General features: G+C 40.2%; 4 protein-coding genes across 9 annotated transcripts; 3 read left to right on the forward strand and 1 right to left on the reverse strand.

The window, feature by feature from the left end:
* The first annotated feature begins 21,192 nt into the window (after positions 1–21,192).
* On the forward strand, positions 21,193–54,984 carry Carnmt1 (carnosine N-methyltransferase 1). Of its 2 annotated transcripts, none has more exons than XR_007208786.1 (8): positions 21,193–21,626; positions 29,788–29,983; positions 30,799–30,962; positions 42,688–42,828; positions 43,735–43,913; positions 46,377–46,490; positions 51,344–51,466; positions 51,691–51,794. XR_007208786.1 is itself a non-coding variant. In XM_048332318.1 (8 exons), the coding sequence occupies exons 1-8, from the start codon at positions 21,376–21,378 to the stop codon at positions 52,524–52,526; spliced, it is 1,251 nt and encodes a 416-aa protein (XP_048188275.1). In that variant the 5' UTR covers positions 21,194–21,375; the 3' UTR covers positions 52,527–54,984. The 2 variants fall into 2 exon arrangements, 1 of the variants encoding a protein (XP_048188275.1); XM_048332318.1 differs by lacking the exon at positions 51,344–51,466 and adding an exon at positions 52,425–54,984 and having other exon boundaries at positions 21,194–21,626.
* Positions 54,985–59,888: 4,904 nt separating this feature from the next.
* C1H9orf40 (chromosome 1 C9orf40 homolog) lies at positions 59,889–67,581 on the forward strand. Its single transcript, XM_048332389.1, has 2 exons — positions 59,889–60,524; positions 66,382–67,581. Exons 1-2 carry the CDS (start codon positions 60,126–60,128, stop codon positions 66,538–66,540), a joined length of 558 nt encoding a protein of 185 aa, XP_048188346.1. The 5' UTR covers positions 59,889–60,125; the 3' UTR covers positions 66,541–67,581.
* A 2,298-nt stretch (positions 67,582–69,879) lies between these two features.
* Positions 69,880–224,109, forward strand: Trpm6 (transient receptor potential cation channel subfamily M member 6). 5 transcript variants are annotated; one of them, XM_048332354.1, is made up of 39 exons: positions 69,880–70,604; positions 110,375–110,448; positions 114,072–114,110; positions 116,903–117,080; positions 118,841–119,054; positions 123,892–124,016; positions 128,275–128,446; positions 130,435–130,603; positions 132,679–132,802; positions 134,342–134,414; positions 134,526–134,626; positions 139,220–139,354; positions 141,001–141,054; positions 143,711–143,851; positions 145,968–146,111; positions 148,382–148,659; positions 151,221–151,449; positions 155,351–155,503; positions 156,838–156,984; positions 160,372–160,500; positions 162,443–162,694; positions 165,746–165,920; positions 166,739–166,853; positions 170,130–170,323; positions 176,323–176,455; positions 183,700–184,826; positions 185,943–186,052; positions 189,013–189,133; positions 191,277–191,368; positions 191,959–192,017; positions 195,266–195,291; positions 197,268–197,318; positions 199,976–200,041; positions 202,346–202,632; positions 203,121–203,203; positions 203,964–204,169; positions 212,042–212,093; positions 220,065–220,171; positions 223,163–224,108. In XM_048332354.1, exons 1-39 carry the CDS (start codon positions 70,596–70,598, stop codon positions 223,294–223,296), a joined length of 6,078 nt encoding a protein of 2,025 aa, XP_048188311.1. In that variant the 5' UTR covers positions 69,880–70,595; the 3' UTR covers positions 223,297–224,108. The 5 variants fall into 5 exon arrangements, with proteins under 5 accessions (XP_048188311.1, XP_048188298.1, XP_048188289.1 ...); XM_048332341.1 differs by lacking the exon at positions 69,880–70,604 and adding an exon at positions 87,459–87,664 and having other exon boundaries at positions 202,349–202,632; positions 223,163–224,109; XM_048332332.1 differs by lacking the exon at positions 69,880–70,604 and adding an exon at positions 87,460–87,664.
* On the reverse strand, positions 163,088–175,054 carry LOC125340631 (chromobox protein homolog 3-like). Its single transcript, XM_048332376.1, has 3 exons — positions 174,618–175,054; positions 174,204–174,507; positions 163,088–163,098 (listed from the first exon to the last, which is right to left on the reverse strand). The coding sequence occupies exons 1-2, from the start codon at positions 174,946–174,948 to the stop codon at positions 174,215–174,217; spliced, it is 624 nt and encodes a 207-aa protein (XP_048188333.1). The 5' UTR covers positions 174,949–175,054; the 3' UTR covers positions 163,088–163,098; positions 174,204–174,214.
* Positions 224,110–225,703: the final 1,594 nt, after the last annotated feature.

Below are 225,703 nucleotides of genomic sequence, written 5' to 3' on the forward strand. Positions count from 1 at the left end.
TATTAAAAAAAAAAGTATATTTTATAATCCAGTACAGATGTAAACCATGTGTGTGTTTATGTGTATGTGTGCATAGTTATATACCCAGGTATGTATAATATATATGTATGTATACACACACATCAGGAACTACAAGTCATTGACTATATATTATATATTACATGCTGATTTTATTCTATTTTTAATTTTTTAATTAATTAGCAACTCTCACCAAATGCAAACAATAATGTAATAATAGCATTACAAGGAATCATAGTCACATTGACTAACTCAGCAATTCACTATAGTACCTAGAGTTTATGTTTTGTTATGGTAGAGTATTTGTTCCATTTGTCCATTGTATGTATCTCTTTCGTTGAGACTTCACTGCAAATAGAAAGGATTGCTGATGTTTTGGTGGTTGTATGGGGTTTTTGCTTTTTTGAAACTGGTGATCTAATACAACAGAAGCAAACAGTTCCTTCACTTACATGTAAAACCAGGGGCCTTTCTTGGGAAAGCATAGGAAAGATAGAATTGTGATTTCTTGATGCTTCTTTCAGTGCTGGAATTTAAATTATGTACTGATCAACCTCTTATGTATTAGAAATAAATAATTACTTGCAGTTGTCTCAATCCTTATAAAATAATTTCTCATTATTTCTTCATTTCTAACTAATGCTTATTAAAATTTGGGAAGTTCTTCTGGTTGCTACACAAATACAAGACAGACAAAACCTAAGCTTTGACTTACAGTTTACCCTCTTAGCAGCTATATGAGTTTTATCGAGCTATTTGAAGTCTTGATTTTTAAATATCGTTGGCTAAGTATCAAGTTTGAAATCCTTCACGTGGCCTCCAAAGCTTTCTTTGTTCTAGTACTGTGCATATCTTTGCCATCATTTCCCATCAGAGCTAAGACATATGGTCACATTATGACTCATCGGTTGCCTTGGAATGCTGCCACAGGGAAAAATGAAGGAAAGAGAGAAAAGCAGTAAGGAGAGAAAATAGGAACACACTTAACATTGTATACCAGTGTTTTTCTGTTATACTCAGCCTAACCATAATTTTATTAAGCTTAAGTTGTTATGATGCATATTATCACTGTGTTTAGCATAAAATTTTAATGTATAAATAATTGTTCAAAGTTCATTTCTGAGAATGCCCAAAGTACCCTCTTTCCTCTACCCTCTCCACAGAAGGTTATTGATAGAGCATCAGCAGGTCACCATCGCACTAACTTTTTTCCTTCTTGCAGCCTGGGAAAACAAAAAACTGTGAGCAATAGGCATTAAAATGGAAACATTCAAAGGGCTTAGGACAGTTGTATCTTTTTTGTTTCCTATTATCAGTGAGAAATACATCAGGAGCTTGGGAAAAAAATTCCAGTGTTTCATTTTTGTGAATCCTGTTTCACAAAAGAATAAGGACTCTATCAAAGCAGTCAATGGTCATACCGAATCTATTTAGAAAGATAAAATCAGTATTTGACAAGGAGCAAGTCTGCTGAAGTCTTTACTGCTCCATCCCTTTAAGATGATTTTGCTGTAGGAAGGCTTCTTGGGTAGTTTATTAGAATTGAACTCAGGAGGAGAAAATTTAAAAGCACATCTAGTATACTGAAGGTTGAGATTAAAGTACACAGCCTTATTACACTCATGGATGATATTCAAAACCATCAGTTTGCCTTTTAAGGATAAACTTGTGATCCTCCTTAGAATCATAAAATGTTGGAGCCGTATCAACAGCTTCATTGCTGTTCTAAGTATAGAAGTTGAAACCAGAGCTAGTACCTGTCCAGCCCTATACAGCTAGCTTAGTGGTGGGATCAGGCCCAGCCCACAATCTCACCGTCAAGTTCAGATGCATACATTTTTCAGTTTAGAGCAAAAAGTTTAAAAAAAAAAAAAGTAGAGTGCCAGGATACATCATCGCTCCCTCCCTCCTCCTTTAAAGGTTGCAAATCAAGAAGCCTGGAAAGGCAAGAGCTAGGTCAGGAGAAAATGAAGCATTCTGTTTGTGATTTTTAGAACTTAGCCAGGGAGGCAAGCCAAATCCTTAGGTGAGCCTTGGGCCAAGGAACTGTGGGGAGGTCCATGACACTTCCTAGCTGTGCTGCCCATAGGTTTGTGGCTCCTGCTTTTCTTTCAGTCCTCCATGAGTCGTGGAGAGTTAAGAAAAGTCACAATGTAGAAAACGAGAAATAGGCATTGCTCTTCACTTCTGTACACACATGGAATGAGCTGGAAATTGTATTAACTGTTTTGGGGTTCTAATCAAGATGGCATGACCTGTGATAAAAGGATGTAAAATTTTGTATTAAAAACCATGAATCCAGAAACAAGTCACTAGTGTAAAAATAGAGACATATATGTTGAAAATGAACTGTGTAACTTATGTGGGTAGTGAAGGGGTCAGGAAGGAAAAACTGAGAAGAGAGAATATGTGACACTGTTCAAAAAAAATGTATCTGACATGTAACTGCAATCCTGCTGCACATCACTTTCACAGTAGAGATGTAATAACATACTCCATCTTCGTGTGCTAAAGAAGTTAGTTGTCTTCAAGATTAAAATAGAGATTGGGCTAGAGGTGTGACTGCCACTTGTCTGAGATGAAGTTCAGATCCTATTACTGCCACCCATCTTCTAGAAAAAGACTTTCTGAAAGTGTGGCTCAAGTAGTAATTTGCCTAGCTAAGGCCCTGAGTTCAAATCCTGAAACATAGAGATGACTGCACATGTCATTAGTTAAAATGAGGTTCCTATAATACTGGATTTGGATAGGTTTGAATGAGGTCTTTTAAGAGGAGGAAGGATAGAAGGCTGTGTGACGACTAGCATCTAGAAATTACATCTAAATGCCAAGGAATGCTAAGGAATGCAGAGCTGCCAGAAACAGGATGAGGCAAGGAAAGATTTCCCCCAAATGGGGAGAATAAGTCTGTTGGGAGCCACCTAATTGTGGCAACCAGATGTAGCAGCCCTGAGAAACCAAAACAGTGGCTGGAAAGATCCTTCTCTTACCCACTTGTGCCCCTTGGCTGTGCTTACTCTTTCTGAGGTTTCAGTAACAGATAGTCAGGCACACTCCAAAGACACTAAGTGTAAGATTCCAGAAATGAAACAATTCATATTTCCGTGTGTGTGTGTGTGTGTGTGTGTGTGTGTGTGTGTGTGTGTGTGTGTGTGCTGGTCCTGGGGCTTGAAGTTATAGCCTGGGCATGGTCCCTACACTGTTTTGCTCAAAGCTAGCACTCTACCACTTAAGCCACTGGTCAACTTCTGGCTCTTGGGTAGATAGAGATAAGAATCATGCACACTTTACTGCCAAGGCTAGCCTCCAGTCTTGATCCTCTGATCTCAGCCTCCTGAGATCAATGAGGATTACAGGCAAGAGCCACCAGCACCCAGCCATATTTTTTAAAATAGAGACTAAAACTTATACAAACAAGAAATTCTTACTGGTTTTCCCTTTGAGCTTTAAGTAATTGTACAATAATTTCAATTCAACATGTCAGTTTATGAGTACAATGAATCTTGATCAATGTCATGCCTTCCATCATTCTCCCCCATACCTCCCAACCCTATCCATCTCCTTAAGTTACCTGGCTCCATTTTCACATATGTACAAGTTATAATAATGTATATATGTGAAAATGGAATTAAGTTAATTTTTAAATTTGATTTCCTTTTTCTTTTCTTTTTTGTAATACTGAGATTGAACCCAGGGCCTCAAACAGCTCAGTGCTACTCTACCTCCAGCCTTGAAACATCATTTACCATCTATTAGTCTGAGGGTTATATGCAAGGCCTCAAAGTTTCCATAAAGAAATAATCTAACAAAATAACTTCCCTATAATAATATGAAGTACTTAAATCTTATGTCAGTTGCCAAGTCACTTCAACTTCTATATTCACTAAGCTAAAAAAAAAGAATCCAACTGCCAGGATTCTTTTTTTTTTTTTTATCAGAGAGCTAAATAAAGTAAAGATTCTTAAGATTTCTTATTGGTTTTAGAAAAAGAACTATTATTACACATTTATTAAATATACTTCCCCCACCTAATAAAAAGGTTAATAATTTTGTTAAGTGTTTTAAGCTGAAGTTACTTCAAGTTCTTACCTGGATATCACATAGATGAAGTATGTTTGGACAAAATAGAAATGTTTTGGACTCTATGGTCTCCCTTATTGGGAATAATTAGTACAGGTTTAGGCAAGCCATAGCAGAGCATCACAAGGCCCAATAGCTATACCCTTATGAACACATAAGATGATGCTAAGTGAAATGAACTCCATGTTATGGAAACAATTGTTATATCACAGTTGTAACTACTTTCAACGTCCTATGTGTATGTGTAGTTTCTATTATTGATGATGTTCTTGTATCACCTTCCTATGGTTGTACCTACACTATCTCTGTAATCTTATCTGATATTGGAAACCGTGTTTACTGGTATTGGAAGTGGGATATTCAAAGGGAATACCAAATTTGAGAGACACAGGGTAAAAAAGGAGAAATAACTACAAAAGCAATACTTGCAAAACTGTTTGGTGTAAGTGAACTGAACACCTGGGGGGGGAGGGAAAGGGGAGGAGGGAGGGGGGCATGAGGGACAAGGAAACAAACAGTACAAGAAATGTATCCAATGCCTAACGTATGAAACTGTAACCTCTCTGTACATCAGTTTGATAATAAAAATTTGAAAAAAAACAAAATAGAAATGTTTTTAAGTATCAAAAGTAGTCTAATAAGTGTTATCTTTTCTGATACTGTAATATTCCTATAGTCTGTATTTTAAGTGTATCTACTGCTCAAGTAAATACCTTAGATATTTTCCGTATTTTTCTAATATAGATTTCAAGCTAATTAATACTCTATTTCGTCTGATATTATATCTTTAAAACTTAGTATGATTTCATATGTTATGATTTCATGTGTTGTATTTTTGAGCAATATATTTCCAGTTGGCTTTATTAAAGAAAGAGAAGGGAAGGATAACTTCCAGGAAGTAGGCTGTAGCTTAAATGGTAGAGTGCAAGCCTTGAGCAAAAAAGCTAAGGGACAGCACCTCAGCTTTAATCAAGCCCCATCATCATCACAGGAAGGAAGGGAAGGGAAGGAAAATTAAGTTCTGACAGTGATGCTAATGAACTTTATGGATGTTCTTCAAAGACTCAAAGTGTAGTGCTGAGTTTGTTTCAAACAGGACATCATCTGTACAACAGTACAACAATACAACAATCAGTACAACAACCATATGGTCCTCTTACTTGGAAGCCCGTACATTTTCAGTAATTCTTTATTGAGCACCTTCTGTGTGCTAGGTACTATGTGAAATGGAAAGAATGTTTTCTAAACTTAGACGTGAGCAAAAGAGCTTCCTGCATGTCCTTTCAGGGTTATGTGAACAGGAGTTCCTTGGCTCACATGAGGTCAGTTCTCCAGGAATAAGTACCTTTATTTAACTGGTAATTTTTCATGTTTGGGATATTTCAGACTCATATAAGGGCACATGTTCACACATAGAATCCGATAGCCAGTTTCTCAAGGTCAGCATCAATGGGATTTGGGGCTGGATATCTTATTGTGCCTACTGCCCGTCCATTGGAGAATATTTACCAACATCACTGCTGTCCCCACCAACCACAAGCCAGCTGGTACTCCTCCTCCCCTTCAGTAGTGAGAACTAAAAATGGCTTCAGAAAACAAAAAATCACCACCACTGCTGATAGGGATACAAATTAAACTTGTCTAGTAGAGATGCAGGTAACTGTTCTAGTAAGAAAGACCATCATAGATGTTACAGTTTATCATTTTAGACTTAGTCGATTTTGCATTAAATTAACCATCAGATGGAAGCAGGTTTTTTCAGTCACCATAAATGCTTTCCTGCCTCTGAATCTCTCTGAACCCGTCTTACTCTTGTTAGTTCCCTCATTAACATTTTAAATACATCTATGAGACATGCTTCATTTTATATTTGTATGAGTCATTTTTTTAACATTTTGGAAAGTAATTTTGACAGTACTTTACCTCCCCTACTGTATTTAATCCTTATAACAACCATATAATTATAACATGGTAGGTGGTAAAATCACCACCCAAAGTTAAACTTTTGTTGGAGCTAAGTCTGGAATCCAACTCTTTATGACTCAAATAGAGAGTGCTCATCTACCATGTTATACTATAGTATGAAACTAGACTCCAAAGTCTGTGGCCCAGCTTGCTGCTTTCACTTACAACTAACCACCTCACAATTATTCCTACACAACTACAAAGGAGCTTCATAAATCAAAATTTAAGAATCATTCAGAGAACTTTGCTAGTTAAAGAACATTTGGCATAATCTATGCCGATTTCATTATAATATCACAGAATCAATTTGGTAGGAATGTTGACACATTTTTGAATAATCTTAGGGTTTATTGTTACTTTGGGTGGCTTGCAAATGCATGGTATTGTTTATTTCTTGCAGTTGGAAATCTTGACTTAATTCACATCCAAAAATATTTCAGTTGCAAGATTAATTTAAAAGTTTGGGGGCTGGGAATGTGGTAGAGTGGTAGAGTGCTTGCCTAGCGTGCATCAAGCTCTGGGTTCAATTCCTCAGCACCACATAAACAGAAAAAGCTGGAAGTGGCACTGTGGCTCAAGAGGTAGAGTGCTAGCCTTGAGCAAAAAGAAGCCAGGGACAGTGCTCAGGCCCTGAGTCCAAGCCCCAGGACTGGCAAAAAAAGAAAAAATTAAAAAGGTTAACTAGGAGAGTGGTTCAAGAGGTAGAATGCCTGCATAGCAAGCAGGAAGCCCTTAGTTCAAACCCAAGTACCACCACCAAAAGAAAAGTTTAAGGCATTGATAATAGAGGTATACCTGAAAATCATCTTTTTCACCTAAATACATACAGAATCACAAAGAGTTTTGCATCTTTCATGCTACCTGTCCTGCCACAAATCTGTTAATACTTAAATCAACCATATGTATGACACCGATTGACAAACAAGGGAAATGAAGAACTAAGAGTTTTTTGAGGCCACTTAAGAACTTAGTGTTAAAACCGGACTTGCTTGATTTATCTCAGTATAAACTGTAGACTAACTCCATTTTCTAATCTAACAGACTTGTAATGAAACTGTCACCAAAAAAAAAAAAAAAAAAAGGAAAAAGGAAAGAATACATCCTTCAGCCATCATAAGCATGAGCCTGGGTTTACAGAGCCCTTTCTTTGTCTCGGAGCCTCCTGTGCTACCAGAGGAGGAAGAGGAAGTCAAGCATGGAGCTTGTGAGGGAAGGAAGCATCAGCAAGAGTTGGTTATGCTGAAAGATTCAGCAGCCAGGTAGAAAGTACAAGGGACTGGAGTAAGAACACTTTGGTGCTCATCAAAACTCTGATTCTTGGGCTGGGGATATAGCCTAGTGGCAAGAGTGCCTGCCTCGGATACACGAGGCCCTAGGTTCGATTCCCCAGCACCACATATACAGAAAACGGCCAGAAGCGGCGCTGTGGCTCAAGTGGCAGAGTGCTAGCCTTGAGCGGGAAGAAGCCAGGGACAGTGCTCAGGCCCTGAGTCCAAGGCCCAGGACTGGCCAAAAAAAAAAAAAAAAAAAAAAAAAACCTCTGATTCTTAAATTAGGTATGCCATTTAACCTTTCCCAGACCAGTTTCTTTCTTTCTCAGTTTCCCAGGAAACTGAGCTTTCTTCAGTTACTGGGATTGGAGGTGGCTCAGGTGGCAAGGCACCAGCCAAGGAGAATAAAGCATCAGGTACTGAGTACAAGCACTGGTCTCAGACCCCCCAAAATGCAATTATTATCTGGGCTCATTTCTGTAATCTTAGCTACTCAAGAGACTGGGATCTTAGGATAGCAGTTCAAAGCTAATCTGAGCCGAAATGTCTGTGACACTCTTCTCTGCAATTAACTATCAAAAAGCTGAAAGTGATGTTGTGACTCAAGTGGTAGAGCATGAGCCTTGATCAAAAATAGCTAAGGGACAGTGCCCAGGCCTTAAGTTCAAGCCCAAACTACCAACACACACACACACACACACACACACACACACACACACACACACACACACACCCCAAAAAAAAATTATTCATTTCTACCTCATGCCACTTGACTGCAAGGATGCCTGGCACCTGGTGGGTGTTCACTATTATTAGCTCCATCTTTCAATCCCAACTCTTAGGACTCCATTTTATGAGCCTAAAACTGTTCTTAAGATCAAATAACATGTTATGAAATCCTCTGGGACACTGAAGAGCTCTGCCAATATTAAAGGTGTTTTAAGGTTATTAGACAGATCTAAGCCTATCACCAGGGCTAGAGGTGATTTACTCAACCCATAGGGCTTTTTTAAAATTACAGCTTTCCCCCTTCAAAGCTTCCCTTGGTACTCAGTTTAATTGTTTTCATCCTATAAAAACTGAATGTGTGTGATAAACATAGCGTATGTTTTCTCTGGGACACAAAACATGGTATCAAGGACGTTCTCAGCCTTTGCAGATGGATGAAGCAACCTATAAACACCATTCCTCTCAGAAATCTTAATTGCAGACTGTTTCTGCCTTGTTCTCTTGGATTTATCACTCTGGAAGAACCTCCTGTACAAAAAACCATATGACCATGTGGTAGGATAATCTGCCAACAACAAGCACCAGCCAACACCAGCCATGAGACAGACCCATCTTAGAAATGGAACCTCAAACCTCAAACAAGGGTTTCAGATGACCAAGTCCAGCTAACATCTTGGTTTCCACTTCATGAGAAAGCAGAACTACCATCTTAGCCCCTCCCCAAATCCTAGTCACCATCACCCTGAAACTTTACAAGATGACTATGTTTTAATACCTAAGCTTCAGTGATATGCTAGACAGATCTGTCTGACATTCCAAATTGTGATCAAAACCTACTTGGATTGCTTTTCTGCCACTTGCAACCAAAGAAATTCCAAATAACATACCTATCATATAGTCACTTGGAAGGGGTCCTGGGCACCTGTATTCTTTGAAAACTCCAAATGATTCTGATACACCGCCCCAGTTTAAAAGCCTCTGTTTTATTTGAGAATATAGATATCTACCATGTAATTATACCCAATGGGGCTTCAGTCACCTAGACTTCCTTCTTCCTACTATGAGGCATGAGATTTAGGACCAGCTTTTAGGACAATGGGAATCAGACTAGACTTCTCCAAATTAGAGAAATATGAGAGTATCCCTCCTCCCTTTGTCTCTAACAAAGATAACTTTAACAGAAAGATTAGTTTCTACCATCTTACATTGCATTTTTATTGTGGCTTCTCTATCCTACATTAAGACCCAAAGTAATACTTATGAAAGTTTTTTTAACCTTGGGACAATTTGCAACTGCTTCCATCACTTTGTATGGCTAAACCCTTTACTACCCCCACCTAGACCAAGTCATTCTTTCATGAAAGTTCTATTTGCCCAGAGGAAGTAAGGGCAGTGGTACGATGCAGACTGTGCTCCTTGGTCCTCATGCAGAGAGATATGTCCCAAAGATACACCATTTCTCTACCTTTAGCTTGAAAACAAAGGCAAATGAATGGCTGAGCAGCTTTCTTTCCTTCTTTTTCTGTATTATAGCAATGGAAAGCTAACAGATTACTTTTTTTAATGTTATTACAAAGATTCCTTATCGGGGTCTTTAGCCCCCCACGCTCCCTCGACCCGTGGGAGAAACGGGGAAGGCACACCCTGACCGGACAATCCAAGAAAGGAGAAGGGTCGGCAGGTCGCCCGCACCCAGCCCTCCCTCACTGGAGGACAATCATAAGGCCTGGGAGTCAAGTCAGCACAATATCTCGTTTATTGGGGAAGTATGTACCACTAATATAAGGCACAGGAGCCAATCAGGTCTAAGATGGGCAGGAAGGGGAGGCATGAGCTGTCCATCAAGGGCAGAAGAGCCGGGGTGTCACAGCCCACCGAACCGCCTCCGGGTTATAACCAAAGACACTTGTAGCAGCTGTGCGTTGTTGTTAGGCACTACCATCTTAGCCACACGTGGCCCCAAGACTGAGAAACAGGCGAAATAGTTGACTTCCAGGTATGCCCCACATCTCCCCCTTTTTGTTTTACTGGGGGGTGGAGAGATTGACACTCAAGAGGGAGTCCTGTTACTGCGCGGGGCAGCTGTCCTCAAGCTCTTGGAGCTTCTGGAGCTATCCTGGAGCTCCTCAGCGCCCAGCAGCAGGTCGCGTCCTTAGCGTTCTCGGGGCCGCCATTTTTGTGTCACACGCTCCCGCCAGGGCCCCACAGCCAGTTGATGAGCAGCTGCGCGTTGTCCCACGCCATCGCCTGCAGCGCCGTTCAGCACCACGCTCTCCCTTGTGGGCACGCCAGTCCCTAGTGGTGCCGCCACTCGCCGCTCACCTGCTGCCAGCGCGTGGGAGGCCATGTCCATACCAGGCCGCTCTTGTTCCAGGGTGGATGCCCTTGAGGCGCGTGAACTCCCTTGCGCTTGCTCCCAGGCCCGGCTGGCCCCCTTTCCTCCTGCCCTTCTGGCTGCTGCTTCTCCTCTTGGCGGCCTCCTCCTGGTCCTCCTCCCGCATCTGCTTTTCCTCCGGCCGCCTCTGGCGGGCTCTGCACCACTCCTCCAGGCAGCCCGGCTCCTCAGGCCGGGTCAGTTCTCCTCTCCATCTTGTTCCTTCAGCCAGCTCTGGTGTGCTCTGCACCACTCCTCCAGGCAGCCGGGCTCCTCTAGTCCATCTGGTTTCACTCTGCTCCGCTTCACACCCCTCCTCTCTTCTTAAACAGTCTTCTTTGTTCATTTTCCTGTCGTCTAAAGCTTAGTGTGACATTGCCCCATCTTTTCAGGGATACCCTTACCTCAGAACTCGCTTGGCTCGATGAATTTCACTTTTAGTGTGAGATTACCCCATCTTTTTGGGGATACTCTTACCTTGGGTCATCTAAAGCTTAAATCTACGCTTCTTCATGACCCACGTTGGGCGCCATTGTCGGGGTCTTTAGTCCCCCCCCCCCCCCCCCCCGCTCCCCCGACCTGCGGGAGAGACGGGGAAGGCACGCCCTGACCGGACAAGCCAAGAAAGGAGAAGGGTCGGCAGGCTGCCCGCACCCAGCCCTCCCTCTCCGGAGGACAATCAGACAGCCTGGGAGTCAAGTCAACGCAAGATCTCGTTTATTGGGGAAGTACGTGCCACTAATATAAGGCACAGGAGCTAATCAGGTCTAAGATTGGCAGAAAGGGGAGGCATGAGCTGTCCATCAAGGGCAGAAGAGCCGGGGTGTCACAGCCCACAGAACCGCCTCCGGATTATAACCAAAGACAATTGTAGCAGCTGTGCGTTGTTGTTAGGCGCTACCATCTTAGCCACACGTGGCCCCAAGACTGAGAAACAGGCGGGGCCAGCTAGTTGACTTCCAGGTGTGCCCCACAATCCCTGCCAAGCATTTGGGTCTTGTGCCTGTAATCCTTACTACTCAGGAGGCTGAGATCTGAGGATCCTTGTTAAAACCCAGTCCAGACTCCATGAGTCTGTTATTGCCAATTAGCCACCAAAAAAACCAGAAACGAGCTGTGGCTCAAGTGGTAGAGCACCATCCCTTCAACCCTGAGCAGAAAAAGGTAAGTGAGAGGTGAAGCATTGAGTTCAAGCCCCAACACACACACACACACACAAGCTGGAAATGTGGCTTAGTGGTAGAGTGTTTGCCTAATGTGCATGGAGCCCTGGGTTCAATTCCTTGGTACCACATAAACAAAAAATAAATACAATAAAAACAATTTTTAAAGAACTCAACTACCAATCCATAGAGTTATTATGTCTAATATCCTTCAGCTCCTCTTTCCCATGTATAAAAACTGATCTTCAAATTCCATTAGTTTTACCTTAGAAATCTCATTTTACAGTTTCATCTCAATTCCTTCTTGTCCCATTCACACTACCTTTGCTCATCCCTTGCCTAGTCAATTATAACATCTTAGAGGGGGCTTCAACAGTACTCTTCCTCTCTCCAGCTCAGTATGTACATATAACTGCTAGAGTTTGTATTTATGAATTGTAAGTTGTCCCATACCACTCCTTTGATAAGACTCCCATTGCTGCCATGCCCCTTCTCTCATGTGCACTGGGCAGGGCATGTCACTGCAACAGTGTCATTCCAAAATGGATACCCACTGTCTAATTCTGAGAGAACTTCAGGTAAACCCAGATGAAGGGACAGACAGTCTGTGAAACAGATGCCAAATACTCTTCCAAAGTATCAAGGGCATGACAGGAAAAGAGGTCCTGAGGGGCTGTTTCACACTGCAAAAGTCCAAGAAGATGTAACAGCCATTAAAATACAGATTTGAGGATGGATGAGGGCATTACTTGGGGGGAACTGGTGGGAGGTGGGGTGGGGGGGGCGCACGTTTTGGAGTTAAATTTGTTTCATTGTGCTCCTTTTGTGTGTATGCTCATGCATGTGTATGCACCAGGGCTGGGTTTGAACTCAGGGTATGGGTGCTGTTCCTGAGCGTTTGTACTCTCAACAGTAGCACTCAGCCACATTTTCAGAGGTGTAAGCCTATCCTTCTGGGGAAGGCATAGCAGAAAAGAATAGCTTACATGTGGCAAGCTAGGAAACACAGAAGCAGGGAAGCACAAAAGGGCCAGAATAAAAAAGAGTTCCCAAGAACATACCATGACCTACTTCCTCAGACTGAGCCCCACCTCTTACTTTTTAGTACCTCCAAGTCATAACATCAGATTATGAATCCATCAGGGGATGAAATCCATTCATGAAGTCAAAGCACTCAGAATTCAGTCATTTCCACAAAGCCTGCCAGCTATCAACCAAGCTCCCAATACACACACCTGTGCAGGATATTTCAAATCCAAACCACAACAAATTTGTTAAAAAAAAAAATTAACAAAAAGAAGAGATAAAAAGCTGGGCACATTGGGAGCTGGGAATATAGCCTAGTGGCAAGAGTGCTTGCCTCTTACACATGAAGCCTTGTGTTTGATTTACCAGCACCACATATACAGAAAATGGCCAGCAGTGGTGCTGTGGCTCAAGTGGCAGAGTGCTAGCCTTGAGCAAAAAGAATCCAGGGATAGTGCTCAGGCCCTGAGTCCAAGCCCCAGGACTGGCCAAAAAAAAAAAAAAGCTGGGCACTGGTGGCTCGTGCCTGTTAGCTACACATGAGACTGAGATCTGAGGATCCCGATTTTCAGCCAATGTGGGTGGGACAGTCCACGAGATGCTTGTCTACTATTAAACACCAAAAAGCCAAAGTGGAGCTGAGGCTCGATGGTGAGCCCTAGCAAGCACCTAGGTCCTTAGTCCAAGCCCCAGAAAGTAAGCAAGTGAATAAGGGGGGGGGGGGGGAGAGGGAGGAAGGAAGGAAAGAAAGGAAGAATGAGAGAAAAGAAAGAAGAAAGAAAAGAAGGGAGGGAGGACAAAGAAACAGGAGAGAGGGAAGGAAAAAAGGAAGAAAGACAAAAAGAAAGAAAGAATAAGGAAGGAAGGAAGGAACGAAGGAAAAAGTTAGTTGACGCTGTCATTATTAGTATTGTTATATGCAATGAAACAAAGCAACATTTAGTGTAGTGCCTGGCACTTACAAACAGATTTACTCATTCCACAAAATGGTTTTAGAAAATTTTCACGTCAGAGACTATGTTCGATGGGATGCAGGAATGAGCAACACAGATGTGCCTTCTCCTTCAAAGAGCACTGAATCTAACTCAATAGGTCACCCAGCATAATGTATGACTATAAACTGTCAATGACATATCTGCCTTGGGAATGCGAGGCTAATAAAAACATACTTATGAGTTGCCCTGCAGATTTCAAAGCTTTTCTTTACAAACATTTTGTGATTATGAAACATCCTTGAAAATAATGAAGCAGCTACAGTGTTGATATGACTAGAGATATTCTGACTAACAAGCATAACTAAAATGGAAATATAAAAAAAAAACATTGAGACTTACAGTTCAGAACATAGAGCCCGGGCAGGGGTGGGTTTCCTTCTTTTCAATTCATCCAGTCATTACCTGGGCACCTGCTGGCAACATCCACTTTGGAAATATTATTCAGAAGAACCATGCTGGATACCAAAGTGGCTTATGAAATAATAGACAAACTAGAGGGAAAAAGAACTAATTAAATCTAGAAAATTGTAAACATCAGGCTCTGGTGGCTTGCACCTGTAATCCTAACCATCTAGGAGACTGAGATCTGAAGATGACAATTCAAAGCCAGTCCAGGAAAGAAAGTTCATGAGACTCTTATCTCCAATTACCCACCAGAAAAATAGGAAATGGAGCTGTGACTCAAAGTAGTAGAGCACTAGCCTTGAGCAAAGAATCTCAGGGACAGTGCCCAGGCCCTGTTCAAGCCCCTACTCCCCCCCTCCCTCCTTTCCCTCATGACAACAAAAATAAAAAAATAAAATTGTCAACATAAATATTGCTGAACAACAGAACATTTTCCTGGGGGAAAAAAGACTACTGAATGAAAGAATATCGCCTGCTAAATTTTCTTTCAATCTCAGACACGCAGAGTCAGAGGATCTTTGCTGAGTAGTCCTTGTTGGATTTGTATAGATAAGGACTCAGACTCAAGAAGGCTAAATGACTTGCCCAAGGTCATATACTGGATATGCCACAATCAACATTAAAAGACAAGTTGGACATCCCTAAACTACATTGCCCCTTATCCATTCAATCAGTGTAGACCTCAGTGTTAATTACATACAGTCTCTCTGGCATGCTCTCTCTCAGTGTTAGCTCACTGAATAAAATTCCTTTTGCTTTCTGTCATGCCTCTCTCTATTCTACAAGTTAAAAAGCAAAACACCATGGCTCAGAATATGGCCTAGTGGTAAAGTGCTCACCTTGTATACATGAAGCCCTGGGTTCGATTCCTCAGCACCACATATATAGAAAAAGCCAGAAGTGGCGCTGTGGCTCAAGTGTTAGAGTGATAGCCTTGAGCAAAAAGAAGCCAGGGACAGTGCTCAGGCCTTGAGTTCAAGCCCAGGACTGGCAAAAAACAAAACAAAAAGCAAAATACCATCTGTATATTCTGTATTAAGATTCTACTTTGGAAGGAGAAGTGAGCACAGTGGAGTGATGTACGAAATGTGTAGCAAAATGGCCTTTGCATAGAATAGTTATTGCAGAAAGCTCCAGCCTAGGGTTTTTTTTTTATGTGCTCCTTAATATTGCAAGTATGGTGGGAGCAATGGTTGCATTTGGTGTCTGTTCAAAAGACAGTTATGAAATGATAACCCCTCTGTATATCACCTTTATAATAACAATTTAAACATTTAATAAAAAATTTCCTTTGAAACAACAGGCATGGCTATATTGTTCTCAGGGACCTTTACTCTGGGTTCTCAAGTCTTCTTGGGAATTATCTGTACCTTTAAGTGATGATTATTTTGTTTAAAGTAAACTCATTGTGCCCCTGCAACTAGAGGTCCTGACCCAGTTTGAAGAGTTTCCAAGATAATCTTTGTGATAAAGTCTTTTAGCCAAGTGCCAATGGCATACCGTGGCTCATACTGTAATCCAAGCTATTCAGGAGGCTGAGACCGAAGTTCAAGGCAACCCAGGCAGAAAAGCACATAAAACTCCATCTCTAACTTACTAGCAAAATACTGTACTAAAAGTGTAGCTCAAGTGGTAGAGCACCAACTGTCAGCAAGCAATCTGAGAGAGAGCTTGAAGCTTTGAGTTCAAGTCCCAGTATTGGCATAAGTAAAAAATGTATAATGAAAACAGAGTCCTATAAGAAATTTAACTTTGAGAATAAAATTGAAATAAGACAATCTAAAAAATATGTAGCAAATATTTAGTATATATAAGGAATTCTAGGAGATACAAAAAAGATTTGATTCATGTCCTTACAAGTCAGTAGGTCACCTACTAGGTGTCAAATAAGTAATGCAATGACTACCTTAGCATGTCAGAGGTGTTAAGTGCTTTGAAGAATAACCAAAAAATGAGGCACATAAAAAAGATTCTGGGTGCAGTGGCTCATGCTTATAATTCTAGTTACTCAGGAGGCTGAGATCTAAGGATCCTTGTTAGAAACCAGCCTGGGCAGGAAAGTCCATAATACTCTTATCTCCAATTAAGTACATTCCCCGCCCCCCCCCCCCCCCCCACCAAAAGCTGGAAGTAGAGCTGTGGCTCTAGTGGTAGAGTGCTGTCCTTGATCACAAAAGCTCAGGAACAGTGTCCAGGCCCTGAGATCAAACCCCTGAAGTGGTACAAAGAGATAGGTGGGGGATGAGGGAGGGAGGGCTTCTAATAAAAAGTCAGTTCTGATATATCCACCCAAGTAATGATAGATCCAATTTAATCATGTGATGAAACTGAAGTAATTATAATGGTCTACAACTACATGGACAGATCTTTAAAACATTATACCTAGTAAAAAGAGAAAAAAAAGGTATGAAGAAACAATTAGCTAAATAGAAAATTTTGTGATAGTCTGCAGTCAAAGATCCAGTTTTCTCAATACAAGCAAACTAGCAAAAAATAGACAAAAAATCAAATGGTATGATATACAGAAAGTAAGAACCGGAAATAAAAAGACATATAATAATATAATCCAATATATTTTTTGAGATGGGAGGTCTATATGTAACTCATGCGTGCCTCGAATTCAGTGCCAAAATGCTGGCATTACAGGTGTAACTCACTTACATCCTGCCTGATATTCTGAATGTTTGGTAGTACTAGGATTTCAACTCAGGGCCTTCCACTTACTAGGGAAACTTTACTTTCTTTTTTTTTTTTTTTTTTTTTTTTTTTTTTGCCAGTCCTGGGCCTTGGACTCAGGGCCTGAGCACTGTCCCTGGCTTCTTCCCGCTCAAGGCTAGCACTCTGCCACTTGAGCCACAGCGCCGCTTCTGGCCGTTTTCTGCATATGTGGTGCTGGGGAATCGAACCTAGGGCCTCGTGTATCCGAGGCAGGCACTCTTGCCACTAGGCTATATCCCCAGCCCGAAACTTTACTTTCTAATGTTTTGGCTTTTGAGTTTATCTTCCTGGTAGGGTCTTGTGCTTTTTGTCCATGGCTGCTGTGGGATAGTGATCTTCCTACGTCTGCCTCCTAAGTAGGTAGAGATACAGACATACGCCATATGAAAGGTTTGCCTTTGAGTCAGAGTCTTAATAACTTTCTTTGCTGAGACTGGCCTCAATTTGTGATCTCTGTCTACTGAGTAGCAAGGATTATGTATGTATGTGCAGCATCATGTCAAGCTAATATTCTGTTTTTCAAAACTACTTATAAAAAGTTATCTTTGAAACAATCAGGCAAATTTCATAAGAACTGAGTAGTGGATGACAATAAGTAGCTAATGATTTTTTTGATAGAGATAGTAGTAATGTGAGATGGTTATATTTAAAAATTCTAAGAGAGGCATACTGAAGTTCGTATGGGGGAAAATAACATTAGGAGAGAACCACTTTGATATACAGCTACAAAAGCTAGGTGTAGTATGCACTCATATTGTAAGAATATCATCCATCTTGGTAGGAAACTTTCCCAGATAATCTTGAACTAATCTAATTCCCCCCATTCTCGTTTGTAATTCTTAATAACTGTACAATGTGCTGGAATGCAATATCCTGAGACACGGAGAGCACTCTCTTGCTAAGGCCAGTAGGCCTTAGAACCAGAATGTCTTTCAACATTTCCTCCCACTGTGTCATGTGGTCACAGAACCCAGTCTATTTGAAAATTTCAAGGTTCCTCAGCTACATACACAATTGAGACCCAAGACTCCCTGGGCAGCTTTCCTGATTCTGAGGGACCTGTTTCATAATGAATCTTAGGCTTCTGTTGTCTTGTCTCTTACTGCCTACCTGTAAATAATAAATCTGCTTCATATAGATTGTTATCTGGAGGTTTTCTGTTCCATTGGTATCCAATGTATATAGCAAAGGTGCTTTAGGTGCTCCCCATACAGCTTCCCATTAGTAATGTATGAATGCATATGTTTTAATTGCCTAACAGGGTGTGCATGCATGTGGGCACACACATGCTTGAGTGCATCAGTAGTTGGGCTTGAACTCAAGCATTCTCTCTCTCCCCAAGCATATTCTCATATTCTCTCTCTCTCTCTCTCTCTCTCTCTCTCTCTCTCTCTCTCTCTCTCTCTCTCTCCTAGCTATTTTTCTCAAGCCATAGTCCCACCACCCGTTTTTTTGCTGGGTAATTGGAAATAAGAGTCTCACTAACTTTTCAACCTGGGCCAGCTTCAAACTACAATTGTTGGATCTCAGCCTCTGGAAATGCTAGGATAACAGGAATGAGGCACCAGTGATCAGCTACGTAGAGTAACTAAATAAATAATATAATGCTTTTGGCTATTCTTGGAAATTAATTGACCACATGGTGAAAATATTTCAAAGCCTTCAGTCCAGATGGTTCCATGGTTAGGGAAGATATCCTTGCAGGGAAAGTCAATGCAAAGAAATTAGGTCAAGAATAACCTTGGGGAGATCATTGCTTTCCAGGGCTAAGAATGTATTCTAAGGAGCCAGGCACGGGTGGCTCACCTGTAACCCTAACTACTCAGGAGGTTGAGACCTGAGGGTGGAGGTTCCAAGCCAGCCTGGGCAGAAAAGTCCCCATGAGACTCTTATCTCCAATTAACCACCAAATACCAGAAGTAGAGCTGTGTGGCTCAAAGTGGTAGAAAGCTAGCCTTGAGCAAAAGAACTCAGGGTACAGTGCCCAGGCCCTGGTTCAAGTCCCACAATCAACAACAACAGCAACAAAAATGTATTCTAAAGACTTCTGAAGGAGGGAAGAAAATGTTAACATTTGTGGAAACAATATGCTAGGCATTTCTCACTCTTGATTCATTTCTCTCAGTGACCCTGTAGGAAGGTAAGATTGTGTCTATTTTAGAAATAATACAATTGAAACTTCAAGTAAAATTTCAAACAAGCTATAGAGTTACTTAGTGACAGTTCTATCAGCTTTTGGTTGCCTTGAGCTCAGTGGAAATAGTGTAAAAAACAGAGACAAACAACACATTCCTTGAAACAGCTCTACTGTTTATTTGTCCCTGGGTAGGAACATTTTCTCCCAGCCTCTTTCTGCCCCCGCCCCCCCCAATCCCCTGACTTTTTTTTCCCCCTCTGTGCTGAAGTCAGGCCTGGAAGTTATTTATCTCTTAGCTCTTTCTGGTACAGGCTGGATGGAACTCTACCACTTTGAGCCATACCTCCTCCACTTCTGGCTTTTTGATGGAAACAAGAGTCTTAGGAACTTTCTAGCCTGGGCTGGCTTCAAACTGTAACCTTCAAATCTCAGCCTGCTGAGAAGCTAGGATAGTCTTGTTTCTTCACTTTGTAAAAGAATAACAAGACCTTCTCAGAATTGAGATAAGGAACAACTGTGATAAAATAAGGACAAAAAAACCCCTCAAAACTGTAAAATATTTTTAAAAAGTAAGTTATATAGCATCATACTTCAAAAGTGCAGCCAGACTCACAAATGAATATTGAGAGTTAACAGTAAGACTTGGGTGGGTACATGTAGTGCTAGTGACTTCCTGTATGGCTCTTTGATAACACTTGATATTTGTTTTCCCAAGTCCCCACCGATATTAAACTCACAACTGTGTTTATAATGGAGCACATTAATAGAACAGATCCTACAACTTTCCAGGTAATAACAGAGTCAAATGATGTTCTTCATGAGAAATGAACTTGAGGGCTGGAACACAAGAGGTAAAGTGCTAGCCTAGCATGTATCAAGTCCCTGAATTCAATCCCCACAGCTGGAAAACAATGAAAATGTTTGTTATATTTCCCAAGATTGTGAAGACATATGTAAGTGATTATCCTTGATCTTCTGGGCTGTGGTAATTGGGTCACTGTGTCTTATATTAATATGTACCATAAATCATGACCTACATTATGTGTGTACAAAACAGTATTAGTAGTGGTAATAGTATGAGAATTTATGCCTAAGTTCCAAGTACCAGTCTTTAAGAAAAATAGGCCTTAGGTAGAAAATGTGGATGGACAGGCAAAGCAATGGTGATTGTGTCTGGAGAGGGAGGTAGGTAGGGGCAAGGCTAAAGAAACAATTCACACCTGTCATCCTTCCCATTTTCCTTTTAAATTCTAAACTACTTTCTGACTGCTGAGTGGAATTTTAGAAAAGTAATGTCTAGAATGTAAGGGCAGTCTTTTTTAGCCTTGTCGTTATTTCAACTATTAATATAAACCAGGAAACATGCAGCCACTTTATTTCCATATGAGCATATCTTTTTTTTGGGGGGAGGGAGGTAAGCACATTTAACTTTTCTGAATAAAATAATCTTTCCCCCGTTTTTTCTATTATTTTGTAAGGTTGATTCATTAGAAGTGCTGTGTTGACTGGAGTGAGTTATTTTCTAAGAATACAGTAACATTAGGTGCAGTTAGGATGGCCATTTTAGCGCCGAGCCAGGAGAGAAATGAGGCACAATGTGAGAATGTGGACGATGGAAAGAGTTGGGTTCCATCAGACTTTATTAAAGGCTGGTTGGTAAAATGTGTTTCCAAGCACTGGTACTTGATAGAATTAGGTTTCTGTATATTTTTCATTTATGCCACCATGAGAGAAGGATTAAGACTTCTGGGTATGTTCACTTATTTTTCTTTTGTTTTTTAAATGAGGTCTAGCTATGTTGCCCAGGTTGACCTTTCTGTCTCAGCCTCTTAGCTGAGAATGCCGATCGGGGTCATAAGTCTTTGTAGGTTTTTAACCGCTGGAAAGGTGGTTTGTGCCTCTCATCTCCTTACGCAATGAAAGGAAATTCATTTAGGAAGTGAACTGAAACATAAGCAAGACCTTTTTAGAACTTCTGAAAATAAAGATCCCGAGTGCAGTCGCCGAAATCAACTTCTTTTCCAGATGCTCTTCCCTTCCTTATCCTGCATGGACTCTCGGGTCGCAAGATCGCACACCGGCGGGCCCCTAAACCCGCCCACCTGGCCCCACAGGTGCCAACGGCGCAAGCTCCGCCCCACCAAGGAGCTCCTCCCCGCACTCGTCCACCTGGCCACTAGAGCCCTGCCCCCGTGGACGCGTCATCTAACGTCATCGCGCCGTCGCGGAGGCCGGACAGCAAATGAGCTCTAGCGGCGGCGGCTCCGCGTCGTTCCCGGGCCCGCGCACGCGCACGCGCGCCTACTCCCGGAGTCTCGGAGACCTGGCGGAGCCGGGCGCGGATGGAGGCCTGAGGGCGGCGGGGGCGGGGCGTGCCGCGAGCTGGGGGCCTGTGGGCGGCGGCGGGCGCGGTTTAAAGGCAGGCCGAACAGCCGCCACCACGCTTTCCGTCGCGACGAGACGCAAGCGGGCCAGGCCCCGGGCCGTGGCGGCGATGCAGCGACGGCGGCGAGTTCCGCCGCCCGCCTCCCAGCTGCCGGAGGGCGGCGGCGGGGGCGGCGGGGGCGGCAGCGGGCGCGGCGGGGCCGAGGAGGTGGAAGTGCAGTTCTCCGCTGGGCGCATGGGCTCGGCCGCGGCGGTTTCGGCGGCGGCGGCGGCGGCGGCCACGCGCAGCACGGAGGAGGAGGAGGAGAGGCTGGAGCGCGAGCACTTCTGGAAGATCATTAATGCCTTCCGCTACTATGGGTAAGGAGCCCGCGGCGGGTCCCCCCGCCCGCCCTGGCCCCGGCCGCGGCCCTCGCGTACCGCCCCAGCCCTGCACACACCGCGTGTGCGCCGCGCCGTCCCTCTGCAGCCCCGCCTCGTGTCTTCTGACCTCCGGAGCGCATTGGCACTCCTGCTTTCCAGCCTCTTCCCTGGGAGGTTTGGCGTTGAGAGTGACCGAAGTGCTATTCCAACTTTTAGGCAAGAAGAGGACGAGGCTAAAAAAGCAAAGGAACATTCCCCCAGTGCTGAGGGTGATGGGTGTTTTGTTATCGATGTCTTCCGAACTGAAGCTCCGGAGGGCTCAAGTTAACCCACACGTGGGATTCTGTAGGACCGACATCCCCCAAGCTGTAGCTGTTGTCAGGACACACGCACGCACACACACACACACACACACACACACACATTCTGGCCCTGTGATCGATCAGACTTGCATCCCTGGTGGTGAGCGATTGAGTGGTGCCGCTTAGTGGTGCTGAGTTGGTGAATGATTTAGGACCGAAGTGGTCCGGGTTATTCCAACAATTTGCCAGTTCCTAAAAGAAAGACAGATTTTTTTTAGTCGGCACGTTCATGTCCAATTCTCTTCCCGTGTTAGGTAACTAATGATAGGTTCTTTTGTTTCACATGCAAACTACTTCCTCGCTTTAATGTTTCTTGTCAGGTGTTCCAGTAATTAAGCCATAAGATTACTGTTTCAAGATCTTGAAAAGTCAACTGAATTTTAAGCAGAAGATAACACACTTATGTAAGGAGTAGGAGAGTCACCTTGTTTTCAGCCTTGAGTTAGAACCAGAGAGAAATGACCTCCTGTGTACGTAAACCTTCCCCCCCCCCAAACTGGGGACTTTGGTACTTTATGCTAACTTTAAAAATGTTCATTTCGTTTGTACTATGGTGGTTGACATATATAAAATCTGTTGCTCCGCTGTGACCTCTTCAAGGGCAGAAACGAGCTTTATTTGTGTGTCACCAGTGCTTGGCAGATATGGTTGGAGGTCTATTTTTAACAACAACAACAACAACAACAAAAAACATGATAGAGAATGCCCTCCCAAATTGTCAATTTTTGGCGAATGGTTAAACTAGCTTGTTACTGTTTGGAATTTAGAAACTTAGTGTAGGTTCAAAAGTTTAGGATTTAGTTACATTTGTGAAGGAGTTTTTTTTTTTCCTCCCAGCTCCAGTCGTTGTACTTATTGTGGTTTACCACGGAGCTATATGTACCTAGCTTGTGACAAAAAAAAAAAGTAGCGAAATGCATATATCTTACTGAAATAATTTATTAAATTTTGGAAGAAGGACCATGGAGGCTGGAGTACTTCCATTGTCCAAAATGGAGTGAGCAATTTGGACATTTTATTTCTTCAGATTTAGTAGCAACCGAAGAAGAAAGGCAAAAAGTGAGAAAATTGAGTTTGATGCAAGAATTGTGCCTGGAAAAACCAAACAGTGAAATAAAGAGCTGAATGTTAGGTGCAGGAAAATCTAGGAAGAGTTTTGGAACTTGAGAATATAGTCACATTAGTTAAATGTGTAGAACTGTACCCGGTTCTAATATATTAGGACCAATTTAAAGTTGCAATTATTGGGTGAGGGAAACTTTGGCTTGGGCCAGCCTTGAGTGTGTCAGGATAGCATGCTATGTGCATGTACTAGTGGTGTGAAACTCTCCTATACTTTGATCTCTACCAGCCTACTATGGCAAGTTTTCATTTGCTTAAAGCAAATAAAAAAGCAATCCCTTTTATTTTATTTTTATTTTGTGTAGTCACTGGGTGAAACAGAAAAGAGTATACCATCAAAAATATGCTTTAGAAATAAACATGCATTGTCTAAAAAGAAATGTAGTCTTTACCTGACTTATGTAACTGCAACCCCTCTGAACATCACTTTTATAATAATAAAAAAAAACTGAAAAATAATTTGCATGCAAAACATTAGAGGTAAAGGGCATGGAAAGTTGTGTAGCAGAAACACGCTGCATTATTGCATTTCTTCAGTACTGTCCAGTACTTCAGCCAAAAATCACACCTGTGTAAATTCATGCTTCTATTCATTAAAAATCAGTAAAATTTAAATTTCTATTGCCCAGCCTCCCTAGGCACAAAATTTAAATGTCCAGTACCCACACACAGCTAGTGTGTGCTGTGTTGGACTTGTGTAGATAGGAATCTCCCCCTTCCCCCCAGGTTTGAACTCAGGGCCTATCTAACATTCCCTGAAAAAGCTCAAGGCTGATGCCCTGCTATGTAAGTAAACTGTGCCTCCAGTTCTAGCTCTTTGCTGGTTAATTGGAGATGGGTCTCTAGTATTTGCCTGGGTTGGCTTGGAAACCAAAGTCTAAAGATCTCAGACTTCAGAGTAGTTAGGATTACAGGTGTGAGCCACTATTGCCGTGCGGGAATCATTCAAGTAAGTTGTCATGGATATCCATGTTCTAAAGTACTTGAATGTTTTGAGGGTTTGGTTTTACTGCTAAATGTCTTTTAGTGAAATGTAGAATATTTAGGTTAAAGGTCATGGGTTAATAGATACCATTTGATTTAAGGATGTTGTCTCTTCTTACTTTAGAACCAATGAGTTTGATGTTTGTAAAACATTCCTTTAAATCAAATAGGAAAAGTTTCTTAAAAAGATCAGACAGTAAATATTCAGCCCCGAGGGCCAGGTCAGGTCTTAACAACTGTACAACTTTGCAGATGTTAGCATTAGGTAGGGAAATAAATATGTCTGTGTTCCATAATGAAGATACTTAAAACCAGTGGGTCAGAGCACAGCATTTCTTGGCTGGGGAAGTTATTTCCTTTATAATAAGTAAAGATCTGATTATATTCTCGTTTGGTAAAATGCCACCATTTTTGTTTGTGGGTTGCATCCAGAACCCATAAACATACACTGTAAAAACCTCTGAGCTATTTTCAGATGCCACCTATTTTAGGAATGTTCTTGGGTTCTCAGCAGCTTTCCACACCATTAAGTAACCAAGTGTTAGATATCATGCTGCATGCATTTCATCCTGCTCTTTAGAGTTCCTTTACTTGTATACAGCCGTGGATGGCATAACACACCTTAACTTCCCTGAAGGTATAGTAGTAAGTAGTCTAAATGGAGAACCAGAATATGAAACTTGAGAGTACATGTGGACATTTCTATGACATTTTACCTATGTTGATACATAGAGATTTAGTAGTGACAGTGCAACTTACTCACAGAAGAATTCATTTGATTGGAAATGACAGTGGGCAGCATGGGAGAATTAGGCCAGGAACAGCATGAATCCGGGAACAGTATTCCTTAGTAGCAAGTCTCCCAGTGATCTTTGAAACACAGGAGGTCCTGAGGTAAAAGCATTAGAGGTAGAGTAATTTTGAGGTTACTCAGAACTTTCCTGCCTTGCCTGGCTTTGAACCTTGATCTTCATATCTCAGCCTCCTGAGTACCTAGGATTATAGGCATGAGCTTAGCTTATTTAACATTTGATGTTGACCTTTAAGTTATTTCAACTCCACAAACTGATTTATTAAGGCTACTTTAAATAAACAAGAGTATCAACCCAAACAGCCTTTCTGAAAGTCATTTTGTATCAAACCTTAAAAAAATACTTATCCTTCAGGCCTTGTAATTCTACTTTTGGAAAAATTATGCTAATTTTTCTCAATAATCCTAGGCCATTTCCTGTTGCTATAACTTGAGTAGTTCAGGCTTGAGTATATTTATAAGGAAAAGAGACATACATGGTTTTAGATTTTGAATGCTGGGAAATTCAAGGCCATGTGGACATAGAGGTCATACCCTTGCTGGTGGGAGTCCAAAGTGTCAAAGGAAGTGTGGGGTTTCATGTGGTAAGAGGGTCTGAGCTTGCTAGTGCCTCTGTGAGACCACAATCTCATGAGACTAGGACTAATCAACATAATTACCTCGCCTAAATCCTCCTGCTTTTAAATACCATGGCTAGGTTAGGTTTCCACCTTCTGTAATTACCATAGTGAATATTATCATGGAAACTTGTAAACCATAGCAAATTTTAACACAAAAAGTTGATCATAATGACTAGTAAAACTTGAGAACTTTTTTTCCAGTCTGAGAAAATTCTTCTAATAAAGATGACTTCCTAGGCCAGCTACCAGTGGCTCATGCCTGTAATCCTAGCTACTCAGGAGGCTGAGATCTGAGGACTGAGGTTTAAATCCAGCCCGGGCAGGATAGTCCCAGAGATTCTTCTCTCCAATTAACCACCAGAAAACTGGAAGTGGTGTTATAGCTGAAAGTTTAGCCTTGAGTGAAAAAAGCTCAGGGACAGTGCCCAGGCCTTGAGTTCAAGCCCCACAAATGACAACACAAAGATGAAATCTTCTGATAATTATGAAATCACCAAATTTGCATCTCAGACTTTGATGGCTGCATCAGGTGGAGTGCTAAATAGCCATATAGCCACAATGTATTAAGAACTTTCTTTCAATCTGGGAAATGCTTTTCAAATTTTGATGGCCTATCAGTAACATATGGATCTTTGCTTCAAGGGAGATTTCCCACTGCTGCTCTACCACATTTTAAATAGAAAAGTGCTAGATGAAGTAAGGTAGCTCAGAAATAGCTCTCTCTCTCTCTCTCTCTCTCTCTCTCTCTCTCTCTCTCTCTCTCTCTCTCTCACATAGGATCTAAAACCATTTTAGAATAGAGAGTTGGAAGATAGTTACCACAGACAATGAGGGTAGGAAGGATAGGCAGAGACGTGCCTAGAGAGAATGGATAAGTGGTTCTTTTTGTGTCACTTATTCAAAAAGAGTGAATGATAAGTATGTAAGGTGACCGATATGTTTATTACTTTGATTTAATCCAATTTGTATATACACACCATAGCTTTGTACTCTACATGCATACAAAGAGAATTTGTCAAGGTGCTAGATGACTGTTTTAACACAAAATATGCAGAAAGGTTAGCTTCTTCTAGAAGGACTGTTAGCCCTCTTTCCCTGGGTATTTTTACTTTTCTGCATTTTTCCTGTTTAGTTTTAACTGTGAACGTACTTCATAGAGATGCCTTTTTTATTTCTTTTTTTTTTCCAAATTTTTATTATCAAACTGATGTACAGAGAGGTTACAGTTTCATACGTTAGGCACTGGATACATTTCTTGTACTGTTTGTTACCTTGTCCCTCATACCCCCCTCTCTCCTCCCCCTTTCCCTCCCCCCCCGCCTTTTTTTTTTTTTAAGTACTTATATATTAGCCACAGGGCTAAGTGTTAACATGCATTAATTCCTTCTGATTTCAATGTACCTGCGGGTGGACTGAAGTATAATGGTACCTACTATAATCATTATTTTTTTATTTACTACTGCATTTTATGTAAGACAGTTTTGGCACAGAGGAAGAAAGGGACCTTGACTATGACATAGCAAACAGGTGATATAACCTGGGTTTCAGTACAGATCTGTCAGACTATCTTCTGTACTATCTCCAAGGAGAATAAAGCAGTTATTAATGCAGCTACTAACAACTTGATCATCTCACGTTCCCCTAAGATCCCTCCTACTAAACATAAAAGATAAGATTCTAGAAATGTGGTCATGGCTTGCTTAAGTTTTTGTTAAAGACCTTTTTCTGAGTTTCCTTATCACTGTTCAGTAATTGGAGATTAATTTGATAAGAGAAGGAAAAATTAAAGAATTGTTTGGGTGAATAGAAAGATCTAGACAATCAAGTGAACAAAAGTATTTTTCATTTTCATTTATTATGGAGTAAGTGCCCAAGAACAGGAATACATAGATTTGTAGATTTAAATTTAAATTTAAGATTTAAATTTAAGTAGTTGATACAGTGTCTATGACCCTATCGCCCAGTTTTTTATTTTTAAAAGCTGGGTCCTATTAAGCTCACATCTGTAATTGTAGCTACTCAGGCTGAGATCTGAGAATCCCAGTTCAAAGCTAGCCCAGGCAGGAAAACCTGTGAGACTCTTAACCAGCAAAAAGCTCTAAGTAAACCTATGACTCAAGTGATAGTGCCGCCCTTGAGCAAGGGAAAGTGCCCAGCCACTGAGTTCAAACCCCAGCCCCGGCACAAAATGAAAAAAAATGTCTATCCTAGCCCTCTATCTCTTTTCCCCTCATAAAAAGCATGTTTCTGAATTTGCATTTTCTTATTTTTCCATACCAGCTAACTCCCTAAACAACATAAACATCATGTGTTCACTTTACTGTTTTCAACACCTATTAATGTTGATTTTATCCATATCACTATCTATACTTTTCACGACATTCCATTACATAACTATACTGAGAATTTCAATCTACTGATGATAGATCTATCAATCCCAGATTTGCTGTTGTTTATTTCTAACAGTACTATAAGGAAGATTGTTCATGTTTTCACTGGATTAATACCAGTTTGATATTTTTTCAAATCCAAGGCCTTTTGCTTTCTAGAAAACAAGTGCTAACACTTGAACCATTCCTCCAGGTCTTTTTCCTCCAGCCAATTTTTTTTTCTTTTTTTTTCTTTTCTTTTCTTTTCTATTTTAGGCCAGTCCTGGGGCTTGGACTCAGGGCCTGAGCACTGTCCCTGGCTTCTTTATGCTCAAGGCTAGCACTCTACCACTTGAGCCACAGTGCCACTTCTGGCCGTTTTCTGTATATGTGGTGCTGGGGAATTGAACCCAGGGCCTCATGTATACGAGGCAAGCACTCTTGCCACTAGGCCATATCCCCAGCCCTCCAGCCAATTTTTCTATCAGGGTCTTGAGATTTTGTCTGGACATGCTTCAGACCCCAATCTTCCTAGTTCCATACCTCTGCTTCCCATGTAGCTGGGACCACAGGTGTGTACCATCATACCTCTTGCTAGTGGGAACTCTTGAAGAGTTCTTTGGACATATATGTAAGAATGTAGTTTATGTCATTAGACAGATAGCATATTAAGCTATGCAATTTTTTTCCCAAAATTAATGTACTAATATGTGAATCTACCAATTAACAACCAAAAAGCGGAAGTAGAGCTGTGGCTCAAGTGGTAGAGAGCCCAGAGCGCTAAAGCTTAAGGACAGTTCACATGCCCAGAGTTCAACCCCTAGGACCGCACACAAAAACATTGCCCATATGATAGAAGTAAAAATGACATAATGTGAATGTACATTTAACTTTTTGTTGTTGTTGTTAGTTGCAAGGCTTGAATTCAGGGCCTGGGCACTGTCCCTGAGCCTCTTTGTGCTCAAGGCTAGCGCTCTACCACTTGAGCCACAGAGCCACTTCCAGTTTTTTAGTGGTTAATTGGAGATAAGTGTCTCATGGGGACTTTTCTGCCTGTCTGGCTTTGAACCCCCATCTTCATCCTCCTGAATAATTAAGATTACAGGTATGAACAACTGGTGCCTGGCTACATTTAACTTTTGAAATGGTATTTTCTTTTATGTGCTTTTTTTTTTTTATAAGTAGTCCCCAGTCATACCATTAAAGTTACTTAGGAACTTTTGGAATGCAAGTTGTGAATATCGACATGTGAAATCTTACAGAATTTCAGTATACTTTTGTAATCTGTAAGATCTTTTTCATTTTTCAAAATTCAACTTGGCTGGATTTTGGTTAGTTTTGTGTTTATTTTAAATTATAGCATGCTTTTCTTGTTTTCATGATTCTGGGGATTAAACTCGGGTTCCTCATTCATGCTAGACAAATAGTACCTTTGAGCTATATGTAGTCTATTATAATTATTTCTACAGGAGCATTTTGCTGATTTAATTTATGGTTAAGAAATCCAGGATGTTCAACTAATTGTGCTAAAACTAAAATTTGAAAATAAAAATCAGAAAATATAATGGCACACTCATCTTGTCTCTGTTAATAATGTTTCACTTATGAAATATACCCTAAGGAAATGGTATATTTTCTCTTTTCCCCTTCTAGTTGAAGCAGATGTCAGTTTTTGCTGACATCATTTGCTTCACTGCTCTGAGAGGAATTTGTAATAAAATAAAACATACAGAACTCTCTTAAGTTGTTACTCTTAGGAAGCCAAAAGATTGTAAATGAAGAACAGTATCCAGCTTGTAAGGGAGTAATTATATACCAAGACAATCTTAAAATGAGGTTGTCCTCTGATGAGAATTCTTTTGCAATTTAAAAACACCTTTTATGTTTTAGCACCAGTATGCATGAGCGAGTGAACCGAACAGAAAGACAGTTTCGATCACTGCCAGATAATCAACAGAAACTACTTCCTCAGTTTCCTCTCCACTTGGACAAGATCCGGAAATGCATTGATCATAATCAAGAAATACTACTGACCATTGTGAATGATTGCATACATATGTTTGAAAATAAAGAATATGGAGAAGATGTATGTGAAAATTTGTTCTATTTGTTTTAATTTTAGGGTTAGTTTTTATATTATGAGGTCTTTTATCTTCCTGAATTTTAGCTCTGTAGTCATGCACAGGTCGTTTACTGCACAGACAATGTTTTCACTTGTGTGTTCAGTCACTCGATGAGGCTATAAGAACAGTGTGGCACAGTGGCTGGTATTGCTCACTGGTTTTATGTGTTTTTTTTTTTTCTTAATATCAACAGAATTGTGATCGACATTTTGACCTTGTGTTTTAAATGTTCTAGTATATAGGATTAGTGATTTCGTTTTTGTAACAGCACTTACTAGCTATGACAAATTTCCCTTGCTAAACTCATATTTTTCAGCATCTTATATCCGTGGATAATCTTATACTTTAAGAAATTATTTTAAGTTAAACCTCAAGAGACTGCAGTCATGGAGACTGAAGTTCTCTTTGTATCCACAGGGTAATTACAGTTGGCCCACCTCAGCCTTTCCATACTGCCCCATCAAGTGACCTGAAGGGACCTTCTGCCTCTTAGAGAGGATAGAATGTTTCGTCTCCATAGCAGCTCAGTTTTGATCCTCCTCTGAGTAAAGACTGCTTAATTATGTGGAGGTTTTATGATTAATGAACCTTTTAATCTATTGAAGGTAGAAGTGAAACTACCACTATGCATTTAGTATCTCAGCTGCACTTGAACCCCATTGAGGTAAAGGGTAGTCATTTTCCACCAAACCACCTATATAACCCCTTAGTAACATATCCAATGGAACATATGCAAAATTGATTGTCTGAAGCTAATTGATTTCTGTCTTTTACACAGGGGAATGGAAAGATTATGCCAGCATCTACATTTGACATGGATAAGTTAAAATCCACATTGAAACAGTTTGTCAGAGACTGGAGTGAAACTGGGAAAGCAGAGAGGGATGCCTGCTACCAACCAATTATTAAAGAAATTTTAAAAAATTTTCCAAAAGAGACATGGTAAATAGTACCTTGTTTTAAGCCACTTTTCATAAGATGTGTAAGCACTTTGTTTCTTTATAAGACATTTCACAATATTGATTCATTTTTGTAGTTGCTCTGTATCTGCATGTTTTGCATGTGTGAGTGTTACATTTGTTTTTGGATACTTTGTGTGAAGTTACAGTTCATATCATACAGTAATTTTCATGCTGATAATTTATCAGAAATTAAGAAGTAATGAGTTAGAATGAATATTCAATATTAGTGATAGTGCATCTTTTTATAATTTACATATGGCAAGACAAAAAGCTGTTTTAATTTGTTAAATTACGGTATACTTGGGATATAGACCCCCTCTATCTCAAGAAATGTTCATAATTTTTTTGTGACATGGAGTCTGGGCAGTCTGAAGCCCATGTTCTGCTTTTCAGAATAGCATCCACAAATAAATATAATGAAATGCACAGAAGGACAAAGAAACCAGTTATTTTGAAATAAACTTACCCCAAATACTTAAAGACTAAATTTGTGATATATTTTTATAGTGTATGGTATAAAATATGGTCTAGCAGCAAGTATAGTTACAAAAATGCTCAGTAGTATGGTATAGATGTTATTTTGAAACTATCAACAACTGATAGTCTCAATCTGAAGTGAAAGTATTGTGATTTTTGTTAGCAGTAAAGTCACAGATATTGTTTAGCCTGTTCGTTTCTTGCCTGCATTGATAATTGAAGATAGTGTCAGTTAAAGGTTAGTGAATTTAAACTATAATTTTTTTCTTCATTCCCTTCATAGACCCATTGGATTTTATCCACCTTGGGGAATGTATCAGTCCCAGATTCATAACCCCTGTATTCCAGAAATGTCAGTACATGTGTGTCTCTTTAAAAAACAACAACTTTATTTTGAAATAACTTCAAAATAATAGCTGAGTTGCATGGAATGTATAGACCTCCAATATATACTTAATTCATTTATGGCATTTTATCACATTTATTATGTGTGCTTTTTCCTTCCTTTCCCTGCTTTATATGTGTCTGTAACTACACATGTATAAGCATACATTGTTTAAGCTATTTGAATGGCCAGTTTCTATTCATCACACTATTAAAAAATATTGTTATTGTAGAGGTGATATACAGAGGGGTTACAGTTACATGAATCAGGTAATGAGTACATTTCTTTTTCATCACATTTTTTAATGCTTAGTACTTACTAATTCATAAGAAAAAAGGCATTTTCTTGTAGTTATCAAATTCAGAAAATTTTATCTTAAATACTGGTATGGAATCTAATAGTATATATTCAGACCTCATAAATTGTCCTGTAATGTCCTTTGTAGCATTTACTTTTCCATCTAGTGTGGCATTTAATTGCCAATGTCTCAGACTTTAATCTAGAACAGTTCCTTTCCATTCTTTGATTTGGTAGCATTCATTTTCTTAGCAATACAAGGAAGTTATTTTTTTTAAAATTTTTTGCCAGTCCTGGGCCTTGGACTCAGGGCCTGAGCACTGTCCCTGGCTTCTTTATGCTCAAGACTAGCACTCTGCCACCTGAGCCACAGTGCCCCTTCTGGCCGTTTTCCATATATGTGGTGCTGGGGAATCGAACTGAGAGCTTCATGTGTAGGAGGCAAGCGCTCTTGCCACTAGGCCATATTCCCAGCCCCCAAGGAAGTTATTTTTGGGAGTACTATGTTCTTTTCCAGACATCGAAGACATGGTATTAATCCACCAATGAAAAATGTAATTTTCATCACATATCATTTATGGTGTTTCTTGACTTTTCCATTGTTTACCTACTATTTTCCTTCTTTAAACTTATAAGTGATTTCTGACAAGACAATTTAGACTGCAACTAATATCCTGCTTCCTCTCATACTTCTTCCTGTTAGAATTATCCTCCATTGATAATTCTTGCATGAAACAGTCTCTTCTATGCCGCCTGTGAATTGGTGATTTTCTAACTTTGTAAATAGTAGACTCTATTTTTCTGTAAAGAAGATTCCTCCTTCTATATACATGCACTTGACTATTCCTTTCCAAGAAGGATTCATGGTTCCTGTTTTACTTGTATGGATCATAATTCGTTGTTGTTGTTGTTATTATTATTGTTATTATTATTATTTCGTGGTACTGGGCTTTGAACTCAGTGCCTGGCACATGCTTTACTGCTAAGCCACAATGACAACACCTTAGGGCATTGCTGATTGTTCTTGAATGTGCGTGGACCTGATTTTCCAGTTTTATAGTTTCTCATTGTAGGTGAGAGCACAATCATACACCACCATGCCCAGCTTCTTTTTGTTGAGATGGAGTCCTGTGAACTTTTCTGTCTGGGCTTGCCTGGAACCACTAACCTTCAAATCTCAGCCACATATGTAGCTGGAGTGATGAGCATGTTGCTGAACTATGGATTAAGGGTCTTGTAAACTTCTTTGCCCAGGCTGGACTTTTGAACCCCCATTTCTTCCAAGTAGCTGAGATCATCCATAGGTGTGAGCTCTGGTACCCAACTTCATTATGCTTTAAAAAAAAAAAATGGTATTGACAATCCTTTAAGCCCTTCTTTTTAAGAGTAGATATTTCATGCTAACCTTGTATCTTGCCAACTTCAGTTCAAAAGTTGCCTGTTTCACCAGGAAACTAGTCCATTTTAATGTGGAATTGTATATGGCAACCAAAATCAGACACTAGCTCTGTCTCTTGTTATTGAGATGTCATTTCTCCCAGGTTTTTCAATAGACTGAGCTGTCTATATAAGCACCCACCAAATCATGGAATTCCTGCTGATCACTAATGCCATTCCTAATTCTAGGTTTTCTCCCTGGTTTCTGCTTTTCTCTGTATCTGTACTGTTTTCCACTTTGAGAACCTTAGTTTTCAGCAACACCAGTACATTGACTTATTTGAGACAGATACACAAAATCATTTCATAAATGTATTCAAATTAGCCCTCCTAGTTAGACCATTTTGTTTTTCCATTAGACTTTAGCATCTTTAGGTTTGTTCTGTTTGCTCTAGTTTTAGAGAGGTTGTACTTTGCTCTCTCATCCTTACAGATTTATTTTTCATTTTCATGTCCACTAGACAAAAGTAGGCCAAAAAGTGATTCTCAGTCATTCTTTCCCTTTTTCCTTCCATATTCTGTCTCACTATTTCTTTTCACATTCTGTTAGGTCACATCATTAGTTTCTCTTCTCCCCTCTCACCCCTAATAAGCACATATATTTAATTTACTTCCTTTTATCATAACAAAAGATAGTATGCAATCTGTATTTTGATTTTTACTTGCTTTTTTTTTCAGTTAATATATCCTAGAAGTAGTTAAATACTGGTTCATGGGAGAGCTTTCTCAGTCTAGTTAGTTGGACCATAATCTTAAATGTATATTGGACTGCAGTTTATTTAAATAAATAATATTTAATATTAAAGTAAATATTTAAATAAATATTTGGTTATTTAGATAGTTGGTAATATCTTGCAGTTACAAATAATGCTGCAGTCAACTATGTGGTTACTGTATTGGTTATCGATTGCTATGAAACAGATGACCAACTGTCACTGCTTAAAATAGCACGCTCACAGTTTCTGTGCATCAATTCTGGCTGTGGCTTAACTGAGTCCTCTGTATTGGGTTATACAGGGTTGTAATCCAAGTGCCTGCTGGGCTTTGTGCTCACTTGGAAGATTGACTAGAGAACATCTGCTTCCAGGGTCACTCATTTTGTTTCAGTTTGTTCCTTTGGTTGTGGGTTAAAGACCTTGGCATCTCTAGTTGGAAGCCTTCCTTATCTCCTAAAGGCATTCTTCGGTGTTTTTCTCAACTGGCCATGCAGTTAGATAGAACTGGCCAGAGTTAGATAAAGCAGGTTCTCTGATTCTATGCAGTTAGCACTTCTCATATCTCATCACCTTTGCCATGTTCTTGTTGATTAGAAACAAATCCTAGTCCATGTATACTCAGAGCAAGGGAAAATTAAAGACAAGGACAGCAGGAGATGGTAATACTGGAAGGGCCAGTTTAGTGTCTCTGCCACAGTGATAGGCTGCATTTTCTTATAAAGCTTGTCCTGTTTGCCCATTTGCCCAGCAGTATCTGGAAGGATGTGTTTACTAACAGCCCTATCAAGCACTGTGTTAAGCCTTTGAGCATTTGCCTATCTGATGAATGTGAAACTGTCTTGGCAGGGTTATTGTTTTGTTTGTTGTTTTGTCCTGTTTTTGGCCAGTCCTGGGGCTTGAACTGAAGACTGGTCCTATCCCTGAGCCTTTCTTGCTCAAGGCTAGCATTCTACTACTTGAGCCACAGCTCTACTGGCTTTTTGGTGGCTGATTGGAGATTACACACTTTCTGTCTAGGCTAGCTTCAAACTAAGATACTCAGATCTCAGCTTCCTAGGTAGCTAGAAATATAAGCCTGAGCCAATGGCCTGGATGTTTTAGCAATTTTAATTAGTATTTATTTTAACATGAGTGAGCTTGAACACCTTATATGTTGGAGGAATGTTTTTCTTTTGTAGTTTTGGAATTAATCCTGGTCCTAAATCATCTCTCCAGTCCTTTTGTTTGCACTTCTGTTTTTCATGTAGGGTCTCCCTAACTTTGCCTGGGCTGGCCTTGCCTCCTGAGTAGCTAGGATTACTGGCTGTTCCACCGTCTCTTTCATGTTGAGCATTATATACTCATGGTTTTTCTTCTTTTAATGGAGGCAAAAATGTTGTTAACATAGAGTTAACTTGTAAAGTTAGTTGGGGAGGTTGGGTGTATCTCAGTGGTAGAACACTTAGGGACACATTGGACATTTGGTACATTCATGGTATTTTTTATTTACCACCACTATACAGTTCCAGAGTACTCTCACTACCCTCCAGTAAAACCCTGTGTCTATTAAGCAGTACTCCTCCTTCCCCCAACCCATCCCCCACCTTTGTTTGACTTTGAGGTGACATAGATAGGTTTTTCTTTAAAAATAATACTTTGCCAGGAACATTAATTCAGAAATCTTTGGTTACCCAGCACTTGGGAGGCTGAGGCAGGATGATAAGTTCAAGGCCATCCTGAACTGCATAGCAAGGCCCTGTCTCACCAAAACAAAACAAAAAAAATGGTTTTTGTGGTATTTCCAAATCCTGGTTGTTTCTATGTAAATCTAGCTTTCAGCTCAATTTCTAGAATCCTAGTTGTTTCAGATAACTGTCTATATTCAGGCTGGATTTGATTTGATGAGCCCTCCCTCCCTCTTTCCTCCTTCTGTCCATTATTATTATTATTATTATTATTATTATTATTATTATACTTTTATTTTTGGTGCCAGTCTTGCGGCTTGAATTCAAGGCCTGGGTGCTGTCCCTGAACTTTTTTTTTTTTTTTGCTCAAGTCTAACACTACCATTTGAGCTGTAGCTCTACTTCTAGCTTTTTTAGTAGTCAATTGCAGTTAAGAGTCTCATGGACTTTCCTACCTGGGCTGGCAATTGTCAGATCTCAGCTTCCCAAGTAGTGAGGCATGAGCCACTGATGCCTGGCTAGCCTTTTCTTTTTAAAAGTTGATTTTTTTTTCTTGAAATTGGAAATTTTTAGAACTGTGGGCATCACTCAAGTAGAAAATCATGTTCTAGCAAACTGGAGACACTGAGTTTGAAACCCTTCTCCCAGAAAATAAGAATAATTTGAAATTTTCTAGTTTTCTTTATAATAAGGAAATGTTGTTTAGTATGGAATGCCAAGGTTTGCCATATTTGGGAAAGGGAGATGAGGTGATAAGTTTTACTGATAAGGTAGTTTAGGTATATTTACTAAAATATGAATGGAATTAACTATTTTTGATCACTAAAATATTTTTCTTATGTAAGCACATTTTAATAGTTTGTCCGGTTTGACCACGCTTAGCATGTCAATATGCCTGAGTTTGTATAACACAAACAACTTTGAGGCCTCAGGTCAAATGACTGTGTCTATTTGTTAGTAAGGAAATACTGCCTAAAGTGCCTGAAAGTCTTAACACTTCAGTAATTGCTGATCTCTGGTTTTTATTTTAAGTTTGTTTTGAGTAGTTGATGTGAAAGTTTAGGAAACCACTTTAAAAAATTTTTAACATAAACTTAAGGTCTAAACCTTTTTCTCAAAATGAACATAAATACAATATAACTTGCCAGTTTGTAAAATAGTATGTATTGAGATTTTTTAATTTTCCAGGCATTTAATCACTTAAAGTTACGAATTTAGTTCTACAAACTATATAGTTGGTAAGGAAAGAGAGGAAGTTTGTGCCTGACTGAGTGACTATAACATTTTCTGTCTTCAAAACTATCAAACTGTATTTCTAAGGTCTTAATTTCTTAGCCTATTTTATTAGAAGAATCTGGAGTGATAATTTGTTTGTGAGGGAAATTGATTATATCAGAGTATGAGAGTTATAATTTATAAAAGGATTCTGTTAGCTGATGGAATTCATTTTATGGGAAAATAGAGGCAATGTAGACCTCCAAGTAATTCAGTAATACATTAGAGGTTGAAACTAGATTTCTCCCTTATTCTAAATGCTATCTTAAACCAAAGACAGGCATATGGTACAGATTTCTTTCAAATCAAAATTTCAAGTATTCATAAATCTAGAGTGATAATGCAATAAGAAAATCATGTCATGATTAATTAATAACCCAGTTGTAAAGAATGGCATAGATGGTTCATAGAAAAGAAAGACAAGACTGTCAATCTTACAAGAAAATGTAAATGTAAAACTATATAAAGATGCCATTTTTCACTTCATTGCAGTGATTTGAGCTATTAGTGAAGATATAAGGAAGTATACTGCTGGTGAATGAAGTTGCTTGACTAGACCTGTCAAAATGTAAATGCATATACTTGACTCCAAATAGTTCAGTTTTATGGAAATTTCTGCAGATGAACTTCTGTATGTGAAAACTTTGTGTGAAAAACATTAATTTTAACATAATAACAGCAAAATATTAGAAATAGTTAAATATCTTTAACTGGGATTTTGTTAAATTGTGATACCATCATGCAGTGGATGTTGAAGGAAGCTTTAGGGAATAGGAATGTAGCTTAGTGGTATAGTGCTTACCTACCATGCATGAAGCCCTGGGTTCAATTCCTCAATGCTACGTAAACAGAAAAAGCTAGAAGCGGGCTGGGAATATGGCCTAGTGGCAAGAGTGCTTGCCTCCTACACATGAAGCTCTGGGTTCGATTCCCCAGCACCACATATATGGAAAACGGCCAGAAGGGGCGCTGTGGCTCAGGTGGCAGAGTGCTAGCCTTGAGCGGGAAGAAGCCAGGGAAGGTGCTCAGGCCCTGAGTCCAAGGCCCAGGACTGGCCAAAAAAAAAAAAAAAAAAAAGGAAGAAAGAAAGAAAGAAAAAGCTAGAAGTGACACTGTGGCTCAAGTAATAGAGTGCTAGAATACTAGCCTGTAGCAAAAGCTCAGGAACAGTGCTCAGGCCCTGAGTTCAAGTCCCATGACTGGCAAAAAAACACAACAACCCCCAAAAGGAAGCTTTCAGTACTGGTATAGAAAAAAGTTCACAATCCATTCCATCAGAATTTTAACATCCACATAGTAAATAGTTTAGGCTGTATAGGTAGTGAAGTCTCTGTGGGGACTATTTAGGTTGTTATGGGAATGAAGCCCAAAAGTTGGATGAACACACAACACAGATGGTCTTGGCTGTCCTTACCCATTGTACTATATTTACAAAAACAACTCGGGGGGCTGGCAATATGGCCTAGTGGTAAAGTGCTCACTTTGTATACATGAAGGCCTGGGTACCATTCCTCAGCACCACGTATACAGAAAAAGCTGGAAGTGGCCATGTGGCTCACGTGATAGAATGCTGGCCTTGAGCAAAAAGAAGCCAGGGACAGTGTCAGGCCCTGAGTTCAAGCCCCAGGACTGGCAAAAAACAAAACAAAACACAAAAACAACTCTGGGCAAAGCAAAGAATTTGCTGTGTAAACTATTAACAGGTATATGAATACAGTGCTGAAAGCAAAGAGATGTGAGCTCAAGGTTTGTAACATCGGAGAGAAATAGATGAAATGATAAGGTCATAATTTAAAGTCAGTTTCTGTGGTTTTGTAAAAGCTCTAAACATTTAGATCACTTTTGAGATCAGTGAGAGGTTTTCTTGCCAAAGTAAGTTCTTTGTTGGGAGAGAATGATGAGGAAAATTGTGATCATGTTTAAAAAAGCACTAGACACTGCTGATTTATTACCAACCCAGGTCTGTTTAACCGTGATGTTTTACCATATTGTCTTCAAATTTGTTTCTCTAAAAAGAAACATTACTGGTAAAGTTGAAATAGTCCTGCAAACCACTAACCACTAACATGCATAGTTTTTCTATTCAAATATTGCTTTGCTTTATTAACTACACCTGAAAATATAATACATTGTACTCTTTTGTACCATTGTAAGGTTTAATTTGATAATATCTTTGCTCGTTTTATTTATTTGGTGTACTGTCAGGTACTCCTCCAATCCCTACTCAGTATAATGATTTTTTACAACTTAATGTTTATAGACTAGCACTGTTCAAAATTTGTAGACATGATGTATTGCACAAATTCAAGGTTCATATATAATTTAAAATTTTCAAGTAGCCGTATAAAAAAGTAAAACAAACATGACATTATTGTTATTTATTTATTTTTTTGGCCAGTCCTGGGGCTTGGACTCAGGGCCTGAGCACTGTCCCTGGCTTCTTCTTGCTCAAGGCTAGCACCCTGCCACTTGAGCCACAGCGCCACTTCTGGCCATTTTCTGTATATGTGGTGCTGGGGAATCGAACCCAGGGCCTCATGTATACGAGGCAAGCACTCTTGCCACTAGGCCATATCCCCCGCCGCAAACATGACATTATTGTATTTTAATAACCCAAGATGTCCAAACTAATTTTAACAGGTAAATCAATATGAAAATGATTGATGGAATCGTTGACATTCATTGGTATATCATATCTTTTTAGTTTGGTTTTATCTTGTACTTACAACATATCTCAGTAGCCATGTGTTTTAGTGGTTTTGCTGCATTGAACAGCATGGTTGTGATTCAGAGAACTACTTATATGTATACCTACCAGCAGAGGGCAGTCAAGTTTCATCATGTGTTTCAACTTGGTTTAAGAGCATCTTATCATATTTAAATTTATAGTCCTCCTCTTCTCCACAAAAATACCTTCAGAGAAATGTCCTAGACTTATCAAAGACTTATAGTATATAAATTTATAATAGAGTGCATTAGTTCAATATACATTATATGCATACATTATTAGTGGAACTTTTCATTATGTTAATTTTGTTATGTTTTGTTTTCAAACATATATGTGTTATATTTTCATGATGTTATGCAAATTGTAGATCTTTTAGTCTGCTAATTCTTTCATGGTTCGATAATAAACTTTTAATAACAGCTGTGCATATATATATAGTACAATTCTAGGCATATAGAGTTTGATGGTTCTGATTAGTTGTGGAAAATTTTGCAATAGTCATAAAATTAGTTTTTTATTAAGTTGTTGGTATCATTAGAAAAATTTAAAGTTAACCTAATTCTTAATTTCTGTGTGATAGTGTTTTTTTTTAACTTGGCCAACAGCTATTTAGAAAATGATTACTAGCAATTTTACTGTGTATGGTGGTACTGGTGCTTGAATGCAAAGCCTGGTACTCTTGCTTGGCTTTTGCTTCTTATAGCTGGTGCTCTACCACTTGAGCCATAACTCTAGTTCTGGCTTTTAAAAACTTTTGTTTTATTACTCTGAATTTATTTTCAAATCTTTTACTTGCAGTTGCATTGTTTTCGTTTTAATTTTATTTGTGGTTCAGGGGATCAGCTTGCTTTGCAAATGCCTGAAAGAGTTCTGTCACTGAATCTATACCCTTGCCTTCTTTCATTCGTTCATTCATTTATTTAGCTGGGAATGCCCACTCAAAGGTTCAAGGGTAGGGGATGGAAATCCATATTTTGACAGAATAATCAGGAACTTTGAAAAGGAGATAATTCTAATTATGGAGAGAAGGACTTTTAGTGAGTCTGGTAAGAAGTAGCAGGTGAGAATGAGACCTGGGTATGTTGCCATTGTGGCATGTGTCTCTGTGAGTGTGTATGTGTGTGTGTGCACGTGCTACTGAGGATTGAACCCCTGGTCTAGTTTCACTAAAACCCTTACGTTTGTGAATACTGTCATATAGCTTCTTAGTATTAGTTTGCTTATATTAAGTATTGAAGGGCATCTTACTAATTATTTTAGATGTTTGTAGAAGTCATGTTTAACAAACTTTGGTTTTTTTCTATATAAAATTAAACAGTTAAATAAATATATGTAATTTTCATAGAAACTTACTTTCAAGTAGCATGGAAATTTCCTAAAGCCCCAGGGGACTGTTTGTATCTTTTTCATTTCAAAGTCTGATAATGCAAATATTATCCTATAGCCTCCTAGTAAAATGCTTTTGTGCTATTTGAGCCTATCATTTTTCAAGCTCATATAGTTTTAAAGATGTAATTGTAAAAAGGAGTGTTTGTACATTAGATTTGAGTGCTAGCACATTAGGAAATACTGCGAAATTCTGTGTGTACATTTGCACATGTACACTTCACTGTCAGCTTGAACTTGGCCTCATACTCACTTGGTTGTATTGTTTATGGCTAGTGCTTTTTGCATGACACTCCCAGCCTACCATTTTGCTGGTTAATTGGAGAAAGAATCTTACAGACTTTCCTTACACGTGTGAGCCATCCATTCCCTTCTGTGACATTCCTTTTTAATTGACACAGTGCCAGCTGATTATCTAGTTTTCTATATGAATATTATCTTACTTTTTTCAAGATTATTTTTCTTGCCAACATTCTTGAACTTAGTTCAAAACCCTAGTATAGCAAAAAGGAAAAATATAAAAGAAAAAGGAAAGATACTGTTTTGCTGAAGAATCTCCTCCCCCCCCCTTTTTTTTTCAGTTTGAAAGAAGATAGCCAAAGAACTATTCTGTGGCAATGTGGTGCTACTAAATGGAGACTAATCTAGTTATGAACCTCTGATTTCGTGTAAACTATTGTCATAAAAGCTCAATTAGAAGGCAGTTCCCTCCTAGTGCTAGGAAGTTGCTGACACAAGACCAGCCTGGGTTTCACAGAGAGACCCTATCTCAAAAAAAGAAAAGAAGAAATTGAGGGGAAAAAAATGCAACAAAATAGTTGACCATTTTCCTCATAAATACATGCCCTTCCTCTTTCTAACTGAAATATAGTTTGAGAGAGAATCCTGACATATAGAAATCTAAATAAATATATTTAATCTTTTTTGATTATACCATTTTATTCCACTTAGAGCTTAGAAGTAAAATTAGTTTTATTTGACTATCAGGATGGAATAATGCTGTTCAAGTTTCTCATATGTAATTGGGATCACTTTGGGATAATTTAAGAGAGCTGTCCAGGCCTCTTGTGAGGATTATGAGTTGATTTCAAGAGCTTTCAGAAGGAAAGTAACTCTCTTTTGGAAATGAGGAGGAATAAAGCTTCACCTAATATCTGAGCACATGATAATTCCTTATACTTAAAAAAAATTATACTTAGGAGAAGTATATCTCAGTTTTTATGAAACCAGAGTCTTAGTGAACTTATTATTGAATAATTGAGTTTTTAGTTGTTAATGTGGATTTTGCCTTTTTTTTTTTTCTTTGAGGGGTTGGACATAATTGCCTTATTTCATTTCAGGGATCCTTCTAAAGTAAATATTCTGGTACCTGGTGCTGGACTAGGAAGATTGGCCTGGGAAATAGCTATGCTAGGTTATGCTTGTCAAGGAAATGAATGGAGTTTTTTTATGCTCTTTTCTTCCAACTTTGTACTCAACAGGTATTTCATTTATTTTTTGCTGGAAATAGTAATATCTCACAATCAGGTTGATTTATTTTAGAACAATTATGAATTTGAAGAGAAGTATGTAATATTTGAATGTGACATATATAGATCATACATATTTGTGTTAAATCCAGGTGTAACTTACACAAATTACCACTTTAGCCAGTGTTGTCTAGTTAAAAGAATGTTGAAACTGGACAGTAATGTCTTTAGAAAATGATTACGCATTCTATGAAACTGAAATTTCAGTACAGAACCATAGGACTAATAAAATTATGACATCGGAAAGGCTATTTTTTCTTCGGTCCTCAGACTTTTTCATCCCTTTGTTTCTTTAGTGGAATAAGAGTTGAGGATAGCGTCATAACTTTTCCTTAATCGAGTTCATAGTAAATGGCCATGACTTGAGTTGGAAGGATCTCAGAACTTCTGTGGCCTCTACCAGAAAAGGTAGTTTATTTAAATGCAGAAGATCAAAACAAATAGCTGCCTGTTTAAGTGATATTTTGTCTCAGGTGGCAGTATGAGTTTCAGGGGGGTTAGGAAGGGAAAAGAGGGTTGTACAAAGTAGCTAAGTAGAAGGAAAACTTGTACTTAAAGCCAATATTACTTTTTTAATAGTATGTTTTTCTTGAGTTTGAAATTAAAAATGCATTTTTAGAAATTTGAATAACACATTTATATCTGAATTTAATTTTTTTCTGTCTTTTAATCCATGATTGGTTGCTCCATCTACATGTTTATGTACATTTTCAGATAACTGAGTGGGGTATACAGTGTGGCTACTGATAACTTCTAACGAATTGTGTATGCAAGCCTTCAATCAAACAATCTGTAGAAAGGTATATTTTCTTGGTTTAATCATTAGTTAACACTGACTTACATGCTCATATTTTGCAGATGCTCTGAAATTAATAAATACAAACTTTATCCCTGGATCCATCAATTTAGCAATAACCGGAGATCAGCTGATCAAATTCGACCCATCTTTTTCCCTGATGTTGATCCCCACAGTCTTCCTCCTGGTTCTAACTTTTCTATGACAGCAGGAGATTTTCAGGAGATTTATTCAGAATGCAGTAAGTTCAAAGCAAGCCTTTGGAAGGTCTTGTCCTTTATTTTAAACCTTATAAGCCAATGATTTGGTCATTCACTAATGGTAGAATATAAGGAAAAGCAGTGACACTTCAGAATATTTCCAGGGTCTTGTTTAAGGCAATGATGGGAAATGTAAACACATGTATCTACAATTAAATGTAGAACCTGTTGCATCTGTTAATGTAAGACTACATGAAAGCAAAGCTCAGATGTATGATGATTATAATAACTAAAAAATAAGTGAGTATGAGAAGGGAGCTTTTTGTAGTTAGGCGTGACATGAAATATAAGAAATATTGTCATATTTGAGGTCAGCAGAGGTACAAAGATAAGAAGGTAATCAGGGACAACTGCACAGCTGGACTGGTGTAGGAAGAGATCTAAGTGTGTTTGGTAGGGATTGTAGAAGACATTTGTAAGCCGGTAGAGTTAGATTTTTGTCTAGGAAACTATTGAATACAGCTAGGCATTAAAGAAGGGAAGTAGTAAAGGAAAATGAGAAGGGAAGCGTTGACAGAAACAGAATGCTGAATCAGCAAAGTCATTCTGTAACAGTATTTGTTGAGTGTGTACCAAGTAGCAGTTGTGTTCTTCTTGGTGTTGGAAACCAAACGGAGCAAATTAAAGTTCCTATTCATGGATATTTAATAACTCCAGAAGTAGGAGAGAAACAATAATTATAATACTGTGAAGAAAATGGTTGGGAATCGGGACACAGGGCAACTTGGGAGGGACTACTGTATAGACTTGTCAGAGAAGGGCTTTTAAGAAGCAGAAACGGAAAGAAATATGCCCAGCTGAGAATTAAGAAGAGTAAAAAGTCAAGGCATTTATGTAGTTGGGGAAAATGTTACAGACAGAGGGACTGACTGGAGAAATGGTAGCAAGACTGCTTGTTCTGTAGCAAGTAGAAGGAATGATGGGAAGATCAGGTAAGCAGGCTTGGAGGCCACAGCAAAGGTGGAGATAGGAAGTTCTTGGAGAGAGTATTTAGAGCAGGAATAACCACTTGAAAAGATTTTACCTATTTAAATTTCTCTGCACTGTAGTTTCAGTAAGGACCTCAGATTGCTATGCGGGCACTCTACCACTGGAGCCACTCAACAAGTCTCATTTTTATTTTTTATACAATATAGATAGTTTTTATTTCCCCTAAATTCTTAAGATCAAAGCAACTTTGCCGAGCACCTGTGGCTCATGTCTATAATCCTAGCTACTCAGGAGGATGAGATCTGAGGATCACAGTTCAAAGCTAGTCCGGACAAAAAAAAAAAGTCCCCATGGGAGTCATGTTTCCAATTAACCACTCAAAAACTAGAAGTGGCAATGTGACTCCAAATGATAGGGCTAGCCTTGTAAGAGCACAGGGACAGCATCCAGGCCCCTAGTTCAGGCTCCATGACCAACAAAAAAAAAAGAAAGAAAATGAGAGGCAACCTGTACTCTAAAAAGTTAGAGAGAGGTAGAACAATGTACCTGCTGGCTAAATTCAAAATAGGACTGAAATAATGGAATGCGCCCCCCCTTAAGCCAAGAGGTACTTGTTCTTTGTTTGTTTTTTGGCCAGTCCTGGGGCTTGGACTCAGGGCCTGAGCGCTGTACCTGGCTTCTTTTTACTCAAGGCTAGCACTCTGCCACTTGAGCCACAGCGCCACTTCTGGCCATTTTCTGTATATGTGATGCTGGGGAATTGAACCCAGGGCCTCACATATAGGAGACAAGCACTCTTGCCACTAGGCCATATCCCCAACCTCGAGGTACTTGTTCTTGAGCAAGGGAAGCCTTGGTGGAATCTGGTGCCTCCAGTCCTCTCCCTTGCCCCCTCTGCCAGGCCATAGATTTCAGAAGGTGCCCACCTCCTACTTATGTATGCTCCTGGCCCCTTGTTCCCTGGAGATGATCCCAAGTCATGGTGGGTGAGTATTCAGGTGTTGATGTAATTCATTTCTCAAATTGGCCATGAGTGCCAACAGTCTTTCTGGAGCCTGCCAGAATCCGTGGTTAGTTCTGGTTTAAATCAGAATTTAAAAATTCAAATGACTTGTTTTGTTTAATAGAGTTTAGTGAAGGACAGAGGATGTGAGCATAGCTCAGTGTGTTGCTTGTGTACTAGCACGCACACACACATACACACAAAATAGATGAAGGCTAAAAGCTGAATATATATTAAACAACACTCTTAGAAATATCATTTGGGTAATATCTACTATCTAATAACCTGAGTGCTTTGTCAGCTTATTGGTAAACCTTTTATGAACTACAGAGTTATCTCCCATAAATGATTATTTGGTTATATTAATTATAATGTTGAGAGGAAGGTAGCTTCTGTGACCCTATAGTTAAATAAAATATCAATATTTTATAGTAAGTACCTAAATTTAAGGTATTAGCTAAAGGAAAAAGAAAAAAACATGCAGTGATTTGATTTTTTTTTTTTAAATTAGATACTTGGGACTGTATTGCCACCTGTTTCTTCATAGATACAGCTCATAATGTAATTGATTATATTGATACAATATGGAAAATACTCAAGCCCGGTGGAATTTGGATAAATCTTGGTGAGTGCTTCAGTGTTTGTTACAAAGTTTTATACATTAATCTGAGTAATTACAACTGTTTTTACATTTGGTAACTTCACAATTCCAAATGTTCATGAATCTTAATAGTTACATTGTACATGTTTAAAAACCTCTACTTTTCCTTTAGACCACATCCTAGTGTCAGTACATCCAAAAAGTAGAATCCTAAGCATTGTCTTATTTATATTTAGATCAATCCCATGATAGTCAGAATTGAGAATATCCTAATTTCTAATATGATAGTAAGTATCTTCCCTATCCTCCATTTCTGTCTCTTGAAAAGTTGAATCTTTTGCAGGGAGGGTCTTGAGTTTGAGCACAGGGCCTTACACATGCTAGACAAGTGCTCTAAAACTTGAACCTCACCGCCAGGCCTTTGCTTTATTTTTCAGATGAAGTCTTGTATTTTGTCAGGCTGGCCTGGGATGGTAATCTTTCTACCTTTGCTTGAGTAGCTGAGATACTGGCATCCTACCATGCCCAACTTTGATAAGATGGGGGTATTGGCTAACTTTTTGCCTGGGCTGGCCTCAAACCATGATCCTGAATACTGGTATCATTGGTATGAACCAGTGAAAGTTCAGTTTTCAATAGCTCTGGAATAGCTCTGGAATTGTTTCTAAATCTGTATCCCTAAGTTTCTCAACTGTGGCACTACTAACACTTGAGGCAGGGTTAATGGTGTCTTTCCAGTACCTATATGCTGGTAACAGTATCTCTAGTTTCTGTCTACTAGGTTGCAGTTCTACTTATATTAACCAAATTTGTCCTTAAAAAATGGCAGATACCCCTGGATAGGGAAAAGTTGCTCTCACTTCATTGCTCACTTGGATTAAGATTGCTGTAGTAGGATCTTGTTGTTCACAGCTTTCCATGCCCCTTTTACTTCTCCATATTTTCATCAGCATCTAGGTTTCTTGACAGTTACTTTCCAGGACTACGTATAGTACTTTTATGCTCTTTCTTCTGTCTTCTGTCTCTGTCTCTACTTCCCCTTATCTCCAAAATTAATGAGAGCTAGGACCTAATGTTTCCTCGTTACTTGGTACAGAGCCTGGCAAATAGTAGAATGTGAATAAATCTACTATAAATTTGAAAGGAGGAAAGTAGTGTTCAGTTTTCACAGAGGGAGACTGGATGTTGATATTAAAAGAGATGGGGATAAAGTGGCATCTGTGTTAGAAAATTCATAGCATACCCACTTAAGCCACGTGGATCTGGAGGCTTGTTTTCCTGAAAAGTAAAAAGAATCAGCCCCTTTGGGGGATTTTAGTCTTGCATACATAGACTTGTATGTCTTTAAGATCTTATGTAAGAGGAGAAAATCAGTTTGCCAGCCTCCCCCAATACTGACAAACAGCATTGGAAGTAAATTAAGAAAATAATTGCCAAATGCATCAAATCAGAGTTGAAAGGACACTAACTTTTAAATTGCTTTAAGGGGAGTTTGAAAACTATAATTTTGAAAACTAGAATCATGTAACTGTTGCTGCTGTCAAGACTGGGAATGCTTCATTTTTATAACGCCCAGGCCATCTCCTCTTAATACCTGGCGTTCACTATTGGTTTTCTGTTACTGTAGTTTTCCCTTTTCTAGAATGTTGTAAAAATACCATTGTTCATTGAGTTGTTCTTGTCTCTGACTTTTGTTTCTTAGTTGATTAATGCCTTTGAGATTTGCTGTTGAGTAGGTTACTTCCTTTTATGTCTGAGTAATATTCTACAACATAGATTATATTTTAGGTTGTAGTGAGATTATTATGGTCATGAGTATAGTTGCTATTAACATTTGTGGGAACAAGTTTTCACTTCTTTTTGCATTAACACCTAGTAGGTGAACATTGTTTTTAGACTCAGATTCCTTCCCAAATAATTACATTTTATATATATATGCAACTATTTCCCCAAATGGTATAATTGTCTTAAGAATTTCAGGTAAGGAACCATCAACCTATAATTCTTTTGTAAAGCATTTTGGCAGTTTGAATCAAATTAATACAAATGTAAAAATACAACTCTTTGACTTTTTGTTTGGTGTAATAGTAAGGTTCCAAGCCAGTGCTTTCGCTCACCAGGCAGATGCACAAGTTTGTTTGAACCAAATCTCTTGACCTTTTCTGCTTTTGCTTTTTTTTTTTTTTAATCCCCTTCACCCCTAAACCTCACTGTCCAAGAGTTGACAGTGAGACCTTGCAGTCTCTCTACTGTCTCATCCTTGTCTCTGTTGCTTCCACCCTGGGGAATGCCTCTGTTTCTTTCAAAGCTTGGGTCTTTTTGCCCAAGCTGACCTTGACAGGGATGACAGGCATGCAGTAGTGAGCTTTGTGTCAACCCTGGTTGATGGGATGTCATGAACTTTTCCCCCCCTCAGTTGTGGGCTTTGAACTCAGAGCCTAGGCGCTGTCCTTGAGTCTCTTTGTGCTCAAGGGTAGTGTTCTTACCACTTTGCGCTGCAGCACCACTTCTGGTTCTTGAGTGGTTAACTGGAGATAAGAGTCTCAGGAGGTCTTTTCTAAGCCTAGGCTGGCTTCAAACTGTGATCCTCAGATCTCAGCCTCCTGAGTAGCTAGGATTACAAGCGTGAGCCACCATGTGTCATGAACTTTTGTCTGGGTTTGAACCATCCTCTTCCCCATCTCTGCCTTCTGAGTAGCTAAGACTTCAGCCATGAATCATTGTGCCCATCGTATCTGACTTTTAACAAACATCTTTTAAAAGGGAATATGTGAAATAATGCCAGTAATTTTCGTTTGTTTTGTTTTTGTTGCCAGTCCTGGGGCGTGGACTCAGGGCATGATCATTGTCCCTGGCTTCTTTTTGCTCAAGGCTAGCTCTACCTCTTGAGCCACAGCACCACTTCTGGCTTTTTCTACATATGTGGTGCTGAGGAATAGAACCTAGGGCTTCATGTATATGAGGCAAGCACTCTTGCCACTAGGCCGATAATTTTCAAGCTCCATTTGTAATAGGAAACGTACACCACAAGTATTTTCTTTGCTAAAATAATGGATATTTAAGCTGTACATTCAACATTCTGATATGGATTTTGGTAGATTCGATAGAAATTTAATACATGTTGTTTGTAACAGAAATCCATGCTAATTCCATGCAAGTAATCAGTGAACCAATGCATCACTGTACAAAATGAATTTTAGTATGTGCAGTATTTAGAAGGTGAGGATGAACAGTAGGACTGAAGATGTAGATGGATTCCAGTGAAGTTGCGTGGGTGTGTGCGTGTGCACGTTTGTGCATGTGCCAGTACTGGGGCTTGAACTCAGAACTTGGGCTGATCCTGAGCTGTTTTGCTCAAGCCTAGTGCTCTACCACAGCTCCACTTCTGGTTATTTGGTGGTTAATTGGAGATAAGAGTCTCACAGAGGCAGGCATTGGTGGCTCACACCTGTTATCCTACCTACTCAGGAGGCTGAGATCTAAGGATCATGGTTCAAAGCTGGCCCAGGCAGAAAAGTCCATGAGACTTTTATCTCCAGTTAACCATCAGAAAACCAGAAGTAGCATGATAGCTCAAAGCGGTAGAGCTCTATAGCCTAGAGTAAATTCAGTGCCCAGGCCATGAATTCAAGCCCCACAAGCAAACCTCCCCCCACCCCAAAGAAAAAGTATCACAGACCTTCCTGCCCAAGCAGGCTTTGATCTGAGATCCTTAGATCCCTGCCTCCTTAATTGCTAGGATTACAGGCATGAGCCACCAGCACCCAGTTCAAGCAAGGTTTTGAAGCATGTTAGTGTTTGAAAGGTAGAGCTTTCTCCAGATTAAACACAACATGAGTAGAAGTAAAATATGGTTCAGCATGTAAGAATCACTGGAATATAGATACATAGACACAAAAACACACATACAAACCACATTAACAGAGGTTTTAAAATAATGGAGCAGGAACTGCCTAAGTTTTAAGAGTTTGCTCTGAAGTTTTGAATTCTTGTAAAATGGCTTTAGGATGATTTAGTAGGGCATACTAATACATAAAAAAGTGTAACTATGATCATTGTTACTTATACTAATACTACTAACAGTAAGTTAGTTTTGATAGAGTAGTTTGATAAGCAACTGTGTGTTTGTATCTTTTGAAGAGCTCTAACAAATTGTATTTATGATCCTTTTTTCTACTGGTTTATGTAAGAGAAAATATGAAGGGAAGCGGATGCTGTGGCTCAAGTGGTAGAGCGCTATCCTTGAGCTGAAGAGCTCAGGAACAATGCCCAGGCCCAGGATTCAAGCCCCACAACTTACCAAAAAAAAGTATATATATGAGGGGAAGAAAAACCTTTACCCTTCATAGAATCCACATGGTAGTAAACCTAATGGGAGCAGAAACTTTGTCCCATTTGTTGCTTTTATCTGTCAACTAGCACATTTTTATGAGGAATAGGAGTAGAGAACTGAATACAGGATTCATAATTAACCAATGAAAGGTAAAAGAGAAGATTATATAATGTAGTCTGAGGTATATCTGTTAATGTTGCCTCGTAGGAGGTTGATGAATTGGGCAAAATGTGAGAGATAGGATTAGAATTCCTTGAATATATGGAGTGAGGATAGTCGTCATTTGCTTAGTGCTGTATTTATGACAAGTGTACCAAATATTTTCCACGTTAAAGCCAAGTTTTATACATGAAACCCTTTGTGGCACAATTAGGTGTTTGAAGCTGAAGCATAAACACTGCACTTAAGCCATCCTTAAGTCCCCTCCTTCCAGGAAGTCTTCCTTTCAACTTATCTATACCTTCACATTCTTACGCAGGCTAGCTTGATCCATCTGTTACGTGTGATAACTAGTTTGTAACTGCAGTTTTGCATTTGCTTACAGAACTATAATTACAGTATGCCTTTGGAATTTGGGGACTTAACATTCTCTGATTCAGCTACTCCTTCAGTAACTGAAGAGTTACAGATGAAGGCCCATGATGTGGATAATCACACTGCCGGGCAGGTATACACAGGGACTTACCCCTTGAGTGTAAGAGCAGCTCTCAGACATTACTGGGCCAGTGTCAGAGGTTTGAATAATTGTCCTCAGCAGATGTATGGTTTTTCACGTTTTCATTTTGTATCATTCATTGTTCAATTTAATTAACTTGGAATTCAGTCTAACTTAGCTACTAGTACTTGCTTATTATTTTCAAGTCATTCATCTATAGTATCTTTAAACCATAGGTCCTCTGCTGTACCATTTTGAAAACTTGGCAAATGAACTTTCCATAGAATTGAGCTATGAGGATATAAAAAATGTTGTTCTGCAATATGGATTCCAGCTAGAGGTAAGGACAGAATGAGATGTTGCCAAAGTTTTAACTTTCAAAGCCCTTAAAGAATGTAGATAAGACATTTACTGGCTTTGGTTTTTAAAGTCTCTTGTTTTCTCATCCATAAAGTGAGGATAGTGTAAGTACATAGTTTTCAGAATTAGAAAGCTTTGGGAAAATGTATATATCAAGGGAAATCATAATTGCTGATGAAGTTGGCTTTCTGTAAGAACTATCTGCTCATTATAATATTGGCCTTGATGAACTGTAGTGAATAGGTATGACTAGACAAGGGTCTGGAGGAAGTAGAAGGTAGTAGACTGTGGCCTTGTGTAAAAGGAATAGAGTTCTCTAGTTTCAATTTTTTCTTTTTAATCATGTGTGTTAAATAAGAGTTTATGATGATCTTGCTATTGTACTTCAGTTATTCATCAGTTTAGAAGGACCACATATTGGTAGTGACCTTGGACAAACCATGTAAGATGTTCTTTTATAGTGTGATTACTTATAGGATCAGTGTCATGGGGGCAGTGTGCAGTAAGTGGATATGCTTAAAGTGATGCTTGCCACTTAGAAGTGGCTCAGTATTTGCTAGTGGTATTGTCATTGTGATCTTCATCATCATGATTTTTGTTTTTATTGCAGGTTGAAAAAGAATCTGTGTTATCAACATATACTGTGAATGACCTCTCTATGATGAAATACTACTATGAATGTGTCTTGTTTGTGGTCCGCAAACCACAATAAAGGTCTTTAGAAAGAATAAATGCTGAAATAAACAATGAAAATCAACTATCAGTGATGACAGGACACAACCTCAAATCAGCGGTGCCTTCTTATTCCTTACAAGATTTAGAAATAGTGTCTATTTTCTTAATAATGTCTATTGCTTTTTTCAGAAATATACTATGCCATGCAGATTTGTACTACACAAGTAAAAATGGAGGAAATGTCTTCAGGAGCACTTGTCCTTGAAGCCCACAATTATCTTTAAGTTGGGAAAAAAAACCAAACTCCAATGTCTTCATGAAGTTGTCTCTTGCAAGTCTGCCATATTAATGACTAATAGTATTGAAGTCTGTAATCTACTTTTTTTAAAATTATTTTGTATGCATTGCACTCAATATTTTTAGAAGAGTCTAAGGATCCTCCGTCACATTCAACATCTGGAATTGGAACTTTTGTTCATTGGACCTAAGCAATCTTTACATAAAATGTGTAGCTACTCTTTTATCATCCATCCAAATTAGTTAATTTTGTTGTTTTTTTTTTCTAGCTCAGTTGAATTTAGGAGACACATCAAACATTTCCTTTCACTTTTATGAAATGCTAAATTTAGTTGTAAAATACATTCAGGTTAGGAAAATACCCTCAGGTAACTGAGAAATTAAGTTTAGCCACACTAGAACTGAACACTTTGTGGAAGCATACTCATCATGGACCATTTTGAAATGTGTGAGATCTCAGCATTCTAAGCAAGGTGAAAAAGCCTTTTTTCAAGTAGTGCTAGGAAACTGGAAAAACAAGGACAAAATCTGCCCATTTGAAACACATGATTTCAAACTAGAGTTGATTGTCAGTATCATGTTTACAATAATGTCTTTTTTAAAAAGATTATCTGGATTATGAAAGCAAGCACTTTTTTAGTTTAAAGTTATCTAGTGAAAACAGTCATTATGGTATTACTGTGGGGAATTTTGAATATAAAATTCAGGGATGAATTACTGCCATGGTCTGTGTCTTCAGTGTGATAAGCAGCCATTCATGTAATTTCAGATTAATACCAGTTTTGTTCCCTGACAGATGGAGCTTAAACAATGTGTATGCTGCTTTAAATTTCTACCTCTAGCAGATCTTTATTTGAGGGAGGTTTTTTTTTTTTTTTTTTAAGAGTTTGCTTATTACTGTTTCCAGTAGCTTGGAAAGCAAGAGATTACTAGTATTTTAACCTTTTCTTGGAGAAAAGATCATGTTGACTATTTTCACAGATGATTGTGATTGCTTTAAGAAACTTTGGTGGCAATTTTGATTAGATGGACAATCTTAATTACGTTCTTGTAGCATAAGTGTCATGTTTTAGTAGGGAAGTTTATGCCCTCTGTTGTTGATTCTGGGAGTCACTGCAGGATTGGAATCTTTCTAGTTCGTAAGGGAGTGTGCACTTGAAAGAAGAGCCTTTGTGACCTTTCCTTCACTCCCTGTAAGCAGTGGAGAGCTTCATGAGAATGATCTGATTACGAGATAGGTAGGGAAGCCTGCAGTCCATGTTACTGTTGCTTTTCCTTTTTCACTTTATCTTGATTTTTGTCCCTTTTTGTTGTTGGCAAAGGTTCATTTGGTGGGAATTCTTATTATTTCTATGAATGAAATTAGTAATTGCAAGGGAGAACATCCCCCTCCCCTTTATTTTTTAAGGAAAAAAAAAACCTAAAAGAAAATATTTAAAAATACATCCATTAATGGCAGGGAATACGTACTGTTTCTGAATAATTTAGAAATGCTTTTCAATCAGATTAGCATTTTCTTTTACAACCTATAGCCAAACAAATATTTTTTTCCTAAAGGCAAAAACAGCTTGACACTTTTTTTTCCTAATGTTCTAAGTACTCTTAAGTGGTGTACATGTAGTTTACTCTGAAATCACATTTCATTGGTTTATAATTTCTCCCTCATATCTTGAAATGTTCTATACAAATTTGCATCGCCTTTTCTCTTAGTAACTTTTGCATTTAATATATTCTAAACTTGACTATGTGGTTTCACTAATAGAAATGTCACTGGAGGACTTATTTAAGTTTGTATTCTTAAGTTCAGTCCTAGCTACTAAAATGTATAAGCCTTAAAGTTTTTCATTTTTCTTATATCTGCTCTGTACACATGCTCATGTGTTTTCATAAAGTGATCATTGTGCTTGCCTCTTCTTTTTAATTTCTATATTCTGAAGTGGTGCAGATTTAGGCTACTAATGAAGCGAGCCGAGTGGGGCACATAAAATATACAAACAAGCTGTATAAGTCACAGTATAGAATTAAGAAGTCTGGGAACTGTAATGTGTACTGTATTTATATGTAATACGCATTTGAGCAGTTGCCAAAAGGCTGAATTGGAAGCTTCATGTCTGCATGAAATTTCCTACTTTTTTAATATGTATGATGGACTTAATTTTTCTTGAATATTAAAGTCTGCCAATTGCTATGAAACAATATTTGCTTGGTTGTTTCTATTTTAGTGGTAATCACAAATAAACCACATATACTTTTGAATCTTTGGTTAGCCTATTTTTATATGCTTCTAGCAAGCCAGTAACATGACTATATCCTTTGAGTCTTCCAGGTTTTACATTAACTATTTCACTTTGTTTCATTTAAGTCCACTGTAGTTTTGTTGGAATCTGACAGTGAATAAAATCTTTAACTGTTGATCTTTAGTTTTGTTAAATAACAAACATAACCACAAAGGCGCAAACAATGGAAAAAAATTTCCAGGACCAGCTATTAGAAGGACAAGTATTTAGATCCTTTGGGTTCATTTTAGGTACCATTGCTGAGATGGAGGTTGGAGAAGGCCTTGAAGACTTTACTGTGACTTGGTATTTTTTCCTACTTCTAGCCCTTCCTTCTCTTTTTCTCTTGTTTCTAAGTCACTATAACAAAATCTCTGAGATTTGGGCTCATGGTTTCACATCACCTAGCACTGTTTTGGTTCTCTCTCTTTTTTTTTAAGCAGTGGTAAGGGAAGCGATTGCCGGAACAGATGGGGGTCCCTAAGGACATACCTCAAGGACATACTCCTTTCACATAAGTCCCCCCTCCTAGATTGCTATCACCTCCCAATAGCACATCAGGTTGTGAATCCATCAGTGGATCATGAAGCTAGAGGTGTTTGATCCAGTCCCTTCTTAAAAGTCCTGCTTTTGCACATTGCTGTATTGGAGTCCAAGCCTTTAACACATGAGCCTTTGGGGTGACATTCTATTTGCAGAACTACAAGGTAGCCTTTTCAGAGCTATCACAACAGTGGGAAAAGGGCCTGCTGGTGTTATTGTACTTGACCCACTATGCCATTGTGGAGGTGCAGGGGGTTGGAAGGGAAGTTTCTCTGGATAAGCATTTTGCTTGTACTGTAGTGGGCATTAAAGCCTTATTACTTTCATTTTGGCTTCCTGTTTTCATCTGCTATCTAACACTAGTAGTTCAGCTCTCAGTGGTGGTGACAGTTTTTCCCCCATTGAGCTGCTAATCCTATCACTTTTAAAGTCCCACTGTCCCTACAGGAAAACAAATCAAGAAGCTTAAAATGTGCATCAGTTGCTATAGAATAGCAAGTTCCCCGATATGGTGTTGGTAACCAATGGCAGAGCAGCCACTTCATTGGAACAGTGAACCATGGGATGGGTATTGGCCTCTGTCTCCAAATTGGCTGGTCATTGCTGCTCTGTCTTCCCCATCCATCTTCAGCTCCCATGCTCTAGGATCCCTGGCTTCCTCTTCATGCACACTACCATATTTCACAAAGCAACAGAGTCATAGGGCTGCACAAGACCATCTCTGGACAGTCTGGAAAGAAATACCTTTCCATCAGAAACAGAATGGTCTTAGTTTGCTTAAGGCTTTGACACTGCCACTGCACTCCAGATGCCAGTGAAACCAGATCCCATGACCTAGGAGGTACTTCATCTAAGGCTGAAGGTGTTGATTCTAAAAATTGCTGATACTTTACTTTCAAGCTAGGAAGCAGGCTGGCACTACTGTGAATGAAGAAAACATCAGTCGAAATCAGAATAGGCAGAATATTAATTTCGTACTAGGTTTCTCTGGGCCAAATCTCACAGTGCTTTAAGAAGTGTGAGGCAATGCCTACACAGACATTTGAGTTGAATTACAAGTGAGGAACCCAGCTTTAATCTTACAATAAGCAAGCAGCAGCATGTTTGATGTTCCATTGTAAAACATACTGGAAAACAAAAACAGTTACCTCTGCTTCTGAGGGAGATAGTACCTCTACCTTCCAGCTGTGAGTATTGTACAAATATCTTTGAAGAGCTAAACTGGAATAGAGGTAGCCAGTGCCTCTAAAGCTTGTATGGTGCACAATAGTGCAAGAGATCAATGTCTCAACAGATCCAAAATTGTCTTTCAGCAAATAGTAGAAACCAGAAACTGGGTGTTTCTAGTGAAATAACTTTTAATCTGTGTGCTTATGGACTGAATATAAAACATACCTCCAGAAACTTCGTGTTGAGTCAGTCCTTCAGCCCCAATCTGGTAGCACTACTGAGGGGATCATACCTATCAGTGGACTACCCATTCATTGATGTGTTTATACTAAATGGGATGCTAGAAGTAGAGTCTGCCAGGCATTAGTGGCTTTTGTATGTAATCCTAGCTACTCAGGAGGCTGAGATCTGAAGGCTGCAATTAGAAACTAGTCAGGGCAGGAAGCTGGAGGTGGAGTTGTGGCTCAAGTAGTAAAGCACTAGTCTTGAATGAAAAAAGCTAAGCAGAGTTCGAGGCCCTATTTTATATCATAGTACTGGCACCAAAATAAAATTTATACAAATGCCTGGAAAGATGATTGATGGTGTATTGGGCACACTTGGAGGACAGTAATGAGATCCCTGTGAAACACCTGAATGGAAGGTATTCATTCCATATTAGCACTTAATACATGCTAGACACTGCTAGATGATTGAAAAAAATAGCAATCCTCACCAGCTTAATTCTGAGGATGGGAGGCAATAACAACCCATTGAATTATATCATAGGTTGGATGTTTATAGTGCTGGGGGCGAGGGGTGGTGGTGGTGGAATAGGCAGGGTGAATCGAGAATAAGGGAAATGTGGAGTAAGTTGTATTTTTAAAAGAGTGGACAGAGTTGGATCCACTGAAAAGTAAGGAAGAGGAAATTCTGTTTAATTGTAATTATCTGTTCCAATGTGTTTAGGGTTATACAAGATATGTGTACAAAGTGAATCTTACAGTTTTTTCTTTGTTTTGTCAGCCCTGGGGCTTGGGACTCAAGGCCTGAGCACTGTCTCTGGCTTCTTTTTGCTCAAGGCTAGCACTCTACCACTTGAGCCATAACGCCACTTCTGGCCTTTTCTATATATGTGGTGCTGAGGAATCGAACCCTGGGCTTGATGTATGCAAGGTGAGCACTATCGCTAAGCCACATTCCCAGCCCTCTTACATTTTTAAATTACTACGCCATAGTTGAGAAACTTCAGTCTTTAACAAGCAAGTTTAAAGATAGAATAAAGCTGGGTACAGTGGTGCATGTCCTGCAGTCCTAGCACTGGGAAAGCTAAGGCAAGAATTGAGCAGCCTGACACTTTGAAAAATAATAAGTAAATAAGTAAAACTCCGGAAAGAAGTTTTGTCTTTATTGCAAACTAATAACTTCTAGGTCATTACCCATAAAAAGTGAACAAGTACTAGGAAAAGAAATCAGGCCTTTTAAATACAAAATACGAGATAAGCAGAACAGGCTAAAGATCCTAATGCAAGTGTTTAAATATTAAAAATGGTTTGCTTGTTTATTTGTTTTGTTTTTGCTGCCATTCCCGGGGCGTGGACTCAGGGCCTGAGTACTGTCCCTGGCTTCTTTTTTTTTTGGCCAGTCCTGGGGCTTGGACTCGGCCTGAGCACTGTCCCTGGCTTCTTTTTGCTCAAAGCAACCCAGGACCTCATGTATACGAGGCAAGCACTCTTGCCACTAGGCCATATCCCCAGCCCCCCTGGCTTCTTTTTGCTCAAGGCTAGCACTCTACCTCTTGAGCCACAGTGCCACTTCCGGCTTTTTTCTATGTATGTGGTGCTGAGGAATCGAACCCAGGGCTTCAGGTATACGAGGTAAGCACTTTACCACTAGGCCATATTCCCAGCCCTTAAAAATGGTTTGCATAGATGTGCACTTTCTTGTTAGGGTTTCAGAGATGTCTACATTTTCAGTATTTCAGTTTTGTAAGTCAGGTCTCAAAGCTGTTCTTTAAAAAAATCAAAATTAAAAGTACATTAGGAATGTGTGTGTGTGTGTGTGAAAATTACAAAGAAGAGGTAAAAGAATAATTAAAAAGGAAAGGAAAGGAGCTGCCAGATAGAGAAAAGTACACAGAGCTCATATTCTGGTACCTGTAATAGTTCTGAAACTGGATGCTGGGTTCTTTCGCCTACATGCACGTTTTGTACAACTGTTTGCATATACGCTGTTTCGCAACTTAGAAGAAAAAGAAAGTCTAAGAACAACAATGAACCATTACCCAGACTTCACTATCACTATGGGGCAGGATCTTCTCCAAAGCTTTCAAACAGACCCTTAGTCTGTGTCTCTAGTTTGAAAGGAGCAAACCCATCACTTGTTTGTTACAGATGGGTTGCCACTATCAAACAAGAGGAGGAACCTCTGTTGCTTCTCCCCTGACACTGCCCCTACTTCTGTGCTTAATATGTAAATTCTTACACACACACACACACACACACACACCAGTCCTCATGGGGTGTAGGTGCAGAGTAGATATTTCAATAGTGCCTATCAGCTTGAACTGTCTTCACCCTTTATTCCCTCTAGAAGTATGTTTCTCCTGAATGTTTTCCTACCTCCTATTTGTTTTACTTCCTGTCTTAAATGACTAGAATATAAGGCAACACAAAATTTCTGGTAGTCATTCAAAAGATCTTCCAGGAGTGTGGTGCTTCCTTCAGTTCCCATAGCTACACACCGCAAACTGCTAATTTTTTCCTTCTCCAGACACACGATTCTCCTCCAGCCGGTTTGCACAATAACGTTAGCACAATCCTTTTAACACTGCTACTGCATTTTAAATCTGAATAATCTTTATCTCGGTCTCACAGGGCCGTCCCATAACTAGTGACCAGAGAAAGGGAAAAGTGACATACATTGGAAAGATGATGCCCAGCAAGGCTCCAAATCAGCCCTGAGACCGACACTCCGCCCCGTAGCCCCGCCCCTGAGCAAAGGCCACGCCCCCGCGAGCCTGTGCCAGACTTTAATCCTCCCGCCACTGATTCCCCGCCTCCCCCGCCGGGGCGCGCACTTCCGGCCGCGAGGGCGCTCGGGAACGCGCCCCGCGAGCTTCCACCAACCAGAGGCCTCGCCTGGCCGGCGCGAGTGTGCGCGCGCACACTCGTGCGCAGGTTCGAATCTCCGCAGCTTCGCGGTTGCCGCCTAACGTCCGGGCCGCACCTCCTGCTCAGACCAAGGCGGCTCGCGTGGGTTGCGCTGGGCCGCCCCGCCCCTCTGCCTGGCCCAGGCCCGCCCGCTGCCCCCGGACCCCCCTAGCCCGCGCGCGCTCCGCCCCACCGCTACTTCCCCGAGCCTCTGGGCCCATGGCCAAGCGGCGTGCCGCCGAGCCGCTGACGTTCCACGTGCCCTGGAAGCGGCTCCTGCTCTGCGACTTCCCCGAGGAGCCGCCACCCTGGGTCCCGCCGTCGGGGGCCGCGCCTCCGGGGCTGTCCCGAAAGCGCAAGATTGACCCCGGGGCCATGGCAGAGCCGGCGGCCTCGCCCAGCAAGCGCCGCGACGGCGGGGAGAGCAGCGCCCGGGGCGGCCAGGAGCGACCGGACCGCGGCCTTGGGACGGGCGAGCCGTCGCAGTCCCCGCTGCCTGGACGCTCTCGGGGCCTGGGGGAGGAGCTCCCGGACGCTCGGCCCCCGAGAGGCGGCGGCGACGACGAGGCGGGGCACGCAGGGGCCCCGCGGGGGGACTGGGGGGCCGCACCGCGCCAGGTAGGGGCAGTCTGGGCGCTCGGGGGCTGGGGATGGCAGGGAGGCAGGACTCGCCTTCACCCAGGGCAGGAGCAGATTCCCCCAAACGGCACAGAGCTGGGGTCCCTGCTTCGGAAATGGCATCGTGGGGGGTTGTGGGGGGCATCGGAAAGCGCACCTGAGAAGTGATTGGTAGAAAGCGCTAGAATGGATTGGCTCCAGAGCACTTAGATCTTCGGATTTGGTGGGACGGGGCCCCCGGGGGCTGCAACAACCAGGCAGTTGCGACCGGCTGTGACTTGAGGACCCACATGTCCAGCCTCGGCAGCAGACCTCAAGGAAGGGTGATCCACGCTTTTCTTTGCCCGCGAAGTTGCCAGTATTTCCTGACAACTTAACCCACGTGGTAGCCTAGCCATCAATTACTTGGTCCTACTGTACCAGTCCTGAGGAAGCGCTTTTGGGCCCGGGGGCGGGGGGCGGGGGTCTCACCTTTCTTTGGGCAAGGGGTGCGGTTGCTTTTTGAAGTCATTAAATTAAATACAATCCTCTGGAAAAAGATGGGTGTTGGAAATTAACCTTGCCCCCCCACCACCTAAGGTAAAGCGTGTATGAGAATCACTTAGGATTTCATGTTTTTTTCCCTGGCTTCATCTGCTCTGTGATTGTCCTAAACTCTACAAATGTCATCAGTCCCAATTGACATGTGCTGTAAACAAAACAAACTAGGTTGACATCTGAAAAACAAGAGATATGAGATGTGTTGATTTCATCTTGGTAGAACTAGAACTTTTTAAAGTTGTGGGGCTGGGAATATGGCCTAGTGGCAAGAGTGCTTGCCTCCTATACATGAGGCCCAGGGTTCGATTCCTCAGCACCACATATACAGAAAATGGCCAGAAGTGGCGCTGTGGCTCAAGTGGCAGAGTGCTGGCCTTGAGCAAAAAAGAAGCCAGGGACAGTGTTCAGGCCCTGAGTTGATGGCCCAGGACTGGCCAAAAAAAAAAAAAAACAACCAAAAAACAACAAAAAAAAACAATAAAGTTGTGGGCTTTGGAGGCTGGGAATATGGCCTAGTGGTAGAGTGCTTGCCTGGTATACATGAAGCCCTGGGTTCGATTCTCCAGCACCACATATATAGAAAATGTCCAGAAGTGGTGCTGTGGCTCAAGTGGCAAAGTGATAGCCTTGAACAAAAAGAAGCCAGGGACAGTGCTCAGGCTCTGAGCTCAAGGCCCAGGACTGGCAAAAAGAAAAAAAAAAGATTAAGTTGTGGGCTTTTTCTTTCCTTTTGCCAGTACTGAGAGGATGTGTACTCAGGGTCTCCAGCTATTGCTGGGCTGGCATTTTTCCACATGAGCTATACCTCCACTTCCAAAAAATTTGTAGTACACATTGTGTATGTTTGGCCAGCTTGGGCTAGACGTGAAAATAAAGCTGCTTTTTTTTTTGCAGTAGTTCTGAGATAATTTACCAGGGTGGGTGGAGTGGAAGAACTAGGTACAGTGGTGTAAATTCACCTGTCTCAGACACTGGAGAACAATTTTCACCAACATTTTTCTATTGTCTTAAGTGTCTCATATTAAAATTTAGTGAGGGAAAAATGATGTCAGAAGCCAGTGGCTCACCTGTAATCCTAGCTACTTAAGAGGCTGATATCTGAGGATTGTGATTCAAAGCCAGCTCAGGCAGGAAACTCCATGAAACTTTTTTTTTTTTTTTTTTTTACTATTTTTTTTTTTTTTTTTTGGCCAGTCCTGGGCCTTGAACTCAGGGCCTGAGCACTGTCCCTGGCTTCTTCCCGCTCAAGGCTAGCACTCTGCCACTTGAGCCACAGCGCCGCTTCTGGCCATTTTCTGTATATGTGGTGCTGGGGAATTGAACCCAGGGCCTCGTGTATCCGAGGCAGGCACTCTTGCCACTAGGCCATATCCCCAGCCCCTCCATGAAACTCTTATTCCCAATTAGTCAGCAAAAAGCTAGAATTGGAGCTGTGGCTCAAGTTGGTAGAGCACTACTCTTGAGCAAAAAAAAAAAATCTCAGAGATACTGCCCAGGCCCTTAGTTCAAGCCCCAGGACCAAGATTCCTTTATGAGAAAAGTGGAGCAACATAATGAGAATATTATTGTTAGAAAAGATTTTTTTTCTTCTTGTGGTTGTGAAACACTATCTCCAATTGATAAGCCTAGATTTCAGGGGTCCCCAAAGACCACCAAGGAGCTGATTCCGATGGAAGTACACAAGAGTCTTTATTGCAAGCTCGAGCCTAGACTCACAACTTTCACCGGATGCAGCGGATCTGGATTGAGAGCCTGGCCCTTTTATCTAGCAGGGTTTTTATAGGGTTGTCAGGGGCGTTTCATGCATCATAGTATCATACAGCAAATTACATTGTGCCACGGGAAAATAATTAAAACAATTAAATAATTAAAACAATTTTAAAAACTGTTTGGTGCAACTGGTAGGGGGTACATGTCTGGAAAAGGTGGTTGGCTGTCTCATGGGGGGCGGTCACTTAAGCTCGATGGTCGGGGCTCTCATGACATACATGTCATCATGCAGGGCTATCTAGCCCATATCTTGCCTGAAGAAGCAGCTAGTCCTTGAGGCCTTCTCCACCACCTGCTGATTAGCTGAAGCTGGGGAGTTTACCGCAAAAGGGGTTTGAGATATGTTTCCTAGAGTCTAAGTTCTTGGCATTTTCTTAGAATAGCTGCTAGGGAATAACATTGTTAATAGTTGGCTGTGGCTGAGAGGGACTGATTTTAACTCCTTAAGTGTGGGGAAGTAAAACAGTTTTGTTCAAGCTCAATTATTTAGGCAGGGCCATAGGTGCATTGTTTTTGGGGTTTTTTTGGGCCAGTCCTGGGGCTTGGACTCGACCTGAGCACTGTCCCTGGCTTCTTTTTGCTCAAGGCTAGCACTCTGCCACTTGAGCCACAGCGCCACTTCTGGCCATTTTCTGTATATGTGGTGCTGGGGAATTGAACCTAGGGCCTCATGTATAGGAGGCAAGCACTCTTGTCACTAGGCCATATCTCCAGCCCATAGGTGCATTTTGAATAATGACTCAAAGTGTCCTAGCTCCACTGACTTCTGGCTACCTAAATTATTTAGATTGTATTGATATTTTGTCTAGGCCCTACACAATCACTAAAACGACCATATCTAGGTGAAATTGCAAATATTTCTATTCCCAGAGTTCTTGCAATTTAGAAAATATAAGCCTTGTGTAGACGTTTTCTTCTTCTGATTGCTCTTAGAAATTCAAAACTAACCCATTACCAGGCACATGTGGCTCAGGCCTCTTAAGATACTATCTACTCAGGATGCTGACACCTAAAGATTGCAGTTTGAAACCCACCCAGATAGGTAGGAAAGTTTGTGTCATTTAACCACCAACAAGCCAGAAGTGGAGCTCTGCCTCAAGAGGCCTTGAACAAAAAGTTCAGGGACAGAGCTAAGGACTGGAGTTTCAATCTCCAGTACCAGCGCACATACACACAACACACACACACACTCCTACCTAACTTAGGGCTTGGAAGTATGGACCACTTGGCAGGATCTAGCCAATGAGCAGAAGTGTCGGGTACCAAGTTTGAGACCTGGTCTCAGACAGGAAAACAAAACAAAAAAACACCCTAATCTATTGGATATGGAGATAGGTGCTGCATAGTTTGAAATCTTCCTCTTCGGACCATTTTTGGCCCCACACTCATAGGCTTGCCTTTCCTAGCAGAACACATGACATATATGTACAATTTTTGTGCAGAACTAGTGAGGAGGCAGTACAGATCCAGAAAATAGGAAATGAAGACTTGTAAATTGCCACCTTACCTGCTTAGAATCTGCCAGATGCAGCTGTGTCTTTCCTCACCCGTCACTTTGTCAAGATGCTTTGGGACATGCATTACTTGCTGTTAGGCGACCGCAGGGTAGAAGTTTGATTCTGGAGGTGCTTCTTCATCAAGACTAGTCTCTTGTCTTCGCAGAAACATAGGAGCACTCAAGTTCCTCCTTTTGATAGGTCTGGTCCTAAGAGAAGGATATATACTCTGCAGCTTCATACACTGTGATCATGTGGCCATTTAGTGCTAAAATGCTCCTAGTTTGAAGGTCATATTTTGAAAACCTACTAAGATAATTAACTTTTTGAAGTATTGACCACATATTGAAAAAGCTACTTGGCTATCCTGTGACAAGATATTAAAAATAATTTTACTGGGCTGGGGATATGGCCTAGTGGCAAGAGTGCCTGCCTCGGATACACGAGGCCCTAGGTTCGATTCCCCAGCACCACATATACAGAAAACCGCCAGAAGTGGTGCTGTGGCTCAAGTGGCAGAGTGCTAGCCTTGAGCGGGAAGAAGCCAGGGACAGTGCTCAGGCCCTGAGTCCAAGGCCCAGGACTGGCAAAAAAAAAAAAAAATTTTACTTGTTTCTTTGTACTAGTGCTAGAATGTTTGTGTGTGTTTGTGTGTATATGCCCTCCACTATATTTCTGTTGAGCACTGTTGATATAGCAAGGATAAAGTTAAGGTAAGAATACAACATAGGAAAATATAAATTTATGTTGCTCTGGCCAAGGTATCAGTGCTAAACTTTCCAACTTTGCACTGTATATCCAGGGGATACTTGAAAATTTAGTGTCAACTTGAATTTCATTACTTGAATTTTTTTAAGCATCCAGTGTAAGTTGCTGAGTTTTTTTTTGTTTTGTTTTGTTTTTGGCCAGTCCTGGGCTTTGGACTCGGGCCTGAGCACTGTCCCTGGCTTCCTTTTTGCTCAAGGCTAGCACTCTGCCACTTGAGCCACAGCGCCACTTCTGGCCGTTTTCTGTATATGTGGTGCTGGGGAATCGAACCCAGGGCCTCATGTATACGAGGCAAGCTCTCTTGCCACTAGGCCATATCCCCAGCCCCAGTTGCTGAATTTTTAAGAGACCAGCACTCAATTAAGTTGCTGAATGTTATACTGATTTAATAGTTAGACATGTCTTACTTAGTACCAAGGGAAAACTTTAATACTAAACTGGAAAAAGGCCAAAAGTAAGTTATAAAAGTGTGTATCTTGCTGGGTGCCGGTCACTCACACCTGTAATCCTAGCTACTCAGAAGACTGAGGTCTGAGGATTGAGGTTTAAAGCCAGTCTGGAGGAAAGTCCATGAGAGTCTTAGCTCCAGTTAACCACCAGAAATCTGGAAGTGGCACTGTGGCTCAAGTGGTAGAGCTCTAGCCTTGAACTGAAGAGTTCAGGGACAGTGCCCAGGCCCAGAGTTCAAGCCCTATGATGGACCTCTCTCCACCCCCCCCCCCCCCAAAAAAAAGAATCTTTTGTGTGTGTCTATCAGTCCTGGGGCTTATACTCATGGCCTGGACACTGTGCTTGAGCTTTTGTTTTTGCTGAAGGCTAGTGCTCTAAAACTTAAGCACATCTTCCAGCATTTTTTTTCTTTTTTGGTACTTTAATTGGAGATAAGAGACTCATATGTCACAGACTTGTCTGCCTGGGCTGGCTTCAAACTGCAGTCCTCAGATCTTAGCCTCCTGCATAATTAGTCTTAAAGATATGAGCCACTGGTACCCAACTAAAAATGGTGTATATTTAAAAAAATCTTACTTTCCTCATTGACAGTTCTAAGATCATTCTCATTTTCCTTGGGTGAAAAGTTAGAAAATTCTGAAAAGAGATACCCTTGGAAGAAATTCTTTTAGACTGTTAGCAAACACTGTTATAAATCCATAACTATTAAACTATACAGATTTCACTACATGAAATGCTTTGATTAAGCAAATTTTTAAAAACCTGTATTTATTTAAAGCTGCTGAAATAAATTGGAGCCACTAATGTGTTTTTCTCTCTCTTTCACCCTAAAGCACAATGAAGAATTTTGGCAGTATAATACATTCCAGTACTGGCGGAATCCTCTACCCCCTATTGACCTGGCAGACATTGCAGATGTCAGTGAAGACAGCCTCACAGTAGCAGCACTTCAGGGCAAGAGTGAAGTGGTTGAGATCGACATGGAGTCCTGACCAAGGAGCCAAAGGATCTCAGGGAATTCATGTGTTCCAAAGTTTTGGAACAGTTAACCTTCTATACTTGACATGATAGTGTCTTTAAACTTGAAAAGGGAGGAAAAGTGTTTTTGAAGATAAATGCCTATAGTTACTACTGAACCTCCCAGTAGGGATTTGTCAAGGCTACAAGTTATATTTGAAGTATTTTGTGTATGTGTTGTTAAAGAAAATAAATTTTGCTTAGGTTCTGAGTTTGAAGGTAAAACTGATCTTATGAAAGGGAATTGCAGCGGTTTTAGAAATTGGTGGAAATCATCCAACTCTTCTTCCTGTGTGCACCAAAAAGTTATATTTGTGGTACATGCAATGAATATCATTTTATAACTGATATCAATAAAATCCTTTCTTGTATATCTTACTGACTCTTAGTTGAACAAATAGGTGAAAGAACATTTGTGCAAACTTAAACTGTGGGAGAGTCTGAATGCTCATATTGTTTTTGAAGAATTTTGTACATGTACATTAGTGAAAATTTCAGTTTGCTTGATGCTTAAATCACTTGTAATATTTGATGTTTGTAAAACTACTGGCAATGGAAAATGGATAAAGATCAGTAAGTTACCGACTGCCCCCCTCCTCTTTCTAAAAAGGAAAACGTTTGTCAGTAAGATCAGTTTCTTGATTTGAGTTACTTCCAGGGCATGATTTTTTTTTTTTTATTACTTCAGACCTATAGTTCTCAACACTAACAGCACTTTAGAAAACTTTGTCTGATCCCTTTCCAGTGAGATACTATTCAGAGGTGAGCTTTAGAGTTTTTTTAAAGCACTGGCTTTCATTTCTTGCATTTCTCTAAATGTGCAGGCAGAGTTGAGAAACCACTAGTTTGGTGGTAGGTTTTCCTGTTTAGAGGAGATAACTAATTTGTGCTAAGGTAGGGCCTGCTTATTTGCTTTGTTATTTTGCTACATTGGATACTTTATGGTAACTAAGTTATTGTGTTGCTACTACTATTTTATTGTTGCAAAATAAAGTAAGCAATTTTGTGTTGGAGTTCAGTGACTATCAATGATTAAGTTAACTTTTACACTGCATCAGAATGGTTGACTTTGTTACTTAGTATCTTGTCTCTACTTGTATAATCTTTGTTGTTGATGACATTAAATCCAAACTTGAGAAAAGATACTAAACTCAATGAAAGGAAGAAGCAGTATTTCATATGTTAGCACCAAATTCAAGTATGGTCTGGCGTTGGTAAGAATAGAACCAGAGGCACAGAAGCACAGTGTATAGCACTGTGGTGGTCAGACATGGCTCACTTCCTACCTGTGTAATACAAAGCAAGTTGTCTCGTCACCAAGCCTCACATGTCTCATCTCAAATGAGAAATAATAAATAGTAGCTACCTCGGAGCGACTATCTTTCAAACCATGTTTTAAGTAGAACATAATTCTGTTCAACTCTCTTAACTCTTACGTATAGATTCAAAGTTTGGTGAGGTGTTTTATGTTGTTTGGTTGGGATTTGGGGGGTTTTGATTTTTTTTGGTGCAGTTCCTGGGGCTAGACCTCAGGCCCTAGGCCCCGTCCCTGAGCTTTTGTGCTCAAAATTAGTGCTCTACTACTTTGAGCCACAGTTCCATTTCTGGCTTTTTGGTAGTTCTTTGGAGATAGGCATCTCACAGACTTTCTTGCCCAGGCTAGCTTTAAACCAAGATCCTCCAATCTCAGCCTCTTGAGTAACTAGGATTATTGATATAAGCCACCAACACCTGGTTGGTTTTTGTTTTTTCTTTTTCTTTTTTTGTTCTGACCCTAAGCCTTTAATTCAGGGCCTGGGTCCTGTACCTGAGCTGCTTTTGCTCAAGGTTAGTGCTCCACCATTTGAGCTACAGCTTTACTTCTGACACTGTAATTTCTTGCTCTGGCTTGCTTTGAATCTCAGTCATTTGATCTCAGCCTCCTAAGTAGCTAGGATTACAGGCATGAGCCACTGGTGCCTGGAGGAATTGAAATTGACGAGATAAAATGGTAACTTATTTCACTCTTCTGTTTGACCTCTGTTCCTAATGCTCAGAACAGTGCCTGGCACATTGTGGGTAATCAACACTATTAGTAAGAGAGCATTCTTACTTAGCAGTGCAGAGGTAATGCCAGGATGTAAACTGCAGTTAGGCATGCCTGTTTTCCCAGAAATAAAACACTTTGGTTTTGGTTTGTTTTTGTTTTTAGACAGGATATTGCAGTGCAGCCCAGATTAGTCTAGAACTCATTATGTACCCTGGGCTGATGTTGAACTTGTAGCCTTCCTGCCTCACCCTCTTAATTGCTGGATTTGCAGGGGTACAGTGTGATGCCTGGCTTGTTGCCGAGAATCAGATAGTAAAGCACTGGAAGTAAATGCTTCTTGATGGATAGTAGAACCAACTGTGGGATTCTGAGTAGCATTGAAATACAAAGTACCTTATAAGGTATTGATGGAGAAGAAATTAAAACCACCTGGTACACAAACACATAAATCGTGAGGGAGAGGAAAACAAGAAATATATTAATCCACTAAGAGTAATTCTAAAAAGAAATTTCTGAAGGGAATGGGATAGAGAATAAACTTTCATATATTTAACTCTGGGCTGTTTTTCTTTTTTAATGGTTTTATTGATTCTTTGTTCTTTTTTAACATTATAAAGGTGATGTACAGAGGAGTTACCATTTCATAAGTCAGGTAATGAGTATGTTTCTTTTTTGACAATGTTACTTCTTTCTTCATTCTCCCAGTTTTCCCCTCCTGTCCCTGCCCACAAGTTGTATAGTTCATTTTCAACATAGTTTCTAATGAGTACCACTGCTGCATTTGTTCACCCTTTGTTTTCATTGATTTTTTGATTCACATCTACGGAGCTCTTACAAAGTCTCCAGGTCCTGTTCACTGTAGATTCTACTGCCTAAGTAAATCTCTATTTCACTTACTGAGGTAAGTGTATTTCCTTCTTCTAGAAGAAGTATTTATGAAGGGGACTGAAAATGTAGTAATTCATATTCATAACCAATCAGATAAAGAAAAAACATAATTATTTTGATGACTGCAGTGCTTTCAAGTTATATGTTATGATGAATTCAGTCTCCATATTTCCATGCCTCCAGTAAGAAATGAGAGATCAAAAAGCACTTTATTTTTTTTTGGGGGGGGTGGGAGCTTGAACTGTCTCACACTTGATCCACAGCTTCACTTCACTTCTGGTGGGTTTGTTGTTGTTGTTATTGTTGTAGGTTTTTTTTTTTGTGGTTAATTAGAGATGAGAATCTTATGGAGCTTCCTGCCTGGGCTAACTTTGAACCTTGATTCTCAGATCTCAGCCTCCAGAGTAGCTAGGATTATAGGCATGAGCCACCGGTGCCCTGTTTAAAAGACACTGTTGTTTTAGACATGAGCTTAGCTGGGAAGACAAACAGGACTACAGGTACATAGAGTTCCTGTTAATGTTACTTATAAACTTGGGAATTTTAATAAAAGATCAAAGTGATCATACATCTTTTAATGTGGGGCATAAGAATGAAAAAAAAAAGTATAACCTTCAGAACAAAAAATTTACTAAACATGACCACTAATGAGGTTTGTAGAGACATGATTATTTGGAATAACCTAGCACCTACATTAAGTTGGGTTCACTAGTCGGACTCATTAGAGCAACGAATTTACAACTCACTTGCCCAGAGCTTCCCGCTTCTCTCAATCCAGGCTTCTGCTGCCAGGAAATTCTAACATGTGACAACAGGGGTGTTAATCATTTTCCCAGGGGGCAAGCTTAGTCACAAGTTTCTTCTAAAAGTGAAATCACTTCCCTTAGGTTTAAATAGAGTTAAAACTTTTTTCCCCTCCATGAACATTACAGTTTCTCTCTACAGTTTCCTTCTAATTTAACTATCTGGAAATTTGTTGGGCAATTCTTTTTATAGCATTCTTTCCATGAGTGACTCCCACAAGCGGGGGTTTATCTGATTGTGTGGTGTATGGAGGCTTCTAGATAAATCTCAATGTCCAAAGACTAAGTCAAGTTTATTCTGGCTGTAGTGATGAAGAGGGTGAGTGATATTTTTGTTGTTATTAAGGCTCATTTTCTCTTATCCAAGATTTTATACAGCGCAAGGACTCAAGGAGTAATCATGTTATGTGGTATAGAGATAATGCGTCAAAACGGAGAAATCAAAATACACAATAAGCCAAATCGCTTTAGTTCTTTGGGGTGTGTGTGTCTCATTTTCATTAATGAAATAGCTTGTGTACTTAGTTGAAGGATTATTGCAATGTCCTTTGCAGTGCTGTAATAAGGTCAATAAATAAACTGGAGATGGCTTCAAATGGACCCAGTAGACTGAGGCAGGGAGAGGTGACTGCCAAAAATAAGCACAGGATTGTTGCTATAAGTTATCATGTCAGGGTTTAGATACCTGGTCACTCAACAACCAATGTCAAACACAAAGGCACTGGTTATCACATTCTCTTTTGTCATCCATAAGATAAATATATTCAAATATGAATAAGTAACATGTGCAAGAAGTTCATCAACTTTAGCTCTATGAAGAGGTAGCAGAAGGTCTCTGATGCTGAAAGGAGGCAGTGGGGAGATGTAAGGAGTGGACTACCTGACTTCACTGAGGCCAGATTCCTGGTCTACAGCAGTGATTTCTGAATGTTTTAGAGAGAATTCCAATGCCCATGCTACTCTGTATAACACCTGCAGTGGTAGGACCCAGATTCCAGCACCAGTAGGCTCCTAGATAAATCAGGTTTGTGCCAACTTTGAGAAGCAATTGCCAAAAGAGTTATCAAAGGACTTGTAATTGTATTGTGTGTGTGTGTGTGTGTGTGTGTGTGTGTGTGTGTGTGTGTGTTCTGGTACCAAAGCTTGAATGCAGGGTCTTGCAACTCATTTCTCTTGTTCATGGCTGGCACTCTTCCACTTGAGCCATACCTTCAGCCCAGCATTTTGCTGGTTAATTGGAGATGGAATCTCACAGACTTTCCTGCCTGGGATGGCTTCTTTCCTCTAGATCTCAGACTTTTCAGTAGCTAGGATTACAAGTGAGAGCCACTGGTGCCCAACTTCAGTGTGAGGTCTGATATAAAAACAAAACAAACTATTCCTGACACAAACCTCCAGAAGTTTCCTCCTCTAGGATCAAACCAAGATGCCATGGAGAAGCCATGAAGTCCTCTATATTGTGGTGGTTTTTTTGTTGTTGTTGTTTTGTTTTTTGTTTTTACAGATTCAGTCTCAGTCTCTTAGGCCTTATGCTCCTGGATTGTGCTTCTTTCTACCTAGGGCTGTAAAAAGATGCAGTTCCTTTGTTGGCTGTCCATTCCTCTCTGGATCTGAATTACTCATGATGTAATCTTTTGCAGGTCCATTGCAATTACAGCCTTTCTGGCCGGTGTTTTCCCACCCCCTCTGATCCTTTCCTGTACCATTGTGCAGATTCCATCAGCCATGACCATGTTCTTCTTCCCTTTACATTCTGACCCAATGCTCCCTTAGAATTTGTGAGCTGTTTCGTGGGCTAATGCTTTGTACCTGCCATCACATTGTGCATTCCAGGATACAGGGATCATACGGATTTTACCTCATCTCCTTAATACTTTATGTACACTTAGTATTTGAGGACACTGAAGTACTTCTTGAATAAAGAAATGACTGAGTCCACTGAACACAAAGCTATGAGCTTGCAATAAAAGAGGAAATGAGAAGATAGACAACAATGAGAATATGCTAATAGGACAGGATAGATAATAGTAGAGTTTGTATTTGCGTGTGAGTGCACACAGGTGTGTACATGTACCAGCCCTGGGGTTTGAATGCAAGCCTAAGGCCTCAAGCTTTTGCTTGGCTTTTTCATTCAAGGCCAGCACTCTACCACTTGAGCCACACCTCCACTTTGAGCTCTTTGCTGGTTAATTGGAGATAAGAGTCTCAATGACTTTTATGCCTAGGCTGGCTTTGAACTGCAATCCTCAGCCTCCTGAGTAGCTAGTATTACAGGTGTAAGCCATCAGTGTCCAGATTAGGTTGATTATTTCTAATTACCACAATATAAATGCCCAATAGGTGATTTTATATTTTACTTATTTACACTTCCAGTAACCACACTAATATTTCCTCTAGTTCTCTGTACAACCATCTGTGCTGGGCAACTTACATTGTTCTTTCATGTTCTAGACTGAATTTTTTTTGGATGTCTACTCAAGAAGGGCAATCCTAGAACACAAAGTGTATGTTATTTTACCTAAACAGAGCAATATTTCTCTGATTAATGGCTGCAATAGTTTATAAATGCTTTTCTTCTATGCTACACCCCCGACTAATGCACAGAAGACTTAGGACAGTAATATAACAGTAATATAACTCTTATCAACAGTTATTATCACCCAGGTTCCTAATCTTTGATGGTCTGAGTTAAAATTCATGTTTTCATTATTGTTTTTAATTGGTGTTTTCTGTTTACCAAGAACTTTGAAAAACAATTTTTTTTTATTTTTTTGCCACCCCTGAGCCTTGAACTCAGCACCTAGATGCTACCTGTGTGCTTTTGCTCAAGGCCTGCTTGATACCACTTGAGCCACAGCTCCACTTCCAGATTCTTTTGGTAGTTTATTGGAAGTAAGATTCTCACAGACTAAACTGCCTGGGCTGGCTTTGAACTGTGATCCTCAGATCTCAGTCTCCCTAGTAGGCATGATGCCCCAGCATCTCGCTTGAAAAATCTTAATATTCCTTTCATTTTTTTCTAAATGAATTCTTGCCTTTTTTTCTTGTTAATTTACAATTAACTTCCTGAAATATATCTCAAAGGGAGAAAATTAATGTGTGTCACACATTGTCTTATTCCAAGTACCTCTCCATTATTATTAGATATTACTTCTGACTTTGAGAAGCTGATAGTGGACATATAATTTGGGGGCTTCTCAAATCTCTACTTGTGTCTGAGAAGGGAAAAACAACAACACATAATACAAGAAAACTTAGTAAATATCTATCTTCTGGGATGACAATTGGGGAGATTGGAAGTCACTGTTCCTAGCAACACCACCAAAAAGAAAAGAAAAAAGCTGACCAAAGCCCAAGTCTCCAACTCCAGGAAGAACTGCCATTAGCTACATCTAAACTGAGAAGCAATGGGAGAAAATAATGAAAAAGATAGAACAGTGTATCCAATAATGACAGAATATTTGCATAATAAGTAATGGGAAAACCAGAAAGCAAAGAGAGAAAGAGTTTGGAAGAAAATTGAGAAGCATTGATGTTTATGATTTCTGAAAATGAATCACATGCCTCATTTTAAAAGCATAAATTGGGGCTGGGAATATGGCCTAGTGGCAAGAGTGCTTGATTCATATACATGAAGCCCTGGGTTCGATTCCCCAGCACCACATATATAAAATGGCCAGAAGTGGCGCTGTGGCTCAAGTGGCAGAGTGCTAGCCTTGAGCAAAGAGAAGCCAGGGACAGTGCTCAGGCCCTGAGTCCAAGGCCCAGGACTGGCAAAAAAAAAAAAAAAAAAAAAAAAAAGAAAAAAAAAGCATAAATTGTACAATTGCAATAGGATGTACTTCCCTGACTCATTTCACTAAATATATTTTCTCTGGGTCACATACAAATCTATTTCTTTAAAAAAAATTGTTATCTTTAAGTAGCTATACAAAGGAGGTGCTATATAACAAAGCACTTTATGAATACAATGCATCCTGGTCAGTGTCACCCCCTTCGGCCCACCCCTTCCCTTACTTTTCCAAATTTTGTGGTATATACAATGAGGGTTTTTTTTGTTTTGTTTTGTTTTTTTTTTTACCAGTCCTGGGGCTTAAACTCAGGCCTGGGCACTGTCCCTGGCTTCCTTTTGCTCTACCACTTGAGCCACAGTGCCACTTCCAGCTTTTTCTGTTTATGAGGTGCTGAGGGATTGAACCCAGGGCTTCATGCATGCTAGGCAAGCACTTTACCACTAAGCCACATTCCCAGGCCCATACAATGAGTTCTTGAGTGCATTCTCCCCACTTTCCCCTTTCATTCATCTACCCATCTCTTCTTGGCCCCACCTCCCTCTTGCAAATGAATATTTTATAGACTATTCTGTATCACATAGGGCCAAATTGGAATTTTAAAACTTAAATCAGTCCTTAATTCTAAGCTGCATCTCAATTCTTTATGCTGTAAATAGTAATTGAAATAAGCAAATACTGGTTTAACAATATTCTTTATTTTGTGAGTAGATTTCTGAAAATCTGATTTCTGTCATATTTATTTTCAAGGTACATATTCCCCATAAAGTATAACTAATCTGTCTCTTTCCCATTCCAGTTTTCAGCTAAAAAATATTTGCTTGCTTTTTTATTCTTGAACAAAATTCCATTCTGGAGTTAGCTAAGTGCTTTTTCAGCATTTCTGTCCATGAACTCCTGGAGATACTTTATGACAAATACTGAAACAACAACTAGTGACTAACCTTTGTGCTTGTTGGTTGATGAAAGCTTCATCCTGGTAATCCCTTGGATTAAAGAGGCTTCCACAGCCTTTAAACTATAATCTTGGGCTAGTAAATGTTTCTTGGGCAGCAAATTCTATTATATTTGAAAAACAAATCCAACTTAGTCAAGTGATTTAACTACTTTTTGTGTCTCTTAATGTTTTTCACTTTTTCAGTCACATGAGTAGTATTTGTTGAGCACCTACCATGGCTTTAGGAGGACTTAGTGTCCGAGAGTGCAAAGGAAAGAATGCAAGGACATGGGATTTAGAGTCTTGAAAGACAGGTGTGTGTGTATGTGTGCATGTGCACGCAGACACTGGAACTGAGGCCTGGGTACTGTCTCAGCTTTTTTTTGGCTCAAGGCTGGTGCTCTCTTATGTAAGCCATAGCCCCACTTCTGTTTTGGGGGTAAATTGGAGGAGATAGGTGTCTCCATGGACATTCTTGCTGGGGCTGGCTTCAAACCTCTATCCTCAGATCTCAACCTCTTAAGTAGCTAGGATTACAGGTATGAACCACTTGCCCTTGGCTGAAACTGAAGATATTTATGTATTGGACACAACTAGTAAGCAGTGTTACTGTGTTTGAGTCATGATGTTTACAAAACATATATTTATGCACTCTACATCAATGCACACACATGTTAAGAGATATAGCATAGAGAGCAGGCAAGGTGAGGGACAACACTTAGTTGCCAAAGGCAGGAAGTCAAAACAACAGGGATGTGATATGATCCCAGGTATCAAGCAAAACTAGTGCAGAAAGTTCTAGATCTGGCTTTTTGAAATAAGTATAGACTCAAAAGAACTAGCAAAAATTGTACAAAGGGAAAGCCAGTATATCTTTCAGCTTTCTCGGTTATACAGCTATAATGCAGTATGAAAAATAGCAAGTCATCTGGGCTCATACTGTAATCCTAGCTACTCAGGAGGCTGAGATATGAGGATCATTGTTCAAAGCTAGCTGGGGCAAGAAAGTCTATGAGACTCTTGTTTCCAACTAACCACCAAAAACCTGAAAGTAGTGCTGTGGCTTATGTGGTAGAGCACTAGCCATGAGCAAAAAAGGCTCAAAAATATTTCCCAGGTCCTGAGTTCAAGCCCCAGGACTGGCATGCACATGTACAGATACACACACACTCAACATTTGGAAAGTGGACAGAGCTTCAGATGTCACCAGTTTTACATACAGGATCTTGTGTGGAGTTGGATTTTTTTGTTTTGTTTGTTTGGTTGTTTTGTGGTTCTGATTCTAGGGCTTGAACTCAGGGCCTGAGCACTTTCCTTGGGCTTTTTTGGTTTTGTTTTGTTTCTTGCCAGTCCTGGAGGTTGAACTCAGGGCCTGAGCACTGTCCCTGGCTTCTTTTTGCTCACGACTAGCATTCTACCACTTGAGCCATGGTGCCACTTCTGGCTTTTTCTATATATGTGGTGCTGAGGAATCAAACCCAAGGCTTCATGTATATGAGGCGAGCACTTTACCACTAGGCCATATTCCCAGCACTTCCTTGGGCTTTTTTTCTCAAGGCTAGTGCTCTACCACCTAAGCCATAGCTCCATTTGGGATTTTTTGGTAGTTAATTGGAGTTTAGAGTCTCATGGACTTCCTTGCCCAGGCTAGCTTCCCATTGTGATCCTTAGATCTCAGTCTTCTGAATAGCTAGGGTTACAGACCTGTATTGTCAGCGGCAAGCTTGTGTGGAGCTGTTTTGATCAATGAGTTCACCAGACATGGAAGAGGAAATGAGGAAAGTGGAGACAAGCAGAGCACAGAGAGAAGCTACTTAGAAGAACTATCTTCTTTCTTGGTTCTTCAGACCCATAGGCATTGCACACAATCCTGTGCAAACTGACTAGGTTGTTTACTTTTTTACATGCAGTCACAAATATTACACAGTGACTTCTCTTCTTTGATTTCAGTGATCTAAACATTTAAAATCACCCTCCTAGAAAGAATCTTTTTTTTTTTTTTTTTTTTTTTTTTTTTTTTTTTTTTTGGCCAGTCCTGGGCCTTGGACTCAGGGCCTGAGCACTGTCCCTGGCTTCCTTTTGCTCAAGGCTAGCACTCTGCCACTTGAGCCACAGCGCCGCTTCTGGCCGTTTTCTGCATATGTGGTGCTGGGGAATCGAACCTAGGGCCTCGTGTATCCGAGGCAGGCACTCTTGCCACTAGGCTATATCCCCAGCCCCTAGAAAGAATCTTGATGTTTCTGGTGACTAACTTTTGTTCTTCTCTATTGAGCTGGTTCATGTAATAAACTGGAATTAGAGGCTTTGGCAAGTTTTAGCTTGGAATTCAGAATGGGTTTTCCAGAATAGGAAGAATAAGAACTCACTTAAAAGGTTCCCTGGTCTCTCTCCAGATTTATGTAGCTCCTAAAGAAAATAATTTCTATGAATAGCAGTATTTATGCTTGTGTGTATGTGCATGTGTGCATGCAGGTTCTGAGACTTGAACTCAGAGCCTCTTACTCTCTCTTGACTTATTGCTCAAGGTTTATGCTCTGCCTCTGGAGCCACACCTCCAAATCAAGCTTCCTGGTGGTTAGAGATAAAAAGTCTCTTGACTTTTTCTGCCCAAGCTGGATTTGAACCTCCATTCTTAGGTCTCAGCCTTTTGAGTAGCTAGGATTAAAGTCATGAACCACCAGCACTTGCCAATATTTACGATTTCTGTACATAGTGATGTGTTGGGGTTGACAAGAAAAGGGATTTTGGAAGTTAGAAAAAGAAGGATTTCAAGGCACTGTCTATCTTAATAGAAGTCTATTAGATAGCAATTTCAATAGGTAGCATTTAACCACTATTAATTGCCACTATACACAGTAAGTGGTGTTAAAATAAAAACACCAGTGTGTTGATATTAAATCCCACAAAATAAAAACTTAGGCATGTGTGATGGTTTACCCCTGTAATTCCAGCTGCTCAGATGTCAAAGAGAGGAAGATAGAGCATTTGAGGGCAGCTCAGGCAAAGTTGGAAACACCATGTCATACGTACATACATACATACATACATACATACATACATACATACATATATACATGCAAAAAGTCTGGGAGGCATAGCTCAGGGTATACAGAATCTAATTAGCAAACATTAGGCCCAGTATTCAGTCCATAGTACTGAAAAAAGAAAGGAAATTTTTTCTAATTTAGAGATTTACCCACTTAACTATCTATTTGAAGATCACAACGAAAGTGTAAGACAAGATGTTGATGAGGAGACCTGAGTAAAACAAATACTGAAGAAAAGTTTAATAAAGAAATAAGATATTATGACTAGGAGAACTGCCATGATTATTCTGAAAGGTGGATTGCCATTGAATCATTTCTTTCTATCATCTCTCTGGCCTCCTTCCCTCTCTTTTCATTCTTCCTTCTCCTTGTCTCCTTGTTGCCTTCTGATTCCTCCATTTCTCTCAACTAGAATGTATTGCTATTTATGTATTTATCTATTCCTTTATGGGGTTCCTGGGGCATGTGCTAAGGACTTGGGCACTATTCCTGAGCTGCTTTTGTTTAAGACTAGTGCTCTATCATTTGAGCCAGAGCTCTACTACAGGTTTGTTTGTTTTTTTTTGGGGGGGGGGGGAGAATAATTTATAGCAAATAAGAATCTCCTGGACTTTCCTGCCAGACCTAATTTCAAATCAGGTCCCTCAGATCTCAGCCTTCTGAACACCCAGGAAGTGAATTGCTTTTGTTATTAAAAAAAAAAAAACAGCTAGATAACGGTGGGGTGGCTCATGCCTGTAATTCTAGCTACTCAAGAGGCTGAAATCTGAGAATTGTGGTTCAAAACCAGCCCAAGCAGGAAAGTCTCTGATACTCTTCACTTAACCTCAAAAAGCAGGAAGTGGAGCTGTGGCTCAAGTGGTAGGTAGAGCATTATCCATGAGCACAAAAGTTCAGGGACAGCACTCAAGCTACGAGTCCAAGTTCCAGGACTGCTCCCCCTCCTCGCCCCCACCAAATCAGAGTGCTTCTGGAACGAGGGGGCTATTTTGCAATGCTTAGAAGCATCCTGAATATTGTCTATTCTTTCCCTCTCCCCCCTCCCTCCCTCCCTCCCTCCCTTCTTTCCTTTCTTCCTTTTGTCCTTCTTCCTTAATTTTGAAGGGTATATAGACCAGGTTGGCCTGGGACTTGTGAACTTTCTACCTCAGCTTCTCATACTGAAATTAGAAACATGCACTACCACTCCCAGCTCTAATTTCTTTAATTATGAAATTAAAGATGTTTTTCTTTGTCCCTTCTATACAGTAATTTTGTGATTGACACAATATGAAATATCATTAATTCTAAGTTTTGTGGAAGAATGGTCTTAAGCCAAAGTATTTATAATGACAAAATAAATTATACCTAAAAATGATCACTTAGCTGGGTGCCTGTGGATCACACCTGTAATTCAAGTCACTTAGGAGGCTGAGATCTGAGGATTGCGGTTTGAAACTAGCCTGGGCAGGAAAGTCCATGACACTCTTGTCTTCAATTAAGCACCAAGGGAGCTGGAAGTGGAGCCGTGTCTCAAGTGATAGACTGCAAGACTTAAGCCAAAAAGCTCAGAGACAGCATCCTGGTCCTGAGTTCAAATTAAGAATTTCGAATCCTAATATCCCCCTTCAGGAGCACCACCCTCCAGTCCTAACGTCCTCCCAGTAGGCCTTGCCTCTTAAAGGTTTCACCACCTCCCAGTAGTGCCACAGGGTGGCAACCTTCCTTTAGCATATGGGCCTCTGGGGAACATATAAGTTCCAAAGTACAGCATGCTGTTGCTCGTTATTTATCTTAATCAGCAGTTACAGCACATGAATTCCCTTAGTGAGGAAATAATTAGCATCAATTGTGCTTGATTAAATAGCTATAGCTAAAATAAAACTATCCCAACTAAAATAACCATCCTAACTCTCATGGCTAAGAAACCCCAAGCTCTTCCATGTAATTCATGACTTACGAAGCATAAGCAATAGCATTCATGTTAAACTTTTGCCCCAGAAGGTTGAGAAAAATGAGTCCATTACATGTTTTATTAATAAGGATGAATAATGGGAGAGAGAATTTGGGAGAGGGCAAGGGAAGGGGTGACATTGCCCCAAAAGAAATGTACTCTTTATTTGACTTATGTAACTGTAAACCCTGTATATATCACCTTTATAATAAGAATATATATTTTTTAAATCAGGAAGAATAATGACCAGAAAAAGTACACTATTGTATTTCAGCTCTTTTTTTTTTCTTTTGGCCAGTCCCGGGCCTTGAACTCAGGGCCTGAGCACTATCCCTGGCTTCTTTTTGCTCAAGGTTAGTGCTCTGCCACTTGAGCCACAGCACCACTTCTGCCATTTTCTATATATGTGGTGCTGAGGAATTGAACCTAGGGCTTCATGTATAAGAGGCAAGCACTCTTGCCACTAGGCCATATTCCCAGCCCGATTTCAGCTCTTTCTATGCTTAATTTTAAGGTTAATCATGTTTTAGTGAATTACCAACAGCTACAACAGGTATTCTTACACATATATTGTGATATTTTAAATTTTATTTACTTTACTTTTTTTTCTTTTGCCAGTCCTGGGGCTTGAACTCAGGGCCTGAGCACTGACTCTGTCTTCTTTTTGCTCAGGGCTAGCACTCTACCACTTGAGCCACAGTGCCACTTCTGTTTTTTTCTGTATATATGGTGCTGAGGAATCGAACCCAGGGCTTCATGCATGCGAGGCAAGCACTCTACCACTAGGCCACATTCCCTACCTATTATGTCACTTATTTTTATTATAATTTTTATTGGCATCTGTTGGCTATACAGGGAGGTCTCATGCATGCATACAATGCCCACTGATCAACTTCTTCTCCCATCACTCTCCTACACCCCAAGGTGGTAATTTTGAAGTTATAGGGCTAGAACTGGGATAAAAAGCATTTTGCTTTTAATCTAAACCAAATTGCTAAAACGCCTTTGGAAATAATATAGTGTCCTTTTCGACTTCACAGTTTTTGAGGGCTTCTGTTTGTCACCTTTCCAACTATGATTGTGTGTGTGTGTGTATGTGAATATTAAGAGTTGAACCTAGGGTCTTGCACATGCTAAACAATTACTCTACCTTGAGCTACATGCCTACTCCTCAAATAGGAGTATTTTAATCTTTGCTTATATGACAGAAAAAGTAATCTATTTTCATAGCAAATAGAGACACAATTTTGAAGGCTACTTCTAGAGAAGTGTTGAATATATGTTTTTCAGCCAGCAGAAGAAAATATAGTGCTTCCTTTTAAAAGAAATTTGATTTACATCACTTTAAGCAATGAAAGCATGAAATTCCCATACAGCACTTTGGGTTTGAAAAGGAAGGCCAGAAAGTAGACAATTACACAGAAATGAGTGAAAGATTCCTGCCTTAGTCCCCCATGTCAAGCAGGACAACAGGTGCACGTGAACAGGCTTGACCACATGCCTGTCTGCAGGAGGCAGGTTATCCCAATCTGGGCCTGGCCAAGGATCCTACCCTTGGTTCCCATGGGACAATAACCCCTCAAACCAGGTGGAACATTCCACTGTGGGCCTTGTCAAGGTCATCGCCCTGGGCCCCCAATTGACCATAGCCCACTTTCTATTTTCTTCTTCCTTGTTAAACTCTATGTAAGCCAATCTCCAATTTTAGTCCTTGACACAACTTCCAATCCTGAGGGAAGGTCTGTGCCCCTGGCTGTTCCTTAGTAAACAGTCCTTGCCTGTTGAGGATCCAGTCCAGCCTATTTTTTTTTTTCTATTCTCCTCCATTTTCCTAACAATGAGCATAGTTTTCTCTGATTTCTATTTTTTCTTTTAATTGTTGTTATAATGGTGATAGAGGGGTTACACTTTTTAATTTTTTGAAGGATTCTGTTTTATTTTGTTTTTTTATTGCAAGTCCTGGGGCATGGACTCAGGGCCTGAGCACTGTTCCTGGCTTCTTTTGCTCAAGGATAGTATTCTACCTCTTGAACCACAGCTCCACTTCCAGCTTTTTTCTATATATGTGGTGCTGAGGAATCGAACCCAGGGCTTCGTGTATACGAGGCGAGCACTTTACCACTAGGCCATATTCCCAGCCCTGGGTGGGGGGGGGTTACACTTTTGTAAGTCAGGTAAAGAGTACATTTCATTTTGGGCAATGTCACTCTTTCCCTCACTCCTTCCCAGGTTTTCCCTCCTCACCCACAAGTTGTGTACTTCATTTTCAACATACTGACTAGGGAGTGCTACCTATGCATTTATTCAATCTTTATCCTCCATTTCTGTGTTCTTTGATATTTTTACTAATGCATACATTTACATTTCTCACACTTGTGCAAAGCCCTGTAGGTTTATCACAATCTCCACTACACTTTTCAAATGTCATACATTTATTTGGTTGTTGGTATGCTTTTCTTTTGGTGCTAGTAGTGGGGCTTGAACTCAGGTCCTGGGCAAAGTCCTTTAGTTTTTGCAGTTAAGGCTGGCCCTCTACCACTTGAGTCTCATCTTCACTACTGCTTTTAGCTGGTTAGTTCGAGATGAGAGTTTCATAGACTTTCCTGCCCAGTCTGGCTTGGAACTATAATCCTCAGACTTCAGCCTCTTGAGCATCTAGGATTATAGGTGTGAGCCACTGGTGCCCAGTGCAATTATGCTTCTGTAAAGATGTCAGTGGTGACTCAAAGTGAGAACATGAGCTTGCCATGAGAACAATCCTGGTTGCTGCTGCTTCTTGGTGCTAAGAAACAGAACTATTTCTTTTTCTTTCTTCTTTTTTTTTTTTTTTGGCCAGTCCTGGGCCTTGGACTCAGGGCCTGAGCACTGTCCCTGGCTTCCTTTTTGCTCAAGGCTAGCACTCTGCCACTTGAGCCACAGCGCCGCTTCTGGCCGTTTTCTGCATATGTGGTGCTGAGGAATCAAACCTAGGGCCTCGTGTATTCGAGGCAGGCACTCTTGCCACTAGGCTATATCCCCAGCCCTCTTTTTCTTTCATCTATCTCCTCCTTGGTCACAAAAGGCTGGGAAATATGACTAGCAAAATCCTCTAATAACTCTCCTGCCCCATTCAAATAAAGGAAATTAAACCAAAATTGAATCTCAATCCATGCTAGACACAAGTTTCTCCCAGTGTAGAATGTGTCAAATAGAAATTACCCTTTAAGATGGGTGCTTGTGGCTCATGCCCGTAACCCTAGCTACTCAAGAGATGGAGATTTGAGGTTCGTGGTTTGAAGCCAGACAGACTAGAAAAGTTCATGAGACTCTTATCTCCAATAAACTACTCAGAGAAATCTGGAAGTGGCTCTGTGGTTCAAGTGGCAGAGAACTAGCCTTGAGCACAAAGAGGCTTAGGGACAGCAGCCAGGCCAACTTCAAGCCCTAGGATCAGAAAAAAAATCAGGGTTGACATTTGGGGGTTGGAGGCATGACTCAGGTAGTAGGGTGCTTGCCAATGAGCACCAAGTGTTTGAGTCCTGGACTAAGACAAAAAACGAAACAAAACAATGATCACCTAAAACTGCCACACCCTTCCTTCCTAGCTGAACTATCAGCCGTATTGTTCCCATTTTAAAAACTATCAATATTTGGAGCAAGAGCTAATGAACATGTTAGATGGGGAATCAACAATTATGAGGCGGCCAGACTGGGAAGGAAAGCCCACGAGACATTTAACCTCCAACTAACCATCAAAATCAAACATAAAGATGTGGCTCAAGTGATAAAAGGCTCACTTTGGACAAAAAAGCTCAGGAACAGTGCCTAGATCCTGAGTTCAAGACCCAATATTGGCATGTGTGCATGCACATGCATGCATACACACGCATGCAAATTATTATGATTATTTTATGTCTCAAAAGATGGCTTGAAAATTTAAAAATCAAAGTGAAAAGAGAGATAAAGCAAAGGAGAAAAAATGTAAGAGAAAAGAATGAGAGCCGGGTGCTTCTGGCTCACACCTATAATCCTAGCTACTCAGGAGGCTGAGATCTGAGAATTGCTGTCCAAAGCCATACTGGGTAGGAGAAATCCATTAGACTCTTTATCTCCAATTAACCACCAAGAAGCCAGAAATGGTGCTGTGGCTCAAGTGCCACAGACAGTGTCCAGGCCCCAAGTTCAAGCCCCAGGGTAGGCAGAAAAGGGGGGGAAAAAAAAGGAGACAGGAAGACAGTGACAACTGGGACAGAGAGGGAAATAAAATAATCAAAGGTGATGAGTATTACCTATGGTCCCCAGGAACCATCTCCCTTTTGATTATTCATTCTCCTACAAAACTGGGCTCTTTGAAGGCTGGACAATGACTCATTTATCTTTGTTTCCCTCGTGCCTAGTATGATGCCTGGTTAGGGAATGTTTGCTGGCCTGAATTAGACCACATTAACCTACTAATGAGCATTCTTAATGCATATTCATAATTATTCCTGAGCCTAGATATATTTGTGGTCAGATGACTTACATAGATGATGATGATGATGGTGATGATGTGTATGTGTGTCTGTGTGTCTGTGCGTGCTGGTATTCAGGGTCTTACACTCTCACTTGGCTTTTTTTCCTCAAGGCTCATGTTCTACCACTTGAACTATAACTCTACTGCTGGCTTTTTGGTGGTTAGTTGGAGATAAGAGTCTCTGGTTCTTTCCAGAGTGGGCTGGCTTCAAACTGTGATTCTCATATCTCAGCCTCCAGAGTAGTTAAGATTAAAGCTGTGATGCTTCATTTATGTTTTATTAAATTCTTAGATATAAATTGGGACTTATTCAGTCAATTCATTTAATAAAGCCATTAGTTTATTGTACCATAGATGATTTTAGAGTGATGGAATTTGTCTTTGAGATTTTTATTTTTATTTAAATGTTCATGTTAGCATTGCAAATATTAAAAAAAAGTGTGAGCCACCAGGGCCTGGCTATAGCTGACCATTTTAATTGCTTCAGGTGCCTATATAGAAGAACTTGATTCCTGGACTCCACCCAAGTAAACTTTCTTCAAGAATTCTGCATGGGGCCTGGAAATCTGCAATTAAAGCAGGAACATTAGAGAAAATCCCTTGACAACACCCTACTTAACCTCATAGGGTTCTAACCTTCTACCCTTCTACCATAATCAGGTGAGGTACCTTTTCCTCCATTGCTACAGAGAGGGACTTGGGGCATCTATACTCTCTAGCCTGTCCCCTGTGGGCCAACTCTTTAGTGACAAAAGGAGCCCCAGGAAATAAAGATCCTGGTTTTTGAAACTTGTTGAACTTAAAGGCTTTGGTGACTAGCATTATAATCTGATATGCATCATCTGACTCACTCCAGAAAGAAAGGGCTTGCCATTCTGGGAACACCAATGGATCTCTGCAAGATAGATTTAATGACAGGATCCTCCAGTTTCTTGGGGACTGAGCTTTTTGAATAAAAATCATCTTCCTGATCTAACACTGATTCTCTGGACTTCATTGGCTATAGGTGAAGTCAGCAGCCAGACTGGGTGGTTAGAACTTTCTATAATTCCTCTCATGTATTCAGATACAGATTGAACCAAAGATAGCTTGCAACCAAGCCTGTCAGGATGCCTTAAGCAGCTGGGTGCTGGTGGCTCATGCCTGTAATCCTAGCTACTTAGGAGGCTGAAATCTGAGGATCATAGTTCAAAGCCAGCCCTAGAAGGAAAGTGTGAGACCAATTGACCACTGAAAAACTGGAAGTGCAGCTATAGAAACAAGTGGTAGAGTGCTAGCACAAAACAGCTCACGGACAGCACCCAGGTCCTGAGTTCAAGCCACAAGACTGACAAAGAAAAGAAAAGAAAAGGAAAAGATGCCTTAAGCATTAAGAATTGCCTTGCTATTTTAGGTTATACTTGTCTTGATTTGAAAAGAATATACATCCATATGAGAAATTACCAACGAGATTGAATTGGAAGATGGTAATCAGAGTCACTGAGATCCTTTAGCATGTTGGGTTCTAAATGTCTTCTTGATGTAAGGCCCCCCCCTGGGAAGGCTTCAGATTTCTGGAAGCTTGTTGCCCCTACAAGCTATAAGAGATGTATGAAGGGTACAAATCAAGAGACAGTAACTAGGTATCTGGTGGCTCATGTCTGTTATCCTTGCAACTCAGGAGACTGAGATTTTAGTTGAAGGCCAGCCTGACCAGAACAACCACCAGGAAGCAAACTAACCACCAGCAAAATAACCACCAGGAAGCTGGAAGTGGAGGAATGGCTCAAGTGCTACAACTCTAGCATTGAGTGGAAGAGCTGAGGGAATATACTAGACCTTGAGTTCAAGCCCTAGTACCAGCACAAGGAAATAAGAAAAAAGGGATACTTACTTGCCTTAGAAGAGCTTCTGTGCCTGCTAAATGTTCATAGGTTAACTCTTTGATGAGTTAGTGTATTAACAGAAAACCAACCAAATACCAATACAAGTAGGTAATATTCTAACATTCCGATAAAGAAATGCTTATTAAAACCACATTGAGGAATTGAGGAACAGACCATATTGATCTTGTTTGCAAATGTGATCTCATCAGGCATTAATTCAAGCCCGATGTCACAATACAGTGTCCCTACTTTTAACTCAATAGGCTGAGATGGCTGAGTAGTATTGCTAATGATTGTAATAATGTAAGCATCACCTTGTCTTTGTACTTGTATTGCCTCTCACAACATACTAAGATCCATCAAGAACCACCAACTCAGCCCAGTGTCTGTGGCTCAAGACTTGTAATACTAGTTACCCAGGAGGCTGAGATCTGAGGATAGCAGTTCAAAGCCAGCAGGGGCAGGAAAGTCCCTGAGACTCTTATCTCCAATTAAACATCAGAAAAATGGAAGTGGCACTGAGGTTTAAAGTGGCAGAGTGCTAGCCTTGAGTAAAAGAGCTCAGGGACAGCGCCTAGGCCTTGATTTCAAGCCACATGACAAAACAAACAAACAAAAAACAAAACCAAAATGCTCAGGGGCAGTGCCCAGGCTCTCATGTGCATGCGTGCTTGCACGCGCACACTCTCTCTCTCACACACACACCATCTTCAGTGTTAATAATCACCACCTTTAGTGTTAATAATCAAAGACTACTACTTAAAGCAGAATACACCACTCCCCAAACCACAGAAGTAACAAAAGCATTCTGCTTCACATAAAGCACAATACGTGATTTCCTTTGTTTAAAACAACTTTGGCAAGGGAGTTGTTTTCCTTTCCCTTTTTCTTTCTCCGAGTACTCTCCCTACAAAGATAAGTAAACTGAGGCTCGGAGGGCCACTTGCCAAGCTCACAAACTCCCAGGAAGTCAGAGTGAATCTGTGCACTGAAATCTAGGGCGTCCTCACACTGCAACCCCGATTTCACAAGAACAATACAAAACCATAAAGTATATCCCAGATAATGACCTTGAATGCTCCCTCCTGTCCTCCTCATTTCTACTTTGGTCAAAGTCAGGTGGGAGTCACCCTTCCTTTCTAGCTGGAGCGAACAGGCCAAGAGGTATTGTGACAAATACAGCAGGCCCTAAAAGGCTGTGTGTGGAGGTGGAGCCCAGATTTTCTGTCTCCACCGTCAAAAGCCCAGTCTAGGCTTTGAGAGCCCGGCTGCAAGTCCAGAATGAAAGGCGGACCTTCCATGAAGCGCTCAGAGGTAAATTCCCTTCCAGAGCTGCCCAGAGTGTTTGGCAAGTCACCAGATCAGAGCCCAGCGCTCCAGGTGGCCGTGGGTGGGGCCAGGCACACTAATGTCTAACTACGATCTGGAAAAGCTGCCATTTACCAAAAAATCACTTTCAAGTTCTTGGGTCCCCACGCAATCGATGATAGCTGAAGTTTCGGCCAAGCAGTGGACCCCAGAGAAGGGCGGGCCTCGCAGCCCTGGTTGCCAGAGCTGGAATGGGGCCAGCGCGGAGGTGGTGTGAGGGCGGAAAGGGAACCTCGGCGGCCCTGGGTTTCATCTTGGGGCGATGGGGAAGGCGTGGGAATAGCGATCGCGGAGTGAGGCGGAGGGAAGGGAGAGAGGGGAGGAGGCAACGCTGCCCTCGTGCTCCCGGGAGCCGGAGCTGGAGCCGGAGCCGGAGCTGCAGCCCGGAGCAGAGAAGGTGCAACCTCGGAGAGGGGCTGAGGCATAGATTCCAATTTATACAGGCAACAGAAGTGCCCAGGTCACCCTTCCACGGCCCGTGTGCGCCCCACGCAGGGTTCTGGGACGAAAATGCAGGTCAAGGTAAAAACAACCGTCCTCCGCGCCGCAGCCGGCTCCCCTCCCCAAATCGTGCGCGCCCCACTGGGGACCCGCTGCCGCAAGTGGCCAGCGCTTCTCTCTCCCTCCCCTCACTTCCACCCTCTCTTCCTCTTCCTCTCCCCCTTTCTCTCTGTCATGAGATCCTGGGGTTCTGGGGAGGGTGGGCGCCCTGGCTGCTGGGCAAGCCGTGGAGACGTTTGGAAACCTAGGATTTGGGATGAAAGTGGAGATCCTGGTTGTGCCTTGGTCTCCTCCAAGGCTCAAACTGGCAATCATTTACCAGTTTTTTTTTTGGGGGGGGGGCCGCTGGGAACTTTGACCCCTTATGGAGGGAGTCCTATGTTGCGTTTGTGGAACACGCTGCTGTATTAGGGCACAAAACAGGATACTCGCTGAAAGTTGGCGCATTCCAGCCCTGTCCAAGCACCTTCTCTGAAGTCAGATAGTTCTAATCACTGACCCTCAATGCTTCAGTTTCTCATCTGGAACAAAAAGGAGAATAGCATTTATAATTTGAACTTTAAATGAGTTATAACATGCTGCTGCGTGCTCTCTGAATCAATATTCATGTATTGGGCAGATTTTAAGTCTTTTCTATTCTTACTATTTCATCCTGGCAATTATCCTTTAAAGACTAAGCCTGGGACTGGGGGAGTCGCTCAAGGAATAAAGTGCCTGCCTAGCAAGTGAGAGGCCCTGGGGTTAAATACCAGTACAGCCAAAAAATAAAAAGACTAAACATCATCACTGCCGCCCTCCAGAGTGCTAGTGAGGAAAATGAAGGGGGTGCAGAGAAGAAAAGAATAGAACTGAGTTTTGAATCCAGGTCAGTGTCGTGTGTGTGTGTGTGTGTGTGTGTGTGTGAATGCAGGTACTGGGACTTGAACTCAGGGGCTGTCACTTTGCTTCTTTTGCTCAGGGCTGGCACTCTACCATGTGAGCCACACCTTCCTTCCAGCTTTTTTACTGGTTCATTGGAGATTAGCATCTCACAGACTTTCCTGCTCAGATTGGCTTTGAAGGTGATCCTCAGATCTCAGCCTTATTAGTAGATAGGATCGCAGATGTGAGCCACCAGCACCTAGCCCCAAACCTTGTTTCCGAATTGGGAATACACAGTGAACAATATAGTTGATTAAAAAAAAAAAAAAAGGAATGATGAACTCCATCTCGATGGTATTGGATTCAACTCCAGCTTTAGATAGCTTTCTTTTTTTTTTTTCCTTTTTCCATCTAGAAGTGTTAACCTCTTATCATCAACTGTCTTTATCTCTCTTTTCTGAAATAATAGATCAATAGAACCATATCCCTAAAATATTTAAGTAGATTTTACTGAATGAACAAACACAATGTGATGCATACATACAACAGAATATTATTCAGCCTTAAAAAGGAAGGAAATTTTTATGTGCTAGCAGGTCAGCTTTGAAGATAGTGCAACTAAGTGAAAAAGGAGTCTACTAATGAACTACCTACAAAAGTAAAATTTATAGAAATAAGTGGTAACATGATAGTTGCCAGGGATGAGGGAGGTATGGAAAGTTTCAGATTTGGCCAGTGTCTCACACCTGTAATCTTACCTCTTCAGGAGGCTGGGATCTGAAGATCAAGGCTCAAAGCCAGCCCACGCAGTCCGCAAGACTGTCATCTCCAATAAACTACTCAGACAAAGCCTGAAGTGGCACTGTGGTTCAAGTGTTAGAGAGCACTAGACGAGCAAAAGAAGCTCAGGGACAGAGCCCAGGCCTTGAGTTCAGGCCCCAGGACCCCCATGCCCCCCCGGAAAAAAAGCCCACAGATTTGCAAAATAAAGAAGTTCCAGAGATAGTTGCAGGATGATACAAAAATGAACAATAAGACAGACCTGCACACTTACATATGATTAGATGAGTAAGTATGTATGTGTACATTTTACCAAAATAAAATATTAAGATCTTCACTCAGGCTGTTTACAGTGAGGTTTCTCCAATACTCAGAACATAGTTGTTGAATCTTTCTTCAGCAGAAGCTCAACTTTTCCTTTTTTGGGGGGTGAAAGAGCCTCTTTTGCTCAAGGCCAGTGCTCTATCACTTGAGCTACAGCTCTCCTTTTTTTTTTGGTAGTTAATTATAGATAAGAGTATCATGGATTTCCTTGCTAACATTAGCTTCAAACCATGATCCTCAGATCTCAACCTCTTGAGTAGCTGAGATTACAGGTATGAGCCACCAAGCCCTGGCAGAGGTGAATTTTTGACTGGCAATCACAGCTGTTCCTGAGTGTGGTGGGAATGTGGCAGTGGGGGAGCCTCACAAACGTTGCTCTGATTGACTTTTTCCTGGGTCCCAGTTAGATATATATGTGATCCTCAGCATTGGCTTCCCAGGTGCTGGGATTACAGGTGTGACTCACCAAGCTGGGCTTCGTCCTCTTAGCTTTAATGAGGGTTGGCATTTCCATATTTCTGTAGAAGAGATTCCTTGGCTGTCCACCAGAAAATTTGACTATTTCACAGTGTTACAATCGGTCTCTAGCCATGTGAATCAATCATTTGATTTGCGGTAAAGGCTGGATTCCTTCCCAGAGTTTTGTAAGGACTTCCTTCTCACAGCCCATTGTTATTAGAAATAAAGTTTTCTAGGGAACATTGACAGAAGCCTTCCCGGGCATGGTTCCTTTGTATTTTCCCTGCTGACCTAGTGTGGATAGCTATGGCCTACACAGCTTGGTCCTCTGGCAGGCCACTAGTGGCTCACGCCTGTAATCCTAGCTACTCAGGAGGCTGAGATCTGAGGATTTGATTCAAAGCTAGCCTGGACAGGAATGTCTGTGAGACTTGTAACTCCAATGAGCCACTAAAAGGCCAGAGCTATGGGTCTGGGTATGGCCATAGCTCATGTAATAGAGCACCAGCCTTTAACAAAAAAGCTAAGGGGCAGTGTCAGGTCCTGAGTTCAAGGCACAGTGCTGGCTTGAAAAAGAAAAAGAAAGAAGAGAGGGCCTCTGCTTTTGGCAACTCCATAGCTTCTCAAAAGAATTCAGAACTTATGTTCTGACTGTGTTGTGAGATTAATCTAGTAAATTTTGATGTTCTTTATTTTCCCACATTTTCTTCAGCTGTGTGCAACCATCGTATAAATTTTCTTCCAGGCCGACTCAAAGCACAGTGGGATGAATGGCAGCGGAAGTTCTTCCCTTGATTACGAACTAGGAGCTTCTCATAAATGGTCTTTTTTGACTAGAGCAGAGTGCCATGTCCAGGAGAGAAAATGGCCCTTTTGTGTTCTCAGTAGCAGGCATGTTAGGGGACCTAAGAGGTCATTGCCTCTTGGAAATTTTCTCCTGACCTGTGTTCAGGTTTGACGTTCCTTTCATTCATCTTCCCAAGTACTGGGATTTGCCGGCCTCTGACCCAAGAGGATCTGCTCAAGTTGCTCATGTAAACAAAAAATAAAATAAAATAAAATAAAAACAAGGGGATTCACAAAACATTTTTCTCATGGTTAGAAGAGAACGTATGAAAACTGATGCCACATTTGGGATATACAGAGGGTGTGTTTTCTTTCCATGGAGCTTCCTCTGGTTGGATTGAAAAGAATCAGGACATAGAATGATGAATTCTTTCAAAGTACTAGCAGAAGGAAGAAGGGTGTAATGAAAGAAACCAACAATTGATAATCAATGTTTTACTGCTGGTTATACACCCTGCTGGCTTTAGGAAAATCACCCTGCTTCCTGATCTATGAAGCAACTTGTCGTCATTGATTGGCCAGGTCTTTCTACAAGTTGTGATTTGACTTCAGCCAGAGGTGCCTTGGAAAATCTGTTGGAAGCAATCATGCTGAACTGTCTTGCTCTAAGTCCTCAGCCCCAGCCTCCTCTCCCCCTTTATAATAGAAAATGAAGACATACAAATTTTCTTGAATGTGAAATATCTTGATGTTTGTATTTTGCTTGTTGGTTGACATATTCAGGAAGATGATGTGTAAACTAGAAACACTACCATTAGACTACAGTTCTTGAGATTGTGGGTTCATTGGCCCATTAAAGGTGGTATCCAGAACAGCCCCATGTCCTGGGAGAGCAGTTAGAAATCTGTCTGCTTGAATGAGGAGACAAGCGTGTGTGTGTGTGTGTGTGTGTGTGTGTGTGTGTGTGTGTGTGTGTTGGTACTGAGGCTTGATCTCAGGGCTTTATTGCTCAGGGCTGGTACTCTATAACTGTGGTGGCACTTGGGGGTTTAGCTGCCTGGTTTCAGTATCTATTAAGGAATGTAAAAAAAAAGTTTGCTGTCATTGTTACTTTGGCCTATGGCTCTTTCTAAAAAATAATTATAGAGCTAGGCTGCCACACGTGCCTTGGATTTAGCAGCAGGCCAGCAGTTCAGCTGAATAAAGTTCTCTCTTCTGCCAGAAAAAAATGGTTATTTTATTCTTTTATTAATTTTGTTCATGTTTTGTTTAGTTGGTAGGCTCAAAAAATTGAACCCAAGGCCTCGTGCATGCTAAGCAAGCACTCTGGCACTAAGCCACATTTCCTGCCCTGGCCTATACATCTTAACTTATTGACTTAACTGATTGACTTATGTCTCCTACTCCCACCTTATAACCCTTATTAAATTGAGACCATCTCCGAATTTTCCCCCTTCTCATTTCTCTTCCTTTTTCTCTTCCTCCTTTCCCTCCCCTCTTCCTCCTTTCCCTCCTTCTTCCCTCTCTTCCCTCCTCTCCTCTCCCCTCCCCCCTCCCCTCCTTCCCTCCTCACCTCTTTTTCTTTCTTTGCCACTTGCTACTGGATTAGTATTAGTGTTTTTTTCTTTCTTTCTTTGAGACACTGACTTCAGTACCTGGATTCAAGCAATCCTCCTGTCTCAGTGTCAGTATCCGGGGCTATTAGAGTGTGCCATCTCACCTGATTTGGTCTTAGCAATAAGTTCTGCAGGTTACCATGGGTAAAGGTAGTTGCTAAGGGCATGAACTCAATACATCCTGCTTGTATATGACCCTATAGTCACTGCTTAGCTATTGTGCCCCTTGTGAAAATTATGTAATCTCCCTGACACCCAGTATCCTCATTCCAAAGGTGGGGGATAAGAGTTGCACTGGACCACTCTGAGGCAGGTCGAGCGAGTTTGTAAAGCACTTTGTGAGTTCATAAAGTGCTTTGCATTGTGCTGATGGGGCATGCGCAAGCTGAAAAACCTGCCCCTTGCTGGTAATAGGAGCTTATAGACTGGGTTGGTCTTTGTATATGAAGATACCTTCCTAATTTTTTTTTTAACGGGAGAAAGTAGATATCCTTCTTTGATCTATTAAGGACTATGAGGTCTTTGTAAATTAAATCTGGTAATTGTCTCAGGAAGAACAATTTTCTTCCCAGAGTTATTTGCTCCATAGGCCCTTTACAGAATTTTGGCCAGAGTCACTTATTTCTCTCTAATCTTTGTTGCCACAGTTAGCTCAGACATTATAGAGATTTTAAAACAAAATAAAACAAAACAAACCCCGATCTTTGGCCTTATCTGGACTATCGATATGCTGCCTTCCAAGCAGATTTACTGTTGAGAAAGTAGATATTTTTGCCTAAGTCTAGAGATGAAGATTGAAAATCTTTTTCTTATTCCCCCCTTCCTCCCCTTCTTCCTTCTCTTCCTTTTTTTGTTGACATAGGATCTTATTATGTAGCTAGCTCAGTCTGGCCTGAAACATGTTATATAGCCTAAGCTGGCTGGTACTTTCAATCCTTCTCCCTCTGCTTCCCAAGTGCTGGGACTACACATATGAGCCACCAAGCCTGACCAATTGCTTTTTAAATTTTTATTTATTTACTTATTTTGTTTGTTTGTTGCTGTTGTTGTTTCCATTGGTCAAGAAGCTTGACCTCCAGGCCTGGGTGTGTCCCTGAGCTCTTTTGCTGAAGACTAACACTCTACCACTTTGAGTCACAGTGCCACTTCTGGTTTTCTGGTAATTAATTGGAGGTAAGAGTCACACAGACTTACTTTGCTGACCTAGCTTTGGACTACAATTCTCAGATCTCAGCCTCCTGAGTAGCTAAGCTTACAGGCATGAGCTACCAGTTCCTGGCTGGCCAATTGCTTTTTGAAGACAGAGGTCTGACTATGTTGCCCAGACTGACCTTGTATTCCTGGCCTCAAGGAATCTTCATGCCTGGCCTCTGAAGTAGCCTGGACTATGGATGTGTGTCACTGTTATAGACTACAAGGGTCCACAATCTTCCAATTTAAATTCTTTCTAAAATTAGATTGAGTTTGTAGGACAACCTTAAGAAAGGTAGTCTAGGGGAGAAATGTGAATTGGCATAAGACTATCTATTGCTTTCTCATTCTTACAAGGAACAAAGAAGAAAGCCATTCCAGGTCATGTTTGTCTTTTTTTTTGAGCTTCTTACAGCCACTTCCCCTATGAGGGAGTGCATTCTTTATAAGCAACTCTTATCTTGGACACATAGTCAGAAAGAAATCACATCTTGCTACAGGCCACTTTCAGGAATAGCCAGCTGAAAAGCAGGGTTGATAGGTGAAGTACAAGGGAGGATCCCTTACTAGTTTTTGCCACTGAGGGAGGGGTTGTGTTTTTTGGTGTCAGGATCTGTCCGTTCCACCATGGGGCAGGCCTGTAGTTAGCTGCAGCCAGAGGAGAGTTGAGAAGTGTAGAATCTCTTAGCTCTGTTCTCTGCCCCACCAACAATGATGGGATTGTTTGAATTATTTTATTTTATTATAGCCTGGGTTTATACCTGGAGGTGAATTTATAGTGCAACCACAAAATATTATGAGCATCGGAATGATTACGTTCTGAGAAACAGAAAAGCTAATTTCTTTTCTTTATTTTTCTTGAACTTATGGTCTGGTTACTGTCCCTGAGCTTTTTTGCTCAAAGGTAGTGCTCTACCACTTCTGCTGCAGCTCTACTTGTTTTTTTTTTTTTTTTGTGTGTGTGTTTGTGTGTGTATGTGAGATTTAATGGAGTCTCATGAACTTCTTTGCCCAGGTTGGCTGCAAACCAGAGTCCTCAGATCTCAGCCTTCAGAATAGCTAGGATTTGAGGCATGAGTCACTGGCACCTAGCTGTTTTCTTTTCTTTTATAATTGTTCTTTTGGGCTAAGGCCACTTCTTTATGGATAGAATATATGTTTATTCTTGTCTTACAATCACAGAAGAAATTCAATGCAGAAAAATATCTTAATGATCGTAACCCAGTGAAAATGGAAACCCACACTATAGTGTGGCTCATTGGTAAGTTAGAGAAAGGCATCTAGTAGTAGTAACTTCTTTTTCTTCCTCAATAGCACTGAAAGTGTAGTCTGTCTCTAAAACCCACCTTGAACTTTGAACATCAGGAGGGATAGCAAGAAAAAGAAGTTAGCTGAATTCCAGTGGCTCATGCCCAATTACTCAGGAGGCTGTGATCTAAGGGTTGTTCAAAGACAGTCCAGTTAGGAAAGACTGTAACACTCTTATTTCCAATTCACACACACACACACACACACACACACACACACACACACACACACACACAGAGAGAGAGAGAGAGAGAGAGAGAGAGAGAGAGAGAGAGAGAGAGTAGTTGGGGAAATTTTAGCCTAGCAAGTGATATTTCCTATCTGCCAACTTCTTTGCTTATGGGGTTTATGGTATCCCACTGGCAGACTTCTGAGCACCCCTTCCGGTGACCACCCTTATTCTGTAAAAACATCTTTATCCTCCTAAGAGTTTAGGAAATCCTGTATATAAACTTCTTTTTTTCTTTCTAAATAAAATTGGTTTACGCCCTGCCCCAACTCTTTAACTGACACCTGGGAATGCATGTCAGTGGTAGAGCTGACAGTGATAGAGCTGGCAGAGTGCTAACCTTGAGCAAGAATGCTCAGGGACAGCACCCAGGCCCTGAGTTCAAGCCTCATGACTAACAAAAAACAAAACAAACTATAAATCTTAAAATTAAGATGAAATATTAAGTCAGAAGTCTTTTGGGAAGAAAATTGCATCCTATGGAAAAAAGTCTGCGATATCCTCAGAGAAAAATCCTTGGTCAAATATACTTAAACTAGAATGAGAGTTTATCTCTTCTTGAATGTCAGAATATTTGTAGGCACTTATATGGCCACAAAACATTTTCTCTTTTCCCATGTGATACCTTTATTTTGCAGGATATGCTTTACAAAACAGTGGCAAAATGCTCACATTTGAGCACAGCTAGGCACAAGGGAGCACAAAAGCTTGGGGTGAGGAGGCATTGAATACAGCAGGACTAAGTAGGTCATGACAAAATGGCAGCGAGGGAGGTGGCAAAGGGATAAGCACCCAAAGATAGTGAGGGCAAACAGAATTGGATTCTGATTCCAATTTCCAGACAGGCTTTCTAAAAGTATGACATCTCAATTGGTGGAGAACAGGGAGGAACTGAGAGGATCCTAGACAGAACAACGGGTAGACAAAGCCCTGGAGGTGACTTCCGTGGAGGCCAAGATTGAGACAGGGAGGGGCAAGAGTGAAGCAGGAAAAAGGAACACCCACCCGAGATGTGGTGGGCTGTGGACTGTGAACCTTGTGAAGAACTTTTATCCTGAAGATAACAGATAACAGAGGAGCCCCAGAGAGGTTTTAAGTGATAACGATTTCCTCACTTATTCAATAATAAGATTATAGACTATATTACAGAGAATGGGTTGAAGAGGAGAAAACTGGAGGTAGAGAAGCCAGAGTGTATGATTATAGAGTAGTGGTGGCAGCAACTGGGGTAGTGGCCACACAGAAGCAAAGAGGTGGTCAGGTAGAAGAGATAATTCAGAGATAGTCAATAGTCCTTGGCAGTTGATTGAATGGATGTTTCTGCTGTTGCTGGAGGCAGACTTGGGAGACTTTTTTGGTGTTTGAACTCAGGACCAGGGCACTGTCTTTTTGTTATTGTTGTTGTTGTTTTTATTTGAGACTAGTGCTCAACCACTTGAGCCACAACTATACTTCCACCTTTCTGCTGGTTAGTTAATTAGTGATAAGAGTCTCAAGGACTATCCTGCCTAAGCTGCTTTCAAACTCAGCCTCCTGAGTAGCTAGGATTACAGATGTGAGCCACCAGCACCTGGCTGGCAGAATACATTTTAATGAGCAACTAGTTGGCATATTGGGAGAGGGACAATGCATGCCTATGTTTTCTTGGTGCTCTAAAGAACAACTTTATATAGTGTGTGTGTGTGTGTGTGTGTGTGTGTGTGTGTGTGTGTGTGTGTGTGTATGTACTGGGCTTGAACTTAGGGTCTGGGTTCTGTCCTTTAGCTTTTGTTTTTCTTCCCTGCTTCTTCTGGGGTTTGAGCTCAGGGCCTGTGCTCTGTCCCTGAGCCTCTCTGTTCTCAAGGCAAGTGCTGTACCACTTGAGCCACAGCACCACTTCCAGCCTTTTCTGTTTATGTGGTACTGAGGAATCGAACCCAGGGCTTCATGCATGCTAAGCAAGCACTCTACCACTAAGCCACATTCCCAGCCCCTTTAGCTTTTTTTTTTTTTTGTCCAAGGCTGGCACTCTACTGCTTGGGCTACAGCTCCACTTTCAGCTTTTTTTGGTTACTTTGAGGTAAGAGTTCCACAGACTTCAGTCAGATTTCAATCTTCTGAGTAGCCAGGCTTATAGATATGACCCACCACTGTCCAGCTATGTAGCTGTTTTTGTGTGTGTGTGTGTGTGTGTGTGTGTGTGTGTGTGTGTGTGTGTGTGTGCATGTATCTGTCTCCAGCAGGAGTCTACTAGTCTTGAGAATAGCCAGTTCTGGAATCTGGGTTGTGAGTGTCTTTCTTACCTTGTCCAGGGCCTACTGGTGACCTGAGAATCTTAGAAAATGCCACTGTTCAGAGGATGCCCTTTCAAGTCAATGCATCAGCCTTTTCCCTTAGTGAGTGGTTGGGAGTACATAGGGAAGGGGTTACTGCATTTAACTAACTCTAGAGTTAGTCACTAAGAAACGGAGTAGGGTGGGGAGAAAACAAAGTTATACATACAAATTGAAATGAAGAGAGGAGGGAAAACTCTAAAGTAAGGATTTGGATGCTCTGGTTTCTAATTTGGATATTTGGTATTCTGGGGGAACCTATGAGGGAATATAGTAGAACTTTGGTGGTGGTGGTGGGGAACTGATAGACCATATGCTTATAATGTGTGTTGTGCTTTTCTACTCTGGTGTGATATGTGGGGAGGCTTTTGTACTCAGTTGACTGAGTTGCATAGAGATGAGAAGACTGTCCATTCAGGATAGCAGTAGGGGTCAAAAATCCCTGTCCTCTAATTGCCTTTCTCCTGTCTTTCTCTACTTTTTACTTAACATATGATGTCTTTAGCTGTATAATCAAATTAGAGCACTCTTTTCATTCAAGACTTCTAGCCTTCTTTCTTGCTGTTCAATATTCACGTGTTTTCAAATTTCTGCAGTAAATAGTTTTAAACTTCCAATGATTAAAGCCATTGTGGATGTGTAAGGGGATCCTCAAGCTTTTTAAAAATTATTTGTAAATGGAAGGAATTTGGACACCTTAAAATTCTTTGGAAGGAAGAAGAGTACAAATCAAAATACTGTGGTTCTCTGAAGCAATTAAAATGTATTATATCAATGTGTTATTTAATGTTTAACAGTTATTAGCAAGTTACACCATTTCTTTATAAATTGGTATACCTCTGTAAAGGACATTGTGTTTGCTAAGTTGTCTTTGGAATTCTATTTGTAGATTTTGTGCTACAGGCATTCATGTAGATGAAAGCTGTAATTTCATGGCCATTTTGTATAATATGTAGAGTAACATAAATACATATGAATAGATCACTGACTAAATAAATTATGAGGTCAGGCACTTGTAGCTCAAGCCTGTCATCCTAGAGTAGCTGAGATCGGAGAAAGCTAGTAGGGCAGGTCCATCTGAGAGACTCTTATCTCCAAGTATCCAGCCAAGAGCCAGAAGTAGAGGTGTGGCTCAAGTGGTAGAGTGCCAACCTTGAGAGAAAAAACTGAAGCAGGAGCTCAGGGCCTTGAGTTTGAGCCCTGATACCAGAAAGGAAGAGTGAGCAAACACAGTCATTGTGTGCAATGTACATTGGGCAGAAATTGAATTATGTAATTTGAGGGTAGGGATGGGATGGGGAAAGATGAGTGAGAATGATGGATGGAAGAGGTGACATGGATCAAAATGCATTGACTTCTGGAACTGAAGCCCTTTGTAAAACTACTTAATAACAATAAATATTGTTATTAACTGGCTCCTGGAATTGATACCATTTGTACAATTACTCAATAAAAATGAATAAACCAGGTGCCAGTGGATCATATCTGAAATTGTAGCTACTTAGGAGGCTGAGATCTGAGGACTGTAGTTCAAAGCCAGCCAGGGCAGGAAAGTCCTTGAGACGCTTATCTCCAGTTAATCACCAGAAAATCTGGAAGGAGAGCTGTTACTCAAGTGTTATATCACTAGCCTTGAGCACAAAAACTCAAGGACAGTGCCCAAGTGCTGAGTTCAAGCCCTAGGACTGGCACAATAAAATAAAATAAAATAAAACAACATAAAATAATATTTTTAAGAAGAAAAATAAAATCAATAAACTATGGTGCTTCCATACAAAAGGAATAGTCGTCTCCCAAAAGACAATAGTCTCTCAAAATATGAAGCATCTCTATGCATACATGTATGTAAGATTATTATTTGCTAATAGTAAGTGGAAAAATCTGGGGTACAGAAAAGTGTATATAAGATGCCTATTTTGGTATATGTTTCAAAATACATAGATTTTCTTTGTAAGAATGTATAAGAAATTATAATGGATGGTAGGTTTTTTTATTTTTTATTTTTTTGGCCAGTCCTGGGCCTTGGACTCAGGGGCTGAGCACTGTCCCTGGCTTCCTTTTGTTCAAGGCTAGCACTCTGCCACTTGAGCCACAGCGCCACTTCTGGCCATTTTCTGTATATGGGGTGCTGGGAATCGAACCCAGGGCTTCGTGCATACGAGGTGAGCACTCTTGCCACTAGGCCATATCCCCAACCCTGGATGGTAGGTTTTGAGGCAAACTTGATGAGGGCCTAGGACTAAAGCGAGTTGTCACCTGTATCATCTGTTGCCTATTGAGGATTTTGTACCATTTGTAACACTGCATACTAAAAACATTGATGCTGGAGGTGTAACAGCTCAGTAACTGGGGGTGACTCATTCAGCAAGAATGAAATTTCTCAAATTTATTAGTAGAGAAGAAAGCACATTTGTCCTTCTCTTTCTCTTTCTTCCTCTTATCCTTTACTCAAAATTCCTCTTCCTTAGTGGAGCTGTGTTCTGAAGATGTTTTGTGAAGTACATGCTTTCGGGTTCACTGATTGGGGGAATTCCTGGGTTATTGTACTGCAGGTTATTGTAGCGCCACCCCATGGGGTGGCAAGTGAGTGGGTGGCTTGGTGTTCCCAATCTATCTTAAACATGGTGGATACTTGACTGCACGAGTATTTCATATATTTTGTAATTCCTGAAAAGGTTTTACCTTTCAGAGCTATGTGGGCCATGGCTTTCCATAGAAGATTGATAAGAGTCCTGGGCAAAAGTATGAAGAAAGATATGATCAGTTCTCTCGTAGAGTAGGAAGCATGTTCTTCAAGTCTGAGCCTTTCTTGATGCTCCTTACCATTTTCTCACCCTGTCACACACACTATTACAAAGATCTCTATGGCCCTTTCTATTCTTTTTTTGTACCTACATCCTCTCTCTTTCTTTTCATTCACTTTTCCTTTGCCTCCAAACAAAGTCCTAGCTCTTTCTTTCTTCCATATGAAATGAACTTTCTCTCAAAAACAAGTTGCCTACAAAACAACCTAAAACTTTGTTGTTGATATTGAATAGAAGCTATACTTCCTCTTTTTGGTGCAAGAATTATTATGATTAGTCTCACAATTATGGATATTACTTTAGCTAAAGCAATGTGGAACCCCTGGCATCTAGCTCTTGGCATATATGTAAGGTACATTCACATTGGCTTTTCTTTCTATTGTTGGTTTACTGGCTGTTCTTTTTAATATTGATTCTCGAAAGAGAAAAATACTACCTTGCTACCTCTTCTCTTTTATAATCTACTTTTCGAATCACTGTCATTTGATTTGTTCACTGTAGACAAAACTGCCATTGTTGGCCAGGCACTGGTGGGAATGTCTGTAATTCTAGCTCCTTAAGGAGGCTGAGGTCTGAGGATTGAGGTTCAAAGCCAGCCTCGGCAGAAAAGTCTGGGAGACTCCCATTAACCAGCAAAAAGAAGGTAGAGGCATAGTTCAAGTGGTAGAGTGCCAACCTTGAGCAAAAAAGCCAAACAATAACCCAAGACCTAAATTCATGCCCCAGAACTGGCACAATAAAAACAACACAAAAACAGAAACAAAAGAAAAAAGTAAAACCTTTGCTTTCTTCTTCACTTTCTTTGTAGTGCCAAGCTATTTCCTCCAAAATTCTTAGTTTTGTAACTCTGCAGACATTTTTTGTAAATTCAGGAATGATATCACCATTATGGTCAAGGATTCTTTTCGTTAGTTCCTGAAGTCTTTCTTCAGCACCCCAAAGCTTAGATGTTTCCAAAGTATTGGGGCTCTTTCATCTCTATTCTTTGCTCCTCAGTCACTTTGTGGTTTTCATGGTCACCTTAACAAGAGTATTTCTGAATGATCTAAGCTGAAGTATATTTGTATTTCTAAGCTACAAGGAATTCTGCCACCTCATCTCTAAAACCTCTATTGTCTTTCCAGGATTTTGCTGTTTTTGTATTTTCCACAAAGGCTTCTCACCTGTATGCAGGCAGAAGGAATGTCTCTACTAGAGTATACTAGAGTATACTCTACTCTAGTCATACTAGAGAATGGCTTATGCTTGAGTCATTATCGATATTAATTTATAAACACAAGCATATCCAATATGATATTAATACTTGGTACTTTAATTAATTGGTTAAACCCAGGACCATGCTTATAAGCACTTTACCACGGAGTTGCGACCTCAAACCTTATTTTTATTAGAATGTGTTGCCAAAGAAGTTTTCGATAAATGAATGATGCTATTGTTTTAGAGGTGTATCAGTGTTTTCAAGGAGGGGTGGATAAACTGGTAGAACATATACTTTTTAAAGCTTGGTCTTCCATGCCATGATGCTTCCAAGGTCACTGGGAGGTCATTTTAATGACATCATTAGGAGGGTGGGTGCAGTAAAGCACTGAAGTTAGCTATATTGTTAAAAATGGAATGCACTCAAAATAACCCTTGAAGTCCCGCACATTGCCTGTAAGGTACGGAATGTGAGGATTTGATCTGTAAAGTGCTTTTTCTCTCTGCTGGAACTTCCTTCATTTGAGTACCAGGGTAAACAAGGGGATCTTGAAATACTATGATATACTCAATTAACTGAAGTGTGCAGACTAAGATATGCAATGCATGCTGGAAGTCGGATTGTCTAGAGAATGGTGAATTCTTGCTCACTCATTTGGCCCAGGGACCCTGTCTGTACACAGTCATAGGCTGGCACTTGTCTAAGGACTCCATGAGCTCCCTAAGATCTCCTCTCCTCTCCCCTCCCCTCCCCTCCTCCCCTCCCCTCCCCTCTCTCCACCCCTCCCCTCCCCTCTCCTCCCCCTTCCCCTCTTCCCCTCTCCTCCCTCTCCCCTCCCCCTTCTCTCTCTCTCTCTCTCTCTCTCTCTCTCTCTCTCTCTCTCTCTCTCTCTCTCTCTCTCTCTCTGCTCAAATCTGGTACTCTACTACTTAATCCACACCTCCATTTCTAGCTTTTAGCTGGTTAATTGGAGATAAAAGTCTCACAGAATTTTCTGCCCAGGCTGGCTTCAACTCTCAACTTCCTCAATAGCTAGGAGTACAGGTGTGAATCACTAGTGCCTGGTTTCCTGAGACCCTGAAGTAAAATGTATTTTCAAAATGGCATGGGGACATAATTTGTCCTTTTAACTTATTCTTTTGTGTGTATACTTTCTCAAGGTTATATGATGAATTCAGAACTATATTAGGCTGGGGATGTAGCTTAGTGGTAGAGCACTTGCCTACCATGCCTGAGACCACAGGTTGAATCTCCAGCTTACAACAAACACAACAAAAAACAAAACACAATGGTCTAAAAAAGATATTAAAATACTCTCTTTTTTTCCCTGACTATCTGTGTCAGGCAAACTTTCTCTATATACCATAACAAAAAAAAATTGCAATGTTTTAAGTGCAGAAGCAAGTAGAAAAATCCAGCTGCCTTCAGCTAGGCATGAAAGAGATGAACAAAAATAGAAGAAAAAGTTCTTATTCGGTGAACATTTTCCTTAAAAAATTTATTTATGTTAAAAAGTATTATGTTAATTGTTCTGATTTATTTTTATTTATTTACTGTAGAGTTGATATACAGAGGGTTTACAGTTACACAAATTAGGTAATGAATAATGGGTACAAATCTTTTTGAACCATGTCTCCCCTTCCATGACTCTCTCCTAGCCATTCTCTCCTGTCACCACCCACAAGATATCCAGTTCATTTTCCATATAGGGTCTTGTGAATATCACTGTTGTATTTGTTCATCCTTGTTGGAGCTTTTTATGTGCCTTCCCAAATACAAACAAACAAACAAGACAAAAGGAAAAGAAAACAAAAAGAGCAACAAAGGTACCAAAAGAATGTCTCTTGTTTCCTTTCCTTGGAGTTCATTTCATAGAATATTATTTTATATGATCACCTGTACATAGCTATTGAACCTTTGTCCACCACTCCTATGCATAGCCTCCTTTGGCCTCCGTATGTTAATGACTAGGGTCCTATGTAATTTATCATGTTCCAGAAATTGCCCTAATTTATTTTTATTTTTATTTTTTTGCCAGTCCTGGGGCTTGAACTCAGGGCCTGAGCACTGTCCCTGGCTTTCTTTTTGCTTAAGGCTAGTACTCTACCACTTGAGCCACAGCACCACTTCTGGCCTTTCCAATATATGTGGTGCTGAGGAATCAAACCTAGGGCTTCATGTATACAAGGCAAGCACTCTTGCCACTAGGCCATATTCCCAGCCCATTTGTCCTAATTTAATAATGAGCTAATGACAATTTTTTTTAAGTTCCAGTTTTCATTTTAATATGCAAAATACTGATAATCTCAATATATGAGTAATGTTCAGGATCTTTGATAGTTTTTTAGGAGTATAAAGGGAATCTAAACTCCAAAACTTTGAGAATTTCTGATCTAAAGGATATAATTATCTTGTGTGAGGAAATGCAAACAAACTGCCCACACTTTCAAAGCTGTTACTTTTTCTGTATCATTGTTCACGTTCTTACCCTCTCTTCTATTCTTTCAGCAAAAATTTGAAGTTTGTATAAGTATATATTATGTGTTAAAACAAAAATTTAAGAACCAAAATCCTATTGTGCTGTTCTTTCTGCTCTGCTACAATGTAAAAAAGAGACAATATCTGTTGTGTATATCAACCTTTTGATAGATGTCATGCATTTAGTCCAAAATTCCTAATAAAGGTTTTATATTCTCAGAAACCTTGTTTTTCTTTTTTTTTCTTTTCTCTTTTTGGCCAGTCCTGGGGTTTGGCTCAGGGCCTGAGCACTGCCCCTGGCTTCTTTTTGCTCAAGGCTAGCACTCTGCCACTTGAGCCATAGCGCCACTTCTGGCCGTTTTCTGTATATGTGGTGCTGGGGAATTGAACCCAGGGCCTCATGTATATGAGGCAAGCACTCTTGCCACTAGGCCATATCCCCAGCCCAGAAACTTGGTTTTCTTATACTTTGATTTTAGTCAAATAGTGTAACCATTTAATTATACTATTAAAAACAATATAGTTTCATTACTAACCAAAGAAAGTTCTTTTTTTTTTGTACCCATCCTGGGCTTGAACTCGGGGCCTGGGTGCTATCCTTGAGCTTTTTTTTCTTTTTGGCTCAAGGCTAGCATTCTACCACTTAAGCCACAACTCCCCTTCTGTCTTTTTTGTGGAAGTTAACTGGAGATAAGAATCTCCTGGACTTGGGCTGGGAATGTGGATTAGTGGTAGAGTGCTTGCCTAGCATGCATGAAGCCCTGGGTTTGATTCCTTAGCACCACATAAACAGAAAAAGCCAGAGGTGGTGCTGTGGCTCAAGAGGTAGAGTGCTAGCTAGCCTTGAGCAAAAAGAAGCCAGGGAAAGTGCTCCCAGGACTGGCAAAAAAAAAAAAAAAAGACTTTCTTGCCCAGGCTAGCTTTGAAATGTCATCCTCAGACCTCAACCTCCTGAATAGCTAGGATTACAGGAGTGTACTACTGGTGTCACAAAAGAGAAAAATCCTTAAAATGAGTCTATGCCCTCCTTCTGAGTGTTATGTTAAATGCTGAAACCCATTCCCTCCAAGTTAGTTTAATAAGAAATAAGTACCACATGTACCACAAGCTGGTAGTTGGTGGACCAGGGCTTTCATTTGTGTGCATCTTTTGGATCTGGATGTTTTCCTGAGATGATTCCTCTTGGTTGCAGTGAGTCAGATGAGGCCTCCCTGCAAAGTTCAGACAGCACCCTGCACAAGGCCCTGGCTGACTTTTCCAAATGAGTGGGCTAACTTCCCGCTGATCACTTCCCCCACCAACAGATTGCATGTGCACTCCCAGAAGTGCAGCTGCCCTGCACCCCGGAAGTCCATCTGCCTTGTGCTTGGTTTGAAGAAGTTGTGCTCCAAATGTAGCTCTCTAAACACACACACACACACACACACACACACACACACACACAGAGATCAAATAACACTCTGAAGTCTGGAAATATTATTTCTTCATTTGAACTATTTTGGTGTTTTGCTGCAGATTGAAGACTCAAGATGAATACAAACATGCCCTCTTTTCACCCCTGCTCTCACCATGTGGGGCTGGGAATAGAACTCAGGACTTAGTGCACGCTTCATCATTGAACTATATCTCTAGTTTGTAATGTCCACTCCTCCCCTTTTATTTTTGGTGCCTTTTCTGGGTCTTGAACTCAGGGTTTATGGACTTGCTTGCATTTTCCAGGCTGGAGCTCTACCTTGTGAGCACCTAGTCTATGAAGAATTGCCACAACAGTTGCAGAAATGGCTTAGTTTCCACTTTCAACAGTAATTGCAACCATTTACTGCTCCAATCGCAGAAGCTGACACATTGGGTATTTGACCCAGACTGATTTGGGTTGTTGAGCTACAATCAGCAAACATTTGGATCTCAGTTCAGCTAACAGCAAAGGGTATTGAAGTATGAGGGAAAGGGGAAGCCCTGAAGTTAGGATATCTAGACACTAGCCAATCAAGGCAGATGATCGTTCCCATAGTTTTGAGCTGAGACAAAAGAGCTGCAGGAAGAAAGTTTCTATATCTTGCTGTGGCATAGGCTTCATGTTTCTATCTTTGAGGAAAAATTCTACACAAGGGTGCTTGAAGTTCTACATTAAATGCATTCATTTTGTTGTTCATTCAATAAACATTAGGTTGGGCCCTGGGGCAACAGAAATGGGGCATAAGGCCTACACAGATTGGAGTTTAGAAAGAGAAAAACAGACCTGGAAGGTCATTAGATTTATTCTGGGAGGTCCTTGAGGGTGGTTTGGAGAGAAGGAGGCATTTTTTCCCCATATGGAAAAAGTACAATAAAGTTCAGTTCCCAATCCATGGACCCAAAGGTAATTTTTACCTTTGTTATGGACAGCAGTGATAGCTAAGCTTTAGTGAGACTGAATAAACTCCTGGAAGAGGTCTAAGTGTGTGTGTGTGTGTGTGTGTGTGTGTGTGTGTGTGTGTGTATGTATGTGCACACACACATGTATATGCCAATACTGGGGCTTAAACTAAAGGCCTGAGCACTGTCCATTAGCCTTGTTACTGAAGGCTGGCATTCTACCACCTAAATCATGGCTCTACATCAGGCTTTGGGGTGCTTAATTGGAGATAAGAGTCTTACATGGTCTTTTGCCTTGCTGGGTTTGAACTTCGATTTTCAGCTATCAGCCTCCTGAGTAGCTACCATTATAGGGGTGAACCAATAGCACTGGATAATCTTAGCCTTTGATAGCTCCATGAAGGAATGTTATTCTTACTATTGCTATTTTTAGTGCTGAGGATTGAATTTAGGGCCTGGAATGCTAAACACATGCTTAACTACTGAGCGAGCTCTGTAGCTGTGTTGGTATTATTTATATCACATTTATATAAAATCAAACAGGCATGACGAACTTGAGTGCATTGCAGAGCTGGCTCCATCCAGCCTTTGGAAAGAATAAGGACTAGCTGAGCACTGCTAGCTCATGTGTGTAATTCTAGCTATTCAGGAGGCTGAGATGTGGGGATCATGGTTCAAAGCCAAGTGAAGCAGACAAATTCAAGAAACTCTCATCTCCCATGAACCAACAAAAAAACAAAGTGGAGGTATTGCTCAAGTGGCAGTACATGGCTTTGAGTGAAAAAGGAAAGCAAGAGTTTGAAGTTTGTAGTTTAAGCCCCAGTATTAATACCCCCTCTCCCCAAAAGACTGAGCTTAACTTGCTTAATACACACACACACACACACACACACACACACACACACTCACTCACTCATATTAGGGACCTTAGTTGATCTATTTACTTACCTACTTACCTATGTTGAAATGAGGGTCTTTATATCAGGGGTCTCTATGTTGCTAAGGTTTGTTTCAAACTCTTGGGCTCAAGCTATCTTTCTGTCTCAGTCTCACAACTAGTTGACACTATAGTTGGGTGCTACTATACCTAACTACTTAACAACTTAATAACTAATTTTGTACATGAAGTGATACCCTTTTTTTTTGATGTTTTGTTTTGTTTTGCCAGTCCTGGGGCTTGAACTCAGGGCCTGAACACTGTTCCTGGCTTCCTTTCTGCTCAAGGCTAAGACTCTACCACTTGAGCTACAGTGCCACTTCCAGCCTTTTCTATTTATGTGGTGTTGAGGAATGGAACCCAGGGCTTCATGCATGCAAGGCAAGCACTCCACCACTAAGCCACATTCCCAGCTGATATTGGTTTTTAAGTGTTTCTTTCTTTTTATTTTATTTTTACTAACAGCAAGAACTGTCCTGTTTGGTACAGAATTCCAATGTAACACAGATAGATGCCTGTCTAAAACATTTTTTGATAAATTAATGGATTTCAATATTTTGAAATTCAGAGTGGATAATTTTCTGAGGACATATTGACTCTTTTGTAACACCCCAGTCAATGCTGTGCAAAACTTAAGTACTTAATGCATATTTGCAGAATAAATGGATGAAAAATTTGATGTTTCTGAATAGGAAAATTAGATTAATGATTCTAAATGATCATGGCATTTCTTGTTATTATAAACATATATATATATATATATATATATTTTTTTTTTTTTTTGTCGGTTGTGGGCCTGGCCACTGTCTCTGAGCTATTTGTGCTCAAGGCTAGTGCTCTACCATATGGAGCCACAGTTCCACTTCTGGTTTTTGAGTGGTTAATTGGAAATAAGAATCTCATAGGGACTTTTCTGCCCAGGCTGTCTTTGAACCTCAACCCTCAGATGTCAGCCTCTTGAACAGCTAGGATTACAGGTGTGAGCCTCTGGTACCTGGCATTATAAATAGGCTTTCAATATACAAACCATTTAGTTAGTTTTAAATTCTATAGCTTTCAATTTTTCCAAGATTTTGCTTTCAGTGTTTTTACAATTTAGTAATGTTTTTTGGCTTTGCTTTATTTGAGATGGTGGTGGTAGGGCATTTCACAATGTAGTTTAGGCCAGCTTTGAACTTGCAATTCTTCTTCCTCAGCCTGTTGATTGCTGGCTGAAATTATCAGCATAAACTACAATGCCCAGCTCTAGTAAATAGGTTTATTTTTATTTTATTTTTTGCGAGTCCTGGGGCTTAGAATCAGGTCCCAAGCACTGTCCATGGCTTCTTTTTGCTCAAGGATAGCACTCTACCTCTTGAGCCACAGTACCACTTAGGGCCTTTTCTGTTTATGTGGTGCTGAGGAATTGAACCCAAGGCTTCATGTGTGCTAGGCAAGCTCTCTACCACTAAGCCACATTCCTAGCTTGTAAATATATTTCAAAACATAGACACAGTCCCTGACTACGTGAAAGCAATAAGAGAATCAAATGATTTAAAATGATTCTGACTTCCATTGGGGAAAATTTCTATGTTTATGGATAATATTTAGATGCAAAGGAGCCAATTAGTCATACTTTTCTCGCTTGCTTACAAGGATCCAGACTGATTATCTTGAGTTCTATTTAGTAATGAGTTGGTACACACAGGACAAGATCACAATGCCTCCTGCTAGATTTTCACTCAATTTTCTTCAAACTCTGTTTCAGTGTGTGTGTGTGTGTGTGTGTGTGTGTGTGTGTGTGTGTGTGTGTGTGTATGTATAAAGCCATTACCACACTTCTGAGCTTATACCAAATGAATTATTCTGACAAAGCCATGCTTATGGATTGGTAGGATTGTATGGTGTTTCTCTCTGGTGTCCCTTGCTTCTACACTTGTAATGCAGCATATGCAGGGGATTGACTATGACTTGGATTTTGTGAAATAGGAAAGGCTATATGAGAAGAAGTGAGTTTTAGTCTTCCACCGGGATTCAGGAATAGTTAGAGGCTGTGTAACATAGAGCAACACCATCAAAAGTAAGCTCTGTTCACAGACAGGGCAAAGAATCTTGCCATCCTTCCTTGGCTTCTCCTTCCAGCTTCTTATGAAGTCTTAGTCAAAGTGGGATTTCATGGGTGAGAATTCTGAAGTTTTGAGAGCTTAATATTCATGCTATAGGATTATGGCACAAGATGATATAATAAGATAATAATAAAGAGTGACTCTTGGTGGACTTAAATGAACACATTAATTGTGCTTTAGTAGGCTCTTGTTACTCAAAGTGAGATTATGGGCCAATTAATTTTATGAGTACTTTTTTGTCTACATCTTTGGCTTGTTTGTGTGTATATTGTTTGCCATGGAACCCAATAAATACTTAGCCTGCTTGGGCTGGCATCATGGTACCTAAAGGCATAAGGCCTACCTGAGCTACTGTGAACATACACTTCATCACTCAGAGTATATAATAATGACATCTTTTCTTCTGTTCCAGAAATCCTGGATTGAAGGAGTATTCAGCAAGAGAGAATGTAGTAAATTCATACCCAGTTCAAAAGACCCTCACAGGTACAATGTTTAACTGCATTTTTCTTTAAAAAAAACACTTAGAATACTAAAAAACTTAGAAACATGAACTGTCTAGGGGGTTTGATAATATGTGGAAATGAATATTTATTATTATTAATTAGTTTTTATTCCTGCACTAGGGCTTGAACTCAGGGCCTGGGCATTGTCCCTTAGCTATTGCACTCAAGGTTAGTGCTGTACCACGTGAGCTACAGTTCCACTTCTGGCAAACTTTCCCATCTAGACCAGCTTTGAACAGACATTCTCAGCTTTCAGCCTTCTAAGCAGCTAAAATTACAGATGTGAGCCACCAGCAGCTGGAGTATTGATTTATTTTAATGTATGGCTGTTGCCTTTCCTTTATTGGAGACAATCTGGTAAGGAAAAAGGACTGTCAGCTTTGTACCTTCATTAAGCCCCTGTGTTGATCACTAATGAAGCTCATCTGGTTAATGAATTAATAAAATTAAAAGAGAAAGAAGTTACCTATAATGACATCACTGTTCAGATTACAGTGATTTCATTCCACTCAGTGCCCCTTTTCCTCTTGAGGGTGGGGTGGAGGTAGGGTGAGGAATAGATACAGGAAATTAACGCATCCATTCCAATGGATATTATACATTGTTTGTATAATGTATAGAACACATTGTCTGATTAAATAGTGTATAGTATACAGAACTGACTATTCAAAATATTGTGAATACTCTATCTCCAACAAACCTACCTGTGGCAAATAGTGGCTGCTCAGGCATTTCAGGACAGGGTGCTTAGATGATGCATACAGGTAATTTTAATTCCACTTTCCTTTCAGAGACTTTATGTAAGCAGAGAGTAGGCTTCAGGGCAGATGGTATGAGTTTGGCCATAGAATTCTTGACAACCCTTTGGAAACTCAACTTGTAGAACAAAGTTCAACAAGGTTAGCCTAAGGAAGATAGAGGAAGGAAGGATTCTGGAAAATTCCCCAAGGTCATCAGGGCCATTGTAAGACTAGATGTTTATTGCCTTGGGGGCAAATTAAAAGGTAGATAAAGAAACAATATTTTAGTAAGAGGTCATTCGTTTTTTAGCAATATCACTATACACGTATGAAGGGCAGCATGGTAAGGCTCCTTGCATTCTAATTCTTTGGGGATTTTTCTTGCTTTTGTTAAACATTCACTAGTCCCACCCTAGCTGAATTACCAAGGTTGGTAAGTTCTGTGGTTGGAAATTCTCATTTTACCTGTTGACAGAATGTTTATAGAATGCCAAGGTAACATTGCTTTATTTTCCTTTCACATTTTATGATATCTTATAATGTGATGGTGGCCACAAAGCAGATTTAGATGGCTGTTGGTGGCTCATGCCTGTAATCCTACCTACTCAGGAAGCAGAGATGTGAGGGTGGAGTTTCAAAGCCAGTTGGGGCAGGAAAGTCTATGAGATTCATATCTCCAATTAACTACCAGAAAGCCAGAAGTAGAAGTGTGACTCAAATGGTAGAGCACCAGCCTTGAGGGAAAAAGCTAAGAAAAGGTGCCAAGGACCTGAGTTCAAGCTCCAGGACCAGAATTTCAAAAACAGATTGCGTTCCAAGTATCATCTTTTGCTTTTACTGCCTCTTCTTCTTCTCTGAGCCTGGGCACTGTCCCTGAGCTCTTCAGCTCAAGGCTAGCGCTCTACCACTTGAGCCACAGAGCCACTTCTGGTCTTATTGTGGTTAACTGGAGTAACTGTCTCATGGACTTTCCTGCCTGGGCTGGCTTTGAGCCCCAATGTTCAGATCTCAGCCTCATGAGTAGCTAGGATCACAAGCATTGAGTCACCAGCACTTGGCTTTCATTTGCTTCTCTAAGTAGACAAATCATCAGAATTACCTTGGGCTTCATGAAACATGATAAAATGACTTAATCTACTACAGACTGTATGAAAAATACCAATGGCCGCTGTGTTTGTAGCTCATTGGTAGAGACTGTGTACAAGGCATGAAGCCCCATGTTCAACCTATAGCACCAGAAAAGGGGTGGGGAGACTTTCCAAGTGGCCCAGGCTGACCTTGATCCTCCTGCTTCAGTCTCTAAGTGCTAAGATTACAGGCTTGAGACACCATGCCTATTTCTATTGATCATAATTCTATGAAAGGCCTAAGGCTTTTCACATTTTCTGGAGAAAAAAGTCTCTATTTTTGTGTGATCATGTAAGCCCTCTGTTCTTCACTTTGACAATAAAGAAAAAAAAAAAAGAATGAATGGGGGGGGGAGGAATTGGGGAGGGGGAAGGTGGGAGAAAAAGGAGGGAAAGGTAACAAGTTTGACAAGAAATGTACTAACTACCTTACATATGTAACTATAACCCCTCTGTACATTACCTTGACAATAAAAATAAAACAAAATTAAAATAAAACAGTTAATGAATGGTAATGGTCATTACTTTTGTATTAGCATTTTCTCCTAGATCCTGGTATGATGCTCAAAATTGTAGCCACTGGGCACAGTGGCTTGTGCCTGTTACCCTAGCTATTAAGGAGTCTGAGATTTGGAAGACAGACAGTTCAAGGCCAGCCTGGTCAGAAAAGTTTTATATGCCCTGTCTCCAATATAATAAACAATATGCATGGCTGGAGGTATGGCTCAAATGGTAGAGCTCAAGTCTAGTAGGTAAGTGGAGCAAATGCTAGGCCCTTAGTTCAAACTCCAGCACTACCAAAAAATAGTAGTTTTTATGAAGATTTTTGTAGCTTTTGGACTTTATTACTGTGGACAGGAAGATGAAAACACTTTATTATTTAAATTTGATTAAATTTTATCTCCTGTTGATTTTTGTATAGTTCCTAATAAGAAGCAAATGTGCTATATTTTGTTATAACCCCTTTTCCTGTCTTATTTTCAACTTGTTGAAGTTTTCTAAGAAAAGGCCTTTCCCAAGGCTGGGACAGAAAGAATGGAAGAGAAAGAAGACTAGATTCTGTTTTTTTGATTTTTCTTTCCCTCCCTCCCTCCCTCCCTCCCTCCCTCCCTCCCTCCCTCCCTCCCTCCCTCCCTCCCTTCCCTCCCTCCCTCCCTCCCTCCCTTCCTTCCTTTCTTTCTTATTTTGTGCCAGTACTAGGATGTAAAGTCTAGGGCTCACACTGTTGGCTTTTTCAATCCAACCTTAGTGCTCTTCCACTTGAGTCACAACTCCACTTCTGGCCTTGGTTAATTGGGGTAAGAGTCTCACATACTTTTCTACCTGAGCTGGCTTTGAACTGCAGTAATCAAATCTCATTCTCCTGAGTGGCTTGGATTATAGGCCTGAGCCTTCAGCACCTGGCATAGAGGTCTAGTGCTAACTTTTAGCAGAAGCGCTCAGAGACAGTCCTCCATTCAAGACTCACAATTGACAAACAAACCAACAATCCCTCCCCCCAAAACAAAACAAAACACTTCTATGCTATGTTATTTATCTCATCTTTATTGCAGTACAGTTATAACATTACTATATATGTACAACTATGGGAAATAACATAGAAAATAAAGGATGCATGAATACTCAGTAAATCCTGATTCCCAGACTATGGAAATAATAGAAACCTATGGTATAAACTTTGAATATATCTTCAGACGTATCAGTAAACTAACAGATGTTTTATTTCTTTAATTTAGATGTACACCGGGCTGCCAAGTCTGTCAGAACTTAGTCAGGTATGATTTATATAAATGAGCTTTTTTGGATTGAATGTGTGGCTCAGTTGGTAGAGCGTTAGCTAAAGAGTGAAAATTTCAGATACTGAGTTCAGGTTTCAGTCTTGTACAAAAAACAACAACCCCAAAACAAAAAACAAACATATAAATAAGCTTCTTACTTGTAAGGCTCCGTCTTGAACTGTGTTGAACAGTTTCTAAACTCAGGAACATTATATGTTATTTGATTTTTACAACTGAAACCCTTAGGTATATGTTCATTTTACTCTCACACATTATATTTGGATGCAATGAAACTTCTTGCATATACGATGCTGTATTTTGTTTATGTTTTGCAAGTAGTGTGTGTGTACACCAAACGTATGAGCTTATTTGCAGTAGTAACATACACTTTTTGTTGTCTGTTTTTATTTTTTGTGTCAGTACTTTGGCTTGAACTCAGAAGGTCTGGCGCTCTTGCTTAAACTTTTTTGTTCAAGGCTGGCACCTTAACACTTGAGCTACCTTTCTACTTTCAGTTTTCCACTAGTTGTTTGGAGATAAATGTTTCTCAAATTTGTCTGCCTGGACTGGTGGGCTTCAAACCAGATCCTCAGCCTGTTGTCTCAGCCTCCTGAGTAGCTAGGATTCCAGGCATGAGTCACCAATGACAGGCAAAAAATACAGATTTTAACAGTGGCATATAATTTAAAATATGTATTACTAGCTGGCTTTACTTTTCATATTTTCATCAACAAAGGGACGTGTGATTTCTTTAATGCTGATTATGTTTAAAGTTTATATTCAGAACTGAACCAATGTTTAATTTATTATCTTTTTCTCATTAGTTTTATTTTGAGATATGTTCTACCAAAATTTTGCAAGATTGTTTCATGTGTTTGATCCTCTTGTCTCAGGCGGATGGTTCAAGAACTATTGATGGTTCTTGAAAAAAGATGAGAATTAGAATATTATTTCAAAATTCTTTATTTATTATTTGCTTTTTTTGTACTGGGGATTGAACCCAGGGCCTCACACTTGCTAGGCAATTTACATCTCCAGTGGAATTTTTCATTTTTGTAAATCTAGGGAAAAAAATAACATTTATTAGTGTAATTTTCAATTTCATATGATTCTAAAAGTATAAAAAGAGTGAAAAATGTCATTCTTATTTTTACCCTAATCCATTTGGCCTTACTTATGTTATCATTATTACTATATTTTTACGATTCCATTCAGAGTTATTTACCCATATATAAGCAAAAATAAATACATGCTTGACTTTCTTTTCAGCCTTCACTTTTTCATAAACGTTCAGATCATAGCAGAGAGTCCACCAAGGGCACAGCATGCTGAGCTCTGCTCTTTTACGGCTTCATACACCCTAGAGGTCTTCCTGCAGTAGAAGGGAGATTTCCATCTCTGATACAGAATTTGTTCGTGTCTTTTGTGTGGGTTCTTAGATGTGCGTGTGAGTTCATGTGTGCACACATGTACCTATGTGTGTGCAGGTACTGGGGCTTCAACTTAGAGCTTCACACCTTCACTGGGCTTCTTTGCTTAAGGCTGCTGCCCTACCACTGGAACCACCCTCCACTTCCGGCTTTTTGGTGGTTAATTGGAGATGAGAATTTCTTGCCCAGGCTTACTTTGAATTGTGAGCCTCAGATCTCAGCCTCCTGAGTATTGAGAATTACAAGCATGAACCAACAGCACTCGGCTTTTTGGGTCCTTTTGTGCCTTCAGTTATGAAGAGAACAATAATAATTTGGGATATCTATAATTTAACATATATTAACTAACATTTAATATGTAGAGTCATACATTTATCTCTTTTTCTTTTGGTGTGTTAATTTGTGAGTGTAACTGGCTCATTTCAATTAGCATAATGTACTCAGGGTTCACCCATGTGGTAGCATATATCAACATTTCCTTTCTCCACCCCCACCCCGCTTTTTTTTTTTTTTTTTCCTGATCCAGGGGCTTGAACTTGGGACCTGGGCACTGTTCCACTTTGAGCCACAATGCCATTTCTGGATTTTTGGTAGTTAATTGGAGATGAGTCTCACTGATTTTCCCTGCTGGTTTTCAACTGAGGTCCCCAGATCTCAGCCTCCTGAGTAAACTATGATTGCAGGTGTGAGCCACCAATGCCCAGTTCAAAATTTCCTTTTTTTTTTTTTTAAAGATGAATCATTCTAGTATATTCATAAGTATGACATTTCATTTATTGACCTACCTATATACATGGGTAATTGGGCTGCTATGCTCACATGTGTACAAGAGATTAATAAACAAATCCCCAATTAGCTCATGCCTGTAATCCTAGCTACTCAGGAGGCTGAGTTCTGAAGATCAAAGTTAGAAGTCAGATTGGATAGGAAAGTCCATGAAACTTTTATCTCCATTTAGTCACCAAAAAGCTGGAAGTGGAGCTGTGACTCAAGTGGTAGAGTGGTAGCCTTGAGTAAAAAGGTAAGAGACAGCTCCTAGGCCCTGAGGTCATGCTGAAGTACAGGCACACTGACACACACACACACACACACACACACACACACACACACACACACGTTAATAATCATAATAATAAAAATAAAAAATAGTCCCTAGATAATTCTAATGTCTAGTCAAAGGAGAGAAACTTTGAAGATGTTTCTAAATTTAGAAGACAACCCAATCTTACAAATATAATATAAACCTTAAGATAAAGTTTTACAGATTTTCAACACATGGCATCCATATAATACAGTAGGAAAACAGAGAGGCCTCACATTAATTTTATATTGTGACGTTGCTCATTTTCTTGGATTCAGATGCCACTGTGGACGATTGAGTCAAGACCATCAAGGGAAAGATTATCCCTGGACCCTCCCAGCTGCCAGTGTTAATGAGAATGAACTATGGTCTGTTGAAAAACACACGGTGAAAAGCCCCACAGATAGCTTTGGCACCATTAATTTCCAAGATGGAGAGCATATCTACCATTCCAAGGTTTGTTAAGAATGGAAGTCATTTTTTTCTGCTTCTGATCAGAGACTCTATATGATAGTCTCCAAAGGTAAAATTGTCAAAAGATCTGGACTTACTGTGAAAGGATCCATGCTATTGATTCCTTTGGTTCCCTTGATGTCTCAGGGCCATTGCCTTCTTCCCAGCTGGCCTATGCTCAGCTCTTGTATTTAATTGATCATTTTCAGCAAGCTTATACCCTCTGAGAAGAGAATGACCTATTTTCCTTGAAACATCTACAAAGGTCTGATGATTTACTTAAAGGGATCTGGTAAAGTTATGGTGCAGGAGCAGGCTTGGCTAATCATTAGGAAGTTTTAGATTTCCTCCTGTCCCTAATGTGGTAATTTTGTGAACTGTCAGCTTTCTGTGACTGTGATACAATGCCCAAGGCGATCACTTTAAAAGAGGCAGCTCACTGAAGTTTTAGTCCATTATCCCTTGGCTCTATTGCTTTGGGCCTTGTGGCAGCACAGCACACCAAGGCAGGAGTGTGTGGTTCATTTCACGGTGGCTGTGATGAACCTTGAATGCAGTCTTTAGTTAGCTTGGGGGTGGGGGAGGGGGAATTCCTGATCTGATAATTTAGTTTCTCTCTCCAAGTTTATTTATCAAAAAGTCTTATTTAGAGATATCTTGTAGAACGAGTGGTCTTACATATGATGGAGAAAATAATTTGAGAGGAAGAGCTGAGGTAGAGAGTGATAAATCCAAGCCAGAGTTGCTTCCTTCGTTTTTATTCATCAGTTGGACAATAGGAATCATTTTAAAAGGGTCACCTGTATTTTTCTTCTTTTTTTTTTTTTCTTTTCCCTTTCCTTTTTCTTTTTTTGCCAGTCTTGGGGCTTGAACTCAGGGCCTAGGCACTTTCCCTGAGATTCTTTTGCTCAAGGCCAGCACTCTACCACTTGAGCCACAGTGCCATTTCTGGCTTTTTCCATTTGTATGGTACTGAGGAATCGAACCCAGGGCTTCATGCATGCAAGGCAAGCACTCTACCACTAAACCACATTCCCAACCTCACCTGTATTTTTTCTACTTTTTTCTTTTGTGTGTGTTGGGGGGCTTGAACTCAGGGGCTGGGCATTGTCCCTGAGCTTTTGTGCTCAAGTCTAGTGTTCTACTACTTTGAGCCACAGAGCCATTTCTGGCTTTTGGGTAGTTAACTGCCAGTAAGAGTGTCACAGACTTTTCCCGCTTGGGCTGGCTTTAAGTGCAACCCTCAGATCTCAGCCTCCTGAGTATCTAGGATTTCAAGACATGAGCCAATCGTGTCCAGCTTCCCTGAGATTTTTTTTTTCAAGGCTATAAGTATACTACTTGAGCCATCCCTCCACTTCAGGCCTTTTTGATGCTCACGTGGTGATAAGCGTCTCAGAGACTTTCCTGCTCATTCCACCTACTTCTTACGGCTTTCTATTAATGAGTTTGCTGGTGTTGTGATTTTTTTTTGCCAGTTGTTTGAAGTACTGAAGTTGTTGAAAGCTTTCTAAGGAATGTTGGGGATGAAATCTCCACACAAGGGAAGCTTTCTGTAATAACTTAAAATTCCCAGAAGGAACTTGAAGAAATTTTCTTTGGAAGAAAATATTTCCATTCTATGAAGATGAACTTTTAGAGAGATCCCAACTTCCTGTTGGGTTGTGGTCACTTTAGTTGCCCTGCTGTGGGCTCTTTATTTCTGTATCCAGTATGGGAGTTTCCACCGTATTTTGGTCACAAGTCTATAACCTGTCTTCCAGTATATTAGAACTTCTTATGATACCAAATTGGACCATCTGTTACATTTGATGTTGAATGAGTGGAAGATGGAGCTGCCAAAGCTTGTGATTTCTGTCCATGGGGGGCTCCAGAACTTCAAGATGCCCTCCAAGCTTAAAGAGACCTTCAGTCAGGGTTTGGTCAAAGCTGCAGAGACAACTGGAGCATGGATAATAACAGAAGGCATCAACTCAGGTAATAGATATTCTGTCTGTCTGTCTCCTTTCTCCCTCCCTTTCTCCTTCTTTCTTTCTGTCCAATTTCCCTCCCTCCCTTCCTCCCTCCCTCCCTCCCTCCTTCCCTCCTTCCCTCCCTCCCTCCCTCCCTCCCTCCCTCCCCTTCCTTCCTTCCTTCCTTCCTTCCTTCCTTCCTTCCTTCCTTCCTTCCTTCCTTCCTTCCTTCCTTCCTTCCTTCCTTCCTTTTCTCCCTCCCTCCTTCTTTCATCCCTCCCCTTTGTCCCTCTCCCACCTTCCTTCCCTTTCTTCTGAGAATCAGGCCATATGACACCAAATCTCTGTTCTGTAGTGCTTCCAGAAGATGCAGTAAAAAAAAGACAAAACTAGGGACTAGTGACTGCAAAATGAGCCCAGTAGAATAATAGGGAAATAATTTAATCATTTAAAAACATCTGCTGTTGTAAAACAACCTTAAGTAAATTTTCTAGCAAGGAAAATTGTCCTTCTGGAATACTAATCAGAGAGAATCTGGAGCATTACCAAATGTAAGCCAAGAAAGGACCATGGCCTAGGATACATTCCTTGCCCCAGCAGTATTAGAAAGCAGAGAGAAATATGTCCACTGCATCCCAGAGCTAAGAGCATTTTTATAATGACTGCTTGGAAAGGGAAAACATCCATGGTTTATATTGAGCTAATGTTGGCTACAGATGATGTGAATGGGATAATGTGAAATAGGGAGAGGAGAATTATGTGTAGAAATACCTGGGTCTGGATTATTGTAAGCAGGACTCAGTAGCACCTTGCTGGTCACTTGTGGTTTGAGTAGATATTTCAAGACATTCTAGAATGTGGAACTGTCTTTTTGAAAAAATTAGTTTTGGTGCTAGCTGTTAACTGATTAATTTATCTCGTCATCCTTTCCTCCTTTGTTCTTTTTCATGAAATTTAGGGTATCTTAATTTAGGGAAATGTTCTTTTAGCAGTACTATTGTGAGGTCAAACGGGACATTAAATCTGTGTAAGTATAAAGTGTGTATGAGCCTGGACATTATCTAAATCCATGTATTCACTGGCAAGTTCTCAAATACTAGACAGAAATGGTGTATGTGAAAATTACATCTGTTTTTATTAGCATAAGTAGCAATTCCTTTTTTTCTGCCATGACTGCTAATATACTTATACCATCTTTATCTATAACCTCCTCCTCCTCCTACTCCTCTTCCTCTTCTTCCTCTTCCTTTTCCCCTTTCTTTTCCTTTTCCTTTTTCTTTGTGTGTGTGTGTGTGTGTGTGTGTGTGTGTGTGTGTGTGTGTGTGTTTGAGGAGGGTGGCCTTCAGTGAAGAATCTCCTTGCCTTTACCTCCCAAGTGTTATGATTCACTGTCTTTTAAACTCCATGTGATTTGGCCTTCAATAATCTCACACAGAAGCCCCCAAACCATATTCCTATGTATCAGAGCACACGAACAATCTGTACATTAGAATCACCTGGGGAGCTTTGAAAGAATACAAATGTCTATATGCCTCCACCTTAAAGGTACAAGTCTGGAAGTGTGTCTAATTATACAGATGCCATGAGAACAAATGAGCACCCCAACGTTTGTCTCCTACCAATCTATTGCTAGCCTGTGGCACCTCATCTTCTCTTCACTTTTCTTTCTTTTTCTGTGAGGTACCCAGGTCAATATCTCTGATTAAGTGATGCCCATCTTTGAAGATCAGCATTAGATCCATTACAACCACTTTAGCAGCCTGATATCTCAGCTCGAGCTTCTCACTTCTGTCTTTTCATTTCTTTAGACACTGCCCTTAGCAGCATCTATGGAGTGTTTGTATTTGCCTCCCACATCAGTATGAGTTTGCACTAGCACACTCACCTGGTGGTGCCCCTGAGGCTAGGGTGGACACATTTGCCTGAGTATGTAGAAACACATACCAACTTAACACACACATTTTTTAACTGAAAAGGAATGAAAGAAGCTAATGACAAACAGTATATGAACAAACAGCAAACAGACCCACAAAAAAGCAAAATAAAAGTGAAGGATTTGGCCTGTCACTAATAGGTAACTTGCCAGTTCATGACATGCATTTTATAGATTATTATTGTTTCACATACTTGTAATAAACCCAAATCAGCAAGGTTCTAAGTCTATGGTGTAGTACTTATTTTATTTCCAGTAAATAAAGGTAGGGAAGATTCATCAAATTCAGGAAAAGGCAGACAGACTTTTTCCTTTAGAATAACATTAGGGAATTTACTTCTTAAATTTTTTTTTTTTTTAGGTCAGGGATAGCTAATCTAGTAAAGACCTACACAGTAGTATGAAGGTGATTGAAGTGGTTTATCAGACCTCAAACTGCACTCTAGGTCTGCAGAACCAGAACCAGAACCATTTTTACATAACACTCTAGATGTTTCTGTGTACATAAGCTCCTGTCTCCTCTTCACATGCTTTGCAACTTCAAGTGAATGTAGTGTGGCATGAATATTTGACAATTACTTAAACTGAATGCTACCAGCTTTTAGCATCTTACCATGTATTGGTGTAGTGGCAGGCACTTGTAATCCCAGCTATTCAGGAGGCTAGGATCAGGAAGATGGTGGTTGCAAATGTGAGACACTGTGTTCAAGCCCCAATATTGTAAAATAATAATAATAACCAGCTATATAACCTTGGGCATGATATTGATCCCTATGTACCACCACTTTTGTCTAGAAAAAGGAAGCATAAAATTCCTACTTAGCCGTGCAGAAACCTTTAAGTTCAAGCAACTCCATTTATCAAGTCTTTCTTTGATTTGTTGTGTTTCTGGATTTTTACTTAGAAAGTTTCAACCCATGTCCAGGAGCCCCAGTATTTCTCCTATGCCTTTCTGTAATAAGTTTGTGGTTTCTAGTCTTATATATATATTTTTTAATCCATTTTGAATTGATGCTAGTACAAGATGAAATATAAGGGTCTAGTTTCAGTTTTCTGCATGTGGATTTCCAGTTTTTCAATTTAGCAATTCCACTCATGGTTATCTATCCAATAGAACACAAACAAGGTTACAGTAAAGCCACCAGCACAACCATGTCCATTGCAGCAATATTCACCATAGCCAAGCTATGGAATCAGCTCACATGCCCCTCAATGGACAAATGGATCAAGAAAATGTGGTATATACACACAATGGAATTTTACTTATCCATTAGAAAGCATGATATTCTACCATTTCATAAGGAAATAGAAAGACTTGGAAAGAACTATATTAAGTGAAGTAAGCCAGACTCAGAGAAGCCAAGATTGCATGGTTTACCTCATTTATGGTAGCTAGAATTAGCCTATAAATCTAGAAATAAACACATTGGATGGTATTCAAATTGCAAATTAATTAACTGTAGTATAATAGACTCTATAGAAATCTAAAATGTATAATCTTAAAAAAAGCACTAGGTCAAATCCCAACAAAATCATCACTAGGAAATGGGTATATGCAAGAAGATGAGTGGGAGATGAGTAGAAGAATAGAGGGGGAGAGAGGGAGAATGCAGTCAAGAAACCATTGTATATACTACAAAGTTAAAAAATGTATGGGAAGGAGTGGGTCAAAGGAGGTGACAATGATCAAGATGCATTGTCTTCATAAACTGTGTTGTTAAATGGCACCTCCTTTGTACAACTACTTAAAGATAATGAAACATTCAAAAAACATTCCTACTTCAAGTGTACTCATGTAAAAGCTACCTAAAACCTACTGAAGCTTTACTATGTCCCAGCAAATTGTAAATACTGTAATAGAGGGTACATATTAATGTATTACCCATAATGTACTAGTTCTGGAATATTTGTATTTTATTTTATTTCATTTTTTTTGTTGGTTGTGAGGCTTGAACTCAGGGCCTGTTCACTGTTTCTGAGCTCATTTGTTAAAGGCTAGCTCTCTACCACTTTGAGAGTGACAGTTCCAATTCTGTTCTTTTGTTGTTTGTTTTCTAATCCTGGGGCTTAAACTCTGGGCATGGATGCTATCCCTGAGCTTCTTTTGCTCAAGACTAGTGCTCTACTACTTGAGCCATAGCACCACTTCTGGCCTTTTCTGAGTAGCTTATTAGAGATAAGAGTCTCATGGACTTTCCTTCCTGGGCTGGCTTCGAACTGCAATCCTCAGATCTCAGCCTCCTGAGTAGCTAGGATTACAGGTTGGAGCCACAGGTGACAGGCTACTTCCAGTACTTGAGTGGTTAATTGGAGATAAGAATCTCACAGGGACTTTTCTGCTTGGGCTGGCTTTGAACCCCAATCTTCAGATCTCAGCCTCCTGCTTAGTTAGGATTACAAGCATGAGACACTGGCACCCGACACCCAGCTGGAATATTTTTTATAGTAGAGCTACTAAACAAGTTTACCTTAATGCATAAGGAACACATTTGTAAGCTGTCTTTCTTGGGCATTGGGGAAGATCAGAGTTGAAAGTACTTAAGACATTCCAGATGTCAAGTCTGGGCTTGCTGGGAGAGGACAATGAACAGAATATTCTGGTCCGGCAAGATTAGGGTCAGGACTGAGGAAGTAGAATTTGGGCAGAAATTGCCCAAAGAGAGAGGAAAAATTTTCAGACACAGAGGTTGATGATGATGATGATGATGATAAGAGAGAGAGAGAGACAGAGAGACAGAGAGAGAAAGAGAGAGAGAGAATTGTCAAGACAGACTAGAAGAAACCAAGCTTTTAGAATCCAATTCCACAGGGCTAGCAACTTCTTCCAGAACAGCCTTTTCCATGAACTCATCCATGTCTCTTTTTGTGACAGTCGCTCTTTGCATGATTTATGAGTTAATATTTGACTTTTAAACTGGTTATTCAACAGGAGTATCCAAACATGTTGGGGATGCCCTGAAAGCCCATGCCTCCAAGTCCTTGAGGAAAATCTGGACAGTTGGCATTCCCCCTTGGGGTGTCATTGAAAACCAGAGAGATCTTATTGGAAAAGATGTAAGTAGACAACCTTTCCCAACCAAAGACAGTGAATGAGCATCCAAACAGCCCACTTAACACGATGTCTCATAGCTCCTCAGATGTAACATATCCAAAAACCTGACATGATACCCCTATCCTTGGAGTTGCTCAAGTTATAAATCTTAACTTAAATCCAGAATGATCTCTTGTCTCATGCTTCATACCTCATCTTTCAGAACAAGATCTCATCTCGACTTTCAAACGTTGACCTCTCTGGTTCCCTTTACTAATACTGATACCGGTGTGTGTGTGTGTGTGTGTGTGTGTGTGTGTGTGTGTGTGTGTTTGTGTGTGTGTGTGTGGTGTCCAATGACCATTTTGGGTACTTTAATGATTGTGATAGCCTCTCTTCCTGGTTCTCTTGTCTCCTATTGTAGTCTATCCACAAAACAAAAGCCAGAAGCATTTCCTGAAATACAAATCATGCTATGCTTTATAATGTGCAAACCTCTTGCATGGCCCCTGTCCTGAAAACAGCTAATACATTTGTTGTGGTTTGCATGAGGTAAAACAAGACATCCTTGTTAATTGTCATTCCCCCCTTTGCTTGTTAATCTTTGCTTCATTTATTTGAATCAATGATTCTTTGGTCCTATCTGCATCCTATTTGCGTGATCAGCAGAAGGGACTAGACTGGCCCACATCTATTTATAAGACATGTAGGATTTATTTTTTTGTAAACATAAGATGTTGGATAAAAAGGTCTAAAGAAGAAAGACAACTGCAATGATCCCTCATGCGATAGGTGAAAATCTGCAAAGTAGCAGCATTATATTTATTCTATTATTTATATATATTTAAGGCTTTGTAAGCCCTTCCCATTCTCCTATAAACCTTTCCCAGTCTCTTGTTAACCTTTCCCACACTCTTATAAACATTTCATATGCTCTTAAACACTTTCTACACTCTTAAACCTACGTAATTTTAACAACATATAAAGTTCTATGTGGGTATTCACCAGTGAAGTAGACTACTTTCTTCCTTATCTTTTTCCAACCAATGCTCTCATTTGTTCATTTATGTGGTACTGGGGTTTGGACTCAGAACCTTGTGGTTGCTACACAGGCATGAGCCACTCCATCGGCTACTCTTTAGAATTGTGAACCAAATTCCAGTCATGACATACTTTTATCCATAAATACTCACTAGATATTTCTGAAACATTTGAACAATTTAAGAAAATATGATTATAATGCTGTTATCATGTCTCAATGTTAACCTAGCTAAGTTATTTATTAACTAGTTGAAAATGTATATTAGTGTATACTAATTGTACAAAATACTGGATTTCATAATGAAATTTTCCAGATTCATATAGAAAGTATTTTGATCAATTCACCCCCATTACCCTTGCTCGTCCCATCATCCTATTCCTATTAGTCCCCTTTCATATCAAATAGTTTCCTTTCTTTCTTTTTTTGTGCAGGGTCTGTGTTTTTGGCTTCAATGTGGCAGCTTCACCATTTCTGGCTCTTTGGTGTTTCATTTTGAAATAATAACACTTCAATATATTTGTGTACTTCTTTAATTTTTTCAAAAGTACTCGTCAAAGAGAAGCATTTTCTCATTAAACATTTATTTGATGTTTCTCTTCAAAATATTCATGATACATTAATATTGGAAGGGTAGAAAAATTGTTTGATACCTTATCTTTATTGGACAGTTTTAAAAATAATGAGATAGTTATCTAGTATTGCCTAAAGGTGAAAGATTATTTTTTCTTAACACTAATAAATAAATTTAAAAAATTAATTTTATACTACAATCTATTAACCATTATCATTATTATTATTTTTTATATTCAAGTTGTTTTATTTGACAAGTAGAGCCCTTTACTCTCCTGAATTCTTTTACACAAGCTTGTCATTTCTCACAACTTCACAGCTTTTCAATATGAAAAAAAATTCTACCATCATCAAGTGTATTTTTGCTCCCTAGAGAAATTGCCAGTTGATTTTAGTGGGACAGGATTAGGGAGCCACAGTCAATAGTTACAGTTTCGGGGCTGGAAATAATTCTCAAAGTACAATTTTTAGGCCAGCTGTTATATATATTTCAAAACTTGAGCCCTTGTACATTGTGTTTGAAAAAAAAATATAACAGTTGATATTCTACCCACAGGCTATGATGGTAATAATTACCCTGGATCGTTGCCAGTTAGGGATCGTCTAGATTTTATTTGGGGGCAATCTGATAGATACAAAACAATACCTAACTGTCAAATTTACTTTGATTGTCATTAAGGTTCAATATCCTTGTGTGTGTGTGTATCTATCTATATATATATAGATAGATACATATATATATATACACACATATATATGTATATATATATTTTTTGCCAGTCTTGGGGCTTGAACTCAAGGCTTGGACACTGCCCCTGAGCTTCTTTTTGCTCAAGGCTAGCACTCTACCACTTGAGCTACAGTAGCACTACTTATGGCTTTTCTCCCGTGTATGTGGTACTGAGGAATCGAACCCAGGGCTTCATGCATGCTAGGCAAGCACTCTACCACTAAGACACATTCCTAGCCTCTTATATATGGTTTTTCACACAATAGTTTTATACTTACTTAGAGACTTAAAAATAAATTACTATTTTCTGTGCTGGTACTGGGGCTTGAACTCAAAACTTCGGGTTCTTGCTTGCCTTTTTTGTTCAAGGCTGGTGTTCTACATCTGGAGTCACAGTTCCACTACTGTAGATTTTCTTTTCTTTTTTTTTTTTTGGCCAGTCCTGGGCCTTGGACTCAGGGCCTGAGCACTGTGCCTGGCTTCTTCCCGCTCAAGGCTAGCACTCTGCTACCTGAGCCACAGCGCCCCTTCTGGCCAGTTTTCCATATATATGGTGCTGGGGAATCGAACCTAGAGCTTCATGTATAGGAGGCAAGCACTCTTGCCACTAGGCCATATTCCCAGCCCCCTTTTTTTTTTTACAATTCAACCTAGTAACATTTTCATTTGTTATGTGTCCTGTATCTGTCCCCAAGTTTGATTTTATAATGTTTATTATTGTACCATAAACACAAAATACATAGTAAATCTATAAGTCATTCTCTTTCTGATTTCTAACCTTGGTGTTATATCTTGGAATGATAAAGGTAATCATGGAAACAATATTTGTAAAACTTCATTGTGCTTTTTATGTACATTATTTCTTGGAAGCCTCATAGCAATCCTCTTATGTAAGAGTGATTATCATCCTCATTGATATATAAAAAAAATAAGCCTGAAGAAAAATGAGGCAGGAATTAGCATTGAAGTTTTCTTTCTAGTTTATATATCTTATACAAGGTATAAGAGACCAAACTTACACATCTTTTTTTTGTGGTATGAAATTATTTTTAATTGGAACCCATGGTTAATATCCCTTTTTTTTTTTTTTTGCCAGTCCTGGGCCTTGGACTCAGGGCCTGAGCACTGTCCCTGGTTTCTTTTTGCTCAAGGCTAACACTCTGCCACTTGAGCCACAGCGCCACTTCTGGCTGTTTTCTATATAGGTAGTGCTGGGGAATCGAACCCAGGGCTTCATGTATATAAGGCAGGTGCTCTTGCCACTAGGCCATATTCCCAGCCCCAATATCCTTTTTTTTTTTTTTTTTTGCCAGTCCTGGGGCTTGAACTCAGGGTCTGAACACTGTCCTGGATTCCTTTTGCTCAAGGCTAGCATTCTATTACTTGAGCCACAGCGCCACTTCCGGCTTTTTCTATATATGTGGTGCTGAGGAACCAAACCCAGGGCTTCATGTATGGGAGGCAAGCACTCTACCACTAGGCCATATTCCCAGCCCAGTTACCATCCTTAATTGGAATTACTGGACCCATTATTTTAAGCTTACATATCTTAAAGAGGAGTTCAAGTGTATGTAAAAAAAGACCTTGATTTTGTTTTTGTTTTTAGTTCGATGAAATTGAACTTGGCTGGTTGGCTATTGGGCCTGAGGAAAGATCTGAGCTGTGACTCTTTTTTAGGAGGCTGGTAGTGGGTCTTGAACTCCAGGCTTCATGTTTTCATTGGTTTTGTTGCTTAGGGTTGTAACTCTACCATTTGAGCCATATTTCCAACTTCCAGCTTTTTGCTAACTAATTGGAAATGTGTATAATGGACTTTTCTGCCCAGACTGGCTTTGAATCACAGTCCTTAGATTTCAGCCTCCTGAGTAGCTAGGATTACAGATGTGAGCCATAGGCTTCAGACTCATTTGACCTTTCCCTTGTCTTTGCTGTCTCTCAGGTGGTGTGCATGTACCAGACACTGGGGAACCCCCTCAGCAAGCTCACCACCCTCAACTGCATGCACTCACACTTCATCCTGTCCGATGATGGCACTGTGGGAAAATATGGAAATGAAATGAAGCTCAGGAGAAGCCTGGAAAAGTACATCTCACTGCAGAAAATACACAGCCGTGAGTTTTGTCACAGGGCTCAAACAACACATATGGCTGGGGTCCTGCTGAGGGAGGGTGCTCTCTTGTCGCCTGTGTAGACCCCAGCTCTGTAGGTCAAACACAGCTCTGTAGGTCAGCCTTTGCCTTTGGCCCTGAGGCCAGAGTCTTTATTGCTTAGGTGTGAATATGGTACTATCTACAAATTTTCTTCTCTTGAAAAATAAGATTAAAAATGATTAAAAAGTAAACTGTCACCAGGCACTGGCACCTTATGCCTGTAATTCAGGAGACTGAGGATTGTGATTTGAAGCTAGCCCAGGCAGAAAAGTCCATGAGGCCCTTATCTTCAATAAACTAGACTCCCTTCTCCCCTCTCCCCCAAAGCTAGAAATAGAGCTGTGGCTCAAGTAGTAGAGGGCGAACCTTGAGCAAAAGAACCTCAGGGACAGTGCCCAGGCCCCGAGTTCCAACACAAAAAAGGAAAATGTCAATATGATGTTAAAAATTAAATAAGAAATCTTTACAATTAGTAAAGTCCCTTTTCAAGGTTTCTCCTAGCCCTTGCTCTTCCCGACAGTTAATGGTTTAGTGGATAGCCTTCCAGAGCCATGTGTGTGACATGTTGTTATTTAGGTATATGTATACAGACATATAAATTATATAGCTATGTATATGTGGTGAATATTCAAGTGGGATAGATTATACATAGCATTGTCAACCTTTGTTTCACTTCATATCTTTTAGAAAAGAATGACTCCACAGCTATTATCTCCCCATTCTTTTTTTAAAAATTTTATTGTCGGGGCTGGGGATATAGCCTAGTGGCAAGAGTGCCTGCCTCGGATACATGAGGCCCTAGGTTCGATTCCCCAGCACCACATATACAGAAAACAGCCAGAAGCGGCGCTGTGGCTCAAGTGGCAGAGTGCTAGCCTTGAGCGGGAAGAAGACAGGGACAGTGCTCAGGCCCTGAGTCCAAGGCCCAAGACTGGCCAAAAAAAAAAATAAATAAAAATTTTATTGTCAAGTTGATGTACAGAGAGATTACGGTTTCATACGTTAGGCCTGGGGTACATTTCTTGTACTGTTTGTTACCTCCTCCCTCATTCCCTTCTCCCCCCTCCCCCTTCCCCTCTTCCCCCATGAGTTGTTCAGTTGGTTTACACCAAATGGTCTTGCAAGTATTGCTTTTAGAGTCGTTTGTCCTTTTATCCTTTGATATTCCCTTTCACTAATCTAGTCTCAAAATAGGACCACTGTATGAAATCTCAACAGTGGAAAATGGAATATATTGATATATAAAGTGCTTGAAGTTTGCCCATCCAGTCTCATTCCTAGAAATAAGTATTATTACAAGCTTCTTGAGCCAGTACACAGGCATTTCCCAGTGAGTGAAGGCAAGAATGGTTCCCGCAATTGTCATTCTCACCTGAGAACTCCTCACAGGAAGTGACAGTTGCTGACCCCACATCACTTTCACATTCACACCGTGAGTGGTGCACTGTTAGAATTCCAACACTCACAGGAGGCTGAGGTGGGAGGATTTTGAATTTGAGGCCACCTTGGCCTACTTAGTGAGAGGCAGTCACAAAAACAAAACAAAACAAAACAACACATGTATCAAATTGCAAAGGGCTGATCATTTGTGAAGATGAATAATCCATGATACAATTGTTCACTTTTGGATATGTTTAGAGTTTTTGGCAATGAAAAGCTAAGATTTCTTGAGAACAGGATATTTTTCTCAAAGATGTATTCCCATACATCTGCCTTTATTTTCTGGCAAAAGCTTGAAGGTGTGCTCACCATATTTATGCTGCATTTTATTGGAAATCTTTTTCTGGTTTGCTGTTGACCTAGGCAAGTTTGGGTAAAGCAGGAGGGAGGGGGCAGTACTGGCCTGGTGAACAGGTGGCAATCTTAAGATTCATGTGTGGAGTGACTGACTGGTTGGTTGGGTTAGGAATGCTATGTAACCAGGTGGAATTGTGTGTGATTTGAACCAGGATCACGACCAGGGGTGCCTGTGGTGGGGCTCGTGGTAGAAGGAGGCCCCAACATCATCCTGTCGGTGTGGGAGACTGTGAGGAACAAAGACCCTGTGGTGGTATGTGAAGGCTCGGGCCGAGCAGCTGACCTCCTGGCCTTCACTCATAAACACTTAACAGACGAAGGGTGAGTGGCTAACTCTTCCTTTTTGGAACTTCAGTGACTCCTTCCTCCATTCTTCCGCAAACTGTGCATTTATGTAGGCCACTCCCCTGGAGCAAAGATGCTGAGGTTGGAATACACTGTTCAGTGACCCTATTTGTTCATCAGCACCAGCCCGCCCAGAAGGACTGCTATTTTCTTTGCTGAGGAATGGCCTATCTCTCTCTCTCTCTCTCTCTCTCTCTTTCCTCCTCCCTCCCTCCCTCCCTCCCTCCTTTCTTTCCTTTCTTTCTTTCTTTCTTTCTTTCTTTTTTCTTTCTTTCTTTCTTTCTTTCTTTCTTTCTTTCTTCTTTCTTTCCCTCTCATTCACTTTTCCTTCCTTCCTTCCTTCCTTCTTTCCTCCCTCCCTCCCTCCTTCCCTCCCTCCCTCCTTTCTTTCCTTCCTTTCTTGCTTTCTCTGTCTCCCTCCCTCCCTTAATCCCTATCTCCCCCTCCCCCTCCCCCCTCTCTTTCTTTCTTTCTTTCTTTCTTTCTTTCTTTCTTTCTTTCTTTCTTTTCATCATGGGGCTTGAAATCAAGGACTGGGTACTTGAATTTTTCATTCAAAATAAAAGCTAACACTTTACCACCTTGAGCCACAGCTCCACATCTGGTTTTCAAGTGGCTAATTGCAGATAAGAGTCTCAGGGACTTTCCTACCTGAGCTTGCTTTGAACCATGATCCTCATGAGTAGCCATGATTAGAGGTGTCAGCTACAAGTGTCTTGTGCTTCCTTCCTTCTTAATTAAATTTATTTATTTATTTATTATCTTTAAGTAGTTGTACAAAGGGATTTCAATTCAGCTTATGAATACAATGTGTCTTGATCAATGTTATTTCTTTCATCATTCTCTTGATCTGTCCCAACACCTAGCTCTTTAAGTTTTCTTGCTTTGTTTTGTTTTTTTTTGCCAGTCATGGGTCTTGAACTCAGGGCCTGAGCACTGTCCCTGGCTTCTTTTTGCTCTACCACTTTGAGCCACAGCGCCACTTCCAGCTTTTTCTGTATATGTGGTACTGAGGAATTGAACCCAGGGCTTCATGTATATGAGTCGAGCACTTTACCACTAGGTCATATTCCCAGCAGTTCTTTAAATTTTCTAATTCCATTTTCTTTTTTTTAAATTAAATTTTATTGACAAGGTGAGGTACAGAGGAGGTACAGTTACATAATAAGGTAGTGAGTACAGTTCTTGTCATATTTGTTATACCCTCCTTCATTTTTCTTTCTCTAATTCCATTTTCATGTATGTATGTTGAGACTTTTTCTTCTAATTTTTCTCCCCATTCAACCTTCAGCTTCCTAGCTCTACCTTCTACCTCTCCTCTATCTTCTCAGACTTCTTCCCTTCCTATTCAGCTGGGTGATTAATTCTTAAACCTTTTAGGGTTTTTTATTCTTTTGAGGATATGGCGGTGTTAATTCTGCAGTTTCGTAGCCCATTGGAAATTTATGAGTGGAAGAGGTTTCCCTCTGGGCTGGAGCTGTTGACTCACACCTTTAAACCCAATTATTCTGGAGGCAGAGATTAGGAGGATCATGGTTTGAAGCCATGATAAAAAATGAGCAAAATTTCATCAAATAAAGCAGATGTGATGGCACAGTATCAATCCTTGGGAGGTATAAGTGGCTGTTCCTAGGAAAAAATGCGAGACCTTGCTTGAAAAATAACCAAAGTAAAAAGAAGTAGGAGTGTGGCTAAAGTGGTAGAATGCCTGGGAAGGAAGAGTGAGATTATGCGTTCACATCCTAGTACTGCTGAGAGAGAGAGAGAGGAGAGAGAGAGAAGAGAAGAGAGAGAGAGAGAGAGAAGAGAACAAGAGATAGATAGAAAAAGAGACATCTACCTCACAGTTTCAGGCTTGTGGCAGCTCTGTTCATTGTCATGTCGTAATTTAGCCTCTTTCTGGTGCTTTTACTTCCTGCTCAGTGCTCTCTGGCAGAACTGTGCACAAAAGCTTTCTCAGTCAGGTGGCAACATGGGTTTGGTGGGCTGAGGCTGCTGGCTGAGTCCCTTCTCTGGGCTGCATCACAGAGAACCATTTCTTTCTCTGGCAGGATGCTGCGTCCGCAGGTGAAAGATGGGATCATCAGCATGATTCAAAGCATGTTCAACTTCAGCCTCAAACAGTCCAAGCACCTTTTCCACATTGTAATGGAGTGTATGGCATACAGGGATTCTGTAAGTATAATGTCTTCAAAAGCACACTTTACCAGAAATTGCCATATTTCTCCTCACTTAAAAAAAAAATGCCGGTATTGAGGCCTGATGCTAGGATGAGCAGGGGTCCTTATACGTTTTCTCTCAAGACTAGCTAGCACTCTACCATTTGAATCATAGTTTTCACTTCTGGCTTTTTGCTAGTTAATTGCAGATAAGAGCCATGGATTTTCTGTCCTGGATTGTATCAAACCTTGATCCTCAGCTCCCTGCCTCCTCGATAGCTAAGAGTACAGGTATGTGCCACCAGTGTGTGGCTCTTCTCACAGTGTTTGAAAATGTGAAATTAAAAAACAATTGACTAAGAGTGGATGTCACTCTACTGAATTAGACCATTAGTTGAGTGAACTTGACTGCTTACGCCCACATCACATCACTGCCCCATTCATCATGCTTTCGATTCTAAACTCTCCCTGGAACAAAGCTCTTGGAATAATCAGTATTACAGAAAATTTATCAGAAGTAGTAAAAATATAACTATTTTCAGAGCAGACTAGCCTCATAGTAAGTTGTAGTGTACTTGGAATATTAAAAATTTCATTTCCTTCCCACCTAAATTCTTCCCATTCTTCGTCAACCTATTTAAAAACGGTGTTCTCTTCTTTTTTTTTTTTTTAATTCTCCAAATAACCTAGATGTTCTCTTCTTTAAGTTAAAAAAAAAGTTAGATTTGGCCAGGCACTGGTGACTCATGCCTGTAATCCTAGCTACTGAGGGAGCTGAGATTTGAAGATTGCTGATTAATCTCCAGTTAGCCAGAAGTGGAATTATGGCTCAGGAGGTAGAGCCCCAGCCTTGAGCAAAAAATTACAGCAGCCTTGAGTTCAAGCCCAAGTCTGGCATATACATGCATGTGTACACACATAAACACAAAGTTAAACTTTATGTTGTTTTGAAATTACAAAACGAATATTTCCCTCAAATTGTTCGCTTATATGTGGATTCTATCAATACTGTTTGAAAGTGTTTCTTTGGGAGTCTCAGAATGTGTGGCTTTCTGTTTCTCTTTAATTTTATTTTTATTACTATCAAATAGATGTGTTTCTTTTTAAATTTTTATTGTTAGAGTTACAGTTACCTAAATCAGGAGAAGAGTCCATTTCTTCTTGCACATGTCACTCCTTCCCTCACTATATCCCAGGTTTTCCCTTCTGACTCTGCCCACAAGTTGTAGAGTTCATTTTCAATATAGTGTCTAGTGAGTACCACTGCTGCATTTGTTCACTCTTTATCCTCCATTTCTGTGCCTCCTCACCCATTTTCCTTCTTACTCTTCCGAAGACAGAGAAGCAGACAAACAAGACAAAAAGAAAAGAAAACAACGGCAACAGCAAAGAAAAATCTCTTGCTTCCATTTCCTGGAGTTTATTTTGATAAATATTATTTTATATGATCAGCAGCACAAAGGGATTGGTGCCTTTATGTTCCTCTCCTGAGTATCCTCCTTTGGTTTCACGGTGTGTGAATGCCTAGAATAATTGTGTTTCTTAACTATCCTAGATTACTATATTCGATGCAGATTCTGAAGAGCAGCAAGACCTTGACTTAGCAATTCTGACAGCTCTGCTGAAGGGTAAATCATTGAAGCAATTTGTTCCTTGTTTCCTGTTTTCACATTCCAGGGCACTTAATACTAGACATTTTGAATACACCTATGTTTTTTCTTTTCTTTTTTTTGCCCTAGGCACAAACTTATCAATATCAGAACAATTAAACCTGACAATGGCTTGGGACAGAATGGACATTGCCAAGAAACACATCCTAACCTATGGGCAACATTGGAAGGTATGTTCAAAGTGAAGTTATTTGGAAAAAAATATTTTTACATGTTGGTTTATTAGGGAAGGACAAATAGAAAACTGAAGGAGCAATAGATACCATCTGTATGGCTGGGTACCACTGGAAAGCTAAGGTACTTCCCCATTCTATTTTACCTCTCTGAAAATAGCTTTTTCCATCCCTTAAGCTAATTGAAACTGAAATAGGAAGCTGGAGGAAAAACAGAATGGAAGCTATTGTGTGTGTGTGTGTGTGTGTGTGTGTGTGTGTGTGTGTGTGTGTGTGTGATGAGGGTATTGAGGCTTGAACTTGGGGCTTTGAGCCCTTGCTTAGCTTTTTTGCTTATGACTGGCCCTCTACCATTTGAGCCACGCCCTTATGTTCTGGTTTTTTTTCTGGTTAATTGGAGATAAGAGTCTCTCAGTTTTGTCTGCCTAGGCTGGCTTCAATTTGTGATCCTCAGATCTCAATTTCCTGAATAGCTAGGACTCTAGGTGTGAGCCACTGGCTCCCTGATGAAAGGATTTTTAACATGATTGAATGGAATGATTTTAATTTTGTTGTCAAAGCTTTAAAAAGTTGTTGCATTTACTTTTTCCATAGAATGCAGTAAGTGCTCACCGTGAATCAGGAAACATCACCAAAAGGGGACAAAAATGCAAATAAATTATGGGTCTTTAACCTATTGCTTATTAAAAGCATCATGTGCATTTTCTTCCTCTCCATCTTTGTGCCCTCTCCACAGTTCTGTCATAAAGAACAGGATTTGGCCACAAGGTCAAAATGTTTATAGACTAGGAGCCACTTATGACTAATCTAAGTTAAAGGTTACAAGGTTCAAAATGGCTGCACAAATTACAAACAGAGAGAAGAGGGGAAATTATTACCAAGGAAACCTTTGTCCCAGGAGATGTCTTCAGTAAGCCCCCAGGATTAACTTCACTGTTGGGCAGCCTGTCTGAGCAAAATCAACATTCTGCTTTAAGATAACACTTGGCACCAGTGGACTCTGACAGAAAATGCTTAGGTGACTTTGCAGAAACTAGCTTTTGTTAAAAATATTGACTTTTCACTGGTATTTACAGATACCGGAGAGCTGACTCAACTGAGATAAACAATTGACATCTTGGTCTATATATTGTGTTTGTCTTTTGCTGCTTCAAAACTCTTGAGTCAGATATTACTCAGCTCTGAGAGCATGGAGATGTCAGTCATTTAGAAAATGTTTTGTCCAAGTTAACATGACCTATTCTTTGTGGGAGTGGAATACAGATTTCTTCTACTACACATCCCTGCACTTTCTCATCACTGCAAATTCTTCAGGCCTATCTTAACACTAGAGCAGTATTGCTGGTTGATGACTGCAGCTGTAACTCAGTGGCTCTCAAAGAAGTTGACCATCTATTCACCTACCAAGGACAAGGGAGGGTCCTTTTACACAAGAAGAACACTTCTCCTGAAGGGAGGGATGCCTGTGACTAATAAATAATAAAGTCATTCTAACCCATTCCCCCAAAAGAATCACCAAAACCCATAGCTCCTTTTGTTCAAGTTTGTAAACTGTTCCTTTATGGTCATTGTTTGTTCCCTTTGAATCCAATTATCTAGCTTGAACAAAAGTCCTAATAAAAAGGACGTGCCTAACTTGTTTGCATTATGTAGCATTCTCTCATGTTCACCCTTCTAGTCAGACAAGATTTACCCACACAGCAGACTTGTATCAATAGTAGGAATTAGTGAAAAGTACAAAAAAAGATGATTTATAATGCTAGTGGTAATTTCACTCAAAATTATTGACTAGATTGCCAATTCATTGCACGTGGATTAAAGTAACAACTGCACATTGCATCAAAACATGAAACAACATTACACAGATACTAAAGAAGTCTTAGTTTCCAGCCACAATGAGCCTAGTACATTTATCATTAACTATTCTGACCTTTATACATTTCCATATTTCTAAATAATGTCTAATGATTATCTCTTGGTTGATCAATTTTAAAAACCTCTCAACATCTCTTGTGTGTGTGTGTTGGTGTTGGTGCAGAAAATCAGAGTCTTGCACTCTTGCTTGGCCATGGCTGGTGCTCTACCACTTGAGCTATGCTTCTAGTCCAGTATTTTTTGTTAGTTAATCAGAGGTAAGTCGAGGATTTTTCTTTCCATGCTGGCTTCAAACCAAGGTCCTTAGATCTCAGCTTCTTGAGTAGCTAGGATTATAGATGTAGGACAAGGATATTTGACTAACCTCTTAATATTTCAGCCTTGAGGACTCACAAAGGTTGCCTTTCCTTCCTGGTGCTCGCCAGGGATCTATCTTCGCCATCTTGGGGTCTCCTTTCTGCCTTTCTTCTATGTTAGAGTTTCTGTTTTCTATTTATCAGGTTTCTCTTTTCTTGATTTACTCCTTTATTTTGATGACATGGATCCTTCTGTAATTTCTTGAGGAAAAATGTATGGAAGATTAATATTTTGAGAACCTATATGTTTGATTATATTTTAATTTATGTCTAAAACTATTTTTTTCCCAAATTTAAATGCCCAACATTCCTATTAAGAAATATAAATCTTTGTGGTTGTAGATCTTTTTCTGTGACCATTTTTTGACTTTTCTAGAAATTTAAAAAGTCTTCTTTTCCCAGTGTTCTGAGGTTGAACAGTAATATGTATGTATCATTGTGAATCTGTATATCTATTATGCTTGGCATATACTTGCAAACTGGCATTCATATGTTTTCATTCCATTCTGTTCCAGTTCTTTTGTTCCTTTACTCCTTTCTAGATTCCTATTTTTTGAATGTTGAACCTTATTCACTGTCCCTCTTACCTTTTTTCTCTTATGTTCTGCATCTTTCAGTAGATTTCCTCAGTTTTTATTTTTAAGTTCTTTATGAAGCTTTTCTTTTCTGTCACATAGAGTTTACTTAGTAAACTCTAAAAGCCAATTTGTTTTCTGGTTGTACCCTTTATATGTAATAACTTCTGGGATATATCTTATTTTATCTTTCTGAAGATACTAATAATTAGCTCTTTTTTTTTGTTAATCCTAGGGCTTGAATTCTGGGCCTAGATGTTGTCCATGTTGTCCATTTTTTAGCTTAAGGCGAGCATTCTATCTCTTGAGCCACAGCCACATTTCCAGCTTTTTTGGGGAGGGATTGTTCAGTGGACATAAGAGTCTCATAGACTTTCCTGCCTGGGCTGGCTTTGAAACCTTGATCCTCAGATTTCAGCCTTCTGAGTAGCTAGCTGTGAATGAACCACCAGCACCAGGCTAGTAATGGCTCTTCTGATGTTTTCTTCCTGGATGGTCTGATTTCTCCCAGTGAGTCCTTTTTTTTTTTTTTTTAATCTGTTTGTTTTGATCTTTCTGTTTATGATGGAGGATAGAAAGCTCAAGAGAGATTGCAAGCCTGTGGCTAGAGTTTCTCCATTGGTTTGTGCTTTATCTTAGGGTCTTCTGCCATTTGTGTGATGGGAGTCCTATGTATTACAGTACTTATGACATTTTCTCTTGTATTGATGATAGCACCTGGAAAGAATCATCTGATTCTCTGCCTGGAAGGTGCAAGCCTTGCTGCTGTGCTGAGGAAGTGAGATGGGGAGTGTGAATGGAAGGGCTGAATCCTGCCTTACATGTGTGTGCATTTATTTTGATTTGGTGGTGCTGGTATAATCTTTTTTTTTTTTTTTTTTTAACATTTCCCATATCAACTAATTGGTTTTCTGGGGACTGCTAAGTCAATTACCACATGACCAAGTGCTTTCTACCTTCCAAAATGTTGGCTTCTTATCTCCATGTTCCTCTTCCTTAAATCTATGGATTTCTTTTGCTTTTTAGTAAAGTCCCTTGTCTGTAGAATTTTTTTTCTTTTCTGTGCTAGTAATGGGACTTGAACTCATGGCTAGGGTACTCAGCATTTTGTTTAAGTCTGGTATGGTACCATTGGAAGCTCACCTCCAATTACTGTTTTTGGCTGGCTAATTGGTGCTAAGCATCACATGGATCTTTTTGTTGAGGCTGTCTTTAAACTGCAATCCCTTGATCTCAGCTTCTTGAATAGCTAGGGTCACTGGTGTGAGCCACTTGGAGATTGGCTGTGGTTTTAGTGGAATTTTAGGTGGAGCAAAGGAGAAAAATATATTCAAATTGTCATTTACTTTCAGAAAGTAGGTACACTTTAAACCAAAAATGAACCAACAAAATGCATATCTAAACCAGACTAAAGGAAATAACCCCTTTCAAACATAAAAACTTTGGATTTTCATTAGAATTATATTAACCTTTCACATTAGTTTGGGAATTTAGGAGTTTATAGTCAGTTTTCCAATGCAAGAAAACAAAATGTTTCTTGATAATTCAATATGGCTTCACTTAGTTCCTGCTTATTTCTCAGTAAGATATATATATATATATATATATATATTTTTAGTAAGGTATATTTTGTATATATCTTTTCTATTTTTGTATTGTTTGTATAGTTTTGTACTGCTTTTATTTGTATAGTTTGTTTAGTTTTGAGCATATATATATATTCCTTTACTTATTTCTATTTTGTTAATTGTTTTGTATCTCTTATTTATTTCTCCCTCCTGAAGCATGGTGCACTAGAGCAAGCAATGCTAGATGCTTTAGTGATGGATCGAGTAGATTTTGTGAAGCTCTTAATAGAAAGTGGAGTGAATCTCCATCGATTTCTAACGATCCAGCGACTAGAAGAGCTCTATAACACAGTGAGTAATGAACATATCACTTACCTCCCTTAATATTAAAAAAAATATTTGTGGCAGTACTAAGTGCTTGAACACATGGCCCAAGCACTGTCCCTTAGCTTTTCTGCTCAACGGTAGAGCTCTACCACTTGAGCCACACCTCCGCTTCTAGCTTGGTGGTTAATTGGAGATGAGAGACTCATGGATGTTTCTGCCCAAGGTTGCTTTCAACCTCAATCCCCAGATCTGGGCTTCTTGGGTAGCTAGGATTATGGATATGAGTCATTGTCACCCTGTCACCTTGAGTGTGAACCTCTACAAAACCATTTGTAGAGACAGACTTTTCAATCAAAGAAGAAACATTCTCACTAATTCCATTTCATCGAACTAAGGCACAGCTAAGATGTGGATAAGGACAAACAGCTTGACATTGAATTTTTTGAAGTGTTTTGACCTGAGGTGACTATTAAAATGTTACTCTTATAAAACGCTGTTGAAACTAGACTGACTTACTCATTAGAAAAGCAACTGTTGGGCTGGGGATATAGCCTAGTGGCAAGAGTGCCTGCCTTGGATACACGAGGCCCTAGGTTCGATTCCCCAGCACCACATATACAGAAAACGGCCAGAAGTGGCGCTGTGGCTCAAGTGGCAGAGTGCTAGCCTTGAGCGGGAAGAAGCCAGGGACAGTGCTCAGGCCCTGAGTCCAAGGCCCAGGACTGGCCAAAAAGAAAAGAAAAGAAAAGAAAAGCAACTGCTTACGCTATGCATCCTTCTGGAAATATTCTTTCTTATCCTTTCAATATTGTCCTTTCTTCAAAGATCTAGTCAAGCCCTTTGTTCTTTATACTATAGTTATTCACAGTGCTCAAGGCCGGTGCTCCACTACGTAAGCCATAGCTCTATGTCTGGCTTTTTGGTAATTAATTGGAGCTAAGTGTCCCAAGGATTTTCCTGCCTGGGCTGGCTTCAAACCTTGACCATCAGATCTCAGCCTCCTGAGTAGCTAAGATTATAGAAATAAACCACTGCTGCATACTTTTTTGAGCAAAAAATCTAAGGAACAGTGCCCAGTAAAAGTACTAGCATCGAAAACAGATAAAAAAGAACAAATTGTTCACACTCAGGAACAAATCACTGTGAATAACTATAGTATAAAGAGTTTACAAAAAAAAAGAATATGAGTATGAACTATTTGAAACTCTTCTTTTTTTTGTAAACTCTCACATTATTGTATTGTTGCCTATTTTCTAGTATAAATATTTACTTTTCCCCCCACTATTATATAGTTTCCACTATAAATAGTCCATTGAATTCATTAGTAATAAAGATTCAACAAAGTACCTGTTTATTCAGTGTACTTGGTAATTGTGTGACATTTACATATGGAAAAGGATATATAAATTACTTAAAAAATTATGTTTGCCTCTTACCACATAAATTAACATCCTTACTATACATATTACTTTGAAAAATATTTTACCTAATCATATCTTCTCTTGAGAAATTCCTTCTTTAGAAATAGCTTCTTTAGGTTATTGTTATTCCTTCTTTAAAGTTATTATATCAAACTTTCATATTCTGGATTGCTTATGTATTCTGAAATAAAGTACTGCCCAGTACATGGGGTTAAAGGGAATAATTATTCCTATTGTTCTTTATCACAGAAACAAGGCCCAACTAATATGTTCTTGCGTCACCTTGTCCAAGATGTGAAACAGGTAATCTAATTCAGAACATGTGAAAATAACTTTTGTATATTATTTTAGCCTTGTGATAGTGGATTCACTCAATCTTGCTTTACTAAATCTAGAATTGGGTTTTATGGTGAATTGCCTGCTCTTTTAAAATTTTTTGAATATTTCATTTTCCATGCTTTATTTTTATCTGTAGATTAAAAATTAAGTATATATTTTAAACCAGTATATATAGAATTCAAAGTATAGTGACAGAGCATTCATAGAATGGAAACATTATCTATTAACTTTGGAATTCTTCCTAGCTGTTCAAGGGTTAAAATGTGAAAAAAAAGATTTTTAGATTTGACAAGGTAGACTGTGAATGGCTTTGTGCATTTGTATATGTGTAGGGTAACTATTTGCATTTATATAAATATACATAACAAGAGTTTGCATAATTTTAATCCTGTGTGTGAGCTGGAGTTACTTGATATTTTTTATGTGTGATTCTAAACAATTTTATCATCAAACCATACTTCTGCAGACTTCTTCTTTATTAATGTTCAAAAGATTTTAATCTACCAAGTAAGTGATTACAGGTATGAGCCACTTGCATGGAACTCATCACTTTTATTTTTTTTTATATCAATCCTGGGGCTTGAACCCAGAGCCTGGGCACTGTCCCTGAGCTTTTTTTTCTTTTTGTTGTTGCTGTTCAAGGCTAGCTGTCTTCCACTTGAGCCACAGTACCACTTCTCTCTTTTTTTGGGTAGTTTGAGATAAGAATTTCACAGGCTTATCTGCCTGGCTGGCTTTGAACCATAATCCCCAGATCTCAGCCTCCTGAGTAGCTAGTGTTACAGGTGTGAGCCATCAGTTCCTGGTTTATGAATTACATTACTTTTTTTTTTTTTTGGTTTGTTGTGGGTCTTGAACTCAAGGCCTAGGTGCTGTTCCTGAGCTTTTTTGCTCAAGGCTAGTTAGTGCTTTACCACTTTGAGCCACAGCTCCACTTCCAGTTTTGTGGTGGTTAATTGGAGATAAGAATCTTAAGGACTCTTCTATCTGGTCTGGCTTTGAACCATGATCCTCAGATTTTAGCTTCCTGAGTAGCTAGGATTACAGGCACGAGCCACTAGCACCCAGCTATTACTTGCTTGTTCTTAGGAATGTCAAAAATAATATTCTTATTTGTTAAAATGTGCATCTGTGATTCACACCTGTAATGTTGGCTACTCAGGAGGCTGAGATCTAAGGATCACAATTTAAAGCCAGTCTTGGCATTAAAGTCCACGAAACTCTTATCTCCATTTAAACACCAAAATATTGAAAGTGGAGCTGTGGCTTAAGTGGTAGAGTGCCAGCCTTGGCTGAAAAGGCTAAAGGATAGCTCCTGGGCCCTGAGTTCAAGCTTTAGTATACACACACACACACACACACACACACACACACACACACACACTGGTAAAAAGTAAGAATTATAACCCATTTCCTGCTTATAGTTATTATTTACACTCTGTCTATTCAGAGACCTTGATCTATAGCACTCTGTATGTCTTAAACCATGTGTGATGGATAGCAATTCAGAAGAGAATGTCTATGAAGATGTAGTATGATGTTTGGGAGAGGTTCAAAATAATTTTCATTCTCATTAAGAAGTCTTCATTCATTCTTTGATCAGCTATAACATTTGTTTCAGCATGTCCTCAATTGGCTTATAATTCTTTTCTCTTATATTTTTTTGTCCTGTTCCTTTCTATGCTCTTATTTTTATATAGAATAGAGTTAACACCGTGCAAAGTATTCAATGGTAAGGCTAAAGCTAAGCCCGTGTTAAATTTGGTTTACATGCATATTATATACGTCATGGCTTTCATCTGTTGTAATAGTTATATAATTTCTAATTAAAGCTAGCATGTTATACTACATTTCACTATATTTATTCCAATGCATGCATATTTATTTAATTCATCTTTTTTTTTTTTTTTTTTGCCAGTCCTGGGCCTTGGACTCAGGGCCTGAGCACTGTCCCTGGCTTCTCTTTTGCTCAAGGCTAGCACTCTGCCACTTGAGCCACAGTGCCACTTCTGGCTGTTTTCTCTGTATGTGGTGCTGGGGAATCGAACCCAGGGCTTCATGTATATGAGGCAGGCACTCTTGCCACTAGGCCATATTCCCAGCCCCTGCATATTTATTTAAAATACGCGATTTACAGGAAAAAAGAAGAGGGAAGAAGGAGAGAGAGAGAGATAGTGGGAAAAGTGAGTAAGTAGAAAAACAGAGAGAGAGAGAGAGAATCATATCTTGTAATCAACTGTAGCAACCTTACAAACTGATTCATATGACCAGCTACTAATAAAATTTACTTACTCCAAAGGAAAATGACCTTAGCCTTAAAAAAGCTTCCAGTTTCAGAGACATTAAGTCTGCATTTATAACTGTGTGTGCTCTTTCCCTTGGTTTCTCACTCTGACTCCTCACTTTTCCCTCTACCTCTCTCTCCTTCTGTTCTCTTCTTTTGCTTTCATGTAAACCCCCCTGTAGTTTCCAAATGCACGTACATTTGAATAAACATAGTTAAATATAGTATAACATGCTAATTTTACCTAGAAATTATGTGACCATTATTCTGATTGCACGGCAAACGAGATGGAGGAGGACAACAGGAAGGTGTAATTCATTGCATGTTTCCTCGTAGCACACCCTTCTCTCAGGCTACAGAATAACACTCATCGACATTGGATTGGTTATAGAATACCTCATTGGTGGAGCATATCGCAGCAGCTACACAAGAAAAAATTTCAGAGTTCTCTACAACAACCTCCACAGAAAGCATAAGGTAATAACATTGAAAAGGGCTCCAGTGATATTAAAGATGAGTAGGTAGTATAGTTCTAAGAAAGAAATAGCCTGGGAAGTTCAGGTGGCAACAGTTTCTAAAAGTATACTATGAAGCCCTCACAGGCTAGCATGGGTTGAACATAAATATTAGGAGTTTCTGAAGTGCAGATTGATGATGAACCAGCCATAATACAAGAGAGGATGTAATACGTGCCATGTGAACTTAAAAATCAACATGACAAGACTGATTAAAGAGAATAAAATGTTTACTTTGTGTGTGTGTGTGTGTGTGTGTGTGTGTGTGTGTGTGCGTGCGCATGCACGCGCGCTGGTACTGGGGCTTGAATGCTCAGGGCTTTACTATCTCACTTAGCTTCTTTGCTCAAGGCTGGAGTTCTACCACTTGAATCATACTTCCCCTTTCAGCTTTTTGTGAATTAATTGGAGATAAAAATTTATCTGCCCCAGCTGGCTTCGAATCACAGTCCTCAGATCTCAGCCTCCTGAGTAGTTAGGATTAAAAGCATGAGCCTAATTCTTGTTAAAGATAAAGAAAAGGGAGTGTGGGGGCATTTATGTTGACGGAGCCAGAGTAGTGAAGGACATGGGGCTCAGACATCAAACTCTGGGCAACTTCATCACTATAGAACCAGTACCAGGACATTATGAAGGATGAGACTAGAAAGATTGTTTCGGGCTCAGTTGCATGAAAACCTAGAAGAGCCAGCCACTTTGGATCTTTATTTATAAAGAACCAGGAGAAGTAGAGGCTCATCAACTCGGCTTTAGGAAATGAATAAAACAAAGCAAGGCCAAAGAGATAAAAACCCAAGTGTCACCCAGCAGATGTTCTCTGATGAGATTCTTGAGGAAGGGAGATTTGTTTAGAGATGGGTAAGCCTCTGTATTCAGAAGCATTTCACACTGCTGTGAGCTCTGACTCACCCAGGGGAGGATATGAGGACCCTGGCCTGGTGGAGCCACTATGGAGCTCATGCCCTTTCTGCAACCGACTCATCATAGGAAATTATTTTCTAGTCGAAGAACCCAGTTTAATGCTGATTCAGAGAAGATAATTTCTATGTCCTAGTACTGGCCAGCATGTGGCTTGCGGTCAGAAAGCTATGAGGTTGAATCTTCCTTTGTTCCTTGGGAGGTGTATAACTGTGAACAATAAGCTCCATACACCTGTTCCACCATCTATAAAATAGGAATGTTAATATCCCTTTCATAAATTTATCAGAAGGATCAAATGAAACAATGCCTGAAAACAAATCTTCTTTCTTTGTACATCATAGACATTGAGTAACTTAGAATAACCGTGTGTTTATCCTTGTCATGATTACTATAAGAATACTCCTCACTCTCTTTTGTAATTATTACAAAATACATTATCATGATGCTAAAATGGGTGTTAGTATTAAGAGGCCTTGACCTCATTATTTCTATGCCCATTTATTTTTATCCATGGCAAAAAGACAAATCAGGGTTCCACCAAGTGTTTCAAATTGTGTAGTTTGCATCCTGTGTTTTTATATCCTGGGTTTTTTATATATAAGAATGCTACTTTGATTTTGCTTCTCCTTGATGAAAAATTCCTGGCAATAGAATGACTGATGTAGTGCTTGGGCCTTGCTGTGGGAATTACAGTGGCCATATTATATACACAGATTATAACACCTGGAGAAATTCCAGAACTTTCTAACTTCACCTTAACCTTGGACCTGTTTGTGAATGGGAACTTTTTCTTATCACTACTATAAATCTTGATTGCCTACTATGTTCCAAGGCTAGAATATCCATTGCTTGTAATGGAATTTCCACATAGAAAAGGAATACACAGATGTATGAGGGAGGTGAAGAATGTTCTAGAAGGTGTAAGGAATTACAGTGTTCATAATAAGAATGAGAACATAGAGTGCTCTTGTTGATGAGTAATTGGTCTCTGGGGAGGTTAATTATTCATCATAGAGGAGAGGCAACAGTGAATAATTTGGTAGATTATAACATTATATACAGTTTTCATATTTCTTAGAGAGGAAATGTTACTGTCACAATCATTTCTTTTTTTATTGCTTTGTTTTTTGAAAATACAAAATGACAACCTATACCAGAGAGTGACCAGCTTTGCCCAGAGCCTTTGCCAGCACCGAGTTCACCAGCAGCACACCTCAGAAAACAGAACCGAGTCCTCAGGAAGCACGCAGAGCACTCTGCGTTCCCAGTTCTTTCGGACAGCTCAGCCCTACAAATCCAAGGTACCACTTGTTTACTTTTGGAGTTGAAAAGAAATGTTTTTGCACACTGAGATTCTTCTTTCGTTTAACATTGGAGCAAGGCAGGGCAGTTACAGGAACTATTTACAAGCGCCATAAACAAATTACAGAAGTCACAGGCATAATGCAGTTGTCCTCTAAACAAGGATGTGCAAAGGCCCAGGGCACAGCACTGACATGACAACACCTGGTCTGGCCCCTCATTTTTTCTTCCTATGGCTATTTGCAGATGCTAACTCAGGCTGGTCACCTTTGTTGTGGTATGAGACATTTGTAATGATTGGCCCAATACCACACCTTTATCCTACACAAGACAAGTTGGATGTGAGAGTGGTTTCCTTCTTTGCCACCAGTTCTCCCAGATTTCCATTTTGTGCCTACTTTCTAATCTTTTAAAGGCTTTAAAAGTTAATTTTAGCTTAATATCTTAACAAAGATAGTCCCATTTTCCTCTGGGGAATAAATGCTTTGGCTGGAGGATGCCATGTTGACTGGAAGCAGGTTGCTTTCTGAAGTGCTTGGGATGGAAAGGTCTTTGGTCACTCTTGGCCAGCATTAATGAACAGAGATTCTCTTTGTTTCTAGAACCTATGTTCACCATTAATAAACACAGATTTTCTCTATTTCTAGCAAGAGAGGAAGCAGAATATCTGTCTCTCTGTCTGTCTATCTATTGATCAATCGTTCTATCTACCATCTTTCTTAGCTGTGATCTTCCAGATTACAAAGATCAATGACTGAATCTTTATTATTACCCATTACCTGATTGAATTGAGAGGAGGCAGGAGCAGATACAATGGTGTCTGAGATTGGTCCCACAGTATTGCATGCATAGTATTGTATGAAATGAAAATGTGAGGACTGGCATGAAGTGCATGGGAGTGTGGGCATCCAAGATGAGCTACAAAGAGGAGGTTTAAAATGGGGAGAATTATCATCTCAGCATTACTAATAGATAGTGATCATAACTATCCATAGAAATGTGCCTATAGGATAAAAAAAAGAAAACATGTATTTAGATGCACGTGATAAAACAGGGACATTTTTCTTTCCTTTTATTTTATTTTTTTTTGACTGGCCCTGGGCCTGGGCACTGTCCTTGAGACTCTTTGTGCTCAAGGCTAGCACTCTACAACTTGAACCACAGCACCACTTCCAGCTTTTTCTGAGTAGTTTATTGAGGTGAGTCTCAATGGACTTTCCTACCTGTGCTGGTTTCACACTGCAATCCTCAGATCTCGGCCTCCCAAGTAGCTAGGATTATAGGTATAAGCCACTGGCACCTGGCTAGCAACATTTCTCCAAGGGGAAGATGATTCATCTGTTTGGCAAGGTGAGGTTCATTTTTTTTTTCAGAATTCTCATTTATGTGATAAGGATTTTAGCTAATTTCCTTGAGAAATTAAAAGTTATCACACAATTCCTGGACATATCTCAGACTGATTCAGGTTGGGCTTAACTTATTTAAGGTACCTCAGTTTAGGGCATCTGAATCTATTAACTACAAGAAATGGATTACTATAAAAGGTCTAAATGTTCCTTGCTTGATTATAAAGTCTCTTCACAATAAGTATTCCTCCTCCTCCTCCTCCTCCTCCTCCTCCTCCTCCTCCTCCTCCTCCTCCTCCTCCTCCTCCTCCTCCTCCTCCTCCTCCTCCTCCTCCCTCCTTCTCCTCCTCCTTTTTTGTGCTAATTTTTGGTAATGCTGTTCCTGAGCTAGGCTAGTGCTCTACCATTTGTGCCTCAGCTCTACTTTTGGATTCTGGTGGTTAATTGGAGATTAAGAGTCTCACAAACTTTCTTGACCAGAATGACTTTAAACTGTGATCCTCAGATCTCACCCTCCTGAGTAGCTAGGATTACAGATATGAGCCAGTAGTGCCAGGTATGGTCTCATACTTTTGCTTGTCTCCCCGCTCCCCCCAGATCTGGTGCTCTTCCACTTGAGCCACACCTCTTCTTCTAGCTCATTCCTAGATGATTGGAGATAAGAATCTCTCAGATTTATCTTTGACCCTAAATCCTGCCTTTGAACCTAAATCCTTAGATCTCAGCTTTTTTTCTGAGTAGCTAGGAATCCAGGTGTGAGTCACCAGTGCCTTAGTATTACTTTTCAAAATATCTCTAGGATACTTGTATTGCTTTAGAAAACAAATACACACACACACACACACACACACACACACACACACACACACACACACACTTCATTTGAGTATTTGGGATCCTATTCCTAATTCTCTTTCCAACAGGAAAAGTTGGGACTCCCTCATAAATCAAGGAAGAAGTCAAAAGAAACACAACACATAGAGGACCCTGAGTTGACTGGCTTTATCTACCCATACAATGACCTGCTGGTCTGGGCTGTGCTAATGAAGAGGCAGAAGATGGCCATGTTCTTTTGGCAACATGGTGAAGAGGCCACGGTCAAGGCAGTGATTGCCTGTATCCTTTACAGAGCCATGGCCCGGGAAGCTAAAGAGAGCAATATGGTAGATGACACTTCTGAAGAACTGAAAAATTATTCAAAGTAGGTGTTCCCTCTCTATTTCACACTAGACTTGGATAGTAATTAGAATGGCTAGATACTTTTCCTAACCTTCATAACTTGCAACATAAGTAGACTTGTCATGTGCATTAGGGTTCTCCAGAAAGACAAGATCCAAAAAAGGATGTATAAGTATATATAGGAGACAGGACTTACATGGTAGCTCAAGTCCTGTAAGGTCAGTGGGCTAGAAAGCCTGGGACATTGGTGGCATGCATTGGTAGAAGTCTAAACACCTGGAAGGCTGGTTGAAGGTATTGTTGGTGTAAATCCTGGAGCCCACTGGCCCTGGAGCCTGGACTTGGGTGTCCAAGACTGAAGATGAGTGTATCACAGATTCAGAGCCAGAGAGAAGTTTATGTTGTTTATCTTGTTACTGTTCTCCTTGGGGTTTAGGTGGGTTGGTGTGTTCATCACACTGAGGAAGAATCTTCCCCTCTTAGTTACTCCTGGGAAACACAGACCCACAGATACACACAGAAACAAGGTTTCTAGGTATAGCTTGATCCAGCCAAGTTGACACCAGACATAAACCATCACCAGGAGGATATTCTATTAAACAGTTTTGGGGAATTTATTTTATTTTATATTATTATTTTCTATTGAGGTAGAGTCTTCCTACCTAGCCCAGGGTAGCCTGGAACTCACAGTCATTTTACCTTTGCCTGACAAATGCTGGGATTCCAGACTAGCATCACCATATCCAGATGCTTTAGGATTTTAAGGAATATGAGGAGGAGAGATGGTCTTCAGGTCAGGAGATCTGGGTTGGTGTCAAGTCCAGCTGTTTACCGATTGGGCAAGTCAGTTAGCTACAGTTCTGGTATCTAATTTCATATATATGTTATATAATATATTATAAAACACAATATATAATAATGTAATATATACTATATAATGCATATAATAGACTATATATAATATTGCTTGTATCCTCATATATATGTATATATGCATATGTACATATATATCCTCATATATAAATGTGTATATACACATATATTTGTGTTGGTCCTGGGGCTTGAACTCAGGGCCTGTGTGCTATCCCTGAGCTTTTTCACTCAAGGCTAGTACTGTTCCACTTCTAGCTTTTTAAAGTTGTTTGGTAGAAATAAAAGTCTCACAGACTTTCCTGCATGGACTGGCTTTGAATCACAATCCTCAGATCTCGGCCTCCTGAGTAGCTAGGATTACAGGCATGAATCATTTAGTCCTGGGATAGTTAATAATTTTTAAATGAATGGTGCTAAGTGGCCCTCCAGACTTCCAAAGACTTTGATGCTAAGTTAAGACTTGTTGTGTACCAGAGATACTTACAGTTAACGTGTAACTTACTTATGGAAAGTTATAACAATAAAGAAGACACAGAGAGCAAGGGCAGAGGATAGAAAATGTTCAAAGTGTTTCAAATTATTGTGATTACCAAGGTGTGAGTCATGAGTGCAGAAGGCAAGGAATGGAAACTAATATATAATCTTGATTTAAAATCCCAAAGGATGACTTTTTTTCTTTTTCTTTTTTTTTAGAGAAAACAACTTCCTGGAAAATTCCAGGAGGTATTTATAGGTCTGGCTTCTTATTTGTCATCAAATTATTTTGTCAGAGCTCAAATACATACATGAATAAATAAACAAACAAACAAATAAATAAATAAAGTGGTTCCACAATGTTCCTTAGTCACTCATTTAGATTTGAACGGTGTTTTCTGTGTCATTAAGAAGACCTCCACCTGGCAGTATGTCTAGGACTGAGTGCCTTCTTCCTATGAACAGCTCAGATGTAAAGTAATTCTACCCACTGCAGTGTAAACATACTCAATCTGAGATTTCTCTTTCCTTACCAACCAGCCTCATAGTTTTTGCAGAATTTTTTTTTAATTGTTCCGGTAGTGGGGCTTGAACTCGGGAATTGGGTCCTGTCCCTTAGCTTTTTTTGCACAAGGCTGGCATTCTACTATTTGAACTATAGCTTCACTTCAGGCATTTGGGTTGCCAATTAGACATAAAAATCTTATAAACACTTCTGCCTGGGCTGGCATTGAACTGAAACCCTCAGATCTCAGTCTTCTGAGTAGCTAGGATTATAAGCATGAGCCATGGGCACCCAGCTTCAAATGGGGATTCTTATTTACAGTAGAATCTTATTTTGCTGTGTGTGTGTGTGTGTGTGTGTGTGTGTGTGTGTGTGTGTGTGTGTGTGTGTGTGTCCTGGGGCTTCAACTCAGGGCATAGATGCTGTCCCTGAACTTTTTTGTTGAAGGCTAATACTCTGCCACTTGAAACACAGCTCCACTTCCAGCTTTTTCTAAATAGTTTATTGGAGGTAAGAGTCTCATGAACTTTCCTGCTCAGGTTGGCTTTGAACTGTGATCCTCAGATCTCAACCTTCCGAGTAGCTAGAATTATAGGCAGGAGCCATCAGTGCCCGGTACATTTTGTTTCTCAAATAGCCTGATTCACTGGTGTTTTGTGGGGTGTCCTATCCAGTCTTTTCAGCCATTTCTGGTGCCCTTGCCTACCTCTCTGTTCCCTGGCTCATTCCAGGCAGTTTGGCCAGCTGGCCTTGGATGTGCTAGAGAAGGCATTCAAGCAGAATGAGCCAATGGCTATGAAGCTGCTGACCTATGAACTCAAGAACTGGAGCAATTCTACCTGCTTGAAACTGGCCGCATCTGGAGGACTGCGCCCCTTTGTATCTCATTCCTGTACCCAAATGCTGCTGACAGACATGTGGATGGGGCGCCTGAAAATGAGGAAAAACTCCTGGTTGAAGGTAAATTCACTGAGAAAAGGGAGTTTAAGATTGAGTAGTTTCACGTGGTAGTGTGGACTCCTGAGCCTCATGTTCTTCATTCCGGAAGGGTGTCTTCAGGAGCAGGGGTTCACACTTTGTCACAGGGCAGCTAGGATCCTCCCAGAGGACTCTCGAGAACTACTTCCTCTCCAGTTGTCACAGTGACATTGCAAAAGTGGGGATAATTGTACTCGTGCCGTGTCCACCACAAAGCCATGCTCATGTGAAGGTGATTACAAGTTAAGAGCATGTACAACTAACTGGCAGTTTAACAAGAACAATACCAGGAAGTGGAAGCATGTTTTGGGACAAAGGGGTAGGGCTTAAGGGGACGGGGGGGGGGGGTTGGGGGGGCAGATGAATGGAGAGAGATAATAGCATAATATTCAATGTACATGTGCAAATGGAAATATAGATATATGTATGCTCTATTATATGTATGAATGTATACATACACATATTATATGCAGGTGTGTATATACGTATACGCATACATATATATGTATATATATGGAGATCCCACACAAAATGAGTATTCTGAAACACATACACACAGATACACATACACGGACACATATGAACATATATATATATATATGTTCAAGGCTGGTATATAAACACATGTATATATATACACATTATAGATAGCTATAGATATTAGTTAGATAGATTGGTAGATAGACATTTTGTGGTTGTAGGAAACTCTAAGAAATAAAAAATAGAAGAGTTTTTAATTTCCACTATGGACATTACAGAAATAAGAAAAATGTTTTTCGGAAGCCATTTGAGCCAGGCACCTTTGGCTAAATGCTTGTAATCCTAGCTCCTCAGGAGGCTGAGATCTGAGGACTGCAGTTCAAAGCCAGCCCCAGCAGGAAAGTCCGTGAGACTCTTATCTTCAATTAACCACCCAAAGGCCAGATGTGGAGGTGTGACTCAGTGGTAGAATGTCAGCCTTGAGCAAAAACAGCTCAGAGAAAGTGCCCAGGCCCTGAGTTCAAACCTGGATTCACACAAGGATGAAAAAAACAGTGATTTCATATTGATTCTTTTTTTTTAGCAAAATACTGAAGAAATGTAACTGGGAGTTCTAGGTCAGAGACCTAACTTCTGTAAATCTGGCTACTGACTCTAACACACTAGTGAAAGAGAAGTGGTGAAGGGCAGAGAGAAGTGATTTGTTATGTGGCCAGGCTACGCTGTGGGGATGTAAGCTCTTCAGCCCATCCTGGGGTACTGACGTGAGCTTTAGGTTTAAATGAGGGAAGAACTGGAGAGGAGTGGAGAGCTGTACATGATGATTAAAGTCTGGTCACAGGTGGCCAGAAGTGTGTGTCTGGTTGTTCATTATCTCAGCATTCGTCACTATAAGAAAATCATTGCTAGCCATGTGCTGGTGGGTCACACCTGTAATCCTAGCTACTCAGGAGGCGGAGGTCAAAGTATTGCAGTTTGAAGTCGGCTGGGGCAGAAAAGTCCCTGTGTGACTCTTATCTCCAATTAACACTCAAAACCACAAGTGGCACTATGGCTCCAGTGGTAGAGTGCTAGCCTTGAACACAAAGAGGCTCAAGGAGAGCTCCCAGTCCCTGAGTGCAAGCCCTGAAACTAACATACACATACACAAAGTCATTGCTTTCTTATAATGCAGCAGGCAGCTTCATCTCCTGTCCCAGAATGTTGAACCTTCAATCCTGTCCTTCCTGAATTCCAAGCTGGCTGCTAGGTGACTGTAGGAGAAAATGGCTCTGAGAAAAGGGCAGAGATTCAAAGTGGAGGCAGAAATGCCAAACTTGTATCCTGTTTTTAGTTATCCTCTAGACACTTGTGGGCCTAGCTGAGGAGTCAACGTCTCCCCCTACCCCCTTGGCCTTTTTGTTTCTGTGTATGTGCTACAGAAAGTGTAATTGTTTTGTAAAGTTCTCCACTGATCTATGTTGAGTTCAGCAATGGAGAGAAGTAGAGATGTGAATGGGTCTCTCTCTAGTTCCCTAGCTCTGACAATAACTTAAACACCCAGGGAGGTGAGAGATGGGGGAAAGATGGCTGATAGTTTGGGGGATCATTTAGCCCATGGCCATCTCATATACATTTGTGTGTGTGTGTGTGTGTGTGTGTGTGTGTGTGTGCTGGACTTGGGGCTTGATCTCAGGGACTGGGTGCTGTCCCTGAGCCTAATTTTTTTTTTTTTAAATTCAAGGCTGATATTCTACCACTTGAGCTGCAGCTCCACTTCTGGTTTTATGATAGTTAATTGGAGATAGGAGTCTCACAGAATTTCCTGCTGGGGCTGGCTTAGAACTGTGATCCTCGGATCTCAGCCTCCAGAATAGCTAGGATTACAAGCATGAGTGTCCTGTGCATTCCTTAGTTTACTAGAAGTCCTTGTTCCCAAAAGCTTACTTCATTAATTTTGGTATTCATACACTTCACATGACACTCATGGGGGGGGGGGGAGAGAGAAGGGTGAGTTATTCAAGAAGGATGAATTAGCTTCTTACAGTTTCTGAGTGTAGTAAACCATTTCTGCCATCCCTAAAGCCCAATCATCAGGCTGGGCTAGTTCCAAGTGGATGAGAGTGCAGTAATTTCATATACAGTCATGTGAGTGGGAAAACTGATTTAGCTGCTTTTATGTGATATGCTTCAAGCTAACCCTTGGAAATGGGTACTGCTGTGATTGACATGGATATTAACGAACCCTGTTTCACACACACCTATAGTTATATAACTATATATGTATAGTTATGTATATATAGTTATATTAGTTATAAAGGGAGTGGAGAGTGAAGCCTCTTCCACAAATGGAATTGCTATAATGTTATTATTGTGTATGGTTTCATTATGTTTTTCTCCCCCAGAATAAGAAAGGTCATATTTTAGGTTGGACATCGGACAAGAAAAATAAACTCATGTTAGAAGTAGAAAGTCCAAAGAATCTTTGCAAGAGATCAACCTTTAAATTAAAATATGAAAAGGTCATTTTGGCATGAAAAAATACAATGAAGGTTAACCAGAGTGTGTATATGTGTGTATGGGGATGTGTGCGCAAGCACTTGTGCATGCACGTGCATGATCTTAGCTTATGTAATCTTGAAAGGTGGGTTAGTTTTGGTCACTGAATCCCAGAATACTGAGGCCTAATTTTAATTTGAAAGAGGTAACATTTAACAAGTCATTTTTACAGTACTTAGCAAGAACCAGATAAATTGAACACAAAAATTCTGTTAACCACTCACAAGAGACAGCAATACAATGAAAAATTTGTTAGTGTTAGAATATATCCTTTCTTTAATCTGTGTGTGTGTGAGTGTGTGTGTGTGTGTGGGGGGGCTTGAACTTAGGGTCTGTGTGTTATCTCTTAACTTTTTTGCCTAGAGTTGGTGCTTTACCACTTGATCCACAGCTCTACTCTGCCTCTCAGTGTGCATGCTTAGTTGGAAATAAAAGTCTCACAGACTTTCTTGCTTGGACTGTGTTCGAACTGTGATTCTCAGAATTCAGCCTCCTGATGAGTAGCTAGGATAATAGGTGATGTGAGCCAGGAGCGCTCAGCTTGTATTTGTCTTTTTAATGTGTCTATATTATTTCCCTATGAAATACTCCATTCTGATTTTGTACATATAGACATTTGGATTGTTACTAGTTGTTTATTTTGTTTTTCAAGTAGGTCTTCATCAAACATCCTTACCCACACATGCTTGTACTCATGAGGATTTCTGTGAAAAACACTCACAGAACTGAATTTGCTAAGCCAACACAATCTGTAGAATCTGTACAGAAGCTGAATTGGGAATGGATCTGACATCTCTTATGTGTTTAAAGTCTTAATAATCTTGTGTATCCTCTTCTCCTTCTGTCATCTTGTTTTCTCTGACAGATCATCATAAGTATTCTCCTGCCACCGACCATTTTGACCTTGGAATTTAAAAGCAAAGCTGAGATGTCTCATGTCCCTCAGTCCCAGGATTTCCAGTTTACCTGGTATTACGGTGACCAAAACCTTAACACCACCAAGGAAACTGCTTATGTGGTCAGTGCAATAGCATACTGAATTCTGTTTCTCTGAATTAACTGTACATGAACATATACATCCATAAAGTTTATTCATATAGAAATGTGTCTGATGGGGCCAGGGATAAAGTCTCATTATATAGCCTACCTTGGCCTGTAGCTCATAATCTCTTGTCTAGGCCTCTTGAATGCTGGGATGACAGGCATGCCTCCTCACACCTGTCTCTAGAAATCTGTTAAAGAGTAACTTCTGTCTTCGTTGTATTTGAGTTCTATGATGTGTCCTGCATTATTCTACAATGCCTCTTACTGTCAAGCAGGCATTTAGTTGTCTTTTGTCGAATCATAATCTCCTTATTAACTGGGTAGGCAGGGCATTAGTGCCTGTATAGGAGACCTAATTAACTCCAATTATGCAGTATGTTTCATTTCTACCCTAAAGACAAAAGAAGAGACATTTTTATATCATTTTTCTTTGGAGAGCAGTAGCATAAATTGACTTACTACTGTAAAGGAAGCAGGACTGCAGGATGCCTTGTATTCCTCATTTTTCCTTCTTCCTACTCCCTCTCCCCTTCCTCTTTGCTTTCTTGCCTTCCTGCTTCCCTCCTTGCTGCCTGATAGTTCCACCTGGGATTTTCAGCATCCAAAAGGGAAGGTACTTTCTAAACTTGGTTTTTTTATTTGCTCAAGACCAGCACTCTGCCACTTGAGCCATAGCTCTACTTCTGGCTTTTTGCTGGTTATTTGGAGATAATGGACTTTCCCTAAGTAGCTAGAATCACAGCTGTAAGCCACTGGCACCCAGCTGCCTAATGTTTAATACACTCTTATATTAATGTATTTAATGTTTAATACACTCTTGTATTAAGAATGGATATATCGTTGATTATCATTCAATATCAAATTCACAGGGATTTATAAATCTCTTTAGAGTCCAAAACAATCTCTGCTAAAAATAATTAAAAGTAGAACAAGGATGTCTTTAAATACTTAGGACTACTCTGTCAGCTTGACTCAGCGTGCACTTCAGAATTATTACTCTATGCCCCTTACTCAGTCAAAGATTTATTCAAAACATGAAATTTTCTCTTTCTTCAAGTTTACAGCTGTATTTTGGAGGCTGGGTGCCTGATTATTTCATAATGTATCATTTATCATATTTTTGCATGACTACACTGCTAATATTTGAATTAAGCACCTGATAGGAAATTATTATTTATTGAATCTTATTGTTTATTTATTTATTTTGGATGGGGTTTCTGGGGATTGAACCTGGGGTGTCTCATTCCAAGCAAAACAGGAACTCTATCACTGATCTACATGACTACAAAACTGTTGTCTGCTTTACAGAATGACTGTGACTTGGAAAAGGGTCTCGATGAGAAATTGGATGAAAACCAGCACTTTCATGTGAGGAATAGACCCCAAGGCCTTCCCTGGACTAGGAAAGTCTATGAATTCTACAGTGCTCCCATTGTCAAGTTTTGGTTTTACACGGTTGGTGTCAACCCTGTTTGACAGTTCTGAGTTGCTGATAAGTTTGATAATGATATACATGATTCGCCAGATTGGAACAAATGATAGACATGTCAGAATCAAAAAGGGAGAGAATGGGGGCTGGGGATATGGCCTAGTGGCAAAGAGTGCTTGCCTTGTATACATGAAGCCCTGGGTTCAATTCCCCAGCACCACATATACAGAAAATGGCCCGAGGTGGCGCTGTGGCTCAAGTGGCAGAGTGCTAGCCTTGAGCAAAAAGAAGCCAGGGACAGTGCTCAGGCCCGAGTCCAAAGCCCCAGGACTGGCCAAAAAAAAAAAAAAAAAAAAAGGGAGAGAATGATGAGGGAGTAGACGAGGGCTGGAGGACGACTTGGAAATTTGTGCTGTGGGAATTGGAGAGCAAGCTTCTCCTTTCTTGGAGTGCCTAGCACAGTAAGACTGAACATCAGAGCACTGAAAAACAATGAGCTTGAACTTGGCAACATTGTTTGTAGCATTGTGTCGGTCCTGGGACTTGAACTCAGGGCCTGGGCACTGTTCCCCTTCCCATAGGAGTGGAGGCAGCCTCCCTTTCTCCATACTCTCTTGGAGGAGCAATGAGTAGGCCCTAGGATGGGGAGCAAAAGCCCAGATTCTGGCTGTGGTGCGAATGGCCTCTGCCTGCTATTACTTTTCTGGAGTGCTGAGATTTTTCCATGGATGGTTTGTTTCCCTTGAACACTGTGGTCTAGTCATTCCATGAGGGTGTGGCTATGCGGCATTTGCCAGGCCCATGGGATGTCTCCGTGGGACAGCCAGGGTGTAGCTCCCTCCTGTACTGCCCTCTCCTGCCTCCCCACCCCAGGTGTTCTTCCCTAAGGCAGGAAAAGGAGCAGTGGGAAATGAGGCCAGAAGCCTGCAGAAGGCCAACCTGTGGGCAGCTTTGAATCCAACATAGAGGAAGGGCTTTCTAAGTTATTTTGTCCAAAGTTTGTTGTTGTCTATATTACAAAGGTAGTACAGTCTTATGTGCATAAAATAAAAGCTCAAGCCATGATCTAGGCTTGTCCCAGTCTCACAGGAGGCTGAAGGAAGAGGATTGCCAAGAACCTCAGAGTTTGAGGCCAGCCTAGACAACACTGCAAGACCCTATCTCAGAAATGTAAAAAAGGGGGGCTGGGGATATGGCCTAGTGGCAAGAGTGCTTGCCCCATATACATGAGGCCCTGGGTTCAATTTCCCAGCACCACATATATAGAAAATGGCCAGGGCTGGGGATATGGCCTAGTGGCAAGAGAGCTTGCCTCATATACATGAAGCCCTGGGTTCAATTCCCCAGCACCACATATACAGAAAATGGCCAGAAGTGGCGCTGTGACTCAAGTGGCAGAGTGCTAGCCTTGAGCAAAAAGAAGCCAGGGACAGTGCTCAGGCCCTGAGTCCAAGTCCCAGGACTGGCCAAAAAAAAAAAAAAAAAAAAAAAGAAAGAAATGTAAAAAAGGGCTAAACATAAGCAATTTGGAGAACAGAGGAAAAGGAGATGAGCTGCCAGTAGTTAAACAGACATACACTTCTGATTGTTTGGTGGCAATGATAACACACAGCTCTGGACCCTCTTTCCTCTTTTATTTTTTAATTTTTTCCAGTCTTTACAGGCTTTAGCTCTGGGCCTAAGTGCTGTCCCTGGGCTTCTTTTGCTCAAGGCTAGTGCTCTACCAGTTGAGCCACAGTACCTCTTATGACTTTTTCTGTGATTATTTGGAGATAAGAGTCCCACAGACTTTCCTTCCTGGGCTGGCTTGGAACTGTGAACCTCACATCTCAGCCTCCTGAGTAGATAGGCTTACAGGCATGAGCCACTGGCACCCAGTCCTCTTTCCTCTTGATGCCATCTCTGGAGATGGATTCATTTTCTCTACCCATTGATGAATTAAAAGCTAGGAAAGTACTTAATGCAGGCAGAGCAAGTTTATTTGAAAGTGGAAGGGAAACCCTAAAAGAAAATAGCAAGATTCTATTAAGAAAAGGCCTCCAAATAGGAGTCCAATAGATTCCTCTTGGAAGCCATTGTTTTTTGTTTTTCTTTAAAGCTAATTTCCTATAAAGGTGTTACTATAAATGTGATACACAGAGGGATTAGAAATATATAAGTCATATAATGAATACATTTCCTTTTGTGCAGTGTCTTCTCTTCCCTCACTCTCTCTTCTAGTTCTTTTCTTGATATTAGGTCATCAGCAATCAGAAGTTAGTCATATATATATAATTATATTTATTTGTATTAATTTATGTATTATATTATTATATGTGTTATTGTATATTATAATTATACATACATATACATAATATACATGTATATACAGTGTGCTTGTGTATATATATGTTTACATATGTATGTTGGTGCTTATCCTAGGACTTGTGTATATATATATTTATATATACACACATACATATATACACATAGTGTGTGTGTACGTGTGTGTGTATACACATACACATACACACATATACACACACATGTTGGTGCTGGTCCTGGGGCTTGAACCCAGGGCCTAAATGTTGTCTCTGAGTTATTTTGCTCAAGGCTAGTATGCTATCACTTGAGTCACAGCTCCATTTCCGGCTTTTTTGGTGCATAATTGGCTTAAAAGTCTCATAGAATTTCCTGCCTGGGCTGGCTTTGAACCTCAACCCTCAAATCTCAGCCTCTTGAGTAGGTAGGATTACAGGCATGAACCTTGGCACCCAACTCCAAGTTATATTTTTATGTTGTACTATTGATGATCATGCTTATGTTTTATCTTTTTTTTTGTACCAGTTCTTGTGCTTGAAATCATGGCCTTGTGCTCTTTCACTTAGGGCTTTTTCACTCAAGGCTCTACCAAAGAGTGCCTCCATCCCTCTTTGTCTTTTTATCATGGTACTGGAGTTTGAACTCAGGGCCTTGTACTTGCTAGGCAGGACATCTACTGCTGGTTATTTCAGAGATATGCTTCCTTTCCTGTCTGGGTGCACACTTTGATGAGACCCTTCTATTTTAGGCTTCCCGTTGTAGTTGAGATGACAGGTCTATATAATTACCAGACCCAGCATTTTCTGTTGAGATGGAGTCTTGTGGACATTCCCTCCCCCCCCCCCCCCCCCCCCGCCCATGAAAGTCTAGAACTGAAATCTTCCCAATGTGAGCTGGCCATGTACCTAGGATAGTAGGCATGTGCCACTGTGCCAAGCTATTGGTTGAGGAGTCTCATGAAATTTTCTTCCCAACTGTGATGGTCCTGACCTCAGCCTCCCAATTAGCTGAGATGATAGATGTGAGCCAGCACACCCAGCTCTGTGCCTGTGTTTCTTGAACATCTCCAGGATGACTGGCGCTCACATTCGGATATACTTGTTCCTCTGCAGATGGCATATTTGGCCTTCCTCATGCTGTTCACTTATACTGTACTGGTGGAGATGCAGCCCCAGCCCAGTGCCCAGGAGTGGCTTGTAATCATTTACATCTTCACCAACGCTGTGGAGAAAGTGAGGGAGGTGAGTTTTCCCTCGTGCCATTTCCTTGCAGACATCTGGAAGAGATGCTCTCAACTCTGGTGACTTATCAAGGGAGGGGAGGGAGAAAAAAAAAAGGCCGATTCTGACTTGCAGGCTACAAGAAGATTACTTGGGGGAAATGTTCTGAGTTTAGCCATTTATCCTTCCTGCTGATGGTTGGACTTTGAAAGCAATTATCTTCCAAACAGATTTCTAATTGTACTTATCAGTCCCAGAGTGATATGTAAGACAGTTTATCTGTCATTAAACCCTCCAACCATTTGATTTCCACCATGTCAGTGGGTTTTTTGTTTTTGTGGGATCAATTTATTTCACCTAGTAATATCTCTGCGTTATCAGTATCTACTCTCTTGGAGTGATTCATGGAGGGTTGAAGATATATCCTGTAAGAAATACATTTATGGCATTTCAAAGTTCCTTGTGAGTTACCTTGGAGAATTGAAGCAGAAAATTCCACTGGGACAAGTAGTCTATGAACCAAACTCAACAAAAATTTCATTTCTATCTATTTTGTCATTCACCACCTATACATTAGCATTCCTATGTGGTCATGACTATCATCACAAATACTGATGACTTAGATTGTGTTGGATAGTCCGTATCTGTGGATCTTTACACCTGTGCATTTAGATGTGTGACCTGAGATAATTTGACAAATATTATGTACCAAGTAAATGTAATCTTAGTAATTATACCTATACTGCCTGATAGCTACTAGGTGGAATTTATAAATGATAGAATATAATCCAGAAGAGCACATTCATATGAATTCTACCTTCTTATTGTATGTTAGAAGAAATAGCTTAACGGATTGATATTTGAGTTTATCTAGCACAGTGTTTCAGTGGTGATTTTTTGTAATGGTGAATCGTATGAAGTAATGCTAATAGTTTACAACAACTTATGCAGTAGCAATATTGGGCTCCTTTCTGTTTGTTGGTGCCCTTTGCACCATGGTATGTGCCTCATGAATGGAGTTGGAGCTCACAGACCATTGTAATATTGAGGCTTAAAATGTCTTGGTTTTTCCACGTTGGCTATAGATCAAGGAAAACTAAAAAAAGCACATTTTCTTTTTCATTAGAATTAGGTTTTTGAGTGACAATCCAGCATGTGTACCATTGATTCATGTATAATTAAGTACCATAGATAAATTAGGTCTTAAATCCCCTTGCCAGGTGAAGTTCAGTGGGATCCCTCCCTCCCTCCCTCCCTCCCTCCCTCCCTCCCTCCCTCCCTCCCTCCCTCCCTCCCTCCCTCCCTCCCTCCCTTCTTCCCTTCTTCCCTCCTTCTCTCCTCCCTTGCTTCCCTCCTCTCTTCTTTTCCTCCTCTCTCCTTTTCTTCCTTCCCTCCTTCCCTTCCCTCCTCGCTTCCTTCCTCTCTTCTTTTACTTCTCTCTTCCTTCACTTCTTCCTTTCTTCCTCTCTTCTCTTCCTTCCTTCCTCCCTCCCTCTCTCCCTCCCCTCTTCCCCTCTTCCCTTTCTTCCTTCTTCTTTCTTTGTGCTGGTACAGTGGTTTAAATTCAAGACTTCTCACCTGCATGTGGATTTTTTTTTCACTCAAGTCTGGTACTTTACCACCTGAGCCACAACTCCACTTCTACTTTTTGGGTGGTTAATTGGAGACAAGAGTCTCATGGACTTTTCTGCCCTGGCTGGTTTTGAACCATATCCTCAGATCTCAACCTCCCATGTAGCTAGGATTACAGGCCTAGGATTCCTGTACCCAGCCTTATTACTTTTTCAAAGAATGGTTGATGTATTCAGAAAAATGATTCTGATGATATTTTTGCCCCACCCTTCCCTTTTTATGTGTTGCTGGGGATTGAACCTGGGGTCTTTTATGTTCTAGACTTGGGAGACCACTAAGCTTCATCCTCAGCCCAGAACCTTGTTCTTGAAATCTCCCTTTCCTCTTTTAGATCTGTATTTCAGAACCTGAAAAATTTACTCAGAAAGTAAAGGTGTGGATTAGTGAGTACTGGAATCTGATGGAAACAGTGGCTATTGGCCTGTTTTCCGTTGGTTTTTGCCTTCGGTGGGGTCTCCCTCCATGGCACACAGTGGGGCGACTCATCTATTGCATCAACATCATCTTTTGGTTCTCAAGGCTTATGGATTTCTTTGCTGTCAATCAACATGCTGGTCCATATGTGACCATGATTGCCAAAATGGTGAGTACAATATGCAGGTATTCTGTATTCTTTCTTATTTTTTCTGGTGGTACTAGGGTTTGAATTCACGGTTGCATTCTTGCTTAGGTGATATTCTACTGATGAGCTACTTATCAAATCCTTTTTTTTTTATTTTTTTTTTTTACTGTTTTCTTCATTTCTTTGTGCCAATACTGGGATTTGAACTCCAGGCCTGGGCTCTGTCCCTGAGCTTCTTTTTGCTCAAAGTTAGAGTCTTCCCACTTGAGCCACAGTTCAATTTCTGTCTTTTGTTTTCCTTTTTGTACTTCAGGTGGAGATAAGAGTTTCACAAACTTTCCTCCCTGGGCTGGCTTTGAACTGTGATCCTCAGATCTCAGCTTCCTGAGTAGCTAGGATTGTAGGTGTGAGCTACCAACACCCATCTTGCTCTGGTTATTCTTGAGATATAGTCTTGCTTTGCCCAAGTCAGCCTCAAATAGCTCCTTTTCATTTCAGCCTGCAACAGGACTAGAATGAAAAGTGTGAGCTACCATGCCTAGCTTCTGCTTGAGATGGGGTCTCAAGCACACTTTGCTTGGGCTTGATTCTCCTGGTCTCAGCCTTCTGAAAAGCTAGGATTATAAGCGTGAACCACTAGTGCCTACTGCACCTGTTATTTTTGTGTGTGTGGTTTTCTTTTTATGGTGCCAGATAACTTCATCATTTAAGTCTAATAGTTTAATTTTGAAATTGTTTCTAGAAGCAAAGACAGTGAGATAATTTCATAATTTAATTACTCCTTTCTATGTAATCACAGACACATATTTAAAAAATGTTTTGATAATGTATTGGATAGTTGGTCCAGATAATCAACTTACCCTTTTGGTTAGGCCAAATGGTACGTGTTTAGTCTTTAAGCACAATAATTCCAGAGGGCAGAGGGCTAAATTTCTTTCTTTCTTTCTTTCTTTCTTTCTTTCTTTCTTTCTTTCTTTCTTTCTTTCTTTCTTTCTTTCCTTCTTCCTTCCTTCCTTCCTTCTGTCCTTCCTTCCTCCCTCCCTCCCTCCTTCCCTCTCTTCCTTCCATCATCCCTCCCTCTCTTCCTTCCTTCCTTCCTTCCTTCCTTCCTTCCTTCCTTCCTTCCATCCTTCCTTCCTTCCTTTTCCTTCTTCTTTCTTCCTTTCCTCTTTCTTTTTGTGTCAGTCTGGGGGCTTGACCTAAGGGCCTGGTTGCTGTTCTTGAGCTTCTTTTCCTCAAGACTAGCATTTTACCACTTGAGCCACAATGCTACTACTGGATTTTTTCTGAATAATCTATTGGAGATAAGAGTCTTATGGACTTTCTTGTACCAATTTATACTTTCTGTATCAATTTATGCTTTTGCCATTCATTCTTTCTCTTGGTACTCATTCTGTGTGTGTGTGTGTGTGTGTGTGTGTGTGTGTGTGTGTGTGTGTGTGTGAGTGACTGGGGTTTGAACGCAGGACCTTGAGCTTGCTAGGCAAATGTAGCACTTGAGTCAAGTCCTTAATCCTTTTGCATTTAGTTAGGTTTTTTTTTTTCCTAAGATAGGGAACCAGGATTGCAAAGTGGGTCATCTGGATCCAGTATTCCATCTGAGATTGCTATGCAGTATGTTGGACCTTTCCATCTGCTATTCACAAGACTTAACCTGTAGAAGTACCACATCAGCAGCAACCTTGAGTGTTTTTTCTAGAATACTCATCAGAGGGAAGGGAGAAGTTCTAGAGGGTGAAGCATAGTCCTTTCACTAAGGAAGACGAGCCTTTGGGGCTCTAAAACATATTTTTTTTCCTGTTTTACACTTTTTTCTTAGAGCAGAAAGAATTTCTCTGCTCATGGTGCTATTGGCAGCTACTAGATGGATGGGGCTGAAGTAACTAGTCCATCTCAAGGACAAAGATCAATGGCTATGTGTCTAAGCAGACACTTAGGGTTACAGAATCCCCCCTATTCAGTATAGGGACTTCTAGAATGTCCTATGGCAGGGAATGAGAAGAGTGGAGGAAGTCTTGGGGCCTTTCATCACTCAGGACAGGAAATGATCCAAGTCATTGTTATTCGACATCCCATTGGCTAAAGTAGGCCTCATGGTCCAAGCCTAATGATAGCAAGATAAACAAATGAGCAACTCATGAAATCCAGAGGGAGAGTTTGCTCAACACACATTTAGTAGAAGAAGGGCAACTGGCTGGATTGGTTTCTCAGAGTTATCTTCCCAGAACATCATTTTGGGAGGGAGGAATCATGGAGCTAATTTTCTTAACCTGTGGCCCGGTTGGTGAAAAATCAGATGTTATTAAGTAAATGTTTTGTTCATTTTATTGCAGCTTAGAGAAAGAAGCACTGGGAGCTGGTGGCTCATGCCTGTAATCTTAGCTACTCAGGAGGTTGAGATCTGAGGATCATGGTTCAAAGCCAGGCTGGACAAGAAAGTCCTTGAGACTCTTATCTCAAAATTAACCACCAAAGGGGCTGGGAATATGGCCTAGTGGCAAGAGCACTTGCCTCGTATACATGAAGCCCTGGGTTCAATTCCCCAGCACCATATATATAGAAAACGGCCAGAAGTGGCGCTGTGGCTCAAGTAGCAGAGTGCTAGCCTTGAGCAAAAAGGAAGCCAGGGACAGTGCTCAGGCCCTGAGTTCCAGGCCCAGGACTGGCCACAAAAAAAAAAAAATTAACCACCAAAAAGCCAGAAAGGGGGCTGTAGCTCAAGTGGTAAAAGTGCTAGCCTTGAACTAAAAAGCTGAAGGACTATGCCCAGGCCCTGAGTTCAAGCCCTAGTGTAGGCACAGAAGAAGGAGAAGGAGAAGGAGGCGAAAGAGAAGGAAGAACTACACATCTATACTTTCTCCATATATACTGTTACTCAGAGCCCATTGTCTTGAAGCACATACTGTGAAGAAAATATGTAATAGTTTAGCCAAGGAAACTGGAGCTGTTCATGGATTAGGACATTTTAGGCATTTATATCTTATTGTCGATAATTGTAAGAGCTGAAGTGTTTGATTTGTTTTGAATTTTACATGTGTGGGAGAATCTCTGCTGTGCTGTGCTCTGTTGCAGGCAGGAAACATGTTCTACATTGTGATCATAATGGCCATCGTCCTGTTAAGCTTTGGGGTGGCGCGCAAAGCCATCCTTTCGCCAAAAGAGCCTCTGTCTTGGAGCCTTGCTAGAGATGTCGTATTTGAGCCATATTGGATGATATATGGAGAAGTCTATGCTTCTGAGATCATTGGTATGGATGGGAATTCACCAGCAGGCACAGATCTATCTATTGTAGGCACTTAGAGTAAGAAAAAATGTGGAAAGTAATAATGTGACCTTAAGAATGTATGAAGAGCCATGTGATGGAGGCTCCTGCCTATAATTCTAGTTATTCATTTGGCTGAGATGTGAAGATCATGGTTTGAAGCCAGTTAGGACAGGAAAGTCTGTGAGACTCTTATTTCCAATAAACTACTAAAAAAGCTGGAAGTGGGGTTGTGGCTCAAATGGTAGCCTTTAGCAAAAAAGCTCAGGGATAATGTCCAGGCTCTGAGTGACAGCCCCAGGACTGGCACACACATATTTTCTCTCTTTCTTCTCTCTCTCTCTCTCTCTCTCTTTCTCTCTCTCTCTCTCTCTCACACACACACACACGCATAGACACACACTGTATAAAGTGTCAGGTGCCAGTGGCTCATGCCTATAATCCTAGCTATTCAGGAAGCTGTGATAGGAAGATAGTGGCTCAAATTTATCTGGGGCAAGAAAGTCCATGAGACTTTTATCTCCAATTAACTACAACAAACAAACAAACACCAAACCCTAAAAACAAATCAGGAGTGGATCTGTTACTCAAGTAGTAGACTGTGAGCCTTGAGCAAAAATAGCTCAGGGATAGCATCTAGTCACTGAGTTCAAGGCTCAGGACTCACACACACACACACACACACACACACACACACACACACACACACACACACACGTATTAAAGCAGAGTTAACGGGCCGAGTGTGGAGGATCATAGAACTGTGATGTATATTATCTCTCATTCTTTTAAATTCTTTGTAGTTTGTACAGATGATACTTCCTGCCCTCCCGGGTCTTTCCTCACGCCGTTCCTGCAAGCTGTTTACCTCTTTGTGCAGTACATCATCATGGTGAACCTGCTGATTGCTTTCTTCAAGTAGGTGTTCCCAATTCCATATGGCTATCTTATTAAAATAAAAATAGAGGCAGGTTGTATATATTGAGAACATGCATTCCATGTTTTTTATTACTATGGTGTTTTTTCAGAAATTAATATTAAATTTTTTATTTCTGTGTCATCATCCTGGATCTTGAACTCAAGGCTTTGTCTTTGTTGCTGAGTTTATTTGTTCCAGGCTAGTCCTCTACCACTTGAGCCAGAGCTCCACTTCCAGCTTTTTGGTGGTTAACTGGAGATAAGGATTACAGGCTATACTATGGTCTTTTTTTAAAAATAGAGAATTAAGTTGTGCGTGCTGGTACTAGGGCTGAACTCAGGGCTGGGGTGGTATTCTTTAGTTTTTTTCACTCAAGGCTGATACTCTACCACTTGAGCCACACCTCCCTTCCAGGTTTCCAGTGGTTAATTGGAGATAAGAGTCTATAAATGTCCTGTCTGTGTTAGCTTCAAACTGTGATCCTGAGATCTCAGCCTACTGAGTAAGCTAGGAGTACAGGCACAAGCCAGTGGAATCTAGTACAAATATATTTTGTATTTTATTTTTATGTTAGATGACTCCTCTACTGGATATGTATTCCATGAAGTTAAGTATTTCTACTTTTTGCTCATGAATCTATCCTGAAACATAGAAAAGAGCATCTAGGCTATATTTGTTTAATAGATATTGAATAGATGAAAGAAACCAAGAGAAGCAATGGGCAGAGGCTGGTAAGTTCTAAGTGACAGAGACACTGGCAGTGCATGGGAAATTTTATTCACTTATTAGCTCACCAAGGAAGTAAAAATTGATGTGGAATCTAAAGGAAGTGGAGAAGACAAGCGCTAGAGGTAGGCAAAATAAATCAGCATGTAAAATGCCTGTTAGGGAGACAAACATACCTTTTGTCCTTACTTTGAGACTCTATGTTAGCCTGGAGCTGGTGACTCATGCTTGTAATCCTTGCTACTGAGAAGGCTGAGATCTGAGGATTGGGGTTAGAAGTCAGCCCAGGCAGGAAAAGTCTGTGAGGCTTTTATCTCCAATTAACCACCAGTAAGCTGAAAGTGGACTTGTGTGGCTCAAGTGATAGAGCTTTGAACAAAAAAAGCTCAGGGACAATGCTCAGGCCCTGAGTTCAAGCTCTAGTATTAGCACCAAAAATAAGTTAATTAATTAAACTAAATTAAAAGACCCTGAAATGCACTGTGAACATAGCCACCTGCTGTCAGACTGTCAGGACTTTGAGTTGAGGACAAGTGGTCTTTAGACTTGATATATGAGAATCACCTGGCAGGAGGGTTCCCCGAAACACAGAATAATGTCCACCCCACTAATTCAAATCAAGGAAAGCTCCAGAATGTTCTCAGGAGATGCTGATGCTGCAGGTTCGGTGAGCACACTTTGGGAAACAGCATTCTACCCTAGTTGTCTACGTGTTTGCTTTCTGTGAAGTGTCTCCTGTTCACCTCCATGGCTGGTATTTCCCAGGAGAGCTCTGGTCACCTTCTAACCATTGTTGGAAAAGTTTGGGTTATTTTTATGTATTGAGTTTGGATCCCCTCCCTACTCAAGTTTCTACTTTGCCATCTTCCACTGAAGAGAGTTAATTAACAACATTAAAAGGGATGTTCCATTGCGCTGTCCACTCATATCATGTTTGGAATCACTGTCTCATCAACCATAATTTTCGCCTGGAGTTTTACAATATCAGCCCTGAAAGTTTTCTTTTTATTTGTGATAAAATTTAAGGGGAAAATCCAAGTGACTTAGCAGATAAGGAGCTATTCTTATTGTGAAGTTCATATAAACAATTTGTCAAAACTCTTTTTGTAAGCTCTGCTTATCCATTCATTTTATGTTTTTACTTCTCTATCTTGTTTTCTTCATTAACACTACTTCATTTAGGGTATTTTTTCTGCTTTTCTGGGGCTTGAACTCAGGGCCTGGGTATTGTCCCTGAGCTTTTGTGTGCAAGTTCAGTACACTACCACTTGAGTCATATCTCCATGTCTGGCTTTTGGGGTGGTTAGTTGGAGATAATAGTCTCACGAATTTTCCTGCCCTGGCTAGCTGTGAACTACAATCGTCAGATGTCAGCTTCCTGAGTTGCTAAGATTATAGGTGTGAACCACCCCAGGCTCATTTAGGTGTTTTGGCTGGAGTTATTCTAGAAGTCCTTACATTTTATTTTAGGGAAATTATTTTAGTATATAAATATCCCGCTGCATGACAGAAGAACATTCTTAAGAAGGGAGTTGGTATTCTCAGTTAGAACCCTAAGTTAGGACTTTGTTTCATAATGGACAAGACTAAAGTGATTTGATTAAAATGGACAAGGGGAATATAAAAAGGATTTAACTGGGCAGGAAATAGTGCATCCTGAATCTATGTATCACCTTACAAATCCCATAACTTTTGTCTTTAAAATGTATCTTCAAGCCTAGTACCCACGACTCACACTTGTAATCCTAACTAGTCAGGAGGCTGATAATAGTTTGAAGCCAGCCTGGGCAAGAAAGTCCATAAGAATCTTACCCTTGTTAACTAGCAAAACCTGCCAGTGTAGGCATGGCCCTAGACGAAGAGTATCAGCCTTGTGCAAAAATAGCTAAACAAGAGTGTGATGTGCTCTGAGTTCAAGTCCAACAACTGGCAAAAATAAAATAAAATAAAATAAAATGAAATGAATGCATCTTCAAGCTGGGTTCTCATGAGTGAAGTCTATAATTCCAGATAGAAGAGACCTATTCAGAGGATTGAAGTTTCAAGCTAACATCACCCCCCCCCCCATAAAAGTTCACAAGACTCCTCCAAAATAACTGTAAAAAAAGCAGGGCTGAAGTATGGCAGTGGTAGATCAGCAGCAGTCTGAGTGAATGTATAAGGCTATTGAGGTCACATTGTGTTAGCTGCTTGCCATGAAAGGATAAATTACACATTGGAAAAGAGATTCTTGTGTAAGAAGAGATGGGACCCATCAATAACACTGACTATAAGATGCAGGCTTCTGTTGCCTGAAGTGAAAATATTTCCATTTTCTTACCTCTCTGATTTCTCTCTTTTGCTCCATTTTCTGCTTAGCCTATTTGATAGTAATGGGTAATTCACATATTTCATAGAAGAATTATAAAAGTACAGTGGATTTTGTTTGTATTGCCTAATGACTGGTAATGTCAGGTTAGCCAGTCAGCAGAGTAGGAAATTAAAAATAGATCTGTCATATTTCAAGATTGCATGCTAAAACCCAGTCCCTTTCTCTCTATGACCTACAGCAATGTGTACGTAGATATGAAGTCCATTTCCAACAAGCTGTGGAAGTACAATCGCTATCGCTACATTATGACTTACCACGAGAAACCCTGGCTGCCCCCACCCTTCATCCTCCTCAGCCACCTGTGCCTCCTCCTGCGAGGGCTGTGCTGTCAACGACGGTCACGTGGCCAGGACCAGAGCGATATGGGCCTCAGTAAGTTGTATTGATGGGGCAGGAGAAAGGGAGAGAGTAAAGGTGGGAGAGAGTAAAGGTTGGAGAGCAAGCACACTGACACACAGGGTGGAAGGCTCTGGTAGTTTGACAGTAGCATGTCACCTGATGCCCTGGGTCTGAGGAAATATATTGATGGCATTATTGGCTCTTTGCCATGATTGTCTGATTTCTAGTCATCTGGAAAACTTGTGTTTACTGACCTGGGCACTTGTCAGAATAGCTCTTGGGGAGTGAGTCACCTGACTCACTGTTAATTCCCTGTTGTGGCAGGGGGAATCCATGTAGAAAGGCTTTCCGGGAAGCCCAAAGTCTAGGGAAACAGACAGGCTCTGCTTAACTGATTAACCAGCATCTCAGTCTCTGAGTCTCTAACCTGCAGAGTAGATTCTTCTGCTGGTGGTTCTCAAAGAGCTATGACAGTTGCCAGTTGTTTATGCTTGTAATCCTAGCTACTCAGGAGGTTGAGTTCTGAAGGCCATGATTTAAAGCTAGCCTGGACAGGGAAGTTTATGAGATTCTTGTCTTTAATCAGCAAAAAGCCAGAAGTGAAGCTGTGGCTCAAGTAATAGTATACCAATCTTGAGTGAAAAAACTAAGGGGCAATGCCCAGGTAATGAATTCAAGTCTTAGGACCAGTGCACGTGCTCTCTCTCTCTCTCTCTCTCTCTCTCTCTCTCTCTCTCTCTCTCTCTCTCTCTCTCTCTCTCTCTTTCTCTCTCTCTCACACACACAGACACACTTTTATTCTAAAGAATATTGGCATGGAGAAATGAAGCTGTAGCTCTAGTGGTAGAGAACAAGCTTTGAGCAAAAAAGCTCAGGGACAAAGCCCAGGCCATGAGTTAAATTCCCAGATCATACACACACACACACACACACACACACACACACACTCACACACACTCACACACACATGCACACACTTAATTATGTAAAATTCAGAATAATGTTTACTTTGACGTTAAGGAGATTGAAATAAGTAGAGAAAGGATTACTGGAAGCTAAAAGTATTCTGGTCTTTACTTCAGTGCTAATTACAGAGTATTTACTTTGTGATAATTATGTATATCTTTATTTTTTATATTTTTCTATGTGTGGGTCATATTTCATACTGAGAAGAAACAATTCTCAGATTATACTCTCCAGTAGAGACAATGAAGAAGCTGTAGAAATCTTCCAAAATAAGAGATCAAGGATTCAAATATGAATAAAGTTACTACTAATAAAAAAAAGAATATTGGCTTGGGATGAATAAATTAGGGCATTCTTTGTTTCTTTTAAAATTGTAAATGTATGTATTCTGAAACGTTTTCTAATTCATCTTGTTTAAGTGTATCTTGACTTCATGATGCTGATGGGAATAACATGTTTACTGTTTTAAGAGAACCTAATTTCCATAAATCTGTAGTTCCTAACAAGGAAGGCCACAGTTGGTGTGAGTCCATTTCTAAGTCATTCCTCCATCGACACCAAGTAGCTGAAACAAAGTCACACTTCTGCTTCACAATTATTTAATCCAAAATACTTTAGAAAGCTGAAATGTGTTTTTTTTTAAATCCTCCTTATAGGTCCAGTAGAAGGAATTGATGTTTATTCTTTGTGTCTTAGGTAGTGTGATTTTCTTTTGGGTGGTGGTGGTATTAGAGCTTGAATTCAGGACCTGGGCTCTGTCCCTTAGCTCTCCTGTCAACTTTTGTCTGTTGTAGAAAGCCATCTCAGCCATTGGCTGCAGAATAACCTAAGAAAAAGACCCTGGAACTGACTAGTTTTACCCAGATCCTTTTGTATCATACAAGAGCAACTTTCCTGGGATTATATTTATCTTGTTTTATAGGAAACATGCCTCTAAAATGCAAGTAAAGTTTCTTGATTGAAAGTGAGTGTATTCTGTGTTCTGGAGAATATTTTTGACATTGCTTTCTGTCCCTTCAAGTAAGGATAGAGATAGTTATACACGGAACAGCAGTGCCACCTGATGGACAGTTACAGGAACATTTGTACTCAAGCTGTGCCTGTCACTGAAATTCATGCTTTTTTCTTTTCTTCCTTCCTTCCTTCCTTCCTTCCTTCCTTCCTTCCTTCCTTCCTTCCTTCCTTCCTTCCTTTCTTCCTTCCTTTCTTTCTTCCTTTCTTTCTTCCTTTCTTTCTTCCTTTCTTTCTTCCTTCCTTTCTTCCTTCTTTCTTTCTTTCTTCCTTTCTTTCTTCCTTTTCTTTCTTTCTTTCTTCTTTCTTTCTTTCTTTCTTTCTTTCTTTCTTTCTTTCTTTCTTTCTTTCTTTCTTTCTTTCTTTCTTTCTTTCTTTCCTTTCTTCCTTTCTTTCTTTCTTCTTCTTTCTTTCTTTCTTTCTTTCTTTCTTTCTTTCTTTCTTTCTTTCTTTCTTTCTTTCTTTCTTTCTTTCTTTCTTTCTCTTCTTTCTTTCTTTCTTTCTTTCTTTCTTTCTTTCTTTCTTTCTTTCTTTCTTTCTTTCTTTCTTTCTTTCTTTCTTTCTTTCTTGTATTCCTTCCCCAGCTCCCCCCTGCCCAGTTAGTTTCTGGTTACAGAACTAGTTCTTTTTAATTTGTTTAAAGTTATCTTTAAATAGTAATATAGTATGGCTTAAGTTGTAGAGTTCTCACCTAGCAAGCACAAGGCCCTGAGTTTAAACCCCAGTATCAACAACAACAAAACATGTAGTACAAAGGAAGTGCCATTTAACAAAGCAGTTTATAAATACAGCGTCTCTTTTCTTTTAAAAAGAATATAAAACTATTTATCGAACACTGTTCACCATATTTACAATAAAGTAAACAATATACAGTTGGTAATGTTTTGATTACTACAAAGTTGTTTTCCTGGCTGTTGTGGAACCAGTAACTGAATACTGGAAAAATAATCGAGCTTACATGTAAGGAATGAATTGGGTTAAAGAAAAAGTATATAGGCCAATAATTGTAAAATTTTTGTTCCTTCATTTAGCCCAGCAGGTCCTAAATACTTGAAAGCTCTAATCAGCTGATCTTACATTTGCATGAACTGAGTCTTAGATAGCCCAAGATGCAGGAGCTTTTAGTATTCACATTCTAGTATTCTGCAAAGGAATGCTTACTACAGAAACTTTAATGAAAGGATATCAAAATTTATCTTAGTTTTCTCATCTGGGTGAGGGAAGTTGTTAGTAGTGATCAAATTTTTCCCTTCAAGAAGATTTTGCAAACCTATTGCATTTTCTTATCTATGGCAGAGGCAGGTGGACCTAAAGTGTGAGGCTAGCCTGGCTACCTAGTAAGTTCAAGGCCAACCTGAGCTGCCTATAGACCTTTTCTCAAAAAACAACAACAAAAAACTAAAACAAGGGCCAGGATGTAACCCAGTGATACATCATTTGCCTACATATGCAGAGTTCTGGATCTGATGCTCAACAACTCTAAACAAGCAAAATCTATTAAACAAAAAACTACCTATGTAAGTATTTTATGTTTACACACATGCATACACACAAAAAATTCAGGATGGTCCTTCAACATAATTAAAGACAAATTGTTCTGGTTAAGTGATAACCAAAAGATGGCCTAATATTATATATTAAAAAAAACCACAACCTGCTCCTGAATGCAGAGAATATACTATGATATTAAAATTTTTTCTGATAAAGGAAGCAACTACAGAAAGCCTTTATTATATTTGTTCAAAGTAACAAGTACTGTTGAGAAAAAAAAATGAAAAACTCAATAACTACAAATACTACTTTCAAAACCAACATCTGAAACTTGATTTTTATTAGAATGTAGTTATTGTTTCACACCACTAACTAAAAAAAACCAAGACTCAGATTATATATATGTACACATATATACATATATGTATAAATATGTATGAAAAACAATGCAGACAATTATTGAGCTTCATCTTCTGGACAAGAATGCCAAGTTAGTCTCTTTTCATAAAAGGCAATTGTAATCTGAGGACACTTCCTATTCACCTCTTTTGCCGGCACCAAGTCAGTTCCATAGGAATCTTTCCATTTCATGAGAATTATCAATTCTCCACTGCTGTCTGTGGCACCAGACCCCTGCAAACCCCTTGGTTTGTCAGAAGCATCTCTTTTCTTCTTTGCTTTGCGATCATCAGATTCGCTGTCTGACAGAGAATTTCTTTTTGTATTATCCTTTTCTTTACCAGATTTTTTTGTCTTTTTTTTTTTTTTTTGGTACTGGGGATCGAACCCAGGACGTTACACTTGCTAGGCAAGTGTTTTGCCACTGAGCTACATCCTAGCCCCTCTTTACTTGATTTTTGAGGATTAAGAAGTGCTTCAATGAATTCTGGACAGTCTAAATTTTCTTCAGGTTCCCAAGTATTATCAGAATTTGTAAATCTCTTCCACTCCATGAAATATTCTTCCTTCCCATTCAGTGCTTTTTCCACAACAAATTCTTTAGGCTCTGTTTCTTCAAAGTTTTTACTCCTGCCATTCTGTTTCTTTCCCATGTTTTGCAATGTACACTTGTTAGAGGACATTTTTAATAGTAGACTTGAAGAGCTATGGCTCAGCTGCTCTGAGTCACAACCCTGTAGCAGCAGCATCTCAATATAACACATCTTGATTTGTGTCACCCATTCCATCATTCTTACTCCTCCATCTCATCCCTTCCCTTCTTATTTTTTTTTAGCATATACAATGAATTCTTCACTGCATTCTCCCCCACTTTTCTTCATTCACTAGCCCCTCTCTTACAAGTACCCATTCTTTCTAAGTATTTGCACCATTTGAGTTCTCCTAGGGTCTACCATATTTCAGTCAATTCACTGTAATCACTTGCATACCACCCAATATATTTACTTCTAGATTTATAGGTAAATTCTAGCTAATTCCACAAATGAGGGTAATCATGTAACCTTTGCCTCTCTAGGTCTGAATTACTTCATCTAATGTAATTTTTTCCAAGTCTTTCCATTTCCTAATGAATGGCACAATAACATTCTTTACAATGGTTGAGTAACATACCAATGCGTATATATAGTACATTTTCTTGATCAATTCATCCATCCAGGGGCATCTGGCTTAATTCCATAGCTTAGCAAATAGTACTGCAATGGATATGGTTGTGCTGGTGGCTTTACTGTAACCTGGTTTGTAGTCTCTTGTGTAAATGCCCAGGAGTGAAATTACTGTATTATAGGAATTTTCACTTTGGATAGTCTTGTCACAACTGCAGATTATTAACAGTATTACCTGCTATAATATGGAGGAAATTTTTTAGCCACCTTTCGTTGTGGTGGTGAGCTCAGTGGCCGTGTTTGTTTTAAATGCTATGTGGGGCCAATTTTCACAGCAGCAGCTCATCTATCCAGTATAGTTCTTACTGAATTCAAATAGTGATCTCTACACATATTTTCTCTATATATAATATAGGTATCATATGAAATATGTATTGATCAATTGTTTATATTATTGATAAGGCTATTAGAAGGCTATTATTGATAAGCAATTAGAAGTTATGCTTTGGGTATCAGTGTCTCTATTCCTCTACATAGTTCAAGGTTCAAGGGTCAACTGTATTTAGCTAGTTAGCTCCAGGGAAGGTATTTCACTTTTATCATGGTATGGTGTATGGCATTATGTAGTGGCAAAATAAGAGGTAAGAGGAAATAAGAGAGAATAGGGGAGAGAGAGAAACAAAGAGACAGATGGAGGAAGAAGAAGCTGAGAAGACGGAGAGAAAGAAGAAGAGAAGCAGTTGGTCACATGGAGAGATAGGAAGGAAGAAATCAGAGGCTTAATGCACTATCCCTTGAGAACTACATTAATCCTTTGCTTCTCCTCATCTCTCCATCTGCTCAGGTCCCAGCATCTCAGCACCTCCGCACCATCACACCAATGACCAACTTCCCAGCACAGGAAGCATGGGTGGTCAACCTCTAATCACAGTATGTTCTCTATCACCTTCCTGTCAAGGGCCAAGAAGGATTCTTTCTTATGTACAATGTTTATTTCCACAGAACTATATCTAAGTAAGGAGGATCTGAAAAAGCTTCATGACTTTGAAGAGCAATGTGTGGAAAAATACTTCCACGAGAAGGCAGAAGGTCTGAATTGTAGTTTTGAGGAACAGATCCGAGTGACATCAGAAAGGTAAAAATGACTGTGTTCTTATATTCCCAAACTCCTATCCAAACCCAGTCCTACTAGTCTGCATAGAAGTATAGAGAGAACTATTTTCAAATCTGAGGTCTTAGTTCTGTACAATTGGAAGTATATATGAATATATGAGTCATTGTGTATTTATTATAACATCTGCTTTGTTCTAGGCCTGTTCTCATTTCTAGGGGACAGAGTGGGGAATGAGAACTAAGTCATTGGCCTTTTAGTACTTCCTTCCTCATGTGTGCATATGGAGGGATTCAGGAAGCACATAGAACAAACATATGACTTAAGATAAACAAGGAAAAGAACTCTGAAGAATTCTAAGTAGTCATGGGAAGAGGAGGAATGGGGCTGTGACACCCCATTGGGTTAGAGGTTGGATTGGACTAGTTTTGATAGCCTGGTCCTGAAGGCTTGTGGTAAGGAGTTTGCAGACATGTCTAAAGGAGTGGGAGTACAACAGGTGGGGCCACCAGGTGTGGTAGTGCAATGTTATGGTCCCCTGAGGAAGCATGGTGAGTCTGGCCATATTAGGTAGGCCTCAGAGAAGGTGAGTAATAAGCATGCTGCCTGTGGGGTGTGGAGATCTCAGAGTCTGAGGAAAGAGGAGAAGGTGTGCTGGAGAAGAGAGCATGGTAGGAAACTAGTGGGATCAAAGCATAGTGGATGTGTTTCTCAGTGTGGCACATGGCTTTCTGCTAAGGTGGGAAGACTTTATGGAAATGGTAGAAATGAGACCCAAGGATATATCATGAACAAGATGGGCCACACAGTGGTGGTGGTGGTGATTGGGTTGCACTACTCCTCAGGCTTTGATTTGATGTGTTGTCCTTGGGTTGATGTTTGGAGACTGTCTATTAACCACAGGCATGGTTTCAAAAGACATTTCCCTTCTTGTGTGTGATGGTAAGTGATTTGATTCAGGAAGATCTGAGTCCATGCCATTGCTGGTTATATCACTGGGTAGAAGTGTCCTGGCTTCATGGTTTGGTTTGGGCCTTATGGTAAGGTTGAGGATCTGCAGATACTTGAGCTGCTGAGGAAGCTTCAGGGTGGGAGAGAAAAAACCCGAACACATTCCAGTTCCAACAGGCAGTAGCTCAAGTTATTCTTGGACCAGATGGTTCTCTAATGATTGACATGTCTCCATGGAAGAGCTGAGTAGTCTGACAGGATTAAGACAGCAAAGGAGACAGACAGTTAGAAAACAGGGATTCCAAGCCATTTTATTCATGAATAACATGAAGAAACATGTTAGATACCTATAGGCTGGGCCTAAGAGTGTTTTAGTAAAAGCAGCAGAACCTTCTAGTTTCTGCAAAGCAACCTAGACAACTATTATCATAGTCCACACAGAGGTGTTCTCAAGTCTATCAGTAATAATTTCCCCTTGTCTTGGTCATTTTTGCAGCAATCTCCAACTCCCCAAATGTTAGTTTGGATTAGTTACAAATGGCTCCTGGTCTGTAATCATTGTGACCTGTGGCTCAATCCGGTGATTTTTGTTGTTGGTTGTGGAGCTTGAACTCTGGACCTGGGTACTGTCCCCGAGTTTTTTGTTCAAGGCTAGTGCTCTACCACTTGAGCCACAGCACCACTTCCATTTTTCTGGTGGATAAATGGAAATAAGAGTCTCACAGACTTTCCTGTTTCCTTGGACTAAAACCCTCCTACTGTTACTTTCTAAGTATCTGGGATTACAGGCATAAATCACCACATTTGAGATTCATGTGACTCATTTAGCTGGAGATATTTAGAAAAGTCTGGATATGGGGCTGGGGATATGGCCTAGTGGCAAGAGTGCCTGCCTCATATACATGAGGCCCTGGGTTTGATTCCCCAGCACCACATATACAGAAAATGGCCAGAAGTGGCGCTGTGGCTCAAGTGGCAGAGTGCTAGCCTTGAGCAAAAAGAAGCCAGGGACAGTGCTTAGGCCCAGAGTCCAAGCCCTAGGACTGGCAAAAAAAAAAAAAGTCTGGATATATGAATGGAATTCCTGGCAGAAACTTAGAACTAGATGAGAAGATGACCTGTCTATTTGGAGAGCCAAGTGCAGTTGATATCCATGTATTATAGGAAACAAAATTGTGTCAGAGAAAGGAAGTTGAATGAGGAAAGTCAGTGTGCTAATTGTCAAACTCTTGGAGCTGAAACAATTGCAAAATAAAGATGGAGGAAGGGGTAGAGGGAGAGAGACTGGGAGAGGAAAAAGAGAGAGGGAAAGAACTAGAGGGTGGAAGACTCACAAAAAAAGATTTGATTGGAGGCATACCAGGAGAACTAGCAGAAGGAACTATGAGAAGTTAGGTGAATATAGAGTAAAAACTTGAGAGCCAAAGAAACAGTGACAATAATATAAAAAATTTAAAAAAGCATATACCACTGGATTTCTCTTGGCCTCTTTTCTTGGTATGTAAAGAGAGAATTAATTATAAGTTGTATGGGTATGTAGGTTCTGAAAAATCTTGATACCTCCAAAGAATTTTCAATTTGATTGTGAAGCTCTAATTTAGAAATAGTTCAGGATGTTCGGGTGTCACACAGGAATGAAGACACCAACCCAACAGGAACTCAGCAAGGGAAAATTTACTTCTGTGGAAGGGTGCACCATCAGCCAGGTGGTTTGGCCAAAGCAGGAACTTTTCAGAAAAAAATGATTCATTCAAGATTAACAAAAACTACTTTGATAAAAGACCCCTTTCTCATAGGCAGTGTAATGCTCTTGATACATTTTACACATGAAGCATCACATTTGAGAAATATTGTGTACTGTGAGAAATGTCAGTGCTTTCACACAGTGGCTCTTTTGTGCATCAACTAGGGAGAGTTAGCCTGACCAGATACCATTGCTTTCTCGCCATGAAGCCTTATTGGGCAGCATCTGTAAACAGCTCCCAGCATCTGAAATCTTGGTGGTCGCTCCTGTGTACTTCTTGATGCACTTGGACTGTCCTGCCCCTCTACCTTACTTCTCACAAATTCATGTTGATCCCTAAAGGGTTATTGAAGGGTTTAAAATGGAATATCATGCGTGGATACATGGGTTTGGTACCTAGTCACATGTCCCAGGCTCTGACACCCAACCTCTTCAGGAGGATGGGGTGAGCTGTGATGTGGGCCAAGTAAGATGGTGGGTATGGAACTTGAGAATAATGCCTGGCCCAGAGTGAGCACCAAGGCCATGGTTATGGCGATGATTCTAATTCTCCTTGCTGCTCTCCTCTTTTCCGGGGACCTTGTCCACCCTGACAATGGTGGCATGTTCATTTTCCATCTACATTCACATCTCACCTAGGAGCAACTGAAATGACAGGAGTTCATTCAGAATGACAGTGAGGCTAGAAATGAATGCAGCTGTTGGTCTAGGAAGATAATTAAGTATGCTTCACAGGACAGGCACTTTAGAAAATAAGAATCTGTAGCCAGGCACCAATGGCTCACATCTGTAATCCTAGCTACTCAGTAGGCTGGGATATGAGAATCAAGATTCAAAGCCAGCCCTGGCAGAAAAGTCCATGAGACTCTTATCTTTAATTAATTACCAAAAAGCTATGGCTCAAAGTGGTAGAGCACAAGCCTTGCACAAAAGAACTCAGGAACAGTGCCCAAGTCCTGAGTTCAAACCCTATGACTGACCAAAAAAAAAAAAAAAAAAAAAAAGAATCTGTAAAAGCAAAAGAACCCTATCTGAGGTAAGCTGGTTGATTGTGAAGCAAGTCCTTATGTGCACACATTTCCTGGGGCTGTTGAATGGTTGCTAGTCTCCTTTGTGTCTGTTTGATGTGACTGCTGCTAATGGGTCTTGATAAGCCCCATTACCATCATCCATACTGCACTATTTTTGAATTCAATGTACTTGGTGGAGAGACTCCAATTAAGCATATTTGGAAAAGGCTATACAAAATATGGTTTGTGCTCTTTTCATATAACTCTTGCTAATTCTAACTTTGCAAGATCAAGTAATGTTTATTAAGGAATTACTGAGTGACAGAAGTTGAATTGTACAGAAAGAACAAAGGATTCTATTCATGTACAATTTGATGGAAATGGAAAATACTACTTTATTCCCTTACATTTTTCTTCTGTGCCACAGAAACAGAACTCAGGGACTAGGTGTTATCCTTGCTCTTTTAAGTTCAAGACTAGTATTCTACCATTTGAGCTACAACTCTACTTCCAGCTTTCTAGTGGTTAACTGGAGATGAATCTCATGGATATGCCTGCCCAGGCTGGAAAATCAAACCTCAATTCCTAGATCTCAGCTTCCTGGGATTACACGCATGAGCCACTGGCTCTTTTTAAAAATCTTTGATAGTACTTGGGTGTGATCTCAAAGCCTCACATTTGCTGGGCAGGTGCTTTACCACTTGATCTATACCCTTAGTCCTTTTTGCTTTAGTTTTGTTTTTTTTTTCAGGTAAGGTCTTGCTATTGCAAAGGGCCATTCTGGGACTTTGATTGCCTACTTGTACCTCCTGAATAGCTGAGATTGCAGGTGTGATCCACCATGACTGTTTGTTGAGATAGAAATTGCTTGGCTGGCCTTAAATCAAGATTCTCTTGATTGCTGCCTCATGAGTAGCTGGGGTTACAAGTATCAGTCACCATGCCGGATTCTGTTTTATTTCTTAATTCCTACTTACAGAGGTTCCAGACAGGATTGGAAAGTATTTCAATTCCTATGCTTTGAGATTTAGAGGGAGGAAGTCTGATTCTGTTTTGAGATTTAAAGGGATAGGGCCCAGACTGTGAGTTCAAGCTCCAGTACTGGCACCAAACCAAACAAAAACAAAAACAAAAACAAAACAAGAAAAGAAATCGCCAAAGAAAGCAATAGTCAGAAATGTATGATTTTTTAAATGACTACATAATGTTCCATCTGTTAATAATGTGAGAAATATTTGTGTGCTCTAGCATAGTGAAGTTAACTATCTTGTATTTCAGTATTACATTCCTGCCTCTATGGAGTTGTTTTAATCTTTTAAAAAAATTCTATTTGGAAACAGATGTTGTTACAATGTAGACAAAGTTACTATTATGGTAATTTTTATCTCTGCAATTGAATGAGGGTGATGATTTCTCTTGTTTCCTTCCCTTTTGTATTTCATATTTGGTGAATTAAGTATTCGTGTCTCTGTGGGTGTTTTTACTTCTTCAAAGGTTCTGAAAAGATTTTAGTTATTAGAGGTTACTTGAATCCCTAATCATATTTGCTAGGGTGAGGATTTTCTGATTGGATTTTATTTGGAAACTTTGTATTATGTTTTTAAATGCAATTTGCTTTTATGTCTTCAAGACTTACTTAGTTTGTAGCTTATCCATGGACTGTTGAAGTTGAGTGAGGATATCATTGAAGGAAAGTACTCCAAACTGGGTGCTTTTCTATTCATAGAAAGTTATTATCTCTCATTTCTGAAAGCTGAAAATCTTGTGTGTGGGGTTGGCAGCCTGCATTCCCCATGATAACTCTAGAAAAGATCCCAGCATTCCTGGTTTAGCTTCTGATGTCTGCTGGCAACTCTTAGTGTTCCCTAGTTGTGACTGTCCAGACTAACCCTGGGGTTGTCTCCTTTGTCTTTTCCATCATCTCTCCTCCATGTGCCTGTGTCTTCTCTCTATGTGCATATGCTAACATTTCCCTCCACATGCCAGTCAGATGGGATTCCATTGTAAATTAGTTGAACGCAATTCAGCCTAATGTTAACTCCATCACCTCTGTACATTCTCTTTCTAAATAAGGTCTCATGATGGATACTGTGGCTAACACTTTGTATGCCCCCCCTTTTTTGAGGGACATGAAACAAAACTACTCCCCATCAGAGTCATTTGCAGGGATAACTACAGATAAGTATTAGTCAATATTTTCCTCAATGGAATTAATATATTTAGTTCAATTTATTTGTTGTTTACTTGTATACATGTACAGATGAAAATGCGTTGTTTTCACATGAGTCAAATCAATGGCTGGACATCATAATTTTTTAAATACATTTTTTGAGTTAGTACCTCAGTATGTAGGCCAGGTTGGTTTTCAGTTCATAATTCTTCTGGGACAGCCTCCCAAGTGTTGAGATTATGAGCATGTGCTACCATGCCAGGAAAGTCAAAATACATCATAATCTAAGGTAAATTATTCACAATAATGTTTAAATTTAGCCTTAGGCTTTTCCTGAGTATGGATCTTTTAAAGTGGATTTTGTTTTGGACTTGTGAAAACTACAGAGTTGGAGGTTTGGTGTTTTTTTTTTCTTTCTTTCTTATTTTTCTTTTTATTTTGGTATCTTCTTCAGGTTGTCCTTTTTCTATGAAAATCATACAATTCTTGTCCGTAGGAGATATTCAAGTGTTTGTCATGTTGAAGACATTAGTGACGTGGAATGGAATTACTTATCAGAGTGTTAAAGGAAAAACTGGCAAATTAGGAAACGTGGTTCTGAACTACTAGACAGGAATGAGGGCTAGGACAGAATATTCATAATTTTTTCTTTGGAAGTAAAGGAGGCATGAGCTCACCTGAGATAAGGCTGATACCGGAAAACCTCAATATTAGTCCTTTGTCTCTATGGTCTTGAAGAATGAGTCTAAGGTTACAGAAGTCTAAGGATAGGGAAGATTTATTGAAGGAAAAGGTAAGCAGAGCTCCTGTTAGATGAAAGGAGTCCCACAGAAGGACTCTGCTTGGGGTATATGGTGTAGTGATGAATAAGGTGTCTCTAGGAGAGCCTTGTGTCTGTTAAGATCATTGGACAGCCTGCAGGCCATATCAGTCTCCAGGCCCAATCAGAGGCTCCATACAGCCGGCACAAGCTTTCCACATATCTTTTAGCCCTTCTGATTGGTTGTCCATTCCAGCATATACCCCTGGGGTTCAGTCAGTCCTCAGTATGTGTGCAAATCACCCAGGGGGTAGTGGACCATGACATGAGGCTCAGAGGCCCAAATACTTGACTACTGAAGGCCATGTGATGGGATGTCTAGAGGCTTGGATACAGGCCTGCTCGAGGCCATAGTGAAGGATGCAGAATCTCTATGGGGAAGGGGCGTTTTCCCTGATTGCCTAATAACACTGTTTCTGTTCTCAAGACTACCTACTCTGTAGGGCAGCTTCACTTTGGCAAGCTTAGGTAACATGAGGTAAGGCTTAGCCACCCCGTCTGGGAAGAGGAGCAAGAATGCCTCCCAGTGGCTTACTGTGCTGTTTTGGTTTTGCTCCTTCCCTTCCCCATTAGGGTTACAGAGATGTACTTCCACCTGAAGGAAATGAATGAGAAAGTGACTTTTATCAAGGACTCCCTGCTGAGCTTGGACAGCCAGGTGGGACACCTCCAGGACCTGTCCGCCCTGACCGTGGACACCCTGAAAGTCCTCTCTGTGGTGGACAGCTTGCAGGAGGACAAGGCTCTGCTGGGGAATGCTAGGCACTCAGCTGGCAGAAAACTTCCTCACAGCTGGAACAACTTGGTCTGTGCCCAGTTTCTCAGCAGCCCTGAGATCTCTGAAGGGAAGAAATTCCAGTATTATAGCATGCCCCCCTCTTTGCTGCGGAGTCTAATGAGAAGCCAGCTTCCCCCCAGACCACAGAGGGGGTCCTTTCTTGAGATTACTCCCACTCCAAAAGAGACCTCCAATGGAAGAGATGGCCAAGTGGAGCAAGAAACAGAAAAAAGCACAATTGCTTCTGGGGTGTCCTCAAACAGGCAAGCACCCTCTAAGTATGGCCAGTTTCTCCTGGTCCCCTCTTATTCAAAGCAATGTCTTGTGTCTACAGAAGCTGTCTCACCTCTGTGCAACCCCTATGTAGAAGCAGATATGCCCGGAATGGACCAGGTGTCCAAGAGCAAGGTCCCTGTTCACCTGCCTGAGAAAACCCTTGGGGTCTCTAACCAAGTATCAGTGGCTGACCCTGAAAAGCAGCAGGAGATGATGCCTCAGGTGTTGGATGAACAAGAGGAGATGGAGCAAGTACCATCCAGAGCAATGAGGTCACTCCCTTCCCAAGCTAATAGCACGCCCGCGCATAGCCGAGTGGGATACGTCAACTGGGCGTTTTCGGAAGGTGATGAGTCTGGTGTGTTGAGTCTCACAAGACAATGGCAATCCTGCTTGCCTTCCACTTGTTCCAGTGACTCCACACAGAGCAAATCACAAAGCTCAGTGCACACTGGAGGTGGAACACTCTTGGATAACTCCACAAGACTGGCCTGGAGTAATGACTGCTCCGAGGACTCCGGCCCATGGCTCCGACCCAACATATCCTTCTGTATCAATCCTTTCCGCAGACACCGATCCCTCATTCGGAGCCATAGTTTTAGATTCCACAAGAAGGAGAAGCTGATGAAGTTCTGTAAGATTAAAAGTAAGGAGTAAAAGTTTTTGTGTCTGTGCTTATCCTGGGCCTTGACTTCAGGGCCCTGGGTGCTTTCTTAGTGCTTGTGATCAAGGTTGGCTCTCTACCACTTGAATCACAGCTCTGCTTCTGGCTTTTTGGTGGTTAATTGGAAATAAGTGTCCCATGGACTTTTCTGCATGGTCTGGCTTCAAATTTCAGTCTTCAGATTTCAGCCTCCTGAGTAGCTAAGATTATAGGTGTGAGACTCCAATAATGAACATTTTTAAAAATCAGTCTTTTGCATTGGTCCTCCCCCCTTCACCCTCCCCTCACCCCAGTACTGGGAATTGGGCTCAAGGCCTTGAGCTTGCTAGGTAAATGCTCTACCACTTGAACCACGCCCCAGTCTTTTTGCTTTTACCTTGCTTTGCAGATAGGGTTTCACACTAACTATGCCTGAGGACAGTCTTTGTTTTTTTTTTTTTTTTTTTTTTAATGCCAGTTCTGGGGCTTGAACTCGCAGCTTGAGCACTGTCCTTGGCTTCTTTTTGCTCAAGGCTAGCACTCTGCCACTTGAGCCACAGCGCCACTTCTGGCTTTTTTTCTATATGTGTGGTGCTGAGGAACCGAATCTAGGGCTTCATGTATACGAGACGAGCACTTTACCACTAGGCCATAGTCCCAGCCCCTGGGGACAGTCTTGAAACACTATTATCTCATCTCTGCCTCCAGACTGGGCTTACAAGTGTGAACTACCACACTCTGCCCTCCATTTTTAGAATGGGTGTAATTCTTCCCATTCTCTCATCTTTTCCATTGAACAACATTACAGATGAGGATGTGGCTCAAGTGTACAGTGCTTGCCTAGCAAGTGGAAAACCCTGAGCTCAGTTCCCCAAACTCACAAACATCCCAAATCTCCTTTCTTTTTTTAAAAAAATTTCTTTCTTGCCAAAGTGATGTACAGATGGGATAAAGTTTCATATGTAAGGCAGTGAGTACATTTCTTATCCAACTTGTTACCTCCTCTCTCATTCCCCCCTCCCCATTTCCCTCACCCCCCAGGAGTTAATCAGTTGGTTTACACCATCTCCTTTCTATATACTACCTTCACCTCTCTCATAGAAACCAATTTCCTTGTAGGACATTCAAGATCCTCTGAGACAGGGTCATCATGGATCAAAGCAAAGATACTAACCAAGGATAGAAGACTGTCAAAGAGAAAGACAAAAGCTCAAGCCCTACAAGTGCCAGTAAGTGGACTGTGTTCAGTGTTTTGGTTTTGGGCAGTTGACCTGCCTTTCCTGAGTATCTTTATCTATATATTTGTTTGTGGCTGTGTTTACTTGTGTGTGTGTGTGTGTGTGTGTGTGTGTGTGTGTGTGTGTGTGTGTGTGTGTATGTGTGATCAGAGTTGCATGGACTTCAACTAATTTATATGTTCATGTAGAAAAACATTTATACTGAGCAATGACTGGTGGCTCATGCTTAGTAGTCCTAGTTACTCAGGAGGCTGAGATCTGATAATTAGGATTTGAAGCTAGCCCTGGCAGGAAAGTCAGTGAGACTCTTAACTTCCAATTAACTATCAAGAAGCCAGAAATAAGCTGTGGCCCAAGTGATAAAGCACCAGCCTTGAGTGCAAAAAAAAAAAAAAAAAAAAAAAAAAGAGCTAGAGCTCAAGGCCCTGAGTTCAAGCCCAGTACTGTCAAGCAAACAGAGTCATAAATAAATAAATATATAAATAAATAAATTCCAAACCCAAACTCAACCCTCCCCCCAAATTTGCATTGTTTTCTCTACCACTGGCTTTTGATCTGTAAGATTTCCTTTTGTGCTGTTTTCTTTGGTTTGTCTTGCTCTTCTCTTGAGTTTGTAGGTTAGAAACTTTGGTCAGTGATTTGGGACTTTCTTCTTTACTAATATGGCTATTTAGTTCTCCAAAATTTCCTCTAAGAAATGACTTAGTTCTATTCTATAAATTCTGATATATTGTTTTCATTTTTTTTGGCCAGTCCTGGGCCTTGGACTCAGGGCCTGAGCACTGTCCCTGGCTTCTTCCCGCTCAAGGCTAGCACTCTGCCACTTGAGCCACAGCGCCCCTTCTGGCTGTTTTCCATATATGTGGTGCTGGGGAATCGAACTGAGAGCTTCATGTGTAGGAGGCAAGCACTCTTGCCACTAGGCCATATTCCCAGCCCCTATTGTTTTCATTTTTATTCAATGATTTTCCTATATAAATATATATATGAACATATACATGTCTCATATGTATGTATATTTATATACATATGTATATTATATATTTTTTATGTTCACATGTATATATGAAAATATAAGTATATATAAAAATATATATCGTTTGGGAATCTTGATCTGAACTGGCAATTTTGAAAGAATTTGCTTTCATGGTTTTAATCTCTTGCTTCATTTTTCTATTTTGCACTTGTTTTTCCTAAGAGTAATCTGGATGCTTAAAAAATTGCCTCAGTTTCCTTTAGGCTGAAAAGCACAAGCAAAGAAAAAGTATTGAGGGCTGAGGCTGGGGATATGGCCCAGTGGCAAGGGCGCTTGCCTCGTATACTTGAAGCCCTGGGTTCGGTTCCCCAGCACCACATATACAGAAGTGGCGCTGTGACTCAAGTGGCAGAGTGCTAACCTTGAGCAAAAAAAAAAAAAAAAAAAAAAAAAAAAAGCCAGGGACAGTGCTCAGGTCGTGAGTCCAAGGACTAGGACTGGCAAAAAAAAAAAAAAAAATGTATTGAGTCAGTTATGTAAAATCACCATGAGGAGGAGATTTCCATTGATAACAAAGTCTTTTCTCTCAGGGAAAATGCCATGAGCTACTACTGATCCTACACAAATGCATGTAAAGCCTAGTGCCAGTAACTCACTCCTGTAATCCTAGTACTCAGGACATTGAGATCTGAGGATTGTGATTCAAAGCCAGCTAGGGCAGTAAAGTTGGTGGGACTCTCATCTCCAATTAGTCACCAAAAAGCCAGAAGTGGAGCTGTGGCTCAAATGGTAGAGCACCAGCCTTGAGTAAAAAAGCTAAAAGACAACAGAACCTAGGCCCTGAGTTCAAGCCCAAGGACCAGCATATGGACAAAAAAAGTATGTAAAAGATTAAGTTTTAGAATACTTCATATGCCCTGAGTTCAACTAGGAATCAGTTGACTGTGCTCAAGTACTGAAGCTTACATTTGCCTATTAAGATACGAAGTGTAGCAATTTACCTAATTTGTTTTCTGTCTTTGGGAAACATAGGGCATTTTATTGGCTATTGATTATTTCAGTGTTGGAGAAAGGGAAACACAGAGATATTGAACGATTTGCCCAAGTTCCCATAACTGACAGGGCTAGAATTCCATTACAGATGTTTTAAGTCTGTACCATTTCCTTCCCTTTCTGCTCATTGTTCTCAAAATAATAGTCTCCAGTCCTTGGAACTCATTAGATATTCAAATCCTCCTTCTGAATCCTCCTTACTGAATAGTGGTTCTGAAGGTGATTTGTGGTTTCAATCCAGGTCCTATTTCCCTGAGCTTTGGTGTCTTCTTTTTCTTTTTTCCTGTGCCAATACTGGTGCTTGAACCCAGGATCTGCGTGCTGTCACTTAGCTTTATCTGCTCAGGGCTAGAGCCAAACCTACACTTCCAGCTTTTTGGTATATTTTTTTGCCAGTCCTGGGGCTTGGACTCAGGGCCTGAGCACTGTCCCTGGCTTCTTTTTGCTCAAGGCTAGCACTCTGCCACTTGAGCCACAGCGCCACTTCTGGCCGTTTTCTGTATATGTGGTGCTGGGGAATTGAACCCAGGGCTTCATGTATACAAGGTAAGCACTCTTTACCACTAGGCTATATCCCCAGTCCCTCTTGGTATTTATTTGGAAATAAAAGTCTTACAGTCTTTCCTGCCTGGACTGGCTTTGAACCATGATCCTTAGATCTCAGCCTCTTGAGTAGCTAGGATTACAGGCATTGAGCCACTGGGGACTGGCCCCCGGATGAATTGTTCTATTCCCTATTTCTTTATCAGACTTTGATGACAAATCCAGGGATAGATGTTTCTTCTTGCCAGCCTGGGTGAAGGGATTCAAATTCTCAGCCTGTGTTTTCTTCAGACTTGCCACTGGGGTGCTGCAGTGAATGTGATTCAGAATGGTCTCATACTAATGTCGCCATGCTCCAACGAGTGACTTTCTTCTCCAGGTCATCACAGTCAACCCCTGCTGCCAAAGTGACCAATTAAATTCTGATCTGGGAGAAAAAAACATCTCAGAAGAGGAGTACAGCAAGAAGTGGCTGACAGTCTCCAAATTTAGCCAGATAAGTAAGTGCCAGCATAGGCAGTCTTGTATCCTGAAACTCTGGCAGGGTCTACTCTTTAAACCATAAGTTTTCTGCTTATGGTGCTGGAGTCCAAACACAAGGCTAGGTATGTGTTCTACCATTGAGTTACATCGCAGCTCTGCTCTTTCTTGCTAAGATGAAGGGAGGAGAAGATGGTAATGCCCTCCGGGGGAAGTAGGAGATATAACTTCCATGTTTGTGAGTGTGTGTATGTGAGCATGTGTGTATGTGTGTGCGTTTGTGTGTGTATATGTGTGTGTCCATCCTGGGGCTTGACCTCAGAACCTGGGCACTGTCCCTGAGCGTTTTTTGCTATACCACTTGATCTGAAGCTCTATTTTCAGCTTTTCGGTAATTAATTGTGGATAAGAGTCTCATAGACTTGCCTTCGTTAGGCTGGCTTTGAACTAGGATCCTCAGATCTCAACCTCCTGAGTATCTAGGATTAAAGACCTGAGTCACCATCACCCGGTGTGTATTTGTTAGTTTGATAGAGGAGACAAAAGTCCATTTGTTTAAAGTAATAGCCATTAGGATCTTTAAAAAAAAGAAAAGCACCTAAGATTTATATAGTCTCTTATTCCAAAAGACTTTTTCTCCAAGTAGTGTTCATTTAGTCTTATTTATGAGATAGGGAATATGTCTAATTTTATGACCTTTTAAGGTTCATGTGACACTGTTAAAGAACTTTAGGCAGAAGTTGGAGGTTTGACTTATCATTGCTTATTTACTACAGCCCACATGTAGTGTTGCTCTGTGAGGGACAAGGTAACAAACAGTACAAGAAATGTATCCAATGCCTAACATACGAAACTGTAACCTCCCTGTAAATCAGTTTGATAATAAAAATTTGGAAAAAAAAAGAAATGTCCTTGGAGCTTAAGAACAGCATTTTCAGAGGACCCCAAACTGGTCAAGCAGTTGGGAACAGAAGCAATGAACCAGTCACAGAATGTAAACTATTATAAGAAGAGGGCAGGTTATGAACAGAATGACAGCAGTGATCAGAACTTTAAAACTTTTCCTTTTGATAAGGAAGTTTTACTGTTATTTTAATTGCTATCTTTTTAAAGAAGGACATTATGATTTAGCTGGGAGCCAGTGGCTCATGTCTATAATCCTAGCTACTCAGGAGGCTGAGATCTGAGGATCAAAATTTGAAGCCAGCCCAGGCTAGAAAGTCTGTGAGACTCTTTTTTTTCTTTTTTTTTAATTTGCCAGTCCTGGGCCTTGGACTCAGGGCCTGAGCACTGTCCCTGGCTTCTCTTTGCTCAAGGCTAACACTCTGCCACTTGAGCCACAGAACCAATTCTGGCCATTTTCTGTATATGTGGTGCTGGGGAATTGAACCCAGGGCTTCATATATATGAGTCAAGCACTCTTGCCACTAGGCCATATTCCCAGCCCTCTGAGAGACTCTTATCTCCAGTTAATCACCAGAAAACTGGAAATGAAACTGTCTCAAGGGATAGAGCTCTAGCCTTAAGTAAAAGAGCTTAGGGATAAACACCCAGGCCCTGAGTTCAATCCTTAGGACCTGCAGATGAAAAAAACATTTTAAAGTAATGACAATAATGATCCTCTTTATCCTTTATAAGAAAAGAGTGAAAATTGAATCTATCTAATAGCATTTCTTTCTTTCTTTTTTTGTTTAGTCTACTAAGATGTTTGGTGTAGTTACTAAAGAAGGATTTCTAACTATAACTAAAGTCTACTAAGATGTTTGGTGTAGTCACTAAGGAAGGATTTCTAACTATAACTGAAAATTGAATCTATTTTAAATAAAGTATAGGCTATTGTGCAGGAGAGGGAGAATATAAAAACTTAGTAAAGTTTTCACTTTACAAAAGGAACCATTATAGATCACTTAATTTTTGACTTTGATGGAGAAATATAAGTTATTATACATCAAAGTAACTGGAAGAATAGAATTGAAGTACATAGCTTCAAATCACGTGAGAAAGATAGGTAAAGGAGACATGGGAAAGCTATCTAGAAAAGCAAGAAAGAGCTGACTTTACTCAAGTTAAACTTTTTCTGATTTTTCACTTTGGGAAATATGATTTGTAAGTAACACATGTTCATGTATTTTCTGATTTTTCTCTTCCTTTTTTAAAATCAAGGTTTAGAACCTTTTATATATCAGAAAATGAAGACTAAAGAAATTCAACAGCATGCTGTACAAGATAGAAATTATATGAGACAGTCTCAAGAGGTAAAAATATTTTGAAAGTTTTTAATAAAACATTTTTGTACATGACACTGAACTTGATTACATTTCTTTGGCCTTCATGGCCCTTAATATCCTTATGAGATTCACTAGGAAAAAGAAAGGTAATTCCCTGGGAAAAACCCTAGCATAATGCCCAGAATTTACTATCTCTTTAAAAATATTACTTAAATAAATAGGACACAGAATAAAGTAGACGCCAGGCAATGCTATTTGCATATTCATAATCACTAGTTAAGATCTTCTATCCGTGATGTGATATGGGGATCTTAATTCCATCTTTCAGGTCTTAACTGACCTTGTATGCTTGGTCTTTGGCAAAATCCTCCATATGTTACATTTCTTTTTCATTTTCCCATAAAAGTGATTTCATGCTGCCAAAGTCCATCATGTATTAGGTTATTCTGATAGTGCCCTGACTTGATATATTTTCCTAGCTTAGGTTTAGTTGGTTGGGAGGGAATCCTGAGCTGGAGGAAAGAGAAAGGCCTGTGTTTTGCGTATGCATTCCTGGCATCTGGGGAGGGGTGCAATGGGAACACATGTCATGCCTTTTTCTTTTATTTTTGGCTCAGAATCTGTCTGAAAACTCCTCGTGGAGCTCCTGGAGCAGCAACCTCAGAAGGAACCTTCTGTGAGTATTTTTAAAGGAGTCTGGAATAGCCAGGTGCTGGTGGCTCACACTTTAAATCCGATGTACTCAGGAGACTAAGATTTGAGGAACCTGGTTCAAAGCCAGGCCCAGCAGGAAAGTCTGAAAGATGCTTATCTTCAAGTATTCTGCAAAAAGCCACAAAGTGGAGCTGTCGCTAAGTGGTAGAGTACCAGCCTTGGACCAAAAAGCCTAGGGACAGTGTCTAGGTCCTGAGTACTCAGACAAAAATAAAATAAACTTTGGATTTTTTTTTTGTTCTGATTAGGAAGAAAGGTCAACTTTGTACACACACGCGCGCGCACACACATGCACATTATTCACAAGAATGAAAAAAGTATTCTCTAAGTGTTTCAGTTTCTGGAAACAAGATCTCACCTGAGTCCCTTTTAAACATACTGTAATAAAACATGTTCATGAAGAGTAATTAAATATTTCCCTTTATACTGTTAAATGCACACATACACAGAGAAAATAGCAATTACTTTTGCAACCAAGTGAGATTGTAAACTTGTATTAAAGAGTAAAAATAAGATTGTTTGAATGAAACCCTTTTGTCCAACTACTTCAAATTTAAAAAAGAGATGCGTGGCACCAGTGCCGCATGCTTGTAATCCTTGCTATTCAGAAAAGCTGAGGTTTGAGGATTGTGGTTCCAAGCCAGCCTGGACAGGAAAGTCCTAGAGACTCTTATCTCTAATAAACTACCAAAAGAGCCAGCAGTGGAGCTGTTGCTCAAGTGGTAGAATGTTAGCCTTGAGCACTAAAAAAACAGGGAACAGCATCTAAGCCCTATCAGTTTAAGTCCAAGGACCCGCAAATTAAATAAAAAAAAAAAAAGTAAAATAAGGGCTGGGAATATGGCCTAGTGGCAAGAGCGCTTGCCTCATACACATGAAGCCCTGGGTTTGATTCCCCAGTACCACATATATAGAAAACAGCCAAAAGGGGCGCTGTGCTGTGGCTCAAGTGGCAGAGTGCTAGCCTTGAGCAAAGAGAAGCCAGGGACAGTGCTCAGGCCCTGAGCTCAAGGCCCAGGACTGGCAAAAAAGAAAAAAAAGTAAAATATATCTTGCCTTAAAAAATGCCTGAGGATCTGATTGTATTTCCTTTACCACTTCCTCCTCTCCCCTCCCTTTCCCTTCACTTCTTTTCTTTCTTCCCTCACTCCCTCCTTTCCAGTTAGATTCCCCTGGGAAAGACTGCCCCTCCTTGGTTCTCCCTTGGTGAACACATGGTCCCTTCCCTAGAAGTCCCTGCCCCCTAACAGGCACACCTGGTGCAGTGGGAGGTGCCCCAGGCTGCAGCCTTGCCTCCTTCCTGCCCTCTTCCTGTACAGTAATCTTCATCATTAGTTCCTCCTCTTGCAGCCTTTTTCTTCACTTCCCTAGCCCCTTTCCCCTTTTCCTCTTTCCCTCCCCTTTCCTTTCCACTGAGTCCCTTGTATCCCCTGCACCTTCGGTCAATCTTGTTCTTGAGGCAGTATGCTGCTTCCCAAAAAAACTCTTTTCTGCCTGAACCATGTGGCGATTTCCTTTCAGTGAACCTTGTGCTATGATGTGGAAACCCCGGAAGGGATGATGTCAGGAGTTGCTGGACCCCTTCCCTCACTTTCTGTTTGCTTCTTGCTCTCCCCCCAACCCAAACTGCCAAAACCCAAAGGAACCCAACCTCCAACTTCTCATGTCTCTTAAGTCTCCCAGACATCAAACCCCTCTAGAAAGGGAATATTCCTTGTCTTGTAGCAATTCAATCTGAAACTGACTGGGAACAATCAGTTGAGACCACTCACTACCTTTGGACCAGAGACCTAAGGATGGTGAACCTTCCCTTCCCTTGTCATTTCTTTCTAGCATTTTTACTGAGTTGTCAAACTAGTAACTCTAGACAGAACTGGGACAGAGAGAAGGTAGATTGGAGATACAACGAATTTATGGAAAGCTCACCTGGTCATAGAGTTGAGTATTGTCCTGGAATTTTATTTGTTCAGAGAAATAAAATTTGAAAACAAAGCAAACATGATTCTATTTTATTTTTACTTCTATTTGTTCAAGAGAAATGGTCTTGCTATATTGCCTAGCCTAGTCTTGAACTCCTAGGCCTAAGTAGTTTTACCATCACTGTCTCCCCTGTAGCTGGGAGTACAGGTGTACAACACTGCATCCTGCTGAGGGTCCCATTTTGTTTATACTGTTTTCTGGAGTTTTCCATATAACGACAAGGGGCATAATTCCAAATCATCTACTCTACAGAAAAAACAATTGGTGCTTAGCAGGTAGAAGGTGTTTCTCAATGTATGGTCATAAGCTTTGTTGGAGACAGCCTTTCTCAGGAGCTGCCATCCCAGCTGCCCTGCTAGCCTGCCTCTAGACTTAGAGGACTCATGACTTTCTTTTCCCAAAGGTTCAGTAGTTTATGTTCATGCAGAGTGGTGGGTTATTGCAGCATGAAATTAAACAATAATTGTAATTGTACTTTCTTCCCTAAGGACCTTAAATACTGGAGATATTGTTTGAATGCATTTATTCAGACTTGCCCATGGCCGTTTGTGCACTTGAGCAGGGCAAGTTACAATTTAAAGAGAGCTAATTCCAGCTTTTGAACATTTAGGGGCCACGTGGGCTAATGAAACTGATTTGTAGGCTTGTCCAGAGACATTCACATACTCATTTGTAGGCATCTACTTTGCATAGTTCAGTAACCCCTTAGTCTAATTGATCCAAAACAACACAAACACAGTTGAATCTTATATATGTTGTGTGATCACATAGCAAATTAAAGAAAAAAACAACAACTGCTTCTCAATTAGCAAGTGACTTAAGTGCATAGGTGGTGTTTCGTTTTCTTTTTTTTAAATTAAATTTTATAAACAAGGTGATGTAGAGAGGGGGTACAGTTACATAATAAGGTAGTAAGTACATTTCTTGTCATATTTGTTACACCCACCCTCAATTTTCTTTCTCTTCCCTAATTCAGATAAACATATATACATTATCCAGTGTACCAAAATTGTATACAGTGACCACAGGTGTTTCATTTTCTATGAACATAGTTGTAGGTCCATACATTTCTGTACTGATAAAAGTATGAATATAATGTAATAGGTACTTTCACGTATTATTTAGTTGTCATTTGCTATTGGGTAATTATACATGCATATTAATTGTTGTTTCTGTCTCAAGCATTTCTTTCATTTGGTCATAATTTCATTTCTTTTTACCTCCAAACAGGAGGCAAAGTTCAAGTGGAGATGACAGTAAGTTTTTATTTGTATTTTATTTTTTATTTTTACTATATTACTGGTGGGGTTCACTGACCTGCTGAGTCTTGTGTAGGTTTTAATTTATGGTTTTTGTCACTGTATCCAGTAGAAAATTTATTAGATAAATAGAATTGACTCTCCTTTCTCAGATAAATCAAGACTGTTTGGGCTGAAATATTTTAAATACTTGTTTTTGACTGAAGTTTTCCCATTTTTTTTTTCTTTATGAAGGAGGGTAAGCTCATTGATCTTATTTCTACTCTCTGACAGTTTTTATTGTTAGTTTGTTTTTGTGTGCATGGTGCTCAGAATGAACTCAGGACTTCTTGTTTGCTTTTAGTTTGTTTTTCAGATGAAGTCTCATGCTTTGGTTGGAGCCAGCATGAGCTGCTACTTCCACCTTCTGAATAGCAAGGGCCACCATGCCTGGACACTTACTGTCATTAAAAAAACCATTATTAATTAAGAGCCCTCACTATATTGTTTATAGAAGGCATCTTTTGTATAGTTTCAATAGGGCAACTGGAAACAAGCTCCACAGCCAGAGGCTTTATTCATTTGATATTACTTTTTCCCTTGAGAATAGGCCAGGGACTGACATAGAGTAGATACTTGAATAAACATAATCACAACTTCCAGGTCTTTATGTGATGAAGCCAAGAATGAAACTCAGTTTTATGATTCAGATGTTGTATGAATAGTCCACTGTCTATAAAGCTTCTACCACTATAGAATTAATGTATTTCTGGGGCTTGAATTCAAGGCCTGGGACATTGTCCCTGAGGTTTTTTTTTCTTTAGCTAAGGCTACCACTTGAGCACTTGAACCACAGCTCCACTTCTCACTTTTCTTTTTCTTTATTTTTTTGGTGGTTAATTGGAGATAAAAGTTTCACAGGCTTTCTTGTCCAGGCTGGCTTCAAACTGCAACCCTCAGATCTCAGCCTTCTAAATAGCTAGGATTATAGACGTGAACCATTAGTATCTGGGCAGTCCTCTGTCTTCTTTTTTCCCCTTCTGTCTTTTTAATGTAGCATATTACATTTATTTTTCTCTAGGGCAGGAGTTTCACCTGATTTGCTTCTCATAACCCATAGTGGGTACTGAAAACACACATTTGATTGCTGAAAGAATTTGCTGATCTTACTGTGGTTTATTTATTTATTTTGCTATGAACTCTCAAAGAATGCTTGCCCCTTCACTTACCTAGTAACAAGAAGCCAGGGGGATGTGTGTGTGTAACCCAGCTCATCATGCTGCTTACTAGGTAGATAACAGTTGATACTATGAGACTAAAGTTTCTCCAATTTAATTTTGATTTTTTTAAATAAAGTGGCAAAATGGTTGCAAAGGCATTCTCTGGAGTCTTGTAATTTAGATGTGGAGCATATGGAAGAGAATGAGTTAAACTTAGAGGAATTTTTCCTAGCAGTCGTGTGCAGCCAAACACAGCCATCTCCCCCGACCCCCGGTATATTATCCATCTCTCCTTTGTTTCTGGTATCTAATCTTAATACATTTCCATCATTTTGTCATTATTTCAGGTCCATGAGGTAATGCTGATAACTTGGCATTTATAATGCCTTTATGGGGGTAGTGCATCTTGGCAGGGAGCTGAGAGAATCAAGCTTCTGGAGTGTCATGAACTGTGATAGGCAGAGAAGTACCTTCTGGTACCCAGCGGTATAATTGGTTCAGAGGAAATTCATCTTGGAGGCTAATATTACCTGTCTTTCTTCAATTCCCTATATAAATGTGTTTGGAGATATTACATTGATGAGTAGAAGCTGTCAGGATACCATGTGCAATATTGTGGTTAAAGATATTAGGAAAGCTTTTTTTTTTTTTTTTGAACACCAAGAAGTCGTTCTGATTAACCTGGTCAAGAATAACTTTGAAGGCAATATCTTCATATGTGTGTATTTATCTCAAGCTAACTAATTAAAATGCCAATCTGTCCTGTAATTTCAGGCATCTCGGCCTTCTTAAAAAGCTCCCAAGAGCCTCACCATCATTATTCAGGTAGGAAGCATGTGTGCATGCAGGTCAACTGAGCTAAATGTGTGAATTTGCAGTTGGAAACAGAAATATGGATCAATTCTATATTAATGCTTTCACTCTACACTTGGAAATTTGTTTACTCATATGGGAAAGGACATCTAGACCTTTTTTGGCACTGACTTGGTAAAACAAGTTTTAAGGATTTAAGAAAAATTGAAACTGAATATGATGGTACACATTGGGGAGGCCGAGACAGGAGGATTTCGAGTTTGAGGTCAAGTAGCCTGGACTACACAGTAAGACCTTTTCTCAAAAACAAGAGAAGAAAGCAAGCAAATAAAATGAATGAGAGAAAGAAATAAGAGGACAGAAGGAGAGAATTTGGGTTAAAAGGTAGTTGTTTCAGTTCTGTATATCATCTTCATAATAACAATTAAAAAGTAAAAACAAAATTGAAAGAAAAGATAGTTATTTAAGGTCTTTTTTTGGATATACTACTGGTAAAGACCTTCCAATCTGTTGGCTGTCTTTCTAGTTTAGTACCTGTGTTCTTTTTATTTTGATGTAACCCCATTCGTCAAATCTCTCTCCTATTTGCTGTATCCCTGGGACTCTTAAAAAATTTCCTAAAATTTCTAATGTTTCTCCTGCTCTATGTTGTAGTAGTTTCCAAAGTTTCATGTCTGATGTTGATCCACTTCCAGTTGATATTGGTATATGGTGACAGAGATACAATTTTAGTTTTCTACATATAGAAGTCTGGTTTTCCCACTACCAATTATCAAAGAGGTTATCTTCGTCCACGTACAACATCTTTTTTTTTTTGCCAGTCCTGGGCCTTGGACTCAGGGCCTGAGCACTGTCCCTGGCTTCTTCCCGCTCAAGGCTAGCACTCTGCCACTTGAGCCACAGCGCCGCTTCTGGCCTTTTACTGTATATGTGGTGCTGGGGAATCGAACCTAGGGCCTCGTGTATCCGAGGCAGGCACTCTTGCCGCTAGGCTATATCCCCAGCCCCACGTACAACATCTTAATAATAACAATAACATTATGTGTAAGAAGAACTTCTTTCAGCTGGGTGCTGGTGGCTCATGCCTGTAATCCTACTCAGGAGACTGAGATCTAAGGATCATTTTTCCAAGCCAGCCTGGATAGGAAAGCCCACGAGACTCTTATCTCCAATTGAATATCAAAAACAAAAAACAAAACCCTTGAAGTGGACTGTGTCTCAGAGTGGTAGAGCTCTAGCCTTGAGCACAAAAGCTCAGGGATAGTAACCAGGCCCAACTTGAGTTCAAGTCCCAGACTGGCATAAAAATTAAAAAAATATTTATTTCAGAAACTTCTAAATGTTGAAGGAGAAAATCTTGGAGTTTAAAAATTCCTTACAAGCTCTAAGCCACCCCCAAACTGGAGGACTTCATGTTTTGTACTTGAGATAAGACAGACCTGAAATAGTTCCTAATGGAGAGTTTTACATCTTCTCAGGGCCCAAAGTGAACATAACCACGGAATAAATGCCAATACCACGGAGCAAGTTCAACAAAGCTTGCCTTAAAAAGATGTTATTAAACAAAGATGTCAAGGGTCTTGACTCTCTGAAGCAACATCACTTTATAGTGCTTCCATTGTCTTTTTTTTTTTCCAAGTGGGAACAATTGTACCGCCCCTTCCTGAGGATCAGTCTGCCAGAGGGCTAGTTGAGAATTCAAGAGAACACACTTTGAAATGCAAAACAATGTAACAACCAACTGGACTTGTGCCACTGAGTGGTTTCTTGGGGGTCATTGCTCTCAGCTTTGGAGGGGATAATACACAAATCCTTTACACAAGGTCTTTCAGCTCAACAGCAATCTGTTATTTTGACTCCAGCTGTCAACTTTAAAAAGTCTCTGGTGAGGAATAGTGTAACTCATATGATTCTGATCTGTTAGGCTATTGCTCTTAACAGGAAAATTCAGTTAACTTGCTTCTAATTAAAATGCGTCTTCAGTTCTCTCTAAAGGGAAAAAAAAGGTGAACTGTGCAAAATCAACAGCAGGTGTCCTCATAGTCCACTGTGTGTGGGACTTGCTTTGAAAAAGGAAAACCAGAGAGTGAAGACTATGGATTATAAAACCATTTGAAAGGAAGTTCCACGTATATATAAATATATAAGTTGTGAGGGATGGTTCTATAGTGGACCATGTTGCAAAAATCTTACAGAAAAATGTTCCTGACATTAGAGACATAATTTATAGCTTTAGAATATACATAATCGATTATTATTATTATTATTATTATTATTATTATTATTATTATTATTGGTCCATCATGAAGCTTGAACTAAGGGCCTGGGCGCTATCCCTGAGCTCTTTTTGTGCAAGGCTAGTGCTCTACCACTTTGAACTACAGCTCTACTTCTGGTTTTCTGGTGATTAATTGGAGATAAGAGACTCAGGGCTTTTCCTATCCAGGTTAACTTTGAACTGAGATGTTTGGATCTCAGCCTCCACAGTAGTTAGGATTATAGGTGTAAGCCATCATTGCCTAGCAATAATATGTTTTGATAAGGCAAAAATAAAAGGGTGTTTGAAATGAGGTATCCCGGTATTATATGAACATGTTGGGTGGGGAGGTTCCTTATAAATTTAATCCATTGATAAGGACTTCAAACAGCAAACCTGCTTTTGTTTGCAGCCATTGAGAGGAATAATCTAATGAGGCTTTCTCAGACCATACCATTCACACCAATCCAGCTGTTTGGTGAGTAGCATTTCTATCTTCTCCAGTCTGGTCTAAGTCTGAGGTGTAACATCTGACTACTGATGAGAGATCACAGGGCAGGTGCACTGTTTCACTTGAAAATTTCCATTTGTCCATGGTTGTAGACCAGGGAGATTCACTTGCTAAAATGGACATTTCTTGAAAATTCTGTAGCCAGGACTTAGGGTTCGAATCTGACACAGTGGGGATAAGATCTACCCGTAAGTAGCAGCTGGAAGAAAGTAATAAGGTTGTACCTGGCAATTAAGGCCAAATGTGCATAGGAAAGAAAAGAAGACAAAGTCTTTGAATGTTTTTTTTTTTTTTTTTTTTTTTTTTGTACCAGTACTGGGGCTTGAACTTAAGTCCTCATGCTTTTGCTTAGGTGTTTCACTCAAGGCTGGGGCTCTACCACTTAAATCTCACCTCTACTTTTATCTTTTTTGCTGGTTATTTGTGGATAAGGGTCTTATGGAGTTTTCTGCCTAGGCTAGCATTGAACCTTGATTTTCCTCTTGAGTAGCTAAGATGACAGGTATGAGCCACCATTGCCTATATGTAGTTTTTTATTTGTTTATTTCACACCCACTGAATGCTCTTAACCCAGAGGGAAAATGCTCATTTTTTAGGGATGGAGTATGAAAGAATCACCATCTCATGTTAAGCCAAGGCTAGCAGGGACTCTCTGTGCTGCAGGAGAAATCAGGAGCAAATAGGCAATGCAAGAATCCTCTGGTTACCTGTGAGCTCAGTTCTCAGCCTGCTCACAGGGAGAGACCAGGCTGGACTGATTGCTAATGCCTTCTCCTCTACTTGGCTGTTTTTGCAAATCAATAGCTCTGCTGTAGATCCTCCAGGGATTAGGTCTCCATAGGTCTTCAGTGGTGTTTTTCTGGGCACCATGAATAGTTGAAAAAATGTCACTAAGCTTTCTCTAAGTGTGTTTATTGGTAAGGCATTAGATACAATGAAGGGGAATGTGTTCATAACAAAGCAATAAATATTTGAAGCAAAGATGTAAGGAAATGAGACATAGCCTCAATGAAACTCTGTTCAGATGCTGCTTCTTCTGATATGCAGAATTAACATTGTATTGCGGACTCCAGTCTGGGTAAGAATTGCTCCCTGTTACATAGCTTTGGTAGCACTTACAGCTGTCTAGGAGTGTTTTGTGTCTAAAAATCTTTTGGATTCATGTTTGAGGCTCTAGCTCCTGTTAGCTGTATTATTGTGGGGGGTGTTTTTTGTTTATTTCTGTTTTTGTTGGTTGTGGGGTTTGAACTTGAGTGTCCCAGTGCTGTCCCTGAGCTTTTTCCTTAGTGCTCTACAATTTGAGTCACAGTGCCACTTCCTGTATTATTGTGTGTAATCTTTACAATAAACAAATGAAGTGAGAATTATTTTTTATTACCGTTTTATGGATGAGGAAACTGAGGCTTTAAGGGACTTCTCAAGGGCATAAAGGAAGGAGGGAGAGGTTCTGGGGTGCCATGTTGGTGCAGTCTGCTGTCTGCTGTCCCGACCCTGAGTTGAACCATGAGTTCTCAACGGGATACTATCACTCCTAATGAAGAAGTACTGCTCCCCCCACCAAAAATTCCCATGAAGCACAGATACACATGGAGTTCATAAACAAAAATACAGTGTATTTTTAATATTAATACATCACAGGAAAGTGAATGAGGAAAACATACCTAATAAGGCTCCCCAGAGCGATGCTAATAACTATAGGTTAAGTTGCCCTGTTAGAAATATTTGCCCTAACAAAAGAAGCATACCTAGACTTGGATATTGTTTTTTGTCTATTTAGAATCTACAATGAATATAAAATAGATTCAACTTGCTACCACTTGAGCCATAACCTCAGCTCTTTGTGCTTTAGTGTTTGTTTGTTTTTTTTTAATTAAGATTTTTATTTTTTGCCTAAGTCAGCTTGGACTGTAGTCTTCTTATGTTTTGCCCATAGCCATAATGACAGATTTGAATTGTCACAACCAGTTTATTGGTTGAGATGGAGTCTTGAGAATTATTTGCCTACCATCACCTGGAGCTATGACTCCTCCCTATGTGACCCACTGAGTCAGGCCCAGTGTAACTGAATTCTTGCATATGGTTTAATATTCGGTCCCTTCTTCGCCTCTCTACTTTTACTAGATAATAAGTAAACACAGCCTATAACTCTGCTAAGTCCTCTTTTCTGATCATGGGGATGACAGAACTGATTGTGAACTGACAGTAAGGGTGCCATCTACACTTAGGCCTGTGGAATCTCACTGCACACCTGATCCTCGCCTCTCTTTGCAGCAGGAGAAGAGGTAACAATCTACAAGCTGGAGGAGAGCTCCCCTTTGAACCTTGATAAAAGCATGTCCTCTTGGTCTCAGTATGGGAGAGCTGCCATGATCCAGGTGCTGTCTCAAGAGGAGTTGGGTGGTGGCCTCCGCAAAGCCATGAGAGTCATCAGCACTTGGTCTGAAGATGCCGTTCTCAAGCCAGGACAGGTTTTCATTGTGAAGTCTTTTCTCCCTGAGGTTGTGCAGACCTGGCACGAAATCTTTCAGGATAGTACTGTGCTTCATCTTTGCCTCCGGGTAAGTCTGAAACCCAGAGCACCAGAGCCAGGGCAGTCAGGCCAAAGAGAGAGCTGGCTATATATCCATCCCAAACCATTATCTGCAACCAGAAAGGAGCCTGTTATTTTTTGAAGGGAGAGAGTTTTGCTTTTTTTTTTTACTTTGTAAGGCTTTTGATTTGGCAAGTAGGGAGCGGTGAGAACTAAGTAATGTTAAAATTTACATTTTGAGCAGTTTCTAGGAATTCTGTGATCCTTAGTAGGTATATGTTAGTAACCATATATATATAATATACAACTATATATACACTATACATAATTGCATATTATACATCATACTTATATGTTATGTTTATATTATACATGTGTAATGCATGTATTATATATAATATAGTAACGTGTGTAACACACATTACATATATGTATGTAATACATTGCATATGGATGTAATATATATGTAATATGTTATGTAATAAAAATAAATATAAAATGCTCCTTGTTTTGTAGGAAATTCAACAACAAAGAGCTGCTCAAAAACTAATCTATACCTTCAACCAAGTGAAACCACAAACCATTCCTTACACACCAAGGTAAGAGAATCATGACAATGGAGGCCTTTCTTTTAAGGAGGATTTATGTTACTATTTTCCCAGACCATTTTTCTTGAGAAATGCTGGGCCCACTGGAAATTTCCATGACCTTAGTTATGGATTCTTCCTTCCATAGTTAAATAAACTGGTGAAAAAAAGAATGAGATGTCCTTGAGATACATTAGACTCAATCATGGAGGAGTTCAGGCAGATGCTTTGACTATCATCTCAACCATCATTTCAATTATGTGAAACAGGTAGATACTGGGTGGAGATGCTCCTGACATCTAGGAGCATCAAGGTGGAAAACTCTTTCTACCTCAAATATAATTTCTTCCTCATCCTCAGAAACTTAAACGAATTGGGAGATTCATAAGAATAAACTCTTACCATTTTTCAATTAAGTGTTTCCACACACATGTATGTACTCATTTATCAAGCCTGATCATAATTGAGTGCTAAGAATTTACAGTGAAGCTTTATTGTTTCCTTTACAAGGAACTTTATAGAGCACAGCAAGAAAAGTTGGGTCTAGTTCTAGTAAAAATTGGAAAGATTTTCAACATGAAGGAAGGTGGGACACATTGGGGAAAAAAAATCCCAGAAAACTACCTCCCAGGCTTTGCATCCCATCCTTTATGGATAGGGCAAGGTCATGTGCATTGAGGCTACATCAGGGCAGAGTTAGGAGAACCATTCTGATGGGTAAGTCTCACTACCACTGTCTTTTGTGAGGCCAATGGTGTCTTTTCCATCACAGGTTCTTGGAAGTTTTCTTAATCTACTGCCATTCAGCCAACCAGTGGTTAACCATTGAGAAATACATGACAGGAGCATTCCAGAAGTATAACAACAACAATGGAGATGAAATTGTCCCTAGCAACATGCTGGAGGAGCTGATGTTAGCTTTCTCTCATTGGACCTATGAGTACACTCGAGGGGAGCTGCTGGTTTTAGACTTGCAAGGTGATTGATGTGCAAAACGGAACTCCACAGGCGTGGGACAAAGTTACAGCTGATAATGCAAAAACATGGGTGGGCCATGCAGTGGGGTGCACTATTTAGGGGGGTGTGTGTGTGTGTTTGTGTGTGTGCCTGTTCTGGCTTGAACTCAAGGCCTAGGTGTTGTCACTGAGCTTTTTCATTCACATCTGGCCCTTTACCGCTTGAGCCAAAGCTCTACTTCAAGCTTTTTGGTTGTTGATTAGAGATAAGAGTCTCGTAGACTTTCCTGTCTGGGCTGGCTTTCAACTTCGACCCTCAGATTTCAGCCTTCTGAGTAGCTAGGATTACAGATGTGAGCCACTGGTGCCCAGATAACTAGCTTTGAAGGGAAATTGAGGCATGGTCTAGTGTTGACCATGAGCATCTGGTATGCTGATTCCTACTTAGAGCAAGGGAAAAAAAATGCAGGCAGTTGATTGATTAGCTTCTCAAAATTTAAAGGTATCTAAAATAGCAAATCATTCTTCAGAAGTAAAGATAGCTAAAACACCGAGTTAGATGGAGGATGATTGTTGTATGGAAAATTTCCAGTTTTATACCTTTGACTTGGTCATTTGATTACCATAAAATGTCAGCGTGTATGTTTTGCTATATAGGAATGTTTAAATTCTGGCTATTTTTTCCAGAACTTTTTTCCCGTAACCGTTTGTAATTGAGCTTGTTCTCTTTGCCGTGTCCCTGGATGTGACAGTTTGTGAGAGCCGATGGATGCAGTGGCTTCAAATTTAGTGGAAGCCTTTGATCTGCACATCTCTCTTCTATGGACACCTCACGTGTGACTCCTAATCCTGCAGAACACACAGGGTATCTGCAGCAGGCTTTCCTTGCAGGGATTGCACATAATATGTATTAAGGTCAAAGTTTAGTCCTTGGGCTCACTGACTGGGGCTTTGGTTTTAAATAAGGGATTTAGCCTAGGAACTTTCATAGAAGTTATCTCATTTAATCCTAGAAGCAGCACCTCCAGGTAGGTATTATGGGGAATTTAGGCCCAGAAAGTTTAAATAACTTGCCCACAATCGCACAGCTACTTAAAGGGAAGCCTGGATGCAGATGTAAGCTGAGCTGACCAGCCCTGTTCTTTTCTTCTCAGTGTACTGACTTATTTCTTTAAGAGCATCATGCCTAGAGGAAATTATCTCCTCATGATGCATTTAAACAAGCGAGGCCTTTTTTCTCTCCTCTTGTCCTCTCTGATTCTCCCAGCTTTTCATTTTTGAGAATCTATACGTAAAGCCAAGCTTGGAGGCTGAAGAATATCCAGATAAATATACAACCTTGAGGCAAGCTGAGCAATAGCTAGGAGGACTGCAAAGTCACTTTGAAATGTGTGTCCATGCTCAGGAAATGAATATATACTTTCAAAACCACATATAAGTAGTCCTTCCATTGAGACTTCTGCTATTCACAAGGTTGGATTTTATTTCTCATCCTTCCAAATATTTTAGGAAACAGTTGAAACAAAATTAAAACGAGGCTGGGAATATGGCCTAGTGGTAAAAGTGCTCGCCTCATATACATGAAGCCCTGGGTTCGATTCCTCAACCCACATATATAAAAAAAAAGCCAGAAGTGGCGCTGTGGCTCAAGTGGCAGAGTGCTAGCCTTGAGTAAAAAGAAGCCAGGGACAGTGCTCAGGCCCTGAGTTCAAGCCCCAGGACTGGCAAAAAACAAAAGAATATCACAAAATTAAAATGACCAAAACTATTCTGCTTTTTAAACCAGCAAGTGCAGGGTGATTAGAAACTCACAATGTGAATGCCCCAGCGTTTGTTTTTGTAGCTCAAGTTGAGGAGGCTGCTTGTTTTCCTCTGAACTTCACAGTTTGTGTTTTGAGTTTTGGGTGGAGTTGTTTGAAAAGAAAAAAAAATGCAACAAACAACAACAAAAAACAACCAAGAAAACTTTAAGGAGTTAATGATGACTCTTTAGTGTGTTTTGTATTCCATTTGAATAGGTTTTTGTTTAATGATGTTTATGTTTGGGGATTTTTATGTCTCTTAGTAATCCAAAGTGACGTTAAACAGAACAAATACTGTGTTGATAGTCTTGGGGGGGGGGGAAAGGAGAATTAACTTTATTCTTTTCCTTAGTAATTGTGTGAATTACAGAAATAGGCCACACCAAATAAGCTATGTCAAAACATTGACCTTCAAAGAAAGGAAGAGTGGACATTGTAAAATGGGTGTGCCAACATTTGAGGTAGTTATTCAAGACTTTAGGCTAATTGGTTAGGCCTGGATTTATGGACCAACTGGAATCCTATAATAGTAATTATAAACAGCCCTACTGCTACTACTGGCTAACATTTACTAAGTACTTATTTTGTGCTAGGCACTTGACTAAAGGGTTATGTGCATTATCATATTTAATACAAACCAGGACGGAAAGGCAAAAAAAATGGAAAAATAGAATGTGGTTTAAAAACCTCTTAGTGGCTTTTGGTTCAGTTTCATATTATATTTATTTTCCTTTTTTTTCTGAGTTTTGGAAAGATGGTGGAAGAGTTCTGCCTAGTAGTTGGGGGTGGGGGTGGGGGTGGGGCTGAAGGGCTCAGTAGCAGCCCCTAGGGGGAGCTTTGGAGTTGTTTGCCTGGCTCCACCATATATTGGTCCCACTTCCTTCAATGGTTCTTGGGAAAATAATATGCACTTAAGTTAAGGAGCTGAAATGAGACATGCCCTTGGCATATTAAGTCCTCAATAACTGTTAATTCTTGTTATTGGTGGTGCTTTACGTGACTGTGTGTGTGTGTGTGTGTGTGTGTGTGTGTGTGTGAGCATAAAGCATGTGTATGCATTCGTGTACATGTACATGCAGATGTGTACCTGAGCTCTATGCCTTAGCATTTTTTTTTTTTTTTTTTGCCAGTCCTGGGCCTTGGACTCAGGGCCTGAGCACTGTCCCTGGCTTCTTTTTGCTCAAGGCTAGCACTCTGCCACTTGAGCCACAGCGCCACTTCTGGCCATTTTCTGAATATGTGGTGCTGGGGAATCGAACCAAGGGCTTCATGTATACGAGGCAAGCGCTCTTGCCACTAGGCCATATCCCCAGCCCTGCCTTAGCATTTTTTGCTGAAGACTGGCACTTCCATTTGAGCCACAGCTCTACTTTTAGCTTTTTTGGAGGTTAATTAGAGATAAGAGTGCCATGGGGCTTTCCTGCCCTGGCTGGTTTTGAACTGCCATCCTCAGATTCCTGCTGGGGAATCAAACCCAGGGCCTCATGTATACAAGGCAAGCTCTCTTGCCACTAGGCCATATCCCCAGCCCGGATTCCAGACTTTTGAGTAGCTAGGATTACATGCGTGATCCACCTAACACCTAGTCTCTGAATGACTTTTTAAAACAGAAGTGAATCTGAGGGTAGGCAGTCCACCCTTAGCAGTGTGGTTACTGCTGGTATTGAAGGAAGACCCCAACTTTTTTCTCTGCTTCCTACTGCTTTGAGGGGTAGGAGTTGGAACTGACTGGCCATGTTATTCTCTCAGTTCCTTGTTTTTTATTTTGTCCTCCTCTTTCTTCCAAGAGTGTGCCAGTCATTCTCCCAGACACCACCATGCCAGGCCAGGAAGCTGAACTTGAGAGGTGTGGCCAGTTTCCTATCACTTGTAATTATACTGATGTTTTCCGGTCTTTTTCCACTTAAAAATCATACATGTGAGGGTCTGAATCACCATCATTTTGCTTGAAACCCTACACTAATTCCCAGCTATGGAAATTAGAAACAATCGTATTTTATGTTACAGTGATGTGTAGCCTTTTTTTGTTTTGTTAAAGCTCATTATATACTTTTTTCTTTTTCCTCAAAAACCTTTTGAAGATACAGTATTAATATTTTTCTAACAAAGCAACTTCTGAATTAATTCCACACCATTATCATTGTGAACTGCAGTGCCACAAAGTAGATAACTTCCTTGCACAGATATAGAAGCTCATGGATGATTCAAAACTGGTTATGATCAGAGAAGAAATTTGTGAGTTTTCTCCTATTACCATGACATTAGCATTTACTTTTTAGAAACTAGTGCAAAGCTATCATTGGAGGTTTTAGGGGTTTAGATGTATCATTTTTCCATGTTTTCCAAATACCAAGATGCTCTGTGTATTCAAGGGGCAATGATGGCAGTTTGCCTATTGGACAGCTCTTCTTTTTACCCTTCTCTCTTCTTTTCTTTTTCGTACTGATCCTGGGGCTTGAACTCAGGGCTGAGGCACTGTCCCTGAGTTTCTTTTGCTTAAGGCTAGCACTCTACCACTTGAGCCACAGTGCCACTTCTGGCCATTTTATTAGTTTATTGGAGATACAAATCTCATAGACTCTCCTGTATCTACTGATGCTCAGATCTCAGCTTTCTGAGTAGCTAGGATTATAGGCATGAGTCACTGGCACCCAGCCAATTGGGCAGCTCCAGTGTAGCTGGGAGAGACAAATAATGTGTGGCATGGTTGCCTGGGTAATGAAGGGTCTGTATACTTAAAACTTTTCTTTTTTCTTTTCTCCCCACACATTGGAAGGTCCTCAAGTATGTGTTTAGTAGTTAACCTTTGAACTGTTAGATTGGGTACCTTTGTGTGTGTGTGTGTGTGTGTGTGTGTGTGTGTGTGTGTGTGTGTGTGTGTGATGCTGGGGATTGAACCCAGGGCCTTGTACATGCTGTTACAAAAGCACCCCAATTCTGGACATCATCCTCAGACTTTGTAGATATATTTTAACCTCATCCATCTAGCTGGGTGAGAGTTTTTTTCCTGCCAAGAGCATCATTCAAAGGCCAAACAGAATTATCAATACAGGCAGATAGCTGCTGGCAGCTGACAAGAAGCCTATATGTCTGTCCCATCATGTAGCAAATGATTTTGGGGCAGAATGTTTCTTATTCTAATAGTGGTCCTACTTATTAGGAAGTATAGTATTTTAGGGAAATGAGATAATCAGAAATATGGTTTTATTGGTGGTTAAGAAAATTTAAAAAATGGACTTTACAAGTGGTGCTAGATAGAATAAAAACAATAGCTGATCTTCTTCTGGACTCTTAAAGGTCAGATAGTTTGTTAAGTGGTTCATGTAATCCTCTCAGTATTCCTGTGAGATAGGATTCCTTATATCACACCTTCAGATGATGAAATTTGGCTTCATGGAGATTAAAGAAGGCATCCAGGCCCCACACTAGGAGGGGATAGCATGAAGAGTGGAGCCCTTCTGACTTCCGTGCCTCCGAGAAACAATTTGATCTAAGTAGGAACTGATGTGATTTGGACCCTTCTTGACAGAAATTATTTTTTCCCAACTGAGATTACCTGTTCAGACATAGCAGGTTCATAGTTCAAATTTACACCACCAAAATTACCTCAGTGCCAAATTTTCATAATTGCTGTAAACTTTAGGCTTAACGTTTATTGAGTCTGTGGTTAATTAATCCATGGAAAAGATTTATAGCTTTTTTTCTCTCTGCTGTGGTACTTGAGATGGTTCTTCCTGTCTGTCCTTATTTATTCCATGGTTGGAAAAGCAGGCTGTTCCTTATCTCTGTGATGAGAAAAGTGGAAGAGCCCCCCTCTCCTTCTTGCTATGACTTGCTTTGAGAAGAACTAGGACAGGGCAAAGTACACTCATTTTGCACACTTCCCATATGCTTGTGTTTTAGCTTTACTTTCTCCTTTCCTATTCAAAGTGTAAAATATCCTAGCCAGAGGGCCTTGAAAGGCTCCTTGGTAGAACTCAGGGGATCTGTGAACTTCATTGAGAAAGATTAGACCTTATTAAGCTGGTATCTAAAAAGTCATAATTTCCATCATTTGTAATGTAGACCATAATCCACAGTGCTAAAGCATTGCTTGTGATTATTTGCAATGGAAATTATATATAAAATATAGAATATAATAAATGCAATATATAAATTATTCATATTATTTTATAATTTTAATTATATAACATAGATGTATATAATGTTAATTATGCATAATAGTCTATATTATATATACACTTTATATTATAAAGTAATGTATAATTATACTACATATTTGTATATGTACGTATTTATATATGAATAGATTAACATAGCACCTTACAATGTTGACAGATATCCCTAAATATTGCCACTAGTTTGATGTTACAGTAGTTTTTTTACTTAGTATATTGATAAGGAAGCATGTGTATGTATTTTAACATAGTCATTTCAATATCAGTTTCTCTTCTAATATTTTGAATTTAAATTGTGCATGTTAAAACATGAATATTAGGGTCTTTTAACTTTACCAGCTGATAAAGAAGGTCATAAAAAAGAAGGTCCATAGAAAAGTTGAACGCTCCAAGTCTAAACTTAGACTACATTATTTCCCTAAGGAAATCAGTCTTACTGGGAAAAGGCTACATGAATTACATTTGCTTAAGGAATGTTAAATGTAGGAAAACACAGCAAAAGCCTTAAAAATTCTAGCCTGAAACTATGACTTTTGGCTGGGTGCTGGTGGCTAGTGTGTGGGTGCTAGCTACTCAGGAGGCTGAGATATTGGAGCATCAAAGCTTCAAAGCTCAGGGCAGAAAAGTCTGTGAGACATTTACCTCCAATTAGCCACCAAAAAGCTGGAAGTGGAGCTGTGGCTCAAGTGTTTGAGTGGCCAGCCTTGAGTGAAAAAGCCAAGGAAGAGGACACAAGGCCCTGAGCACAAGCCTTAAGTACCAGCACGAAACCAAACCAAACAATCTCTTTTACCCTCGGTCCCCCCGCCCCCCCGCCCCAACAAATGGAACTGTATAGAAATGCTATAATACTCATATAACTTTTGAATAATCACCCACAAAAGTTAATTCCTTTCCAGCAAAGAGAACAATGCAGGCTGTTGGGTTGGGTCCAATGGGTGCAATTGCTTCTTTAACTGTCCTGAAACATCATAGCCTTCGGAAACACACCTCCTGATTGCTTGTACTTTGTAACAGTGATTCACTTTGAGTGCTGACTCCTGGGTGGCTACAGCTTAACTTTTAAATTGCACCTCTGTTATCTTTTCAGGCTTTGGTGTCATCTTTTAAAAAAGCAAATTTTATTGAAGACGCTTAGATTTAAAAAAAAAAAAAAACCACCCATACCATCCACACACATCTCAAAGCATTTCTCAGTAGGGTGTGTAGGTGGAACCTCCCTGGTGATCAAAAACTTGGTGTCATTTTTATTCTCCTGTTTATAAGTGATATATATATATATATATGTATATATATATATATCATTTGATGTGCCTCTTTGATGGGGCAGAGACTGTACCTGCCAAGCCTCACAGTGCCATATACCTTGCTGCGCCTTGATGGAGTCCATCTGAGGGGACCCTGAGCGAGTGGGAGGAACACAGCTTTGCTCAGCTTTAATCCTATCAAGGCCACCTACGGTCTAAGCAAACTGACAAATTATTCCATTTCTTTGAACATCAATGTACTCATTGATGTAAATGAGGATGGAATGTAAAATAAGGACATGAGGATAATATTTCCTTTTCTTTTATGATTGCTGAGAATCAGAGAAAATAAAATTAGAAGGTCTGTGTACACTGAATAGTAAATGAATGGCAGATGCCCCCATCTTTAACTGTGAATGCACTGCTAAAACCTTCATTTGTGGCCTGGAAGTTTGTTATAACAGAGGGGCTAGTGGGACACAGAATAATAACTCAACTTTTCTAGTGTTCTTGGATGGTTTTTATAGTACATCAGATTCACATGGTATTTAATTGGCTATAGAGGAAATATAATAACCTTTAAAGAAGAAACTGGAATTTGATTATTGTTTTCATTTCTAAGAAAGTAAGGCCCATTTGCTAAATGATTTTTGTTTCTTCTTTTGAGGTGTGGGAGAAAACTTGACAGATCCATCTGTTATAAAACCTGGACACAAACAGTAAGTTATGAGTGATCACTTGGACAACTGCATTTAACTTGTACAGTTTTTTAAATGTTCATTTTTAGCTGTGACATATAAAAAAGTATATACAATTAATGGGGCACCATGGGACATTTTGGTAGATATAAACATTGTATAATGCTTCAATGGTTCATGACTTTTTTCTTTTTAAGCAGTAAAAATGAATTACAGAACATTGTCAACAGAACTCGGGGTTAGTTTCTTGGTACATGTGTGTGTGTGTGTGTGTGTGTGTGTGTGTGTGTGTGTGCATGTGCACTGATACTGGGGCTTGAATTTAGGGCATGAGAGCTGTCCCTTAGCATTTTTGTTCAGGGCTGGAGCTCTACCACTTGAGTTCTCCAACTTGTGATTTTTGCTGGTTAATTGGAGAAAAGAAGTTTTTGGACTTTCTTGTCTCGGCTGGCTTTGAACTACTTCACAGCTGAGATTACTGGCTACCAGTACATGATTGTAAAATAATTTTATTAACATACATGCTTTTTTTTCCAATTGTAAAGGTAATGTACAGAGGGGTTACAGTTACACAAGTCAGGTCATGAATTAATTTCATTTGAACAGTGTCACCCCCTCCCTCATTTTCTCCCATTCTGACATACATGCTTTTTGCCTAGTTCCTGTAGTTTGTTTTGCATATAGATCTAAAACAGTAGGATTTTCTAAAAAAAATTAGGAAATGAGAATAAAAATGTTGGATGAATCAAAAACCCTCTGCACAATTTATTTAAAAATAATAAAAATAAAATTAAAAAGAGGAGCATTTGGAAATAAGATTAAATCTGAAGCTGGATGTATAAACATAAATGGACACGATAAAGGCCAATGCAACAAGCAGAATGTGGTGGCAAGTTTGTCTCTGAGATTTTTACTGATCCAAGAATAAGAGATATGTGTACAAGGTTTAGTTTCCATAGGCATTAATGGTAAAACAATGCTTCTATCACCTTCACAATGGAATTACTGTCTCTGATCTTCTCTCCTATGTTGATGAAACAAAATCTTTGGACATTAGGCGCTTTTCAGGAACACCAAGGGTAGGAAAGGTCAAAGCAATGGATCTTAAGAAGGAGGCACCAGATTGCCTAGCGTAACTTCAGCAAAGTCATACAGAAAAAGCAGACACCTGTCCATCTTTTGAATGCCCATGGGCATTTTGTCCCATCAGCAAGCTTTGGGAAAGACAGCACAGAAGGATCTGAGGCTGTGTTCTTCTGCTTAAAGTGGAGTTAAAAGAAGTGATGCTGACTGAACACTGGTCAGTTCCACAGACAAAAATGCTGTTAAGTGTGAGTTTGCATCATGATCACTAGGACAGCTTGTTAAAACATGCATTTCTGATACCCTAGGATTAAACTGGACCAAATAATCTACATTTCTAACAAGTTCCAGGATATTCTGATGCTGCTGCTCCATTGACTATACTTTGAGAATTTCGGGCATAGAACATTTTTACTTGAGTTTTTTTTTTTTTTTTTTTTTTCCTTTTATCTGATGGTCTGTCTGTCTTGTCTATCTTGTGTGTGCCACTACTGGAGTTTGAACTCAGGGCCTTGAACTCACTTTTTTTTGCTTATCTACCATTTGGTTATTTTATTTTATTTATTTTATTTTAATTTTAATTTTTTATTTTTTGCCAGTCCTGGGCCTTAGACTCGGGGCCTGAGAACTGTCCCTGGCTTCTTTTTGCTCAAGGCTAGCACTCTACCACTTGAGCCACAGTGCCACTTTTGGCTTTTTCTATATATGTGGTGCTGAGAAATCGAACCCAGGGCTTCATGTATATGAGGCAAGCACTTTACCACTAGGCCATATTCCCGCCCCTGCTTATCTACCATTTGGGAAATACTTCCACTACCAGCTTTTGGTTGGTTAATTGGAGCTCAAAGTCTCACAGATTTTTCTGCCTGGGATGGCTTCAACTTTGGTCTTCACATCTCAGCCTCCTGAGTTATAGGATTGAGTCAACAGTGCCTGGTTCCCTCTCCTCCTCCTTCTCATTTTCCACCTCTTTCTCTCGCTCTTTCTCTTCCTCCTCTTCCTTCTTCTTGAGTCACCTGCCTTAGTCTCCAAAATGCTGGGATCATAGGTGTGAACAACCAACCATGGCTAATGTTTTTATTTCTTTGTTGACCTAATGTGGATACTTGTGCCCTGAATGATAGAATATATCCTTATCTCTATCAGTATGGATCTATATCATCATCTATCTATTGCTATATCATCTGTATCTATATAAGTGAGCAATACTGAAAAAATAAGAGAAAAAATTATGTCTCCTGTCCTGGAACTCATATAGAGATAGATAGTCATCATTTCAATGCTCTTTTCCTTTTAATGAATTATTATTATTATTTTACCAAATCTGGTCCCATCCATAGGCTACTTTGCAAAAACTACCACCTATTACGAGAAGTATCTTAGCTATTTAACTGAATTAGAACAGCCACATGGCCCATTTGCATCACTGAGTTCTTATGATATTTATGTGGATATAGAGTCCATGACTCTTAGGACACACGTAAACCTTTATTACTTTTCACTTTCGTAGACCTAGAGTGTTATGAGCTAAGAAAATGATTTCTTCATTATCCCTATGTGCCCAAGGTAGCAGAAACAGTTCTATAAGAACTTCTTAAAAATAAATTTTCAGTGAAGAATTTTTGAATATATCATAAACCAAGTTTATGTATGTATATGTATATATATTTCTGTTACTCATTAAATTTTGACCCTGGCATATATTACTTAACGTGACCTGAATATTGTACCTTTTTAGAATTCTGAGATTGTGTTATCCCATTTGACAGCTAAGTCTTTAATTGCCTTCTATAGTCAGTGGATATCAATTTTTATTAAGGTCACTGGGAGAACTGAAAAAAAAAGATGCCTAGGTTTAGCATCCAAATAGAATGTCTATGTTTTTACATTCCCATATAGTTTTAGGGGAAGTTAGATTTTATGGAATCTTTTTTATGACATAAGAGTAGTCACTGTGAAATTTGGTAGAATAGTATTTGAGTAGAATTTGTGTAAAGAGCAGTATGTAGACTAGAATTTGTGGGACTACCTAATTTTGGGTGCAGTTTGTTTTTATGGTGGCCATAACAAGAAGTTTGATTTTCTCTCCCATTAGTACAATTAGAAGTATGCCTAATTTGTTCAGTGAGGCTCACATTCTTGTGTGAAGGCCTGGCTACACAAATCATAGACCAGTAACCTCGGCACCATGGACGATCATTAGAAATGAAGTGTCTCAGTGTCTCACAACCCTCCCCAGACTTAACAGAACAGAATCTGAAAGTTTACAAGGTCTTCTGGGTGACTGGGCATGACATTTGGGAAGCACTGACTTAAGCAACTATTTTAACATGTTATTTACTTTAGCTCTAGTAACAACATTGAAGGCAAATGTTTTCAATCACAGGCCACAAATAGGAAAACTGAGGGTTTTAGTTTGTTTTCTTTATTGCCAAAGTGATGTGCAGAGGGATTACAGTTTCATATGTAAGGCAGTGAGTATATTTCTTAGCAAACTTGTTAAGGGTTTTAGTTTTGAGGGTTTAATTTTTTGAGCTCTATGTATACTAGACCCGAGCCTGATATATAACTCATAAAAATCTTCTCCCATTCAGTAGGCTTTCTTTTTTTTTTTTTTACTTATTAATTGAACACAAATTTTTTTACAAGGTGTTGTGCAAAAAGGGTACAGTTACATAGTAGGGCAGTGTGTACATTTCTTGTGATATCTTACGTCCTGTTTTTCTATCCCTTCTCTAGGTCAGGTAGACATATATACAATATACAATGTATCAAGAACATATACAGTATTCACAGACTTGGTCTCTACAGTCTCTCCGTCTCCCTTTGTTAACAGTCATGTATCAGGGAGATCACGCACGCCCCTTTGTTTTCTGTGTTCTAGGCTTGTCTCGCTCAACATTATTTGTTCGAGTTCTGACCATTTCCCTGCGAATAACAATATTTCACCATTCCTAATCGCTATGTAGTATTCCATTGTGTATAAGTACCATACTTTTTGGATCCATTCGTCTGTGGAGGGGCATCTGGGTTGTTTCCATATTTTGGCTATTGTGAATTGTAGTAGGCTTTCTTTTTAGCTTGTTAGAGCTGTGTCCTTTCGCATTCAGAAACTTTTGAGTTTGATGCAATCCCACTTATCAAGTCTGTTTTTGATTTGTTGTGTTCCTGGATCTTAATTATAGAGAGTTAAAATAGTACTTTTTTTTCTTTTAAGAAAACAAAATCAAAGCCCAACAAAATAAGCACCAAGAAATGGGCACTTTTAAGGGGAGATGGTACCAAGAGAAGTGGGATAGACAATGAAATGGGGAATTTGGTTGGGGGAGAGTGCAGTAAATAATTCACTGTATATACCACAAACTTTTTTTTTTTTTGCCAGTCCTGGGGCTTGAACTCAGGTCCTGACCACTGTCCCTGGCTTCTTTTTGCTCAAGGCTAGCACTCTACCACTTGAGCCACAGCACCACTTTGGAATTTTTCTATATATGTGATGCTGGGGAATCGAACCCAGGGCTTCATGTATACGAGGTGAGCACTTTACCACTAGGCCATATACCCAGCCCTATACCACAAACTTAAGAAGTGTAAGGGCAGATTTGTTGAAGGTGACAGTTGAGATTGTTGAGTGACACCGATCAAGATGCATTTATATACTGCATTGTTAAAGGACACCTCCCTTGTACCACTACTTAAAGACAGTAATACAAAAATAAATTAGAAAAATGAAAGAAAAGAGACTTTGTGAAGGAGTCAATGGAAGGATATAAACTTACGTCAAAAGAGAAGATACTTAGCTGGGCATTGTGGTTTACTTCTGTAATCCCAGCACTTCTGGGGCAAAAGCAAGAGGATCCTGTAGTTTTGCCTACATATGAAATTGTTTGAAAACAACAACAAAAGACAAATCAGGAAAAGAGAGAGGAGAGACAGCAACTGAGAGAGATTTGTATGGTATGACTTCCGATATTCTTTGGAATATCTATTACACTTATTTTCCACAAATTTCTATATTGTTTGTTGATAGCTGGGGGAAATTATATTATATTTTTAGATAACTGCTTTCATGGTTTGGGTAGTTGACAAGTAAGAAGTGATGATGAGAGGTTCTTTAGTAAATCTAAGTATAGATATCACTTAATTAGCATTCCCTTGCATGTGGAATCAAGCCTGCTTTTGCTGGGTTGGGAAAAACCTGGAAGACAGCTAGTTATGTGTGTATTTTGCCTATTTTTTAAACTCAGTTAGGCATGTGGTTGGGGGTAGATGTAAAAGTATTTCCCTATAACCCCTCTTTTACTCTCCTGTGTTCAGGGGGGAGAGGGGGGTGGTGAAGGGAGAGGATTTTATGCCCAGCTTCTTTCAGAGATTCAAAGTTGTATTTCTAAGTTGGGGTTTTCATGCTTTCCTGGAGGGAAGAAATGGAAAGCACACTAGAAAAAAATATTCCAATAGTTTGTGCTGGAAAGACTTGGAAAAGGAATGTTTCACGGTGAATGACTGCATTAACACCTTTGATTTGTATTTCATCCTGATGGTAGAGTTTCTCTAGTCTAAATACCGAGTGGTGCTATTTTTTTTTCCTACCTTTGATTTAACCTAATTGAAGTGGTGCCTTACCAGATGGATGAGAGTGGGATCGTTAACAAGAGGCTTGGTTAAAAATCCTCAGAGCTGGATTTTGGACAAGCGACCGAGTGACCAGGAAAGTTAATCCTAAAAGTCTTTCCACCCTGTCTTCCCAAGAGATTTCCTCCACCTCCGGGCCACAGAGCCGACAGGCAATCTGAGATCAGACTGAAATCAGCCCTCACTCCGAGTTTGGCACATCTTCAGAGCAGCTACTGTTTCTCTGCCAAAAGGAAGTGGAAATTGAGATAAATGTTTCAATACTTGGATGGAAAAAAAAAAGTCCAGTTTTACACCATGTCCCTTTTGAAAAACCGCATTCCTTAGAAGCAAAGTTTATTGTTTCCTTTTGTGATACTTTGCTTTTTTTCTTCTTCTTCTTAAGACGTGGTATTTAAGAGCGGTAATTGAGATCAGATTTTAAAATGTGCTGTTTCCACTCTGCATGTCATTAAAATAAAATATTAGCTTTCATAAAGTTTCTTTGGAAGTGTTTCTGGTAGGCTCTGTTTTGTGATCGGCACAGTGTCAAAATGTAAAGAAAAAAGTTTGTGCCTAATAAGAGAAGGGATGAACAAGTGATCCCAGAATCAAGAATCTCGGAACCTGTCAAGATCTATTGTAATGATGGAGTGTTCAAAATGTGTCATACAGATACTGATTTCTATTTGTAATTGTTATACATACTGGGAGTATCTATGGTTGACTTAAATGACATGTGGTCAAGTACTCATCTTTCTATAGTCTAGTTATTGCAGGTTGTAGGGTACAAGGTAGTTTTTGAAAAAGCCCCAAATATTGGCTGTAGGATTTAGTGAGGTAATTTTTAAACTGAGGACCTTCTTTCCTTCCTTCCTTCCTTCCTTCCTTCCTTCCTTCCTTCCTTCCTTCCTTCCTTCCTTCCTTCCTTCCTTCCTTCCTTCCTCCCTCCCTCCCTCCCTCCCTCCCTCCCTCCCTCCCTCCCTCTCCTCCTCCCCTCCTCCTCCTCCTCCTCCTCCTCCTCCTCCTCCTCCTCCTCCTCCTCCTGTGTGTGTGTGTGTGTGTGTGTGTGTGTGTGTGTGTGTGTGTGTGTGTGTGCTAGTCCTGGGGCTTGAACTCACTGACCTTGAGCTTCTTTTCCTCAAGGCTATCACTCTATCACTTGAGCCACAACACTACTCCTAGCCTTTTCTGTTTATGTGATACTGAGGTATTAAACCCAGAGATTCGGGCATGCTACGCAAGCACTCTACCACTAAGCCATATTCCTAGCCTCATTTTTAAAAATTATATTTTTATTATCTTTAAGTACCTGTACGAAGGGGTTAAAATTCAACCTGTGGATTTATGAGAACAATGCATCTTGATCAACATTAGCTTTTTTTTTGCCCCTTTTATCTATCCCAATTCCATCCACTGTTTATTTTAAGAAAAGTTCAACTGGACACCAGTAGTTTATGCTTGTAATCTCATGAGGCTGAGATCTGAGGCTCAAGATTTGAAGCCAGCCACGGCAGAAAAGTCTGCGAGACTCTTCTCTCCAATAAACTACTCAGAAAAAGTGGAAAGTGGCACTGTGGCTCAAGTAGTAGATTGCTCATCTTGAGCACAAAAAGACTCAGGGACAGACAGCACCCAGGCCTTAAGCGCCAGGACAGGCAAAAAAAAAACCCCAAAAGTTATTTGGGTTGCAATAATGTTTATGTTTCTTCTTCTTCTTCTTCTTCTTCTTCTTCTTCTTCTTCTTCTTCTTCTTCTTCTTCTTCTTCTTCTTCTTCTTCTTCTTCTTCTTCTTCTTCTTCTTCTCCTTCTCTTTCTTCTCCTCCTCCTCCTCCTCCTCCTCCTCCTCCTCCTCCTCCTCCTCCTCCTCCTCCTCCTCCTCCTTCTTTTAAAGAGTATTAAAGAACACATCTTCCAATATCAAACTTATTTTACTTTATACCTTACCTTTTTGGGTATCTGAGTGGAACATTTGGTAATGAATGTCATTCTCTCACCCCATATGCATTAAAAAGTTTCACTGTATTTTGTTTAGATGTAGTACACAGAAAATTCACTCTTCCATCAGATTCACGTTGAAATGAGTTTCACAGTAGGTCTTGGAGTTGGGTACAAAGATGTAAGTGCATTTGAATTTTAAATTTGCAAACCTAACATTGTCCTTCCCCAAAATGTTCTGTTCTTTGTTGGCTCCTTCAAGTTACTCGGTTACTATGGGATACTGCTCACTATCTCAGAGAATCCTGGGTGAACTCCTTTTTCTCTGCTGTGATCTCATTGATATTCTGATATTTCCTCCAGATCAAGAGGAATGGTTTTTGGACCGGCCAATTTAGGAGAAGATGCAATTAGAAACTTCATTGCAAAACATCGTTGTAACTCCTGCTGCCGGAAGCTCAAACTACCGGGTATGCTGCAAACAGTTCCATTTTCCACTCAGTCAATCTCTCCCACAACAACCTCCATCGTAACCCAGGATCGAGGAGAAAATCTTAATCACATTAAAAAAAAAATCTCATTCGCAGTCATTCACAGAGCCTGACTTTCTGACTAAGAACTTTTTAAGACTTGGAAAGGATTAAAAGTTGGACAGAGGTTTACTTTAGGTTCTGCCACAATGTGATAAAAACAACACGAGTGATTTGTTGCAGTCACTCCAAGGGGCTGGGGGTGGGGGTGAGTTGTACTAGTTTAAATGGGAAGAAATCTGACCAAGGCTTTCCCCCTCCCCCCTCTGAGTCCTAGGGTACCCCCAGCCCTTCTGTTTTGTTTTAATTTGTTTATTGGACACGTGGGAGGCAAGCTATATCAGGGAATAATACAGAAAACCGTGCTTTACATTATAAAAAGCAGCTGCTCTAATTATTCTGAGCAAACCCAGGGTCTTGAACATGCTGGGCAAATATTTTACCACTGAACTCTAGCCTGGTCCCCCAAACCTTCCATTTAAAAATATATATTTTAATGCCATGCAGTAATGTGGCATACTTTCTCTGAAACCAATATAGTCACCAGAAAAAAAAAAATACCCTTAGTATAAAAGCAAACAGCAGGATGTCTCTGCCCCCAACCCGGCAATCCCAGCTCCCTGATCTTCACTGCCTTTCTTCTCAGAGTTGGGCTTGATGTCTGCCTCAGCCTGTTGAGTCTGCTTTTCCTAGGCCACATCAAACTTATTCTTATATTGGAATTTCACATGTTTCAAGCTGAGTAGTAGTTCCTGCTTTATAAAAAATTATAACCTTGAGTCCGGCACTATGGTGCGTATCGATAGCCCCAGTTATTTTGGAGGCTGAAGCAGGAGACTCATGTGAGCTCAGGAGTTCAGAACCAGTCTGAGTGACACATTAAAAAAATACAATGAATTGGAAATCAATAGAATAACACCATTTATTATAACCTGGGATGGAGCAGGTATAAATCTGCAATAAAGGGTAATTTCTAATCCTGTTTGAGCAAGAAGGAAGGTGGGGGGGGGAGTTCTGTTAGGGTGACTGGGATTCAAAGCAGTGCCCCCTGTGTCAGCCAAAGGTGGTGGTGGTGGCAGTGGTGGTACAAATGTCAATGTTCTGATGGGAGGCAGGAACTGAGGAATGTCTGAGTCATCTCACAATCCTGAGCAGGAGTTTCACTAATGGGCTCAGAGACCTCAGACACTGGTGCCTGCCCAGTCTGATTACACAGGGCAGCCTTCATTCTTAGACCCAGGACTACATCTATCTCGTCAGCCAAGAGCCAAGGAGTGTTGAGCCAGACCTTACTGCTTCTAATCCTTGAGCCCCATTTATTCTTCTGTATGATCCATGTGGAAATTATCTTCCTTTTTTACTGGATTGGTGGATAATTCAGTAGTCCCTCTGTATTTAGGTTGAATCAGTGTCACCTTTCCAAGTGTTAGGTTTGATCTAAATGTATGTAGAAATAAGAAATACCCTGATTTAATTACAAAGTGTTGGTAATCTAAAAAAAGGATTTAGTTTGAAAGGCAGGATTAGATATGGATGATATGGATTTCCTGTTTCTTTTTCTCTTTAAACAGAGGCAATTTAGGACAGTGCATAAGAGTCCAGGACTGAGATGCAAGTAGTTTGGGCTCATATCCCAGTGCTGCCTTTCACTGCTCCCATCACCTTGGCCTTTGGTATCCTCCTGTGAAAATAGCCCTTGTTTCATTAAGTTGGCATGAGGGTTTAATTAATACATGTGTATGTTTGATAAATGTTAGCTAATATAAAATTTTTATGTTTATAGAATCTCCATTTAACATTAAAAATTACTACAAGGTTTCCTTCCTGCTCCCCTTTCATGCTTGAGATTGAACCCTGAGCCCCAAATCTACCAACTTCCCCTACTTCTGTAGAAATACAAGTTCACTGTTAGCAAATTTAGTCAGAATAGCAAAAAATGTCTGTCACCCATATTTGTCACCCAGTCCTACCACACTTTTTTTTTGTTGAAGTTATTAGGGCTTGAGTTAGAGCTTTGGGCCTTTTCCATCAAGGCTGGCACTCTACCACTTGACCCCCACCTCTACTTCTGGTTTCTTGCTGGTTAACTGGATATGAGAGTTTCTGGGTGTTTTCTGTTCAGGTTGGCTTCAAGCTACTATTCTCAGATCTCAGCCACCAGAGTAGTTAGGATTGCAGGTATGAGCCACCAGTGCCTAGCCTTAAGAATCCTTCCTTCTTCCCTCCCTCCCTCCCTCCCTCCCTCCCTCCCTCCCTCCCTCCCTCCCTCCCTCCCTCCCTCCCTCCCTTCCTCCCTTCCTTCTTTCCTTCCTTCTTCCCTCCTTCCCCCCTCGCTCTCTATTTCATTTTCTTTCTTTATTATCTTGACATTGGGATTTGATCTCAGAGTCTTACTAGTGCTTGCTAGGCAGGTTACCCTACTGCTTAAGCCATGTCCCCAGGCCTTTTGCCCACACTATCCACCTGAAGATTACTCCTGCTAGTATTTTCTTTTGCTACAGGAAAAGGGAGGCCTTAGGCAATACAGACTGTGATCACTGGATGAGGATTTGGTAGGTGGTGAACAGATCTAGATGCAGCTTTTGTTGTGGAAAGATGACTTGGGGATCTGGAACCTATAATTTTGACCCATCTTCATGACCTTGCCCACTACTGGCATTTCTCATTTGCTTCATTCAACTCTGGCCAGGTTGTGTCTTATGGGACACTGCACATTGAATTAAACAACCAACTATTTCCTCTCCTGTGGAAGTCACCTGCTCAAAGATCATGGGCAATTGTTATACATGGGCAGTGGTGTTGAGAAATGTTGGGCTTGGGTTCCATATACCATGGCCTGGGAGTAGTAAATATTTAGCCACACTTAAAGTCTAATGTGTGCACTCAATGCATTCTGACAGATAGATCCCCTAAAGCTTATCTTCCTTGCAGATCTCCAAAGAAATGATTATTCCCCTGAGAGAAGAAATTCCCACTTTGGACCTGAGAAGAAAATAGAACCAGCGGAGGGGCCTTCAGAAAGAGAATGGAATAGGAATTCCATAGAAGAACTTACACGACTATAAAAAGGGATGGGAGAAAGTGGCTTGGTCCTAGACATTTCTGCTGTGAGCATTCCATCTTGATGGACATACCAACATTAACAAGTAATATTGATTTCATCAGAACTTCTAGCAGGAGACCGTACACCATGTGCTCTGAGCCTTCAGTGTGTCCATGTCAAGTGGTCTCATTGGAAGATAGCCAACAGGTCTTTCTAGAGAGTGGTCTCTATGCAGGACATTGTGCAGGTCATTTTGCCTGTGTTCTCCATCCTCCAGTTCCACATGAAGAAACTTGGACGAGTCAGCTGGGAATACTGTTCCTTGATACCTCATTGCTTTAGCTGGTCACTTGGAACCATTAGAGCAGAATTTTGTACACTAAAGAACCAGGGGGTTGAATTAATTTATTTTCTCACTGTGTGTGCAGACTTTTTCCCCCACGGCTACATCCCCACATCCACAGATTGTACCTATGTATCTATATGTACATTAAAAAGTCATTTGACTTCCTTTTCTCTCTTACCCAGCACCATAAGGCTTTGAATAGCACAACAAAGGAAAATAATGGGAGGAGTGTGTTTGCTCACCCCTGCACTACCAGGGAAAAATTAAATCATACTACAATTTTAGATAGATTTGCATGTGTCAGCTAATCATATGATGCCTGGGTATCTCAGGTCCCTCTGAGAGGGAAATAATAAAAAAGGAATGGGAGGAATTTACAACTAATTCTTTGGCCTCTTTTCCTACCCCTTCTCCCTAAGAGAGCAAGCTGCTAGGCACTGATGGCTCATGTCTGTAATCATAGCTACTCAGGTAGCTGAGATCTGAGGATCAAGGTTCATAGACTATTTGGGGAAAAAAATCTGTGAAACTCTTAATCTTTCATTAACCAGCCAAAAAAGCCAGAAGTAGAGCTGTGGCTCAAGTGGCAGAGTACTAACTAGTCTTGAGACAAAACGCTATGGGACACCGTGTGTGTGTGTGTGTGTGTGTGTGTGTGTGTGTGCGCGCGCGCGCGCATGTGTACACACCAGTACTGGGTTTTGAACTCTAAGCCTAGGCATTGTCCCCAAATTGGTGCATGTACATACACACAGGCATACACACACACACACACACACACACACACACACACACACACGAAGAAAAGAAAGAAAGCCAGGAGCAAGGATATGTAAAACTGGAAATTATTAAGAAAAGCTTGTTTCCCTTAAGCTTAAGGATATTATTAGTTAGAGAGTAATTTAGTTAACCTCTATAATTCCACTCCTCTTCTAAACTTGTATATATATTATTAACCCTAAGAATTGCTCTGTGGGGTCTTATGGAGGATGAGGCAGAAAATATGGTTTTGCAGGTGTTCACTTCCTTCCAGAGTAAAGTTCTGATGGCTCAATCCACCTTGAAAATCTGTTGGTAGTTTTGGAAGTGGGGACTCCCACATGCTACTCTGTGTAGCATGTTTTGGGGGTGGTGCCCTTTTACTTGCTGGATGAGGTTGCCCTTTCTATGAGCAAACAGGAGCTTTCCTGGAGGCTGGGTACTCTCTTCCTTTGCATCTTGAGCATTCTTATGTCTTGATCCATCAGTCAACAGCAAACCTCTTGGATTTAAATATTTTCATCTTATTTTTAATCCTTATATCTGGGGCCTTGCTTGCACATCTGTGTTTTAAAATCTGTACTCCTGCATTTTCAGGTAATTGTTCAGGGGGAATGTTGCACAGGAAGGAGGATGAAAACAATTGGCTCCAGTTCTGGAAAGAATTGGTTTGCTTATCCAAGGGCAAGCCAAAGGCTTTAGTTTAATTGCCAAATACTTAGAACCTGGATTGGAACTGCAAATGCACTTTAATTTTCAATTTCTGCTGTGTGCTTTTTGTAATTTTAAAGAAAAATCTACAGAATCACATTTGTTTACTTAGTTTTTATTTATCTAGTTATTTAAGGTACTGATACTAGGACTTGAACTCGGGGCCTGGGTGCTGTCATTTATCTTTTTCATTCAAGGCTGACATTCAGGCTTTTTGTGGTTAATCGAAGATAAGAATCTTCTGGACTTTTCTGACCCAGGCAGGCTTCAAACTAAGATTCTCAGATTTCAGCCTCCTGAGTAGCTAGGATTACAGGCCTGATTCCACTGTCTCTCAGCTCAGAATCACATTATTATTAGTATTATTTTTTGGCCAGTCCTGGGCCTTGAACTCATCCTGAGCACTGTCCCTGGCTTCTTTTTGCTCAAGGTTAGCACTCTGCCACTTGAGCCACAGCACCACTTCTGGCCATTTTCTGTATATGTGGTGCTGGGGAATTGAACCCAAGGCTTCATGTATAGGAAGCCAGCACTCTTGCCACTAGGCCATATTCCCAGTCCCAGAATCACATTTTTAGATGATGAACTGATGGGCCAAAGGTCACTGGGGCTG

Source organism: Perognathus longimembris, chromosome 1 (assembly GCF_023159225.1).
Source record: "Perognathus longimembris pacificus isolate PPM17 chromosome 1, ASM2315922v1, whole genome shotgun sequence".
Taxonomy (NCBI): Eukaryota; Metazoa; Chordata; class Mammalia; order Rodentia; family Heteromyidae; genus Perognathus; species Perognathus longimembris.

Excerpts from the sequence above, each read along its gene's own strand:
- Carnmt1 (XM_048332318.1), top strand. The coding sequence starts at position 21,376 with ATGCAGCGACGGCGGCGAGTTCCGCCGCCCGCCTCCCAGCTGCCGGAG. Across the intron at positions 21,627-29,787 it reads AATGCCTTCCGCTACTATGG|CACCAGTATGCATGAGCGAG; the intron begins GTAAGGAGCCCG and ends TTTATGTTTTAG. Across the intron at positions 46,491-51,690 it reads TGGAATTTGGATAAATCTTG|GTCCTCTGCTGTACCATTTT; the intron begins GTGAGTGCTTCA and ends TTTAAACCATAG.
- C1H9orf40 (XM_048332389.1), top strand. The coding sequence starts at position 60,126 with ATGGCCAAGCGGCGTGCCGCCGAGCCGCTGACGTTCCACGTGCCCTGG. Across the intron at positions 60,525-66,381 it reads GGGGGGCCGCACCGCGCCAG|CACAATGAAGAATTTTGGCA; the intron begins GTAGGGGCAGTC and ends TTCACCCTAAAG.
- Trpm6 (XM_048332332.1), top strand. The coding sequence starts at position 87,632 with ATGAAAGGCGGACCTTCCATGAAGCGCTCAGAG. Across the intron at positions 141,055-143,710 it reads TTGTCCAAGATGTGAAACAG|CACACCCTTCTCTCAGGCTA; the intron begins GTAATCTAATTC and ends GTTTCCTCGTAG. Across the intron at positions 192,018-195,265 it reads AACCTCAGAAGGAACCTTCT|GAGGCAAAGTTCAAGTGGAG; the intron begins GTGAGTATTTTT and ends ACCTCCAAACAG.
- LOC125340631 (XM_048332376.1), bottom strand. The coding sequence starts at position 174,948 with ATGATGGAATGGGTGACACAAATCAAGATGTGTTATATTGAGATGCTG. Across the intron at positions 174,508-174,617 it reads TGAAGCACTTCTTAATCCTC|AAAAATCTGGTAAAGAAAAG; the intron begins AAAAATCAAGTA and ends AAAAAAAGACAA.